Here is a 224,841-nt window from a genome sequence, read left to right on the forward strand (position 1 = left end):
TGCAATGACCATATACCCTGGCCGTTGACGAAAAGTTCCGCGCAGAATAGCTCGCGCATTGTATTTGCCCTCGTACAAGTCGTACATTATATTTAAATAAACGTTCCATTTTAGGATTATAGAATTTAATAAAATGTATTTTGTAGAAATGTATTTTGATGCTTGAAGTATTTGAAATACAAAATACAAAATACATGTGAGTGCATTATTTGAAATACCAAATACAAAATACTTTTCCAGGTAGTATTTGAAATACAAATACAAAATACAAAAATGTATTTCAAATACGTATTTCAAATACATGTAATTGAAATACTGCCCAACCCTGGCTGTAGGCCACCGTAAACAAACCGCCTTGATGCATCAATGTCATAGTGAAAACTTGCCAAACTGTTTAAGGCCTAGTATGTATAAGTTACTCTATGGTTTACTGGGTGCACTCTGGCGGCAGAACATTGCAGTAATACTCCATAGTGTTTAATAATTATAAATATTACAGTGCTGAATAGTACAGTCATCAGCAATAGTATCTTACACAACTAGGGTCGCAAAAATATATGACGCGCTCTTATTGCGCTCCAAATAAGAACGTGTCACATATTTTTGCGGCCCTAGTTGTGTAAGATACTATTGCTGATGACAGTGATGACTGTACAAGGGGCAGATCTCCGGCCTCTTGGTGGTCCACTGTCAAAAGAGACCTGAAGACGCAAGATATCCCACCAATGACAACACGGGACATCTTGTCCTGGCGCAGACGCACAAGAAGGCCTGACCCCAAATGAAGTTGGGGATAGGGTAGGATGATGATGATGATTAATTGATTATAGTGCTGCATGCGGTAGCAGGCCACTATACCTCCATACTGAGAGCCTCGAAGCCGAAGCTCTCCATGGCGTTGTGGAATTCCACCGGCGAGAGCGGAGTGATGTTCAGTCTAAAAAATATCGTAAATAGTCATTGACATTTATTATATCTTAAGGCCCCTGTACATATTGGGCCAGCGTGGGCCAGTCTGGAGGACTCATTTATGCGATAGATGGAGCAAGTGATATTGCTATTTCATTCTACCGCATGGCTGCGCCTCTGGAACGGCCTGCATTGGCCCTATATGTACAGAGGCCTTAAAGACGGGACGTGAAAAAACGATGGAAATAAATATGCACTACATCTATCTAACCTAACATCCATATAATAATATGTCATCTATCCTAACATTCAATATGACGAGTGTTTACAATTTTACGGTGTCACATCCAGTACCTACTACAGTATCTACTATAGTTTTTTTTTAGCATTAGAAAGAACTCGAAAGAAGGTAAGCGATCTTGACATGTCTTTTAATTGAAAAACGCTTTTTAAAAATCAATAACTATTACTTATGAAAGCAGAAGAATATAAATGATCATATTAGATTCATAATTGTTAGATATTTGCCGTAACTTATTTTTAAAATGTGTTTTTCAATTAAAAGACACGTCAAGATTGTTTACCTTATTTCTAATGCTAAAAAAAACGAACTATATGTACATTCCATCCTCCAGGCTGAAATCATGCCGTACACCCGAGTTAAACACTCTAATTTTCATTTCGAATACGAGGAAAGTAAAATGCATGTGTTTAAAAACATGACTAAGTATACATTTTTGTAGTATTTTTGAGGGTACTTTTAATTAACAATTTAGCCAAAAGTATCGTTATTTATGGAATGAACTGACTGATATTAAGCATAGAGTGTTCTTAGGACCTGCCAGTACACCACCTGAAAGAATGACCAAATCCGTCGTTGGGGGCACTTCTTGTTCGCTTAGCCTGCTAGACCCTTTAGAGATAGTTTGAGGTCCGAGGAAGGACATTAGATAGTTTCTATCAATCATCGTCATCATGAATAACTCTAATGCGGGCTGTACACACTCGTCAAGAGACCACGAGACAGGCCGAGAACGAGTGTCTACACACTCGTACCTACGTACATACTGCTCCCTCCTCGTCTCGCTTTATACTCTGTATCTTTAGCCAATCGACACCCCATACCAGTGGGGAGACACTCCTGACTTCGGTCGAACTCGGCTCCGTTCGGCTCAGCATTGCTCCGAGCAATTATTAGGGTTGGCACCACTTGACTTCCTTTTGCGTGTACGACCATAGATAAGATAATCACTTGAATTTTGACAACCCTAAATTTCCGAAATGGATAGTCCATATATTAGAAAGGGATAGTATGATTCGACCCTGAACCGCTGTCAAACTTCGGGTTTGTAGGAAGTGTCCTTTCTGTACGGTAGTACTATTATTATTATTTCTTCTGTGCCCATAGGTACTATGATAAATTAGGAACGTACTTGTTACCAACATTGAGGCATAGAAATAATTTTATCGAATTAAAATGACTGCTGTTGCATTTTGGTAGCACATACCATACTTGCTTTCAACATAGACGTATTATACTTACTTTTCTTTAGGTTGGTATGATCGGTAGTAAAGCGTGAATAACGTCATTTTAAATTGTCGTGAACGTGGAAATACGTGGTTATTTTTTATTGTGATTTAGTCAAAATAACTTTAGTTGTTATTTAAATGGGGGCCAAATCTTTAAGCAAATGTGAAGTTTGTGGTGGGCGTGTAAGAAGACTAACTACTGACGTATTTTTAGCCAGATTTCCACTTGATCCGAACAGGTCGGTAAACTGATGTTTGTATGCGATATTTTCATTTTTTACTTTGAGTCGTTAACAGTTACTAATTTAATTAGTTTGAATTAGTTTTAGTCGTGCACAACCCATGATGAAACGGAAATATTCTGTGAATAAAGTATTTTTAAGTAAAAAACTAAGTAACCTAAGACACGAATAGTGTACTATCAATTTATCGATAATCTCTTTATTTCAGATTTCGATTATTGGCAAAGCTAACAGGAAATGAGGATTTGGCGTATTTACCTATTCAAAAGCTGAATGGAAACAAGTTCATTTGCGGAAATCATTCTCCATCCAGTTCCTTCAATAAAAAGGGAAACAGATTAAAAAAGAATGCGCGCGAATTCATTCATGTAATATGCCTACTTGAATAATAACCTTTGTTATTTTTATCATGTAAAATAAAATTGTTTATATAATTTTTTTTATTAATCCACTTGATTCTCAAAATGTACTGTTACAGTAGTACAGTAAATACAGCAGCACGTTTCGCACATTTATCGATATCGATAAACAGTAGGTACAGGAAGTGTCGAGCCCTAGCGTTGTTTATTTGTGTTGGTAGTATTGACAAGTATTTCGTGTGTTGGCACAATGTACGTTCAAAGTTCGGTTCAAGGCTTGTTCGACAGTGCCGACGAGAGTGACGTAGTGATTTAATTCTCTTTGGGTATTTAAATAAAAGTAAACAAATAATTTGTACATTTTCGGGTAGTTATAACATGTACTGGTTAACCAACCAAATACAAAACCGCCTGGATCTGTCACTGACTTTAACCTATATTATTTGATCATGTAATGTTTTCATCTACCCTCATTTGGCTTAGTGAGCCATTTGAGGGTAGATTTTGTTTACTTTTATTTAAGTACCTAAAGATACAGACTATAGGTTAGGTTAGGTCTCATCATAGTCTAATAAAACATGGTCTTCCATTCCCAGAGTGACACGGGGCTACGTCACAACAACATGGCCGCTATATATAGCGCTATCGCATATTATCATATAGCGCTGTCGCATGATGACGTAAGCCCGTGTCAGTTAGGTGACCTAGAAAAGACGGGAATGGAGTACCAGGCGGAGTATATTATTATACCATGGGTTAGGTTAGGTCTCATCTCTTGCTTCTCCGATTAGATCGGAGCGGTGCCGAGACTCTCGACGAGAGGCTCTCGGCGAGTGTGTACTGCCGATATAATAAATAATCTAGACTTTTTTGTATAGTTGAATCATCGAGAGCGTGGAATTGCATATGTAGTAGTATTGTTTGTTTACAGGCATTCTATATTTGAATTTTCTATTTTCTTGTACTATCAGCATACAACCACTACAAATGCAATTCCATCTTCTCGATAATTCAACTATACGTTGGAGAAATGCGTTTACGCATGTCAATAATAATCTAGACCTGACAATTCTCTCGGCAGACATGACTCGGTTGAACACCTCCATGATGACTCCGAACCCGTAGCCCTGCAGCATCTTGGCTAGGCTCTGCACGCAGAAATCACGCTCCATGCTCCTTATACTGGAACATTCCATCATCATCATAAGTGGCATAAGTTCTAAAGGCCCCTGTACACAATGGGCCAGCGCCGGCCAGTCCAAGGGACGCAGCCATGGGGTAGAATGAGATAGCAATATTAGCAATATCACTTGCTCTCTCTAACGCAAAACTGCGGCCCCCAGACTGGCCCACTGGGCCTTAAAATGTATACATCCTTACTTGTACTATCATGTAAACAAACACTTCTCGAAGACATGACACTTTTCTCTGGAATTACACAATAATCATCACTTAAAATGTTGTATATGTACTTAAAGAAACTCACAAAGTACTGAATTCAACCAAATGACCACTGAAAATATCATTTCTAATAAGATTTTCATCAATAATCGCAGTAACGAACGGATCACCTCAAAAACATCTGACATTACGATGTCCCATGTCTAGATTGTCTATGACTCGTATTGTTGGAATGACACTGTGACGTCACGTTTGTTTACATGATATCACACGTAAGGATGATTACATTTCACTCTTTGGGGGAGGCCTATGTCCAGCAGTGAACGCGTCCTCTGGTTGATATGATGATGATGATGTTGATGAATGACTGTTCCTGGGGAAATCTTATTTTAATGACAGGTCCACCGATCAATTAAAAATAATACCTTTCCAGCCTGTGGTATAAGAACAGCTGTTAGACTATTGTAGTCGGTACGCGGTACTAGGATCATCTCATCGAAAATGGATAACATTGGAGCCGCTGTTAGCTGACAGTAAACCTTATTAACAATATATAAGGTCTAAATACCTTTGCAGCCTGTGGTAGAGGAACAGCTGCAGACTATATTGTAGTCGGTACGCGGTACTAGGATCATCTCGTCGAAAATGGATACCATTGTAGCCGCAGTTAGCTGACAATATACCTTACTAACAATATATAAGGTCTAAATACCTTTGCAGCTTGTGGTATAGGAACAGCTGTAGACTATTGTAGTCGGTACGCGGTACTAGGATCATCTCGTCGAAAATGGATAACATTGGAGCCGCTGTTAGCTGACAGTAAACCTTATTAACAATATATAAGGTCTAAATACCTTTGCAGCCTGTGGTAGAGGAACAGCTGCAGACTATTGTAGTCTGTACGCGGTACTAGGATCATCTAGTCGAAAATGGATACCATCGTAGCTGCTATTAGCTGACAATAAACCTTATTAACAATATATAAGGTCTAAATACGTTTGCAGCCTGTGGTAGCGGAACAGGTTAGACTGTTGTTGTAGTCGGTACGCGGTACTAGGATCATCTCGTCGAAAATAGATACCATTACAGCCGCTGTTAACTGGCAATATACCTTATTAACAATATGTAAGGTCTAAATACCTTTGCAGCATGTGGTAGAGGAACAGCTGTAGACTATTGTAGTCGGTACGCGGTACTAGGATCATCTCGTCGAAAATGGATACCATTGTAGCCGCGGTTAGCTGACAATAAACCTTATTAACAATATAATAAGGTCTAAATACCTTTGCAGCATGTGGTAGAGGAACAGCTGCAGACTATTGTAGTCGGTACGCGGTACTAGGATCATCTCGTCGAAAATGGATACCATCGTAGCTGCTATTAGCTGACAATAAACCTTATTAACAATATATAAGGTCTAAATACGTTTGCAGCCTGTGGTAGCGGAACAGGTTAGACTATTGTAGTCGGTACGCGGTACTAGGATCATCTCGTCGAAAATGGATACCATTGTAGCCGCTGTTACCTGACAATAAACCTTATTAACAATATATAAGGTCTAAATACCTTTGCAGCCTGTGGTAGAGGAACAGCTGCAGACTATTGTAGTCGGTACGCGGTACTAGGATCATCTCGTCGAAAATGGATACCATTATAGCCGCTGTTAGCGGACAATAAACCTTATTAACAATATATAAGGTCTAAATACCTTTGCAGCCTGTGGTAGAGGAACAGCTGCAGACTATTGTAGTCGGTACGCGGTACTAGGATCATCTCGTCGAAAATGGATACCATGGGCGCTGCCGGAAAGCCGTATGGGGTTGAGCAGGTCGCTGAAAATTTAATACAAAATGGTTTTATCAAGCTGAACCAAAACATACCATAATAACAAAGGTCTGCAATGTACAAAATTGACTTTTAAATACAGTATGTATCTGAACGAAAAGCAATTACTCAAACCCGTTAATGTTTAGGTCATACTGAGCAACTTTTACTATGGTACCAACCCCGAAAACGCGAAAAATAAAACCGGGCAAGTGCGAGTCGGACTCGCGCACGAAGGGTTCCGTACCATAATGAAAAAAAAAACGGGAAAAAATGCAAAAGAAAAAACGGTCACCCATCCAAGTACTGACCACGCCCGACGTTGCTTAACTTTGGTCAGAAATCACGTTTGTTGTATGGGAGCCCCATTTAAATCTTTATTTTATTCTGTTTTTAGTATTTGTTGTTATAGCGGCAACTGAAATACATCATCTGTGAAAATTTCAACTGTGTAGCTATCACGGTTCGTGAGATACAGCCTGGTGACAGACAGACGGACGGACGGACGGACGGACGGACGGACGGACGGACGGACGGACGGACAGCGAAGTCTTAGTAATAGGGTCCCGTTTTACCTTTTGGGTACGGAACCCTAAAAATTGACTCTCCCATAGGAAATTTCAACATCAGACCAGCAAAATGTATGAAACATCCAATTTTTTTTCCGCGTTTTCGGGGTTGGTCCCATAGTAAAAGTTGCTCAGGGTTACCTAAACATTAACGGGTTTGAGTTGCTTTTCGTTCAGATACATACTGTATAATATTACTTATAACAAAAATAATAGATAGTATAGAGGGGTCCTGTCATTGTAAATTTTGTAGTCACTGTAAATTGACTGCCATCTATCGACACACGACTAAAACTCAAAATGAAAACGTATAAAGTTATCAAAAAATTTATATATATGGATAAATGATTTTATTATTTTTATATCATTTTGATCCATGTTCATTCACTGATATCTATGTGTTAAAATTGTTAAATATGAAACGGTGTCGTCACGCCATCTAGCCGAGGATAGGCTAAAGGTGTGTGCGGCATCTATTCGAGAATGACTTTTACTTGAATTCCGAGGCACGTTTTTTCCTTAGACTTTATTCGTCTTATACGAAGTTACATATGTCTTTGCTTATAACATTCGACGTCCGGTCCGGCCTAGTGGCTAGTGACCCTGCCTGTGAATCCAATGGTCCTTGGTTCGAATCCGGTATGTGCATTTATTTGTGTGACGAGCACAGATATTTGTTCCTTAGTCATGGATGTTTTCTATGTATTTAAGTATTTGTATAATATATTTATCGTTGTTTGAGTACCCACAACACAAGCTTTCTTGAGCTTACCATGGGACTTAGTCAATTTGTGTAAGAATGTCCTTATTATTATTATCAAAGACATATGTAACTTCGTATAAGACGAATAAAGTCTAAGGAAAAAACGTGCCTCGGAATTCAAGTAAAAGTCATTCTCGAATAGATGGCGCACACACCTTTAGCCTATCTTCGGCTAGATGGCGTGACGACACCGTTTCATATTTAGCAATTTTAACACATAGATATCAGTGAATGAACATGGATCAAAATGATATAAAAATAATAAAATCATTTATCCATATATATACATTTTTTGATAACTTTATACGTTTTCATTTTGAGGTTTAGTCGTGTGTCGATAGATGGCAGTAAATTTACAGTGACTACAAAATTTACAATGACAGGACCCCTCTATACTATCTATTCTTTTTGTTATTATCAAGGCTTTTTCCTCTTATGCGGCTGGCCAGGCCAAACTTGCTTTTAAAAACTCTTTCATCTGCAATAATATGTTACACAACAAAGGCCGCAAAAATATCTGACACGATCTTTATTTGTAGAGCCATGAAGAGCGTGTCACATATTTTTGCGGCCTTCGAAGAGTAACATATTAAGTATTGCATGCTATACGGCTACCATGAGTTGACATTTGACGTTTACGCTGCAACGACGTGAACTTGATCGCTGTCCATCTCGTTAGCACTGATGTATTGGTGCGATCGAGTGGGAGCGTGATCGAGTTCACGCCGTCGCTAGCGTAAATTTCTAATGCTACTAGCCGTACATTATTTATTTATTTATTTAAACTTTATTGCACAAAGTATATACAAAAATGTACAAATGGCGGACTTAATGCCAAATGGCATTCTCTACCAGTCAACCATAGGGCCAAACAGACATCTACAATTGGTGCAGAGAGAGAAATATACCTATTCAGTGAATATAAAAAAAGCAAACTATACATATAAACTACATAAATAAATAAAATATATACAAACTACTACATATTTATACAATACATACTATAAATATAATAATGATGGATATTATTCGAACTCTTGTTTTAGCAAATGCTTACGCAACAACCGCTTAAAAGAAAACTTACTTGGAGCTTGTCTAATATTTAGAGGGAGTGAATTCCAAAGACGACTAGCCTGCAGTACATTACGAGTACATAGAGCTGTAACTGTAATCAGATTTCAAAGTTTGGGAATTGTTATGTATGAACTTACCCATAAAAATGATTTTGTCCTCAGCAGCTATCCCTTTCACACACTTAGCTAGTACCGCCTTCACACGTGATGCATTCAAGTATCTCTGCTCTGGTGGGACCTGAGATAAATGTATTTTTCCAAATTTCAACGTCCTACATATAACGGTTTAGACTGTTATTATCTAAAAATCGGAACTGTACGGCTACCATGAGTTAGCATTTGACATTTACGCTAGCGACTGCGTGAACTCAATCACATCAGTCCCTCTCGATTGCACCAATACATCAGTGTTATAAATAACGTGCTTATAACGAGATGGACTGGCGATCGAGTTCAATTAGTCGCTAGTGTAAACGTCAAATGCCAACTCATGGTAGTCGTACTGTTATATGTATACAGAATAATTTAGTTATGTTATGTGTGACTGACCATAATCCTATGTACCTATCTCTCTCTGGTCGGTCCCTCATTACTGAGGATCGTGGTCACTGGAACCCCTCAAATAAACAATCTGTCTCCATCGGTCGCGGTCCAAAGTAGCCCTCACTACTAGATGTAGCTTGGAAGAGGCGGTGGCTTCCTTTATTTGGTCAGATCATCGTGTTGGCGATCGGCCTCGTGTTCTCTTGCCTTCGGTATTGCCAACAATGACCAATTTTCCAGATTGCTACCCTCTCTTCGCATGATGTGACCGAAATATGACAGTATGCGTTGCAGACATATAGTGGACAGCCGAGTCTTGATGCCAAGTTGTCAGAGAATAGACACATTTGTGCGTTTTGCCGTCCACGGTATTCGTAGCATTCGCCTCCAGCACCACATTTCGAACGCATCTATTCTCTGCCTCTCTCTTGATCGGATTGTCCACGTCTCTACTCCATAGAGAAATATAGGCATTATTAAGGCTCTGACTAAGCGAGTTTTGGTCTTATAGCTTATACTCCGATTTTTCCAGATGTTCTGAAGGCATATCATCGCGTCTTTCGCCATGGCTATTCTACGCTTGATCTTCGGGACACAGCTTCCTTCATTCTTTATGGTAGATCCCAAATAGATAAAGTTGTCTACAGTGTCAATGCCTTGTATGTACCTATATGCCAAGTTTTTTCGCGCCTTTTAACATATCAAAATCATCCTGTATATAGATTACCTTGGCGGGATTGAGAAACACCCTCTCGACGTTTCTCATGTAGACCACGCAGGGCTGGAACACCCGGGCGGCCAGGAATACGTCTTGCACCGTCTTCGCTGGCCACTTCACCACGGCGCTGACCATTTCTGGCGATATGTCTATTTTTACTGCATCTAGATGGACAGCATTTAAAGTTATTGTGTTAAAATTTCATCGTAAACAATATCGGTATATACCGGTATAAACCGGTAATATCGGTATAAACACACGGTGGTGTGGCCTGTAATAAAAAATTAAACTGTAAGCTGTTCTCTTCAAACTAACCAACATTTCCTCAGCAACTTTTAAAACTTATATGTTCAGTTTAATACCAAGACGTAACGTATAGGCCCCGTGCATGACCTATAGGGGGCAGCATAGGAGCCGTCAGATTTTTGGCGCGAAGCGTAAAGGTGTCGTTTATGCTTCCGATGTAGCCCACAAGATGGCACAACCTACTATGCACAAGGAAACGTACCGACGCGAACGGTAGATGGTAGCACTTGCTTTGGCAATGTACATGTGCACATAATGTTTCCGATTTAGGTCACAAGATGGCAGACCCTCCAACGCGCACGGTCCTTATTGCCAGTTGTGTTATGTTTAAAGCGTGACAACCAACGTCACAAAGCCGTGACGAGTGGCGAAAGACAGGGGAGGCCTTTTCCCAGCAGTGGGACACAATATAGGCTACTAATAAAAAGCAACGTCAATTACACTGATGACAGCGTACATTAAAGGTAATATTTTATTTGTATGAAAAATTTGGAAGTCTAAAGACTTCTTAATGTCCAAAAGTCGCTGAACAAGTTCGTCGCTTGCTAGTCGCTTGGTTAGTTTGAGAAGTACAACCTATACAGTCTAATTTTTTGCTTGTGTAATAGGCCACACCGTATATCGCTAATAAAATCCCAACAAAAACATAAATGTGAAATGAGAGCCAAGTTCAATATTAAGAATATGTGTTGTTGTTGACTCGCTGACAAAAGAATTGAGATCTATATGGGTGCCAAGTTCTGTGCTGTGTAGAAAATCCTGAAATTATATAGGATTTGTCTTGGCTAGTTTTTACGTATAGGTTATTTATTATATTTGACTAGGTAACGACGTTACTTTTCTAAAATTTGGTTTGTTGGTAAAAACTAGCCAAGACAAATCCTTTATAATTTCAGGATTTTCTACACAGCACAGAACTTGGCACCCATATAGATCTCAATTCTTTTGTATGCGCCTAATAATCTACCTTGATGCCAAATATCAAGTTTCTAAGTCATCTAGAAGTGGGTTAGGTTTTTGGTCTATAAGTATTAATTTTTTTTTTCCATCGAAATATCAATAATTTCCGGTTTTCAGATTTTTTCCTTTATATACACCTAATAGTCTATCTTGATGCCAAATATCAAGTTTCTAAGTCATCTAGAAGTGGGTTAGGTTTTTGATCTATTAGTATTAATTATTATTTTTTCCATCGAAATATCAATAATTTCCAGTTTTCAGATTTTTTCCTTTATATACACCTAACAGTCTACCTTGATGCCAAATATCTAGTTTCTAAGTCATCTAAAAGTGGGTTAGGTTTTTGGTCTATAAGTATTAATTATTATTTTTTCCATCGAAATATCAATAATTTCCAGTTTTCAGATTTTTCCCTTTACACACACCTAACAGTCTACCTTGATGCCAAATATCAAGTTTCTAAATCATCTAGAAGTGGGTTAGGTTTTTGGTCTATAAGTATTATTTTTTTTTTCCATCGAAATATCAATAATTTCCTGTTGTCAGATTTTTCCCTTTATATACACCTAACAGTCTACCTTGATGCCAAATATCAAGTTTCTAAGTAATCTAGAAGTGGGTTAGGATTTTGGTCTATAAGTATTAATAATTTTTTTTCCATCGAAATATCAATAATTTCCAGTTTTCAGATTTTTCCCTCTATATACACCTAATAGTCTACCTTGATGCCAAATTTCAAGTTTCTAGGTCATCTGGAAGTGGGTTAGGTTTGTGATCTATATGTCAGTCAGTCACAAAAATGCCGGTTTTTACACGTTGATTTATCAATAACTGTATGAGCTATTTTTATGAAATTTTGTATTTTGGACAAGCTAAGGGGCTTGAATACATGTGCCAAATTTCATTTGTGTAGGTTAAGTAGGTTTCAAGTTGTGAAGGGGTCAAAAGTAGCTCGAAATGGTTCGTGTAATATTACACACGGTTGCTGCGTCGCCAGTTCCTTTTTCTTTGAACTTGGCTGGACACGCTACCGCGTGTCTAGATATTGGTGAAAGTGACTGCCGTCGCCGACTAACTTACCTCACGTTTGTAGTAACCGTTGGGTTTTCAGAAGGGTCACAAATCCAATCCCACCTAACATAATGGCTTCTACAAAAATTTTGAAAAGATTATGTTTTTTTACTAAAACGCGTTCTTTTTGCAATAAGATGTCAACCCAAAAAGTTTACGATTAAAGTTGACATACTTATTGAAAAATTAATAGTCTGTTCGAGATCCTGAAAACGGTGAAAAATAAAGATAATACTCCTAAAAATACGTGTGATACCTCATTAGATTCGTCATGATGCCTAGAAAAATGTATTCGAAGCGTGTATTAGCACACAAAAAATATCAAAAGTTATAAACAATAAAAGGGGGGGGGGGGGAAAGTAGTTATGTTTTATTTCCCCAATATCTCAAAAAGTATTAATGTTTAAGAAATCAAAATTAACATTATAAAAGAAGAGGATATTTCAAATAAAACTCTCCATACTTGCAGAACTGTATCTCCATTATTTATACCTTTTATCCAACACTGAACACAGCCCTCCGCGCCTCATTTTCGGGAAACGCGCGTGGCGTGAAAAAGCGATTACGTAACATTAAATATAATTTTAAAGGAATTCAATATTCATTGAAAATTTTTAAAAGATATAGTGTATTTGGAACATGTCAACAAATGTATGTATATGAGAAGACCTCTAGAAAGCGACAACATTTTACAATAGTTATTTATACATTTTATTTCGTTTTCCATAAAGAAGGAATTTCGAGAAAATTTTGTTAATTAACAATTGCCTAACTTGTTGAAAAAATAACTTTAAGATCAATTTCTACAAGTATTACATTTGTTGATATGTTCTAAATACACCATTTTTTTTTTTAAAGTTTTCATACAATATTTAATATCTTTAAAATTAGATTTAATGTTACGTAATCGTTTTTTCACGCCGCGCGCGTTTCTCGTAAATGAGGCGCGGAGGGCTGTGTTCAGCGTTGAATAAAAAGTATAAATAATGGAGATACAGTTCTACAGGTCGGGAATGTTTTATTCGAAATATCCTCCTCTTTTATAATATTAATTTTGGTTTCTTAAATATTAATACTTTCTGAGATATTAGGGAAATAAAAAAAATCTACGTTTTTCCCCCTTTTTTTGTTTATAACTTTTGATATTTTTTGTGTGCTAATACACGCTTCGAATACATTTTTCTAGACATCATTACGAATCTAATGAGGTATCACACGTATTTTTAGGAGTATTATCTCTATTTTTTACCGTTTTCCGTTTCTCGAACAGACTATAATGTGGGTTGACAATATGACTAAACAGCATGTAATGATGTACCTAGAGTGCATAATTATTACCCATCGTATTTTCTCGGAAACGTTCGTATGTGTCATGCTAGTTCAGTCAATGTCAGTACTTTTTGTACCGAGACTGACTGAAATAGCAAGACACGTTCGTACGTTTCCGTGAAAATACGATGGAAAATAATTATGCACTACATCTGTATTTCAGTTTATAAACTGTTATACAGTAGAGGCCTTTGCCCAGCAGTGGGACACTATAACAAAAGGCTATTAAAAATAACAGTAGAGTAATATACTAAGCGCTGGTGGCCTAGCGGTAAGAGCGTGCGACTTTCAATCCGGAGGTCGCAGGTTCAAACCCCGGCTCGTACCAATGAGTTTTTCGGAACTTATGTATTAAATATATTTACCAGTCGCTTTTCGGTGAAGGAAAACATCGTGAGGAAACCGGACTAATCCCAAAAAAGGCCTAGTTTTCCCTCTGTGCTGGAAGGTCAGATGGCAGTCGCTATCGTAAAAACTGGTGCCTACGTCAATTCTTGGGTTTAGTTGTCAAGCGGACCCCAGGCTCCCATGAGCCGTGGCAAAATACCAGGATAACGCGAGGAAGAAGAAGAGAAGAAGTAGAGTAATATACTAACTCATCTCCCCAGCAACGCAGTCTACGAGAAAGCTCTTCCCGTTGCGCGGCGGGCCGAGCAGCAGCACGGCTCGGTTGCGCACGGCCCCGGGTTCGAACCCGGCCCCGAACACGCAGGACAGCGCGAGACGTCGGCGCACGTCGCCGTAGCCGGGCGGTGGGAAACTATGGTAATATAGTAGATTGTTAACCAAGGGATGAAAGGCACTCATTTCTGGCGAGCTAGTTTGGCGCTCGAACGCAGTGAAAGCGACAATAGTCCGAGGCTGAAATGATGTCTTTCACTCGAGTTAAACACTCTACTTTTCATTTCGAATACGAGAAAAATAAAATGCATGTGTTTTTTTAAAAACACGACTAAGTATAAATTTTTATAGTATTTTTTGAGGGTACTTTCAATTAACAATTTAGGAAAAAGTATCGTTATTTATGGAATGGGGAGTCAAATATCATGGAAATTGTATGACAAATCCATTTATATGTACCCAAATTTCAATTTAATAAAATTAATAAAATCGTACTTGGAACCTAAAATGCCCTAGTATCATTTTCTGCATACCTTTTAGAACAACAATGACCCTCTTTCAGAGCATGAGAAATGAAAAATAATAATACCTATATATTGAAAAAGCGTAAGGCGTGAAGGTGTATGTAAAGTCCCCAACCCGCATTGGGCCAGCATTTGGACTATAGCCGAAACCCTCTCGCGCATGAGGGGAGGCCGGTGCCCAGCATTGGGACGTTGGTATATGGACGCCTGCAACTCCAGAGGTGTTACATGCGCGTTGCCGACTCTAACATTCCTCACCCTTGTTGAGCTCTGGCAATACCTTATTGTTAATATTTATGTAAAAACGGATCACGAATTTGTCTTAAATTCCACATCGTTCACACCGTTCCACACATTCCAATTTTGTGTTTCCACATCGAATACTAGGTATCTATATCATCTTAGTGTGTTACCACACCGATCGATCGGTAATCGATCGATGGTTGAATGGAGCAGTCGACGTCGATCGATCGATTGCGATTGGTCTAGTTAGAAACCATCGATTGCTGTGGTAACACCCTAATAAAGGATTACCTTGAATTCGGATCCGTAATGTTGCATTCGTAGGCTACGTAGTTAGAGTCGCCTATGATGTCGTCGATCTTCCCCGACGGCTTCGAAAGTATCCCGAGGTCGAACAGGTACTATAAGCAGAAAATCAGGACCATTAAAGACGAAAGGGGGTGACCTCAATTTCATCAACCAGGCAGTACCTATAGTGTCCGATAATAATTAATTTGATGATAATACTAAAATAGTTTTTATTTCTAAATTTTCTAATTTTTCTAGTTAGTATAATGCAAACCGGTTTAAAATTAAAAACCGGTTAGTAACCGGCTATTAACCGAAATTTCATACAAATAAAAAACCGGTTTGCATTCCCTACCGGTTAGATACGAATATCAATTAAAAGCCCATTTGTCCGCGCCGTGCACAAATGTGCCCATCCGTCCCCTCTTCATATATGGCGGCGGTCACGTGGGACGGTGACAAATGGGAAATTGGGAATACACCGATTTTTATTACAACAATACAATTATGATTTCACTCAGACATTGATTGATTTACAATACACACTTGACTATCGTACAAATAGCGATACTTGCATACTTACAACTTCTCTGTTGATATTATTACAGATATATAAATATAACATATATGTCTGTAATATGTACTTACCTACCTAAGAATATATTGATCGTAATTTTGCTGCAAAATGCCATTATTATCTTTTATAATAATTTCTTCCGAGCTGGCCAAATTACCTACTAATCGTTTTAGATTTATGATAAACACGATCAAAAATATTTCATGAGTACCAAACAATGAATATAATTACGACAGTCATTTTTTCATATATATATATATATATATATATATATATATATATATATATATATATATATATATATATAGGAAAAAGATCGTTTAGAAAAATTATGTTAGGTACATAAGCATTATTCAAGTTGAACTCACCATGAAATTACGCGCGCTTTTGACAATTTCTATATATTTCGAAATTGTATACGCGTCAGAAAAATACGTAGCGACATGGAATTCTCTAGAAAATTGCGAGAAACCACCCTTACCTTACAAAAAGGATAATCCATTGAAAGTTCATGTCGAAATATATAATAACAGCCAAGGAATTAGTTATCTTCAAGGTAGTGCAGAATTGACAGAGGATATTAAAGACGATAAGTACTACGCAACGATGTCCGTCGGCTTTGAAACACAAAATGGCGTCAAACCGATCTTTGAATTGGACAAACTTAAGTGTGAAAGTTTTTTAACGAAAGCGCTTTTCAATGCATTGGGTATTCCTTATACTAAGAAGTGTATGTTGAAGAAAGGGATATATGATATTAATAGGGTGGATATTAATAAGCTAGACCATGTGATCCACGGTAACAGTGCGAGGAAGTATGGTGTGTATGTGGCGATTCTAGCGTTCAACACGGAGACGTACACAATGGCTTGTTGGAAAGCGAGGATTAATGTCCAACCGGCTAGGAAGAGAATATAAAGATTATGTTGAGTTGTATAGAAATACATAGGTGTTATGTGCATAAAGATACACCGATTTGACGAGTGCGACTTGGTAAGGCGTTTAAAAAGTGCGATGACCAGCGAAACTTACTATAAGTCGATATCACTAAAATTATGACCTCAGATAGCACTATGGATAGCACCGTTATGTAATTCTTAAATATTACTAATAAAATGATTTGAATTATTATTCGATGTAATTTTAATTATTATCAGAATGAATTGAGTCAATCTACAGTTGTAATAAGAATAACTAGAAGAGATTTTCAAATAGGTCATAAAAGAAGGGACTTCTTCGTCTTGTCCTAAGCCTTATCCGATTATCTAGGGTCGGCTGTCCTTGTCTACCTTTTCCATTGTTCTACTTTTTGGTCTACGGTATTGTCTACCTATCTCTTTCAGGTCCTTTTCTGGACCGTCCTCAACCAGGTAACTGGCCGTCTGTCGTAGGGCATGTTCAGGGCAACTCGTATGGTCGTCAGGGCGTCGGAGTACATGTCCATACCATCGTAGGCGACGTTCTTTAATCTTGTCGATTATGGGGGCGACCTTATAACTCCCTCTGATGTGAATATATTGCTAACTTTGTCCAGCAGTGTGACTGTACTATATACCTAATAGTACATTGTGCAACGAGGGGGGTAAGCGAGATTTTGTAAACGAGGTCTATAAGAGAGTTAAAGACTCGAGTTTACAATATGCTTACCCCCGGAGTTACATACAATGTTTTTCATCACACTTGCGAAGAAAAAACTAAATTGTAAGCGAAATTATTCTTTAATATACGGTGACATTTCAAACATTCGTCCGCCATATTGTCTTGTTTTGGCAGGTTTGGATTCGAAGGGACCCACTCGGATTTAGCCATAATCGAAAAATGTGTAAAAATTAATTTAAACGGCTATTAAATTAATCAAATTAAATATTTTTAAACATACACATAAAAACTAATTTATAAACGTCAGTATTTTCAATGTAAAACTCATTTAAAACTACTTTTTCCGTATGAGTTAGTGACATAATTTAAAAAAAAGTCATAACTCACTCGTGAGTTATAGCTTTTTTTTCAGAATCTATAACTCCCGCGGGAACAATATAGGCCTTTGTCCTTCAGTACACCTGCATGATAAGATCTTTTTCGAGCAAGTGTGATGAAAATTAATTTAACACCTTGAGTAGTTTGGAGAGCCGTATCGAAGCGGTTTCTTTCTCCAAATCGATAGGTATATTATCTCCGCAACATTCTAAAATAATAATGTAAACCCCCTATCTTCTTCTCCTGCTGGGCTGCCCAGGTAAGCTCACATTCCGATCTTCATCCATTCTCTCAAGATGGCCCAACCAACGGAGTCTATAAGCCTATTGGACGCCCCAGGTATCACTGGTGCGACATGGTGGAGGCGGATCTGCACGAACTTCGAGCCAACAATTGGCGAGCGGTCACACAGGACCGAGAAAAGTGGCGTTGTCTTGTGTCGGAGGCCAAGTCTCATTTTGGGTCGCTGAGCCAACGGAGTAAGTAGGTACCTAAGTATTTTCTTCTTTGTCGGTCCCTCATTACTGGGGATAGTGACCACTTGGTTTTGCAGTTTGATTTGTCTCCACAACGGTCTAGGGTCACTTGGTTACCAGTACAATTTGACACTGGGTTAACGGTTTAACCGCTTAACCCCGGGTTAGTGGGATGGTGCAAGTGGCCCTATCCTTTTGCAAAATATGTTACAGTTGACGAAACCCTAAAACACGACCGAAAATATTTTCTACGTGATGTAACAAACAAAATTAATATAATGACGATAAATGATATTCATTCATTGATATATGATAGCATATGTAGTTTCGGAAAACGATTACTTACACGAGCATAATTCAAACCTAAATGACCATGAAGTTACACGCACTTTTAATAATTTCCATGTATTTGGGAGTTATATTCGCATCGGAAAAATACGTGTCGACATGGAACTCTCTAGAAACTTGCGAGAACCCGCGCTTACCTTATCAAAAGGATATTCCTTTTAAAGCTCATGTTGAAATATGTAATAACAGCCAAGGAATGAGTTATCTACAAGGACGTGTAGAATTGACGGAAGATATCAAAGAAGATAAGCATCACGCGACACTGTCCTTCGGTTTCGAAACAGAAAACGGCGTCAAACCGATCTTTGAATTGGATAAACTTGGATGTGGTAGTTTTGTAGTGAAAGCGCTTTTCGGTGCAGCGGGGATTCCTTTTACTAAGAAGTGTATGTTGAAGAAAGGGATATATAATATTAATAGGGTGGATATTAATAAATTAGACCACGCGATTAACGGTAACAGTGCGAGGAAGTATGGTGTGTATGTGGCTACTCTAGCATTCAACACGGAGACCCACACTATGGCCTGTTGGAAAGCAAGGATTAATGTGCAACCGGCTAGGAAAAGAATATAAAGATTTATTTTGTTAAGGCTCCTCTACACAATGGGATATTGGTCCACTAAGATGGGCGCAAAAAACCTTTTATTTTTTATCAATGCAATACCAAAATAACGTTTTTTGAGTGATTTCTGTATAAACAAAGTTTTACTATCAATTTATCGCAAATAAACATTTGAAAGTAAATAGATGCGCACATATTTATGTAGTAATAGTGTGTAATTACTTAATATAACGCAATCGTTTTTTGTATGGAAAGCGAACCACCTTAACATGTATTATTTAATTACTTATTAAGTTTTAGTTTAAAATGTGCGATACATGTCTTCTGTATTTGTATGCAATATGGCGAAGCATAGTGATACTTTATTATACATTTAAGACCTACTGTTGTACCTATGTTTAACAAATAAATAATTTGGAATTTGGCAGTAAATGTACCTACTGTACCTACATTTACCATGACAGTACCTAATGCCATTACCTTAAAACGATCAAGCTTATCGACGTCCACATTGAAGGGTTTGGGGACCCGGATGGGGGGTGGTCTTTTCGGCTTTATCTTCGGGTACTTCCAGCCCATCATCTTGTAATCCAACTTGTGCGCGTCCACGAGCAGTGTTAACTCCAATCTGATATCAGGTCAAAGTATGAATAAAATAACCCTTCAAAGTAAAATGGGCATTTTCATTTTAACTTGTACTTTAAAGCGCGACTTTAGTTGTGTTTCAGTAACGTCTAACCGTTACATTCCTGACAAAATGTATAGGATTTGACATTGACCGTCAGTTTTGTAACGATTGATAACCGGCCGTTAAAGGTGCACAGGTTAACCCTTAAATGCATGATTTTTTCTTTTTGCCCGAAATTAATATATGTAATACATAATTGTTTGCCGATTCTAGGAAAAATAGTAAAAAAATATATAACTTCGGTTTCACTGCGAAATCAGTGTTAGAAGTTGAATTGGCTAAATCATATTTATGTAAATATGTAATTTTCAGTAATAGATATATGATTTTTTTTTACTACCATTAGAAAGGTACAGTATTTGTGATATAATTATGATAAAGTTTTTAAATATAAAATAATTACAAACCCCGAAAACACCGTTCAAAATCACATACTTACTAAAAATTATCAACTTCTGGATTTTTCCAAGCTTTCCGACTTTTCGTCTTAAAACGAATGTAATTTTAATTAATTAAAAATATTGCGTAAATTTAACCCTTAAATCATCACCCTACTACTTGACGTTTGGTATAAAGGTGCGTTCAAGAACGTAAGCCTCTTTTTTTTAACTGTGAGCTGTCTAATGCTTTGTAGACATTTGGCAACACTATGCATTTAAGGGTTAAGTGAAAATGCCCCAATAAATAATAGTACTAGGTACAGAAGGTTCACTCTCTAACAAAGCGCGTCTATTACGACAGATATGACCGCTAGGTGGCGCAAGCAGGCGTCCGATCCGTAGCGGTGCGCGGCAACTACTATGGCTAGACACCAAAATTGGTGTGGGCCGCATGTACTTGTAATGACGCGACGAAATCACGAAGTGAGCCACGCCTTGTAAAAAAATAGTAAAATATTCTTTATTGAGCAGAAAGTTAAAAAAAAGTACACAGAAATTTAATTACAAGTCTAAGACTAGGTAATAACTGGCAGTTTTATAGCTAAAAAGCGATCTCTTCTAGACAACCTTTGGGTAGCAGGAAAGGCAATTCAAGTTATGTTCCATAACATATCAGAGAAAAATCCATACTAATATTATAAAGGCGAAAGTGTGTCTGTCTGTCTGTCTGTTTACCTCTTCACGCTTATAAAGCCGCTGAACCGATTTAGTTGAAATTTGGTATAGGGATAGTTTGAGTCCCGGGGAAGGACATAGGATTTTTTATGTCGGATATCATCCCTGAAGAGAGTGCAAAGGGGAATTGAAAGAGTTAAAGCATTGCCTTAATAATTGAAGTAAGCAATGCGCGAATTGAATGATTGCTATTCGCATTATCCAGGCGCTATACCTACTTTAGCTGCTGTCACTAATTCCACGCAGACGAAGTCGCGGGCAAAAGCTAGTACCTCATAAGCTCGTCCACATATCGCCTGCATTCCACATGGAGCTGGTTCATCAATTCCTCGCTCATGATGGCGTGGATGTAGCCATACACCACCTCGCCTTCCAACTCTGGCGAGAAGCTATCGTAGACGGACCAGCAGCTGTAGTAGCTCTGCAGAACCTACAAAAATCATTGTTTTAGTCTTTTGACCGGCAAAGACGTCATCTGACGCGCGCGGCTACAGCCCAATATCGACCTTCGTGCATTCCAGCAAGGTTCATGATGACGCGGCGCGCACGATACGCGCGGCGTTCATAAGGTTAATCTTGAGAAAAAAAAACATTTATCAGGGTTCTAGAGTTAGAGCAGGAAAAGTCTGCAGCGATTTTGATAGCCCACGCAGTGCAAATGTTATTTTACACGCCAAACTTCTATGAAATTCATCATCATCATCATATCAGCCAGAGGACGTCCACTGCTGGACATAGGCCTTCCCCAAAAAGTGCCACAATGACCGGTCCTGCGCCACCCGCATCCAGCGGACTCTCGCGACCTTTACCAGGTCGTCAGTCCACCTTGTCTATGAAATTATGACGTATAAATAACACTTGCACTGCGTGGGCTATCAAAATCGCTGCAGACTTTTCTTGGTCTAACCTTATATCCTTTTGTAATGCCGCATTTACATTCAGCTGAAGCGAGCAGGGAAGACGGCAGGACGAGTGTGTATATAAACAGGATACTTCTCATGCCACTGCCAGTGCCCCTCGCCCGGCGCTCCCCAAAAGAGCGCTTTTTGCGCGAAAGACCGGCAGCGCGAGCGACAGGGTGTGTTTACATTCTGCTCTGTCGCTCAGTAGGGGATGTAGGGAAACATTGGGCAATCGGGAGGCTCGGGCACCCAAATCAGGAAATATTACCCAGTGTCTTGTCTACCTCTTTCAGAACCTTACTTTTGTTGATAGCGTCTTAGCATAATTATTATTATTATGAGCCCATATTGTCCCACTGCTGGGCAAAGGCCTTCCTCTTATTTCTCCACGTATACCTATCCCCTGAGGTCTCTCACCAATCTCTGTCAAAGGGGTCAAGCTCGTCCCGCCATCTCCGACGAGGTCTGCCGTGACGCCTTACAATCTGTGGGACCCAAACGGTGGCTGTTCATCCGGCATACGGCAGACGGGTCCTGCCTAGTCCCATTTAAGCTTGGCGGCAGTCTCAGCTACGTCAGTGATTCACGTTTTGGAGCGCAGTATTGTATTTTAATGCGATCGGGAAAAATAGTCTTATTAGCAAAATACCTGATGCAAATTCTCCATATATGTGCGTACTGGCGTGACTGCATCATCTTGTATGCCGGGTTATACAGCGGGTTACACAATTTATGTTCCTGCTTGCCTAGTGTCCTGTACATCTCTTTCAGAACCTTAGCTTTGTTGATAGCGTCGAATTTCGCTTTAATATCTTTATTAAATAGTCTTATTAGAGACATACCTGATGCAAATCCTCCATATGGCGTGACTGCATCATCTTCTATCCCGGGTCATACAGCGGGTTACACTTCAACTTATGTTCCTGCTTGCCTAGTGTCCTGTACATCTCTTTCAGAACCTTAGGTTTGTTGATAGTGTCGAATTTCGCTTAATAAATAATCGTATTGGCAAAATACCTGATGCAAATCCTCCATATTGGGTGACTGCTTAATCTTGTATCCCAGATCAAACAGCGGGTTACACTTAAACTTGTATTCCTGCTCTGCCAGCTTCTTTTCTTTCTCTTTCTGGGCTAGAGCCTTTTCGATGGCGTCGAATTTCGCTCTCTTCTTCTCGTCTCTCAACTGGATATAGAAGAACTTGTAAGAATTTGATATTATAAGGCAATCAAAAAAACGTACCGTTACAGACACAAACCAGAGAGAGGAAGAAATTGATATATTCATCCAAAATGCCACACTGGTCACACACACACACACAGTACACACACACACACACACACACACGCGCACACACACACACACGCACACACACACCCACACGAATGCACGCACGCACATACGCACGCACGCAAGCACGCACGAACTCTCTCTCTCACACACACACGCACACACGCACTCACACACACACACACACACACACGCGCGACCGCGCGTGCATGCACACAAACACACACACACACACACACACACACACACACACACACACACACACACACACACACACACACGAATGCACGCACGCACACACGCACGCACACGCGCGCGTGAACACTTCGACGAACGCCCCGGCCCGGCCCCTGGCTGGTCTAACGCGTCATCCTTTAAGGCGACACGCGGACCGGTTAAAAGTGTCGAGTTACAGAAAAACTTGGGCGGATTCAGTTTGAAGGCATTTATTTGTCAATCGAGCGTTTTCCAAAAAAAAAATGGAGATAGGCTGTATCAGGGACACAGCCGCTAGGGTTGACGTGAAACGTGGCGTGGACAGCTAATGCGAAGGCCGAAGGCCGAGCTCCGCGTAGGGCCGAAGGCCCGAAGCGTCCAGGATGTCAGTGCTTAAACACAGAACAATAGTACAAGTGTCTAAATGCGAAGGCCGAAGGGCGAGTTCCGCGTAGGGCCGAAGGCCCGAAGCGTCCAGAATGTCAGTGCTTTAGCACAGAACAATACTACAAGTGTCTAAATGCGAAGGCCGAAGGCCGAGCTCCGCGTAGGGCCGAAGGCCAGAAGCGTCCAGGCTCTCAGTGCTTAAACACAGAACAATAGTATAAGTGTCTAAATGCGAAGGCCGAAGGCCGAGCTCCGCGTAGGGCCGAAGGCCCGAAGCGTCCAGGATTTAAGTGCTTAATCACAGAACAAAAGTATAAGTATCTAAATGCGAAGGCCGAAGGCCGAGCTCCGCGTAGGTCAGAAGGCCCGAAGCGTCCAGAACGTCAGTGCTTTAGCACAGAACAATAGTACAAGTGTCTAGAGTCTGGCTACTGAAATATTACACAAATGTTTGGCGGGAAATTCAAAAAATCTTGGGCTGGTCACACTTTGTGTAGTAGGAAATATAGTTTTGATACTAGAAAATATTTTTGATTTTCTGTGCACACGTAAGCTACCTAAGGATATAAGTTAAATATACGTTGACGTGCACTCAAAGTCAGCTCACATAATTTCTACCACTATGTAAAGTATAGTCAACGATAAACACATATGTTAACACTTTCTCACCATATACCATTGTAACAAGGCGAAAAATGAAATGTAGTGTAAATAAGACCTAGCTCTATAATACCGTAATATTAATCCATCACCAAAAAAATACATACTTAAGTACTATGCCAAATATGCTAAATCATGCTAAATGCTAAGTATCAAAATATTTATAGAGCACCAACCTCCTAATTTGTTTACATTTGTTTAGGAGTTGTAAACATTGCAGTTTTTCGTTATACAACGCTACACGTCGACTTCGCACATTGTCGTAATTATTTACGAGCTTAAATAAAAGTTTGCGAACCACACTCAGTATAGACATTATTAATGTAATTTAAAATAAACCCCTTATAAACCGCAAACAATTTGAATTAATGACATAAATTGACAACTGACTTTTAGCTTTTTTTTTTAATCATAGACAATTGGTGATACAACAACGAAATATCTGTCAACAATTTTTGGCTAGCCAGACTCTAGACACTTATACTATTGTTATGTGTTTAAGCACTAAACTCCTGGACGCTTCGGGCCTTCGGCCCTACGCGGAGCTCGGCCTTCGGCCTTCGCATTTAGACACTTGTACTATTGACCTGTGTTTAGAACTGACCTCCTGGATGCTTCGGGCCTTCGGCCCTACGCGACTTCAGCCTTTGGATCTTGCGATCACTTGTACTTGACACTTGTATTTTAAAATACTTGGAAAAGTTACGGGAGGCGCGCGTACGTCTGTCGGACGCTTTGGACCTTCGAATCGGTCCTACGCAGAGCTCAGCCTTCGGCCTTCGCATTTAGTTAGACTCTTGTACTATTGCTTCATGTTTGAATACCGAAGTGGCGCATCTCGCGATTGCTTGATGTATTATAATAATTTTGAGTAATATCTTAAATTTTATCTGATGTAAAGATTATTTGGGGTGATAATGATTCACTGTATCTAAATGAACTTGAATACAGCATTTGATGAGTCATTTTAAAATAATTAATTACAGCGTCAGACCTATTTAATTATGTATATGTTCAATTCATTTTGGAGAAGTGAATGTAACGATTAGGTAGTATTTATTTATAAATAACACACTAAAATTACGAGAATAGATATTTTATGTATACGAGTAATACACGTTTTATAGAAAACTCGTTCGTGTCTTTCCTGTAACCATCGCAAATTTAAGGGAATCTAAAAGCAATTTTTTACGCAGCACCTTTACAGGCGGAATAATTTTTTTCAGTACTTGAGACTCAAATGAGAAAAACGGGATAGGTATATATGTACGAGAGTCGTTACCTTTTATAGTATTGTCCACAGAAGTGACCATTTCTAAAATATGTTTTACCCATAGGTACATCAGAAAGTACCCAACTAAGTTAGTAATTAGCAATAGGAACTCGAGATTGTAAAGCAGCCGTCATACGTTCTATTCTTTATTTCTTTATTGCACCATGGTAATTACAATATGTTAAAACATAAAACGTATCTCATGGACCCGGAACGGGTATGGCAGTTAAAACTTAAAACTAGGACTAGTGCTATTAAATATCATATTAATAAAAATTATAATTATTTACATTGTTGGTTGGTACAAAGTTACAAACATCGGAATCATTTAAAAAATCGTCAACTTTATAATAGTTTTTATTAATAAGAAATGCCTTCAACTCTCTTGCAAACGTTTCGTCCTTCTCTTCTGACCTAATGTAGTATTCTATGTGTTCTATCAAAGTACCTCGCGCCGCCGCGCCGCCATAGATTCTAATGCATTATTTGAGGAGATTAGCATGTTTTACTAGGGTAAAAGTGGTATGTAAAGAACCGTTTTTGCTTTATTTTACTATTTCAAGTATTTTGCGTCAGTTTTGTGCCCTTTTTGTCGCACACGGTGGCCTCAAACAAGAGCAGTGATAAAATTTCTGTAAAAACTGTCACATTTTTATTTTTTAGCAGCTTATTATAATACCGCGTGCTTTATTTTACTCGTATTTCATTAAAATAAAATAAGATCTATCAAAAGACACCAATTTTACCGAAATCGGTTAATGGGCTGATGAGTCATTACTAAATGAACACTGAAAATAGGGGTCATTTTAGCTCCAAATACGTCGTGTCTAGCGCAGAATCAGCGCCATCTATGTCAAAGGCACGTGCTGTTCCGAGTAATGGCTACTTTCTTCTATATATCTATATCAAAACTATGTTTATAGGTGTTATATTTTGGAGATATAAGCCGCCGCGCCATAACACTTTTTCGTTACATCGGTTTTTGATCCGAGCCCCTCTACGGGTTTTTAAAGACGTTCACCTACGTTTCACGTCAAAAAACTTTTCATACAAAAATGTGACGTCTGGAAAGGAAACTTTCGGACACATTTTTCATGTATGAGGCGTGAATGTGCAAATGATTCTGAGTAAAATGAGCAAAAGAAGTCAAAATTTTGAAGACATGAATGAAACGCTCAATCACCATTTCTTTAGTCTTCCCTTTGGTAGCAGCTTTCAATTTCTCATCTTCTTCATACTTCTCTTCAACAGTGATATACTGCTCTCGTATCACTAGAATGGTGCCGCCTTCCGCATCATACGGGTAGATGGGGAAGAAGCCGTATCCGTAAAACCTACGCAACAAAAAAAGTTAAAAAAAAAGTTTTTTAACCGAAATAAATGTCATATACTATAGTATGTATCTTTAGGTATTTAAAAAAAAGTAAACAAACAATTTGTACATTTCGGGTAGTTATAACATTTATTGGTTAACCAACCAAATACAAAACCGCCTAGATCTGTCACTGAACAACCTGACTTTAACCTGCATTATTTGATCGTGTAATGTTTTCATCTACCGTCAACTGGCTTAAGGAGCCATTTGAGGGTAGATTTTGTTTACTTTTATTTAAATACCTAAAGATACAGAGTAGGTATAAAAAAATGTGACCAAGGCCTCCAGTGCCCCAGGCTGGAATCGAACCAGCGTCCTCTGCTATCGCGGCAGGCGCGTGTGCCATTCGGCCACCGGGCCACAGCGGCATAGGTCTAATTTTTCCAAGTATTATATGCACTTCTTACGGCTTATGACGCCCCTGGCAGTTCCTAATAAAGTTCGTTTTTTTTAGCATTAGAAATAAGGTAAACAATCTTGATGTGTCTTTTAATTGAAAAACACATTTTAAAAATAAGTTACGGCAAATATGTAACAATTATGAATCTAATACGATCATTTATATTCTTCTGCTTAAGTTACTGATTTTTAAAAAGCGTTTATCAATTAAAAGACAAGATCGCTTACCTTCTTTCAAGTTCTTTCTAATGCTAAAAAAACCGAACTATAAGGTAGAACAGTATGGTTCGACCTTCTAACTGAATCATCTCAGGTGATACCGAGCTAGCGAGAGAGATATGACATTTATATAGTAGTGTTTCACAAGTTACAAAGCGGGCCAGGTGCTCAAAATGATGTTGACGCGACTTTATTGTTAAGAGCAGGGATATATGTTGCGGATGCAGACTTTTTAACATCCGCGGATGCGGATGCGGATATTTAAAGGCTCACATCCGCGGATGCGGATGCGGATGTCAAGATTAGGTATTTAAAAAACGTCAAATATTACATTTTAGTAATTTTTGTTTTAAAAAAACTGATGATGATGATGATGATGACGATGATTAAAAAAACGAAACGTTTAGTACCGTAAAACGGGGTGAGTAGGTTTCGCGGGGAGCTATGGGTTATGAATGGGGAGAGAAGGATTGAGAGGGGGGTGAGGTGGGTTTTAAGGCTACTGCTACAAAAATAATGTATTCCAATTTAAAATGGAGCTAAAGTAATATTCATAATAAAAAAAATCGATCCAACAATCTTCCAAAATCACCTATGTATGAAAAACCCTCTCACCCCAAATACGAGGCACTACGGGGTGAGGTGGGTTTTCCTCTTTATCGTTAAAGTTATGAAATGGAACTACCCAAAATAAAATACAAACGTCCGAACCACTTATTATACAGGGTGGAAAGGCACGACGATCCTTCCCGGAAGTATTAGGTCGTTTAAGTGATACAGAGACTATTGGTAATGGTAAGAATCGTTAATTGAGTAAAAAATAAAAATTGCAAAAATACTACTTTTTAACTGTGGTGATAACCCTATAGCATCAGTATATATAGTCTATATAGTCATGTGCACATGACGGCTAGATTAAGGATCTCCGTCGGGAAAGCTCGGGACTTTACACTTTTTTCCGATCGTTGACAGTATCGCAATGATGTATGAATGACGCATCAATGTCAAATAAATCAAATGCATGCAAAATATTACAAACAATTTTATTACTTTCTTAGATAATTACTTTTTTCCAATATTTAATACTATCTTCTTTTCACATACGGTGTTCAAATGTACCTCCGTGTATTACAACGCCGCCGCAGCCCGTACCCGAGTATGTCGATGCACATGCGATATAGTGTATGCTCTTCGTCATTTATCCTCCGCAGAAAGCACCAATTAGCCTTTGTCTCATTTCGTCCGCAGTTTCACATTCCGTTTGGTTTGGTACACCATATCTTTTACACAGCCCCACAAATTTAAATAGCCACGAGCATCTAACATTTTTATTTGAAGAATATGACATTCAATAAGTATAGTTCAATGAAAATTTAATTTCAAACATCAGACGTCTTGTCTATTTCCTACCACGCAAGAAGGTTTGTTAGTTTGGTATTGAACAAGTATTTATTCTTGATTTATTCTTAGTATTTAATTTTTGCAAGTTCATTTGGTGCAACTAACACAACCTACTTGTTATTTTTAATTATTTTAGATAGTTTCCAATTATTCGAAAATAATTTTGTGAAACGTGTTAAGAAACTAAAACCTTTTTATCAGTCAAGGAAACCAGAGATATTTATAAGACGATTGCGTACTTTTGAGTGGTTGTCAATGTCACCATTTGAACTGTCGTTGTAAACAATGTTGTGGTTAGTATTATTAATATTAAGGAATAACATAACTATTTCATTCAAGTATTGAACAAGTGGAACCACTAAGAAAGCGAAAATCCTGCAATGATTCTTACCGTGCTGTAAGCAGACCTAAAAATGGTTAGATGGCAACAAATTAGCATAATTTCCTGTCGAATACTGATTGTTTACAAGTAAGTTCATTGACCCTGTCACCTGTTAGGGTTAGAACAAAGTAGTTTTTTGCGTGGATGTTTAAAAGGTCATAATTTAGAAACGGTTGCCCATATTAACATAGTTTCTATGGAGAAAATATAGAGCTTAGGCTAAACTATCTCCCATTTCCGGAAAGGATCGTCGTGCCTTTCCACCCTGTATACACCATTCAGTTTTCACATGTAAAAATAAAACTTTATCGAGGTTTGAAAGTCAAATTTCACCCAATACACCCCATTTTACGGTATCTGAGCAACAATATAGGTGCGTTATATTTAATAAACACTATAAACAGTAACTTTTGGTCTTAAACTTGTATTTCGCTTTTTTTTTACTTTATTGTGCAATAAAGGATATTTACTTTTGGCCGTCTTTTCTGGATCTAGACGATTTCGTTATAGGTAATGATGAAATTTTTACTACTACTCCGATGAACTCAAAACAAAAACGGCCGTTTTAACTTTGGACGCATAGATTGACGAATCCAGCAACATAAAAACTAGTTTGATGTATTCAAAAGGTACTTAAATACACAACACAGTACGTAGCGGCCTCCTTTTTAAAATACCTGTCGTTAAATTTAAATAATCACGATTATTTAGCAGTGGCGCTAGTGTGCACGTTGATGGGCTCTTAAGCTCCGCATCAATTTTATGCGGATGCGGATGTTGAAAATAATGCGGCTGTTCCGCGGTTGCGGATGCAGATATTCGCAACATCCCTGGTTAAGAGAATAAGCGGTCAAGGTAATATTGAACACCTCGGCCGCTTAGCAACTTCTGGTGACTGTACCATTCTTTAAACCACTCCCGAATATGGTCGGTGATGTCTTCTATCTGTAAATCCCTCTTCAACCAGATCAGCCTGGTGTTCTCTCTGTCCATCTCTTCCATATACTTCTGTCTCGTTCTCTCGTTGGTGCGGCGTCGCAATAAGTATATCTGAAATTATTTACAATAAATTATCAATTTTGTTTAGAGGCCGTGAGTTCAAGTCTCACCCAAGACAGTATTTTTCCACTTTTTATTCTAAAATATCTGGGAGGGATAAATTTCATCGAAATCGTTATAGCCGTTTCCGAGACCCCCGAAATATATATCCATACTAATATTATAAAGGCGAAAGTGTGTCTGTCTTTTACCTCTTCACGCTTAAGCTGCTGAACCTATTTAGTTGAAATTTGGTATAGCGATAGTTAGGAGTGAGTCCCGGGGAAGGACATAGGATAGTTTTTATGTCGGAAATCATCCCTGAAGAGAGTGCAAAGGGGGGTGGAATTGAAAGAGTTAATGAATTGCCTAATAATTGAAGTGCGCGAATTGAATGATTGCTATTAGCATTATCCAGGCGCTATACCTACTTTAGCTGCTGTCACTAATTCCACGCAGACGAAGTCGCGGGCAAAAGCTAGTATATAAATAAATAAATATATATAAAAGGGTTGCTCGTTTAAAGGTATTAGATTAAGTTGTATCAGCTCACAAAATAAGCGGGAGAGCTAAATCTAACGGAATGGCCTTACTTTCTTAGTATTCTCTTTGAGGTTCAGCTTTCGCCCCTCGCGCCATGGGTCTGGAACTATCCCCAATAAAACATCCCTCTTATAGTCTCGCATTCTTTGCCTCTTGATTTCCATACACCGCCTAGAAATAAACAAAATATAGTTATCTTAATAACAGAACTTCCGTGACACTCAGACATATTAAATACTAGCGAATTATACACCTAAACCTTCCTCAAGAATCACTATATTGATATTATTGATAGGTGAAAACCGCATGAAAATCCGTTCAATAGTTTTTGAGTTAATCGCGAACAAACACACAAACAGGTATTTAAAAAAGGGGGCCACTACCTACTGTATTGTGTATTTGAATATTATGTACCTTTTGAATACATAAACTAGTTTTATTATGTGGCTGGATTCGTCGAACTAAAAGCTCAAAACGAAAACGGCCGTTTTAACTTTAGACGCATATATTGACGAATCCAGCAACATAAAAACTAGTTTGATGTATTTCTAAAGGTACTGAAATACACAATACAGTACGTAGCGGCCCCCTGTTTTAAATACCTGTCTGTAAAATTTAAATAATCACGATTAATTAGGTGTGCACGTTGATGGGCTCTTAAATCCACTCACGTATTTATCAATAACTGGTCTAACGCAATTTGAAACGTCGGAAAAAAGGTAAAATAATGACATTTAATCGCGTTACACCCTTACCCTTAATTTACGGGTGTAAATATAAATAGAAATAGTTTATTCGTGGTAAAGAATTAACAGGTAAATACTAGAGATGCACCGGATATTCGGTTACCGGATAGATACCGGATAGTAACGTTGCTTGATTTCGGAGTAAACAAAATTAAGAAACAGTTACGATCATAATCGTACTCGTATATTTAATATTATTTAATAACAATGTTTCTACTCGTCGACTATAATCCTTGAATTAAGATTTCTTATACCAAACTGCAAATGGGTATTTTTAATGTGTGGGCTCCCAACTCAACTATAATATTCATTTCGATACAGTTTAGTCAACTATAATGAAATTGACCAATCACAGCTCGCCGCGATCAAGAGGACGAAACAAAACCATAGCTCAAATTAATTATTTATTTTAGGTTGTATAGTAGAAACAATTGGTTCATAAGTCAGAAACGCGCATGTGACACCGTTAATATAGCAACATCCATTGACTACGAAAACCACTTATCGTTGCTTGTTAGTCTCCATAGGCTATGGTGGCCAAAATCAAGAAAAAACTGTCTAAAAATTGAATTTAGCGCGGAGCAAGTACCAGCGTTTGTATGAAATACTATTAAACATTCCACTCGCACGCGCACTCATTTGACTCATTTCGAACCTAGAAATGAGTGCGAAACTGCGAACGTTCATTACGAAACAGTACGGTTACCATCAGTTTGTCACTGACATGAACGCCGTCGAGAACGTAATTTACTTTCTATACATCCCGTTTGCACTAATATGCGAGTGCGAGCGAGATATATAGAAAGTAAATTACGTTCTCGACGGCGTTTATGTCAGTGACAAACTGATGGTAACCGTACAGGTCAAAACCTGCACAATGCGCACCTGAAAAACCGAAATGTAGGTATAGTTCCGCCGGCCGAATATTCGGCCGATGGTCACGTCAAATATCCGGTATCGGGTATCCGGCCAAACAACTATCCGTTGCATCTCTAATAAATAGGGCAAACCTTGGCTTATCGGTGATACTTGGTAATTCGGTGATACTCCGTTATAATCTTACACAGTTCTCACCATGAGGAAATGCGAGCTATAAAATCGTTGGCAGCTGTCAGTTTTGATGCTTGCAATCGGTTACATATCAGAATACCGAAAATCGATTTACCTAATGTTGAATCACCTATGCTCGTTTCACCTATTTTTTTAAATACCTAATGACCAATTAACCTAAGCTCATAACACCTAATGAACGAATTACCTATTGCACGTTTCACCTACAATTGGTTTACCTAAGCTCAGAATACCTATGCTCGATTTACCTAAAGTTGAAACACCTAATACTCGAAATACCTAAAGCTAATATACCTAATACATGAAACACCTAATGTTGATATACCTAATGCACGAAATACCTAAACTCGGTATTCCTAATGATCGAATTGCCTAAAGTTAACATACCTTCTGCACGAATTACCTAAAGTCGGTATACCTAATGATCAAATTACCTAAAGTTAACATACCTAATGAACGAAATACCTAAATTCGATACACCTAATGCACGAAATACCTGAACTCGATGCACTTAGTGAACAAAATATGTACCTAAAATCAAAAATATAATTATTGTTTAGTAGAATATTATTAGGACATACTTACAACATTTGGTATAAATTTTTTAGCCAAATCATTCAATTGACTTACTATTTTTTATTATAATATAAGGTCTAGTCATTTGCCAGAGTCGAGATAGGTGCGACGACGAGCAAAGCGAGGAGGAGCGTGTTAGGTTAACTGCGACCAAACAGTGCTAAAACCGACTTTTATTTCATCGTCATGATACTAACTTACAAAAATTAAGTTTTTGATAAGATAAGATAACTAATTTTGTATTAGACTTCAGAAATCATTCTACTACCTAAAAAGAAGCGTTTCAATAAGTGTATTTTTAAGTTGTTATCCAAACAAACAGTTTCTACTGTAAGGTTGGGAAATCATACGATTTATTGGGTGGAGTTGCGACTTGATCATTCGGCAAAATGATATGAATTTTGTACTAGGTATATAGACTTTAGGTATTCCGTGCATTAGGCATATCGACATTAGGTAATGCGTGCAGGAAGTATATCAACTTTAGGTATTTCGTGCGATAGGTTTAACAGTTTTAGGTATTTCGTCCATTAGATAAATCAAATTTAGGTACATCGTTCATTAGGTATATCAGCTTTAGGTGTATCGTCCATTAGGTATATCAGCTATAGGTGATTCGTGCATTAGGTACAATAGCTTTAGGTGAAACGTGCAGTAGGTAAAACGTGCATTAGGTATATCGTGCATTAGGTATTTCGTCCATTAGGTTATTTAAGCTTAGGTATTATAAACTTAGGTCAGTCAATGTTTAGGTAAAATGATTGATAGGTAATTTAAAAATAGGTGAATCAAGCATAGGTGATTCAACATTAGGTAAATCAGTTTTTGGTATTCTGATATGTAACCTTGCAATCGGGTTGGCAGCGATTTAATTGCTTACATTTCAGCATTGTGAGCTCAGCGTAATTTAACAATGCATTATCACCGAATTACCAAGTATCACCGATAAGCCAAGGTTTGCCCTACTACTACCTACATACCTATAAACCCTTTGGATGAGAGTCGCGGCTTCCGTCCTCAAAGGTAGCGGGGCCGGCTTCACTTTTTTAGCAAAATACATTCGTCGTCTCGTACATTTGGCTGCGTAGTCTCTCATGAAATACTGTCTGAAATGTCAGTAGGAAAAGTGGAAGTGTGGAAATGCGTGCTTTTGTCCTCTCTTTGTATTGTATAGTCAGCAGTAGAAGCTGCTAAATGGGCGAGGTATTCAAAATTAGTTTGACACACTCTTGTTCTCTAACAATTAATAGAAATTAAATGTCCGCTCGACCTGTTTTGATCGGACAAGTTAATCAGATTGGCGAAAAATTGTTCCCGTCTGGACAGGCCTATAAGATAAATAGCGAACGCTTAGGCCTCTGTTTCTGATTGTCTCTAGGTCTTCATCTTCATATACCTACAATATAACGCTGTAGAGTCACGCTCCGTGATTTTTGAGCCATTTAGGGTTCTAGCTAAATTGGACATTCGATAGCGTATGTATTAAACAACCAATATAACTAGGAATACATGGCGATATAGGGGTAAGGTCTTACCTATATCGTTCATGTGATTGGATGATGGTAGCTCGTATGTACTCCTCAGGTACGACGATAACAGACTCTTTCTTCATGGGAACTGGAACAGACAAATACAGATAGAGATTTAAGTATTAATTATTATTTTTATTTTTATGGGAGGTAATCCGTTATGGATACCTCCGCACCGCAGGGACAGCGCGGAGGTTATATTGGACTTTCACCGACTAAAAACCTCCCAGTTGTCCTCCTCGGCGCATTTCGGACGGCTCTGGGATCTCCTATGAACGCGCCAGTGTCGTCCTAGCGCTATGCCCCTTTGTGGGTCCCCTCTTTTTTCAGTCGCAGTCCCTAGCTGCGACTGTCTCCGACCCCGAGAACCCCTTTTAGTCGCCTTTTACGACAGGCAGGGGATACCGTAGCCGTATTCTTACGCCCGGGCTACAGGGCGCTAATTTTGTTCCCTATAGTCAATAAATAGCACTTAAATACACTTTTGATATAAAAAATTAGTACCTACAGAAAATTTGGAAAACATACTGATTATTTTCTTCAATAAACTTACATTATAAGAAATCTTTGTGTTATTTATTGATTAGGAATCAAAATTAAACCTCCGGTAAGAATTTAATTAAATGATTAATTATTTAATCAATTTTGGAGTCATGTCCACATTACTGCGAGCAATGACGCCAATCTGTCCGATCTCTAGTAATGACACAGAATAAATAATAGCACAGAATAAATAATAGTACTAGGTACAGAAGACTAACTCTCCAACAAAACGCGTTTGTTACGATCAGCACAGATATGGCCGCTAGGTGGCGAAAGCGTCACGCGCGGCTTATGGCAAACCCCAAAATTGGGGCCGAACGGATGTACTTTTAGCTACCTGTAGCAAAGCGATGAAATCGCGGAGTGAGCCACGCCTATAACTAGGTACAGAAGGTTCACTCTTTATAGCTAAGGTAAACTCATAATGTGTCTTTTAATTGAAAAACACGTATTACAAATAAGTCACAGCAAATATGTAACAATTATGAATCTAATAGGTACGATATATTCTTCTGCTTTCATAAGTAATTTACTGATTTTTTAAAAGCGTTTTTCGATTAAAAGATAGGTATGTCAAGATCGCTTACCTTCTTTCTAATGCTAAAAAAAACGAACTATAGCAAAACGCGTCTATTCATCATCATCATCATCATCTCAGCCATAAGACGTCCACTGCTGAACATAGGCCTCCTCCTTGGACCTCCATACGTACCGGTTGGAAGCGACCCGCATCTAGCGTCTTCTTAAGGTCGTCTGTCCATCTTGTGGGTGGACGTCCTACGCTGCGCTTGCTAGTCCGTCGTCTCCACTCGAGCACTTTTCGACCCCATCGGCCATCTTCATGCGTCTATTACGACAGATATATGGGGCATTATCTATGAAAAGGGACCTTAATGTCGATGGCGCTTACGCCGCACAGCGTCGCACAGCATTTTATTTATATCGGAGCATCGTTAATAATGGCGTAAGCGCCATCGATAATAAGGTCCTTTTTAGGGTTCCGTACCCAAAGGGTAAAACGGGACCCTATTACTAAGACTTCGCTGTCCGTCCGTCCGTCCGTCTGTCACCAGGCTGTATCTCACGAACCGTGATAGCTAGACAGTTGAAATTTTCACAGATGATGTATTTCTGTTGCCGCTATAACAACAAATACTAAAAACAGAATAAAATAAAGATTTAAATGGGGCTCCCATACAACAAACGTGATTTTTGACCAAAGTTAAGCAACACACTGATTTAAACTTTCACGATTATTAAACATTATCAAACTGCACAACGGGACTTAATCGCGTATTTAAGTTTTAAGATTTACCTCCGACGTTTCGAGGACGGCGTTGTCCCCGTGGTCTCGGAGCAGACTGGCTCAAGTTGACATCAACATCTTGTAGCCGCGCGAGTTTTTCGAACTACCCGCACTTGGTCTTGTTTATCAGTTTGAACGTTTTGCGCACTAGGGATGTCACTCTGTCGACACACAACACTAACGATATTCGATTTATCGACTGTCGATATTCGTTTCCGCTTACATTTACTAATGACTGGATTCCATGTGGATGAGAACGACGTCGAACGAACGACGTCGTCGTCGTCGACGTCGTCGTGAACGTCGGAGGTAAATCTTAAAACTTAAATACGCGATTAAGTCCCGTTGTGCAGTTTGATAAAGTTAAGCAACGTCGGGAGTGGTCAGTATTTGGATGGGTGACCGTTTTTTTCTTGCTTTTTTTTGTTTTTTTTTTTGCATTATGGTACGGAACCCTTCGTGCGCGAGTCCGACTCGCACTTGCCCGGTTTTTCATAGATAACGTCACATATATGACCGCAAGGTGGCGCAAGCGCGAGCAGGCGTCCGTTCCGTATAGTTCGTTTTTTAGCATTAGAAAAAGACTATACGCGATCTTGACGTGTCTTTTATTTGAAAAACGTGGCAAGTGCGAGTCGGACTCGCGCACGAAGGGTTCCGTACCATAATGCAAAAAAAAAAAAAACAAAAAAAAAGCAAATAAAAAAAAACGGTCACCCATCCAAATACTGACCACTCCCGACGTTGCTTAACTTTGGTCAAAAATCACGTTTGTTGTATGGGAGCCCCATTTAAATCTTTATTTTATTCTGTTTTTAGTATTTGTTGTTATAGCGGCAACAGAAATACATCATCTGTGAAAATTTCAACTGTCTAGCTATCACGGTTCGTGGGATACAGCCTGGTGACAGACGGACGGACGGACGGACGGACGGACGGACGGACGGACGGACAGCGAAGTCTTAGTAATAGGGTCCCGTTTTACCCTTTGGGTACGGAACCCTAAAAACGTGTAGGTACTTACCAAATATGTTTTGTTTGGTGAGTATGATTCTGAATACATACCTGCGGCTACGGCCTCTTCGCTGCTTAGTTGCCGATTGTGTAAGGCACTGGTGGATTTGTGTACCTGTATAAATAATTAAGATTATATTGAAATAATTACTAAGGTCAATGTGGCTAATTCCGTCACAGGGACTATTCCGTCGACTAGCGTTTTTCTCGACCAAAGAACAAAATTTATAATTTCATCGACAAAGCAGCGATTGCTTTTAGTTTCAGCAATCAAAAGCAAATGGTTTAAAGCAATTAAAAAACAAAGAAATATACGCTCGTGGATGGAATAGCCAATATGACGGAATTAGCCACATTGACCTTAAATTTTCAACTAAACTAAATGACTCGAACTAAAATTGCATGGACAATGTGGATACTCATTCTTGAAGTGATCATGCAATATTGCGGCTTGGTGTATGTAGGTACTACTCGCCTTTAAAGTTTGATGTATTCAAAAGGTACTTAAATACAAAAAACACAGTACGTACCGGCCCCCTTTTTTGAATATCTTTCGTTAAATTTAAATAATCACGATTATTTAGCAGTGGCGCTAGTGTGCACGTTGATGGGGTCTTAAATTGGCGATTGACACCAATTTCTGTTCTGGTCAAATCGGTCGATTTGATCATCCCGTCTGAACCCACGTTAAAACATATTATTATTATTAAGCTAAAATAAAAGACATGAAACCTTACCATAGATGGCGCAGCCATCCTCTCTATAGATTCCGCCCAAATATCCTGAAGTACTTCTTCTATGGAATCTTTTCGTGTTTCCATCGCAAAGTGACATGGAACTACCACCTGTATGGATATTATTATCATCATCATATATTTATAGTTCGTTTTTTGTAGCATTAGAAATAAGTTAAACAATCTTGATGTGTCTTTTAATTGAAAAAACACGTTTCAAAAATAAGTCACGGTAAATGTGTAACAAATATGAATCTAATACGATCATTTATATTCCTCTGCTTTCATAAGTAATAGTTCCTGATTTTTAAAAAGCGTTTTTCAATTAAAAGACATGTCAAGATCACTTACCTTCTTTCTAATGCTAATAAAAAAAACCGGCCAAGTGCGAGTCGGACTCGCAAACGAAGCGTTCCGTACCATTATCTATAAAAACGGTCACCCATCCAAGTACTGACCCCGCCCGACGTTGCTTAACTTCGGTCAAAAATCACGTTTGTTGTATGGGAGCCCCACTTAAATCTTTATTTTATTCTGTTTTTAGTATTTGTTGTTATAGCGGCAACAGAAATACATCATCTGTGAAAATTTCAACTGTCTAGCTATCACGGTTCGTGAGATACAGCCTGGTGACAGACAGATGGACGGACGGACGGACGGACAGCGGAGTCTTAGTAATAGGGTCCCGTTTTACCCTTTGGGTACGGAACCCTAAAAAACGAACTATAAGAGTATGCCTCTTATCTGTGGAGCAATTTCCATGTTTGGCGGTCCTCTGCATTCTGTTTGACAGTCTGGCCCCGTAGACAACATGACAATCGCTAACGCTCCGTAGCGAACGAAACGCAACTGTCACTGGAAGAGGGATAAGGAGACACAAAGCGATTCGATGGCGAAGCGCAAGTGATTGTCATCCTTGGCTAGGCCGACTGATAAGTACGACACGACGTTGATTTTTTCCTTTATTTGATTCATGTACGCTCTCCTCCTTTCATTACTTGAGACTTTCTGCCGTCTTTACCATAAGGGCACACGGGGCCCGTGCCCAGGCCCCCCATCCTCAGGGGGCCCCGAAGGACAGACAGTAACAGTATATTTGATTACCCATAATAAATAGAAGATTATAGTAGAAAAATGTTAGTTTAATTAGCTTTCTTTACTTTCCAAAAAGGGCCCCAAATTCTTAAGTGCCCAAGGGCCCCAGCATAGTTTAAGACGGCCCTGATCGGTGCAGGGTGGTAAGACACGTAAGGATGAATACACTTTACCTCAATATCTTGCGGAGTGAAATGCTGCTGCACAAGGGCGGCGTCTACGTATATGTAGTCGTTCACTATGAGCAGCACTAGCTCCTTCCGCAGCTCATATAACCTGAATATACAAATGCACTTGAGCAGCAAATAATTACATTATTAATTTAACTTGACCGTTAGAGCGGTTTCTCATTGTCCGGTCCGATATCGGATATCCGCGTAGTCAGGCCGCGGGGGCGCGCCCGGGCGCCGTCTTTAACGGTCACGCACACTACAGCAAGCATTATGCCTACACATACGCACACAAACAAATACTATCGGTCCGACAGCTGACGGGGGGCTCCGATATGTCTAAATTTATCGGAAGCGCCTTTCCGGCGATATCGGATGTCGGAAGGCGCCTATGACAAAAACAGCTGCAGGAGAGTGCCATTGGCATTAAGTCCGCCTTTTTTGCGTTATTTATCGTTATTTAGTGATAATGATACCGTCTCATGATAACCCTGATGATGTCAGCAATGTATGGAGCGCGCTGTAACTGCACACTGTCCAGATATGATTGGTACATCCGGTTGGCGAGGTCGCAGTACTTCGCGTACAACCCCCCAAGCACTTCCGGCGGGATGTGACGCTGTTTCAGACGGAGACCTTCCGATGCTTTCGTCTAAAAAATATAGTACCTAAATTTAATGTCTCATGCTCTGAAAGCGGGCCATTGTTGTTCTATAAAGTGTGCAGAAAGTGATATGTTTCTCTAGGGCAACGTAATTTCCAACTAAGATTTTTTCTTTTTACTGTAAGCAATTAATATTTCAGAAATGAGGAGATCCGTAGACGAAATAAAGTCACCGACACGCGACATAGCCCACCGGATTAGCAAGCTGAAGTGGCAATGGGCAGGCCACATTGCACGCAGAGAAGATGGCCGATGGGGTCGAAAAGTGCTCGAGTGGAGACCACGGACTAGCAAGCGCAGCGTAGGACGTCACCCACAAGATGGACAGACGATCTTGTTAAGGTCGCCGGAAGACGCTGGATGCGGGTCGCTTCCAACCGGCACGTATGGAGGTCCAAGGGGGAGGCCTATGTTCAGCAGTGGACGTCTTATGGCTGAGATGATGATGATGATGATGAATTAATATTTAGTTTTAAGTAAATGGATTTTTTGTACAATTTCCATTCTGATATGATCCCTAATAATGATCCTTTTACATCCTCAAGAAAGACTACAATAGTACCTACATTACTACAGAGGCTGGGAAGTAAGGGGTTGCCGGCTGAATGCATATGGATAGTTGGGATTATATTATACTGAGCAACTTTTACTATCGGACCAACCCCGAAATCGCGAAAAACCTATTTACCCTCCCATAGAAAATAGACCAGCCAAGATGTATGAAACAGCCAAATTTTTTTCGCGATTTTGGGTTTGGTCCCATAGTAAAAGTTGCTCAGTATAATCCCAAAACCTCCCTGGCAACGGGAATGCTGTTATTTCTTAGCCACCCTGTATAGTTAGTTACCTGTAATTCTCTGTCCTTCTCCATCAAAGCCTTCGTCTCCTGGACAACCCGCACCCATTTCCGATGAGCTTCGATGTACATAGTTAGGTTAGAAGGAATCGGGGCCGGCATCTTTCAGGCTGGTAGGAATAATTATCATTGGGATAAAAGATTTATTCAATAACAAAACGTATAAACTATTACAAAAACGTACAACGTAGAAGAATCTTCCTCGCGTTATCCCGGCATTTTAGCTACGGCTCATGGGAGCCTGGGCTCCGCTTGGCAACTAATCCCAAGAATTGGTGTAGGCACTAATTTTTAAGAAAGCGACTGCCATCTACCGTCTGCACCAAACAACGTGAGTAATTTTTAAGGAAAATATCGTGAGGAAACCGGCCTAGTTTACCCCCTGGGTTGGAAGGTCAGATGGCAGTCGCTTTCGTAAAAACTAGTGCCTACGCTTCTTGGCATTAGTTGCCAAGTGGACCCCAGGCTCCCATGAGCAGTGGCAATAGGCCGACATAACGCGAGGAAGATGAATCAAGATCATATCATAACCAAACATATGGTATAGTCAAAACAGAATCGACATCCAGGCCTCGTCTGAGGTGGCGGGTTTTCAGTCAGTCGTTTTTAGGGTTCCGTACCCAAAGGGTAAAAACGGGACCCTATTACTAAGACTCCGCTGTCCGTCTGTCTGTTCGTCTGTCCGTCTGTCTGTCACCAGGCTGTATCTCATGAACCGTGATAGCTAGGCAGTTGAAATTTTCACAGATGATGTATTTCTGTTGCCGCTATAACAACAAATACTAAAAACAGAATATAATAAATATTTAAATAGGGCTCCCATACAATAAACGTGATTTTTTTGCCGTTTTTAGCGTGATGGTCCGGAACCCTTGTGCTTGCGGTACGGAACCCCTCCTACTCGCACTTGGCCGGTTTTTGTTCAATGTGTTACAAATAAATAATTTTCCACTTTTCGACTGATTTTCGAAACTATTTCTAAGGCTTACCTTAAATACAGGCTGGTTCAAAACTTTTAAAAGTAGAAAGGACAAAGTAGAAAGACCAGGTTCTGCTAAAACTAGTTTAAATTTCTTATTTAGTATTTCATTCTAAATGCCATTATAACCCGTAAAATAAAAAAGAAACTTATGAAACTTGTTTTTAAAAATGATTTGGGTAGCTATAGGTTATATTAATTCATGATTTATTTGTCTAATTTTTAAATGACTTTAGTTTGTAAACAAGTATATTTATATTCACTTTTTTAACTACGAATATTTTGAAATGTTATTTATTTTAATATAAACAAGATAAACATAACAAATAATTTCACAAGGGGATTACGAATAATTTTACATTCACAGAAAATTTAGAGATAAAGTAAATTTAGAATTTCGGCAATCTATTAATACTCAGACATGTCTAACAGTTCATTCTTCTGTCAAGGTTGCTGACAAGTTGCTGACGCGTTGTTGACATTTCATTGACTTACTCTTTGTCATGGACTTATCCAAATAGAAGGCAAATATTGCTTTATATTTGCACACGGTGCACGTAGCATTTTGGAGTTATAGCAAATATACTTACCTACCTACTTTACTCTTTGAGTTATAGTTTACTAGCGACCCGCCCCGGCTTCGCACGGGTTACACAAAACCTTAACAAATAATACACCTAAACCTTCCTCAAGAATCACTCTGTTTATAGGTGAAAACCGCATGAAAATCTGTTCAGTAGTTTTTGAGTTTATCGCGAACATTCATACACACAAATAGACAGACGCGGTGTAGTCAGTCCAGTGAACGAATAGTCAGTCATCAGTTGAATGAATATTCATGCCAAATTTATTTCACATCATCTATTCGAAAAAGAGCTTTTTCTTCCATGCTAGGATGGATCAAAGTGGCACTTTTCTACCTTGCTAAAAGGGAACAAAGTGGCACTTTTCTGACCTGCTCGGATGAATCAAAGTGGCAAAATTAAAATAACAAATATTAAAATACGGTTTGATGTAAGTACTGAACAGGAAAAACAGTAATCCTTGCAGGATAAACCTTAGTTATGACTCAAATGTGCTCCGCGTGACCCGTTTCTGTGATAAGTACTTACAATAAGTAACAACATAACCTATAATATATAAGTTATACATTTCACTATTATATAATGTATAAGCTAGTGTTTTTATTAGTTTTCTCGGTGAAGGTCTTTGCGGTTAAAGGTACGTGATAAAACTTATATAAATATATAATATTTCAAGCTGACATGGTTATTTATATTATAATTACTCTTGAAAAATTGGTATTTGTCATGTATATTTGTTTAAAGCCCCCCCTTCACATTCCTACCGTGTAGGCCGCCTCGTAGTCCGCCTCGTTGGGTAGGATTGTGTATGGGGGTTGCGGACTACGAGCCGTCCTACCGTTTAGCCGTTTGTAGGACGGCTCGTAGTCCGCAACCCCCATACACAATCCTACCCAACGAGGCGGACTACGAGGCGGCCTACACGGTAGGAGTGTGAATAGGGGGCTTAAGCGAGATCAATTCACCTTTCATATGTGTGTGTGGTCAAAAATCATGGGTACGAATCAAACCTCGGTTGTGCTGTGTAGGTAGAGCAGAAAAAATCGTTGTCGAAAAAAAGGCAAAAAGATAACTGAAAATTCGGTCAGGATCCTTATCATAAATAGTAACACCAAAAATCTATCCTACTTACCAACTAAAGTGATAAAACAAAACATCATTTCCATTACTCACTTTCTGACAATAAATGATTTGTATTTAATTTACATCAAGTTGCTTTGCCTAGGTACTTTAGAAGAAAATGCAATTTTGCCTACCGTAAAATGGGATGAGTAGGCGCAAAACTGACATTCAAACCTCGATAACATTTGTTTATTACATATGCAAACTGAAAGGTGTACATAATAAGTGTTCCGGACGTTTGTATTTTATTTTGGGTAGTTCCATTTCATAACTTTGGCGATAAATAGGAAAACCCACCTCACCCCGTAGTCCCTCGTATTTGGGGTGAGTTGGGTTTTCATACAAAGGTGTAATTGGAAGATTGTTGGATCGATTTTTTTTATTATGAGTATTACTATAGCTCCATTTTAAATTGGAATACATTATTTTTGTAGCAGTAGCCTTAAAAACCCATCTCACCCCCCTTTCAACCCTTCTCTCCCCATTCATAACCCAACTCTTCCCGCGAAACCTACTCACCCCATTTTACGGTAGGTACTGATTTCAAATAACAAAGAGAACCTTTTCAAGGGGGTGAAATAGATAAATATTTGATTTACAAGGGAGCAAATTTTGCTGTTTAACCCCTCGTGCCAATATTGACACCCGAGCAAGCGACAGATTCCAAAATTAAACCACGAGTGGATGTCATTAAAAAAAAAATTTTTTTTACCACCCTGTAGTTAACAGCCCGTTTAGAGTTAAACCAAGAAAACTCTGCAACGATTTTGATAGTACACGCAGTGCAAGTGTTATTGATTCGTCACAATTTCATAGAAGTTTGACGTTTAAAATAACACTTGCACTGCGTGTGCTATCAAAATCGTTGCAGAGTTTTCTTGGTCTATCGGATCTGCTTCAGCTTCGCGTAACTGGCAGGAAGTTGCGCAGGATCGGGACAGGTGGCACGCTCTCGTTTCGGATGCCAAGATTCTCTTTGGATCGCTGAGCCAAAATAGTTAGTAAATAACTCTAACCTTTATTTCCAGGAAGTAAGGAGTTTGAGAGAATTGAGAGTACCTACGCGTACGCGTACCTACATCACGTCACGCTATCGAATGAAATTTACCCTGAGCGTAAGCGAGCGAGATGGCTGTGCGTGCCCGAGATCGCGGAAATCATGTTATTGCATTTTAAATAAATTGATTTGATCTCAAAGTTTCGTATGTAGTATTTATTTCAGTCTGTAACCAATATTGTCAACAATGTTAAAATAATACTTACACAAAACCTTAAACTAACAACTAAAACTAAATACTAAATATAAAATATCTCTCCCAAGCTACCCGCTTCTGGAATGGACCCTAGAATGCTGGCGGCGTTGCCCCTTTGAACCGCCAGACTTAATCTTTGAGCCAAGAAGGAGCCCGCCCTGTGGTCGCCCGAGACGCCTATTAGCCTGGCCGACACTTCCTTTATTAACTGTTTGGTGTCGGTCGACCATGGGCCCAGTGTTTCAATATGTGTCCGTTAGGAACGCATATTTGCGGCGCTTTAGTGTCTGGGCCTGGTCCCCGGCAGCCCCGGGCTTCCGGGCCGATCCCTCAACGTGGGACGGTGCTAGCGTATCGACGCAGGTAGCGTCCCACGCTAAAGGGCGGCCAGGGCTCCAGGGCACAAGAGTGCAGCCGTCAGGTCTCTTGCCATCTGTTTCGTATTAATACATTTAATATGTCTAAGGAATAATTTAAGTAATTTTCCTGATTCTTACCTGATGTACGGGCTTCGGACTAGCGATTGCAAATCCGTGAACATTTTTCAAATCCGGATTTACGGATTTTAGTTTGACCGAAATCCGAAGTTCGGATTCAATCCGGATTTTAAGAAAAAATATGTGGCATAAAGGCAAAGTGAAACAAACAATCAAATTAAGTTGTTTTTATTAAAAATAAAAAAACAGAATGCGTACACTGCTACGCCAATAACAAAATCTTTAAAAAACAATAAAAACAAAATACATACGTACACTCCCAAGTAACAAAAGGTTCTATAACTAAGGCATTTTATCACCAAACAGTGATTATAGTAGGCCTATAATGGTAACCATTGTGACTGCTTGTACTATAAAGGTTTTTAACAAAGCGTTTTGTTTCTATAAGATTAAAGACCTTTTAAGTACTATAATTTAGCTCTTAGAACGCTTATAGGATCATACAAAAGAATCTTTAAAGTGCTGCACTGTAATAGATATGCAAAAAGCGATTATCATCATCATCATCATCATCATCATCTCAGCCATAAGACGTCCACTGCTGAACATAGGCCTCCCCCTTGGACCTCCATACGTGCCGGTTGGAAGCGACCCGCATCCAACGTCTTCCGGCGACCTTAACAAGATCGTCTGTCCATCTTGTGGGTGGACGTCCTACGCTGCGCTTGCTAGTCCGTGGTCTCCACTCGAGCACTTTTCGACCCCATCGGCCATCTTCTCTGCGTGCAATGTGGCCTGCCCATTGCCACTTCAGCTTGCTAATCCGGTGGGCTATGTCGGTGACTTTAGTTCGTCTACGGATCTCCTCATTTCTGATTCGATCACGTAGAGAAACTCCGAGCATAGCCCTCTCCATAGCTCGTTGAGCGACTTTGAGTTTTGAGATGAGGCCGATAATGAAAGACCACGTTTCGGAGCCGTAAGTCATCACTGGTAACACACATTGATTAAAGACTTTCGTCTTGAGGCACTGAGGTATGTCGGACGAAAAGACATTACGTAGTTTCCCGAACGCTGCCCAACCGAGTTGGATTCGGCGGTTGACCTCTTGAAAAGCGATTATGGTACTATTTAATACTATAGACGACTTTACTGATGCTTTTATGTACCTATTTTGCACTAATAATGCGTCAAAGTAACTTTTATAGTACTAGTATTGTAGCAGTATCGTAAACACTATTAGAGGATTAATCTGCACTATAAAAGGACTTTGCACGACCATTACGTAACGTTTTAGCTTTTTAAAAGCTCTCTTAACATATAAGGCTAGAAGAGTTCTCTAAAAGTCACGAAAGTTTTTCTATAGTGCTATATAGTACCATAAAATTTACCTGGTACGTTGCTAAATAACTTAAATCGTAACTTAAAAAATCGCTGCTGTTTTCTGCCATAATAGCACATTAGCGGCACGGCTGGAGCCTATGTGTACTATAGCAGCCACAGTTGGAACAAGTCCTTATTTTATTAATTTTATTTTAATTAAAACATGAAAATTATGAGAGCTCATTGTCAAATTTGAAATCAGCATAATAATTCTATCGATACAATTATTTTCGCATGTACAATGTACCGGCATAGTAACGGTCCACAAATGCTTTTTAGTACATCCTTTTTATTACCTAAATACAAATGTCAGTTTAAGAAACAATGGCGAATTAACTTTTTTAGTACTAAAGAGCGTTTCTCGTCACTTTTACATTTCAACCATAGAGCTGATTTATCACCGTGAGAGCCTTTATGTAATGTTTATAGAATAAATCAGTGATAAAACTAGGGCCTATCTGGGATTTTGTAAACGTTTACAACACCATTTTCAATGAACCAGGCCATGAATGTACAAGAAGGGCTACAGTACGGGAGGAATGGCGACGGATTGTGAAGCTTGCCACCGGCCCTGACATGACGACCACGACCACTCTGACAAGAGTGTGACGACAAAGAAGAAGACAACACAACACCATTATAGTGCTAATCATGAACACTAATTAGCACGCTCCAAAACGTTCTCAGGACTTTTATAGTACCAAATTTTGTTACTTGGGCTGCTACGCCAATAAAAAAAGCGGACGCGGGGCAAGCATACAGGTGCGAGCGAGTGCGCGACGCGCAATGCCCGGCTGGCAATAGCTCTCCCGCGTTACCGCTTCATATGCACCGCTTTTTATTTCGCATTAGCATTAATTTTGAGCAAATTAGTACTGGTGGGAAAAAATCCGAAAAACCGGTTTTTTCTTTTCAAAATCCGAATTTTAAAACGGATTTTCAAACGCTCCGAAATCCGGATTTTTGAACTTCGAATAATCCGGATTGCAATCACTACTTCGGACTCTCTTAGCGTCTCTTCGGCTAGAAACTCCTTAGTCTTTACAGACAGTGGCACAAGCGACAGTAAACCACGTTCTACTCTGCCTGAATGACTCTCAATTCTCTCAAACTCCTTACTTCCTGGAAATAAAGGTTAGAGTTATTTACTAACTATTTTGGCTCAGCGATCCAAAGAGAATCTTGGCATCCGAAACGAGAGCGTGCCACCTGTCCCGATCCTGCGCAACTTCCTGCCAGTTACGCGAAGCTGAAGCAGATCCGATAGACCAAGAAAACTCTGCAACGATTTTGATAGTACACGCAGTGCAAGTGTTATTGATTCGTCACAATTTCATAGAAGTTTGACGTTTAAAATAACACTTGCACTGCGTGTGCTATCAAAATCGTTGCAGAGTTTTCTTGGTCTATCGGATCTGCTTCAGCTTCGCGTAACTGGCAGGAAGTTGCGCAGGATCGGGACAGGTGGCACGCTCTCGTTTCGGATGCCAAGATTCTCTTTGGATCGCTGAGCCAAAATAGTTAGTAAATAACTCTAACCTTTATTTCCAGGAAGTAAGGAGTTTGAGAGAATTGAGAGTCATTCAGGCAGAGTAGAACGTGGTTTACTGTCGCTTGTGCCACTGTCTGTAAAGACTAAGGAGTTTCTAGCCGAAGAGACGCTAAGAGAGTCCGAAGTAGTGATTGCAATCCGGATTATTCGAAGTTCAAAAATCCGGATTTCGGAGCGTTTGAAAATCCGTTTTAAAATTCGGATTTTGAAAAGAAAAAACCGGTTTTTCGGATTTTTTCCCACCAGTACTAATTTGCTCAAAATTAATGCTAATGCGAAATAAAAAGCGGTGCATATGAAGCGGTAACGCGGGAGAGCTATTGCCAGCCGGGCATTGCGCGTCGCGCACTCGCTCGCACCTGTATGCTTGCCCCGCGTCCGCTTTTTTTATTGGCGTAGCAGCCCAAGTAACAAAATTTGGTACTATAAAAGTCCTGAGAACGTTTTGGAGCGTGCTAATTAGTGTTCATGATTAGCACTATAATGGTGTTGTGTTGTCTTCTTCTTTGTCGTCACACTCTTGTCAGAGTGGTCGTGGTCGTCATGTCAGGGCCGGTGGCAAGCTTCACAATCCGTCGCCATTCCTCCCGTACTGTAGCCCTTCTTGTACATTCATGGCCTGGTTCATTGAAAATGGTGTTGTAAACGTTTACAAAATCCCAGATAGGCCCTAGTTTTATCACTGATTTATTCTATAAACATTACATAAAGGCTCTCACGGTGATAAATCAGCTCTATGGTTGAAATGTAAAAGTGACGAGAAACGCTCTTTAGTACTAAAAAAGTTAATTCGCCATTGTTTCTTAAACTGACATTTGTATTTAGGTAATAAAAAGGATGTACTAAAAAGCATTTGTGGACCGTTACTATGCCGGTACATTGTACATGCGAAAATAATTGTATCGATAGAATTATTATGCTGATTTCAAATTTGACAATGAGCTCTCATAATTTTCATGTTTTAATTAAAATAAAATTAATAAAATAAGGACTTGTTCCAACTGTGGCTGCTATAGTACACATAGGCTCCAGCCGTGCCGCTAATGTGCTATTATGGCAGAAAACAGCAGCGATTTTTTAAGTTACGATTTAAGTTATTTAGCAACGTACCAGGTAAATTTTATGGTACTATATAGCACTATAGAAAAACTTTCGTGACTTTTAGAGAACTCTTCTAGCCTTATATGTTAAGAGAGCTTTTAAAAAGCTAAAACGTTACGTAATGGTCGTGCAAAGTCCTTTTATAGTGCAGATTAATCCTCTAATAGTGTTTACGATACTGCTACAATACTAGTACTATAAAAGTTACTTTGACGCATTATTAGTGCAAAATAGGTACATAAAAGCATCAGTAAAGTCGTCTATAGTATTAAATAGTACCATAATCGCTTTTCAAGAGGTCAACCGCCGAATCCAACTCGGTTGGGCAGCGTTCGGGAAACTACGTAATGTCTTTTCGTCCGACATACCTCAGTGCCTCAAGACGAAAGTCTTTAATCAATGTGTGTTACCAGTGATGACTTACGGCTCCGAAACGTGGTCTTTCATTATCGGCCTCATCTCAAAACTCAAAGTCGCTCAACGAGCTATGGAGAGGGCTATGCTCGGAGTTTCTCTACGTGATCGAATCAGAAATGAGGAGATCCGTAGACGAACTAAAGTCACCGACATAGCCCACCGGATTAGCAAGCTGAAGTGGCAATGGGCAGGCCACATTGCACGCAGAGAAGATGGCCGATGGGGTCGAAAAGTGCTCGAGTGGAGACCACGGACTAGCAAGCGCAGCGTAGGACGTCCACCCACAAGATGGACAGACGATCTTGTTAAGGTCGCCGGAAGACGTTGGATGCGGGTCGCTTCCAACCGGCACGTATGGAGGTCCAAGGGGGAGGCCTATGTTCAGCAGTGGACGTCTTATGGCTGAGATGATGATGATGATGATGATGATGATAATCGCTTTTTGCATATCTATTACAGTGCAGCACTTTAAAGATTCTTTTGTATGATCCTATAAGCGTTCTAAGAGCTAAATTATAGTACTTAAAAGGTCTTTAATCTTATAGAAACAAAACGCTTTGTTAAAAACCTTTATAGTACAAGCAGTCACAATGGTTACCATTATAGGCCTACTATAATCACTGTTTGGTGATAAAATGCCTTAGTTATAGAACCTTTTGTTACTTGGGAGTGTACGTATGTATTTTGTTTTTATTGTTTTTTAAAGATTTTGTTATTGGCGTAGCAGTGTACGCATTCTGTTTTTTTATTTTTAATAAAAACAACTTAATTTGATTGTTTGTTTCACTTTGCCTTTATGCCACATATTTTTTCTTAAAATCCGGATTGAATCCGAACTTCGGATTTCGGTCAAACTAAAATCCGTAAATCCGGATTTGAAAAATGTTCACGGATTTGCAATCGCTAGTCCGAAGCCCGTACATCAGGTAAGAATCAGGAAAATTACTTAAATTATTCCTTAGACATATTAAATGTATTAATACGAAACAGATGGCAAGAGACCTGACGGCTGCACTCTTGTGCCCTGGAGCCCTGGCCGCCCTTTAGCGTGGGACGCTACCTGCGTCGATACGCTAGCACCGTCCCACGTTGAGGGATCGGCCCGGAAGCCCGGGGCTGCCGGGGACCAGGCCCAGACACTAAAGCGCCGCAAATATGCGTTCCTAACGGACACATATTGAAACACTGGGCCCATGGTCGACCGACACCAAACAGTTAATAAAGGAAGTGTCGGCCAGGCTAATAGGCGTCTCGGGCGACCACAGGGCGGGCTCCTTCTTGGCTCAAAGATTAAGTCTGGCGGTTCAAAGGGGCAACGCCGCCAGCATTCTAGGGTCCATTCCAGAAGCGGGTAGCTTGGGAGAGATATTTTATATTTAGTATTTAGTTTTAGTTGTTAGTTTAAGGTTTTGTGTAAGTATTATTTTAACATTGTTGACAATATTGGTTACAGACTGAAATAAATACTACATACGAAACTTTGAGATCAAATCAATTTATTTAAAATGCAATAACATGATTTCCGCGATCTCGGGCACGCACAGCCATCTCGCTCGCTTACGCTCAGGGTAAATTTCATTCGATAGCGTGACGTGATGTAGGTACGCGTTTGCGTTATGTCTCATTTTGTATGGGATTTTGAGTTTCCAAAACGTCCCGCTTGGCGCGCTGTTCAAAATCGCATACAAAAATAGACATAATTAAACGCGAACGCTCGTCACTATCTAATGATATTTACACTAGGTATTGTGAACCCACGGAGCCTTAACTTCAAATTCGGATAAATCCAACTGTCGGATTTTGCGATTTTGATATTAAGAAAAGGTAATAGGGTAATATTTCCTTAGAGGGTCCCATGGATTTACCCGAGTTAGAAGTTTGTATGTGAATGGTAATAGTTATTTAGCCATTTCGTATTTTATTACAATTAGGCATAGAGAAATATACTACTCCATACATCAGTTTTGGTACCAAAACGACTATTATTTTCGTAGTCGACATCTAGCCAATTTAGCATCGAGTAGCGGAATTATCAGTACCGCTACTTGATACTAGAATTCTCTAGTATCGCGACTCACGAAAATTGTATTGAACAACAATTTACAACTAATATCAGGCGTGCGTGGCTCACTGCGCGATTTCGTCGCTTTGCTACAGGTAGCTAAAAGTACATCCGTTCCACACCAATTTTAATAAATAAGCCGCGCGTGGCGCTGTCGCCACCTAGCGACCATATCTGTCCGATCGTAACAGACGCGTTTTATTAGAGAGTGAGTCTTCTGTACCTAGTACTATTATTTATTCTGTGCTAATATTAACAGCAGAAGGCGTTGAAAATAGAGTTCCAGTTAATCCGGTTATAATATTAGCTGAAAATTATTGAGTATTAGACTTTTCGGTCGTCGGAACATCTATTGTCAAGTAGCAGTACTGATAATTCCGCTACTCGATGCTAGATGTCGACTACGAAAATGATAGTCGTTTTGGTACTAAAACTGATGTATGGAGTGAGCACTCTATGTATTTTTTTCTCTATGCTATTAGGTAAACATTTTAATGAAAGTTTTATTACAGGTCCACGTACTGTAACCCTAAAGATTAAACAGCTGAAGAATGTTTATTCGGAAAATAGGAATCAGGCCCTAAAAATATACAATGATACATTTACACACGAGAAAAGGATTCAATATGACTGTGTACTGAGTAACCCGACGGATAACGAGGAAAAATATAAAATATCTTATTATGTAGTTGTAGATGGAAGCCCAAAGGCGAAAACAAGTGGAAACGGTATTTTTATTGCTTATTTTTAACAAGCTTTTATTAGGTCGACCTGTATGTAACTATGTAATGGAATCTAAGGTAACTAAATTAACCATCTTCCAAGGATCGTAGCGTCATGAAAGTTGGCAGCTGTATGTAGTTCTGATGACAATACAATAATATGGTACTGTCGAACAGATCTGATGGAGACAGGAGGTGGCCATAAGTAGGAACTCTGTGATGAAACAACGCAACCTAATTGTGTTAGGGGTTTTTAGAATTGTCTCGATGAGTATTAGTTGTCTGTCGTAAGAAAATTACAGTCAGCGATAAAAGCTTGTACCAAAAATGAAATTTTTGCCAAAAACTTATTATAGTATATGTGTGTCAAAAGTCAAAAGCGACATTTATGTTTGAAGAAACATTATTTTTGACACTGATATATCCGATCCATATCGTAACTTTAGCTTTTTGACATATATATCTTAAACTTCGAATCAGGCCGACGATGGTCAAATGTACGCAACCAGAAAATGAAACGTATGCCAATATTTCATTAAAATCCGTTCAACTATTTTTGCGTAAAAGGGGAACGAACATACAAACAAACTTTCGCAGTAACAGTACATCTTTTATATTAGTAGCTAGTTAGTAGTATTAGTAGCTTTTAAGCAGAACCCTTTTTTTACTTACCCTTCAAAAACAACTTTTTCCAGTGACTTTAGCAGCTCACACAAGTGAATCATTGATATACACTTTTACGCTTAATAAGGCTGACCAAACTATTATATGTTCTGCGGTAGACCAAAGCGATCGAAAGGACGCACCTAACCCAAAAGTTGAAATATATCTACAATATATAACATGTAAGTACCTATAGCTTCAGTAAATTCTAGAGTTAGACCAAGAAAAATCTGCAGAGATTTTGACAGCACACACGCAGTGCAGGTGTTATTTTAAACGTCAAACTTCTATGAAATTATGACGTTTAATAACACTGGCACTGCGTGTGCTGTCAAAATCTCTGCTTTTCTTGGTCTAACTCTATCAAAGTTTTGAGATTCATGTAAAATACTTACCTAACCAGCTTACCACTTACCCTAATAGCATTTTCTTGTAGGGATTTTGTTGGGCCTTTGTTTACGTATTAGTTGGGCAACCGTTATATTTGGCCGTACGATTTGCTGGAGGGCCCTCGACAAAGGCCCTCCCGAAGATTCCCAACAGAGGGCCATAAGAGTAATTTTTTCGTTGGGCCTATTTAAATAAATCATACAATTATTCAACGGTGGTGGTTTTGGTTGGGCCGTGGTTGGGCCTATACACATTTGTTTGATGGTTGGTTAATTGTTACATTTGGCCGTACGATTTGCTGGAGGGCCCTCGACAAAGGCCCTCCCGAAGATTCCCAACAGAGGGCCATTAGAGTAATTTTTTCGTTGGGCCTATTTAAATAAATCATACAATTATTCAACGGTGGTGGTTTTGGTTGGGCCGTGGTTGGGCCTATACACATTTGTTTGATGGTTGGTTAATTGTTACATTTGGCCGTATGGCTTGCTGTAGGGCCAACTGCAAAAAAATAAAAAAGGGCAATTTTTTTCGTTGTGCTTCTGTTTGCAAATTCAACAATTACCCAACGGCAAGTCAGGTAGGTCGGTAGGTAGTCGTGCACCAGGTTGAAGGCCCAACACAGCTTGTCCCACAAACGGCCAACATTGTAACTTTAACGTTGGGTCTTGTGTAGGATTCTTACAATACTACCGTAGGTAAATAGTTGTGTAATTTTGCCTACAGTCTAATTATGTAATGGGCTTTTGTTTACGAGTCCTACAGTTACCCTACGTTAAGTAAGTGGTTGTGTAATACGACGTTAGGCCTTTGCTGATAAATATTACAATTACACTACGGTAGGCATTGGTTGTATCCACATGAAGGCCCTAGGCTAGGCAGCAGTTGTTGTTAATCTTCTCTGTATCGTTCCAATTTTAGTATATGTACTGCCGAAGCAAGTACACTTACTATACACTCTAATTTGTATATAACTAACCGCACTTCGAAACTTCGTAAGCGAGATTTATGTTTTTTTAGATTTAAATTGAGAAAATGTTGGTAAAATACAATTTTTTAAATTTATGTATAAATTTTATAGTTATAGCTATTAGATTTATAAGTTACTTTTAAAAAATATTATGATTATATCCGGAATAATCGAGAAAATAACTATAACTTCGATGTTTGGAGACAGTAACGCCATCTAGTGACGCCACAAGCAAACTCAACTGGTATTGTTGGGCATCAGTACCACAGCCAATGTTGGTAAATGCGATATTTGTGCTCACTGGGCCAACGAATGTTATCGTTGTTTAGCCACCGGTACCAAAATACACAAAGGCCCATTGTTAGGCGTCAGTGCCACAGTCAATGTTGGTAAATACGATATTTGTCATCATTGGGCCATCGGATGATATCTTTGACTAGCCAACGTTACCAAAATACACAAAGGCCCATTGTTGGGCATCCGTGCCACAGCCAATGTTGGTAAATGCGGTATTCGTCACCATTGGGCCAACGAATGTTATCGTTGTTTAGCGAACGGTAGCAAAATACACAAAGGCCCATTGTTGGGCCTGAATGCTACAGCCAATGTTGGTAAATGCGATATTTATCGTCATTGGGCCATCGTATGATATCGTTGATTAGCCAACGTTACCAAACTAAACAAAGGCCCATTGTTGGGCATCAGTGCCACAGTCAATGTTGGTAAATGCGATATTTGTCATCATTGGGCCATCGGATGATATCGTTGATTAGCCAACGTTACCAAAATACACAAAGGCCCATTGTTGGGCATCAATGCTACAGTCAATGTTGGTAAATGCGATATTTGTCGTCATTGGGCCATCGGATGATATCGTTGATTAGCCAACGTTACCAAAATAAACAAAGGCCCGTTGTTGGGCATCAATGCTACAGCCAATGTTGGTAAATGTGATATTTGTCGTCATTGGGCCATCGGATGATATCGTTGATTAGCCAACGTTACCAAAATAAACAAAGGCCCATTGTTGGGCATCAGTGCCACAGCCAATGTTGGTAAATGCGATTTTTGTCATCATTGGGCCATCGGATGATATCGTTGATTAGCCAACGTTACCAAAATACACAAAGGCCCATTGTTGGGCATCAATGCTACAGCCAATGTTGGTAAATGCGATATTTGTCGTCATTGGGCCATCGGATGATATCGTCGATTAGCCAACGTTACCAAAATAAACAAAGGCCCATTGTTGGGTATCATTGCCCCAGCCAATGTTGGTAAATGCGATATTTGTCATCATTGGGCCATCGGATGATATCCTTGACTAGTCAACGTTACCAAAATACACAAAGGCCCATTGTTGGGCATCCGTGCCACAGCCAATGTTGGTAAATGCGGTTTTCGTCACCATTGGGCCAACGAATGTTATCGTTGTTTAGCGAACGGTAGCAAAATACACAAAGGCCCATTGTTGGGCATCACTGCCACTGCCAATGTTGGTAAATGCGATATATGTCATCATTGGGCCAACGAATATTATCGTTGTTTAGCCAACGGTACCAAAATACACAAAGGCCCATTGTTGGGCATCTGTGCCACAGCGAATGTTGGTAAATGCGATGGTGGGCCAATACAAAATTAATGTTGGCTACGGAACGAACCTCATCCCAACGTTTTCCCTACCGTTGGCACCGTAGGCCCCAACGAAAATGCTACTAGGGTACATAATCAATTGTTTTTTGAAGTGAAAACTTCTTTGCGGCGCTGAGCACTTTTTGTGATTGGGAAAAAATGTTAAACTCGCGAGAGCGTAAGACGTAAGACGTGACGTCACGTGTGACGGACACTGTTACAAATTCATTGAGTTTTCTTTTTTGATTTAAATGTTATCTAGTGAGTTTCCCTCAAACTGGTACTAATATAACTCGAGTATTCACAGCGATGTGCTTAGGGGTGTCAAGTAATGCGACCCGGTCCCGTTACTTACCTTTACCTACCTTTACCTACCTACCTACCTACCTACCTACCTACCTACCTAGTCTACCTACTTACCTTCCTACCTACCTACCTACCTACTTTACGTTACCTTTTGGGTACGGAACCCTAAAAATGGCAAAAAATAAAAGACACGCTCATTTATAAAACTATTACTGTATATTTTATTACAGTGCCACCTGTATTTCCTGTTATAAAAACACCAAACGTGACAAGAGGGAAGTATATCCCGAAGAATTTTACACAAATATACTATTATAACTTCACCGATGGAGAAGACATTAAATTCGAATGTGCTTTGAAAGATGATAAAGCCTACAATTCAATTTATCGAATGGCCTTATATTCTGATGATCACGAGAATAGAACATTTACACCAGGTAGGTACCTGTAGTTTTTTTTTTATTAGAAAAAGACTACGCGATCTAGACGTGTCTTTTACTTGAAAAACGCTTTATTAAAATCAGTAACTATTACTTATGAAAGCAAAAGAATGTAAATAATCGTAGGTATATGATTCATAATGGCCATTAGGTGTTTCATGATTATGATTTTCGACTATAACTATACTGACCATTGCGCATTGGTTAATTAATTTGAGGTGTTTTGTGTAAATACTAAATAGTGACCAATATTCATTAAATTTAACTGCTTTCGTATTAAAATACTACCCTGAAACGATATGCTCAATATGATTACTTAGATAGAACCAAATTGTATGATCGCTTTTCAATATTAGTTGCCAACTTATTATTTTAGACGCCAACTTATCACTTCAAGTTCCCTATAAATTATTCGGGTGGCTTGATTTTGCTGCCAGTTTTTTAATAATATGATGCTTATATTTGAGTCTAATATAAATTTATTGGTGCTAAAATATTAATGCACAGCCAAATTATATTATTATATGCCCAATGAAAGTTCCTGTTTAATATTTTAGTTGCCCGGTTATTAATAAGCCGTTAAATAGTAGGTCTAATCGCTTCTCGCTCATCGCCGGTGGTGGGACAAGTGACAACATCGCCGGTGGTGGGGTGGGACAAGTGCCAAATAGCGCCTTTCTGCTTACAAAATTTGATTTCGAAACTTATTTAAATTTTGAATCGGAGATATGCCGCTGGACACCTTGTACTTCTGTGGTGTACTCATCTGGTTGAGCTGAAATTCGGTACACTTGAACAGACATCGTAAATTTTATAGCATTTTCGGTGCAGCAGTGATGCTAACGGAATTTATAAACAATTTCAACCCTAATGATTAACTAGAGTTAATTACGTTAATATTAACCTTAATTTACCATTTCAGGGGTAATTATCTATACCAATTCCGTTAACACCACTCCGCTGCACCAAAAATGCTATAAAATTTACGATGTCTGCTTATTAAACATCGGTGATAATGCAAATTAGCCACGAAAAATTTATGTGTAGATTTGACATAATCAACTAATTTTTTTATTTATATTTTACAGAGATGCCCGTCAGTCACCTTTTTAATCTCAAAAAGGATAATAAAATTATAACGTGTATCGTTTGGAATTCGCAAAGTCAGCAAAAGTTGTATAGTATAGTATATCTTTACTGGAATCCCGCATCAACTGGTATGTACCTCAGTTTATGTATACATATAATTGACCGACAGGGCTTAAAGCGCGAGCAAAGCTTCTCCGTTTCAGCATAAAGTAATATAAGCAAAGAAATATTTGTAACTCCATACATCAGTTTTCTTACCAAAACGCGAGTTATTTCGTAGTCGACATCTAACGTCAAGTAGTGGAACTATCAGTACCCCTACTTGACACCAGATGTCACAAGTGTCGCTACTGACGAAAAATGTCCTATTACCCTCGTAAGTCCCCGCATACTTGTAAAAGTACAAATTAAATTCGAGTTATGAACTCTTATAGGAATAAAAGAAAGTTCAAAATTCAAATGCGCAACAATTGGCTTGGGTCTTACGAGGCTAAAACAATTTACAACTAATATCATAAGCAGAAGGAGTTGAAAATAGACTTCCAGTTAATCCGGATATAATATTACCTGAAAATTGTTGAGCATTAGAGTTTTCGTTCGCCGCGACATCTATTGTCAACTAGCAGAACCTACTGATAAATTCCGCTACTTGACGCTAGATGTCGACTATGAAATAACTCGCATTTTAGTAAGAAAACTGATGTATGGAGTTACCACTCTTGCTTTACTGATATTACTCTATGGTTTCAGCTTTCGCAAAAAATCGGGCAAGTGCGAGTCGGACTCGCGCACGAAGGGTTCCGTACCATAAAAAAAAAAAAAAAAAAACAAAAATAAAGCAAAAAAAAAAACGGTCACCCATCCAAGTACTGACCACTCCCGACGTTGCTTAACTTTGGTCAAAAATCACGTTTGTTGTATGGGAGCCCCATTTAAATCTTTATATTATTCTGTTTTTAGTATTTTTTGTTATAGCGGCAACAGAAATACATCATCTGTGAAAATTTCAACTGTCTAGCTCTCACGGTTCGTGAGATACAGCCTGGTGACAGACAGACGGACGGACGGACGGAAGGACGGACGGACGGACGGACGGACGGACGGACGGATGGACGGATGGACGGATGGACGGACGGACGGACGGACGGACAGCGAAGTCTTAGTAATAGGGTCCCGTTTTACCCTTTGGGTACGGAACCCTAAAAATGCTTTCATATGTCCGGAAAAAGACATCCTGTATGTCCTACATAAAAGTGACCTTATGCCTTAAGCTAATATGATTGATTGTTCGTGCATATGTGGTGCAGATATACGCTTAAATCTTACTATGCTAAAAAAAGTGTCGTACTCAGAAAGTAGAGCGTTCTCATAGTCTAATAAAACATGGTCTTCCATTCCCAGAGTGACACGGGCCTACGTCACAACAACATGGCCGCTATATATAGCGCTATCGCATATTATCATATAGCGCTGTCGCATGATGACGTAGGCCCGTGTCAGTTAGGTGACCTAGAAAAGACGGGAATGGAGTACCAGGCGGAGTATATTATTATACCATGAGCGTTCTCAAAAAGTGACATACCTACTCAGAATTTGACGAACTCAGAAAGTGATGTCCTCAAAACGTGATTAAACTTGAAAGTGACCTCCTCAGAAAGAAATTTCAATTTCAATTTTGTACGCCCAAACAGCTAATCATGGTTTATGTACACCATTACATATATAATTTATACCGTCACCCTGTTACTTGTAATGACGAAATAAATAAATAAACTTAAACTTGAAGTCTCTAAATTCGTGTAGTAAGCTACTCTTTATTTATTCTTCTCCTTAAGTTAGACATTTTAATACCTATGAATATAAAAGTAAAATAAAATGCGCTGGTGGCCTAGCGGTAAGAGCGTGCGACTTTCAATCCGGAGGTTGCAGGTTCGAACCCCGGCTCGTACCAATGAGTTTTTCGGAACTTATGTACGAAATATCATCTGATATTTACTAGTCGCTTTTCGGTGAAGGAAAACATCGTGAGGAAACCGGACTAATCCCAATAAGGCCTAGTTTACCCTCTGGGTTGGAAGGTCGCTTTCGTAAAAACTAGTGCCTACGCCAATTCTCGGGATTAGTTGCCAAGCGGACCCCAGGCTCCTATGAGCCGTGGCAAAAATGCCGGGATAACGCGAGGAAGATGATGATAAATGTAAAATAAAACATAAAAACACATGTAGTAAGCTTCATTATTACATTTGACTTATAAGCAACTAGATGCAATCGCTGCTTTGCCGAGCAAATTACCAATTATTTACCTACCGTTTAAAAAAAAAACCGGGCAAGTGCGAGTCGGACTCGCGCACGAAGGGTTCCGTACCATTATGCAAAAAAAAAAAAGCAAAAAAAAAACGGTCACCCATCCAAATACTGACCACTCCCGACGTTGCTTAACTTTGGTCAAAAATCACGTTTGTTGTATGGGAGCCCCATTTAAATCTTTATTTTATTCTGTTTTTAGTATTTGTTGTTATAGCGGCAACAGAAATACATCATCTGTGAAAATTTCAACTGTCTAGCTATCACGGTTCGTGAGATACAGCCTGGTGACAGACGGACGGACGGACGGACGGGCAGCGAAGTCTTAGTAATAGGGTCCCGTTTTACCCTTTGGGTACGGAACCCTAAAAAACGCTGGTTGATTGAATTTTTCCGTATGACGGAATTGGCCGCATTGACTAACTTTTTACTAATTTTACAGACACACCTGAACTAACTATCAGAGGATCTCAAAATGTCCAAAAAGGGGACTTTTTCTCAGCAAACTCAACACAATTGTACAATTACACATTTTCCGACAGCGAAACGCTTAAACTCAGCTGCAATGCTAGAGGCAAAGCGAAAACATATAACTTAATTTTTTATTTTGATGGAATAGAAGTTGCCAAAAGTGAACGTAAGTATTTATTATCAAAATCATATCATCCCACGTAGCTACAGGAAACTGCAAATATAACTGACCCCCCTGCATAGAAACTTGTTTGCAGGGGCAGTTATCTCTGCTTCTTACATTGCTGCCGTAAGAGGGCTATGTCCTTCCGTTTGGTTTTATACCTCCCGCCTCCGTTCAATTTTTACCGGAGCATACAAGTTTTGACGTAAAAAGCAACTCGGCTCCGGTAAACCTCCGGATTCGGATCTGGTAACGTGTGTTACCAACTTACCAGTGATGACTTACGGCTCCGAAACGTGGTCTTTCACTATCGGCCTCATCTCAAAACTCAAAGTCGCTCAACGAGCTATGGAGAGGGCTATGCTCGGAGTTTCTCTGCGTAATCGAATCAGAAATGAGGAGACCCGTAGACGAACTAAAGTCACCGACATAGCCCACCGGATTAGCAAGCTGAAGTGGCAATGGGCAGGCCACATTGCACGCAGAGAAGATGGCCGATGGGGTCAAAAAGTGCTCGAGTGGAGACCACGGACTAGCAAGCGCAGCGTAGGACGTCCACCCACAAGATGGACAGAAGACCTTGTTAAGGTCGCCGGAAGACGCTGGATGCGGGTCGCTTCCAACCGGTACGAATGGAGGTCCAAGGGGGAGGCATTGTTCAGCAGTGGACGTCTTATGGCTGAGATGATGATGATGATGATGAACGGCTCCTACTTCACCTCCGGCTCCGGATCCCACTCCGTTTAAAATTTTTGAAACTCCGGTACGGGAACGGCTCCGGTAAAGCCACCTCCGTAACATCCCTGGCCAATAGCCCTGGTGTAAATTTCATTCGATACCGTGACGTGACGTACGCGTTTGCGTTAAGTGTCATTTTGTATGGGATTTCGAGTTTCCACAACGTCCCGCTTGGCGCGCTGTTCCAAGTCCATACAAAATGAGACAACGCAAACGCGTAAGTACATCACATCACGCTATCTAATGAAATTTACACCAGGGGTTCTGTATCTTTGTATATACAGGGTGGAAAGATAAGTCGGGCCCTGGAGGGAAACTACCTTAAATCCTTAAGCTGGCTCATTTTACTTAAAGAAGACATTCCTTTATTTTTAAAAAGAAACAAAACTCCATTTAAAGATTTTTCTTTTTTCTTCAATTTGGCTTGTCTAAAAAAATCTTGGGCACTAAATACCTATTAGATTTTATGGATATTTTGTACGACAGACGAGTCTAAGACCTAATGTTTCTTGGAGAAATGTTATCATAAAAATTAACTGTATCGACTAGTAGAATAAAATTATTTTTATTTTTTGGAATTTTTAGTCGGTTCGAGTCCCGGGCAAGGCACGCGAGTTTTAGAAAATCTTTGTTTGCAGTTTTGTTTCTTTTTAAAAATAAAGGAATGTCTCCTTTAAATAAAATGAGCCAGCTTAAGGATTTAAGGTAGTTTCCCTCCAGGGCCCGACTTATCTTTCCACCCTGTATACATAGGTAACGAAACTGCTTTACATAAAATGTACATATTTGCTTTCTGATTTTTAGAAGTGACGTTCATCGAAAAGAATTTTGAACTGAACAAGGACAGTAAAAATATAACTTGCGTGGCTTTGGACGCGGCAAGCCGAAGGCCTGTTGTAACTACAGTGGTACAGCTTCTGTATAATCTGTCTCAAAATTATGGTAAGTATCACGGGCGTCGCCAGGGAGGAGCAGGGGGGGGGGGGGGGGTTCAATAAATAAATAATATCTGGGAGACCGAGCTTTGCTCGGGAAACCTATAAAAACTCAAAAATGCGCGTTTTCCCAGAGATAAGACCTAGCTAGATCAATTTTGGCCCCCGAAAACCCCCATATAGCAAATTTCATCGAAATCGTGAGAGCAGTGTCCGAGATCCCCGAAATATATATATGTATATAAATAAATAAATAAACAAGAGTTGCTCGTTTAACGGTATAATAAATAACGGTATAACAATTATTTATATTGCGATTAAGTTTATGTTTCGTAATATTATTGTTAGATTGTAAGTTACATAGTTAAATTGCAGTGCCCTTTCAGGGTTCATAGCTTGTTCACCATTCTAATGTAAGACCTAATTGTACCTATGAAAGCAATAAATTACTGATTACTGATTACTGATGATTATAGGACATTATTCGTATTACACAAATTGACTAACATCCACAGAAAGCTGAATGGATAAATAGATAGATGGCTGTGAATGCGTTAATACTATTATACTGACTGACTACTTCGTCGTTGACTGTACATATTTTCCTAAATCTGTAAGCGCCACTTGCACCACCCCACTAACCCGGGGTTAAGCGGTTAAACCGTCCCAGTGTCAAATTGTACTGGTAACCATGGTGACTCCAGGTTTAACCGGTTAACCCGGTTAGTGAACTGGTGCAAGTGGCGCTAAATGTCAATAAACGTTAATTAAAAAGTTAGGGATGGTCTCCTAAGACCATTTCGGCGTAGCAACACGGGATCTGGTATCGGCCCTCAGTGCCCCATTGAAAAAAATCCACCTGTATCTGTGATCTCAAATTTAATGCCGTGTCTGTAGTTAAAGGACTACCTGGTACAGTCGCCATCAGATATATCGGAGCGGCCAAGGTGTTCACAAATATCTGAGCAAAGCCTCTATTATCAAGATGTTAAAGTGCATCTACAGACACGGCATTAAATTTGAGATCACAAATACAGGATGGATTTTTTCAATGGGGCACTGAGGGCAGATACCAGATCCGGTGTTGCTTCGCCGAAATGGTCTTAGGAGACCATGTACATGTCATCTTCGAACGAAACGACTCATAATAATAATCGAAGTTCTCTTGAGAAGTTTTTTTGTCTATCTTTAAATAACAGAATGCAAATCGCGAACAGTCTGGTTGACGTAACTGGTGACCGAAGAGCTGACGGCTACCTCGCACAACTCGTTGCGATACAGCGAGGAAATGCCGCCAGCATCCTTGGTACAATGCCTCAAATGCCTATTTTAGATTCAAGCTAGTTATTAATTTTAGTATTTGTACAATTACTGTAGTACCTTGTATACAGGGTGGAAAGATAAGTCGGGCCCTGGAGGGAAACTACCTTAAATCCTTAAGCTGGCTCATTTTATTTAAAGGAGACATTCCTTTATTTTTAAAAAGAAACAAAAGTGCATTCAAAGTATTTTTCTTTTTTTCTTCAATTTGGCTTTTCTAAAAAAATCTTGAGCACTAAATATTAGATTTTATGGATATTTTGTATGACAGACGATTGTAAGACCTAATGTTTCTTCGAGAAATGTTATCATTAACATTAACTGTATCGACTAGTAGAATAAATAAATAAATAAATAAATATTATAGGGACATTCTTACACAAGAATAAAATTGCGAGTTTTAATTTTTTTGATTTTTTAGTCGGTTCGAGTCCCGGGCGAGGCAAGCGATTTTTAGAAAATCTTTTAATGCCGTTTTGTTTCTTTATAAAAATAAAGGAATGTCTCATTTAAGTAAAATGAGCCCGCTTAAGGATTTAAGGTAGTTTCCCTCCAGGGCCCGACTTATCTTTCCACCCTGTATATATTATGTAAATAAAAAATGTATTATTATATCTAATGTTATGAAACCCAACAAAAGGTTATTACGATAAGGAAATTGGCGTGTTTAAAACACCAATGACATACACAAATGATTCACAATTATGGATAAAACCAATATGGCTGCCAGGAAAGCTGCAACTGAAACCATTATCCTTATGATATTCCCATGCTATTTGCGTTAATAACACCAAAATAACACTTAAAATTTAATATTAATCGGTGGTGCTAAGTTAGGGTGTTGGACGATGTGATGGTGGGAAGTGATGATAATGAGTTTTCTAATTTTGTGTGTGATAGTGGCTATAATGGGAGCTGGTAACTCTGGTAAGCATATACATTAATATGTCGATGTAGGTATACAAAATACAATAAGGTTAGATGCGATAAGCGAAACTATACGGCAATACAAACACTTGTAGGGAAAATAGACAGTTTGTGATTCTTAAAAAGATTAAAAACTATATTTAATAAATTAAAAATAAAATCAAAATGTATTTATTTCAAGAAATTAGCGTTCTAAGAGAGGGCAGTACAGTGATCCCCACAAGTCTGAGGTCTGAAGTTCAAATTCCAGACTTTCCAGAGCAAATTATCTTTTGTCTCCATTAATTGCATTAAGTATTCATTGTTTCTCATCCGTAATTGCCATTTTTGTTACAGCGTCTGTAGTAGATCTCAGCGTCACTGGATTACCTGAGGACAGTTGTAAAACAATTAATGAAATAAGTAAAGATTGCACACACACTTTTAGCTACAGTGCACTCGGAGACACAATTCCCTTAAACTGCATCTTGACGGGAATACTTGCCGGAGACTACTCTATGAGTTTTGGAGATAAACAAACAATAGGTATTATTTATGAATCTCTTCTTCTTCTTCTACCTAGCGTTATCCGGGCCTTTGCCAGGGTCCTACTTTCCTACTTGCTTTCCTCGACTTTGCGCGATCCGGCGTCGTCTCGTGTGAGCCCGTTCACGCTCATATCTGCTTTCACGACATCGAGCCATCGCTCTTATTATTTATGAATATTGTAATATAAACTTATAAATAACTATCTTCTATGTATACTGTATACTCGTATTTATTAAATAAATGTAAAAAAATAACAATGTATGTATAAGTAGACCGTATATTTAAATTATCGTTGTTCTATTGGTTTTCAGCCCTCAAAAGTGAAACTCTTACAACACTATCTAATGATATAACCCTAAAGGATAAGAACGAGACAATAGAATGTAAAGCGAGAAGGGGAACTACCGGCTACCTTTATTCTGTTGTGGTTTATCTTAACTACATCCCGCCACCGCCTACTACGTCTACTGAACAGGCAACAAGTAATTAAGTACCTAGTACCTACCCAATTTAATCTTATGACCGCCAAAAATGTCAACTGACATCACAGAATAAGTAATGGCACTACCATAAAGGGACCGTGCGCGTTAGAGGGTCTGCCATCTTGTGGCCTGAATAGAAAATATATTGTGCACATGTATTTACATTGCCAAAGCAAGTGCTACCATCTACCGTTCTCGTCGGTACCGTTACCTTGTGCATAGTAGGTTCTGCCATCTTGTGGGCTACATAAGAAGCATAAACGACACATTTACGCCTCGCGCGAAAAATCTGACTGCTCCTGTGCTGCCTCCTATAGTTCATGCACAGGGCCTAAAGGACACTTCCTACAAAACCAAAGTTTGACAGCGATTCAGGGACGAATCATATCCCTTTCTAACTTATGGCATCCCTTTCGGCTATTTAGGGTTGTCAAAATTCAAGTCATTATCTTATTGGTCGTGCACGCAAAGGGACGTCAAGTTGTGCCAACCATTATAATTGCTCGGAGCAATGCTGAGCCGAACGAAGCCGAGTTTGCCCGAAGTCAGGAGTATCTTACCACTGCTGACGTACGCGGCTCCAGCCTAATGTCCACCTTAGTGCATTCTGACAAGGTTCACAATAACGTGCCGCGCGCGATAGGCTTGGCGTTCAAAGGGAGATCGACCGCTTCTTCCCTAAGCTTTTCCCTTCTAGCAACACCACAGGACCTACCGCGAATCACGTTCGACGTGTATAAGAATAAATAAGAATAAGAAACCATTTATTGCAACACAAAAAGCATACATAGGTTACAAAATATAATAATTAAAAATAAAAATAAAAATTGTCCGGCAAAAGGAACGGGCTCAGCATATGTCTGTGAAGTTGGCATATCAAAGTCTAGCAGATCACGTTTTTATTGGAGTTCTATTAGCATGCACCATAGTTCTAGAGTTCCTGATACTTTTTAGCAATAGTTCTGGCGTTTTTACCGTGAAAACCAATACTATGGAATTTCACAAAATGATATGCTAAGTTCACACACTAGCATATCATTTTGTTACAAATGGGATAAAAAAAATATGCTCGCCTCGACACATGGTAACAAAGAGTTCCTGACACAAAAAAGGCATCTTTGAGAACATTTACTACAATTTTTAACTAGATTTTAAATTATATGATATGCTAAGTTCACACGTGCTATGCTGATGTCATTTAACAACGCACAGACATATATTTGGTTCCAAACGAAAGCTCTAGCTCTATTGTTTACAGAACTTAGGAGTTCTCGGTTCTAAATCGAGCAAGGAAGTCACAAAAATGTAACTTTCATAAACTTCAAATTAAAAAAATACACGCGTAAATATAAAAATATATTTTTAAAAGTTCTAAGCGTGTTTTGAGTCTAAAATGATAGCTGTGCGTTCTATGTATACAGAACTAGGGAGTGCCTGGCCCTGGCATGACCTATAAAGTGTAGAAAACCATTATCTTTGAATTTTTCTTATTTTTCAATATATAGACAATTTACAGGTGTGCTATGCTGAAACGTTTTCAGGAGTTTTAGGCTTAAATTTGGTCTTGTATATTAGCTGTGTGTTCGTAGTATATAAAACAGCGGAGTTCCGGGCATTGGTTCACTTTGAAAGAAAAATAAAATTTAAGTTCGAAAATTCGATTTATTGAAATTACAGGTGTGCTATGCTGAAACGTTTTCAGCAGATTTAGGCTTGAATTTGGTTTTGTATGATAGCTGTGTGTTCGTAGTATATAAAACAGCGGAGTTCCGGGCATTGGTTCACTTTGAAAGAAAAATAAAAATTAAGTTTGAAATTTCGATTTAGTGAATGTACAGGTGTGCTATGCTGAAACGTTTTCAGCAGATTTAGACTTGAATTTGGTCTTGTATGATAGCTGTGTGTTCGTAGTATATAAAACAGCGGAGTTCCGGGCATTGGTTCACTTTGAAAGAAAAATAAAAATTAAGTTTGAAATTTCGATTTATTCAATTTACAGGTGTGCTATGCTGAAACGTTTTCGGGAGTTTTAGGCTTAAATTTGGTCTTGTATTTTAGCTGTGTGTTCGTAGTATATAAAACAGCAGAGTTCCGGGCATTGGTTCACTTTGAAAGAAAAATAAAAATTAAGTTTGAAATTTCGATTTAGTGAATGTACAGGTGTGCTATGCTGAAACGTTTTCAGCAGATTTAGACTTGAATTTGGTCTTGTATGATAGCTGTGTGTTCGTAGTATATAAAACAGCGGAGTTCCGGGCATTGGTTCACTTTGAAAGAAAAATAAAAATTAAGTTTGAAATTTCGATTTATTCAATTTACAGGTGTGCTATGCTGAAACGTTTTCGGGAGTTTTAGGCTTAAATTTGGTCTTGTATTTTAGCTGTGTGTTCGTAGTATATAAAACAGCAGAGTTCCGGGCATTGGTTCACTTTGAAAGAAAAATAAAAATTAAGTTTGAAATTTCGATTTATTCATACGATTTATGTATACGCTGCGTCAGTCATTTCATTACAAATTGCCTGCGCAGGGCTGATTTTCAGTCCGTCCCGTTCACTGAACCACATTAACATTTATGCGGGTTAATGGTAATTTGCTTGTATGTACAACCAAAGCGTAAAAAAAAAAGTGTCTCTCTGAAGTCGGAAGGGAGGAGCCCAAGCGTATAGATCTTATCGTACAAATCGTTCTGCCATTTTTTGCGGGGGGAAACGTGCACACAGTCGCACTCACTACATACAAAATCCAATCTGTAATGACGACACAAATACATAGAAAATGACACACGTCAAAGACAAATCTTGCACACCTCGATCTCTTTTTGTGTACGGATGAGTCACAACACGCACCGCGCTAGTTGTGTGCATGCCGAGTTGGGCATGTCTTTCGGCAGAGGAGAAATGCGATGCGGTGCGGAGAAAGCTTCTCCATACAAAAGTAGGCCCCATTTTGCTCCCTGGATATTGATGTTATGGAAAATATTTTTTCACATCACCTAATCAGAAAATTGATTTTTCTTCCCTGCTAGGAGAGGGATCAAAGTGGCACTTTTCTATATACCCTGCTACGAGGGATCAAAGTGGCACTTTTCTTCCCTGCTAGGAGGGATCAAAGTGACACTTTTCTGTTTTAGGACACGATTTTTAGTATTTCTGGCATACTATTTTTTTAGCCGAAATGATATTTTGGAACATATTAATTTTCTCATCTATAGGTGATGTGAAAAGCAGTATGTGTCACACGGTATCAAAATTATTTCGTCTTGGGCGTTAACACTTGAATCCCTCATTACGCTCAGGATTCAATGTACGCCCTTGACGGAAATGTATCATTTTGATCCCTTGTAACACAAACTACTATTACAGCAGGTCCTAAGGCCCAAGGTCCTACCTATAGTACCTCTTCAGTTCGATGAAATTTGAATCCTATTCAATTGGAACTGAGTCGCTTTTGCTTTGTTTCGTTTAATTTTCCAACAACGCAATATCAACTCTATTTCCTTCACAATTGGTGCAAATTTCAGTGCCAAATTTTGGATTTTTTTTATTTATAATAATTATAATTTTGGGCCTTAGGATCATAGTGTATTTGACCGTATTTAAAATAAATTATTTTACACCATGCATGAAATAAAGCACTAGAAGATTAATGGAAAAACGTGGACAGCAGTTATTTTAAGAGACGATTTCTATTTTTAAACCCGTATAAAACTATAAAGAGTAGGTCATTTGATTGTGACGTCACATGCTACTGTTTCATATAAATTCCATAGTAACAAAGTCGTTTTGACAGTTCGAAAAAAGTAACTGATTTGACTAGTGGTCTTCCATTCCCAGAGTGACACGCGATTACGTCACAATAACATTGCCACTTTATTTCAACATAACATGTTACATGGGTACATTATACCTATGGTTAATAAGTTAAAATATTTCTTTATAATTTTATAATTTTCATTTATATGTATTTTAGCTTAAATTTTACAATAACACGTCATTTTTAATTACTCGTTAGCAATATCTTCCGTATCACGAAAAAAATAACAGACTTTCGGGTAATTCTGTTTATACTACTGGCAACACAGGATAGCGCTGTGGACATTTGACAATTCGGATCTAGATAACTTCATGCCCTGACCGTCATCCTTGTCGAACGCGTGTTAATTGTTATTTCCTTCTCGCTCAGTGTCAGCAATCGCAGTGTTTTCCAAACTTTTCACGTCGTAAGCTTGGTAATTAATGTGTAACTGTGAATTAGTTTTTTAAACGTTTGTCTTGTATAGATAAATAAAGTTTAATTTAATACATTGGATTTGTTTTATTTTACTATGTTTCTACATAAATAACTTAAAATTAATGCCGTTAAAATAATTTTCACCGTTGGTTAAAATTCTCCCACATTTCAAAGTTTGAGAACCTGTAAACAGCATGATGACGTAGGCGCGTGTCAGTTAGGTCATACGCGAATCTCGGAATGGAGTACCAGGCGGAGTATATTATTATACCATGCTAGGTACACTCTTAGAGCTTGGCAAAAAGAGTAGAAATTAAAAAGTGGCAACACTGTAATGTCGTCCCGTCTTATATAAAGTAGCTACTTAAGGCGACGGTAGCGGTGGGTAAAATTTCAGATTCTGTCAATTTACCCCATTTCACACACAAGCGCACTTCACGCACACTACCTCACTTTACTGGGACAGGTCAGTGACCCATCATGTTTTTTTAAGATTGGACTTTTAGTTTAGTATTGACCACTAGCCTCCTTTGAGGGTATTTAAAGATGAAAGAGAAACAATGCATTTAATCTTGCTTTCCTTGTCTATTCATGTCACACGTGACGTACCTATTTAATTCATTTGATTGTTGACTGTTTTACTACCTAATATTGCTTTGTCGAGATACGCGTTTTGTACAATTAAAGCGAATAAAACAAGATGTCATTAAGTCAGATGTAAAATGTTATTTACTACTCTATACGGTTTTTCATAAGGTGCAAAATCCATTCAATAGGAATTTAAATAAATAAAGTTTCAGCAGGGTGGCAATTCCATTTTGGCGGATAAAGCGAAACAGAATAGTTCTATCGAACCTGCTTACAAATTTTCACGAGAATCAGTTGAGAAATGTGATCTGCAAAGGAGAACATACAAAAGCATTTTTGCCCAAGCTGAAACGGAGACCTTTGCTAACGCTCGGCCAATGATGGTTTAGGTACACCTATAAAAAATGGTTGTCCCTGCTGTAATTTTAATATCTTTATATTTCAACCGGTATAGTTTTACCTTCAAAAATAATCGGTATCGCTAAACAATAGCGGTACTAATACTTATACGTTCACGAAATCGGTATCTGCATAACTTGATTGTTAGTAAACTAACCTGGAAAATAATCTCAAAATCACCGAAACATTTATGTACAGTCACCTGCAATAATATGTTACGTCATTAGCGCCAACTTTGCCTCCAGGGAAACTTTGCCCAAAACGACAATTTTAAACAAATTCGTTAATGTAGAAAAATTGATAATAGTTATGGCCACCCTGTTTTTAGTAGAAAATAGGTTATATTTCTGACAAAGTATATACCAAACTTGTGCATAACTTGACTTGGGAATTTTGAGCGATTTGTCTAATATAGGGTATATTTCGGCGGGCAAAAAAATTATAAATAATGAATGCAAGTAGAAAAAATTGTGAACCCTTTGACAAATATTTCCGGGTTTGAGTTATAACACATGAAGCATAGATTATGTCTATTGAGATTTAAACTAAAAAGGCCTAAATACACAAAAGTTTTAGCGGTGGGCAAAGTAATCCGGTAATTTGGCATCTATACCAACATTGCCCACCACCAAAAACGGATTAGGGTTGTCACTTTCATCTAATTTACCCAACTTCGCAAGTAAAAGAAGGTTATGTTTGTACACTAAAATAAGTTTACAAATATATACTGTATTTAATTTGTCTTATTATCCTTTATTTAGATATTATATCCCGTTAACGAATGAAAAACACAACAAAAATCATATTTTTGGCCATTAAACTATTGTAACAGATTTTCTCAAAAGTGACAACCCTAGCCTTTGTAAAATGCTTAGGCGAGCCTTATTTGGAAATGGGCAAAAACGGGTAGGCAACACTGCCCAGCAAATTTATTTAAAAGTTTTTACACTTATCGCTAAGTTATTAAATGGGAATGGTAGGATTGCCCAAAACCTTTAAGTGATCCTTAGACATCATCATCATACGAGCTGTATTTGAATACCAAATTGACGTGGGCAATGTTGGCGAAAACCCCGGATATCTTTGCCCGCCCTCTAAAACGCAAAAAAATGGGTAAAAATACTATAATTTTTTCTTCAAATAAACTGATGCGTTTGATCACAGTGGACGTGCTGAGCAAAAAAAGTCATATGATGTGATTTTTTTTGAGAAATTCGTGTTAAAAAAAAAAGCGGGCAAAGTTGGTAATACTGACGGTACCTACTCTTCGAACGCCGCAAAAATATGTGACATGCTCTTATGGTTCTACAAATAAGATCGTGTCAGATATTTTTGCGGCCTTCGTTGTGTAACATATATTGCAGGTGACTGTACATTTGGAATAATTATTTTATTTAGTTTCAACGAAAGTTTCAAGTTTAGTACGAAAATACTTCAGATATGCAATATGCACAAAATGTAGACCTAATCGAAATAAAACATTGCTTTTTATAGTAAATTTATAAAACATTCGATACATAGGTATACATAACAATAACCAGGCCACAGCGCTATTTGCCTGTAAGCTTCATCTCGGTCTCCAAAGCCGCAAAAACTCGCTAGTACTTAGTGCTGGTCTAGCCGTTATTTTTTCTTGAAGATTTTCAGAGAACAGCACGTACACGCATTATACATATAGACGGAACGAACGGCATAATCATAATAATTTATTCGTCGCAATCCATGGTATTACAGATCCAGGTACAAGACTTTCAGGTATTACTTATACGAATTACATAACTCTTCCTGTTAATAGGCAATATCTTAAGATAAAAGTTCTATAATATAAATAATACAAGATTACAATTGTCATCAAAATTCATTGACGTACAGAAGTCAAATACGTTTTTAAATTAAAATGACGCAAAATGATACCAGCATAATAAAAATTGATCCCAATCAGTAAAGATGAGTCTTTAAACTTTTTTCATTTTAAGCGAGTTTTGAAGGAACATAATACTTAAATTCGACTGTAATCGTATTGTTTTAAGATAGTTCACTGAGGTTTTCAACCATTATGACCCGTAAATAAGAGCAAATCAAATTTAAATGAGACGCGAGCTGATATTTATGTACCCTATTTTTTGAAATACAATTTATCTACTGGTATGCTTTCTCGTGTGCGTATATGATTTAATGTCAATATAATTGTCAAAAGCAAGAAAATCAAGCTGTCATTTTCATTTGAAGAAGTACACGTGTGCTCCGCTGTAGCCCCAACGGGCATCTGACTTGAAGAAGAATTTTGAGTGATGTCGTCAATGTATGGAAATTGTTCGAAAGTTTACATTTGAGATTGAATTTCTGTGTTGTCTTTGTGAGTAAAAATATAAATCGATAATAAATTGGTAGCTGAATTATCTAGCGTTCAAAATCATATAGTAATTCAATTACTGTCACAGACAAAATTGTTTTGCTTCAGTCTCAAACGGAACTCCATATTTTGATTTTTTGATACTTTTAGAGGCGATTTGTAGAGAATAACAGCAAATTAAAAATATAATGGCATGAAGAGTCGGTACGCGGTTTCTTCGTGAACAAATTTACGTGTAATTTAATGCAATTATTAAACATTTATTGAACAAATTATGGTTACAAAGTGAGGTCTACATCGAAAACGTCATATACCGGCCCCTTAATAGTGGTTAACACACTATCGCACCGCACCAAGGTCATTGTGCGACGCACCCATAAGTAAGAGCGAGAAAGCGATATCTCTTTCTCGCTCTGACTTATTGGTGCGTCGCACAATGACCTTGGTGCGGTGCGATAGTGTGTTATGGCCTTAAATTGGTTTGAAAGGGACGACACTACAGTGTTGCCGGGTGGATTTCAAAATCCAGCGAAAACTTATGGTTCGGTCTTTATAAAAAAAACTAGTAGGTTGTGCGAGTTGCAACTTTTTTATATGTTTTTAAGAACTATTATCTTCATTTTCCTTCAATTACCATCTCCAATAACTTAATAGTTTTTTTTATATAAAATGTTTTATGTGTCTAAAATCATCACCGTCGACCGGAAAAATCTGAACCTTTTTGTTTGCAGTGAAAATTATAGCATACCTATCGTACGATTGCGATTTTTCTTTTACTTATATCTTTTCCATGTTGTTGTTTAACACATGAAAAAATATGCAATAATTCCTTCACCGAGAAAGTACATTTAAAAATATTTAAAATTTTATCACGAATATTCGTCAACACCGTCATGGTAATGTCAATGTGAGCTTATCTCGGTGTATGAACAACGAAATACCGCTAAAGGTCCTTGGGGGCTATTCATAAATTACGTCATTTCAAATTAGGGGGGGGGGGGGTCTGGACATCGGATGACGGTAGCATGAAGTAGGAGGAAATGGGGTCATTTGGTGCATGATTTTTGGATGATTATAGGGGGGGGGGGTCAAAAATCGCCAAAAATCGATGACGTAATTTATGGACAGCCCCTTGCCCTATTTTTCACTTTAGTATAGAATGCCAAAAATGATTTCACTATAAAGTCACATCACTGAATCGTGAGAAATATTACGAACAAATTTGTAAAACGTAGTTTGTCACAACAGAGCATCATCACCGTTATGCTTTGGTTTAAAAAAGTTACAAATGATATATTAGAAATAATTACTGAAATGAATGGCAAACTACATGAAGTTTATTGTGTAGCATAGACATTAACTACTATTATTCGTATTCTAGAAATAAAAACAAGAAACTCTCAAATCGTCAACACCATACCCATCATCACCGGGAAAAAATGACGACCGGTGATGATTTCATGTGTATGGTGATGACGGTTCTCAGAAACTTTTCTAGTTATTTTGCTATAATTCATTATGAAATTAAGCTGTATGTTTGAAAAACGTTCTCTATGTCTTCTAACACTATATAATGTCTACCTTATAAATGTAGAATAAATGTAGAAGAAGATATAACTATTTCTTTCACACTAGAGGATGCTTAGTTTTTAATTAACATTTTGACTGAAGTAGGCAAAATTTAGGTCATTTAGAACTTAGAACATACAAATGTTTTTTTTTTATAATCTAATAATGTAAATCGTGCAACTTAGAGTCTGTAATTGCATGTTAGTCGTGTTAAAACAAAGTATTTAAACAAGCAACATATATTAAGTTTTAAGCGACCATAGGCTACGGTACTGGCTCACTATCGTGATGGCTTTATGTTTTTTGATAATATTATATTAATTGATGTATATAATTACAGCAATTAATAATTATACCATTGGGTAGTCACCGGACCCAATACCTAACATTTTGTAACTTATGACATGCATTACAAGTAGGGGTCTTGCAACTTATAAAACACTGATTATATATTAATGTTTAGCTATTAAACAACATATATATGGATTTAAATCATTATAGCTATTTTTAAAGTTAATTAATAAAACAACAAAAATACAAACTTGTGCAATGAATCAAACTATCAAAAAAAAGTAATATATCATAAAAATTAAGCTCATTGGTAAACCAGTAATTTTATAATATGACATAAATACCAAGTTATGCAGTAGATAAAAGAAGATGCGGGTTTAAACTGATAATAAGAGTACAATATTGTTAATATGATTTAACATTGAAAAAACCCAAAAAAATAAATGAATACATAAATTGCCTATTTCGGAACATAAATTATTTAAAATTATACAATAAAAATACTTGTTATATATTTATTTTTATATGAATAAAATGTATTTTTTATAATTTTCTAAAAATAATTTATGTAGCTAGTCTTATGTTCAAAAACATGTTATTTGTAATGTTTATTAAAGTTCTAAAGTCTTACAATTAAAAAAATTTATTGTTTTTTTAATACGTTTTTAATACATATGTAAATTAGTTCCCAAATCGTCATTACCGTACATGCAGTGTCATTACCGTCTATAAAAGAGTCATTACCATACCATGGTTGTCATCACCATCTTGCGTTTTTATTTTCCGAAAGCGATAACTTCAAATATAAGCCACAAATGATTGTATAAATACCATACATATCCTCAATATACAGCCCCCCATTACTTTACCCAGCTAGAATCGTGTTAAATTAAACATTAAAAAAAATATTTTTTTGTATGGTGAAATTTTTTGTGCTGAAATCCACCCTGCCACTTTTTAATTTCTACTCTTTTTTGCCAAGCTGTAAACAAATATTATTATATTTTATTTATTTCTCCAGCTGTCACAGACAAACCTACAACAATTCAAGTGCGATCGCCATCAGTTTTAGAAAACCAAACTATCGCGTCGCCGGCAGGTAAACTATAGATGTTCAAGCAAATCTTGTCAGCTTCCCTTCGAGCCTACATTTTTCAAATTTGCCGCCTTTTTCTACTAACAAGATCTGCTTGTATAGAGTCTGTGCGGAAAGAGAAGAGTCGTGAAATGTATGGGGCCCAATACATTCCACGACTCTTCTCTTTCCGAACAGTCTCTATCTTTTAAACCTAATTGATGATCTTTGGAACCGCCACTTTTTAGGGTTCCGTACCCAAAGGGTAAAACGGGACCCTATTACTAATTAGGGTTCCGTACCCAAAGGGTAAAACGGGACCCTATTACTAAGACTCCGCTGTCCGTCCGTCCGTCCGTCCGTCCGTCTGTCACCAGGCTGTATCTCACGAACCGTTATAGCTAGACAGTTGAAATTTTCACAAATGATAACAATAAATACTAAAAACATAATAAAATAAAGATTTAAGTGGGGCTCCCATACAACAAACGTGATTTTTGACCAAAGTTAAGCAACGTCGGGCGGAGTCAGTACTTGGATGGGTGACCGTTTTTAGGGTTCCGTACCCAAAAGGTAAAACGGGACCCTATTACTAAGACTTCGCTGTCCGTCCGTCCGTCCGTCCGTCCGTCTGTCTGTCACCAGGCTGTATCTCACGAACCGTGATAGCTAGACAGTTGAAATTTTCACAGATGATGTATTTCTGTTGCCGCTATAACAACAAATACTAACAACAGAATAAAATAAAGATTTAAATGGGGCTCCCATACAACAAACGTGATTTTTGACCAAAGTTAAGCAACGTCGGGCGTGGTCAGTACTTGGATGGGTGACCGTTTTTTTTTTGCATTTTTTTCCGTTTTCTTTTCGTCATGGTACGGAACCCTTCGTGCGCGAGTCCGACTCGCACTTGCCCGGTTTTTTCTTTTTTTGCTTTGCATTATGGTACGGAACCCTTCGTGCGCGAGTCCGACTCGCACTTGCCCGGTTTTTATTTATTAAATTTTTATGCGAGCAACCGATGCATATAGAGTTGCCATACGTCACGTTTTCTCTTGAAATATCATGATTTGTGGTCTGTAAGCCTAGTTCGGAGTACGTTAGTAATTTAGTATATTTATAAATGGCCGGGTTTTTTAAACCAATAGGTTTTTTAGCGTTAAGGCGTATCTATCCAGACTAGTAAATTTTTCGCCAATCTGATTATATTGCCCGATCGAATCAGGACGTGCGGACGCAAAGCCCAATTTGGCTCGCCGAATTCAACCGCCGATAATGACCGATATTACCGATAAAATGAGGCGCAGACGCAAGAATACCAACTTGTGACGCCAGTAGTTCTGGGTCATTTTTTCAATTTAGAGGGCTCTATAATAATCTAAAATTGGTGATTAAATTGGGGATTAAATTGGGGATTGACGCAAATTTCATTTCTGATCAAATCGGTCGATTTGATCATCCCGTCTGGATACCGCTTTAAGGGGTCTCTCTTCTCTTCTAAGTCGGTCCCTCACTGCTGAGGATCGTGACTCCGCTTGCTAATTTTTCCTTATGGCAGCTCTCCACTTCTCCCTGTCGGTTGCTTTGTGGAAAGCGTTGCTTAGTTAAGCGTTGCTTTAAGGGGGTAGTGGCACACGAAAAGTGAGATTAAAGGGGCACTTTTATACTTTATCCACAACGACGCGATTTATGGTTTTCGTTTGGAGAAATATCCATCCAGGAAATATCAAAACGTTTAAAGTGATGTCCAGACTTTTGTCAGGATATTTGGGACATTACTTATCTATGAAAAGGGACCTTATTGTCGATGGCGCTTACGCCGCACAGCGTCGCGCGGAGCATCGTTAATAATGGCATAAGCGCCATCGACAATAAGGTCCCTTTTCATCGATAACGTCTCATTTAATTTCTTCATGTCTATCGCAACATTAGATGCAAAGAACACCAAAAAATCCCAAGAAACATTTTAAAATTCCTGTTCCATTTTCCTTTTTGTTTATTTTTTATGGGTAGGTAATGTTAATATCCTGAAAGGGAATATCTAGGAATTACGTTTGTATAGAGAAGCGGTCGTCTACTTTCATCTTAACCGCTAGCCGCCCAGAGGCGTATAAAAAGCTCTCCCGTTCTATTCTAATTAGTATCTTTATTTTGACAAATCAAAATTACATTTAAATTGGCAAGTTTTGGTGTCTGGCTGGCTAGAGGTTAATATTAGATTATTTGGTTTATTTTCTGTGTCAGGTACTTACATAAAAAAAATAACTATCTATAAAATAAAACTAAATTAAAACCATGGTCTAATAAAACATGGTCTTCTATTCCCAGAGTGACAGGCCTACGTCACAATAACATGGCCGCTATATATAGCGCTATCGCATATTATCATATAGCGCTGTCGCATGATGACGTAGGCTTGTGTCAGTTAGGTGACCTAGAAAAGACGGGAATAGAGTACCAGGCGGAGTATATTATTATACCATGATTAAAACTAAAAACTAATACTAAATAAAATTATAATAATATATCTAAAAAATTGGGCCGTTTTGGCATGGTGCCGAGGACGCTGGCAGCATTTCCCCGCTGTTTTGCGTTGCTAATACGTTGTGCGAGAAAGCTGCCAGCTCTTCGGTCACCAGTGAAGTCGATTAGTCTTTTTGATAGCTCTTTAAATTTATATTAGACTAGCTTTTGCCCGCAACTTCGTCTGCGTGGAATTAGTACCAGCAGCTAGAGGTAGTACAGCGCCTGGATAAAATCTAATAGCAATCTGAACATAATATGCTTAATTGTTTACACCAATTAACAGGCACTTCATTAATTTTCTCATTTCCACCCCCCTTTTCACCCTCTTTAGGGATGACTTCTAACATAAAAACTATCCTATGTCCTTCCCCGGGACTTAAACTATCTCTTTGCCAAATTTAAACTAAATCCGTTCAGCGGTTTAAGCGTGAAGAGGTAACAGACAGACAGACAGACAAACAGACAGACACACTTTCGCATTTATAATATTAGTAGGTATGGATTATAGATTGAGATGTTACAGATTTTTACATAATACTTACTAACTTTCAGGGAACGAATCTCCCTGGTGGCTTAAATTCGTGCTGGGAGGTTGCGTAGCTATTATTGCTCTTTGCGTCGTGGTGTGCGTTATTGTGTACTGTCGCAAGAAGAAACCGCTGGTAAGTTGGCAGCTTTGCCCACATAGTAAACTACATGGTCTAATAAAACATGGTCTTCTATTCCCAGAGTGACACGGGCCTACGTCACAATAACATTGCCACTTTATTTCAACATAACATGTTACATGGGTACATTATAGCTATGGTTAATAAGTTAAAATATTTCTTTATAATTTTATAATTTTCATTTATAATGTATTTTATCTTAAATTTTACAATAACACGTCATTTTTAATTATTTTTAGCAATATCTTCCGATTCACGAAAGAAATTTCAGACGTTCGGGTAATTCTGTTTACATTACTGGCAACACAGGATAGCGCTGTCACATTTGACAATTCGGATCTAGATAACTTCATGCCCTGACCGTCATCCTTGTCGAACGCGTGTTAATTGTTATTTCCTTCTCGCTCAGTGTCAGCAGTCGCAGTGTTTTCCAAACTTTTCACGTCGTAAGCTTGGTAATTAATGTGTAACTGTGAATTAGTATTTTAAACGTTTGTCTTGTATAGATAAATAAAGTTTAATTTAATACATTAGATTTGTTTTATTTTACTATGTTTCTACATGAATAACTTAAAATGAATGCCATTAAAATAATTTTCACCGTTGGTTAAAATTCTCCCACATTTTAAAGTTTGAGAACCTGTAAACAGCATGATGACGTAGGCCCGTGTCAGTTAGGTCATACGCGAATCTCGGAATAGAGTACCAGGCGGAGTATATTATTATACCATGGTAAACTATATCGAGCTAGCTAAAATGTGTAAATGTGTGGTTGCGCTGTATTCTTTACTTTTTACGTCGTTATATTATTGTATATTATCGCAAAAAACCGGCGTAAGTTATAAACTATGCCCACATAGTAAATTACTTTTCACCACACCAGCTCGGAAAGGCTTACTTTGCACTTCAAAAACGGATAGCATTTCAAAGTTGCACTTTGCTATCTGTAATTCACATGTGAGGCAAAGTAATCAAATGCAAATTTTGAGTTGTTTTCTTATGTTTGCTGGTAGAATTGACTTTTAAATGATGATTTTGGATGATAAATATTTAATAACTAATTTCATTCATTTGAATTTGATTTTGTTTGATATTTTACATTTAATATATTGGTGTGGTGAAAAATTTTGTGTTTCACTCGGGGGAAAATTTTGTTTAACCCTCGTGCTTTGAAACCCTCGCAACGCTCAAGCTTCCATTTTTCGAACCACTCGCTATGCTCGTGGTTCAATTTTGGAATCTTTCGCTTGCTCGGGTATCAATATTAGCACGAGCGGTTAAACAACAACTTTGCCCCCTTGTAAAACAAATAACTATATACCATTCATAATTTGTTCCTGAAATAAATAATTTTAGTAGTGGGAGAGGTACGAGTATAATCTCCTTCTATATATTTTTGCCTTCTAATTGTATGCTACCTAAATTAACCTTCTGAGCGCCAAGAACATCTAAAGGCGCGCCTTTGCAATGGCTCGTTTCCCCCCGTGACCTTGGCGTGTAAGTGACGTTTTTGTTTATGACGTAATTGGTTAAAATGGTTAATTTTGATGTATTTTCCTTCCAGCCTGACGATTTAACCTACGCAAACTTGACCAAAGATCAGAATAACTACGCGACACTACCGGTGCCAGCACAGAGGACCCTGCAGAATGCCAAGTCGAAGGTGACAGCTGAGGGCACCTACAGTGAGCCAAAGGTACACAGTGAACCACGCAATAAATCTGTGAAGTCGAGCGAAAATTTAAATCACAATGGCAGATTCTTTAATCGTTATATAATATAAAACATATGTTTATATTGTTTATCTACACACATACCATAAACCCTCTATCATGTGCGTTCCAAATTAGTTTAATGAAAAATCTTTTATCGACTTTGCATTGTTATTAATTATTTTTCCAGGACTCCCAAGACATGAGCGAAGCCCTATACGCCGACCCGAACCGTTTCAAGGGTTCCGACACTTACGCCAAACCGTACGACAAGTCCGGTTCCAAACCGTGTACTTACGCCGAACCGAACAAGGCAGATTACGCGGAACCTTACATGCCTAAGGAAGGGACTTATGCTGCAATTGGTAATCATTCTGAAGGAGGCTATGCTGCAATTGGTAATAACTCTGAAGCAGGTTATGCTGCAATTGGTAATAACTCTGAAGCAGGTTATGTTGCAATTGGTAATAACTCTGAAGGAGGTTATACTGCAATTGTTAATAACTCTGAAGGAGGTTATGCTGCAATAGGTAATAACTCTGAAGGAGGTTATGCTGAAATTGGAGCTAAATCGGAAGGAAACTACGCTGAAATTGGTGTCAATAATGATGACAATAAGGAATTGTACGCAAGACCTATTCCTAAAGCTCAGAGACCATTTAAGGCGAAAGATGAGTCGAATTATTCCAACGTTTTTAAGGATCTGTACGCGAATGCGAAGAAAAAGTGAAGATTGTTTAATATTTAGGTTAATTTTAATTGATACCCGAATTATAATCTTAGGGCTTACGGCAATATTTATTTACATCGAAAGCTGCATTTAATGCAGAAAGCAAGCCGCATTGCCCAGTAATACCTACTAGGGACCATTCAGAATGATTTCATCCGAGGAAACACATTCCACCAAAAACATTTTCATGTAAAATGTTGTCAAGACGAAACCATAAGGCTTGCACTGTCACACTGTTATACTGTGTCTAACTATTTTTATTATTAGATCTGATTGTTACGTATTCAAGCAATTCTATTCAATAGAGAATACTCTATTGTCGAAAAGTTATCAGATCTCTTGTAGAGCCAAGCTTCTAACTCTACAATCCCTAACTTCTCAAACTCTACACTTTAACAGGGGTGCGAAACTCCTGACTTCGGCCAAACTCTGCTCCGTTCGACTCAGCATGGCTCCGAGCAATTATTAGGGTTGACACAACTTGACGTCCCTTTGCGTGCACGACCACAGATAAGATAATGGCTTCAATTTTGACAACCCTAAATAGCGGAAAGGGATAATGCCATATATTAGAAAGGGACAGCATGATTCGACCCTGAACCGCTGTCAAACTTCGGTTTTGTAGGAAATTTCCACATTTCCTTTCTGTACGGCAGTACTATTATTTATTCTGTGACTTTAGTCAAAATATGAGGCTTGGCCGTTACGTTACTACAAGAGCTATTGTATAATAATAAATAATGAATAGTGAATAATTGTTCACCTTACGCCCATGACTGTGACGGCAGCGAAAGTACATAAGTTCCGAAATACTCATTGGTACGAGCCAGGATTTGAACCCGCGACTTCCGGATTGAAAGTCGGACGTTATATGCACTCAGCCACTACCGCTTTACTTTAATTAATAGGGTATAAATAAATAAATAAAAAGTATTTCAGCTTATTATTTACTCCTCTTTATCATTTTCATCCGATGTAGTTGAACTAGTTGAACTTACAGAAAAGAAATGAAAAATAGGGTTGTACAGCTTAGAGGATATAACCAATTGTACAGAGATGGTCTTATCGATTGTCTGAGTTTCTCAGAATAAGGATATTCCACTTTTTTCATATGGTAACCCTAAATTTCACAGAATATACAAGTCGCAGCCGGACGCCAATTTTGATAGCTGTCATTTAACTTTATCACAATGTTCTGTGATTGGTCCAAGGCCCCAACTGCCCTCCTAAGCTAAAAGGCAGTTTTTCGACATTTTGCCAAAATTGACTTTTTGTGATATTCGTAATGTAGAGATCGAGATGCATCGACCACTTTGGCCCGTTTTCCGATAAGTGGCTTAGTTTTCGAGAAAAATATCGTAAAAAGACCGTATTTGCACTAATTTTCTAATCGTTCCTAGTCTAAAAAGCGACTATTTGACAAAGCCAGGCTAAAACAACGTATATGCAGCTATTCGTTTTTTTATGCTCTGGTTTGCGTAAAATCTTATCCACCATGTCTAGCCTAAAATAACGTATAAGCCAAAAACTAGGCTAAAAATACGTAAAAGACGCTATACGTGCTTTAAGATTAGGATCTTTAGCAAAATTTTAGATCTGATACTAGTCTAAAAAATCGTATAGTATTTTTTTTTGTTTAAATGTCTCATACGCCATTTAAGCCTAGTATCACTTAACTTTTTTACGTCACCATAATAGTCTTTAGAAACGTATAAATGTTATACGTTCTTCTTATTTTGTATGGACGTCGTATTAAACGCAAACAAACTTTTATAATGGTTGAAAGTGCGTCTAACTAGTCTATCTATATATATCGGCCGACGAACTCGCGCGAGCAGGGGCTAAGGGGAAGAACTACAGTCCTGAGCCCTTTTGTGGTATCCCCAAAAGCCTAACGCGGCTCACCCTAAAGACCTACTGTCACTACAAAACCATTCAACTCTGGAGAGAAACAACAGGTTTGAACCATTCCAAAGCGCTTATCAAGGCCTTCAGCAAAAAGGCGTCCTCGAACGCCTTAGCGCTGTCTAGGAACCAACTGCGCAACTTGGTAAGGGTGCTTACCGGGCATTGCGGCCTAAATAAGCACATGCGCACCATGGGGAAACGTGACATAGGGCGGTGCAGACTCTGCATGGAGGCGGAGGAGACGCCCTTGCACATCCTCACAGAGTGCCCTTGCCTAATGCGTACTCGTGACCTAATCTTGGGCGGACACATATTACGCCCGGAGGAGGTAAAGTCTCTCGAGACCAAAAGGATCCTGCAGCTATTCGAAGTTGCAGGGTTGGATCGAGAGTTGTAATAGGTGGCGATCACAATAGATCAGGAATGGTCGCAGTGATACATAGGCTTTGGAGCCTTATATAGCCCCTAATAAAGAAGAAGAAGAACTAGTCTATAACGCAGTATATGCTCCAACCTTCGTCATGCTCCCCGCACGCCGAAAGACACCCTTATGCTAAGTAAAAGCCGTCAGCCGCAAGCGCAGGCTTGTGGCTGCCGGTATGCGAGCGGAGGTGGCATTTTGCGCGCGAAATATTGACCGAACGCCAAAGTACGAAAAATACTTTATTATTGCATTACCATCATATGTTATCAATAATATGTAGTGTTTACAATCAGTACCTTCGAGTATTATCATTTTTATCAAGGTATATACTTTAAAATTGCCTCGCAAATACTTACGCTCGACAGCAAATACGTCTTTCTAGCGTAGTTTGTGATGATGAAATTGTTCATACGTACTTTTCTACAGCAAGCGTTGTTTAAGTTTTATTTTTTCATTCGACGGTTTTACTGCTTTTATTTAAATAAAATCAAATTTATATTAGAGCTAATTGTATCGGGTTTAATTCCCTATAAGCCAAGTAGGTATTTGACATTACGAAGAGTTTAAATCTTATTGAAAAATGTTTTAAAGGGAAATTTAATGAGAATTCTTATGGACAGAATAACATTTTCCGCCTAAGTATTTAGATAACCAGGACAAAGGACCATGGGCATCTTTGTATGGAACCTGGGTCCATCCAAAAACCAACTGAGAGTTATATATATATTAGGCCATTAAATACCTAAGTGGGTTTTATAAAAAAACAATATGTATCTTAAAATAAGTTGGTATGTTTGTGTATTAGGTAATAGTTGTATGTTAAAATAGTAAAAGCTATGAGTTTATAATCTAATAGAAAAATAATTTTATACAAAAAAAATACAAAATACAAAAATACAAAAAATTTATTTCGTTACCAGGTATAGATGACACATAGGCTTAACAAAACAGTTTCACATAAAATATTACAATTTGGTTAGCAGTAGCCCTCACACTAGGTCAAGCCTGTGTCGTGAGGACTCTAGGAAATTCCAGTAGATTTATCAATAAGATGATGCGAAAAAAATACAGATAAAAAGCGAATTTACAAATATAAAACAACTAATATAAATTAAACTATTTTTAAAAGCTAACAAACAATCTATGTTATTAACTTATTATTATAAACTTAGGGTATAAGCTGTGCGAGCGTGGTAGTGTGTGTGTGAGTGTGAGTGTGTTTGTGTGTGTGAGTGTGTACGTGAAAAAGAGATGTTGTGCTTACTGCAAAGGTTTCAATATATCTTCTGTTGCCTGGTATGAGAGAGAGATTAACCACATACGAACAATGGTCTGAAATTCTTTGACTGTCATATCTTGTACATTGAAGCGTTTTGATATGTGGTTATAAATAAACGGGTGGAGGAATTGTGGGAAGCGTCTTGCATAAGGCGTTCTCGTCTTATTTTGAGGGACGCGGAAGATCCTTTTACTGCGGTACGATGCGTAACCGGGCGAATTTAATGTGTTTCGATGCATTATCGTGGCTACCTTAAGGATAAACAACTGGCGGACTGAGAGGGTGTTAGTTTCGGACAGCAGTTGGTTTGTTGGGAATTGGAAGGGCTTCTTGTACATTACTTTTAATACTGACCTTTGTGCCCTTTCTATGCTAAGCATCGCTGTAATACCTGCCCCACCCCAGACCGATATACAGTATCCCAGGATAGACTGACACAAAGTCACATACACTAGTGTTAGGAACCGCTGATCAGCAGAGTTGCGGAGCAGGCGCATTACATACGTCAGCTTCCTTACACGATTAGAAAGAGTTGCTATATAATGTTTAAAGGAGAAATGCTGATCGATATCCACGCCTAAGTAGCGCACGCATTCCACACGGCCAATCGAGTTTACTGATGGGTCCGTCGACAGCGAGTTAGATGAACCGTTAACATATAGTGACGTTGGATGATTTGGTTCAGAGGCCTTGGTTTTATGGAAGCAGATGTATTTTGTTTTATTGATGTTCAGGGAGAGTAGATTGTTGTCTAGCCAGTCTTTCAGGGTATTCATTCCTGCTTCTGCTTTTTGTAGGGCTTCTTGCCATGTATAGCCATAGTATAATGCCGCTGTATCGTCTGCGTAACATATGAGATCACCTGTAGAAGCACTGACTGAGAAAATGTCGTTCATGTAGATGATGAATAACGTAGGGCCTAGGACGCTACCCTGGGGAACCCCGAAAAGAGTTGGTAAGTCGTCACTCAGATCATTTCCGATCTTAACACTTTGATACCTGCCCGTGAGATAGCTCTGGAACCATTGGAGTGGACGTCCCCGGATACCGTAGTGCTCCAACTTCCTTAGAAGTATCGTCACGGACACAGTATCGAACGCTTTGGCGAGGTCGAGGAATACTCCTACACACTTTAAGCCATTATCTAAAGAAGTGGTCACTTTCCTGGTTAGGTGATCAACTGCATTTTCCGTTGATTTGCGGCATCTGAAGCCATATTGAGAGTCCCAGAGCAGGGAGTATCGCTCCAGGAAATCGACCAGGCGACGATTGACAATTTTCTCCAATTTGAAAAATTTGAATCTGATTTTTAATTAGGTACAACCGCTAAAATGCGTTTTAGAATTAAATAAATGACAGAGTATGTGCAGGAATTAATACGAGTTTAATTTTATTGCTAATGTAGACTACACAACTCGCTAACGTCTTACCGTGCGATGAAACTCTCGATGCCTATTGATAACAAACTAAAATAACTATTAGAGATGCCACGAATTCGGTAAAACATTATGTATTATTGTGAGTTACGCGTATGCGAAAACTGGTCACCTACAAAGATAGATGGTTGCTAAGATTTAAGTCAGCAGCAAGCTGGGATCTCCATACAAACGTAGTTACGCTCTCATTTTAAAACGATTAGGTAGATTGCTCTAAAACTTTGTACTCACTAAAGGATAAAGTATATCTATGCCTGTAATTAATGTGTAGCTTCAGATACCATAATAAAAAAAATACAGCGAATATAAGTTTTTCATACAAAACTTATTTTTCCTCTATTTAATTAGTTTTGTTGGAATATAAACTAATTAGGTATTGGTATAGATATACCTTATGTTTTTGTGTGTGCAATTTATTACAATCCAACACGTTGTTTTAAAATGAGTACGAATCTCCGTTTTTATGGGAAGTAATTATTCGGCTGAGCTTATTGCGGACTCTTTTAAGTTTCGTTGCTCATGCTCATTAGAAGTACATGTAATGTCATTAGTAGAGTCGAGTAAATCTAGCCTATGATACAAATAAAATCAGAAAGACTGTACACATTAAAAATTTGTACATATTATGGGGTTATTCTCACCAGTTAGGTATCTACCACCAAGTTGTTACCAGTGGTAACTACTGGAAATTTATTTCCCACCTTTCTTCCCAGTAGCTACCACCAACTCAGTTTTGTGGTAATTACTGGGAAATTTTTTTCCAGTAGTTACCACTGGTAAATGGTGGGATTTTTTCCCTAGTAGTTACCACCAACATTTTTTTACAGTACAATTTAAATGTTTTTTATTATATGAACAAAAAACACTATACTACTAAGCTTTTATTAAAAAAACGAGGTCCAGCGATTATTTTTTGTATTATAATCTTAATTACCATACAAAATTAACATATAAATCGGGTTATTCCCACTAGTTACCATCAAGTTGTTATAGTTAAATAGTAATAAAAACAGTATAAGTAGAATACTATAAAAATAGAGGCTTTATTGAACCCTAACAAAATTGTAGTAACTACTGGGGAAAAAATCCCACCTTTTACCAGTGGTAACTACTGGGAAACAAATCCCATTAGTTACCACTGGTAACAACTTGATGGTAACTAGTGGGAATAACCCAATTTATGTGTTAATTTTGTATGGTAATTAAGATTATAATCCAAAAAGTAATCACTGGATCTCGTTTTTTTAATAATAGCCTAGTAGTATGGCGTTTTTTGTTCGTATATAAATAAACATTTAAAATACGTGTCTATTTTTTATTCCCATTTCTTCCATAAATACTAATCTATAAAACCGTATATTCGGTGTTTTTGGTGGTATACGTTTTTTTACACTAGCACTCTAGTCGAAAATCTGGACAAAATCTTAATTTTTCCTAGTATACTAACCAAAAAGGCCGAATAGCTGCTATAAGGTCTTTTAACTTAGAATTTCAAGTGGGAATTATTCATTGTTACTAAGCAAAAAGGCAGCATGTGACATATACGGCGTTTTTACCTAGTTTCTACTTCGTAACTAAGTTAGAACGCCGCATAACGCATGTTTACCGCCTTCTTGACTAGTACGACCTACACATTTTTAAGCTTAATACTAATCTAAAGTGTTTTTTTATAAAATAAAAAAAAACTGAGCTGTTTAGAAACATACTATAAATACCTAAAATAAGTACATATATATACCTACCACCTACAAAAAGAAAAAATGGAAAAAGTTTTTCCGTTTCGTAGAAATTCAAGAAAGATGTTTGGGTTGGTTTTTTGCGATTATCTCGAAACTAGCTTTTGTCGAAAAACTGCCTTTTAGACTAGGACGGCAGCCAACGCTGTCTGTTCTCTTTGACGGCGCAGCAACTAGTATAATTTCTATCTCCTTGCTCTTTTAAAAATGCCGTTTGATAAAAAAGGACAACCATACTGTTGACAAGATGGACTTCAAATCAAGGTGTCCCCTTTATAGGTAGACCCGGGTTGTGCATGTGTGCGTAAAAGCGTATATGTGTGCTCTTTTAGGGATGTGAAAAGTCGATTTTAATCATGTTATATATCGATAAACGCTACACAGCGGAACGAAATAGCGATTAATTGAAGCTTCAATATCTTCGGTAAACATAAACATAATTGAAATGGTAATGGATAATGAATATATTAGAATATAATAAAATAATTCAATTATTGCGGAACACATATTTTAGTAGGTATTTATGTATTTTAATTAAATATCTGAACTTTCCCTTGGTTCCCTGCTGGGGCGTGACGATAAAATTGTGATCTGATAACCACAACAAAGAATAAAAGCGGTTTTGTTCATTTTAGGTATCGTTAAACCTTTGAAGTAAAATTATAATTGCAAGAAATGTCGATAGTTTATCGATATGACTTTATCGACATGGCTACAGCAAGGTGGGCCACATTGTTAATCGTACACTAAACAAAAGTGGTCCCACTGACAGCTCGCTTGGACGTCATCTCTGTATATTATATATCTATGGATTGGTCTGTAGCCCACTCCAAACTATGTGCGTGAATCGCGGGCGAAGCCGCGAACGCGAGTGTGGAGTCGATTTCGCTGTCTACGAAAATCGACTACACACTCACGTTCGCGGCTTCGCGCCGCGATTCGCGCACGAGTGTGGAGGGGGCTTGTTGCTTGCAACGGAAGTTCTCATAGCCTATTTACATTCGCGGCTCGCGGCTCGTCTAAAAAAAAAAAAATTAAAAACGGTTTGTAACTGAATGACAGCCGAACGCGAATGTAAACAGAAAGCGCACGTCTCGCGCGAGCCCCTTTGACTCGTGCCCAAAAAACCGCTCCTCCACGCGAGCCAGGCGAGCGCGAGACGAGCCACGAGCCCACCGCTTACACTCGCATCTCGTGGCTCGGCTCGCGGCTCAGCTCGTAGCTCGCACGCGAATATAATCGGCTATTGGAGCTAAACCCATTGGAGATTGAATTCAGATAAAAACGTTTCAGATAAGGTTATTCACCCCATAAAAAACACTCTGTCTCTTTCTGCAGGACGATGCCCTTGCATTTACAGCTATAATAATTTCAAATGTTTTAACTTTAGAAAGAGAGAGAGCATACCTAACCCAGGCCACAGACGCACGGAATTTTCCGCACGGAATGACATGTGCAAGCGACACGGCACTATGCATGTGTAGAGCGACGTCCCGTTCCGTGCGTCTATGGCCAGCTATGGCCAGCGTAAATGGTCAATATTTGTTATAAACTTCTTGCATTACATTGTTTACTTTTGTTTGTATTTTTCATTAAGCTGTGGAATAGCTTATTTTATTTTTATAATTTACCATTATTTATTATAATTTAATATTTCAACTTTGGTACAACTCAGTAAAATTAAATTAATCCTCTGAAAATTAATGACCTGAATTTTACTCTGGCAACTATAACTGTGTCAAAATTAAAAAGTTATCACTGTCATTAACCGCTTAAAAAAAAACCAACGCGCTTCGCTTCTCTTTTGGAATTTATGGTACTGTAACAAGGCTTCCTTTTGTGTCTCGCCCCGTGTGTTGTAAAATTCGGTGCAAATCATATCAACAATGCACAATTAAAGCTTCTATAACGACGGGCCGCGCGTACACGAATTTGATTACACGTACCCGTTATTACGGATCAATATCGAAGTTGCGTTGCGTCGCGATGCTCTGATAGCGTCGCTCATTAAATGGAGGCAAAGTCAGGCGTTGGCGTTGGCGTTCACCATCATTGGATGAAAAGCATGATGGAGCCGGCCGGCGGCGAGAAATCAAGCGATAATCGTCAATCGGTGAAGCGAGAAAAAATGGCGGAAGCCTACAACGGGTCCGAAGTCAATTACTCGCAAGGTGATTCCAGGTTCCGTTGCGACGTATGTGATCTGACGTTCGAAGGGATGGAGTATTTGATGCTGCACAAGAAGTTTCACGGGAATGACAAGGATTCCGGGCCGGTTTCCCGTGACCCCGAGCCGCAGAGTCACAAGGAGACTGCGAAGAAACGTCGTAAGTTCCGTTGCGATCAGTGCGACGTCAAAGTCAACAGTCAGTATCACTTGGACATCCACCGCAGTAAGCATGAGGGTGTCACCTCCAAGAAGTACATTTGCGAAGTCTGCGACCGCAGTTTCGTGGCAGCTCAGTTTTTAAAATCACACATGCAAACTCATTCGGCGACCAGCACTATTACTTGTGAGATTTGCAACAAAAATTTCACCGGGCAAGCTTACTTAAAGCTCCACATGCAGCTACATAACGATATAAAGAAGTTCAAATGCTCTAAATGCGATGAGATGTTTCCGACTAAGAACTGTCTTAAAGTTCACATGAAGAAACACACGAAGGTGAAGAATTTCAAGTGTGATATATGCAGCAAGCTGTTTGTATCGAAGATAACTATGGAGAAGCATAAGCTTACTCATGAGGGGCAGCCCGTAGACTGCCTGGTTAAGTGTCCGCAGTGTGACCGGACAATGCACTCGTCACTTCTGCGCACACACTTGGCCCGCGCTCATCCTCCGAACATCGATGATGATGTAAAACGGCCCTATAAATGCTCGACCTGCGGAAAATCATTTATCGTAAAGATTAACTTGAACCTTCATATACGCGTCTGCCACCCGGACCTAGCTGAACCGGAAGAGGAGGAAGAAGATGTTATGACGGACAACTCTTAGTTTTATTACTTTAATCTGTAACCTATCATGTATTGGATATAATTATACTTTTTTATTCTAACCATTAGGAGTTGTTTTTGTTAACCTGACCTTGGTTTTTGTATTAGATGAGTCATTGAATGCACAAATTGCAAAACAAACTAGCCACACTAGTCTATAGTTCGTTTTTTTAGCATTAGAAGGAAGGTAAGCGATCTTGACGTGTCTTTTAATTGAAATGCTTTTTAAAAATCCGTAACTATTGCTTATGAAAGCAGAAGAGTATAAATAATCATATAAGATTAATAATTGTTACATATTTGCTGTGACTGTTTTACCTTTTTTCTAATGCTAAAAAAACAAACTATAATAGATAGATGTTCAAAATACTGCAGATAAAATTCTAACAATTTAAAATTAAATAAAACTGTTTACCTTACTATACTATGGAGTGGCCGATAAGTATAGCAGTCACCCTAGTGACCCTGCCTAGTAGTCTGTGGTTAAACCAATTGAAAATTACTGGTTTTCTATTTCTAACAGAAATATAAAGATATAATAGATATCTACATTTTACAACAGTTTTTAATAAGGCCCCTACACTCGCCATCAGAAATATCGGAACAACCAAGATGATCACAAACATCTGAACACCCACTCTAACGCCTTGGCAATAGACTTGAGAATAGTTCAGGTATTTGTGAGCAACATGGCGGCTCCAATATATCTAATGGCGTCTGTACTAAGAATGCAATTCGGCTTATTTTTTTTATTTTTTTGTCTGTTACCTTCCGTGATTATTTCTCACTTGATGGTCTCATCAGAAGATCAGCGCTGGAAGTCACCAGCAACATGCTCAGATGGGGCCATTTCCTGACACTATGTTCTTTTTATGTATATGTTGTCTGTGTGTTTACGAATAAAAAACTACTCTGTTCTAAATAAAACAATTATATTTTATTAACTTATCTTATATTTTATCGTGAATAAATAGAATAATAATTTTAATAGACATTTATTGCGAGTACAACGCCGCTACAGTCTCCTTTTTGTCTTCCTCTTTAACCACCTGCTCTCCTTCTTTGCTTTCTTCCACCTTATCTTCTTCTTTCTTTGCTGCATCAGCCTCTGCTTTCTTCTCAGCTTCCTCGGCCGCTTGCTGTAAATAAAAAACATATTAATAATATTGCTACTCGCCGCTAGATGGCGCTGTTATCAATAATGGATTTGTACAAGTTATGTGCTGCAAGTATTTTGATGATTAATAATTTGATTTCAATCGTTTATCGAATTTAAATAAAAGTGTAATAGAATAAGAATCAATTAATTAGTAAAACTGTAAAACTTAAAAATTACGATGTCAACATTAAATTAGGTATTCTTTCTGCACAGCAGACGAGCATCGGCAAGAGAAACTTCAATTGTTTAATTTGAAGGAAAAACTAAAAAATCGAACCCCAAACCAGGGGTACGAAACTCCTGACTTCGATCAAACTCGGCTCCGCTCGGCTCAGCATTGCTCCGAGCAATTATTAGGGTTGGCACCACTTGGCTCCCTTTTGCGTGCACGACCACAGATAAATAATAATTTTTTTTTTTTTTATTATTATTATAGGGACATTCTTACACAAATTCTGTGCCCAAACCTATTGGAACACCGCTCCCATACCGGTGTATTCCCATTTGTCCCCGCCCCACGTGACCGCTGCCTTACATGAGGCGCAGACAAATGGGAATATTTTTAAGAAAACAAAAACACTCTTCGGCCAGAACGACTTCTGCCTCCGACCCCGACTTCTGTCTGTACACCGACGTGCACTCGATGGTTCGCTGCTGGCAGCGCAGCGGTCGCTGCACCACAGAATAAGTAATAGTACTACCGTACAGAAAGGACTACACTTCCTACAAACCCGAAGTTTGACAGCGATTCAGGGTCGAATCATGATATCCCTTTCTAACTTATGGCACTATCCCCTTCGACTATTTAGGGTTGTCAAAATTCAAGTAATTATCTTATCTGTGGTCGTGCACGCAAAGGGACGTCAATACCTAATAATTGCTCGGAGCAAAGACATATGTAACTTCGTATAAGACGAATAAAGTCTAAGGAAAAAACGTGCCTCGGAATTCAAGTAAAAGTCATTCTCGAATAGATGCCGCACACACCTTTAGCCTATCCTCGGCTAGATGGCGTGACGACACCGTTTCATATTTAACAATTTTAACACATAGATATCAGTGAATGAACATGGATCAAAATGATATAAAAATAATAAAATCATTTATCCATATATATACATTTTTTGATAACTTTATACGTTTTCATTTTGAGTTTTAGTCGTGTGTCGATAGATGGCAGTAAATTTACAGTGACTACAAAATTTACAATGACAGGACCCCTCTATACTATCTATTCTTTTTGCTCGGAGCAATGCTGAGCTGAATGGAGCCGAGTTTGCCCGAAGTCAGGAGTGTCTCCCTACTGGCTGCACGCGCAGCACAAGAGTTGAAATTAAAATAGGTAGAGTTAGACCAAGAAAAGTCTGCAGCGATTTTGATAGCCCACGCAGTGCAAGTGTTATTTACACGTCATAATTTCATAGAAGTTTGACGTTTAAAATGACACTTGCACTGTGTGGGCTATCAAAATCGCTGCAGACTTTTCTAGGTCTAACTTTAGGGACTTTCTGAAATAATATCTCACCTTAGCCTTTAAGATATCGTCATCCTTCTTCTGCTGCAGCGTCCGGCTGACCTCCCTGATGACGGCCAGCTGTTCCAGCTGTTCGTCCCGCAGCTGATCGAAGACCTTGACGACCGGCACGTCCATCTCCAGCTCGACGATGAACTGGTCGAAGCGGCTGCGGAGCACGGCGAAGCGCTCGGGAGTGACGGTGGTGAAGTAGCGGCTATGCTTGCCTATAGATATAGATGGCGTTGTGGTCGTCATTCTGAGGACAAATTTATAAATGAATTTCTAAAATAAATTATTGTGGCGAGCCTCCCCGTCACCACAATAACATAACATATATTATGTGTCCGTAGTATATATATAGGTATAGAATAAAGTTAGAGCCGACTGCGCTCGGCGCGTAAGATTAGTCTGATAGTAAACACCAACTAATGAACACGCATCTTTAATTTTATTTACCGTACCTTCTGATCCCATAGTAGTACCAAAGATATATGTAGCTCCGTATAAGATAAATAAAGTCTAAGAAAAAAACGTGCCTTGGAAATCAACAAAAAGTCATTCTCGAATAGATGGCGCCATACCTTTGGCCTATTTTCGGCTAGATGGCGTTGACAACAGCGTTTGATATTTAACAATTTTAACACATATCAGTGAAAGAGCATTGCAGTATGGAACAATAAAAATTAAAAATCATTTATCCGTATACATATTTTGATTAATTTATACATTTTCAATTTTATTTTAAGTTTTAATCGTGTGTCGATAGATGGCAGTAAATGCACCGTAACTACAAAATTTACTACTTATGGCAATAGCCCTCTATGTACCCACTAATTACATACATACTTACATACGGTAAATTATCATTGACAAGTTACCGTCAAAATATTTTAATAAGTAAGTACATCATCACAATCACCACACCTTATGACACAAAGTCCCCCGCCGCGTCTGTCTGTTTGTGTGTATGTTTGTTCGCGATAAACTCAAAAACTACCTACTGAACGGATTTTCATGCGGTTTTCACCTATCAATAGAGTGATTCTTAAGGAAGGTTTAGGTGTATCATTTGTTAACCCGTGCCAAACCGGGGCGGGTCGCTAGTGTTTGATAAAACAAAAATACTTTACCTGATTTTCTTTATACACAAGATACAAACAAGTCGATTATAAAAATACAACTGATGGAAAAAAATACGTAAACAAATTTAGGTTTCATTACAAGTCAGGGGTTTGCAACATTTTTTAATTTACTTTAAGACGCGTTCCATTACAGTAGGGTAAACTGGGTACGGTTGAAACAGCACGAATATTTATGAAACTATCTACAGGAGAAGTATGGGTTTCAAGGGGAAAGAGGAGAGGTGCTTATAAATGATTATCGGTGATGTTCCGCCCTGCACGTGGTAGAAATACCTATGTGCGGTACATTATATTTATGCATCAAAAGTAGGTTTTTTTTTAAATTGAAATACATATCTTTATTTCGAGCTTGACGTCCATTAGTATTACAATTAATTAGACAAAACAACAAACATAATTTTTGGTGGATATATTTTCGAAACATCTTAAAAATCATTAAAATTAATAGATTTTTATAAGTATTCGTCATACTTTAAGACACTTTTAACAATTGTTTAGTTTTAGTCAAACCTTCAGACGGGACATACGCTTGTTAGTCACAATTTTTATATACAAAATGTTGGCAGCAACTGGGAGCAAAAGCTACACTAATTAATAAAACTTCAGGGCATTCATTATAAGTTCATTGGGTATCATTATTAGCATAAAAATAGACTTGCTAATGGCGGTCGCATATACTTTACGTTGACATTACGGTATTTTATGTATATTGTATACTTACTAATATATTCAGGTTTGTATACGAAAATAAAAAGTAGGTAGGTACATATTTAATATAATGATAATGGCTGGTTGAGAATGCTGTTAGGCATTCAATCCGCCATTTTTTTTTTGTTTTTGTGTGCAATAAATTAATGTAGGTAAAAAAAAGTCTGCAGCGATTTTGATAGCCCACGCAGTGCAAGTGTTATTTATACGTCATAATTCCATAGAAATTTGACGTTTAAATTGACGTTTAAATTTTCTTGGTCTAACTCTACTCGTTTTGGCATTTTAGTCCGCTCTTTGTGCTTTACTGTACGTATGACATAAAGTACCTATAGATGGTCAAGCAAATCTTGTCAGTAGAAAAAGGCGCGAAATTCAAATTTTCTATGAGGCGATATCCCTTCGCGCCTACATTTTTCAAATTTGCCGCCTTTTTCTACAGACAGGATCTGCTTGACCAACTTTTTATACCTAAATAAAATTTTAAAAAATTATAAAGAACGTTTTTTTGTAGACGCACAATGTGTGGCTTTGCGTAGTAAATTTTCTATAAGTAGATGAATAGTTAAGTTCATTTTTCAATCAACGAAATAATTGGTAGATATATAGCTGGTCAAGCAGATCTTGTCAGTAGAAAAAGGCGGCAAATTTGAAAAATGTAGGCGCGAAGACATATCGTCCGATAGAAAATTTGAATTTCGCGCCTTTTTTACTGACAAGATTTGCTTGACCAGCTATAAATACACAATATACAAATAGCTGAAAAGACCGATTTTTATTTTGTTGTTATTTTATTCGTCTAAATTCGATAAAATTTGGTAGCTATATACATAGAATAGAGTTCCCTATTCTGTACAAAAAAAGCACTATTTTACTCTATGCCCTATGAAATCTTCCTTTGAATTACGAAAATATGGTATTTCCGTAACGCAATGGAAAATACATATTTTTTTTTTTTAAAGTTCTTTATTCGGCCCAGAATGAGAATGTCTTCAAACTTATCCAAATTTATCAAAATCGGACGAAAAACTAATTTATTCAAAATAAAAATTCGTCCCTAAATTATTTCTAACAGTGACATCCGGACACAAGACCGTGCGTGGAAAGGTAATTTTTGTGTGTCAGTGTTGACATAGAAAAAAAGAGATATCCTCGATCCTATTGGAAATTATAAAAACATATTTTCTTTAATAATGACATTAAATTACAAGTTCAAAGCAGAAATTAAAAAAATGAATAACATTGTCAAGAAAAAATATGAAAATCACTACCAACGGCTATACACACATTGCATGCACATTTTTAATTCACAAGACTTTTTTAATTTTACATAATTTATTAAATTATACGTTAGCTTTAAATGTGCTTTAAATATACAATATGTTCATTAATACTACGAGCACAAAAAAAAAACAAATGAAATAGAATGTGTTAAAATAAAATGCGTGAAACGAAACGCAGAACCACCCCTTCGAGGCTAATGACTCACTCTTCACCCTCGGCCGACCGCCCCCGAGCCTCCCCGAGCCCCCTCGGCCCGCGCGCTCCGTGCCGCACCGAAAACACACCAAATTCACAATTATTATGTAACACACATAAGTTTTTTAATAAAAAAAATATCAATTGAAATGTCTGTGACGGATCGTCGCGTTCAATCGTTCGCGGGTGTTGTTAAATTAGTTTTTAAAACGGACTTTAGTGAAAACAGATATTGATTTTCTCGTGACGTCCCGTGAATGCGGACTGTGTTATTACAGTGTACATATACGTATATATGTAGTGTAATTTATTTATAGTAAGTGCAACGAAGTGTTTAAATAAAATATATAACAATAAAAACTCGAAGCATAATAGAAATATCAGTGCCTTTACAATTAAAGATTTAAAAAAATGCAGTTTAAAAATCGTTCATAAACGCATTGTGATTGGATTAAAAAAAATCTAATTAAATAAAGGTATAAACTTATACAAAAATAAACAAAAACATACTTTAAACAGACGCCATATTTATATCAAATAAATCAAAATACGAAATAAAATTTACTTTTTAGTATATATTTAGTTTTTGCGACTAAAAATATTAGGCATCAATTCTCGATCGATAGTTTAAGCAAAAGCTAGACGTAGGTGGTTCTATTTTTAACTTGTAATAGCACTATCTATGGTTTTGCGTATGTCTTGCAAGGATATCGAATGAATAACTCTAGATTGTTACATTTACTAATTCCATGATCTTAGACAGTATTCTTTAGATTAAATATATCCGCACAAATATATTATTGTAAATAAGTGCAATAAAAATGCCATTGGACAAATCAATGTAACCTTTCAAGCAATTACAAGCACCTGTCACCAAAAGGTAGAACTATAAGAGTTAGACCAAGACAAATCTGCAACGATTTTGATAGCATACGCAGTGCAAGTGTTACTTATACGTCATAATTTCATAAAACTTAGACGTTTAAATTAACACTTGCACTGCGTGTGCTATCAAAATCGTTGCAATTTTTTTTTGTCTAACTCTACTAGCATTTATTTGTTGTTCATGTGTTTGAAGCATATTATTATTTGTATAGTTTTACCCACGTTGTACCTATTTCAATACAAATTCTAGGTAACTATTTATATGTCATATAAAAACATAATTTTAAAACAATAGGTGTTTATGCCAAAATAGTTTCAGCGTAGAAAATGAGAGCATTTAAAATTTCAGAGTATTTTCGCATTTACAAGTGCAAATCTTAAAAAAAAATTAATTACGTATGTGTATCTAATTGTGTGTATATTTAATAATACATGCTATAATACGAAGTTATATTATAAATACGTGTTTATAAATGGACGGTGATATATTAAGTGTTATTATTAAATAATCATCAGTTGCTATGGTCCTTCGAACCGGATTCTACAAATATTATGTCCAAAAATTTATATTTAATATCTGAAGCGTATATAGGTAATGTTTATCTAAGAAAAGTAATAGGTTTATTGTAATGTACAAATATTAGGTATTCAACACACGGACGTGGCAGTAGGTAGTGCAGTTTCTTCGCAGATCTACGGGTGATTTTCGTTAGGTACATGACGACGAAAATGCTTCGAAAGCGTAGCATTCGTAGCAAGCTTAATACCAATTCTGAACCCGAATTTAGATCTGATATAAACAATGCCAATTTGATTTAGGAACGAGATATGACATTTTATTTTTTAAACCTGAAATTACCCCTTAATTAATTCTTCTATTAAGATTCCGTTGCCTTTAGATGCAGCGAGTTTTTTCAGACATCGGGTTATTTGGCGTCATATGACAGAATCAAAGTTATATATTAAATAACATATTTTATATGTATAGAGAATAGTATAAAATAGGTAGAGTTGGACCAAGAAAAGTTTGCAACGATTTTGATAGCATACGCAGTGCAAGTGTTATTTATACGTCATAATTTCATAGAGATTTGACGTTTCAGACTTTATTGGTTTAACTCTATACATTTTTAAATATGAGCTTTATTTATTTATTTAATCTTTATTGCACAAAAGAAAAACCTTATAGTACAAAAGGCGGACTTAATGCCATAAGGCATTCTCTACCAGTCAACCTTAAGGCTCAGCAGAGAGATTGTGAGCGGTGCTACAATTACAACAGCAAAAACAATCAATAAATTACGAATAACATATTAATTACCTATACAAATATACTATACACATAATCACATATACTATTATATATATATATATATATATATATATATATATAAATAAATATTAAGGACATTTTTACACATATTGACTAAGCCCCACGGTAAGCTCAAGAAAGCTTATATAAATAAATAACGACGAAACTAATAATACACTAAGATTTTGTCATTTTTACTCTCCTCAAAACTTTAACAATGTTAAATGTCATGATCATATAACCTAAACACAAACTAAACGCATATTTTTCTCAGCTTACAATATTTTCTTGAACTACCTAATCCATTTCACACAAAAAAACACCTTAAACTAAATTACCTCGCTTGGCAAGTACAAGTACTTAGCAAGTCTCCGTATAAAGACGGTTAATACGCTAACAGAGCCTGCATACCCATTACCCAGTAACATTGGAAGCGTGCCAACTAGTCTAGCTCCTACGAATTGAAGATGTGGAGAAGAAAATTGCCATCTGAAAACGATTATTATCGTAACTCATCTATGAATCACCTATGATTTAAGAAAAGTATTATGTCGTAAACTTGTTAAGATAGATATTACATTATTACTATTAGTTACAAGTGATGTTAGTAATAAATAGTAAGGTAAACGTACTGGTGCTCGACGCGGTCCCAGAAAGTACATGTCATCTTGAAACTTAAGTCATTGTCAATAGATGTGACGGCAAGGTGTCATCTATTGGGCATTAGCATGTCGAGCACTAACCACGTTTACCTTAATAATAGTCTGTCAAAATGGTTAGCTATGCTATGATTGGATTTAAAAAAATTAAATTGCCCGATAAAGAGTAGGTGAACCGATTTTAATTTTGCTGTCAACTTTTTTTCATCAAATTTTAATAAAATTTGGTAAGTTTGAAGAGCTTCTCATTCTGAGCGGAATAAAACTTCCCAATTTGGGTTTTGCCAATTTTTTTTAGATCGCACTATGAAATGGCTTATACAGAATAGACAACTAGCCTCTATCTATTTACAAAATTTTATCGAAATCTGGAAAACAAAAAATGATGCATTGTAGGTACCTTTAAACACAATTAAATATACCAATATTTAATGAAACATTATCTTTTAGTTTCTGTAAATTTATACTTAAATTAATCATAAGTTATGATTCATAACTATAAAGGCACTGACTTTCTATTTTGCGCTAAAACTTAAAACTTTACAACTTTTTAACTCAACAAACGTTCCAGTGATAAAACAGTTATGACGAGATTAAAAAGCAACCCGCAGACGCCATGAGGCCCTGACCGCCGCCATGGAGACCACGACGGAGGCCTACCAGTATGTGGGGCCCTTTCGACTGGAGAAGACCCTGGGGAAGGGCCAGACAGGTGGGCTTTTGGTTTAATGCCCGTGGTTTAATTACCGGACACCCTGTATAAGATTCTTCTTCTTCCTCGCGTTATCCCGGCATTTTGCCACGGCTCAGGGGAGACCAGATTTCCTTACACATTTGGTAACAAAACGGGAATGTTTCTTAAAAACTTTCTGGGACATTTTGGGAAATATGGTGGAAGTTGTTCGGCTTCATGTACTTTACCAGCATACCAATTTTTATAGAAATCTAAGATGTGATCTAAATGTACAAACTTTTTGAGAACTGCTCACCTAAAGATACAGAGTTTAGTTAGAGCACTTGAGTTAGACCAAGAAAAGTCTGCAACGATTTTGATAGCACACGCAGTGCAAGTGTTATTTAGACATCATAATTTCATAGAAGTTTGTTAGTTAGTTTCCATTCGAAGCAATTGCCATTAAATCCGTTCACCAATAAGAGTAAAGCAAACACAATACAATATTGAAAATGTTAGCGAAACGTCAGAACGGCGCGAAACACTTCCGTTGGTTGAATGTATTTGGGTCACCGGTTGTCCAGACAATTCCCGTTTTCCAATAATATGGGCCATTTGATTAAATGTTGTAACTTGTTCACGATCTATTTTATTTGTATTATAATACACTAGCGACCCGCCCCGGCTTCGCACGGGTTGACAAATTATCAAGAATCACTCTATTGATACTTACGTAAAACCGCATGAGAATCCGTTCAGTAGTTTTTGAGTTTATCGCGAACATACAAACACACAGACAGACGCGGCCGGGGACTTTGTTTTATATGGTGTAGTGTAGTGATTTACATTTTTAGCAAGAAAAACTAATACCTACCAGAACCAGACATAGATAACTGTATGTATTACTTCAAGTATTATTTAAATGTAAATTTATGCCGAGTTTCATGATTTCTGCTTGTAGTTTTAAAATGAGAGAGTAATTTCGATGGTATGGGTAAGAGTTTTAAATATTCTGTGAAATTACCTGCAAAAAAATGGCAAGAAAATCACGTTTGTTGCAGCCCCACTTAAACATTAATTTCATTCTGTTGTTACTTGTTGTTATAGCGGCAACTTAAAGTACATCATCCGTGATAATTTCAACTGTCTAGCTATCACGGTTCATGAGATACAGCCTGTAACAGACAGACGACAGTGGATTCTTAGTAATAGGGTTCCGTTTTTACCCTTTGGGTAGTTACCTATATCGCAATGCTGATACGTTGTGCGAGGTAGCCGCCAGCTCTTTGGTCACCAGTTACGTCAACCAGACGCTTCGCGATTTCTGCGAACAACTTGTGTGCGCTGGGACCCCATGGACCTAGATTTTCAACTCCAAATGGTACTAAATGGTACTCTCTACCGAGGCTCTTATATTTATTACTTTTAAAATTTCGGCGCTTTCCGCCGCCCCGTCCGCTTTTACATTCGTCCGTTGGAGGTGGGACGGTGCCAGTGTGTCTACGCAGGTAGCATCCCACACCCCATCGGGCCTCTTGCCATCATCTCTGATAATGCCAGTCGGCTCAAGAAGAGCAGGCACATTTACTCTTTTTAATTCTAGATATGAGATTAGTTACCACCTTTCTTTCACAATGCGAGATACGAGTTTTCCAAACAGTCCCGCAAAGCCCCAAGGAATGTGCAGAATTTCCCGCGCAGCATGAATGGAATTATAAATGTGGGCCGGATTCCTAGGACTTTGTGTACAGAGCTGACAGCATCTATTGCCCTAGAATGCCCTAGATAAAGCTCTCTTTTAGACTAGCCGTGAAATGGGGTGATTCGAAAAAAACCGGCCTCGTGCGTGTCGAACCACACATGATCGAGGGTTTCGTACCTTCATACAAATACAAAAAGCCGTATAAGCAAAATAGAGTATCTTTATTTTATTTTATTTGTTGGAGAAACAACAGAAGTAGAGTCTGGCTCTCTGGCTACTGATATACCTACATATTATACATTTTTTTGGCGGGAAATTCAAAATATCTTGGGCTGGTGACACTTTGTGTAGTAGAAATTATAGTTTTAATACTACAAAATATTTTTGATTTTCTGTGCACACGTAAGGTACCTAAGGAAATAAGTTAAATATACGTTGACGTGCACTCAAAGTCAGCTCACATAATTTCTACCACTATGTAATTACAGTCAACGACAAACACAACATATGTTTTCGTTCCAATGTTTTGATTTTATTGATATTTTCCAAAACTTCTAGTTTATCCGTTTCTTTACACACTTGTCTTGTTTATGAGATTCAGATAAATATTAATAAATTCACGTACTTAATCAAAGTTATAGGCAAATGATGGTAAATGTTAGAACTAGCACTTAAAGTATGCGACAGGATAATACGTTACATTGTGAGGTACATATATTATTGAGATGAACACTTCTTCCTTAAATGCTCTCACTAAAACATACTTAAAATAAACGGACTTAATTAAAAGGTATATTACTTGTAATATTTATACAAGTAATATTTTTTGAAAATAATTTAATTTGTTCTAATACTTCTAATAGTATAAGTTTACCAAGTGTTGTAGACCATGCTTATGTGACACTTGTGAGTGATGCTTGTGTGATCTTCACGGCGTTCATCTTCTACTCTACTTCTACGTCGTTTTAACGTTTCTTTACTTCTTTAATTAATAAATATTTTGTCGACAGGTCTGGTCAAGCTGGGCGTGCACTGCGTCACGGGCAAGAAGGTGGCAATCAAGATCATCAACAGGGAGAAACTCAGCGAATCCGTGCTAATGAAAGTACGTATCAATGTTTCGTCATAGAGAATAAAACAATAGATAGAGTGCTCACTATACAGTAGCAGTATACTGATAATTCCGCTACTCGATGCTAGATGTCAACTGCGAAAATAATAGTCGTTTTGACACCAAAACTAATGTATGCTGGAGTGAGAACTCTATTCTTACTATATTTCTCTAAGGTTTCGTAATCGTTTAATGTAACCTCCTACGGTAGATGTCGCTAGGCGCATTAAGTAGGATATGGTGGAAATATTCGCTGTCAACGGGTAAGCCTCGGTTGGCCCAAAAATCTTTTATGTGCTCAGACTGATGTCCGTATCCGTAATAAAACTTACAAAATGCATGAAGGCTGCACGCCTTAATGGATTAAATTTGTCATTGGCGTTGAAGAGATTAGTTTTGGTTTTGGATAAGTAAAGGCTTAATAAAATCAATGGCTAACAGGTTAACGATTGTCATGGAAGCTTAAGGTCATCCTACAGCGCATTTCTGTCACATAATATTGAATTAACACACGATATTTTAAACATTTGGGCCGATTTTTTAACCGGCTTTTCGTAAAAAATCTGGGTCGTATTCGCATTGTCAAATGTTTCTCCTAATAGGTATGTACTTGTAATTAAGAATAAGAAATGTTTATTAGCACAAATAATAAATAACACAAAGCTAATATTCATTTCGAAAATGAATAAGTATGTGTGCCAAAAGGACCTCACTCGCTTCTTGTCTGGTCATTGAGAAATAAGTTAGCATCATCAGAGAAATATTAAGTAAAAGGAAAGAGTGTTCACTACATACATCAGATTTCTTACCAAAACACTTATTTTTTCGTAGTCGACATCTAGTGACAAGTACCGGATTTATCAGTAGGTACTGCTACTTGACACTAGATGTCACGAGTGTCGCGACTGACGAAAAGTGTATTGCTCAACAATTTACAATAATATTACAAGCAGAAGGAGTTGAAAATAGAGTTCCGGTTAATCCAGTTATAATATTAGCTGAAAATTGTTGAACATTAAAGTTTTCATTCGTCGCGGCATCTATTGTCGAGTAGCAGTACTGATAATTCCGCTACTTGTCGCTAGATGTCGACTATATGAAAATAATAAGCGTTTTGATAAGAAAAAAATGATGTATTGATGTATGGAGTGAACACTCTATGCTTTCTCTATGAATATGTTTTCCGTACAAGTACAAGTTTGCCGTAAAATGTCTAAATTACTAAAAGCACAGAGAAACTAATAGTAAAAATTCAAGATGGTTTTTATAATTATTCTGCAAAGTTAAAATTTGCAATTGATTTTGTTTCAGGTGGAGCGAGAAATAGCAATTATGAAATTAATAGAACACCCACATGTATTAGGATTGTCCGACGTCTATGAAAATAAGAAGTACTTGTAAGTGATACTATTTTAATAATAATATATGGTTGTACCTATTATACCTCCAGAGCGGTATAAGCCAGCTTTCGCCGACGCCGAGCTCACGGAGATCTGCCTCCACGCTATGCCCAACGATATTTAGGATGACCAACGGGACGGCAAAGTGCAAAGCAAAGTGGCGTGCTCTTGTGTTGGAGGCCAAGACTCATTTTTGGTCATCGCGCCAGCCAAGTAATAAGTAAGTAGTAAGTAAGTATTATTAAGTCTGTCTGATTACAAATTCTGTAAACAGCCACTGTGCCAACTCGCGTCTTAGGCATATTTCACTTCCGCCCTGCGAGCATAGGTATAGCTCTGACAACCTACTCTGGACGGCCGGTTAAGGCAAGCCAGAGGTGAGAGTCCTGCGGCCCGGCCCTGCTCAGTGTTCACTCCAGCCGGCCAATGAAGGCAAGCCGGAGAGAGGGGCCTGACCGACTCTCGGGGGTATGGGACCCAAGGGACATCACTTCCCATTCAGCTCGCCACAAGCTGCCCTGGGGGCGTATTATTAATATTATTATACTAAAACACACGCACGTAGGGTTACCATATGAAAGAATTAAATGTCCTGATAAAAATCCGGACATCACCCTAAAAATCCGGTATTTCTTGTAGCAAAGATTTGGCGTAACTTGAACGACGCCCCGGCGGCGCGCTGCTCTCTGCGGTGTACTGTATCGTGGAAACTACTTTTCCCTTTCCCTTCGCCCGATCCCGTAGCCCCCTCCCCGGGCGCGCATTTAATTTTTATAAGGTCATTCCTAAAAATCCGGACACATGCCAAGTCCGGCCGCAATCCAAAGGGTCAAAAATCCGGACATGTCCGGACAAATCCGGACGTATGGCAACCCTACACGCACGAGACGTATTCGCCAACCACCATAAGGTACCTTTACCGTGGCCCGCCACAAATTGCACACAACATACGCCCTTATTCCTTGGCCATTTTAAACTTACAGAAATGCGTAATGTTTTCTACTCACCACAAGATGGCGCTAACATCAATCTGTCACAGGTACCTGGTGTTGGAGCACGTGAGCGGAGGCGAGTTATTCGACTACCTCGTGAAGAAAGGCCGGCTCACACCCAAGGAGGCGCGGAGGTTCTTTAGGCAAATCATATCTGCGCTCGACTTTTGTCATAGCCATTCAATATGGTGAGTAAATCCTGAAACAATGCATATGGTATAGACATTAGATTTAAAGCTGGCCCCGACCGGCTAATCCTCTGTCTATTGTTAAGTAAAACCGCGCCTGGAAATAAAGGGTCTTATGATTCTAATTGGCACCTGAGCGCGGGCTAGTCCAACGCTCAAATAACCAGTGTATTAAAGTGCGCTCTCCGATAACGCGCTTTTGTTACGCATCTCGGTGACACATTTTAGACTGGTTCTGTAGCGTTCGACTCGCCGGCACTCAGTAACCGCAAAGGGACCACACACAGCATCGCAAATTATTTTACCATTTGTTTATTTTGAATCTTATTGCAATTTCCTTAGGAGTTGTAATTCAATAACTGGTTGAAGTAACCGACCCATTTTTAAGCAGGTAAGTAGCACACGGCGGTTTTACTTAACAATAAACAAAGGATTAGCCGTTCGAGGCCAGCTACAAATCGAACAACTAAGTACTTATATATATTTGACTGTCGAAACATCTAGTATCAAGTAGCAGTACTGATAATTCCCCTATTCGATGCTAGATGTCGAATACGAAAATAATAGTCGTTTTGGTACCAACCCGATGTATGGATTGAGCACTCTATGTATTTTTTTTCTCTATGGTCATGGCCGGGTGGCCTAGAGGCCGGTGCGTTAGCCCCGTAGCCCGCGTAAACTGAAGACGCCGGTTCCATTCCGGCCTGGGCCACTGGGGGTTTAGTCGCCAATATCAGTCTATAATATTTCTGTTACAGCCATCGAGACCTAAAACCCGAGAACCTATTGCTAGACGAACGGAACAATATCAAGATAGCGGACTTCGGCATGGCGTCTCTACAGCCCGCCGGTTCCATGTTAGAAACGTCGTGTGGGAGTCCGCATTACGCCTGTCCTGAAGTTATACGGGTAAGTCTACTAAGAACTACGCGTGAAAGTTGTTACAGCGACATCTGGTGGAGATTTATATTATTATTTCGGTATCTATCGGGTCTCTACAGCGCGCCGATTCCATGTTAGAAACTTGTGGGAGTCCGCATTATGCCTGTTCAGGAATCAAACGGGCAAGTCACAAACTACTCTCAATCAATTACCAACTAAAGGTGGTGCCTCTTAACCCTTTGAACGACAGACGGCGCGCGAATATGCCGTGCCCCGGACGCCAGGCGATCGCGATTATTTAAGCGAAATTGAACTTTGCGGAGTCCCGCGTAAATCCCTATTGAATTGGCGAAGCTGACGGCTGTAGCCGTCGTTGGCGCCCTTGGCAAGACTTTCCGATGACGTCCACAGCCGTCTGTGGCGGTCAATGTGTCACGGGTATTTGTTACCTAAAAAGAGGCGCTAACATTTTACAACTGTAGGTACAAATAATTCTTAAACTGAATAAATATTTTTTATTTATCATTTTATTTTCACTCTACCTCTACTGCTTCTACCTCATACACCGGCGAGCTTTACCGAACTAACACTGTATGTACTACTAGTGACAAAATTATAATTACTCTTGCTACTCGCCCAAAGATGGCGCTAGTACATTAATAATTGAAACGCTGATGTAGTGCATATGCATATAGTGTAGTGTATGGTTATTTTCCATCGCATCTTCACGGAAACATACGAACGTGTCTTGCTATTTCAGTCAGTCTCTATACAAAAAGTACTGACTTGCCTGCAGTAGCATGAGAAATACGAACGTTTCCGAGAAAATACGATGGACAATAATTATATGCACTAGTTGCACTACATACGTCCTATGTCATATAGTTACAGTAAGCTGTACCTAGAGACCTAGAGAGTGATCCCCCCCCTGCATAAGTTTCTAGGGAGGGGGGGGGGGGGGGGACGACGACACTTAACTCTGCAGCTTAACTATTGGTCTTACAAAAAAGGAATCTTTCAGGATTTTACAAAGTTGTAAAAAAAACTATAATTATACCGAATAGGGTAATTTATTAGTTTACAAAAGAAAATACCTACTACGTACAAACAAAATACTACTAGAAAAACTACAACTTAATATAAAACTACAATATTCACAAAGTCGTTTAACGGGTAATGGGTTACTTATATAAAATAGTCTAAATTAAATTAGGTATAACACTGATGCGAACCGTACGTAGCTCCGGTTTGTGAGCGAGACATCACTATGTATGTATATAGCGATGTCCCGCTTGCACAACGGAGCGCCTTGCGGATCCGTATCCAATGGGAAAACCGCATTGCTTGACAAATAACTACATGTGACATTCCCAAGCAAGGCACCACATGTCGCTAGCCATAAGGACACTCTGACAGGCTATTCGTATAGAGATACGAGCAAATTTCGTCCTTATGGTAAGCGACAATGTGGTACCTTTTGCTTGAGAATGTCACAAATGGTCAATAAAATTATAGACAAGGCAATAATAAAGACTGCTGCCCTTTCTAAACTTTTAAACACATTTGAAAGTCAACTTTGGAAATTATAAATAAATAAAATATAATAAATAAATATTATAGGACATTCTTACACAGATTGACTAAGTCCCACAGTAAGCTCAAGAAGGCTTGTGTTGTGGGTACTCAGACAACGATATATATAATATATAAATATGTACTTAAATACATAGAAAACAACCATGACTCAGGAACAAATATCTGTGTCATCACACAAATAAATGCCCTTACTGGGATTCGAACCCAGGACCATCGGCTTCACAGGCAGGATCACTACCCACTAGGCCAGACTGGTCGTCAAATTAGGAGTCTTAAATGTCTCTATTTAAATTTTAATATGATATTAACCTAATTAAGTACATCGTAATACAGCTAAATATTTAGTTTTGTATTCGGAATATAATTGTGTACATACTTTTAACGATTCGTCTGTGCACATGTATTTAATCAAATCCGTAATCTAAAGTTCCAAGAATCATGATTAAATCAAATGTAATCAATTATTTTAATTTAATTACACTAAATAAACAATCACCCAATCAACTATGTAAAAAACTAAATCTATTTTGTTCTTAAAAACAATTAAAAATACAAATGAAATCACAGATTAAAAATGTACTGATTAGGTTTTAAATGCTTATACACCATGTACTTATGTAACCTGACAGATTAAAAAAATGATATTGTGTCCTAACATTATCAAAAAACTATAATGAATAACCTAACTGACACTATATGAATGATAGTAGGCTCTATTTTAAACTAAAACTAAACTATTATTTTTAACATTTTCTAGTCAAAAACCAAAAGATTTTCATACAAAAGTGCAACAAATTTAATTGTTTTATGAATTGTTAAAAAAAAATCCGGCAGGTTCTTAGGACCATGGTGTATAAAAAGTGCTTTAATTATATAGGTTGAAAGTCGTAACAAACAAAAGCATCTTTTTATTTTGTCTCAATTAGATTCAACACACTTTCATTTAAGGCAAGGTGGCCCTAGGCCGATTTATGGTATTTCCGCTTTGATTTTATAACAAGTTAACAAGTCAATGTGTGGAACTGATACTAGAGACATTTACAAGAGTACGAGTGTACTATAACACAATTTTATTACGTTAAATTCAAAAATATAGGCAAACAGAACGCATGGTGTATGTCCGATACTTAGCACTCTCAAAATAAGGTATTTGACTAATAGTCAAATTAGTTTCTTTTTTCGAACTGTCAAAACGATTTTGTTACTATGGAATTTATATGGGACTTGGTCACGCGTCGTGATCAATTGCTTTATTTTTTGCTCATTAATATTGTTTAACGTGTAATATCGATAGCCTATTATACAGTAAACTAATGTGGTAGTGTGCAGTGAATGGAGAATTAATCTTGCACCACGTTTAACCATCATTTTGTAGTCAACGGCCGGTTGTCCGCGTGTTTCTTGTAAAGTCCGCTATCGTTTTACAAGAGCTAAATCACCGTACACTGTCTTGTGCTAACCGTACAATTTCAATCGTTTTACCCTGCTACTACGACCTTGATACTGGCGAAATAGCCCCAATGGGCTGAAGCCATAATTTTAAAAGAATGAATGAATGAATTTATGACACACTAGCATGTAATGTCACAATCAAATTACCTACTCCTTATAGTTTAATACGGGTTTTAAATAGAAATTGTGTCTAAAAATAACTGCTATCTACGTTTCTCTATTAATCTTCTGGTGCCATATTTAATGCATGGTGAACAATAATTTATTTTAAATACAGTCAAATACCCTATTAAGAGCTCTGAAGTGATTATGTTGAACTTAAAATACGTGACTTACCTAAAGAGTTATACATATAATAATATATATTATAAGTATACGATAAGTATGGTTTTTAGACTATGAGATACCTATACCACAAATCGGCTTAGTCCCTTGCCTGTCACAATTTCAACTCATATTCAATCATCATCTACCCTTTGCTTCTTGCTAGTATTAGACGGAGTTTGCGGCGGCGAATGAGTCGTCTCTCTTCTCTTTCCAGAATGTCTGGCGCAGCCTGACGTTCTCTGAGTATTGGACTCCCTAGTCTCCCTATTTGATTCCCGAGTCGGAGAGAACTGCTTAAGCATTTCTACATCATTGAATATAACTTGAGCGCCCCCGCCGCAAGTCGGTACAACATCGCCTTTATACAGCTTCGTTTCTAGCTCCCCATCCGTGTCTTGCTCTTGAGATATTAAGCAGTATTTCGACGCTTTAGCATTAGCTATGTCTTTGACTGTTGTTAGCTTGTTGACGACTTTACTGTTGACTATGGAAGGTTTCATAACGGTACCCATTGGGACGAGTTTGTTAGGGGCATGTTCGATCCAGCCTCGACCGTCGGCGGATAGTGAACGGCGGTGTCTAGGATTAGCAACGGCTACACCGCGACGGGACGATACTGCCGATGCTGGTGTGTCTCTAGTTTCCCTAGTATGGGGTACGGAGCTGAATGGAGTCAGCAAATGTGCTGGTAAAGCTCTAGGTGTCGACCCTGGTGTGTAGTCTCTCACACTAGTCTGCGCTGCGAATTCTCCTGTATTCTTCGGCTCCATATCACCTCTGTCTAACGCTTCAGCTATAATCCTTAAGCGATTCTCTTTATCTTCAATAGCGTTGCGTAATTTCTCTTTTTCAGTATGAATTTCCTTTGCCCGCTCATGTTCTGCCGCTATCTTGTGATTATATTTCCTTTCTAATATACGCTTCATTTTCTCTTTCTCTAGCTTATTCTGGCTGAGCTGTAGCTCCTTCTCTTGCAGCTCGCGTTTAAGAGTGCTTGTGTATTCGGTCAACTCATTCAGTTTTCGTTTGTTAGAAGTCGATTCGTTCTCCGTAGCTGTCAGACGGTCCTCTAAAGCTCTGATTCTACGTTCAGATGCGGCCAGCTGCCCTCTTAAAGCGGCATTCTCTCCTCGTACTTCAAGAGACTCTTTCTCTAAGTCTATAAGAGCGGCTCTGAACCTCTCATCCTTCAATGCTTTGCTCCGTTTCAACGTCTCTCTCCGATCTAACCTCATCTCCAAATGGGCCATAAGTTCTTTAATAATATGGCCAGCTTGTGAGCTATTCAGTTCTAGACTTGGGAAGTCTGGGCCTAAGCTGTAGACTAGACCTAGGTCTAGCTCAAGCTCTTTAGCATCAGGTCTAGCTAGATTGTCTCTGGCTGTTGCAAATAGTCTGTTAGCCTTACGCCTACCAGATACCAGGCCGATAGAGGCTGCAATATCGTTGACTTGAGCTTTGGTTACTTCTACTTCCGCAGCCATTTCAGCAAACCTCATAACTTGGAGCGTTTCATCATAGTCCTCTGCTCTCGGATTAGCGCAAACAATCATACGTACCTGGCCTTCACCTTCGAAGAAGTTTTTAAACAGGTGAGTGATCTTGGACTCCCTGTATGGCACCATATTATTAGCCCCGGTAGCCTGGTTCTCTCGTAAAACTTCCAGACACGTTCGGAGCGTCATTAAAGACTTGTTAATGTTACCGGCCTCTCGTAACCGCTGGCCAGTATTCTTCGTCCGATTTGTTCTCTCGCTGCCGGCTAAATCAACCAAGCTTATTTGGCTGATGGATAGAAACTTCTTATTCTGAATTACAGCCTCACCTACCTCGTCTACCGGTGCCTGCACCAGCCTGATGGTGAAAACCGAATGACTCCGACTTGATTCCGCATTAAGAGTTGTATGAGCCATCCTTTTCCGTTTCAATCCTAAATAGAATGCGTCAAATGCCTCCTCGGCAGACTTAATTTCAATCTCAGTGACACCATGTACGTACATGTTCTTCGCTGCATCTTCTCTGATGATTTTTGCAGGTAAATTCTTTGTCATTGGGGGTCCGTCTTCCAGCAAATCAAAGACACTGTTATTGTAGACTTCTACATATGAAACAAACACTGCATACTGGTTATCTTCATTCAAACCTTCTACTTTCGTCACCTCCATCGAAGCCATTGCTAAGTCCGGGTTTGAGTTGTTTTTCTTCCCTATTTTGAACTTATGGAGCTCCTGCTGCCGTTCTAACATGGCCTCCACCTCAGATTGAATTTCGAACATGTTCATTTTGTCAGGTTTGAACACGTATTTATGCGCCTGGCATTCGTTTATAGTTTTAAATATGATGTTCAGACATCTTGGCAAAATTCCGCAATTATGAGGCTCGCCGGTCATTGTAAAGGTTTTCCCGCTGCCGGTGACGCCGTAAGTGAATAATAGACCATTTTTACCTTTGATTAGGCCTTCTACGAGCGGATATGCGACTTTATCGAAGACTTCTTGTTGGGGTGTTTCAGGAGGGAATACTTCTTTGAAAGTGTATTTCATCGACTTGTTATTCTCATTTCTGTAGCTCAAGGCCGTTGCTGGTGGAGTTAGGAGCACTGTTGTCGGTGAAATTATCTTCATACACGCGATATCGGATTCTCGTTGCATTGGGCGTAATCTACAGAAAACTTGTACTGGATCGCGCTCGCCGTTCAAGTTTTGCTTACTCCGCGCCGGCGTACGCATCTCGTTAATTTTCTGTTTCGATTTGGCGGACTTCATTTTAATTAATGGCCGTTTTTACACTCGTAGGACGATAAATCAAACTTTGTTTATAAGAATTAACGTTTTACAATTTCGACGGTTATACGAAATCAAAGCAACCGTTGCCCGTTGATTACATTAAAAGCGGACAAATTTAATATTGTCGGTTCAAGGGTCAGAAGAAGTTTGTCCCTTTTACTCTTAAGCTTATTTGCATTTGGTATCTCTTTCGACTGTTGAAAAGCTTGACTCTTTAAACGGGTCGGATAGTATTAAAAATGACGTTTAATAGCGAGGAGTGTTGCAAGCGTTTTAGTTGTTTTCCCATGGGATTCTCACATTTTTAACGTTCGGTTCATTAAATAAACTCGATAATAAAAACGTAATTGCGGAATAATTTTAAAGTTCATTTTATATGATAATAAGATAATGAATTTAAGAATTTTTTTTAAAGGGCTTTATTTTATCAAACGCTTTATTTTTAAATGAGTAAATATTTGGTTGGTATTCATTGTAATTTTCCCTAGAAGTCGTACGCAACCAAACATGGCTACACTAATAATACGTTCCTTTTCTCAAACTTATAAAAATGATTGAATGTGTACGATTATTTAATACCCGGAATTTTTACGACGATTTAATTGTGATTGTTTTGTATTATAATAAAAACATGGTTTAGAATTGTATTGTTAATAAACTATTTATTTTCAATATAATCGAATATAACTTTGCGTAAAAAGGGACGATCCAAAATGTTGCTACTACTCGAAAATTTAATTAAATTAGAAATAAAATCGATGAACGACGATCCCGAAAATTTATTTTATTTTATTTTATTTATTATAATGTCAAATTAAAAGTAATATTAATCGTACTACAGATTTTGGAACAAACACATTTATAACTAAATATTTTTTTGCTTATTGATATAATATTACTATTTTTTGAAACAGGGTTAAACGGAAACTGGTTTCTTTTATTTTAACTTAAAGAGGCGAAGTGGAGGCGAAAGAAAAATTTAGGGCGTTTTAGCTTTTGACATATGGCAGCTCCGAATTTGACAGCGAAAAGTGACAGATGTACTAAGACTACTGAGTTGAGTTTGTTAACAGTTCAAAATGTTTAATAAATTTAATCTCGTTTGTATTTGTAGGGCGAGAAATACGATGGCCGAAGAGCGGACGTGTGGTCGTGCGGCGTCATCCTGTACGCGCTCCTCGTCGGCGCCCTGCCCTTTGACGATGATAATCTACGACAGTTACTTGAAAAGGTTTGTTTTTTAGAATAAAGATCATTTATTTCAGCTACTGGTTACAGACATACCAGGGCTCTCCGCACTAGGCAGTGCCTGTATCGCGGGGAACCGATTACAATTATCAGAACTATAAGTTACAATTAAAGTCAATGAGTTAAAATACACAATATCTAGACACAATATTAAAACTAAATTTTGTCAAATATGGCTTCTGTTTCGGCATAATTTTGTGAGTGCAGCAGTTTTTTCGCTTCCATTTGAGTGCAGATTACTGAGTTTAGTTTTCCTACATCCAAAACCACTTTAAAACTTATGAAAGAAAGGTAGAAAACGTGGTGAACTGCCACCGCTACTCCAGACGCTAATGATATGTTTGGTTATAGGTGAAGCGAGGTGTGTTTCACGTGCCACATTTTGTGCCACCTGACTGCCAGCAGCTATTACGAGGCATGATAGAAGTCAACCCTGAGAAGAGGATGACGGTAAGTTTTTTATAGATATTTGTTAAGCCAGTAGTTGTGAAATTATAGCTTTATTTAGACCAAAGGATTTACTATAATACTCTTTTAACTATGATGATGACGGCACCTGGAGTATTCGGAAAAATGCCGAGATTGAGGAGTTAGTGGCTGAACCCAATATCATCGACAAAACGAAAGCCCACAGACTTCACTGGTTCATACTTTTATAACTAACACGGGACTTAATCGCGTAAAACTTACGTTTATTTATGGCCTGACTTTTCGAATGTGACGTTACATTCGTGGTCACAGGCAGAATGGCGAGGAACTGTATCAACACATAGTCTAATAAAACATGGTCTTCTCTTCCCAGTGTGACACAGGCCTACGTCACAATAACATGGCCGCTATATATAGCGCTATCGCATATTATCATATAGCGCTGTCGCATGATGACGTAGGCTTGTGTCAGTTAGGTGACCTAGAAAAGACGGGAAGAGAGTACCAGGCGGAGTATATTATTATACCATGGTATCAACATTTTCTTGCTGCGCGGGTTTTGCGAACTACCCGCACTTGATTTTGATTATTACACAACACTCACGACATCTGATGGTATCCGATGGGATGTTTTTTCACCCTTACATTTGCTAGTCACTGGATTCCACGAAGACGAAATCCCCCATCCCTCATACTGATTGAAATTGCGATTTGATTGTGTTGTCACTGGTTCAGTCACAATGTACTATTCTTTAATTATTTCTTAAATTCTGCACAATAAAGAGAGACTTGTAGGACCTGTCTTAGGTACAATCATTTGACGCGAAAGGCATACTGTCTCTACAATAAAGGATGTTTTTGTGCAACTGGCCATAACACCACTGGACTCCTTTTTGTCCTTTAATAAATAAATACATAAATGTGGCATGTATGTGGCTGGTGTTCTCACGTGCCCTCAATGTGCGCGGAGGTTCACCTCCAAGATCGGCTATGTCAGCCATATTCGGGCGCACGAGCGCCGAGCTAATTAGGAGTCGAAGTGGTCACCATGGTCGAAATCGGCCAGAAGGATCATCATCATCATCATCATCACATAAATATTATAGGGACATTGCTACACAAATTGACTAAGTCCCATGGTAAGCTGAAGAAAGCTTGTGTTGTGGGTACTCAGACAACGATATATATAATATACAAATACTTAAGACGAAACAGGAGCTGAGTTTTAAATATTTTAGGTAAATATACCCGTCTCGCTAACGGAAGCGGCACCTAAAAGTAGTGCGATAAGGACAAGGCGAAAACTCCTGCGTAAAATTGCTGCTCCTCCTCTGTTTTCTCCTCCAAAACTTAACCAATTGTAACCAAATTTGGAAATCTAAATGATTATGAAATTATCTGTGTCGGACCGTTTTGCTTTTTTGGCTAATTGATATCAGTTTTGAATGCCACGCCTCTCATTGCGGCATAGTCAATTGGGCCATTTTGGCCATTTTTGAAGAGCTCTAGCGCCTTAAAAAACAAAAATATCAAAAAAAGCAAAACGGTCCGACACAGATATTGACAATATTAATCTGTGTTGAAAAAATCATTGCTCTAGCTTCAAAAACCACGGAGGAAAACGAGAAGTACGTTTGTATGGAGAAATGACCACTCCCGTTGGCTCTTAAATACATAGAAAACATCCATGACTCAGAAACAAATATCTGTGCTCGTCACAAAAATAAATGCCCTTACCGGGTACTTCAATACCTGAAGTATGAATGAATACAATTTTTTGTACTTTTAATAAATGTTGCCCACAGCTTGCAGAAATAACGCGACACGGCTGGGTGACTGCAGGAGGCCGGGGCGAGTTAGAACAAGAGCTGCCCATGATGGAGGTGGTTCAGACCAGGGTGCTACCCAGCGCTGATGCTATAGACCCTGATGTTCTACAGGTACTTACAAAAATCAAAATATTGATTTTGCATTAAGTAAAGTAATAAAGGCGGAGTGTCCTTTTAACCCCTTGAAACACAGCATCTTTAGGTATTACCCTCAAATGACTCCTTAAGCCAGTTGAGGGTAGATGAAAACATTACACGATCAAATAAAGTCAGGTCGTTCAGTGACAGATCCAGGTGGTTTTGTATTTGGTTGGTTAATCAATAAATGTTATAACTACCCGAAAATGTACAAATTATTTGTTTACTTTTATTTAAGTACCTAATAGAGTATAAGTTCCAAGGGTTTTATCTTTTTCATACATTTTGTTATTTGTATGAATGTTATATCCAGCGTGCGTACATAGGTAATAGTAATCATATTTATACATTGAAGAACATTAATATTAATATAAAATATGTATTCTGTTGCAGGCTATTTGCAGTTTAGGATGTTTCAAACAACGGGACAAATTAATTCAAGAGCTGCTCAGTCCACAGTAAGTTAAATATCTTTTTTTCTTCTTCCTTGCGTTATCTCGGCATTTTGGCATGGCTCATGGGAGCCTGGGGTCCGCTTGACAACTAATCCCATGATTTGATGTAGGCACTAGTTTTTACGAAAGCGACAGCCATCTGACCCAGAGGGGAAACTAGGCGTTATTGGGATTAGTCCCGTTTCCTCACGATGTTTTCCTTCACCGAAAAGCGACTGGTACATATCAAATGATATTTCATACATAAGTTCTGAAAAACTCATTGGTACGAGCCGGGGTTTGAACCTAGACCCGCGACTCCCGGATTGAAAGTCGCACGCTCTTACCGCTAGGCCACCAGCGCTCCTAAATAGCTCTTTTTATTGTTATTTATCTACTCCTTGTTATAAACTTAGAAATCTTATTAATATACTTTCTGTTTTGAACTTAAATTCTCACTTGAAACTGTATACCTACATTTTTGACTAACAACAGTAACAACTACTATTGAATATTTATTCCTCAAAATGTCTGCCTTATAATTGCATGGTTACCTATTGTATGTCATAATTTTCACGATTGAATATGGCAACATTATACTGATGTGTAAACGCACTAAGTTCTAAACAAATTTATAATTTCGTTGTAATAAAAGGCCAATTTCCATTATGAATAGAGTAAAGCATGATGATTATTTGCAGCCATAACACGGAGAAAGTAATCTACTTCCTACTTCTGGAGCGCAAAAGAAGGAGGCCCGCGCGAGACGACGAGCCGAGACCGCAACCCGCACCGCCAGCGCCCGACCCGCCCCGCAAGCGCTTGGACACGTGCAGGGTAAGTAAACTTTACCCAATCGTACGCTAGCTGGCGCTGTACAGGTACGCGTGGTTCCTACATCGCGCTAACGGTGTGTCGACGTAGAATACATAAGTACAAGCGGTTGGATACAGGCAGTTAGGCAGGAGTAACTAAAGTTGACACAATCGTACGCAGGGGCGTATTTTGAAATTTGGCGCCCCGGGCCAATACGTTTTGCCGCCCCGGAAGTCAAGGAAGAAAAACAAAATGCAATCCGGCATGCCGCCCCTGGGGGTTGGCATATGCCGCCCCTGGAGGTTGGCGCCCCGGGCCATGGCCCGGATAGCCCTAGGGTAAATACGCCCCTGATCGTACGCTAGAGGGCGTTGTACAGGTATGCGTGGTTCCTACATCGCGCTAACGGTGTGTCAACATAGAATACATAAGTACCTACTAGCGTTTGGATACAGGCAGGTAACTAAAGTTGACACAACCGTACGCTAGATGGCGCTGTACAGGTAGGCGTGATTGCTACGTCGCGCTTACTATATATTGTTATAAACATAAGTTGTTGGGAATAATTAATGTGAATTAAGCGGCAGTAGCCCTTGTATAGCATATTATGTATTGGTTTGCTTATGTACTTATAACTTTATATTTAATTACACAAACGGGTCTACCGCGATATAATTTCATTGTTTTTACCTTTAATTCCGACGTTTCAGCTGAGTTGCACCAAATTATATCGCGGTAGACCCGTTTCTGTAATTAAATATGTGTACAAAACGCGAGAGTTTAAAGTGTTATACTTATAACTTTATTTACTTTCAGGTGAACGGTCAGTCTGCACATTTCGGTCAAATCAGCGAAGGATCGCCGATCACACCCCGTCGGTCACAATTCAGGTATGTTCTCACTTATGTTTTCACCACACTCTCCCGTCTCCTCCCCCCTCCCCCTACTCCCCCTTCTCCTCCCCCTCTAGACTGCAAAATAATTTGGTGGAGTTGTCGCCTCCTGTTGAGTCCTGTCACGGTCGCCATGTGGTGGGGCGACGATTAAATGAAATACGTGTATTTCCACTCGAGTCTATATTGTAACTGTTCTCACGAAGCAAGCATAAAACCTTATATCTAAACGTAATAATAATGCTATGCACACCTCAGTTTCTTACACATGTTAAAATAAATTTTTAGTGATCATTTTGAATGGTAAATGTATGTATGTAATTTGATATGATGGTTTGTTTTGACGGCAGGTCAGCATCGCGGCGAGAAGGTCGCAGCTCACCGCAACTGCCGGCAAGCCCACCGAGTGAGTATAGGCCCCGTGCATGAACTATAGGGGGCAGCATAGGATCCGTCAGATTTTTGGCGCGAGGCGTAAATGTGTCGTTTATGCTTCCGATATAGCCCTCAAGATGGCAGAACCTAATATGCACAAGGAAACGTACAGACGAGAACGGTAGATGGTAGCACTTGCTTTGGCAATGTACGTGTGCACATATGTTTCCGATTTAGGCCACAAGATGGCAGACCCTCCGGACCCTCCAACGCGCACGGTCCCTATACACTTAATGTGTTTATTACAGTAAATCTGGTGCTCCATTACGACACCCTGTGCTCTAATAAGCACATTACGTAACTACGTCGAGAATTTAAAAGGCCATATGTACTGTAAGACATACGATACACATTATACATTTATGTGTGGAAATTGTATTTTATGCAACCGTTGTTTAAGAGAGGTCAAAAAAGGCGAGTGGCGTGAGTAACAATTTGAGATGAAGCCGAAAATTGTTAATAAAGACGCCACGAGTATTTTTTGACTCAGTTAAACAACGTTGCATACAATACTTTTTTTACGACCAAGCACTTACTTTGAAATAAAATTGTAAATTTAACAAATATTTTTAATTCAAGAAGTAGCAAAAATGGAGGGTACGGGCGGGAAAAGAATGAAAGAACGAATGAAATTAAAAAAAAAATGTCTATGGTTCACTTATTTGTCAGAGATGACATTTAAAATACGGTTGGCAACACTGTATTTCATTCAATATTTTTTAAGTGGTCATTACACGAAGTATCGTAAAATCGCCAAAAAGATACTGCGTGTATGCACAAATTCTTTTTTGGGGAATAGACTAAAGACTTGTCTTGACAACTATAAGGTAGGGTTTTAAAGGTGTGTGCACGACCCTTTAAATGACAAATAAAAGTACGGGAGTAGAAAAATAATATAATATTATTGTCGCAGCAGGTCATACGCCGCACAGGGTATCTTCGCTCGGAGGCACGCCGGCCACCCCGGGCTCGCCACTAGGTACGTATTATAATAATAATTCAGCCTATATACGTCCCACTGCTGGGCACAGGCCTCCTCTCATGCGCGAGAGGGCTTGGGCTATAGTCCCCACGCTAGCCCAATGCGGATTGGACCTCACATACCCCTTTGAATTTCTTCGCAGATGTATGCAGGTTTCCTCACGATGTTTTCCTTCACCGAAAAGCTAGTGGTAAATATCAAATGATATTTCGTACATAAGTTCCAAAAAACTCATTGGCACGAGCCGGGGTTTGAACCCACGACCTCCAGATTGAAAGTCGCACGCTCTTACCGCTAGGCCACCAGCGCTTAAAGAGTGTGTGCAATAAAGAGTATAGGGATAATGACACATGTTGAATTTTATAACAAAACCTAGTAAAATAGATAGCAAATGAGCAATTTATCACAATAATGTGGATATTAAAATACAGAACTACAAAACAAAACAAAACTACAGGACCTGAAAGTTCCAAAATTTTAGTTTTGTTTTTAACTTCCAAGAAGGAAATAAGTAAGGATACCATTCGATTCCTTAAATATTATCCAAAAAAAGATTGTATAGCAACTATGTACATAAACGCAATATTTCACCGACAAAAACGCAATTATCTTGTTTTTTCCATACAGTGCATACTTCAAGATGGACTCTCAGTGACCTTGACGTCACGGTCACTTATCGTTTTGTTCGGGGCGTTTCGCGAGTGAAGTACGGTTGTCGGACTTTGACTATCATTTCTGACTTTTGTATTGCTTTATTGCAATGGGTCCTATATATACATTTGATCCTAAAAACAAACCTGATCGATTGATATCGTAAATGAAAATTTGTCACCTAGCCTATTGTATTGTATTTGCAGCATCCCCGTCGGTGCGTGAGCACCACCATCAGAGAGCTAATTCTACAGGGCCTACGATAAGCCTCAATATCAGTGAGTTTACCATTTCGTTTATATTTTTAGGGTTCCGTACCCAATACTTGCAGCATACATAAAAAAAAAAAACATAGCCACAACCGAATACAGAACCTCCTCCTTCTATGAAATTGAAGTCGGTTAATAAGTGAAAACTATGTATATATTCTGCTGTGTGACGTGTAAAATTATTTATAATTTTATCAATAAATATCTCAATCTCTCAATCCCAAAGGGTAAAAACGGGACCCTATTTTTTTTAATGATATAGGAGGCAAACGAGCAGACGGATCACCTGAGGGTAAGCGATTTCCGCCGCCCATGGACACCCGCAACACTAGAAGGGTTGCAAGTGCGTTGCCGGCCTTTCTGATGGGAGTACGGGTACTCCCATTACCATCATCATCGCTGTCCGTCTGTCTGTCTGTCTGTCACCAGGCGGTATCTCATGAACCGTGATAGCTAGGCAGTTGAAATTTTCACAGATGATGTATTTATGTTGCCGCTATAACAACAAATACTAAAAATGGAATAAAATAAATATTTAAGTGGGGCTCCCATACAACAAACGTTATTTTTATGCGTATTGGTACGGAACGCTTCGTGCGCGAGTCCGACTCGCACTTGGCCGCTTTTTGTAAAATAAATAAATAAATATTATATTACAATCTTACACAGATTGACCAAGTCCCACAGTAAGCTCAAGAAGGCTTGCGTTGTGGGTACTCAGACAACGATATATATAATATATAAATACTTAAATACATAGATAACAACCATGACTCAGGAACAAATATCTGTGTGATCACACAAATAAATGCCCTTACTGGGATTCGAACCCAGGACCATCGGCTTCACAGGCAGGGCCACTACCCACTATAGTTCATTTTTTTAGCATTAGAAAGAACTTGAAAGAAGGTAAGCGATCTTGACATGTCTTTTAATTGAAAAACACTTTTTTAAAATCAGTAACTATTACTTATGAAAGCAGAAGAATATAAATGATCGTATTAGATCCATAATTGTTACATATTTGCCGTAACTTCTTTTTAAAATGTGTTTTTCAATTAAAAGACACATCAAGATTGTTTACCTTATTTCTAATGCTAAAAAAAACGAACTATAGACCAGACCGGTCGTCAAATAAATATTTTATTTAATTTCAGGCGGCGAACCAGGCGAGGCTGTTATCATTATAAACGAGTCCCCGTTGCTAGGTAACACCGTGCCAGTAAGACCGCACAGCCCTTCGCAGTCACACAGAGGTACAATATACAAATAGTTATTTGTTTCACAAGGGGGCATTTATTAAATCTACCAACATAGGTAGTTGCAACATCGTCCTGGCATCGCCACTATCAGACGAGGCCAGGTTGATGTGCAAACTATACTTAAATGTGATGTAGTGGTGTAGGTAATACTTCACTACTACATCACTATTACTATTAGATCTCATTACGGGGGTGACATCGTCACTGCGCGACATAACCCTTAAAAAAAAGTTGTTGTTGTGTCTAATATTGATACCCGAGCAAGCGAAACATTCAAAAATGGAATCTTGAGCGTTGCGAGGGTTTCAAAGCACGAGGGTTAAACAAAATTTGCCCCCGAGTGAAGCACAAAATTTTTCACCACACCAACCCGAAGCAAATATTAAATGTAAAACATCAAACAAAATCAAATCCAAATGAATTAGGGATGTAACGATACATGATTTTGCCGATACGATACCGATACCGATTTTTTGATATCGATGGCACAGTAGTTAGTTAATAAATAAAATAAATAATGAATTATATACTTAATATGCATAAAACATACTTATGTATAATAGACAGTCGATTTTGTGAAGTGTGAAAAACTGTAAAACAAATAAAGTAAAATGCCAAATCAGAAACAAATAAAATAATTATTTAGGTACTTAACCATCAATCAATCAATGCAAAAGTAAATCCAAATCAGTAAATATAGTTCACTTTAGGTAGATTTTTAGAGCACCGTACAAAACTTTGTTCACGGTGCTCTTATGGGATCACTTCGGTCTTGCAAATCGGTTAAATGCGTTTTTCTCAAAGACCGTTTGATGTAGGTACCTAAAATTTGGAATAGTTATGGCAAGTACCATCACTAACACTGTGAATAAGTCAAAACTGCTTATTTCTGATTTTAGGGGGAAATTTAGGGGGTTGAGAGGAGTAGCTTGAATTTTTTTTTATTTGTAAGAATCGTGTTGGGTACCATTAGAAAGCTTGCAAAAAATTGAGTCGATGGACTGATTTTGACTTCATTTTAGAGTGCAATAGTTTCGATAAAAAATGCATTTAAAGTTGCAAGTTTTCATACAAAAATTTTCACCTCTGTCCTGGCGATTTTCGCGAAAACTATAGCTAACAGGCAGCTGACCAGTCAATACCCAACTAAAACAAGTATGGAGACGGCGGGAAAATTATCAGCTTAACTTTATCTTTATTAGTTTTTCAACTGCAGCCTGATCTTTGGTTGCTTAGGGCTAGCTAACTGATGCTTACACTGGTCATTTCATATTAGGAAGTAGTTTTAGCGAGAAAGATCCTTAGTTAAAACTTTGGCATTGAAATTTATGACTTATGTCTTTGATACAAAGTTTAATTCTGCTTGCTTATTTTTGTGGGATACTTTTTTTTTCTGAATAGCCTACTATAAGTATGAGAGAGATCTACAAAATACAACCTTATTATATTGCAAATAAGTTTAAATTTCGAACGGGCTTTCCAACCAATTGACTATCTCAATGTGCCCAGTAAGAATCATATTTATTACTAGACGGGCCCGCAGCTCCGCTCGCGTAAATGAAATAAAGAGTGTGTCAACCCTGCCAGGGTTCATAACGGTGATAGGGATTTCTTATTTGTACCCGTTATTTGGATAACTTAATACGCAAAATATCTGAAAAAAATTATGTGATTTGATAAAAGGCAAAATTATACTTTTTCATTTACGTAGTTATTTATTTAAAACTCGTTTCAACATAAAATTATTATTTATTTTTATAAGCCTAATTGCAAAAACGTTCATTAGATTAATATCCGCCTTAAGACGAATATGGACGACCACCGCCCATAAATCGCCTTTTGGTACAAACGTACGTACTCCCCATTTCCCTTTCTGAATACTAACATTACTTACTACGGTTATGTGAATCCTGGCCTGCGAGAAAAGACAAAACAAAACACCATGTTTCTCGGTCTTGCGATAGCTCTCGCCAGTCTCCATGGCCGAGGATAAGCAGATCTCGAGCAACTACGTCGTTCCAGCGGTAGGTACCTATGACGTCCAATTGGGCGTCTCCCATTTCGTTGCCCCAAGTACGCTCTCGTCACGGCACGATCCTCTCCCATTCTCTCTAAATGTCCGAGCCAATGTAAGCTTAGCCACTTTTGTCTCTCAGTATTCCGCCAGTATATCGGAACACATCCTTATTTCTATAGCAACAGAGTTATATTACGATATTTGGCCGACTGCTGACTGTACGTTTGCTTATTTTCACCAGGTCGTTTCGCTCAAAAATATCTGAACATGCACTTAAATTTTATTTACCTACATTATAACTTGCTATCAACTTTGTATTTTTGGCCCATCTCGGCAGCCCGGTCCCCGGACGAATTTGTTTGCCGAAGCTGTGAAAGTAAATCTGAATAACATAACTCAAAAAGAAATTTAAAACAACAAAATACAAATTACTATTGATATCTCGGATTGATATTGATAAGTCATTATCAGTCATTATATGGCATGTCACTCGTATGGGCATAAACTAAGGTAAAAGGTTGAAGTTGACAGCACTTTTTAAATTACTTCGAGTAAAAAAGGCCGAAATCACTGCATACCAACATAACAAACATAATTTTGGTTATTTGAAGTTCGAAACGAAACCAACCGAGAGTTTCCGAAAATAGCCGATAGTCGTAAAATGAAGAATGTTATGAAAATTTCTTTTGCTTATTGTAAATTAAATACGCATCGAAAGCGATAGCTTTTTTGCTCTAGTTATATTCTCATACTTAGATAATAGATTAGAACAGTTTTTTCTTATCATACGTGCGTCGTATTTGAGAAACGTGTCAAAAACTTTTTTAGAAATTTGTAAGGCGCCATCTCGCTTCTTCCCTCGTTTTTTATCCCGTTCTGGTTTTTCAATTTTATATATATGATGATTGCAGTTTATCTGAAAAAAATCAAATTAAGAATTCCGTTCTTCACTGTCGTTGTGTTTTTTTTTTTCACAATAGAGCACATAGAGTTAGTAAGGCGTATAGAGAAAGGGAACGGTGCTCTGAACACCGTAGTCTTGACTTCGTGCTTGGCCAATTATTTGTTATGGAAACAAAGTTTATTCAAATGATTAGCAGCGTCATTCGTTTCGCGCGCTTTTTAAACTGTGATATCGGCTGAATTTTAATCGGCGATGCCGATATATCGGCTTGCCGATTATATCGGCCGATATATCGGTATCGGTATCGGTATCGTTACATCCCTAAAATGAATGTTGTTAAATATTTATCATCCAAAATCATCATTTAAAACGCAATTCTACCAGCAAACATAAGAAAACAACTCAAAATTGTATTTGATTACTTTGCCTCGCATGTGAATAAAATGCAACTTTGCTATCAGTTTTTGAAGTGCAAAGTAAGCCTTTCCGAGCTGGTGTGGTGAAAAAGATTTTAGCACCAAAACTTTTAACCGTTTATAGGGCACACTAAGAGCCACTTGTACCATCCCACGAACCCGGAGTTAACCGGTTAAAACGTTAACCCAGTGTCAAATTGTACTGGTAACCAATTAACCATGGTCACTCCAGGTTTAACCGGTTAACCCAGGGTTAGTGGGATAGTGCAAGTGGCGATTAGATATTACATGGCAAAAATTACCACCTTACCACCATCTTTTTGAAGTGAAAACTTCTTTAGCGGCGCTGTGCATTTTTGTGATGGGAAAAAAATGTTAAACTCGCGACAGGTCACGTGACCGTAAGACGGACACGTGACCTGATCGAAAAACTGTTACAATGAGTTTTTCTTTATTGATTTAAATGCCATCTAGTGAGTTTCCCTCTAACTGGTACTAATATAACTCGAGTACTAACAGTGATGTGCTTAGAGGTTTCAAGTAATGCGACGAAATAACGCTAGATGGCGTTAACCTCAATTAAACATAGTGCTGCAGACATTTTGCATTAGTAATTGAGTTTTCACTTCTGCCGGCACTCCCGGAGTGCAACCCGTTGTTGTTAGGGTTCCGTACCTAAATGGTAAAAACGGGACCCTCTTACTAAGACTCCGCTGTCCGTCCGTCCGTCTGTCACCAGGCTACAGCTCACGAACCGTGATAGCTAGGCAGTTGAAATTTTCACAGATGATGTATTCCTGTTGCCGCTATAACAACAAATACTAAAAAGTACGGAACCCTCGGTGGGCGAGTCCGACTCGCACTTGTCCGGTTTTTTTTATTTCTAGAACTAGCGAACGGTGGTCTATCGTAGGATACATAAGATTTTTAACTTATTTTTGTATAGTGAGATGATTTGTGTGAGCCAGATTAAACTTCTGTTTATTATTAACCTTTTGAACGCCAAACGGCGCATCCATTTGCCGTGCCACTGACGCCACGGGGGTAAAATTTAGTTTTGTGAATAAATAATGCCAACCTAAAAGTGGGGTGTTTTTCAGTAGATTTTCATCAAAAAACGTTCGTCGTCAAATGCCGTCTTTGGCGTCGTTGTCATGATTTTGCGTTGACGTCAATTGCCGTCTGTGGCGTTCAAAAGGTTAAGCAAGGTGTTTGATTTAAGCTTTCCCGTCAAAACCAGAGTCCCAGAGTGTACACATGTTCAAAAAGCTGCTGGCTTATCCGGTTCGAAGGATCATGTACACTCTCGGACTGGGGGTTTTGACGGGAAAGCTGAAATCAAACACCTTGCTTAATAATAAACAGAAGTATGTTTTGGCTCACACAAATCATCTTACTATACAAAAATAAGTTAAAAATCTTATGTATCCTACGATAGACAAGACAACCGTTCGCTATAGTTTGTTTTTTTTTGCATTAGAAATAAGGTAAACAATCTTGATGTGTCTTTTAATTGAAAAACACATTTTAAAAATAAGTTACGGCAAATATGTAACAATTATGAATCTAATTCGATCATTTATATTCTTCTGCTTTCATAAGTAATAGTTATTGATTTTTAAAAAGCGTTTTTCAATTAAAAGACATGTCAAGATCGCTTACCTTCTTTCAAGTTCTTTCTAATGCTAAAAAAAACGAACTATAGTTCTAGAAATAAAAAGCGACATCTACCGGGCAATTGAGTACCTAAATAAGGCGATTTATACAGGGTTAACTAAGTTAAATTTAAATTATTTTCACCAGCAACGATAATGTTATCATTATCAATTTACGAATACATATATAAGTTGCACGTACATTTGTTGTATGACTTGTATGACATATTTGATCGATTTGTTTTTTAATGTCATGAATGAATAAATTAAAGGAATAACTTGCTCTAAATGAATAAAAGCACAGTCATAAATATCCCATTAGAACCCGTCACTTGCTCGTGATGCCGCATTAACCCTCTTGTTTTTTAATGTCATGAATGAATAAATGAAAGGTTTGATAACTTGCTCTGAATGAATAAAAGCACAGTCATAAACATCCCATTAGAACCCGTCACTTGCTCGTGATGCCGCATCCGCCCTCGCATGACACTATCTCTCTCTAACTTACAGTTCGGGAACGCTCGTCCTTACCCGGCCCGCCCAGCACACAATCGCCACCGCAGCCGTCTCTGTTCCCCAATTTAAATACTATTACTGGTAAGAAAGATAATAGTTATTTGTTTCATTCGGTGGTAAAGTTGTTGTTTAACCGCTCGTGCTAATATTGATAACCGACCAAGCGAAAGATTCCAAAATTGAGCGTAGTGAGTAGTTCGAAAAATGGAATTTTGAGCGTTGCGAGGGTTTCAAAGCACGAGGGTTAAACACAATTTGCCCCCGAGTGAAACACAAAATTTTTCACTACACCAACCCGAAGAAAATATTAACTATAAGATATCAAACAAAATCAAATCCAAATATTTATCATTCAAAATCGTCATTTAAAAGTCAATTCTACCAGCAAACATAAGAAAACAACCCATAATTTGCATTTGATTACTTTGCCTCACATGTGAATAAAGTTTAACTTTGCTATCTGTTTTTGTACAATCAAGAGAGCCTTTACCAGTTGGTGTGGTGAAAATTTATTGTTGATAGTGCGACATAATATAGTAGAAATTAAATAAAATGGATTGGAATGGATACTTATAACATTTTGTTTTGTGGATTACATACAAAGTACCTAGGTACTGGTAGGTCTGGATGTAGGGGTTGGCATAGCTGGGCATTAACTCGTTAATCCGTTAATCGTTAATTAACGAAGTTAAGTTTTCGAGTAACGGATTAACTTTTAAGTTAACTTTAAAAACCTGTAACGGACTTGTTAACTTCCGTTAACTTTTCTTAAGTCCGTTAATCGTTAATACCTAAGTACCTACTCACACCAAGGCCGCGCGCTGCCTCAAATATAACACTAGTATACCTTCAAGTGCTGCTGTGGAACGCCTGTTTTCGGCGGGAATAGTTATTTGTACAACAAGAGATCAAAGTTTGATATTTCTTCGAGTGCTTATTTTGAGTCCCGTGCAAGCGAAAGATTCTATAATAGATTCACGAGCGTAGCGAGTGAATCTAATTTAGAATCTTGAGCGTAGTAAGGGATTCAAAAGCGCACGAGATGTAAATAAGTTTGATCTCGTGTAGTACACAAAATTTTTCACCCTAAGCAGTGAGAACATACCTAGAGGGACAGAGATAATAGAACCCAAGTATATCGAACTTGTATTAGACCCCGGATGTTGAAATGACATTTGACTATAAAGGTCACTTGAATGTCATTTTGTCTCACTCAGTGAGCAAAATCGCATTTTGCTCACTGAGTGAGACCAAATGACTCAGTGAGCAAAATAGCATTTTGCTCACTGTTTTTAAGAAGCAAAGTACCCTTGTTCGAGCTGCTGAGGTGAAAAAGATATTTTTTCTCCAAAACGGGCGTCGCTAGCAGACGACAATTTTAATATGCTGCCGTGCAATACTTAAACAACAGTAAGTGCAAAAAGTGAGTTTCGAGGAAAACGCAAAAAACCCTTTCAAACCGTTTTTTCTTTGTGGTCTCGATGATTATTTACAAATGCTTGAATGTCAAAATATAGCATGGAATACATGAAATACGAATACGTGAACACTTTTTTATTTTAACCCCGGGTCGGTCTGTGATGTAGACTGCTATAAAATATGGGGCATTATCTATAAAAAGGGACCTCTTTGTCAATGGCGCATACGCCGCACAGCGTAGCGCGGCATTCTATTTATAACGGAGTATCGTTAATAATGGCGTAAGCGCCATCGACAATAAGGTCCCTTTTCATAGATAACGTCACATATTTGATTTATGAATGTGTCCAGGAGCCGCGGGCGGCAGCGGGGGCGCGGGCGCGGCGGCGCCGTGGCGCGCGCGGCTGGCCACCATCAAGAACTCCTTCCTGGGCTCGCCGCGCTTCCACCGCCGCAAGATGCAGGGTGAGCGAACACTATGTTTATACTACATTTTTCAACCCCCTAATTCAGGGGTCTCCAAACCCCGGCCCGCGGGCCAAATCCGACCCGCGACGCGTTCCAATCCGGCCCGCCGACACCCAAAGCGAGTGCCCCCTGTCCGGCCCGCGGGTGGCCAGGCTCCAGGGGTTCAGCATTCATTGAGAGTGGAACTGTTCCTAACAGCAGCAACCAGACACCCTCCCCCGGCGCAAAAAGATAGAGATGCACCGGATATTCGGTTACTATCCGGTATCCGGCCCCTTTTTTAGTATCCGGCCAGACACCGGGTAGTGACCTATTATCCGGCCGGATACCGGATAGTCACTTTACTTGATTTCGGAGTAAACAAATTGGATTTAAGAAACAGTCACGGTCATAATCGTACTCATTTATTATTATAAACAATTTAAACATTCCACATTCCTCTCACTTGCACGCGCACACTTTTCTAAACTAAAACTGAGTCCGCGCGAACGTTCACTACGAAACAGGTCAAAACCCGCACAATGCGCACCTGAAAAACCGAAATGTAGGTGTAGTTCCGCCGGCCGAATAGTCGGCGGCCGGATACAGAATATTCGGCCGATGTTCAGGCCGAACATTCGGTATCCGGCCAAACAACTATCCGTTGTATCTCTAATAATTATCCTTTCGAACCTAGCTGATAAAGGCTATGTTCACACGGCGACTATTCGATTCAATACTTTCTCGCATAATACGGTTTTACCGTATACGAGACGGCCGTTCACAAGGCGCGAGGTCCATTCAGTTTTTTTACGTATTCGGTCTTCTCACAAGCGCCACTGAGCATCGCATTCGATAAAATCATTTCGAGAACCCCACATCCTCGGTGGCAAGACCCTACAGTATACAGTAAACACGAGATTTTTCACGCATAGACGCCGTGTGAACGATTTTCAAGGTTGCCAATTGCCATACAAATTTTGCTGTCACTACAACATTCGATAAGATTTCGTATACGATACTTATATCGTTTCTATTGTCTGGAAGAGGACACTGACTTCTGTAACACAGGTTTTTACCTAGCTCAGAAGACAGGGACTTCAACGCCCTCATGTACTGGTTTTTGTCAATATAAATATTTTTATTTTATTGATACGAGAAAAATTACTCCGTGTAAACGTAGCCTAAAGGCGTATCCAGATTAGTCAATTTTTCGCCAATCTGATTAAATTGCCCGATCGAATCAGGAGGTACGGACGCAAACGCCAATTTGGCTCGCTGATTCGATTGCCCGATCAAATCAGGGGGTGCGGACACAAAAATGCCAATTTTCGAAGCTAGTATCTATGGAATGCTAGTGTTTAGTTTTTAATGCATAGTTTCACCTCATTTCATTCCCACCTTTTTATATATATATTGTCATTTGGGGAAAGAAGAAAAAACAGAAGAAGAAATCTGTCATTAAAAAAGGCAAACGATCGGTGCGGACAATTTGTCGCGTAAAATTATTAATTTCGGAAGAACTGTGGAATACATTGATTGCGGAGGACCTGCACCACGACACAGGGGGGTGAGTGTAGGGTTCTTATTTATTTATCTTATATTTTGTGTTTTTTCCACCCTTCATATGAAACGGGTGTCGATTTGGCGAGGCCAATGAACCAGCGCAAGGCATAAGTTAAAATCCACGCCGAACCGGCTGGAAGGCTTAATTTTACATTTCCTTCCGGATCAGCCTGTGCTAGTGACCACGGCTACAGTCTTAAATGAAGTTACCTATGACTTGCCTGGATATTCGTTGCCGGCCCAATTAGCGGATAATTATCGAGGACTGTATCTTGCGGATGAACAGTTCTTTGTCAGTCGACAGATTGATATTTTAATAGGCGAAGATCTACTTGGTGATATTGTACTCAGCGGACGCATTAAAATCAAGGATCACATTCCACGGGTAACGAAAACGGTGTTCGGCTACGTGCTGTCAGGTCCAGCCACTATAACGACTTCTTTATCTGATGCCCCGGAGAATGTAAATTACCATTAGCCACGAAGCGGTTCTTGGCTATGGAAAAGCGGTTCCTCGCGAAGGGGAATCGAGTTCACCAATTGTGAATTGCGGTTTAGATAGTCTGGAGACATTTACCTTCAGAAATGAACCCTGCTGATGTCGCGAATTGCGGTTGTCGCGCATCAGTGCTCCTTGAGCACCCTTTATGTTGGGGTCTTCATTAGTTGTCAGGTGATGCGGAGACCTGACCCAGGAATAAAATGGATAATGCGGAAGATCCATTACCTGGATTGCGGAAGATGAAGGTAAATGTTCGGGTCTTAGTCGGGATTGTTGACAAAGATAATATTTTAACGTTCACTGTTTTAACGCGGTTTAGTAGGTTGAATATGTTATATGCGGTCGTAGCATATTGTTTCCGGTTTGTCAGCAATGTCATGAATTTGTCTGAAAGTCTGATAGGAGTATTGACAGTCTCAGAGCGACGGTTCGCTTTGCAGCGGTTAATTAAATTGGTTCAGCAGGAGGAGTTTGCGGATGACGTCCACTGCTTGACCAAGAATAAGGTTTTCTCGCGGCTTTGACGCGATTCACATCTCGACGCGGTATGCTGAGTGTGATAAGTTCAAATTGCGGAAGTAATTATTTGGGTGCAAATAAGTATTTGGATTATGTGCGGAGATATTTGGCTTCTCAGGAAGTACAGCAAGGGCTTAGCGACGGCGCGGTCAAGCTATCTCATTTCGGTGGTCTATTTGAGGCGACCGTAAAATCGGCTACCTATACCATTATTGCGGCGTGTCATAGGTCACAGGTTTTGACGTTCGACGAATTGGTAACGGTATTTACCAGGTTTAGAAGCGGTTCTTAATTTTTTTGTCGTCCGTTATGCCCGTTGTCCCAAGATCCTCATGAACTTGAGGTCTTGACGCTTGCTCATCTATTTATAGTTAGGCCTTTGCTTTCGGTTCCGGAGTACAATTTTGAGGATATTCCAAACTCGCGGTTGAGTCGTTTTAACTTAATTCAAGCTATGTCTCAACGCCTGTGGAGAAAATGGAGTGAACAATATCTACATTCTCTTCAAATGCGTAGAAAATGGACATCTCCAACTGATCCGCCTAAGCTGGGCGATCTAGTTCTTATAAAGGAGGAAAACTTACCTCCTCTTAAATGGAAGTTAGGGAGAATAGGGGAGTTGCTACCCGGCAAAGACGGCGTTGTTAAGGTAGTACGTCTAAGAACTCCAACAGGTAGCCTCACGCGGCCGGTTGTTAAAATTTGTAGGCTTCCTTTGGAAGAATAAGCGGAGGTAGCGATACCAAACTGTTTTAGTTTAGTTGTAGTTTATTAATAGAGTTGAATTTTGTTTGTTGATAAAGGCTTTAGCCTTTCTCGGGCGGGGGAATGTTTAGTTTTTAATGCATAGTTTCACCTCATTTCATTCCCACCTTTTTATATATATATTGTCATTTGGGGAAAGAAGAAAAAACAGAAGAAGAAATCTGTCATTAAAAAAGGCAAACGATCGGTGCGGACAATTTGTCGCGTAAAATTATTAATTTCGGAAGAACTGCGGAATACATTGATTGCGGAGGACCTGCACCACGACACAGGGGGGTGAGTGTAGGGTTCTTATTTATTTATCTTATATTTTGTGTTTTTTCCACCCTTCATATGAAACGGGTGTCGATTTGGCGAGGCCAATGAACCAGCGCAAGGCATAAGTTAAAATCCACGCCGAACCGGCTGGAAGGCTTAATTTTACAGCTAGGCTCTGTACGTGCGTTTGTTTATGGTTCTAAAATTGGTGATTAAATTGTGTACGTGTGAACGCTAGATGAGATTGGCGCCAATTATTTTCCTGATCAAATCGACCGATTTGATCAGGCCCCTCTGGATACCACCTAACTGTCCTCTTTTTACCTTTAGCGTCATCAGAAGAAGTCCACCTGACCCCGGAAACATCGCCAGAGTTAACCAAGCGCTCCTGGTTCGGGTCGCTCCTCCTGTCAGCTGATAAGGAGGAAACCTTCACGGCACTCGTCAAGGGGAAACCCCTGGCCACTGTCAAAGCGGACCTCATACATGCCTTCTTGAGTGTAAGTCCAATATCCCGTTGAAAAACTGTTTTTTTTTAATACCACATCGGTGGCAAACAAGCATACGGCCCGCCTGATGGTAAGCAGTCACCGTAGCCTATGGACGCCTAAAGAAAAAAAGAAAAAGAAAAAAGAGGTTAAAGAGCGTTTCTTTTATTTTTTGCCGTTTTTATATATTGTGACCTTTTTTGCCACTTTTGTGTTATTTCTAGTCAGGATCGCGACCCCTTTTCATTCTTATAAAAAAAGTGTCCTAAAATTTCCATACATTTTTCAAACTTTCCTTTTTGTTACCGCCATACAAAGTATATGGGGTAATGGTGACACAATAGGAATAAAACTCTGGGACATTTTTTTAACCCATTAGGATCGAAATAGCTCGTGATTCTGAGTAGAAATAACACAAAAGTGGCAAAATGGGTCACAATATATAAAAATGGCAAAAAATAAAAGATATGCTCTAAAAATTATTGTAAAAGTCGACGCCATTTTGAATTTCTTCGTCTGTGGTCCGATCTGGGGCCGATTGCATAACAAACTACAACTAATATTACAAGCGGAACTCCTTATTTAATACGTGAAATTAGAAAAGGAGTTCCGCTTGTAATATTAGTTGTAGTTTGTTATGCAATCGGCCCGTCGTGCTACTGTCAAAGCGGACCTCATACATACCTTCTTGAGTGTAAGTTTTCCCATTTAAAGAGACCGAAAAGACGCCGCCATTTTGAATTTCTTAATTTTTGACCGGATCACGTCTGCATTCAAAGTTTTGCGAAATTTGTGCAAAACCCATTTAATCATAAAATATACCTAAGCGACTCCATTGCCCTCTCTGTCCAGAATGCCACCACCTGGCCCCTGTTTCACCAACGTGACAGGTGCGGCGAATTGTAAAATCACTGTTGCTGACGTCACAGGCATCCATGGGCTACGGTTACCGCTTACCATCGGGCGGGCCGTATTCCTGTTTGCCACCATCATTGTATTATTAAAAAAAACTTTATTATATCGGATAAAGACAGATATTTCTCCTGCGAGGTTTCTGACAATTGTCACAAGAAACACTACAATTGTCACGAAATTCCGACATATAACTCATTACCTGTCAAGAATTACCTACAATTCTTCTAAATCTTTGACAATTGTCAGAAACCTCGCAAGAGAAATATCTGTTTTTATCCGATATAATAAAGTTTTTTTTAATAATACAATGATGGTGGCAAACAGGAATACGGCCCGCCCGATGGTAAGCGGTAACCGTAGCCCATGGATGCCTGTGACGTCAGCAACAGTGATTTTACAATTCGTCGCACCTGTCACCGATGTGAAATTGGGGCCTGTCCGTACGCTATTAATGATGGTGGAATACCCTATAGTTCGTTTTTTTTAGCATTAGAAATAAGGTAAACAATCTTGATGTGTCTTTTAATTGAAAAACACATTTTAAAAATAAGTCACGGCAAATATGTAACAATTATGAATCTAATACGATCATTTATATTATCATCATTTATCATTTATTTATTCTGCTTTCATAAGTATTAAATTATGATTTTTAAAAAGCGTTTTTCAATTAAAAGACTTGTCAAAATCGCTTACCTTCTTGCAAGTTCTTTCTAATGCTAAAAAAATGAAGTATAAGGTTTGATAACGATTCTAATGGTGGTAATAAAGTATTTATTAAAGGTTTTACATATAGTAGAAACAAGTGCTTCATAAGCTAGAAACGCGCATGTGACACCCTTAATATAGCAACATCCATAGACTACGAAAACCACAGCGTTACTTGTTAGTCTCCATAGGCTACGGTGGCCAAAATCGAGAAAAAAACTGTCTAAAAATTGAATTTAGCGCGTAGCAAGTACCAGGGCCTCATGAGTTACGAGAAGGTGTCGTTGACCAACGCGGCGGCCGGGACGTGTACGAGCATGAAGGTGTCGCGGCTGCTCGCGTATCTTAGCTGTATACTTTTGGTTTGTTTACCTATATGATTCTACTAGTTTAAAGTATTATTTTTGTTGACTCGTAGTAAAACAATAATCTTTTCTCAAAAATGGACGGCAAAGTCGACTTTGCCGTTTAAAAAATAGGTTGCGAAGCGCGTAGTTTATGGTCAGTCAAAAATTAAAAAGTTAAAAACATTGCAGTCTCGATTTTGGGACTGCAATGTTGCATACAAATTCCATTATTTGTCGAGTTCCAAACTTTTTAAAAGTTGAAATGGCCATATCAAATGAAGGCACAGGCCCATTAAACAGCCAAACAGATGATTAGTACCGCGACTATTTAGCTGTCTCAAATAGGTTGGCGTATTTTCGGCAGAAAAATACACTTCTATTTTTTTATTAAAAAAGTAAAAAGGCGGCAAAGCTAATTTTTTCAATTGTTTCTACTTTTTTCTGTGAAAATATATACGTAAGAAAGTTGCTTTTGTAAAATATTTCTATGATATTTATATTTCTTGCACCATTTTTGAGAAAAGCACTATATATGACTCGGCTGGAAGGCTACTTGCTGGCTTCGGATTCAATTAAACGGACTCCCAAGGTCGTCCGTTTAAAACGAATCCTCAGCCTGCAAGTAGCTACTTCCGAGCCTCGACAATAATGTACTATTAAATTTCAGATAGCAGAGCTGTCCCACAGCGTGTTGAGCCCCATGTCTTTCCGGGTGGAGTACAAGAGGGGCTCCAACGCGCCCGCCATGTTTCAGAGACACGTCCGGTTTCAGGTGAGACGCTTAAAAATCCATAGTTGCCGTTGCTCTGAGTTACCGCACATCTTATAGAAATCTATGTAAATTTCTATGTATTATGTATGTACATAATTATACATATGTGACGTTCCACGGGAAAAGGTACCTTATGAGGGTTTCTAGTTTCGGAGATATTAAATGTTTTGTAAAGAGGTGAAAAAATGCTCAATTTTTTTTTATTGTGTGATCTGAAACCTTAATGCGTAACGTTTGTTTACCTGTTTTTATTTTTGTTATAAGTTAGTTATAAGCCTAGTAATGTCGTCTCAGAGTTTAGTAGAAAAGGTACCTTATGGAAAAATGATTGAAAATTCCCAAAAAAACTAGTCAATACGGGAAAAGAAGTTTGGTAGAGAACTGTATTAGCATTCTGCAAAACTAATTTGATAATTTCAGTTCTGGTTGGGGCGCCTCGCAAATATTATAACCGTACATAGACCGACATCACAAATCCAAGTAGACTGCTATTATATCAAAGTTACTCTCGTCAAGTCTTTCTTAACTAGAATAATCTTCATTTGGTTTGGTCGCATGCAGTAAATCAGCCATTGGTTTGCTGAAAAATGCCAATACCCGACGCATTACCTTATGGAATATCTGAGGTCATTGAACCTCAATGCCGCTTATCTTCAATAGCAACCGAAATATATTATTGATAAGAAATAGACGATTTATACCATCTTCACCCCAAAATATTATTAGTTTATCCTAACTGTTCCATCATCATCATGCCTCATCATGTAACTTGACCACAAGGTACCTTTTCATTACATACAAATTATTGGTCTTTTTTAAGATTATTATGACGAAGAACTAATTAAATTGGGGGCAGTTTAATGTAAATAAATATTTTCTATTCATAAAAGATAAACTATAATATGATTGATATTTTGTAGTGATGTATTATTAGATTTATTTCCATAAGGTACCTTTTCGTAAATGTATGGAGCAAATACTGTTATTGTTATGTAAGTTTAAAGTGGCATAAGGGGTTAAATATAGTATTTAGTTGGGGTTTTAGGATTTATTTCATTTGAATGACATGTGCTCAGAAAAATTGATTGTGTGTCACATTAAAAGTAAAAATATTCAATTTTGTGATTTTATATGAAAAAGTCAGAAAATACATTTTCACCTCTAAATCGGTATTGTTTTTTGCTTAAACTGTCTGTCAGTGTCGTTTTCTAATAGATAAAATTTAAATCTTGAGAGCGCATTGCAATCAATCGTGAAAATGAAATAAAACTTTATTTTCAAGAGATTGGTTAGTATACACATAAATCAGTCGATATCAAAAGTTTCTATTTGCATTACAGAACAAGTCGCAATATTTTTTTAATCTCAGATATATAAGGCATTATTATTTGTAGTCAACTATGTAACTTACTTCAGGAACATAGTTTTTTAGGCGGCTAAACTTAAAACTTCTCTATCGTAAAGTTGCTCATTTCACAACATTATTTTCAAAAAATCATATCTCTGTAACTACGCAACCTAGAAGGTTGATCTTTTGTGTTATCGATAGCTTATTTATTGTAGATTACTGGGGTATGCATAACTCCATACCCGCCATAAGGTACCTTTGACCGTGGGACGTCACATATATAGTTATAGATGTAGTGAACAATCCTTTGCCATCGTATTTTCTCGGAAACGTTCGTATTTGTCATGCTACTTCAGTCAACGTCAGTATTTTTTGTACCGAGACTGACTGAAATAGCAAGACACGTTCGTGCGTTTTCGTGAAAATACGACGGAAAATAATTATGCAATAGATCTGTAGCTGTATGTATTGATCTCTGTACGTTAAGAAAAGGTGTTTTTTTTTTCAAAGTAAAAAAGTTGAATAGCTCTGGTTAGATTGAATAAATTTTATTGGTTAATTTAAATAAGTAATTAATTGTATGTTTCAGGTTGATATTTCAACAATAACTAAGGCGCCGGGCGAGAATGGGAAGGAATATCTATACGCTATTACTTTCACGTTATTATCAGGTAAGTTTTTTTTGGGAAATTTATATTATACAATTGTAACTTGTGAATATTGTACATATATATATAAACTTATAATGAAACTCAGAAATATGAGTAAAGTTGACGAAATATAAAATCGTGTTCAATTTTGACATTTTAGCGACACTGAGTTTTCTCGTCGCTTTTATATTATAAATTATGTAGTTGCGTGACACTAATTTTACCAAAAATCGCGCAGGGCACGAAATTGACTTGCTTTCATGAAATTAATGCATGCATTATGAAAATATTAAATTACACGTGAAATTATTAGTAAAACTAATGTCATGAAATTAATTTCTCGCCACCAATTTCGTAATGTAAATCCCGCTTAAGGCCTGATGTAGAAGGCGCGCGAACTCGCATGCGATTTTAGTTACATTGCGGACAGTTGATTACGTCCAATTTAACCGACCGATCAAAACCCGCAATGTAATGAAACTCGCATGCGAGTTCTCGCAGTGTCTAAATGAGCCCTAAGAATGAAAGTCCGTGTGTGTGTCTCCCCACAGGCAACATCCGCCGCTTCCGGCGCGTGTGCGAGGTGGTGCAGGGCGCCGTGTGCCGCGCGCCGGGGGCAGGCCGCGCGCCGCCGCTGCACCCGCTGCACCCGCCCTCCCCCAGGGCGTCGAGGAGAAATATACCCTCGCATCGTGAGTTTTCATTAAATTCTTCTTCGTCTTGTACTAAAATACCCTGAACTTGAGTACCGTTTGAGACTTGAAAGTGAAATGATGCAAAAATAAAATAAATAACGGAGTAAAATAAATATTTATAATGTTAATGAAATATAAATACGATTGAATTTAGAAATAAAAATAAATTGTATTTAAATAAATGATTAGAAAACAATCTATTTAATTAATAGCATTACTACATACTTAAATTAAATTATAAATGATTTAGAATTGAAATAAAATTCATGTATCATAATTACTCATACTTAGTTTAAGAAATATTAAAAACTCCCTATCTATTTCGAATCCCGGTAAAGGCATTTATTTCTGTGATGAACACAAATATTTGTTCCCGAATCATGGGTGTTTTCTATATATATGTATTTATTTATCTATATGTGTCTGTGTGTGTTCATTTCTTTTTAATTTCAACTAATTTGTTTAACTTTCATTATAACAGAATAAAATTGTATAGTAAGTATCAAAGACATATCTAACTTCGTATAAGACGAATAAAGTCTAAGGAAAAAACGTGCCTCGGAATTGAAGCAAAAGTCATTCTCGAATTGATGGCGCACACACTTTTAGCCTATCCTCGGCTAGATGGCGTGACGACACCGTTTCATATTTAACAATTTTAACACATAGATATTAGTTGAATGAACATGGATCAAAATGATATAAAAATAATAAAATCATTTATCCATATTATATAAATTTTTTGATAACTTTATACGTTTTCATTTTGAGTTTTAGTCGTGTGTCGATAGATGGCAGTAAATTTACTGTGACTACAAAATTTACAATGACAGGACCCCTCTATACTATCTATTCTTTTTGGTAAGTATATAGAGTATAATACTATAAATATTTTTTTTTTACTCGTCGACTATAATTCTTGAATTAAGATTTCTTATACCAAACTGCAATTGGGTATTTTTAATGTGTGGGCTCCCAACTCAACTATAATATTCATTTCGATACAGTTTAGTCAACTATAATGAAATTGACCAATCACAGCTCGCCGCGATCAAAAGGATGAACCAAATTATTTATTTTAGGTTGTATAGTAGAAACAATTGGTTTATACTCGTAAGTCAGAAACGCGCATGTGAGACCCTTAATATAGCAACATCCATTGACTACGAAAACCACTTAGCGTTGCTTGTTAGTCTCCATAGGTTACGGTGGCCAAAATCAAGAAAAAACTGTCTAAAAATTGAATTTAGCGCGGAGCAAGTACCAGGGCCTCATGAGTTACGAGACGGTGTCGTTGACCAGCCCGCCGTGGGGCGCGGGGCGCGGCGGCCGGGGTGCGTACGAGTATGAAGGACATGAAGGTATCGCGGCTGTTCGCGTATCTTAGCTATATACTTTTGGTTTGTTTACCTAAATGATTCTACTAGTTTAAAGTATTATTTTTGTTGACGCGTAGAAAAAGTATTGTATACAATATTGATATAATCAAGCTTTTCAATCTCGTACTAAGGTACGATGTGTTTACGGTACTGGACTGAAAAGCTCTCTATTATATCACGATTGTATAAAATACTATATAAGTCATAGTCGCAAGTAGGTACTAACAAAAATGATCTCAGTTGGTCCTTAAATAAATGATAATTGAAATTGAAACATGTATATCGTCGCCTAGCACCCATAGTACAAGCTTTGCTTAAGTTGATTTATGTAAGATGTCTCCTAATATTTATTTTTAGCGGCCAACGAGATCCCAGACAGCCCGGAAACTCCTCATCATCAAGAACACGAGGACACCGCCTTCGATACCACGAAGAGTCCCACCAACACCAGCCACAACTCCATAGACAACCTAGACCAGGTGCGTTATACACGATGGCAAAAAAATTACTGCATAGGGTATTAGACTGTATTTAAAATAAATTATTTTACACCATAAAGCACCAGAAGGTTAATAGAGAAACATAGACAGTAGTTATTTTTAGACAAAATTTCTATTTAAAAACCCGTGTAAAACTATAAAGAGAAGGTAATTTGATCGTGACGTCACATGCTAGTGTTTCATATAAATTCCATACTAGCAAAATAGTTTTGACAGTTCGAATAAAGAGACTGATTTGACTAGTGGTCAAATACCCTATTTCATAAAATGCTCCATTGGTGTTTAATTAAAATAAATAAATCAATATCAATATTATTCATACAGAACGGATCCCACACCCTGGGTTCGAGTTCGTCAGTAACCAGCGGTTCGAGCGGATACAAAGTAAGTATTTACTCCTTCATACATTTATATTATTGCATTTTAAACATACATTAAATCGTCAATAACTGGCCACCGGCAGGCGTGGCTCACTCCGCGATTTCGCCTCTTTGCAACAGGTAACTAAAAGTACATCCGTTCCACACCAATTTTGGTGGCTAGCCATAAGCCGCGCGTGGCGCTGTCGCCACCTAGCGGCCATATATGTCCTGATCGTGACAGACGCGTTTTGTATGAGAGTGAGTCTTCTGTACCTAGTACTATTATTTATTCTGTGCCACCGGCTAATAACTGGCCACCTTAAACTGAAAATGAATTCTACTCACCTATGAACAGAATTTCGTTTTATAGGTGAATAGAATTCATTTTTAGTTTAAGGTGGCCAGTTATTAAATAGTGGCCAGTTATTGACGAATTTCCCTATTATTAAAGGTTATATTCATCATTATGAAACAAGTATCTAACATAAAATCAAAATCATAAAATTAAATCGAGAAAATCATAATGATTGGCCGTGTCGAGGGAACAAGAAGTAGAGGCAGAGCTCCAACTCGCTGGACGGATCCTCTCCTGGAGGCAATTAATAGTGGCACACAGTCCGCACTTCATCAGGCTCAGAACAGAGCAGCCTGGAGACTTCTTATAGATAGCGCTACTTATGGTGGTCACGACCCTCAGCTGTGGGGATAGCGACGAAGAAGATCTAACATACAAAAAAAACCCTAAACCAGTTTAAATATAATTCAAGCAATGTTTATGATTACAACATTGAATTTGTCAAAAATCATTATATAATATCTGGGAGACCTGAGCTTCGCTCGGAAAACATATAAAAACTCAAAAATGCGCGTTTTCCCAGAGATAAGACCAAGCTAGATCGATTTATCGCCCCCGAAAACCCCCCTATAGCAAATTTTATCGAAATCGTTAGAGCCGTTTCCGAGATCCCCGAAATATATAAATAAATAAACAAGATCCAACACAACAAGATTTGACGACCGGTCTGGCCTAGTGGGTAGTGACCCTGCCTATGAAGCCGATGGTCCCGGGTTCGAATCCTGGTAAGGGCATTTATTTGTATGATGATACAGATATTTGTTCCTGAGTCATGGTTGTTTTCTATGTATTTATATATTATATATTACATATATCCTTGTCTGAGTACCCACCACACAAGCCTTCTTGAGCTTACCGTGGGGCTTAGTCAATTTGTGTAAGAATGTCCCTATAATATTTATTAAAAAAAAAAAAAAAGATCCCCGAAATAAAGTCCATTTCAATAGAACTTGCAAACTATGTAAACAAAGGACGTAACTTTGTTATGTCACTGTTTCTCCTTGAATTTTCACATCATCTCATCAAACACCATTGAAACACATACACTATACACTATTAAAGCGGTCGTTACCGTAAAATACAACAATATATAACTGTATCTTGGATATTTCAATAAAAGTTTAAAATGGTTTCATAAGTTAGGTTATTAGGCCCTGATGTAATGACGTTTTTGTTTCTTTTACATTCTACAATTGTCTATGATGGGTAGTGTTGTGACTAAAGTTGGTGATATACTCGTAAAGCCGCTACACACTACCCGACTCTCAGTATAGTCATACTTTGAATGCAGTTTTGTTTCTTTTAAAAAACCGGGCAAGTGCGAGTCGGACTCGCGCACGAAGGGTTCCGTACCATAATGCAAAAAAAAAACAAAAAAAAAGCAAAAAAAAAACGGTCACCCATCCAAATACTGACCACTCCCGACGTTGCTTAACTTTGGTCAAAAATCACGTTTGTTGTATGGGAGCCCCATTTAAATCTTTATTTTATTCTGTTTTTAGTATTTGTTGTTATAGCGGCAACAGAAATACATCATCTGTGAAAATTTCAACTGTCTAGCTATCACGGTTCGTGAGATACAGCCTGGTGACAGACGGACGGACGGACAGCGAAGTCTTAGTAATAGGGTCCCGTTTTACCCTTTGGGTACGGAACCCTAAAAATAAAGGATGGTCTCCTTTAAGTAAAATGAGCCAGCTTAAGGATTTAAGATAGTTTCCCTCCAGGGCCCGACTTATCTTTCCACCCTGTATAGTTCGTTTTATTTTAGCATTAAAAATAAGGTAAACAATCTTTATGTCTTTGTTTTTGATTGAAAAACACATTTTAAAAATAAGTTACGGCAAATATGTAACAATAATGAATCCAATACGATCATTTATATTCTTCTGCTTTCATAAGTAATAGTTACTGATTTTTAATAAGCGTAATTAAAAGACATGTCAAGATGGCTTACCTTCTTTCAAGTTCTTTCTAATGCAAAAAAAACGACTTATGGGTGCGACGCACCAAGGTCGTGATGCAGTGCGATAGTGTGTTACGGCCTTAAGTAAAGGACTAAGTGAGACTCTTGCCCATCACTAGTAAATTCATCATTCAGAGACAATTTCAATATGGCGGTTTGTTTACATAGTTCCCAAGTTCTATTGAAATGGACTTTATATAAATAAATAAACAAGAATTGCTCGTTTAAAGGTATTAGATTTATTTATTATTTGAAATTTATTATCTTTCATTCATGGTTTAGACCTATTTAACACGACTGCCTAAAAAGGAGTGTAAAGTATTTAATATTTATCTGTATTTTAATACCAATTATTTTATATTAATTATATTATCCAATGGGCAAAGTTACCAAGAGTTGCCTACATGGGTAACTTTGCCCATTGAAAAATATGAATGTCTATCTAGGCAAAGTTAGATGATTTTATGATGGAAATGTGTTTGGATATTTAGCTTCATCAGATATTTTTTTACCGAATTGGTTTTGAATTTTGATTAAATTTTCGGTATAGCTGTAGCAGTTCTATTAACCGAATAACTAACTAATATGGCTCAGCGATCCAACGAGGATCTTGGCCTCCGAAACGAGAGCACGCCACTTTTCCCGATCCTGCGCCGTTTCCTGCCAATTATCGGCTTGAAGCTGATTAACCGAATAAAATAAAAAAATATTCACTCTCACTTTTGCTAAAATCTGCTCGTGAGGCCCTTCATTGATTTTACCCCGGTGGGTTTACCTTCCAACCCAGAGAGGAAAAAAGGTGTTCGAACCCACGGCCGTTGATTTGACAGTCGCATTCCTCACCCGCTAGGCCACCAACGCTCACGCACCGATATCTTACTACCAAGTCAGAAAATGGCGCCTGAAAACAATTTGGAACAAACAAATATATTTCACTATGATATTTCATTGACTTGCTTTGCCAGAAGAATTCTAGCTCTAGTGATAACCAAATTTAGAACCTAAAGAAAATGTGAACAAACGCTTGATTGATAATCTTTTTCCGGTGTGCGAGTGAGACAGCGCTGCAAGTCTATAGCGCTGTCTCGCTCGCACACCGTTTTTGTACCCATGTGCTGCATCGCTGTAACGCTATCAATATGCATGATGACAGTCGTCCGATTGCAGCAAAGTGTGCGGCGGCGGCGCGTCGACCGCGAGCCGGCGTCCGCCTCCCTCGACCACGAGATCATGAGCTGTCCCAGAGAGTTGCCCGGTAAGATATAGTTATGATATTAAACAGGTGAGCAAAGTTATAGGTGGGCAAAGTTGTAAGGGGATATGTTGTACATAGGCAAAGTTATATGTGGCCAAAGTTGTAGGGGGGAAATATTGTCAGTGGGCAGAATAGAAGGTGGGCAAACTAAGGTCAGGTAAAGTTGTGGGTTGGTAAAATTGTATGTGGAAATAGCCAAATGTTTTCCAGGTTGTTGTTTCCTGGAAAAAACTCTGTAAATCGACTACAATAACATAATTCATAACCCTCGCGCGGTAAATCTATCGTCTTACTAAAATAATAAAAAATAATTAAGGGTTTTCAAAGAAAGCCGCAGTTTAGTGGAATTGACGCGTGACCAGAGGGCTGGGTCGTATCTATACTCTGTACCTTTAGGTATTTAAATAAAAGTAAACAAACAATTTGTAAATTTTCGGGTAGTTATAACATTTATTTGTTAACCGACCAATTACAAAACCACCTGGATCAGTCACTGAACGACCTGACTTTAACCTACATTATTTGATCGTGTAATGTTTCCATCTACCCTCAACTGGCTTAAGGAGCCATTTGAGGGTAGATTTTGTTTACTTTTATTTAAATACCTAAAGATACAGACTATAGAACAGCGGATCAGCATTGCCATACAACGTGCCAGCCTTCTGGGCGCGCTGCCAATAGACGGCGATTTGGGGCAAATTTTATTATTTATAGTTTATTTTTTAATTTTAGTTTGAAATTTTTTAAGATCTTTTATTGTTTGTTGTTTATAGTACTTAATAGGTAAATATTTTTTTAGTAAGTAATTCAATTCAATTCAATAATAAAATCAATAAAATTTTACACGTCATAATAATATTACAATAGGTACATTACTATTCTACATTTAAATTACATTATTTAACATATACATTTCATTATTAAATTTAAGTAAGTGCATACATTGTTATAAATTCATTCATTCGTATTCATCATCATCATCATCATCTCAGCCATAAGACGTCCACTGCTGAACATAGGCCTCCCCCATGGACCTCCATACGTACCGATTGGAAGCGACCCGCATCCAGCGTCTTCCGGCGACCTTAACAAGGTCGTCTGTCCATCTTGTGGGTGGACGTCCTACGCTGCGCTTGCTAGTCCGTTGTGTCCACTCGAGCACTTTTCGACCCCATCGGCCATCATCTCTGCGTGCAATGTGGCCTGCCCATTGCCACATTCGTATTAATAATTAAGTGTTTATGTTTATTTCCCAGGCACCCACACAAAACGCTCGTCCTCCGAGCACCGAGACTCGCTAGACTCTCGCTCGTCCCTCAAGGACGACCTGCGCCGCAACAACAGCTTACGCGAGCGCCGCGGCGAGCGAGACTTGCCCCGCGTCGCGTGAGACACAAACTACAAACACTTAACCTTGGAAGTTACGTATGTCTTGCCTGGGCAAAGTTATGCTATGTCAGCTAAGTTGAGGTAACGTGTGGGCAAAGTTGTAGTCATGGGACAAATAAATTTGTTGGGCTTCGCGTCAGACACAAGATAGTTACATGTGTGAGGCGAATAGCGAGTGGTCCCATGTATTATTTTCATAGAAATTTGACATTTATGATGACATTGCCATACTTTGCGATTGCAAATGCCATGGAGTGTTAACTTGGTCCGACTCTAGCCACTGTTATCCCGATACGTTTTACTTTTCGAACGTATTCGCGTTCGCTATTAGACTCATCATTTGCCTTGTGACGTTGTTGCATATTTTATGTAAATGCGGCAAACATGACTTCTTCCTTAGGCAAAGTAATTTTATATTGGCGATATCGAAATAGCGTGTGGGTAAAGTTGTATTTGAGAGCAGTCTACCAGAGCCCCGTACAGACACTATAAACTTTAGTTATGACATTTTTCTTTCACCGAGGAACTTTAACACTTTTAGTGCCATTTCCAATACAAAATGAACCCACGCAGCGGGTTTTTGGCAGTGAATGTGTTAAAATGCGTCTTCGATTAATAATGCAGAAATAATGGTAATAGATGAAAAATGCGTTTGTACGGGACATGTCCGTACCGTAGAATGCTTTTGTTATTCACTTGAGCAAAATTGTGGTAAAGTTTGTGATACGTGACGTCTTGGTATAATCATGCTGGCAAAGGTGCGATAGTATGCTGGCAAAGTAAATTGATATTCATATCGGCAAATTAACGTGACGTCTTGGTGGGCAAAGTTACTGAATAATTTCGGCAAAATTTCTATAGCTTGTTGGCAAAGTTGTAGTAAATTTTGCTTTATTGTCAAAGTTAGTTCAAAGTTTTCAGACATGTTTGAAATTAAAATTCATCAATAGGTATTATAAAATTCTCTGGTCGATTGTTAATTGTTACTATATTTGTAACCCAACAAGCGACTGCATCGGAGTAGATACCATATTGGAGTTGTATCTTACACTGTTTGATAGCGCACCATAAAATATAACATAAAATAGTACACATATTCACATGGAACATTACGTGTACTATTGTATGCCACATTTTGTACTATACACATAGTAGACAAAGTTTGTCACAATTGTATGTGACAAATATATTGTGAGGCGTCACGTTGAAATGTATAAATACCGCAAATGATTTCAAATACGTTGGTTGTATTAAAATCTTTAGAATGGTTTTTTAGTTAGAATGGAACAAAGTAAAAGATGGAAGTAAGTAGTAACATTTACACCAAAAATCATTATACCTAAATAGGTATTAGTATTAAATAAACAAATAATACGCGTGTTGTTCAGATAATAGTTTTTTTACAGTTTTAAATCGCTTATAAATATCTTTGGTGTGAATTACCAAACATTTTAGAGTCAGACCAGGAGAAGTCTGCAGCGATTTTGATAGCCCAAGCAGTGCAAGTGTTATTTTAAACGTCAAACTTCTATGAAATTATGACGTAATTAATAACACCTGCATTGCATGGGCTATCAACATCGCTGCAGACTTTTATTGGTCTGACTCTAATATACTAAATTTGCCCGCATTTCATATTTAAACTTACTCAATACAATTAAGTACTAAATCAATACAGAGTTCGATATTTTGTTTTAATTAATCGTTACTCAGAGTTTTGAATTATGTTTTTACTTTGACATTCATAAGAGCGGAATTCACGTGACATTTTGGGTGGGCAAAGTTGCAAGATTAGGCAAAGTTGCAAAATTAGGTATAATTGAAAAACAATTACGGCATTTACACCACAGATATTAGCATCTAGTAAATTTCGTTTTTTACGCCAAAAACTAAAAAGTATTAAGTATTAGGTAATTAATTGGCTTAGGCTTGGTATGGAGTGCACAAAAATAGAAACGGATGGACTTTTATAAATTGGCTATTTACAGTTGACATCGGCGTAACTATGACGTAACTGCTGCCTCAATTTGCTTATTATAGGGATATGAGGAGGAAAATTACCCCTAAAATTATCCCTTTACCTATAGAAAAACTGCGAAAATATGATGAAATTGTTGCAAGAAACAGCAAATAAATTCTTCTTTGATAATTAATTATGCAACAGCGAAAAATAATTTAAAGTGTCATTTTGTATGGAGTTTTGAGTTTCCAAAACGTCCCGCTTGGCGCGCTGTTCAAAATCCCATACAAAAACAGATATAACACAAACGCGAACACACGTCACGCTAACGAATGAAATTTACACAAGGGCATAGAGAAATATAGTAAGAGAAGAGTCTTACATTGTTGAGCATTAGACTTTCCGGTCGGTGCTACATCTATTGTCATTTGACAGTACTACTACTTAAAGTACTGATAATTCCGCTACTCGATGCTAGATGTCGACTATGAAAATACTAATCTTTTTGGTACCAAAACTGATGTATGAAGTGAGCACTCTTGTCTTACTATATTTCTCTATGACTAGGGGTTCTGATTACTCGTAGTTACGCCAATGACGGTTATAGGATTTTTAAAATCTCACAGACGCTTCCTTACAAACACGATTTTCGAGAAAATTCGGCGAACTTCCAATCTTTAACCGACTCTGAAGGAGTTATGATGTATTGTATATATTTACTGGCGAATCTGCTGAACGATAATGATATACTGTTAACGATTTTTGGAGAATGATTTCAAATATTTCCTATTTTATGAAGTAGCACTTTATTTAAACAGTTAAATAAAGTCATTTTCTCTCAATTTGGCATATTAAATAAAGTCATTTTCTCTCAATTTGGCATATTAATTGGAGATGCTATTTAAAAAATAGGAAATACAAAAAATCTTCAAATATAGGAGTTCTTTCGGTCCCAGAGTCGGTTTTTTCAAGGTATTTTGAAGCCAAATTTCGAGTTTTAACGCCCAATGACAATTAGCGAATTTTTTTATATATACTATATATAATAGCTGTATCTAGTAAGCTTAATTGATGTACGTTAAAAGTTATATGCGTTGGGGTTATACCTTAGTTATAAGATTGAATAGGAGATGGTTTAATTTTGGCTTTAATTCCTCATTATAAATTTGTTGTAAAATCATTGCACCTATACTCTGTATCTTTAGGTATTTAAATAAAAGTAAACAAAATCTACCCTCAAATGGCTCCTTAAGCCAGTTGAGGGTAGATGAAACATTACATGATCAAATAATATAGGTTAAAGTCAGGTCGTTCAGTGACTGATCCCAGGCGGTTTTTTAATTGCTCGGTTAACCAATAAATGTTATAACTACACGAAAATGTACAAATTGTTTTTTTACTTTTTTTTTAATACCTAACGATACAGACTTATAGGTACATAGGTGGACCATTTTATTTAAGTTTTACTACACTTTATTTGGTTAATTTGGGAATGTTTATGTTATTTCTACTCAGAATCACAAGCTCTTTACAAAACGTGTCACAAAATTTCCTATACATTTTATTGGTCCTTCCATTCCGTTACCATCATACAAAGTCTAGGAAAAATGGTAACGGAATTCAAATAAAAATCTTGTGACAATTTTTTCTCCTATAGGCATCGAAAGAGATAGTGATTATGGGTGGAAATAACATAAAGTTATTCGACATCTATATTTAAAAAATCGCGTGAAGCTTAAATAAAATGGCTCCAAAAGCTAACGCGAGATCTGTAGTGACTTGTCAATATTTTCGCAAATTCGCTGTTAGTTCTTGTAAATTTAATTTTATATTTTGATTTTTGAATCAATTTACGCGAAATAAATTATTTCATTACCAAAGTACGTAGTCATTAGTTAAAATAAAGAATTAAGGTGTATCCCCATAAAATAAAATACCAAAATGGGCTGATCTTTAAATTAAGATGTATCCCCAACGCGTAACATTATTGAAACCGCCCATTGTATGTTTAAATGCTATCCATGTACTGAATTATAATTAAAATAGTTAAGGCCTGAAGATGTAAACTTAACGCTGTATTTTTGCAAAGAATGTGTTTAAAGAAACCCTATTAAATTTTCGGACAAGATTTTTGACCGACAGTTCAGTATTATTTTGTTTGTGGGCAAAGTTATAAGAAAAACGTGACTTATAACTTTGCCCACATACCACTTGAAATAAAAAATATGTAAAAGCATAAATGACGATGTTTGGTGACATTCCTTGTCAATTATCATGACATAAACGTATATATCTATGCTATGACTGTTCATGCTTTTAAATTCCCAGCATTATTTAAACTTACGAGCAATACATATTTTTTGCGACTGCCTTCGGTCATCTGTCTTGTCCTACCTACTGCCATATTAACCATAGGCACTGCTTAGAGATTCGGCAGGAATCGGTCAATGGTATACCATACACGTATATATTCATGTATTTTCTATTTCTGATCGTCATAATGTATAATCAAAGGAGATTACAGTACTTAAAAAAAACTGTCAAATAATACATGTTACCATTCCGATTTCTGCCTCCTATGTATAAATAAATTATATAGTGTGCACATAACTTAGTCGAAACCGGTGTCCACATTAAATATATGTATAAATGCTTATATGTCCTGTAATATACTATTACTGTACGATGCAGGGGCGAAACTTGCCATATGTAACAAATATGTCAATTTAATCTGACTTGGAGACCCTTTCATTTGTGGTAATGATTATAAATGACAAAGATATCTAATAGTTGGTCGCCATCAGATGATTAGATATATCGGAGCGGCCAAGGTGTTCACAAATATCTGAACAAAGCTTCTATTATCAAGAACTTAAAGTGCAGATTCAGATATATTTGAGCAACTTGGCCGCTCCATTGTTTCTGATGGCGACTATGATGATTATTATATGATAGCAACGACATACATAAATACACATAATTCTAAATATCGAAAGCTTAATCAACAAATGAAAGGGTTATGAAATTATATTTAATTTAATTTAAACTATTATTTTGTTTTATTTGTTAAAACTTCATTTAAAGTTGTATAAACCATATAGTTGAATATTACTGTATTATGAAACTTCAGAGAGCGATAAATGTGTCTGTATTAAGTACGCAAAATATAATTTTATTGTAGATCTCATCCATATAAAATACAGAATCACGTATTTTTATCATATACAAAAAAATCGCCTAAACATCACAAATGTCATAGGTAACATAAAACACATCTAGTCACTAATTTATATAATTTTCATGAAGCAGTGTTCTGTCAGAAACGGCTCTTATTGAGTTATTTTTAAAAGATTATGTAACTTTGCCCGTTTGATATAACTTTGCCCACTTTATTTTAAAATCGTAAACTATTATACGATAAAGCAAATTCACTTACTCGAAAACAAATTTAAAAAAGTGCGTTTATGTTATTTCGTAAAGTGATTATGGGCAAAGTTTCTAACTAATCAGTAATTTCTGGTTTCAATAAACTACATCGTTGATGGAACATTGCAGTATTGGATGTAAAGTTACTATACTCGTTGATATTTGTACATTTATTACAATTATATTAATTACAATTAGTTCGTAATTTATGTTCAGGTGCTAGTTTATTTATAATAATGATCTCGTTATTTATAAGTTTAGTATAAGCGTTAGCAGTTGACAAGGTTTAAATTAATTTATCTGTAAATTATACACCTTACAGAGTAAATAATAAATACATAACTTTGCCAACTTTTGACATGAAACTTTTTACAACATGAAAATCATTGGCTATCATACAACTAATTTAATGGTTCCCTAATTACAGATGTGGTGCATTATTGTTTTCCATCGTATTTTCTCGGAAACGTTCGTATTTGTCATGCTACTTCAGTCAACATCAGTAGTTTTTGTACCGAGGCTGACTGAAATAGCAAGACATGTTCGTACGTTTCCGTGAAAATACGAAGGAAAATAATTATGCACTATATCTGTATTAGTTATTTCGATCTATAATCTTCACAACACAACTCAAAAAACAGTTTCTTAGAATCAGAATCAGAAATTCTTTATTTGTATTTATACAGTATGAGGTTGGTACAATATATACCTAGTGTTACAGATCATGAAATTTTTAGTATTGTACCTTGTCAACTGCTACAAACATTTGTACATACATTTATTTGTCATCACACATTGCCCCTGTCATGCATATATCATTGATTACCTGAAGTCACATATCATATGTCAGGTATAATATATCTTTACCGCACTTAACTATTTTCTTCCATCATACTTTTCAGATTATCTGCGTATTATCATTAATAATGATGACCAGTCTGCCAAATATAACACCTATGTTGTTTCGATGAATTTTATCATAATGTGCATTTGTATGTGATTTTTATCACATAAATCTAAATATAAATTGATAAAATATCCTTCAGCGTAAAAACACCTACATAAAATTGAATTTAAAGCCATCCTGGATTGCTTATTATTAGATAAGTCATAAGTCTAAAACACTTGTCAATCTTCATCGTCTGATTCTTATAAAAAGTACAAAAAATCTTGTACCAAGATACTTCAGTCCTAATATGGCGTCCAGTATTTTTCCCAACTCTCTAGGTATGCTTAAAAATGCAATAGTATATGCCTTAAAAAAGATAAGTCGGTAAAGGTAGGTTATGTCATAGTTGAGAGAATGGATGGATCATTTAAGTCATAAATAAATTGTATATTGTTTATTGTAATGATATTGCCTTTAAGTCAGACCCCACGTGTATAAATAAAAATATGATATATTTTTGTGTTCAAAAATATGATGGTCCGAGTAAAATGGGATCTTGAGGAGCGGGAGCCATGGTCCCATTTTATTTTGACCATCTAAACATTGTGAAATGTAATTTTGTACTCAATTGATGAAAGTATATTGGTGATTTAGCTTTTTATGATAGAAACGACTTGAGCGTTTAGCAAAAATGGCCAATACAATATTCATTTTCCACTTGATTGTGACAGTATGAAAAGGCCTGAAATGTAAAAAAAATAGACCCCTCATGGGTTACTAACGCTAAAAAAATTAGTCATCTGTACGGTATGTTAAATGGTATACCTACGTATTGATTCTAGGCAAATTTGACAAAAGTTATTGAGCAATATCGGATACGTTTACAAGTGTAAATCAACCTTTTCATGAACTGTCACATATACTCTATCATTTCAAATATCTAAACGCTTAGAACTTTTTCCTGTTTTGCCCAATTCTTACTTCTTATGTTGATTATAATAAAAAATTGTTAAAATTTTTGTTTTCGTTAAAAAGGTTTTATTTGTTACTTTTTCTAGCGTTCCTTGAACATAATTATACCATTTAATATGGAAATGAACATAACCTTACAAACTCACTAGAGGCATTCGACGTCTTTTTTATGCTATAAAAACTTTCAAATGCTCCTAGTGTGTACTAAACGGGCAAAATGTAATACTAATAATAAACTGTTATTTTGATGTGTTTGTGACTATTGTAATATATTTAAGGTCTTCGAAGTTAGTCGTTTGCTTTTTACCCGACTTCGTCAGAAGGAGGTAATGTTTTTGTTTGGAGACCTACGCCCGGAGAAGGCGTGAGCTCTTATAATGTGACTTATGCCTTTTCTAAGGCGACTGCTGTACATTCGTAATATAAGCATCGCTATCTGTACTGTATTGCTTAAGGTATTGGTTAATAAAAAAATAATAAATAAAACAACTATTTAAATGATTTCGTTTCATTTCAACTTAAGTATATAATAATATTTTTTATGAATACTTTCCATGAAATTAAATTGGGGCAAAGTTGAAACTAATTGGGGCAAAGTTGAAATTAATTGGGGCAAAGTTGAAATTAATTGGGGAAAACTTGAAGTTAATTGGGGCAAAGTCACAGGATGATCAAATAAAAAAATATTATTATTGTACAATTTTAATAACCATTAATCACGCATCTTATTCACAATAATTAAGTCAGTTACAACTAATGTTACAGTTTTTACCAAAATCCTTCGTAAATACACAAAAAATAATATTTCCATTCTTCCTGATTTTGTGATGTTTTTATATCATAAAATAAACGATATTTTTATTACGTAGTTAAGTTACATCATACAAAAAAATTGATTTCAGCAAAAACAAATGCAAATTACATATACTATAAACTATGTACCTATACCTACAATACAACTACATACATAATGGCAATGTGATGTCATATATACAGCTGTTATGTTTGTGACTTTTACAAATTATGCTAATTTACTAAATGAGACGAAGCCAGTTTTTCCTAATTATTTTTTTTATACGAGAGGAATTATTGTCTAAAAAATACTAACTTCCCCTTCCAAGCACATTTGTCCCCTAGAGTTTTTTTATATGTAGTAAATATCCCAATCTTATTGTAGTCTATATTCTATAAGAACAATCGAAAGTTTTACAATACTTTAATTTCATGTCATTTCGTTTATCCTTAATAAACAATAGAAAAATTATCCTTTGGTCCGTTTTCATAACTATGGTTTTCGTAACTGGCTGCCAAAGAAGATTTATTTTTCCTGTTTCATAATTAATTATCAAACAAGAATTCACTTTCTGCTTTCGTAATCGAGTATTTTTTCTTCGTTCGTAATTAATTATCAAAACGTATTACTTTTTCTTTTTTCATAATTGGACATTTTCGTGTGATACACTTAGTACCTTTTCGTGTAAAACGACACACAATAACTACCGGGCACTGCGTTGAGATTATTGCTCCATTTATGTATTAGATTAGACTAAGAAGAATTATTACGAAGTGAAAATTATATTTTTTGTTAAAGGAAGTAAGGTCATATTTTTCTTTTATTTTACTGTTACTAAGGGTACTCTGTTTTAACAAGCTTTTGTATCTATACAAATCTAGAAAATTAAAGTAGATGATTTACAATATTCGTATTTTTATTTTCTCTAATTTACTGTAGGGATATCTATGTAGGTACTTTTATTGTATCTAAGTTTTTTTTAATCAAAATTGTTACAGAAAGAGCCTGGATGTTGCTCTCTTCTCTTTTGTAGTCAATTTACCCAGTCAGTCACTCACAGGGTAAATTGGCAACAAAAGGGGAACTTAACTTCCAAAAAATATATTGAAGTTAATAACGAAACTCGATTACTAAAAGAGTAATAAATTCTTGTTTGATAACTAATTACGAAGCAGCGAAAAGTAATTCATATTTCGTAGCCAATCCAGGCGAAAACAGAAAAAAAAATCTTATTTCATAACCAGTTACGAAACTCGATTACAAAACCAGAAAGTAAATTCTTGTTTGATAATTAATTATGAAATAGGAAAAATTAATCTTCTTTGGCAGCCAGTTACGAAAACCATAGTTATGAAAACGGACCAAAGGAAAATTATGCACCATTTTCCAATTTTAGAAAAAATACTCCCTACATCTCTCGATTGGACGGCAAACATAAAAATAACACACTTTTTAACTCTAAAGGCCCCTGTACACAATGGGCCAGCGTGGGCCAGTCTGGGGCCCACGCTGCCCATACTGCTATTTCATTCTACCGCATGGCTGCGTCCCTTGGACTGGCCGGCGCTGGCCCATTGTGTACAAGGGCCTTAAAAAGCAACATTTTGACAAATATCTGCATAGAAGCAGCATTTGCTAGTTGTTACCTATCAAATATCGCGGCTATTATAAATATAATATACGTATGTATAATCATATCGTTTCCTATTGGTGCCTATTTTAATTATAGGCTCATTTTTCGTTGCGTTATTATAGACAGGACAAAAAATTCTGCACCGATTTTGGTAGCATACGCAGTGCAAGTGTCATTTATACGTCATAATTTCATAGAAGTGTGACGTTTTAAATAACACTTGCACTGAGTGTGCTATCAAAATTGTTGCATACTTTTCTTGGTCTAACTCTACTTAGTATCGATATATCTACTATAAGACGTCAAAAAGCATAGAAATGGACATTACACGCGTCTTTTAAACAGTGTTCAACCTTTTCATTTATTAACACAACCATTATTTTGACTTGGCCAACTTTGCCCACTCAAATAGCGTGTTTTTGCCCACTTTATTAAAATATTGTTGTTAAGGAAATATTTTTACTAGAATAATTCATTATTGAATTATTAAAAAATGGAAAGTACTTACATTTTTTGACTAAGTTGGGAAGTTCAAAAGTTTATGGTCATCCGTGACATACAAAATACGATGTTTTGAAGCTTTGGACATAAGAAAATACTATTAATATTTGTATACTGACCATCATATCACTAAGTATTAATTGAACTAATGACGAACTAGTTTATTCCAACATTAATTCAGTTTAATTAAAGTATCGAGAAACTTTTGAAAGAAAAAAAAAACTATTTGAGTCGTATTTACCCAAAAATAAGTTTATAATTTGTATTCTGTTCCAAATTAACAACATGAAATAATTGCCCAGAATGTTGATTGAGAGAAGTATGCAACGATTTTGATAGAACACGCAGTGCAAGTGTCATTTATACGTCATAACATAATATCATAGAAGTTTGACGTATAAATAACACTTGCACTGTGTGACTGTGTGTGCTATCAAAATCGTTGCAGAGTTCTCTTGGTCTAACTCTATAGGCGAAAACTACATAAGTAACAATTTTAGGCAATCATCAGTCACAGCCAGAAATATGTTTCCAGCGTAAATAATTTCTAGAAACAGTTACAGATGTACCCGTAAAAGTATAAAACTTTGCCCTTTAACACACACAGATACAAGTACACTTTCTTCATCTGTAAGTAACTGCTTTTAAGTTATTTCACTTTTACAGAACTGTGACGCGATGGGCAAAGTTATGTTAAAGGGCAAAGTTTTATACTTTTACAATTATTTTCCATCGTATTTTCACGGAAACGTACGAACGTGTTTTGCTATTTCAGTCAGTCTCGGTACAAAAAGTACTGAGGTTGACTGAAGTAGCATGACAAATACGAACGTTTCCGAGAAAATACGATGGAAAATCATTATGCACAACATCTGTAAGTCTACTTGTTTATTTTTTCTGATGCAATAGGGTAATTCGCCAGTAACTGGCCACTGTTAGTAATTGGCCACCCTAAACTAAAAATGAATTCTATTCACCTGTACACAGAATTCATTTTAGTATAAGGTGGCTAGTTATTGAAGGCTGGCCAGATACTGAAACCTTATACTAAAATGAATTCTGTTTATAGGTGAATTAGAATTCAATTTTAGTTTAGAGTGGCCAATTACTGGTGAGTTACCCTACTCAAATTGCCTGCTACTACCTATAATAAAAATTAGTCCTAACATTTGGAGAAAAATGCGGGGATTTTAATCAAAAATATATTTACTCTAAATGTTGTATTGTGATTTATAATATTATACTTAATACTAAAACTAGTGATGCTTAATACATTGTAATAAGGGTTACGTATAGCCACCCCCATATTTTTCTATATATTTATGTTTAACCTTTAAAACGCCACAGACGGCAATTGACGTCAACGCAAAATCGTGACAACGACGCCAAAGACGGCATTTGACGTCTCGTTTTTTGATGAACATCGACTGAAAAACACCGCACTTTTAGGTTGGCATTATTTATTCATTAAATTTTACCCCCGTGGCCTCAGTGGCACGGCAAATGGATGCGCCGTTTGGCGTTCAAAAGGTTAATAGGAGCAAAATACTTTTCCTAACAATAATTGTGTATATAAAGTACCAGCAGGTACATTGATCACTTTTATATTACCCAGAGACCCGAACAATAAAGACTGTATATGTGACGTTATCTATGAAAAGGGACCTTATTGTCGATGGCGCTTACGCCATTATTAACGAAGCTCCGATATGCCGCGCGACGCTGTGCGGCGTAAGCGCCATCGACAATAAGGTCCCTTTTCATAGAGAATGCCCCATATGTGTCGTTTCCAAGCAAAAAGACCCACTTTGTCGGTAGGAAGGAACCGAGTTCTATGGACGCATCGCCACTGTACTGTGAGTCTTAACAAAGAGAATTTGAAATAGAGAGTTACTGTCAAAGTAAAGTATGTCTACAGTACATTTACGATTAAAACTATTAGAACGCCATTTGACTTTGATCATTATTCTTTCACTAATATATGTCAACTTGTTAAATATTAATATTAACGCCATCTAATCGAGAGTAGGCTGAAGGTTATGGCGCCATCTCTCTAAAAGATTGCACCATACCTTTGGCCTATAGTCGAGTAGATGGCGTTAATATTAATATTAAATAAGTTAACACATATCAGTGAAAGAATAAGGATCAAAGTCAAATGGCGTTCTAACCGTTTTATCATCTGTCGAAAGATGGCAGTTAATTTCCAGTGGCTACATAATTTACTTTGACAATCCGTCTCTATACACTCTATTCTCTTTGATATTGTGTAGCCGCGCGCGTCAGTTGACATCTTTGGCGGCCCATTGACGGCTTAGAGGCAATAACCAACGGAGACGCCATGTCTATAATTTTCGGTACAAAATAGCCTGCCGTTTTTTGCGGGGGAGGGGCACATCAAATGTATACGTAACGTAAACATAGCCATGTCAGATAAACGTCAGTCCATACATGTGGTTGACCATTGGCCGCCTATTTTCGACAGAGGGGAACGCCTGTTAATGACCACTCCGTTTGGTTATATTCTCTAAGATTGACGGTCAAAAGGTTAAAGTTTAGTAGAAGCCCAGTACTCCGAGTCTCAAGCGCCGACTTTGTTCCGTCTCTTGTTCAGTAGGGAGTTGTTGCTCTGCTCGAGTGCTTTTATTTGTACCTGGATTAAAAAATAAAACAATTAATGACATGGACTTAAGGCGACGGTAGCGGTGGGTAAAATTTCAGATTCTGTCAATTTACCCCATTTCACACACAAGCGCACTTCACGCACACTACCTCACTTTACTGGGACAGGTCAGTGACCCCTCATGTTTTTTTAAGATTGGACTTTTAGTTTAGTATTGACCACTAGCCTCCTTTGAGGGTAAAAGCGTTCCATTTAAAGATGAAAGAGAAACAATGCATTTAATCTTGCTTTCCTTGTCTGTTCATGTCACACGTGACGTACCTATAATTCATTTGATTGTTGACTGTTTTACTACCTAATATTGCTTTGTCGAGATACGCGTTTTGTACAATTAAAGCGAATAAAACAAGATGTCATTAAGTCAGATGTAAAATGTTATTTACTACTCTATACGGTTTTTCATAAGGTGCAATATCCATTCAATGGGAATTTAAATAAATAAAGTTTCGGCAGGGTGGCAATTCCATTTTGGCGAATAAAGCGAAACAGAGTAGTTCTAACGAACCTGCTTACAAATTTTAACGAGAATCAGTTGAGAAATGTGATCTGCAAAGGAGAACATACAAAAGCATTTTTGCCCAAGCTGAAACGGAGACCTTTGCTAGCGCTCGGCCAATGATGGTTTAGGTACACCTATAAAAAATGGTTGTCCCTGCTGTAATTTTAATATCTTTATATTTCAACCGGTATAGTTTTACCTCCAAAAATAATCGGTATCGCTAAACAATAGCGGTACCTTACTACTTATACGTTCACAAAATCGGTATCTGCATAACTTGATTGTTAGTAAACTAACCTGGAAAATAATCTCAAAATCCCCGAAACATTTATGTACAGTCACCTGCAATAATATGTTACGTCATTAGCGCCAACTTTGCCTCCAGGGAAACTTTGCCCAAAACGACAATTTTAAACAAATTCGTTAATGTAGAAAAAAATTGATAATAGTTATGGCCACCCTGCTGTTTTTAGTAGAAAATAGGTTATATTTCTGACCAAACTTGTGCATAACTGATATACCAAACTTGTGCATAACTTGACTTGGGAATTTTGAGCGAGTTGTTTAATATAGGGTATATTTCGGCGGGCAAAAAATTGATAAATAATGAATGCAAGTAGAAATAATTGAGAACCCTTTGACAAATATTTCCGGGTTTGAGTTATAACACATGAAGCATAGATTATGTCTATTCAGATTTAAACTAAAAAGGCCTAAATACACAAAAGTTTTACCGGTGGGCAAAGTAATCCGGTGATTTGGCATCCATACCAACATTGCCCACCACCAAAAACGGATTAGGGTTGTCACTTTCATCTAATTTACCCAACTTCGCAAGTAAAAGAAGGTTATGTTTGTACACTAAAATAAGTTTATAAATATATACTGTATTTAATTTGTCTTATTATCCTTTATTTAGATGTTTTATCCCGTTAACGAATGAAAAACACAACAAAAATCATATTTTTGGCCATTAAACTATTGTAACAGATTTTCTCAAAAGTGACAACCCTAGCCTTTGTAAAATGCTTAGGCGAGCCTTATTTGGAAATGGGCAAAAACGGGTAGGCAACATTACTCAGCAAATTTATTTAAAAGTTTTACACTTATCGCTAAGTTATTAACAGGGAATGGTAGGATTGCCCAAAACCTTTAAGTGATCCTTAGACATCATCATCATACGAGCTGTATTTGAATACCAAATTGACGTGGGCAATGTTGGCGAAAACCCCGGATATCTTTGCCCGCCCTCTAAAACGCAAAAAATGGGTAAAAATACGATAAAAAAATTTTTTCTTCAAAACTGATGCGTTTGATCACAATGGACGTGCTGAGCAAAAAAAAGTCATATGATGTGATATTTTTTGAGAAGTTCGTGTTTTAAAAAAAAAAAGCGGGCAAAGTTGGTGATAATGACGGTACCTACTCTTCGAAGGCCGCAAAAATATGTGACATGCTCTTATGGTTCTACAAATAAGATCGTGTCAGATATTTTTGAGGCCTTCGTTGTGTAACATAAATTGCAGGATGACTGTACATTTGGAATAATTATTTTATTTAGTTTCATTGAAAGTTTCAAGTTTAGTACGAAAATCCTTCAGATATGCAATATGCACAAAATGTAGACCTAATCGAAATAAAACATTGCTTTTTATAGTAAATTTATAAAACATTCGATACATAGGTATACACAACAATAACCAGTCCACAGCGCTAATTGGCCTGTAAGCTTCATCTCGGTCTCTAAAGCCGCAAAAACTCGCTAGTACTTAGTGTTGGTCTAGCCGTTATTTTTTCTTGAAGATTTTCAGAGAACAGCACGTACACGCATTATACATATAGACGGAACGAACGGCATAATCATAATAATTTATTCGTCGCAATCCATGGTATTACAGATCTAGGTACAAGACTTTCAGTTATTACTTATACGAATTACATAACTCTTCCTGTTAATAGGCAATATTTTAAGATAAAAGTTCTATAATATAATACAAGATTACAATTGTCATCAAAATTCATTGACGTACAGAAGTCAAATACGTTTTTAATATGACGCAAAATGATACCAGCATAATAAAAATTGATCCCAATCAGTAAAGATGAGTCTTTAAACTTTTTTCATTTTAAGCGAGTTTTGAAGGAACATAATACTTAAATTCGACTGTAATCGTGTTGTTTTAAGATAGTTTACTGCGGTTTTCAACCATTATGACCCGTAAATAAGAGCAAATCAAATTTAAATGAGACGCGAGCTGATATTTATGTACCCTATTTTTTGAAATACAATTTATCTACTGGTATGCTTTCTCGTGTCCGTATATGATTTAATGTCAATATAATTGTCAAAAGCAAGAAAATCAAGCTGTCATTTTCATTTGAAGAAGTACACGTGTGCTCCGGTGTAGCCCCAACGGGCATCTGACTTGAAGAAGAATTTTGAGTGATGTCGTCAATGTATGGAAATTGTTCGAAAGTTTACATTTGAGATTGAATTTCTCTGTTGTCTTTGTGAGTGAAAATATAAATCGATAATGAATTGGTAGCTGAATTATCTAGCTTTCAAAATCATACAATAATTCAATTACTGTCAAAGACAAAATTGTTTTGCTTCTGTCTCAAACGGAACTCCATATTTTGATTTTTTGATACTTTTAGTGTCGATTTGTAGAGAATAACAGCAAATTTAAAATATAATGGCATGACGAGTCGGTACACGGTTTCTTCATGAAAAAATTTACGTATAATTTAATGCAATTACTAAACATTTATTGAACAAATTATGGTTACAAAGTGAGGTCTAAATCGAAAACGTCATATACCGGCCCCTTAATAAAAAATAAACAAATTGAAAAACATTTAAACCCCAGTTTACATTGTCAATGATTATCGCGGCAATATTAGACAACACGAGCGTGGCTACTTTCTTTGTCAACTTTGTTACTAGAGTCGGACCAAAAAAAGTCTGCAGCGGATTTGATAGCCCACGCAGTGCAAGTGTCATTTATACGTCATAAATTCATAGAAGTTTGACGTTTAAAATAACACTTTCACTGCGTGGGCTATCAAATCCGCTGCAGACTATTCTTGGTCTGACTTTTTGAGTGTAATGTTGTCGATAACTACTACGTCAATATTAGACAATATTAATGCGGCTACTTAAATAATAACAGAACCAGATGGAGAGAGATTGTGAGAGAGAAGGTGATTCAGAAGGGAGGTCACTACCCTCATCACTCAGGATTACGACGCAAGGAGGGGGAGGACTTTAATGCTTGGTCGAGGAAATCATATATCATCCCAATTTACAATTTCCTGCCGCGGCAATATTAGCAATATTACCGTATTACTACCGTATCCGTACCATATCAATATGTCCTGCACGTCACGCCTCGCCTGTGATATTGTCAGTGACTAACGTGTCAATATTAACATATCTGGTCGTAGTCAACGCGCATTGTGGCGAGTGACCGAGTCATTTCATCTTGCACATCGCGTCATATTGGTGACAGAGACAGCACTATTGCATCGCGTTCTATTAAGAGTGACAGAGATAGTCAATATTAGAGACTAGCGCCATAACATACCTGGTCGTAGTCAACACGCATGGTGGCGAGTGACCGAGTCATTTCATCTTGGACGTCGGCCCATGCTTCTCCTGTTTCGCGGAGTAACGCGTTGGTGTATAGAGGCGTTTGGGGCACTTGGGTGTACTGGCGGATCCAGGGGCTGGACATCACCTGGAAAACAAATATACAGGTTTTTGTAGAAAAACAATTAGGAAGCTGAATGTATGTGCTTTATTAAAGGCCCTATAATAAAGCACATATATATAAGGTGCTAACAAATTAGTCACGGATATTTTTACAGCTGATAGTACTCGGTTCTCGGAGTACATATAAGTATGAAACATCATTGGTTTTGTTATGTTTTTTTGGAGAAAACTAGGAAACAAATTTGCTACGTTAAATCACCCTGTTAATAGGGGATATTACTGCAATGTTCTGCCGCTAGAGTGCAGCACTACCAACTCAGTAAATTCATAGACTAACTTATACATACTGTGCCTTAAACTGTTTTTTTGATAAGTTTTCACAGGCAATAAAATATGACATTGATGCATCAAGGCGGTTTGTTAACAAGGGCCTACCGGTAAACGCGAAAATCGAAATTTAGTTATCTGCCTCTTTATCGCTCGAATATGCAAGAGTGATAGAGAGATTAGATAACGAAATTTCGATTTTCTTGTTTCGCGGTAGGCCATGTGATTGACGTGACGTGTGATGTGTCAATGTGGTTTGTTTACTGTATGTGCCACAAAGGTGCCACCTACGCGGAACTTTGCCTAATATTCCCTATTAGATAATTAAATGAGACCACTTTAGACATTCTAAAACCTCTTTAAACTATTATTTCCTACCGAATCATAACGACATTTAAGAAAAACAACTTTTGACGTGACATGACAGACAGTATTAAACATCTTGACAGGTACATAATAGGGTTGATTATTTTAAAAATTAATTATATTTTTTTTTTGTTCGGAAAATGAAAACAAAAAAATGATATACAAATGTTCCTTAATTACAGTTAAAAGTTAATTGTTTTAATGTAATGTATTATCTCTTAAAATATCCGTGACTAATTAGTTAGCACCTTATATGTATACGTCAGGTGACAACCAAAAGTCACTAATTACAAAAAAATAATTAAACGCAAATCAACCTTATTAATATAATCAGAAATAATAGATAGTATAGAGGGGTCCTGTCATTGTAAATTTTGTAGTCACTGTAAATTTACTGCCATCTATCGACACACGACTAAAACTCAAAATGAAAACGTATAAAGTTATCAAAAAATGTATATATATGGATAAATGATTTTATTATTTTTATATCATTTTGATCCATGTTCATTCACTGATATATATGTGTTAAAATTGTTAAATATGAAACGGTGTCGTCACGCCATCTAGCCGAGGATAGGCTAAAGGTGTGTGCGGCATCTATTCGAGAATGACTTTTACTTGAATTCCGAGGCACGTTTTTTCCTTAGACTTTATTCGTCTTATACGAAGTTACATATGTCTTTGATATAATGATACAGTTCACTATGCCTATGAACTTGTGGTGGTAATTAGTGAGTGAGCCACGCCTGACTGTACATAAAAGGCTGGTAGTGATCAAATGTTACCTGGTATATGGTGAGACGTTGCGCGCTGTCGACGCAGAGCATGCCTCTGATCAGGTTCTTGGCTTCAGACGACACGTTGGACCACTCCGGTTCAGGGAAGTCGTACTGGCCTAGTCGGATACGCTGGACTGACAACGCCAATTTACGTGACTTTTACAGTCAGTTGCAGAGAAAAGTGACCCCCCTGAATAGAAGGTTGTATGCAAAGGTGCTAAGCGAATAGTATTGCTGGCTGCACCACATAATAAATAATAGTACTAGGCACAGAAGGTTCGCTCTCTAACAAAACGCGTCTATTACAACAGATATGACCGCAAGCCACAAGCGCGAGCAGGCGTCCATTCCGTAGCGGTGCGCGGCAACCACTACTGCTAGACACCAAAAATGGTGTGCGCCGCATGTGCTTGTAGCGACGCTACGAAATCGCGGAGTGAGCCACGCCTGACTGTAGATAAAAGGCTGTTTGGTAGTGATCAAATATTACCTGGTATATGGTGAGACGCTGGGCGCTGTCGACGCAGAGCATGCCGCGAATGAGGTTCTTGGCTTCAGACGACACGTTGGACCACTCGGGTTCAGGGAAGTCGTACTGGCCTAGTCGGATACGCTGTAAGATAAAGTTGAATATTAATTTAGATTTAGACTATTTGAGCAATATTATGAGACTATATTTGCAATATTATTTAAACTGGCGTAGTTAACCCCTTGACCACTAAAGACGTCAACTGACGTGCACGGCTACATCCCAATCCTTCATGCATTCTGACAAGGTTCACGCGGGCGACGTTGAAAGGAATTGATTGAAAAGTATGTTAGTCTATTTGAATATAAGAGTAGGTATATTGGCAATATAAGTTAACGTGGCCAGTTAAATACACATTTGATACGACTATTTAAGCAATTTCATGAGTCTTATTATAGGTATCTTATATTTCTTACCTTTTTCATGCAGGGCGATATGGCGAGGCCGTGGTTGGAGTAGAAGGGAGGGAAGCCGCACAGCAAGATGTACATCACTACGCCGAGGGACCAGATGTCACAGGATTTGTCGTATTTCTTACCTTTTTCATGCCGGGCGATATGGCGAGACCGTGGTTGGAGTAAAATGGAGGGAAGCCGCACAGCAAGATGTACATCACTACGCCGAGGGACCAGATGTCACAGGATTTGTCGTATTTCTTACCTTTTTCATGCCGGGCGATATGGCGAGACCGTGGTTGGAGTAAAATGGAGGGAAGCCGCACAGCAAGATGTACATCACTACGCCGAGGGACCAGATGTCACAGGATTTGTCGTATTTCTTACCTTTTTCATGCCGGGGGATATGGCGAGGCCGTGGTTGGAGTAGAAGGGAAGGAAGCCGCACAGCAAGATGTACATCACTACGCCGAGGGACCAGATGTCACAGGATTTGTCGTATTTCTTACCTTTTTCATGCCGGGGGATATGGCGAGGCCGTGGTTGGAGTAGAAGGGAGGGAAGCCGCACAGCAAGATGTACATCACTACGCCGAGGGACCAGATGTCACAGGATTTGTCGTATTTCTTACCTTTTTCATGCCGGGGGATATGGCGAGGCCGTGGTTGGAGTAGAAGGGAGGGAAGCCGCACAGCAAGATGTACATCACTACGCCTAGGGACCAGATGTCGCATGATTTGTCATATTTCTCTGGGCCTAGGACCTGTAACAATATAACAAATGCATTATTTATATTTTTATACACGATTACTACTATTACTTGACTGGGTTCAGGGCTTAAATATAAGGTGTAGTGATACCCATAGTATTAGGTTGGCTGGTAAAGAATGCCTTAAGGCACTAAGTTCGCCATTTATATAAAGGTTAAACAAATGAGAAAATCCGTTAATAACATCAATTCATTAACTCCCACGGTAGCTTTATGAATTTATGATGGAGCTAATATTATCACAGAAGCTGTGTAATACAGGGTAATGTAAATAATGTACATTTCCCTCCAGGCGGCGCTTTGTGAATTTAAACTCTTTGAAGTCTTTGACATTTAAAATGGAAAATGATTTGTACTTTTACGAGGAAAAATTGTGTACTGCCTGTTGGTACCGAGATGTATATTTTGTATACGCTCAGGATCGACGTAATAAGGTGTATAACAGGGTGTCTGCAGCGTGTCAGCCGGTGTGAGAGTCTCCTTGGCGAACCCGAAGTTGGCTAGTTTTAAGATGGCATTGGGTTCCGCAAGGTTCTCAGTATGGTCTCGACTGTGTCTACTACTGTTTCTACCGAGATTTGTGTATATTTTGTCTTACCTCAGGAGCAACATAATATGGCGTATAACACGGTGTTTGCAAAGTATCAGCCGGTGTAAGAGTCTCCTTGGCGAACCCGAAGTCAGTTAGTTTCAAAATGGCGTTGGGTTCCGCAAGGTTCTCAGTATGGTCTCGACTGTGTCTACTGTTGGTACCGAGATTCGTGTATATTTTGTCTTACCTCAGGAGCAACATAATATGGCGTATAACAGGGTGTCTGCAGCGTATCCGCCGGCGTGAGAGTCTCCTTGGCGAACCCGAAGTCGGTTAGTTTCAAGATGGCGTTGGGTTCCATTGAAGTGTAGAGAAGGTTCTCAGTACGGTCTACTACTGTTGGTACCGAGATTTGTGTATACTTTGTCTTACCTCAGGAGCAACATAATACGGTGTATAACAGGGTGTCTGCAGCGTGTCAGCTGGTGTGAGGGTCTCCTTGGCGAACCCGAAGTCAGTTAGTTTCAAGATGGCGTTGGGTTCCATTGAAGTGTAGAGAAGGTTCTCAGTACGGTCTACTACTGTTGGTACCGAGATTTGTGTATACTTTGTCTTACCTCAGGAGCAACATAATACGGTGTATAACAGGGTGTCTGCAGCGTGTCAGCCGGCGTGAGGGTCTCCTTGGCGAACCCGAAGTCAGTTAGTTTCAAGATGGCGTTGGGTTCCATTGAAGTGTAGAGAAGGTTCTCGGGTTTGATGTCGCGGTGGGCTATGTTTGATTCGTGCAGATGGCGGACGGCCACGCATATTGAGTGCATTATCTGGAATAGAGAGGTTTTATAAGTAAATATTGAAAAACAATGTTCTCTGGAAAAAATCTATGTGAAATCGATGACCGAATAGCGGCCTGTAAAATTTCTTTTTTGTCGAAATCTGCTAAAAATAGAAGTAAGATCAATGTCGGGAAGACGTGCCATACCTTTCTTTTTTAAGTTTGTGATTGGTATTGTTTTCTTTTATTGAGATGTGCAATAAATGGTATAGTCGCGGACGGTCTAGAACGCAAAATGAATAGTGTAATATTTTGCCTATATCCCTTTTAGTCTACATCGCGAACGGTCTAGAACGCAAAATGACCACTTTTTTTATATTAGTCATAGTCATAGTCATAGTCATTTATTTGATAAAACCGGTTTACATGTCAAAGATGATAATTATAATGATTCCCAACAGATTACAGTATTGTAAAATGATTGAGTTAAAATTAGATCACAATATGATAAAAATAAAATATTAGTAAAAATGTGCAATTATACAACCATAATTAGTCACTTCACGAATTCATCCGAATAAATTATAACACATACCTAATAATAGTACCTAATATTGAAGTCAGTACCGAAATAATAAATAAATAATTACACTTAAGGATGTTGGTATATGGACTAACTGTCTTTATACATTAAAAATTCATCGTAGTTATAGAACGAGCGCTATTACTAGGGTAGGTTAGGTTCGTTAGTTATCTTCAAATGGCCGAAGTCCAAACGGCACAGAATAAAACGAGTAGGCATTATGCGTTCTGGACCGTTCGCGATATAGACTAAAAGTGATATAGGCAAAATATTATACTTAGTCATTTTGCGTTCTAGACCATCCGCGAATAACCACAATAAATAGTGCCGAAATTTCGGTTTCGGCATTTTTTTTTTGGTTGGGAAGACCGTCACTGATCATGCCAAGTTTTAGCTTGATGGTCTGCATTATGTATCTTTTGGTAAGTACATAATTTTAAGTCTTAACGAAAAGTAGGTACATGTAGCTGAAGAGTCGTTATTCGACCTCAATCAAACGTCAGATTAATAACTAAACATAATTTCCCAAGTAGATATTAACGAAATTATTTCACTTCAATCTCGGTGATAACAAGTGGAGCTTTCAAATTAATCCACGTCAAAGCTACAGCTGGCGCGTTGGACCCAAATGGGATTCTCACAATAGGGAGTGTGGTGTTCATCAATAAATAAGCAGATGGCTGGCAACACTGGTGCGCATGATGGCGGCCGCGGTGTTACGGGCGCTCTGTATGGACCGAATAATAAATTGTTTTATTTACCTATAATCAATATAATTCCTCTAAAAGTAAACTAGATTAATGATGTTAAGTGAACATCACAAGTGGCGACGAGGTAAAACCGTGAGTAAGTACCTATGAAATTCGCAAATTGCAAATTGATGAAATATTGGCGCCATATTGGTTTGTAAACAGGGCCGACGATTTGCAAAACGAACGCATGTATATCAGAACAAAATAAAGTACAAAACAATGAAATCGTGAGAAATACAAGATATGAGTGACTTTCAGATGCCTGTAATGGGTGTAACTCGGAGGCGTCTGAGGATTAGGAAATGGTGTATGGTTCTTTTGGACATTCAACCAAATAAAGTACATTGGTAGATGACAAATGTTGAATTTTATAATACAGTCTGTTGAAATAATAGAGCAATTCGTCAAAATTAATTTGATAATATAGAAATACCTAAGTATATGGAAATACAATACAAGATTAAGTTATAACTAAAAGTTATTTTTCTTTTTAAAAGGGAAGAATGGATAATTGTATCAAATATTAGATTCCTTATCTATTTCATATGGTAAAATACAAGATGTTCTATAAAATAATAACTTGTATTTTGTAGCAGTTTCTGTTTCAAATACTTTTTTATATTTTATGCAAGAATACATGTACCTATGTAGTTGCCTTGCAAACTATAAACGATGTACATATTCACCAGCAAAATATAAATTTACTTGTTTCCATATTTCCAAAAGGTCTAAGTACCTGCTGTAGGTACTGCATAGTAAAGTCTGTTTTGTGCTTGGAGTATGATGGTCAAACTAAGAACATTTGTGTTGACCTTTAACGGATCTCATGTAAACATTAATGATTCTCAAAATATACTGGCACAAATGATATAATTAATTACAATGTTTGTCATCTAGGCTATTCAATTCAAGATCTATGAGCGATTGCAGTGATTGTGTGTACATATATATGTACATAAAATGCCAACAAGTTATTGGCTTAGGCTGATGCCGAAAGTATGATGTTAACAACTTGTACGCCAAGTTGTAATACAACATCATAAACCCCATAAAATGATGGGAAAAAATCGTTTGAAACGAAAAATGTCAAAATGACTACTGGCTGTTGCCGAAATGATGATGTTAACGATTTGTACGCCAAGTCGTAAAGGATAACATCATCAACCCCATAAAATGATGGGAACTAATGGTTGATCATGAATCAACAAGATGGTTAATGGGAAATTTCCATACCTACATATATTATGATGTTAAGGAACTCATACGGTTGAGTTTGCAAAGTAATAGCAACATTTAATGATGTAATAAATAATATACTTAATACCATGAGTAAATGGAACGTAAAGAAGTGAATGTGAGTTGTATTGTACTTTATTAGTTCTTAACAAATCCTGTAATGTGAAGCTGGCAAACACAAATTTGTTAGTAACATGGAATAGAAAAACTACTCAACCTTTCTTTGGGTGCTAGTTCTAGCGTAAGAAAAAGACAGTATGATTTTGTCTCTCTATGGTTGAAATGAGACAGTCCCTGGCTAAACTATCTATAGTACTATAGAGTCCATTGCTACTGTCAGATGTCACAGATGTGTCACTTTTGACACTTGACAGATAGAGATTGTTTCAGAACAATGTTGTGTGTTTAGTTAAATGTTAATAAATAAAAGTAATGTTCCAGATTAGATTCAAGACAATATTGAATCTACTAGATTCTTATATGTACTCCAGGAATGTGTAACTGTGCTCGTTACAGTTTTGTGGCAAACATGGACTAACAGGTTGTGTAAGTTTTCAGGTTTCTTGACCATCACCAGATTTTCCAAACTTACGGAGCAAAATGTAGATATTGGATGTTGTTGCAAGTGTTAAAATCATGGATATGTCACAATATGTCCTAAATATAATATAAAAAAGTATAGTTTAACACATTCAGACTAGCAACTAAAATAAGTACAATGTTGTTAACTATATAATTATATTTGCAAGACGTCTATATAGGTGTTGTACGACATTTTCGAAGAAATATCAGTGACCAGAAATGGAGACTGGTTTAGCAGCGTGAAGTATAAGGATCTCATCACATATGGTATGTTACAAGCCATGTTTGGAAAGTATATTGTACAACCCTAAATGTCTGGAAATAGGGTAAGTGTAAGTAAAAGAAAATCTCAATGAAGTTTTGATTTAACCTAACTAGTGACTATGACAGAACTGTCAAATCATGAATGTCAGTGATTCAAGTCACATTGTCGAAATCAAAAACAAATTGGACATATCGGTATTCATATTTTGGACTTGTATCGTTTGCATTTGTAAAAGTACTGCTTTACTGCCTGCCTGTATATGAAATAATAAATACATTAGGTCCGGTGGTATAAAATCATCTTTTGTAAGGGATTATATGTTGTACCCTTATTAAACTCAATAATTCATGAAAATGTGTACATTACAAAGTAGAAATGAATATATGTGGTAAAATTATTTAAATGGATGTCAAAACAAACATCATTAGAATCCCCAATAAAATACATTTTTTATGGTCATACATTTATGCTTGTTATGCTATTTTAGCAAAACACACCCTTACAAGACAAACCATCCTACCAAAGCTGTTATCAAGCAAAACTGATTTAAACAAAAAAAAAAAAACTTTTTTTTTTCTTTAAGAAGTTATCTACTTAGTCTAAGTAGTTAGACTAAGTAAATACTCTTTTGGATGAGATCATCAGAATAAAATAATTACCTACCACTGTATAGTTGTATACTGCTTATACTACCAGTCAACAAGTCTACTGTATTAGTCAAGAATGACAAGATCAAATGATTAGTCCATCAACTTGATTAGTGATTAATGGTTCACAACAGACAACTGTTTGAATTTCTCATACCTACCCAAATAGGTATAAACACACCCATAGCGTAACAGATGAATTTTCTGTATTTCTCTTACAGGTGACAATGCCAAAGATATGTTGGAATATGCGGCTGACAACTGGCTACGTGCTAAAACAGTCCATTTGGGATGTGATGCAAAACCATGTGCGTTACAGTATATCGCTTGTTCAGATTTCTGGCGAAAGGTCTGTGGAGTCCTGTTTGGTGTTTCCAAAGTTTGGTATTGGATTCTTTATTAAGTAAATAACGATACGACACGCCATTGTATATATTTATATGACCAGACAACTGATTAAAATTTACAAGTTTAGATCATATTCATACACGAGTACCTATTAGGCAACAAAGGCAAGTAGTAAATAAACAAGTTTTGTTAATAGATATACCAACACAGGATTTGGACCAGATATTCAGCATATTAATTCCTTACTACATAAGCTTTTCAGTGTTACACATCTGTAAAGTGCAGTCATTGTTAATATGATAACAGCAAAGTCATAGTAAGATATATTTAACTATGTATATTTAAATTTTCAGTAAGTAACTATACATAATTATTTATGAACAATGATGTAAAATTTATGCACAGATTATAGTGGTTCTCACTAGATAAGTGACAGAAGTCTGTAGCCTAAAGATATGTTTAACGATTATAGCGCATTTGCGTTAAGTTTGCATATTTATCTTTATATTTACTTGTAGAACTGTGTATGATACAGGAATTTAAAACTATGTGAAACTTGTTGAGATGTTTTTCACTATTTATTATTTATTTTGAAATATGCTATTTTTATGGTGCAAAGGAAAATTCTAAAGCTCCGGCTTGTCCAAGAAAGCTATACTACGTTACAATTTCACTATTTGTTGATGCTTTTGACAATCTGGTCGCATTAAACACTTTTAGGTACAAGTTGTTAATAATACTTATAGGGGTAATAAAAGTGGCATTTAAACTAATATTTTTACCTAAACTAAATAATATAAAATGTTATTTTATAGAATGTAGCAAGCTAAGAGTTTTAGTTACTAAAAGTTGTTATTTGCAGTGCCCATACAGGGTTCATAACTGTTTCTTATTCAAATGTACCACCTTATGTATGTACCTATGAAAGCAACTAATGACTGATTACTGATTAAAATTATGGAATAGAATGTTAGGAATTTGATAAGGTAACTGGCTCCTATATAAATATTTTAAACTACTAAATTATTGCATGGAATTTTTATGAAAATAATATATTCTACATGTATTTAACTGTAGAGGGTTAATATACAACTGATTTTATATGTATGGATAATTGCTAGTATACCTACTCTCTCTTCCTCGCGTTATCCCGGCATTTTGCCACGGCTCATGGGAGCCTGGGGTCCGCTTGACAGCTAATCCCAAGAATTTACGTAGGCACTAGTTTTTACGGAAGCGACTGCCATCTGACCTTCCAAACCAGAGGGGAAACTAGGCTTATTGGGATAATTGCTAGTATACATTGTAATACAATTTAATTTTAAAGAAAGAGAGAGGAAATAGATAATAATAATAAATGTCATGTATGTAAATACTAATAAGTAAGAAACAGTTATTGTTACAGATGTTACATGTTATTGATGTGTCAGTGAGCAGTCTACCTTAACCATGTTAAGGACTATATTAGACTCTAGTAAAAATATATATTGTACTACAAACTAGTGGTTAATATTGTGGTCTAACATCACTCATTGTTCTTAACATATGATGGCTGGCTAGATAATATATAGTTGTAATCAGACTGTAAACATATTAAAGAGGCTATCTGTATTGTAGTTGTTACTTTAAAAATGTATATGTTACTTGATTACTTATAACAGCAATTAGAAAATTAATTAACTATTAGTAGTTTAGTCATACGTATGGACTTGTGATATTGTAAACTTCCTATTTTACTACACCCTTTTCAGGGTCCATGTATATGTATGTAAAATACCTGGTATGCAAATAAATATCTCTATTTATCTATCTTTGTATACTAAAGGGTATATTTACAAGGAATAAGGTTTCTAAGACTATGTGGAAAGCTGTAAGTTTACTTATTTGTAATTGGAGTATCGACTTCTTCATATTTATCATCATATAAACACTGAGTTATAAAAGTGTGTCGTGATTTAAGAGTTTAATAGTTATGTCAGTGTCTGTAAATGCATTGTTCAAATTGTTATCACTCAATTGGTTAAAGCTAAATGCTGATTAGAAATGTGTTGTGTTGCAAGTTAATTTTGGTTGTACAGTACTGTACAATGATTCATTTTATGTATTCTCCTACAATTTCAAATTTGTTAAAAAGGAAGAGATGTGGTGTTCATCAATAAATAAGCAGATGGCTGGCAACACTGGTGCGCATGATGGCGGCCGCGGTGTTACGGGCGCTCTGTATGGACCGAATAATAAATTGTTTTATTTACCTATAATCAATATAATTCCTCTAAAAGTAAACTAGATTAATGATGTTAAGTGAACATCACAGGGAGTATTACTGCAATGTTCTGCCGCCAGAGTGCAGCACTAATTTGTTTAGTAAACCATAGAGTAACTTATACATACTAGGACTTAAACAGTTTTTTGACAAGTTTTCACTATGACATTGATGCACCAAGGCGGTTTGTTTACAGGTAGCCTACCGCGACACGCGAAAATCTAAATTTCTTTATCTGCCTCTCTATCGATCGAATAAGCAAGAGTGATAGAGAGGCAGAAACCGAACTTTCGATTGTCGTGTTTCACGGTAGGGCATGTGATTGACCTAGTGACGCATGATGTGTCATTGATGATGTCAATGAGGTTTGTTTACTGTATGTGCTTGTGGTGCCACCTACGCAGAGCTTTGCCTAATATTCCCTATTGATAATGGTAGTTTTTTTTAAATTTTAATATATACTGTCCATTTTTTTTCACCATATACTTCATCACATCAACACACGTAACTGTAAATATACCTTATAACTTTGCATTGAAGGTGGTATTGGCCTACGGACCGAAGTTTGTTTAGAAGTAGTATATATTGCAACTGACGTTCGGAACTCTGTAAGCGCGATGTAGGCTATGTATAGCGCTTCATACAACGTTGTACTCTTCATATAGTAATATCACTACTAGCGCCATCTGTTAGAATATCGTGGCACGACGTTGGTCTCACCTCAGCGGCCTGTCGCTCGGTGAATGCTCCGTCTCTGTTATCCTGTATACGTTGGAAGAGTTCGCCGCCGTCCATACATTCCATGATCACGAGTAAGCATCGCTTGCCGCTGTATGTGTTGTCGTATACGTCAATTATCTGTGGACAGATTTACGTTTATTTTAATAATTTGACCAACAAGAAAATAAAACTAATAAAAAAACCGGACGAATGCGAGTCGGACTCGCCCACAGAGGGTTCCGTACTTTCTAGTATTTATTGTTACAGCGGCAACAGAAATACATTATCTTTGAAAATTTCAACTGCCTAGCTATCACGGTTCATGAGATACAGCCTGGTGACAGATATACGGATAGTGGAGTCTTAGTAGGTAATGGGGTCCCGTTTTTACCCTTTGGGTACGGAACCCTAAAAAAATCCTTACTTATTAAAAAGCAAACGATCGTCTATAATCTTTGACAGATGCATTGCAACTTTACTGTACTAAGGTTATAATACATATCTTAGGCTGCGTTTCCACTAGAGAGGTGTGAGGAATTGAGGATGCGTAACGAGAGATGTGTTTGTAGAACCAAGAGAATCACTTCATTTGCCTATCCTCGTTCAGCGCAGCTTATTCTATTGGGTTTTAATAAACGTACATTCCTCGCTACGTATCCTCGCACAGCTCTAGTGGAAACGCAGCCTTACTAGATATGATATAAATAGAGTATGATATAATATAAGTTTTAGTGGAAAAGAATCATTTAGAATTTTACAATAAATTTAAGTGTTACCTTCTCTCCTACTCTAAAATATAAGTACATTCCCGTTGCCAGGGAGGTTTTGGGATTATACTGAGCAACTTTTACTACTCGAAATCGCGAAAAAACAAATTACCCTCCTGTAGAAAGTGGACCAGCCAAAATGTATGAAAAAGTCAAATTTTTTTTCGCGATTTCGGGGTTAGTCCCATAGTGAAAGTTGCTCAGTATAATCCCAAAACCTCCCTGGCAACAGGAATGCAGTTATTTTTAGCCATCCTGGCTAAAAATAACTGATAGATAATTAGTGATCTATCATCTCAGTTCATACATCATACATTACACATAACCGAAAAGATACTCGCACTACTTCTATCAATAAAAATAAAAATCGATACTATAATTCGCATTCAATTCACTCATGGAAAGTTAACCTACTTATACAAAAGTATAAAATATAAATGATACAAACTCTGAATAGAAACCCACATTGGTTTCAGTAACAAAATTGAATACAACGATGACGCAATTGTGTTTTGAATGTAGTTAGTGACTAAGCACTTTTAAGTATTGTACAACATTTGAATATGTTTCACAAATGTTTCGAAATATTTTCAGCATATGGTAATAGTTATTTACGATACAAGTGCGAAAGGAAATTCGCAACGAGTGGTGTAAATTGACATACGACCGAAGGGAATGTTTTAAATTGACACGAGTTGCGAATTACCTATTCGCACATGTATCGTACAACGTTTTACAGTACATATGGCCCTTTAAACTTTCGACATAGGCACGGAAAGTGCTTATTAAGAAATTACTAGAGATGCACCGGATATTCGGTTACTATCCGGTATCCGGCCTATCTGGCCATTATTTTAGTATCCGGCCGGATACCGGATAGTGTACTACTATCCGGGCGGATACCGGATAGTAACATTGCTTGATTTCGGAGTAAACAAATTGGATTTAAGAAACAATCACGGTCATAATCGTACTCGTTTATATTTGTTTATAAGACAATTTAAACATTCCAATGACTTCCACGCACAATCATTTCGAACCTCGAAATGTGTCCGCGCGAACGTTCAGTAGGAAACAGGTCAAACCTGCACAATGCACACCTGGAAAACCCGAAATGAAGGTATAGTTCCGCCGGCCCAATATTCGGCGGTCGGATACCGAATATTCGGCCGACTGACAGGCCAAGACAGGACAAGATAAATAAATTTGTGCAATACCCGAGACGCACAGCCGATAGTCGAGATAAATATCAAGATAAATAAGCCGCCGCATACATGATAAAAACATATAAGCCGATGGTCCTGGGTTCGAATCCCAGTAAGGGCATTTATTTGTGTGATGAACACTAATATTTGTTCCTGAGTCATGGTTGTTTTCTATGTATATAAGTATGTATTTATCTATATAAGTATGTATATCGTCGCCTAGTACCCATAGTACAAGCTTTGCTTAGTTTGGGCACAGTATAAGAACAGTAGTGAATCTTCATAGAAATGTGCCGCTGCCGGCTTGAATGTGTGCGTGCGCGCCGGGCGCCGTGTACGCACGCGCTGCCACGCACACATTAGCATAATATACGGGGGAATACGGTGGCAGCAGTGTGGGCCGTACCGCGACTGTGATCGCGCGCATTCGAGTACGCTACCCGCCCGCTCGCATTTGTCTGCTCTGACGGTACGCCTTAATTTTTTTGATCATGACTATGAACAGAGGCAATAGTATAAGTAAGGTACTAGATTGAAAAGCTTGATTATATCACTATTGTATACAATACTTTTTCTACGAATCAACAAAAAAGTTGTTTTCTCGATTTTGGCCACCGTAGCCTATGGAGACTAACAAGCAACACTAAGTGGTTTTCGTAGTCTATGGATGTTGCTATATTAAGGGTATCACATGCGCGTTTCTGATTTATGAACCAATTGTTTCTACTATACAACCTAAAATAAATAATTAATTTGAGCTATGGTTTTGTTTCGTCCTCTTCACCGCGGCGAGCTGTGATTGGTCATTTTCATTATAGTTGACTAAACTGTATCGAAATGAATATTATAGTTGAGTTGGGAGCCCGTACATTAAAAATACCCATTTGCAGTTTGGTATAAGAAATCTTAATTCAAAAATTACAGTCGTACAGTAGAAAAAAAATATAGTGTCTCAATAACGACTCCTCAAACCCGGACTTGTCATTCTTCATAATACCTACTTGCCCATGCTTCCCTAAAACCTTTTTACTATTAAAGTTATACGTAAGGATGAGAATTCACTTTAACCGCTAACAATAAAGCGTTCCGAACATGCAGAAACCGGAGGAATATTTTTCTGTATCGAATTTATAATTTTTTTAATAACTGCCATTTCCTAATGTTAATATTTAAAAAGCGTTTTATTTATACTTCATTTATGAATTGATAGAACATTTCATTATATTATAATAAATAGAAACGTAGTGCTACTCATAATACGCAAATATATTTAACTAAAAATAAAAGCGACAACCCTAAGCGCCAACGCAAGAGTAGGCAAATAACTTGCCGAGCGGCCTTAGATTCACTACTGTTCTTAGTGTACTGTGGTTTGGGGCTAGGTTTGATCTGTGTAAGATGTCCCCTAATATTTATTATTTATTTATTTATTTATACATACACTCTAAAAGCCCTTCAATGAAGAGTAATCAGATGTGTTTATCTGTACTCCTACTCCTACTCCTAGTGTAAATTTTATTCGATATCGTGACGTGACGTACGCGTTTGCGTTAAGTGTCCTTTTGTATGGGATTTTGAGTTCCCAACACGCCCCGCTTGGCGCGCTGTTCAAAATCCCATACAAAAATAGGCATAAAGTAAACGCGAACGCTCGTCACAACGCAACCGCCTGGCGATTCCCTTTGATTTGATGCGTGCCCAAAATCGAATCATCGCCGATAGTGTAGAGGAGCCATGAACTGATACTGATACTTGGGGTAGCTCCAGCCAGCAGATCCTGCAGCAAGGACTAGGAAGAAGACTACTAGGGGGAGGCGAAGTTGAGGCAAGATAGCACTGGGAGCTCGCATGACTCTGGTGATTCAGCCTAAGCGGCAGCGAGTCGGTGCGGTCGGTGGTCGGCTAAGGGGCTATTCATAAATTACGTCATTTCAAATTAGGGGGGGGGGGGTCTGGACATCGGATGACGGTAGCATGAAGTAGGAGGAAATGGGGTCATTTGAAGCATGATTTTTGGATGATTATAGGGGGGGGGGGGGTCAAAAATCGCCAAAAATCGATGACGTAATTTATGGACAGCCCCTAAGCCTCAGATGCTTAGTCAAACAAAGTACGCGTGCAAACCAGCTCATTAAGCAGCAGCCCCTGCCATCCCGCCTAGGGTTGCCAGATGGTCGGGATTTGGCGGGATTCTCCCGATTTTTAGCATGTGTTCCCGATTCCCGACAAAGTGAAAATTATCCCGAAAAACAGCTTCACGTCATAAAAAACAATAATATCAAGTTCCGAACTGTCGTCGAGCGAGCGAGCGACCCGCGTCGAGCAGCTGACGTAGTGCCAATAATGTAAAATATCGTTGTTTTTAATACCTAATACAATTACTTTAATTGGAATGTTTATTTTTCCCGACTTAAGTCCCAAAATCCCGAAAAATTGATATGTTTTCCCGATAATAGCGCCTTTCGATCTGGCAACCCTAATCCCGCCGTAGGCACCCGCAGCCTGCCCGAGACACCGGAGCACCCAGTAGATAGGAATGGAGTGTAGCGTTTGCAGTCAGGATAGTAGGAGAGACGGGAGGTTTTAGAGGAGCCATGAACGATGGTATTTATATACCATCAACAATCATCAATTATTTACCTCAACGATGTGTATGCACCCGCTGGCACGCCAGTGTAGTTCCACCTCTCTCCTCGCTTTCACGTTGTCGTGTAGCACCTTCAACGCTCGCTTTACGCCTGTGCGTTTTTCTCTGCATTCCACCACCTGGAAAAAAAACAAATATGCTTAGAATTGTAAAGAACACACGGTTAAAAAACCGGCCAAGTGGAGTCGGACTCGCCCACCGAGGGTTCCGTACTTTTTAGTATTTGTTGTTATAGCGGCAACAGAAATACATCATCTGTGAAAATTTCAACTGTCTAGCTATCACCGTTCATGAGATACAGCCAGTAGAGTCTCAGTAATAGGGTCCCGTTTTTACCCTTTGGGTACGGAACCCTAAAAAGGGTTAAGTAATAGTACATTACGATATTTACGATACAAGTGCGAGAAACAGGAAATAGGATAAATTAAAACACGACCGAAGTGAATGTTTGAAATCGACACGAGTTGTAAATGTATCGATATATGGCAATATGTACTGTAAAATGTTGTACATTTTACAGTACATATTGCCAATTATCGCACTAGTGCGGTAAAGTATCACCCTAGCACCATATGTATGTACTGTAATAGTACATTACGATACAAGTGCGAAAAGTAGGAAAATTAGTAAGTAGGGTGGTAGGAGGACTCGTGTCATATAATGATTTGCAAATAACGATATTGATTAAATGTCGGGTCGATTTGAAAATAATGAAAAGCAAGCCTTGAGGTGGAAGGTATATTTATTATTTTTATACTTCAACATGAGGAATTGAATGGGCCTATAGAAATAATCCAGTAACTTTGTCGACTGAAACTCTGAAAGTACCTACGGCATTCGTTTGCGTCAAATCCGGTAGTTCGGATTTTTTTGCATACTTGTTTATCCAAGTTTGTGACCTCGAGCGCCGAACGCAACTTTGTCAAAAATATAAAAAACCGCGAAAATTACTCAAGACATTTTTAAAATGAGACTAATTTGCTACAATACGAGACTAGAATTGTCTATAATGTAGATCTAATACTAATTATCTGGGAGACCGAACTTTGCTCGGAAAACATATTTGTAAAAACTCAAAAATGAGCGTTTTCCCAGAGATAAGACATAGCTAGATCGATTTATCGCCCCGAAAACCCCCATATAGCAAATTTCATCGAAATCGTTAGAACCGTTTCCGAGATCCCCTAAATATATATTATATAAACAATTGCTCGTTTAAAGGTATTAGATAGATAGATTAGATACGAAAGTTGCTACTCTTCATCTTGGCCTCTCCACTATATGGCCTATAAAAAGGCCTCCCGTTCCATTCAAATTTAAATCTTAATTTTGACAAATCAAAATTGCATTTGTATTGGCAAGAATTGATGTCTGGGCGGCTAGAGTATATTGGCATATTATGCGATAAATTCTCTTCTACTGTATTTAACTACGTTTAATTGGAGTTAGCACGCAAAAGTGGTCATTGTTGACGTTTTTGTCGGCCACTGGGTCACGGGCACGGCTCGACCGTGGCAAATTTATTACTAAATTCAGAGGCCGGAGTCTTCATTCTTACATGCAAATGTGTACACGGCCGGCCGGCAAAACGTCCCGATTTGGGGTTGTGCACAAATCACGCGAGGTGTTTTCGGCTACATTTTGACCCCCCCTTGGTGAAATTTGGTGAGGTTTTTGGCTACCCCCCCTCCTCCACATAACCTCACGTGTATTTTAATGAAATTTTCCATCCGACCGGTCAAGGCCATGCTCTCCAAAATTTCGTAAAATAGACTCGCTATTTTGAAGTGCGGAGTGAAGATTTCTGTTGCCGTCTGATGTTGTGAAGAGGGTGATTGGCGGCAACATGCAGTGCGTGACCCATATGGCTTATAATCGCACACTGTGGAGACGGACCATACATGGTCGCGATCCTCAGCAATGAGGGACCGAGGAAGAAGAAGAAGTTTCGAATCGAGAGTTTTGATTCGAGGAATCGTTCTTTTAAACATTTACGAGACACAAGACAGTGAAAAGACGGAAAAAATATTGATTTGAATAGTTTTATAATTTTATACACAATTATTCAACACTATTATGTTTATACTTTACACAAAAGCGCCATTGTATAAAATGATAATATAAATAGCTTTTATAAATACTGTCGCATTTGGCATTGTACGCGAAGTAGACATTAATGTATTGTACGACAGTCGTATCCAAGTTCACACTGCTCGTACTGGCTAATGTGCGCGACAGGCACCTGCTTGTAGGCTATGAGGCAATGAATAGTATAGACCGCGGGCCAGGAGCAAATATCGTCAGTCATCGCCTCCCGCTTGATACTTCGTCAGATGATAGTTTAGATGCTCGGGTGAAGGGTTTTTTGTTTATAAAAACATCTAAACCAAAAAGAATAGATAGTATAGAGGGGTCCTGTCATTGTAAATTTTGTAGTCACTGTAAATTTACTGCCATCTATCGACACACGACTAAAACTCAAAATGAAAACGTATAAAGTTATCAAAAAATGTATATATATGGATAAGGGGCTGTCCATAAATTACGTCATCGATTTTTGACCCCCCCCCTATAATCATCCAAAAATCATGCTTCAAATGACCCCATTTCCTCCTACTTCATGCTACCGTCATCCGATGCCCAGACCCCCCCCCCCCTAAATTGAAATGACGTAATTTATGAATAGCCCCTAAATGATTTGATTATTTTTGTATCATTTTGATCCATGTTCATTCACTGATATCTATGTGTTAAAATTGTTAAATATGAAACGGTGTCGTCACGCCATCTAGCCGAGGATAGGCTAAAGGTGTGTGCGCCATCTATGCTTGAATTCCGAGGCACGTTTTTTCCTTAATAGACTTTATTCGTCTTATACGAAGTTACATATGTCTCTGTCTAAACTATCATCTGACAAAGTATCAAACGGGAGGCGATGACAAAATTTATTTTATTTTTTACATGTTGGCTGCCATTCCTCAACCCACCAACGGAGCGGCACCTGACGTCCATGAGGGTTAATCATACATATTAGCCGTTAACCACTATATACGAGTTATCACCCGGGAGGCGATTGGTCATGGAAATCTGTTCTAGACGTGTGCGCCGATTAAAAAACGATCGGCGGCGGCGTTTGCTGAAAAATCGGCGGCGGCGGCGTGTTTTCGGCGTGAAATCGGCGTGACCTTGACTATCAAGTTTCTAAAGAAAAATCATTAGTTTGTCGTTTTCTTGAAAATTTTGATTAATCCAGGTTGTTGGTAAGTGAACTACGTAATCTACGTATAGTTTTGAATAGGTTTTGAGTAAAATAGGTTTCGTAAATTAATATAGGATAGGTATAATAACTTGATTTTCCTAGTAACTGGCTTGATGAAGGGGTTACCTGGTCCCAATGACTTTCGATCCGATCTGTATCTCTCTGTAACTCCGTTTTGTCATGCTGTCCATGGCTTATCTTCAAATATCCTTGAAATATCCTAGACATAGTGGACTGCCATGGCTTCCCTTTAATGGTTTTCTTGTCGTACAAGCACCAGGCTCACTGAGAAGTATCTTCTTCTTTCTCGTTTTCTCATTGCTGAGGATTGCGACCACATGTAATTTGTCTCAATTTCGTGAAGGTATAAGCCGTGTGGACTGCCGCCAGCCATCGACCATCTTCATATTATGTTTCGCCACATCATGCGTTGGAAACCGCATAAAATGTCCGAAGAAAGATGTTGTGGAAACCCGAGTGGCGATATTGAGCTATTTGAAAAATATGGGGTTTGTTCTTCTAGCTGTCCTAAAGCATGCATTAAGTATGTATAAGCAGCAGTCTTCGCCAACACTACATCCCTAAAGCGCCAACCTTTGCACGTAACCCTTTTTGAGGCTCAGCGTTTCGGCACCATACTGCAATATAGGAAAGACGAGAACTCCTACCACCAAGATATACAATTACAAACTTGCTCGCTTTTTCGTAATCGACGAGTGCGTCGGTAACTCGAAGAACGTTTGCCCTATCTACAACCATTACTTTGGAATCTCGGAACGGTTGATCTTAAGATCGCTCTAGAACTTTCAACTTAAATTTTCTTCAGAAGGGCCGCCATGTCGATGTATTTCTTGTTGTTATTCCCGTAAGCCGACAATAGTACAAGCAAGAATGATGATCTCAACGCAACGATAGCTAGCTAGTTTTCCTTTTCTGTTGCTCCTTGAGGTTCCATAGTACATGAGCCCTGTATTTTCGTTGCCTAGTTAATTGCAATGTAAATATTCTGCCTGCGTATGTGAGGTGAAGGCATACAAATTATATTTAATAGTTTAGAATACACAATTTACAGGAAAAAATCTCAGTGCATGCTCCCTCATCTTTCTTGACGCTGAACACTAAGGATTACTCAGTAACTTTAACCAGCGTGTCAAATAGTTTGTGCAAGTGGCTATTCTGTTTCATTTAATAAATAATTGATATATATATGACAACTGTAACATAGTACAAAAAAATCAAAATTGTAATCCAAAAATCAATTTAAAATAGCTGATTGAACAACACTCAAGGTCACGCCGATTTCACGCCGATCATTTATCGGCGGCGGCGGCGTGGCAAAAAACCCCGGCGGCGGCGGCGCGCCGGCGCGGCGCACACGTCTATTCTGTTCCTGGCTCGCGGTCCAGTACATCGTGTATTAATGGCGATGAACACTTTACGAACGAGTGTGAATTGAAGCCCGAACCCGAAGGCGACGGCTTCATTAACACGAGTACGCAATTCCCGTACCGCCCGTGGCACACATAACACACTTGTGATGAAAAGAAGGGAAATAAATAAAACTTCTGCCTAATTTCGTACGTACATTACAGCCCTCTGCCCTAGTTTGAAATTTAGGATTTACGGACCGCAATTGACCGCATCGCCTACGTGATAACGATTACACCTTTTACGGGCAAGTGTTATTTCTAGAATATTAGAGTTAGACCAAGAAAAGTCTGCAGCGATTTTGATAGCCCACGCAGTGCCAGTGTTATTTTAAACGTCAAACTTTTATGAAATTATGAGATATAAAAAACACTTGCACTGCGTGGGCTATCAAAATCGCTGCAGACTTTTCTTGGTTTAACTCTATGTATACTCTCGTTATCCATACTTGGAATGACAAGGTCCTGTTATTTCGAACGTGTGAATGCAAAACGGTTGTTAATCACCCACGTAACACCTGACTCACTTATCGTAGGAATTGTAACAATAACATACACTATGCGGACATACCGCTGAACGAATCCGCTTAAATGTCTAGCAAACAAAATCTAGATCTAGGAAATTGTAATATTAGATCTACATATATTTTGTACAGTGCTAAGATCAAAGGATACATGGGCATTTCTATTTAAAGTTGAACCATATTTTTTTGTGTTAGAATTCGGAATTTTTATATTATTTCTACTCAGAATCACGAGCTTTTTCCATGTTTACTGAAAAAAACCCGTCCCTAAAATGTTTGGTCCATTTGTTTTTAAAATACAACCTTCTATGATCGTAACAAAACGGACAACAAAAAATTGTATGAAATTTTGGGGACACTTTTTCTTGTATTAGGATCGAAAGAGCTCGTGATACTGAGTGGAAATAATATAAAAAATACAAAATCTGAAATGCAAGTTGGGGGTAGAACTTTAAATAGAAATGCCCACATACATATGTATATGTATACAGCATACATATATATATGTTAGACGCTTCTCAGAAGATATTTACCTCCCGCAAAGTTATCACTATCAGGAATCAGTGTTCTCGGTAAGTAAATATTTGCTTATATTTCCCACATTGCGCATTCGATTTGCGCAGAGCACATAGGTATAACGCGCGAACGTCACGTAATGATATACATACATATGTAAAAACCAGAGTTAAATTTGTTATGTTTACATAGAAATACTAAAGCATACTTTTGTAGATAAGAAAAGTACTAATAAAATAATCTATAAGTGGACGACCGACTTATCAATACAAACGTAGCTCCCATTTTCCTCTCTGGATATTAATATTAACGTATTTATAGCCGGTGAAACAAGTTTGTCAGTAGAAAAAGGCGCTAAATTCAAATTTTTCCATGGGACGATAACCCTTCGCGATAACATTTTTTACTACTGACGAAAATTGCTTTTATGTGTTAGGGGACGTGTGATGTAATTAATGGATGACGCCTAACACAATTGTCTGTTAGGGGTCATCCATTAATTACGTCACACGTTTAGGGGGAGGGAGAGAATCAAGAAAATGCGACATGTTGTGACAAGGGGGAGGGGGCAGTCGCAAACTTTGTGATGTCACTTTAATTTCATCAGTAACAGAAAACAGATTTTTTTTAAATCGCTGTACCGTAATTTTAACTGGACAGTGAATAAATAAATATAAATCAATTTTCGGACGAGTTTTTGGAATGATCATCGTTTCTATTGGTGTATTTTTTTATCAAAAATATTTTATTGTTAACATAATAATTAATTAAGTTTATTACAAAGTTAGATACATACATTATTGCACAATTAGGGAATTATCATAAGTCTAAATTAGCCTGAGGCATTGTTCCCAGGCCCCAATTTCACATCGGTGACAGGTGCGGCGAATTGTAAAATCACTGTTGCTGACGTCACAGGCATCCATGGGCTACGATTACCACTTACCATCGGGCGGGCCGTACTTCTGTTTGCAACCATCATTGTATTATTTAAAAAACTTTATTATATCGGATAAAAACAGATATTTCTCCTGCGATGTTTCTGACAATTGTCAAAGATTTAGAAGAATTGTAGGTAATTCTTGACAGGTAATGAGTTATATGTCGGAATTTCGTGACAATTGTAGTGTTTCTTGTGACAATTGTCATAAACTTAGCAAGAGAAATATCTGTTTTTTTCCGATATCATAAAGTTTTTTTTAATAATACAATGATGGTGGCAAACAGGAATACGGCCCGCCCGATGGTAAGCGGTAACCGTAGCCCATGGATGCCTGTGACGTCAGCAACAGTGATTTTACAATTCGTCGCACCTGTCACGTTGGTGAAACAGGGGCCAGGACACTGGCCGCGTTCCCCCTCTGCACAGTGGGGCTGAGTTTTTGTGCAAAAATAATAATACCTACCTAATTCCAATTGCCGATTTCTTTGAAAACTAAATTGCCATATATATGACGCTGACGTCACACCACGGAAGGGGTTTGCCAAATGTGACGAGGAGGGGGGAGGGATCAAACAACCTAGAAATTCGTGTGACGTATTTTATGGATGACCCCTTAGTTGTGTACTACACAGAAACCCATATTTCTTAGCACAATACCGGCGCTAACACTTCACGGTGCAGCGTGACGTCATAGGAAAACTAGCTATATTGTTTGAGGTATAGGAAAATAACTAAGGATTTACATTTATCCTGTACCCCTAGTCCCTAGTTCGTTTTTTAGCATTAGAAAAAAGGTAAACAATCTTGATGTGTGTTTTATTTGAAAAACACGTTTTAAAAATAAGCCACGGCAAATATGTAACAATTATGAATCCAATACGATCATTTATCGTCGGGTGACAAGCAAAAGTCACTAACTAACACCGTTGAAATTATTGGACAATAAACCGTGTTACAAGTGTAATAAAGTGCATTGTTACTTTAATTTTTTGATAGTACTTAGTGACTTGCTTGTCACCCGACGTTATATTCTTCTGCTTTCATAAGTAGTTACTGATTTTTAAAAAGCGTTTTTCAATTAAAAGACATGTCAAGATCGCTTACCTTCCTTCTAATGCTAAAATAAACGAACTATAGTGTATACAGGGTGATTCAGGAAACGTGAGCAGGACTAACACTGCGCATTTTGTAAATTATAAGCAACTGTTTCGTATCAATATTAGTGAGATTGACGTTAATTTTCTACTCATTTTGAAAAAAAAATTTTTTTAAATTTATTTACGACATGTATGGTCGCCCTAAAATTAGAATACTAAACTACCGATATTCTGTGTCAAATTGAATGTTATCACTGTCATCACGGTCTGGTTACTTTTGAAAACTCGTATCTCACTCAAGTTTGTCAGTTTATTTTCTTCGTAATCAAAATGCTGTCATTACGGTTAAAGAGTTTTATGTTTATTAATTGGGTCTTGTAGGGTAACCATGATTGTAAAGAATTAACTTTGCCCTCACCAAAATGTAAAAAAATAGGAAGAAGTGTGGTTGTTTCACCTAAATACGACGGTGATCGATCAATTATCAGTTACTGTGTGTGCAGGATTAGTCCTGCTCACGTCTCATGAATCATCCTGTATAAAGTCATCATTCGATAGCATTACGTGACGTACGCGTTTGCGTTAAGCGTCATTTTGTATGGGATTTTGAGTTTCCAAAACGTCCCGCTTGGCGCGCTGTTCAAAATCCCATACAAATATAGACAAACGCGAGCGCCCGTCACGCTATCGAATATACACATGCAAATCAAATGGTTTTGAAATTAATTACCATAGGTACTTACCTACTTACAATGCAAAAAAAAAACCGGCCAAGTGCGAGTCGGACTCGCACACGAAGGGTTCCGTATAGGGTTACCAGATACAAGTTTTGAATTTCCTGACAAAATTCCTGATTTCCGAATATTTTTCCTGACATTCATATTTTTGACTAGGGAGGGGGGGTGTAGCCGTTAGCGATGGCCACCCAATTGAGCCGATAGCCGCGTTTTATTAATTTAAGTTTCATTAAATTTATTATTTGTATTAATTTAAGAACATAAAAAGGTACTTTATAAATGAGTCTATCAATTCAAAAAATTCCTGATATTTTCGTGTTCGGTCCCCATTCCTGACAAAAGGCGAAAATTCCTGACATGTCAGGAAAATTCCTGTCATCTGGTAACCCTAGTTCCGTACCATTAGGTACCTATAAAAACGGTCACCCATCCAAGTACTGACCCCGCCCGACGTTGCTTAACTTCGGTCAAAAATCACGTTTGTTGTATGGGAGCCCCACTTAAATCTTTATTTTATTCTGTTTTTAGTATTTGTTGTTATAGCGGCAACAGAAATACATCACCTGTGAAAATTTCAGCTGTCTAGCTATCACATATCACGACATACAGCCTGGTGACAGACGGACGGACGGACAGCGGAGTCTTAGTAATAGGGTCCCGTTTTACCCTTTGGGTACGGAACCCTAAAAACGAAATAACCCAAAAGGTAATTAAATGTACCTATTGTTTTAATTCCGCAGAGATACCAAAAATACTTAATAACAATACCTAAATTTAGCCAAAAAGAATTTTACCGATAATATAAGAAGACTTTACCGATATGTTTTTCCAACCAACTTTATTTTGTACAACTGAATAATTTAAAACTAAACAGTAAGGTCACGAAAACAGCTACATTCTGTCATAATTCTAAAAGAGCTTATATTATGTTCGGGTTACCGCGTAGGTAAAGTATATCTATTATAGTTTGTATCTTTAGGTATTTACATAAAAGCAGAGATATATATAACTCCGTATAAGATAAATAAAGTCTAAGAAAAAAACGTGCCTCGGACGGCCAAGGAAAAGTCATTCTCGAATAGATGGCGCCATTACCTTTGGCCTATTCTCGGCTAGATGGCGTTAACGACACCGTTTGGTATTTAACAATTTTAACACATATCAGTGAAAGAACATGGGTCAGTATGGAACAATAAAAAATAAGAATCATTTATCCGTAAACATATTTTGATTATTTTATACATTTTCAATTTTATTTTAAGTTTTAATCGTGTGTCGATAGATGGCAGTAAATGTACCGTGACTACAAAATTGACAATGACAGGACCCCTCTATGCTATCTATTCTCTTTGATAAAAGTAAACAATTTGTACATTTTCGGGTAGTTATAACATTTATTGGTTAACCAACAAAATACAAAACCGCCTGGATCAGTCACTGAACGACCTGACTTTAACCTACATCATTTGATCATGTAACGTTTTCATCTAACCTCAACCGGCTTAGCCATTTGAGGGTAGATTTTGTTTACTTTTATTTATACCTAAAGAACACAGAGAAATGCAGAGATTGTATGTGGGAAGATATCTTTAAACAGAACTCTGACCTTTGCCTATGTAAATAGAATTCAAATTGGCTTTTACCTACCTGTATTTTGTTCGGGCACGCGCTATTATATTTCTTGGTAAAGTCAATGTTGACATTACGGAAACGGACAAAACTCGCTTTTATAAGTTTTGAGGCAGTTTCGTATTATTGTAGAGATAACTACATTAATTATTCAATATTGTTAGCATTTACTTGTAAAAACAAGTGGACAACTAGTTTGTAAGAACCTTTCCTGCCGCTGCCCTCCGGCCGGAAAGCATCAACTTTCGGCCCGCTGCGCTAAACGAAGTTTCCGCTTTCCGGCTCCGTCGAACAGAATAACAGTATACAGTCTTCTTCTTCCTCGCGTTATCCCGGCATTTTGCCTCGGCTCATAGGAGCCTGGGGTCCGCTTGACAACTAATCCCAAGAATTGACGTAGGCACTAGTTTTTACGGAAGCGACTGCCATCTGACCTTCCAACCCAGAGGGGAAACTAGGCCTCGTTGGGATTAGCCCGGTTTCCTCATGATGTTTTCCTTCACCGAAAACCGACTGGCAAATATCAAATGATATTTCGTACATAAGTTCCGAAAAACTCATTGGTACGAGCCGGGGTTTGAACCCGCGACCTCCGGAATGAAAGTCGCACGCTCTTACCGCTAGGCCACCAGCGCTTCAATAACAGTATACAGTCAATATATGAATTTCTTTACCTAAGAGGTGATTGTGCTAAGAAATTCCTAGTCGTTTAAGGAAGTATGTGGAAAACAATAAAAACCGGTATTGCTAGCTGTTTCATCTAAAGGGGCCCACTGATTACCAGTCCGCCGGACAATATCGGCCTGTCAATTAATAGCAAAATTAGGGGCCCACAGATTACCAGTTCGCCGGACGATATCAGCCTGTCAGTTGTTCGGAACTGTCACCTTTTGCGCTTAACTGACAGGCTGACATCGTCCGGTGGACTGTTAATCAGTGGGCCCCTTTACAGCTCCGAACAACTGACAGGCTGATATCGTCTAGCGGACTGGTAATCTGTGGGCCCCTTTAAAGTCATCGCCCTTACAACAGAAATGTCTATTACCTCGCAGTGTAGTACAAAGCGCCATTGATATTAATAATTTAATAACGTATTGACATGTCATACTAACCATCGTTGACCATTATATATTTGCAATAAGGATTATTAATTGTCAATATATAAACAGTGACGATACATATAAATGTCGGCGGCCGATCGTTAGATCAGCCAGATCGTAATGTTCCTGTGTACATAATGTTTTGACGATAGTCAACTCAAACCATAGGTAGGATAGGTTCGTTAGGTTGCTTCAGATGCCTGAAGGGCAACTGCCCAGAAATAGCGGGGCTCCGTCGGCTCAGGAAACAAGTCAAAGATTTTCACGTTTCAGTATATGCCTAGGAATTTCACGATATGCCTGATGTTACGATCGGCCGCCGACATAAATAATAGCATTCTGCAGTAGGAAAGTAGAAAACGGTTTGCAACTTCTGCCTTAATACTATAACCATAGAGTTCGCTCGTTAGCTAGTGACACAATTAATGTATATTCTGCCACTTCTTCCTTATATGATCGTGTATGAATGAACTATATAGGGGGCAGCACAGGAGCCATAAGATGTTTGACGCGAGGCGTAAATGTGAAGTTTATGCTTCCGATGTAGCCCACGAGATGGCAGAACCTACTATGCACAAGAAAACGTACGAGAACGGTAGATGGCAGCACTTGCTTTGGCAATGTACATGTTTATGTTTCCGATTCAGGCCACAAGATGGCAGACCCTTCAATGCGCACAGTCCCTATTCCCCTGACGCATTGACTTATATCTCAGGACTGGCCTTACGGGCTCTAAAAATGGTACTAGTTCAGCGGTGTCACTCACCAATTCGAGCCAATCGTGCAGTCTAACGCAACTAAATAGTTGCGACCAATCGCGCGCGAGATGCGAACTCATCAACCAATCGCGTTGTAGCGGTGTCACACCGCTGTACTGGCCCCATTCATGCCCCATTCTTATTGACCGTAAGGCCAGTCCTCGAGGCATAGAGTGGTATTCGTGTCGCTTGTATACGCAGTTTTGTGCTAGTCATTTTCCCAGTGAGCAAAGTGGGAATTTCTATAGCGTTATCTCCCTTGGGTTTCACGATGAGTCATCACTCATTAGCCGACATGGTTAATGTAGCAAACCCATTGCTAGTTAAAATAAACGAAGTGCTATAGTAGATTGTTAACCAAGGGATGAAATAAGGCACTCATTTCTGCCGAGGTAGTTTGGCGCTTGAACGCAGTGCAGAGAGCGCCAAAAGTCCGAGGCTGAAATGATGCCTTTCACCCGAGTTAAACACTCTAATTTTCTGCACACCTTATAGAACAACATTGATGCTCTTTCAGAGCATGAGAAATGAGAAAACAATTTCTATAGATCAATTAAGATACGGTGAAACAATTTAATTTCCATACCATTTCTTACAAACAGCAACACTATTAAGGGGCTATCCGAGGTTTTCATTAATTTTTGACAAGTTTTGAATCGTATCTCCTACTTTTGCACTACATCAGGCTTGGCTCACTCCGCGATTTCGTCGCTTTGCAACAGGTAGCTACAAGTACATCCGTTCCACACCAATTTAGGTGGCTAGCCATAAGCCGCGCGTGGCGCTGTCGCCACCTAGCGGCCATATCTGTCCTGATCGTAACAGACGCGTTTTGTTACCGAGTGAGTCTTCTGTACCTAGTACTATTATTTATTCTGTGACTACAGATATAATTATAAGACAAACGGCTATCGGTTCTTCAATCTTTTATCTCCATTTTTGTCCACCGGATTTTGAAAGAAATGGATACTTCTTTTTTTACAATTTTTTCAAACATTGTCTAAAAAAACACTTTTTCGTAACTAGATTGCTGTGAAGGATCTTACATATACCAAATCTACTTATTTGGGTACGTCTTTGACGTCTCGTAAAACGTGTCTAGGGTTGTAATTTTAAACTAATTAACACAAAAGTTTTGACCAGAAACCAGTTTTTTGGCCTAAAATTGTTCAACTTTGATGCCAAATATCTCGAAGACAATGAACTTTGAAGTAAATATGGGATACTAATACTGCTTAAAGCCGTTGCTGTTAATATGATAAGCTACAAAAAACATACGAAAACTAAGGGATTCAGATCGAAGGTCATTGGCTTGGGGGAGCCCCTTAACGAAATTGGTACAATATTTACGACGTCTTACTGATTTATACTAGTATACCAAAGGATCTAGACTCGATTGAACACTCGAAATCCCAATCGATTCGTCACAAATCGATTAGGGAATCGTTTAACCGTGAAGCGGTTCTTGGAAGATCATTACAAATGATGATGACTGTGTATTAAGACTATGACATAATTAAACTAAGCGGATGAAAGTAAGAGCGAGCGACTTGCAAACCGGAGGTCGCGGGTTCAAACCCCGGCTCGTACCAATGAGTTTCTCGGAACTTATGTACTTACGAAATATCATTTAATATTTACCAGTCGCTTTTCGGTGAAGGATAACATCGTGAGGAAACCGGACTAATCCCAATAAGGCTTAGTTTACCCTCTGGGTTGGAAGGTCAGATGGCAGTCGCTTACGTAAAAATAGTACCTATGCCAATTCTTGGGATTAGTTGCCAAGCGGACCCCAGCCTCCCATGAGCCGTGGCAGAATGCCGGGGAGGATGTGTTTCTTTACTTAATTATGAACAATTGAAGAAAATACCTTTGATGGAGAAAGAGACTATAGTTTAGTAAACGTTTCCTGATTCAATATTTATTTGCATAACTTTTGCTTTTGAAAAAGTTTTGTAGGTTTATTTCAAAACTGCTGTAAATACTATAATGAGTCATTCATTATAGTATTGTCGATTCTTATAAGACTGGAAACACACTAATGACTAATCATGATTTCATGATTAGGTATAATTGTTACTATTCATTTGTCCAACTGATAGTCCATTGTTTTATCCATTGTTAGGGTTCCGTACCCGAAGGGTAAAAACGGGACCCTATTACTAAGACTCCTCTGTCCGTTTGTCTGTCACCAGGCTGTATCTCATGAACCGTGATAGACAGTTGTAATTTTCACAGATGATTTTCTGTTGCCGCTATAACAACAAATACTAAAAACAGAATAAAATAAACATTAAGTGGGGCTCCCATACAATCACAAACGTGATTATTTTGCCGTTTTTTGCGTTCCTACGCAGAAAACGGCAAGGATGGTAGGGAACCCTTTGCGCGCGAGTCCGACTCGCACTTGGCCGGTTTTATTTTATAGTTCGTGTCATTCACGGTGACGAGCAGATTTCTCAAATATAACCTTTAATTACATGACAATACGAGTCAAGGCACGCGTCACCGTGAACGATACGATCTATATCAGATAAAATAAATAAACTGATAAAATGGGGCATAATATATAAAAAGGGACCTTACTGTCGATGGCGCTTACTCCGCACAGCGTCGCGCGGCATTGAATTGATATCGTTGGCATCGTTAATAATGGCGTAAGCGCCATCGACAATAAGGTCCCTTTTCATAGATAACGTCACAAATAGGCTTGGCGCCATGAAAAGCAATGTTTTACTTTTAGAATATACTAGCGACCCGCCCCGGCTTCGCACGGGTTACACAAAACCTTAAGAAATTACACACCTAAACCTTCCTCTAGAATCACTCTATTGATTGGTGAAAACCGCATGAAAATCCGTTCAGTAGTTTTTAAGTTTATCGCGAACATACGTACACACAAACAGACAGACGCGGCGCAGGACTACGTTCTGTAGTGGCTAGCTCATAGATTTTGGAGGTAGGTATTAAGTACGTTCTAAAAAATGTACATGTACAAAACAACATTGAAATGTACAAACAGCAACACTCCTACCTGTACATCGGTGGACCTTATTACAAAAGGCCACCGATGTACAGTTAACAGTGTGGGCGAAGGTACTTAGTTTTTTCTTGTAAATGAATATAATTTTTAATATTATATTTACAAGGGGTCAAATACAAGACCTCTCATCTTGAAACCGGTTAAAACATCATCTTCTTAAGTTAGATAATAGATTTTTTGTTCAATTTGAGAATTATTACCAACGCAGTGATATTATTATTAACTTTAACGGGACTTAATTGCGTATACTTAAGTTTTAAAATTACCTCTGACGTTTCGAGGACGGCATTGTCCTCTTGGACTTGAAGAAATCTTATAGGTTAAAAAAACCGGCCAAGTGCGAGTCGGACTCGCGCACGAAGAGTTCCGTACCATAACGCAAAAAACGGCAAAAAAATCACGTTTGTTGTATGGGAGCCCCACTTAAATATTTATTTTATTGTTTTTAGTACTTGTTGTTATATTATAGCGGCAACAGAAATACATCATCTGTGAAAATTTCAACTGTAGAACCATAAAAACAGGCTCATATTGATTTGTACTACCTACAGAAGTAGTGCATACTTAATTGTTTTCCATCGTATTTTCTCGGAAACGTTCGTCTTTGTCATGCTACTTCAATCAACCTCAGTATTTTTTGTACCGAGGCTGACTGAAATAACAAGACACGTTCGTACGTTTCCGTGAAAATACGATGGAAATTAATTATGCACTACATATGTATAGTCTTAGTTAGAGGATATAACCAAACGGAGACGCCATGTCTCCATGTCTGTAATTTTCGGTACAAAACAGTCTGCCGATTTTTGCGGGGGAGGAGCACGTCAAATGTATACGTAACGTAAAAATAGCCATGTCAGATAAAAGTCATTCCATACAATGTGTATGACCATTGGCCGCCTATTTTCGACAGAGGGGAACGCCTGTTATTAGCTACTCCTTTTGGTTATAACCTCTAAGGTAGTCATATCTACCCCGTTGTTTGCCATTTCTCAAACTTCAACATACCTGCATTACAATATATGTTGTAACTGCATAATGCCATCACACCAACAATATTTACACGATTCTGATCTTTATTCCATGGACATAAGCTCTACAGATATCATGTGAAGATAAGATATCTAATGTCAATAGTGTACCATCACCGGCCACACCGTTAACTGCACATCGTTAGACCTTATGCCTTCTGTAATAAGGTCCACTGATGTACAGTTAGGAGAGTTGCATTTTGTACTAAGGTACATTTTAACTGACAGTTATAGTACCTTATGGTAATGATAATAAGGTTCACTAGTGATCAAGGAAGCGTTGCAGCTGGTATGTGGGAATAAAATTGATCGCTTCGCTTATCTGAGTATTTCCATGGTATTAACTATGTCGCATGCTGTTATCTATGTCGCAATAATTATCGTTTAGAGAAAATTACTGGCCTATTACATGGTATAATAATATACTCCGCCTGGTACTCTATTCCGAGATTCGCGTATGACCTAACTGACACGGGCCTACGTCATCATGCTGTTTACAGGTTCTCAAACTTTAAAATGTGGGAGAATTTTAACCAACGGTGAAAATTATTTTAACGGCATTAATTTTAAGTTATTCATGTAGAAACATAGTAAAATAAAACAAATCTTATGTATTAAATTAAATTTTATTTATCTATACAAGACAAACGTTTGAAAAACTAATTCACAGTTACACATTAATTACCAAGCTTACGACGTGAAAAGTTTGGAAAACACTGCGACTGCTGACACTGAGCGAGAAGGAAATAACAATTAACACGCGTTCGACAAGGATGACGGTCAGGGCATGAAGTTATCTAGATCCGAATTGTCAAATGTGACAGCGGTATCCTGTGTTGCCAGTAATGTAAACAGAATTACCCGAACGTCTGAAATTTCTTTCGTGAATCGGAAGATATTGCTAACGAATAATTAAAAATGACGTGTTATTGTAAAATTTAAGATAAAATACATATAAATGAAAATTATAATATTATAAAGAAATATTTTAACTTATTAACCATAGGTATAATGTACCCATGTAACATGTTATGTTGAAATAAAGTGGCAATGTTATTGTGACGTAGGCCCGTGTCACTCTGGGAATAGAAGACCATGTTTTATTAGACCATGGCCTATTATGGATGGCGTTATACACGTGACAAAATATCCGTCACTTTTTAACAGAGCGCGATTGAAAGTGATACCGTTTTATCACGCTGTCACATAGACAAGGACGACCATCATATCCTTACTGAAGATTCAACATTTTGGGATTTGCCGTTCCGTCACAGAATAAGTAATAGTAGTACTATTACTTTCCGTTCAGAAAGGAAACTTCCTACAAAACTGAAGTTTGACAGCGGTTCAGGGATGAATCATGCTGTCCCATTCTTATGTATGGTAGGGTTGTCAAAATTCAAGTAATTATCGTATCTGTGGTGGTACACGCAAAGGGACGTCAAGTTGTGTCAACCCTAATAATTGCTCGGAGCAATGCTGAGCCGAACGGAGCCGAGAATGCCTGAAAGGAAGAGTTTCGCACCCCTGGTTCCGTAAGGCTTAGAATGCACTGCGATTCATTTCTTGCGGTTTCAGAATTGCAAAAAGTGTAATGCATGGCACTCTTAATAAGCGCACGCACGTTCAGGACTGAAACCGCAAGAAATTAGGACTGAAAACGCAAGAAATTAGACTGAAACCGCAAGATATTAGACTGAAACCGCAAGAAATTAGGCTGAAAACGCATGACATTAATCATAGTGTTTTCTAAGCCTAAGTCTGATTAGGGAAATTCTTTATTTTTTGAAAGGGTCCCAGTTAGTCTCATTGTCACCATGTCAAGATATGATTATAGATATGATTACTAGCATTTTCAAAATAGGCGAGCAGTTATAGATATTGTTGTGAAACACTATTTAATAATAATAAGTTACAGACATAGATATCTAGAAACAGATAGACTACTATCTATCTAATACCTTTAAATGAGCAATTCTTGTTTATTTATATGTTATATTTGGTGGATCTCAGAAACTTTTTATATGTTTTCCGAGCAAAGCTCATCTCCCATATATTAGTTTATTAAAATAATCCGAATTAGGTAGGTACTTCTAAGATTGCAAGAAAGTCGAAATCACACAGTTTGCAAGGTCTACAGTTCACAAAACCACTAAAATTACAATTAAATCTTCACTTCAGGATCACATTATAAATAATAATGTTAGTACAGTTGTCATATCATTTCAGCATCTATTCAGAAGTCCATATCGATGCTTAAGAATCAATATCATATCACAATATCATATCATATCATTTATTCCATTGTAATCATGTTCATTTGTACATTTGGTCTTACATTTGGCAAGTAGGTACATGATACCCTGCTAGGGTGTACAATATAGGATTTTAACTTATACCTAATTTTAATTTCAAGAAATATTAAATGTCAAAGAAATAAATAATAATAAATTAAGACTAATACATGCATAAAAGATATTCACATAATCATTAATAATCATAAATCATAGTCATTCTAAAAAATAAAATTTAACAAAAACATATAAAAATTAAAATAAAATTTATAAACTATCATTTTACATAATCAAATTTTCATCATTAAAAAAGTCTTCCAACGAATAATAACATTTTTCTAATAACATATCCTTTAACTGTTTTTTAAATAATTTATCGCTAATTTCTATATTCAGGAACCTAAGCACTCTATTCATTATACGCACACATCGACAGTAAGGGCCGTTTCTTACCATACCTAATTTGGAGGGTGGCAAGAATAGTTGAGTACCGACTGGTTTGCGATTTGGTCTTGAGTTTTTTTATCTCAAACAACTGAAGGTGACTTTTCACAAATAGTGCCGCCTCCATTATATATATGGAGGTAACAAATAATTTAAAATTTAGACAATTATGGCATGCTATTCGTTATTTTTTTCTGCACCTAACTGCATTAAAAGGTAAAAAACGTCAAAAATGTTAGACAGTATTGATTCTTAAGCGTCAATATCAATGTTTTTTATTGAATTAAGTATTTTTTTGTCACCCGGAAATTCCCATCTCTGGTACAACCTTAACATGTGGTATATTTTATTTAGTTAAGAGGCAATATAGGTAACTAATAGCATAAATAAAGTACCTATAACTAAACAATAATAATAGGTAATAGTCTATTACCTGAACATTAAGACAAGCAATGAAGTATTGTTTTTGGTTTTTGCAAAGTGTAAACCTTAGAGCATTTAGTAACTGGAGATGAGACTGAGATGAGACTGGAGAGAATATTAAAGATTGTATCTAGGTTTAAGAAATTGTAATGCTATTAATATTTTTTTGAAATAAACAGTTATAATTCTTAAAAAAAAATTCTTCTTCTATGTCTGTCAATTTTTGTGGGGGAGGGGATGTCAAATGTTTTGTTATTCCTACATGATTTCTATGTAACGTACAAATAACCATGTCAGTCCATACAAAAGTTTGCACAACTGTGCAAGGTTCTCGGCAGAGGGGTAAGCTCTAAAAGGCGACTCCAGTTATTAAACGCACTAAGGTGTAAATAAATAAATGATAGAAGTAAAAAGATAGTAGGGTCTGTGCGGAAAGAGAAGAGTCGTAGAATGTATGGGCTCCCCTACATTTCAAGACTCTTCTCTTTCCGCACAGACTCTAAGCGCCGCTTGCACCATCCCGCTTACCCGGGGTTAAGCGGTTAAACCATTAACCCAGTGTCAAATTGTACTGGTAACCATGGTAAATCCAGTTTTAACCGGTTAACCCCGGGTTAGTGATTGGTGGAAGTGGCCCTAAGAGGGTTATGAATGTAAACATTTTATCTTTAGTCATGGTTTTTGTAACTTTGTAATAAGTAAGTAACACAAGTTAACATCCACAATACAAACTCGTGAAAAATTTCCTAATGTTTGATTTAACCGTCTACTCAAACCATAGGCGTCTACGAAAACGAGATAAAAAAAAACCGTCGTCTAAAATTACACATTTACGTCATACGAGTAAACAATGAAAATAACATTCTTCTCAACGGAGTTTTCAAGATTTCTACCGTTAAAAGTGATAAACTCACCTTTCCATTGATTCCTAGACCGAGTACGGTATTTGATATATCGTAATCGTCTGTAATAGGCGTAGTTTTCGGTTGCCTCGTACTGTTATTCATGTTTAAAGTTCGTTTACTGTTTCTAAACAACTTTTCCTGCTACACACATGTGATTGTTCACTTATAACAGAAGATTCGTCACTGGCACCGTATTTAATCTTGCACTTACTCACTACACTCGCGTGTGTTCAATGAACAATTATTCGGTTGTAAATTTTTATCTAAATTCGTATGGATGACAAACACTCGTTGAGCAATCGCTGTCGTCACTGTACTACGCTACCACAGACTATAATAATTAGAAATACTACAGCGTGAACTATGAGTAATTCAACAAAGCTACCAACTGCGACGCAAAAATATTATGAATGGCATAGACAAAATTATTCGACCCCAGTGACATCTAGTGGCGAGTAGCAGAATTGATTTTGTATATGAATGGCATTTATTACCTAAAGTAGCTCAGCTAAATACTGATAGATGTCCTTAATTTCTGTAACCAGTAAAATAACCGGTAAGAGCTTTTACCAGGGGTGCGAAACTCCTGACTTCGGTCAAACTCGGCTCCGCTCGGCTCAGCATTGCTCCGAGCAATTATTAGGGTAAGGCTGTGCTTTTACCACAGAATAATTAATAGTACTACCGTACAGAAAGGAAACTTCCTACAAAAACGAAGTTTGACAGCGGTTCAGGGTCGAATCATGCTATCCCTTTCTAATATATGGCACTATCCCTTTCGGCTATTTAGGGTTGTCAAAAATCAAGCCATTATCTTATCTGTGATTATGTTATCTGTGGTCGTGCACGCAAAAGGAAGTCAAGTGGTGCCAACTCTAATAATTGCTCGGAGCAATGCTGTAGGGCTACCGCCAATACCGAAAATCGTCAATTGCGGGCATTTTTCTCTGTCACTCTAATTACGCCTTCATTGGAGTAAAAGAGTAAGATCCCCGCAATTTGCGAATTTCGGTTTTCGCGGTAGCCCCTCTGAGCCGAGCGGAGCCGAATTTGACCGAAGTCAGGAGTTTCGCACCCCTGCTTTTACACTTGGTTTGCGCATTGGCCGATCCGATATCGTATGTCAGATGACCCTTGGAGGAGAACCGACGTTAAAAAACAGACATATCAAATGCATAAATAAATATAAAAGGTTTTTTAAATAATAATTATAAAAGCCCTTTTTTACATTTCCCTTCTTTGAAGGCATATCCGACAGCCGATATCGGATCGGACAATGTAAAAACGGTCCAAAAGGAAACACATGGTGAGTGATTGATTTATTTAAACATGTTTAAACTTTATTGCCCAATACATGAAAGTACAAGTGGCTCACTATGTCTTATAAGGATTTTTCTACCAGTCTACAACTAGGCTGATCCAATAATACTTAACTAAGATCTCAGTAATGTGAACAGTGAATATGATGTTTGTAGTATCTGGAACAAAATAAATCATTATTATGTTATGATTTACACAATTTACTATTGACATTGTAGCACAGAATAAGTAATAGTACTACCGTACAGAAAGGACACTTCCTACAAAACCGAAGTTTGACAGCGATTCAGGGTCGAATCATGATGTACCTTTCTAACTTATGGCACTATCCCTTTCGACTATCTAGGGTTGTCAAAATTCAAATAATTATCTTATCTGTGGTCGTGGACGCAAGTTGTGCAGTAGTCTCATCATGGCCTATTTAGAAAAAACGAAAATAGAAATTTCGATATTTGCCTCTGCATTATCTCTATCGCACGAATATGGAAGAGTGATAGAGAGGTAGATAACTAAATCTCGACTTTTATTTTTCGCGGCAGGCCCTCTGGGATCACAGTCTGGGATATGAAATCAGACCTGCTAGCATGTGTTGCGTTCTCGCGCGCGGCTCTATATAGCGCGACTTCAAGTATGGACTCGCGCGCGACAATGCAACTCATGCTAGACCGGCTGAGCTTATGTTAAGCCCCCCATTCACACTCCTACCGTGTAGGCCGCCTCGTAGTCCGCCTCGTTGGGTAGGATTGTGTATGGGGGTTGCGGACTACGAGCCGTCCTACCGTTTAGCCGTTTCTAGGACGGCTCGTAGTCCGCAACCCCCATACACAATCCTACCCAACGAGGCGGACTACGAGGCGGCCTACACGGTAGGAGTGTGAATGGGGGGCTTTAGGCGATTTGTAAAATAAAGGGTAAGTATAGGTAGAGGCAGGGGTGCGAAACTCCTGACTTCGGCCGAACTCGGCTCATTGCTCCGAGCAATTATTAGGGCTGCCACAACTTGACGTCCCTTTGCGTGCACAACCACAGATAAGATAATGGCTTGAATTTTGACAACCCTAAATTACTGAAAGGGATAGTGCCATACATTAGAAAGGGATAGTTGATTCGACCCTGAACCGCTGTCAAACTTCGGTTTTGTAGGAAGTTTCCTTTCTGTACGGTAGTACTACGAGTATTATTTATTCTGTGGTAGAGGAGAGGTACTCACCGAAACGAAGAGCTCCATGTCGAAGTAAAACATATTGAAGGCTGTGATCTTCAATGGGACCTAAAAAAGCGCAATGTTAGGTACTTATAGTAAAAAAAACTCTAAAGCCCCCTAGCGCACGCGAAAGCGCTAAAGCGAACGCGAGTGTGGAGTCGATTTCGCTGTCTGCGAAAATCGACTCCACACTTGCGTTCGCGGCTTCGCCCGCGATTCACGCGCATAGTCTGGAGGGGACTTAATAGTGGTAACAGACTATCGCACCGCACCGCTACCTTGGAGCGGTTCTAGGAATAGCTCGTACTGGCGTGGGCTTTCACACTATCGCACCGAACCGTCAAAACGGTGCGAATGGTGCGATCCTAGCTGACTGCCGCACACGTGCGCCAGTGTTGCCAAGTGTCCCATATTTCCGTGTTTTTCAATGTATTTTTGCAATGAAATCCTTTAGGCCCCATTCGCACGACAGCTTAAAAAGCGTTGCGTTAAAACCCGACGTTGGCGCTTTTTTACCGTTTCCAATATTTGTGTTCATATGAACGCTTAAAAATCACTTGTGAGTCATACTGCCACGTACGCATCTCAGCAAAGCCATACTTTATTTGCTATTACGACGTATTATTTGAATATAGCTTGAATATTTGAGGAATTTGTAAGCATAAGTTGACATTTTTAAGGTGAAACTAATAATAATCTTGACGATTGACACCAAAAATTGACACTTGACAGCCAACTGACAGCAGCGCCGGCGCTTTTTTAACGCTTGTGAGAACAGATACACGGAGTTCCGTATGCTCTATTCAATTTGACGCCAACGCTCAACGCCGAAAATCGAACAGTGCTCGATAAAAAAGCGCTGCGCTTAAAAACCGCCTTCGTGTGAATACATACATGGTTATCCATTTGTGTCATTCAAACGCTTTTTTAACGCGCGTTGAGAAAGCTGCCGTGCGAACGGGGCCTTAGGCCCCATTCGCACGACAGCTTAAAAAGCGTTGCGTTAAAACCCGACGTTGGCGCTTTTTTACCGTTTCCAATATTTGTGTTCATACGAACGCTTAAAAATCACTTGTGAGTCGTACTGTCACGTACGCATCTCAGCAAAGCCATACTTTATTTGCTATTACGACGTATTATTTGAATATAGCTTGAATATTTCAGGAATTTGTAAGCATAAGTTGACATTTTTAAGGTGAAACTAATAATAATCTTGACGATTGACACCAAAAATTGACACTTGACAGCCAACTGACAGCAGCGCCGGCGCTTTTTTAACGCTTGTGAGAACAGATACACGGAGATCCGTATGCTCTGTTCAATTTGACGCCAACGCTCAACGCCGAAAATCGAACAGTGCTCGATAAAAAAGCGCCGCGCTTAAAAACCGCCTTCGTGTGAATACATACATGGTTATCCATTTGCGTCATTCAAACGCTTTTTTAACGCGCGTTGAAAAAGCTGCCGTGCGAACGGGGCCTTAAGATTGAATTTAAATTAATGTGGTTCCGCTTTTTTAGAGGTAGATGAAGGGCGTGAGGTAATAGGTCTTTTTAAAGCACTGCTTCCGTATTTTTGTTATTTCATCGACTGGCTACATTGCCGTCCACTGTCATAATTTGAAAAATGACAGCGGTCAATCGGTGCGATGGAGCTTACGCACTAGGTAAATAGGTGCGGAGCGCACCAGTATTATTATTACCTGTCAGTTGATGCGACGTGCATGCCCACCGCACCGCTATTAATAATTATTATGTGCGATGGAAGCTTACACACTATCAAGGTCGCGGTCGGTGCGATAGTCTGTTACTACTTTCAACCTAATTAGGTAGGTACGCCTTCATGAAGTAAAATAGAAAGATCCACGTAATTTGTGAATTTCGGTTTTCGCGGTAGGCCCCCTGCTACAGTGAAACGACTCGACTAGATATATAGTATCCGCAAATCAAACTGACAACCGTGGTCAGTATCAGGGATGTTGCGGATGCAGATTTTTTGACATCCGCGGATGCGGATGCGGATATTTAAAGGCTCACATCCGCGGATGCGGATGCGGATGTCAAGATTAGGTACATAAAAAACGTCGAAAATTACATTTTAGTAATTTTTATTTTTAAAAAACCGGTACGTTTAGTATTTGAGCAAGAATATAGGTGCGTTATATTTAATAAACAGTAACTTGACCGACTTTTCTGGATCTAGACGATTTTGTTATACGTAATAACGAAATTACCTAGCACTTACGCCGCCGCTTACGTTCCTGTACCGACTTGTTCGACATATCCGCATCGATTTTATGCGGATGCGGATTTTGAAAACAATGCGGAAATTCCGCGGTTGCGGATGCGGATGCGGATATTCACAACCATAGATTTAATATATAGAGATCCCGTCTCAGCGAGCTGTCACTGTTGCCACTTTTGTTTAGTGTACGATTAACAATGAGGCCCACCTTGCTGTAGCCATGTCGATAAAGTCATATCGATAAACTATCGACATTTCTTGCAATTTTAATTTTACTTCAAAGGTTTAACGATACCTAAAATGAACAAAAACGCTTTTATTCTTTATTGTGGTTATCAGATCACAATTTTATCGTCACGCCCCAGCAGGGAACCAAGGGTAAGTTCAGGTATTTAATTAAAATACATAAATACCTACTAAAATATGTGTTCCGCAATAATTGAATTATTTTATTACATTATAATATATTAATTATCCATTAGCATTTCAATTATGTTTATATTTAACAAAGATATTGAAGCTTCAATTATTCGCTATTTCGTTCCGCTGTGTAGCGTTTATCGATATATAACATGATTTAAATCGACTTTTCACATCCCTAAAAGAGCACACATATACGCTTTTACGCACACATACACAGCCTGGGCGCATCAAAAAAGGCAACACTTGATTTGAAGTCCATCTTGTCACAACAACTTTTGACAAACGGCATTTTTAAAAGAGCGAGGAGAGAGAGATGATACTAGTTGCTGCGCCGTGAAAGAGAACAGAAAACGTTGGGCCCTTGTTCGCAACATCCCTGGTCAGTATCTTTTTCATTCTTGCTATGATCATGCAAGTGTGAACGAGGTTTTACGTTTATTTTACCTGTGCTCGTGCAATCATGAAGGCGACCATCTTGCCCGCTCGCTCGTCGTTCACATGCTCCCAACCGCAGCAGTATAGACGCGTGGCGACATCTAGTGCCTGGTTGAAAAAAAATAGTTATAAGATAAATCAAGGACGATTGGTTAAATTCATAAACAAATGATAGATGCGTAAAGTAATGCAATGGTTGTCAAAAGTTGGCATTTGACAATGAGGAAGGCAAGTAAATGTTATAGTGATAACACACTATCGCACCGCACCAAGGTCATTGTACGACGCATCCATAAGTAAGAGCGAGAAAGAGATATCGCTTTCTCGCTCTTACTTATGGGTGCGTCGCACAATAACCTTGGTGCGGTGCGATAGTGTGTTACGGCCTTTAATTTGGCTGTCTATGGACGACTCTATGGCATTGTCGAATCCGCTGTTTATTGACATATTGGTTTAAAAACCATTGGTATTTTCCATAATTGCCTCAATAACAATACCGGCCAATTGCAACGTTCAGAAATCAGAAATTATTTATTTGCATTGATACAGTGTGGGGATGTTACAATATATAGTGTTACAGATCATGTACCTAGCTTGGATGCGAGCGTGCAAATTCATCATCATAATCATAAATTTAAATAAATATAAAATGTCAAATTGAATAATTTTATAAAAATAAAAAGGTAGTAGGTTTTACGATTCCATTTTAAGGCTCACTGCTGGAATCCAAGGGGTTAAGGTCTTAAGGCCTCCTTTACTGCAAAACAAATACGTTTCCGATTTAAGTACATATTTTCAATAAGCGGCGGTAGCCGAGTGGATATGACGTCTGACTTTCAATCCGGAGGTCGCGCGGGTTCAAATCCTGGCTCGTACCAATGAGTTTTTCGGAACTTATGTACGAAATATCATTTGATATTTACCACTAGCTTTTCGGTTAGGAAAACATCGTGAGGAAACCTGCATACAATTGCATCTTTGGAAGAAATTCAAAGGTGTATGTGAAGTCCCCAATCCGCATTGGGCTAGCGTGGGGACTATAGCCCAATCCCTCTTGCGTATCAGAGGAGGCCTGTGCCCAGCACTGGGACGTGTATAGCCTGAATTTATTATTATATTATTATTTATTTTCAACTTACGCTGACTTGTAGTTTTGCCGCATACCGGCATGGTAGATAGATGTGCGCGATGGTGCCCAAAATGAAAATTATATATTTCGGATCAATTCCATAGCCCTGCACAGTCAATTCACTTAATTATATAGTAATATAATTTATGTGGAGTTGCTTTAATCAATAGGGAGTATTACTGCATTGCACTAATTTGTTTAGTAAACCATAGAGTAATTTATACATACTAGGCCTTTAAACAGTTTTTAGGGTTCCGTACCCAAAGGGTAAAACGGGACCCTATTACTAAGACTCCGCTGTTGTCCGTCCGTCCGTCTGTCACCAGGCTGTATCTCACGAACCGTGATAGCTAGACAGTTGAAATTTTCACAGATGATGTATTTCTGTTGCCGCTATAACAACAAATACTAAAAACAGAATAAAATAAAGATTTAAGTGGGGCTCCCATACAACAAACGTTATTTTTGATCGAAGTTAAGCAACGTCGGGCGGGGTCAGTACTTGGATGGGTGACCGTTTTTTTGCCGTTTTTTGCATTATGGTACGGAACCCTTCGTGCGCGAGTCCGACTCACACTTGCCCGGTTTTTTTTGACAAGTTTTCACTATGGCATTGATGCATCAAGGCGGTTTGTTTACAGATGGCCTACCGCGAAACGCGAAAACCGAAATTTCTTTGTCTACGTCTCTATCGATCGAATAAGCAAGAGTGATAGAGAGGCAGAAACCGAACTTTCGACTGTCGTGTTTCACGGTAGGCCATGTGATTGGCCTAGTGACGCCCTCTACGCAGAGTTTTGCGTAATATTCCCTATTATCCATTAAAACATCGCTCTTATGCTCTTACCTCAATAATCTGGTACATGCAGTTACATATCTGACACATTGTTGCTACGACGATTAAACCAAGCCAAAAGTTAAACGTTTCTTGTATTAGTTCCACCATACTGTAAACAAACAAAATAATTATATTCTGAAAACTATGTTCGGTATTCATTAATCATCAGTAGTAGGGAGCATATGGGGTTTCTGGACCAGATTAGGTATCTATCTCCCCCCGCAGGGTGAGGGGGCAGGGATAATCTGGTCCAGAAACCCCATATCCTCCGCACTATCATTCAATTTAAGAGCTGGGCTCTTGTCGGTGCAGCGTGAAGAAGTTGTTTCCACCTTGGTCGGTCCGAAGCCAGCCCTTTATTGTCCTGGTACGAGACGGCCCCTATACTTGCTCCTTTACTTGGCTCATATAACTTTTCCTTGGTCTTTCCCTCCCTCTCCAATTTATATTCCCTTATATGGTATTAAAACCTGCGATTTATTTTATTCGATTTTCAACATTATACCATGACATGTAAAAATAATGTGACATTTAGATTTGTACTGAAAGCACGTATTTTATTTTATATAAATAATGATGAACCAGTAAGAAATAAGTGTTTAATTAAATATACATACATCCATCATCACATACACATATTCATCATACATATATTCATCATATAATATACATAATCCACCTCATTTTTGGTCCTTCGAGGCGGATTATAGATATGTATATTTAATTAAACACATATTTCTCACTAGTTCATTATTATTTATAAAAGTCTATTAATATTCGGTATTAAAACCTTCTGCGATTTATTTTATTCGATTTTCTACATTTAAACAATGACATGTAAAAATAATGTGACATTTTGATTTAGATTTGTACCAAAAGCACGTATTTTATATAAATAATAAAGAACCAGTGGAAAATATGTATTTATTTAATTATACATATACATAATCCACTTTACTAAAGCCTGATAATAAGAGGTAATATTCTCAAACAAAAGAACAGTAGCAGAGGGCCTACCGCGAACACCGAAGTTCGCAAGTTGCGGGCATCTTTCTCTTTTAAGCCATTTACAGCGGAATTAGAGTGACATCGAAAAATGCTCGCAATTAGCGAACTTCGCCCCATAGCCCCAAAAGCAACTTAACAAGAATATTTTTATGGTTTTTAATAAGTCTCACCTGAAAAAGTCATTGTGCTCCGATATCACTTCTTTCATCCTTCTGTGTCGTCTATCTCTATCGTTTTCTAACATAGCATCCTCCATTATTTTACAAGCCAACTCCAACTTCATACAAGCATGGTTAATAGTTATACCGAAAAACGCATCAAATCCAGTAAAACTTATAATATACCATAGCGAACAGTACGCCATATAGCCAAACATTATTTCAAAATATGGGGATGAAAATCTGTCTTCAGGGGGTGAAAATGGTTTTTCAAGGTCATGTATCATGTATTTGACAGGTTCCTCTTTGAATGCGAAATTGTAGAAGTTGAGAAGAACGGCGGTGAATGGAAACGTGAGGACAGTAACGGCGACTGTTATGGCCCAGCATTTTTCGCTGTAATAAAGAAAATTATTTATAGATTCTGTCCGTGACTTAATTAGAAAGCAAGCGGACAGAAATTCGTATGACACTGATAATATTTTTTACAGTACATATGGGGCTACTTTACCGCACTAGTGCGGGAAACAGCACTTTCCGTGCGAATGTCAATAGTTTAAAGGGCCATATGTACTGTAAAACGTGGTACGAATAAGTAATAAGTAATTTGCAGCTCGTATCGATTTATAACACTCCCTTCGGTCGTGTTTTAATGTATCACCACTCGTTTCAAATTTCCTCTTTTCCACACGTGTATCGTAAATAACTATGTATTATCGAATAAGATAAGATAAGAGAAGAATAAAAAGGAAATTCTGTTTTTGTGTAGACAAGGAGTAATTCGAACTCTGAATTTCGTCTATCTCCAAGAAAATAGTAAGAGCGAGATAGACGGAGGAGCCCAAAGTTAAACTTAGACAAACATGTAAAATATAAACTTCATTATATACAAAATAAATAGAAAATCGGTTTTTTAAATATTTTACAGCGATATCTGTAGGGCTACCGCCAATACCGAAAATCGTCAATTGCGGGCATTTTTCTCTGTCACTCTAATTACGCCTTCATTGGAGTAAAAGAGTAAGATCCCCGCAATTTGCGAATTTCGGTTTTCGCGGTAGCCCCTCAGAAATAAAACGATCTATGTTAAGTTTTAAATTTCAAAGTTTGCAACTGGACACACTGGGGCGTGTGTCTTGCAGGTTGGCCGTGTCGGAGTAAGAAAATTCTTTTATTAATTGCTATAATTTTTGAAACTGAATTATCATTGTGATTATAGCATATTAGAGATATTAAGGCATTTGAGGAAAAACTATTATTTACCTGTAGTATTGTGTATTTTGTATGTGACGGCGAGCGATTTCCTTATGCGATTCTGGAAGCGTGTTGTACCGTGCGTGATCTGCATCAATCTTCTTGATGACACACCACGCCTCGTTCCATGTGTAATAAAATAGCATCATCTGTAAAAAATAGATAAGGAGCATGAAACTTTAGGGCCACCCCACACTAGCGTCTTTTGAGAATCGGCGTCTAGTCAACGCCATGGATAGCGTTGCAGCGCAGTTGCGCCGATGCCGACGCTAGTGTGGGATGGCCCTTAGTGTTGTTGCTCAAATTTGGAGAACTGCCGCCCTAGCCAAGGTGACAATCGCTATCGCTTCGCCATCGAATCGCTTTGTGTCTCTCTATCACTCTTCCCTATTGGTGTGATAGCGACAGTTGCGTTTCGTTCGCTACGGAGCGTTAGCGATTGGCATGTTGTCTACGGGCCTGAGTAGGTACATCGACATATTATATTAGCAGTAAGTTACTGTTAATATAAGTCAGTAACAGTAACTAAAATAGGTAGTGCTGGACACAAGGACTGTTTGTTAAGTTGAAAGGTCGGGTGTTTGTTTTCCGACACCGATTCTTGGCCTTAAGTTGGCAAGCGGAACCTGGATATCTTAAGCCCCCTCCTCACTCGTGCGCGAATCGCGGCGCGAAGCCGCGAACGCGAGTGTGGCGTCGATTTTCGCAGACAGCGAAATCGACTCCACACTCACGTTCGCGGCTTCGCCCGCGATTATTATTATTTTCGCAGTCGACATCTAGCATCGAGTTGCGGAATTATCAGTACCGCTACTTGATTTGATATTAGAATTCTCTAGTGTCGCGACTCACGAAAATTGTATGTAATATGTAAGAATATGGTATTACCTTAAAAATCACAGCAAGAAATGGCCCCAGCACGGTGATATGTCTGACGATGTTGATAATGTCCCCTCTCTGCCAGCTGTGCCACACGTCAAGAAGCGCGATGAGTGCCGCCGGTGCAATTGAAATCAGTACTAGAACTGCGGGAAATATGAAAATTACGCAAAACTGCGTAGGGTGCGCCACTAGCCACTACCACTATCCATCATAATCTGTCTGTGTCTACCGCGAAACAAGAAAATCGAAATTTCGTTATCTAACCTCTCTATCAGTCTTGCATATTCGAGCGATAAAAATGCAGATTAATTAAATTTCGATTTTCGCGTTTCCCGGTAGGCCCTTGTTAACAAACCGCCTTGATGCATCAATGTAATTTTTTATTGTCTGTGAAAACTTGTCAAAAAACAGTTTAAGGCACAGTATGTACCTATAAGTTACTCTATGGTTTACTATTGGCGCTAGTGCTGCACTCTGGCCGCAGAACATTGCAGTAATACCCCCTATTAAATGCAAGAGAGAGCTTGGCAAGCGCCTCAGGGAGAAAGGGAATGACCCCCGTTCTGAGTCATGGCTTGTTCAACAGGTCTCCACCGCCATACAGCGGGGTAACGCTGCTAGTGTGATAGGGACCTTTGGACCCGGCATCTCAGAACGGGTTTTATTAGTTTCTTAAGTTTTGTACGTATAGTTATTAGTAGAATATATGTACTTTATTTCAAAATAAATGCTAAATTAAAGCTACTGCGTGCTGATATATAATATATTACAGCATAGAGTAATATAAGAAAAAGTGGTAACTCCATCCATACATCAGTTTTCATACCAAAACACGAGTTATTTCACAGTCGACATCTAGTGTCAACTAGCGGAATTTATCAGTACTGCTAGTTGACAATAGATGTCGCGGCGAACGAAGTCTCTAATGCTCAACAATTTTCTGCTAATATTACAACCGAATTAACTGGAAGTCTATTTTCAACTATTTCTGCTTATAATATTAGTTGTAAATTGTTTTAGTAGTACATTTTTCGTCAGTAGTGACACTTGTGACATCTGGTGTCAAGTAGGGGTACTGCTAGTAGACGTGCGCGCCGCGCCGGCGCCGCCGCGCCGCGCCGCCATTCATACGCGCCGCCGCCGCCGGCTCGTCCACTCGGCGCGCCGTTGCACGGGCTACTGAGCGTTTAAGCCCGATTCGGGTGGATAAAATTATTTTATTCACGACAATTATGCAACATGTAAAGAAAATTGCATGTTTATTCATAAACAATCTGTTTACTTTGTTGTTTTTTCTCTCCTTATTTAGTACCACACCAAGATGGCAATAAAAGTAAACTATTGAACAACACATTTACGCAATAAGTCTAAACTATGTTGTACAAGAACAGATTGTGCGTGAGTATAATGCTAGTGAAAAACTATAAATAGTTAATTTTTGCAGTTTTTAGTAGGAAATACCTAAATGAAAAAAATTACTACACGCCGGCGCCGCCGCGCCACGCCGACCTAAAATGCCGGCGCGCCGCCGTCGGCAAATTTTAGGTCGACGCGCACGTCTGACTGCTAGTTCCACTACTTGACGTTAGATGTCGACTACGAAATAACTCGCGTTTTGGTAAGAAAACTGATGTATGGAGTTATCACTCTTTCTGTATTCAATGGCCTCTATCTATGGTAATAAGTAGTAAAAAGCTTCACCAATCCCAACAAGCCTGCACACGGCTGTCTCCGGTGTGGGATACAGCATACCCACTACCATGTTGAACGTGATAATCTTGTACGTTTCTCGAAACGGCTTGAATTCCACGTCGTCGAACACTGGAACTGTAGGTAGATCGTTATTGGTACATTTACCTGAGTTACAAATAAGTAGAGTCTGTGGAATGTATGGGGCCCAATACATTCCACGACGCTTCTCTTTCCGACCATACTCTATGCAGGGCCATCTTAAACTATGCTGCTGGGGCCCCAGAGCACATAATAATTTAGGGCCCGTTTGGAAAGTAAAGAAAGCTAATTAAACTAACATTTTTCTACTAGGTATGATCTTCTATTTATTATGGGTAATCAAATTACTGTCTGTCCTTCGGGACCCCCTGAGGATGGGGGCCCTGGGCACGGGCCCCGTGTGCCCTTATGGTAATGACGGTATACTGACTCTATGGGGGTTGAAATATTCAGCCAAACGCCAAAGAAAAAGCCAGTTGCATAATAGTTATTTACGATACAAGTGCGGAAAAGAGGAAATTCGAAACGAGTGGCGATAAATTAAAACACGACCGAAGGGAGTGTTTTAAACACGGACCTAGAGAGTAAACCGGATAGTGTACATTAGCCAAAAAGTGTGTCCACATGAGAAGTCAAGGTGGGCCGTTGTATCTCTTTCTAATTAGGGTGACCATAAGTCATATGTATGTGGGATATTAGGATAACATTGAATATATATTCAATATAGTTTGGCCAGGATTTTTTCTTATTCGTGCATAGTTATATTAGTTATAAAGAATCATACTGTCTTTTCGCTGTACTAGTATTATGGCCTAAAAAAGGATGGATATAGTTTTTTTTCTCTTCTGTACAACGCTTCACACAACCTTAGGTACTTAATTTAGTTGTTCTAAAAACTGTTATTAATAGGCGTAGATGCTGGACCACGAACATGCCCATATAACCATTCCAGTCGCAGAATCACAAAGTGGTAACTAAATGTCAGATGTGTCGTAACAGAGTCCACACAATGTGTCTAGAATTGTTTCGAAACAAAGTGTCGTCGCCGTGTCTACACTTTTCCGTAACAAGGTGTCGACACATTTGTGTGCACTTTGCGTGCGGTTTGCGACTAAATCTGACAGCAAATTTGTGACAGCAAATGTCAATATAAAATACCTCTTGAAAACCAAGGTTTGTCAAACTATTATTAGTGTCTCGTGTGCTCGTAATTCTAGTAAGTCATCATGGGCAATGCAAATGATAATAATCGACCGAAACCATATAAACACCCAACACCCGTCAACCTTTTACAGAAAAGTTTTTAAAGAAATTCAATAAGCTACTTAGGTCAGGCAACGAATGCTCCAAAAGTTGTAGAGGGAAATGCTCGGAACACAATTTTTGACTCCGTAACTCGGTTTGACAAGTTAGGAGGTGAACATATCAAAAGTCCCCGGCCGTAGCCCTTGAGCGGGGGGGAGAGAGGGGGCTTTGAAGGTCCCATTTTCCCGTTTTTCGATTATATCTCGGAAACTATGCATCTCAGCGACATGGCCACTTATACAAAATGAAAGTTAATTTAATTTGTTACAAGTTTATTCAGTCAATTTTTTCGATATGTTGAATAGTTTTTGAGATATCCGCTCTTGAAAGTTTATTTAGGGCTCTCAATTTTATCTTGATATATCTATATCAGTGAAGGTGCTAGGCCGTGTTTGGTATCGTTTTCGTATAAATCTGTGGGCGCAGCACGGTTCCATTTTTATCGTCTATCACTATGCGCGTCCCTTTCGCACTTACGTACTTGTTAGAACGTGACAGGCATGGTGAGAAGGGATAAAAACGCGACCGTGCTAAGCCGCCTGGGGTCCATTGGAATCCATTTAAGATATCACATTGACACCATTCCACAAAATAAAAATAAATCTTTTTAGGGTTCCGTACCTCAAAAGGAAAAAACGGAACCCTTATAGGATCACTCGTGCGTCTGTATGTATGTCCGTCTGAATACACAAAATAGTTCTTTACCTATAGATGACAGGAAAACCTATTAGAAATATGCAGTCAAGCGCGAGTCGGACTTAATGTACGGAACCCTTAATACGCGAGTCCGACTCGCACTTGGCCGGTTTTTTTGAAACTCTTCATTGACGCTTAACCGCTGAACCGATTTCGTTGAAATTTGGTATAGAAATAGTTTGCGTCCCGGAACAGGACATAGGATAGATCTTATAACCAAAATCATCTTTTGAAGGTGTGAAAAGTGGCGTGGAAATTTGTACGGGAAATCAATAACCGCTGAACCGATTTATATGAAATTTGGGATGGTCTACATCTTTGATTTAGTTAAAAATGATGAAAAAACATGACTTCAAACCTAAACTTAAACAGTATTAACTTGAACTTGAAGTCAATTCTGAATTCCCCCCCTACACCTGATTTCACACCTTTAAAGGATGATTTTTGAGATAACTTATTATATCCTGTCTCGGGACTCAAAATATATGTGTACCAAATTTAAATTAAAACTGTTCAGCAGTTTAAGCGTGAAGAGGAGTTTAAAAGAAAGTATTTTAATAAGTTTATATGTTTTTACTTCGGAATGGTGTCAATGTGATACCTTAACTAAATTTGGTACTGCGAATGTATACGAAAACGATACCAAACATGGCCTCGTAGCTTTACTGTTGTAGAAGTCAAAATAAAATTGAGAGCCCTAAATTCTTATTACTTGGCCAAACTTGTGTAGAAGGAAAAGGTAAAATAAAAGTCTTCGGCAGGAATATAAGACACAAATATATTTTTTTTTGCGTTACTATTTCATTCATAAAATATAAACATACCTTGATTATACTATTCTAGTGAGATCCTCATAGATAAACAATAGTTATTTGTACAACAAGAGATCAAAGTTTGATATTTCTTCGAGTGCTTATTTTGAGTCCCGTGCAAGCGAAAGATTCTATAATAGATTCACGAGCGTAGCGAGTGAATCTAATTTAGAATCTTGAGCGTAGTAAGGGATTCAAAAGCGCACGAGATGTAAATAACTTTGATCTCGTGTAGTACACACAATTTTTCACCCTAAGCAGTGAGAACATACCTAGAGGGACAGAGATAATAAAACCCAAGTATATCGAACTTGTATTAGACCCCGCATGTTGAAATGACATTTGACTATAAAGGTCACTTGAATGTCATTTTGTCTCTCTCAGTGAGCAAAATCGCATTTTGCTCACTGAGTGAGACAAAATGACTCAGTGAGCAAAATCGCATTTTGCTCACTGTTTTTAAGAAGCAAAGTGCCCTTGTTCGAGCTGCTGAGGTGAAAAAACATTTACTTAAAAAATTACAAGGTCGAAATGTCACGGAACTTGTGAGAGTAATATGTGAAAAATAAAAACTTTTATGACAAAAAAAATCTGGACACAATTTAAGAATCACCCAATTGCGTCGAGGAATCATCTGTATTTTTGCTTGTTTCATTACCTCCTCGCTTCTTTTTTGTCCTTTGTATTCTGTAGCAATTTGTTAGATCTGAAAATAAAGATAACTTGCGTCGTCACGGATGTCGATTTATAGGTTTTAGGGAGTGCAGAATTCGAAAACGATGATCATTTTATAATCCAAGATGGCGGCTACGTATTTTGTCATAAAAGTGGAATCCAAAATGGTTATCATTTTCTAAATCTGCGCCCCCCAAAACCTATAAAACGACACCCATGACGACTTTTATGACATAGTGCATGGCCGCCATTTTGGATTTCAAAATGGTCATCATTTTCGAAATCTGCGCCCCCTAAAACCTATAAAACGACATCCATGACGACTTTTATGACATAGTGCATGGCCGCCATCTTGGAATCCAAAATTGTCATCATTTTCGAAATCTGCGCCCCCTAAAACCTATAAAACGACACCCATGACGACTTTTATGGCATAGTGCATGGCCGCCATTTTGGATTTCAAAATGGTCATCATTTTCTAAATCGGGGCCCCCTAAAACCTATAAAACGACATCCATGACGACTTTTATGACATAGTGCATGGCGGCCATCTTGGAATCCAAAATGGTTATCATTTTCGAAATCTGCGCCCCCTAAAACCTATAAAACGACACCCATGACGACTTTTATGGCATAGTGCATGGCCGCTATTTTGGATTCCAAAATGGTCATCATTTTCAAAATTGGGGCCCCCTAAAACGTATAAAACGACATCCATGACGACTTTTATGACACAGTGCATGGCCGCCATTTCGGATTCCAAAATGGTCATTATTTTCGAAATCGGCACTCCCTAAAACCTATATATCGACACCCATCTCGACTTTTATGACAAAGTGTTTTGCTACCATCTGCATGCAAGACATTTCTATTATTTTTACGTACAAAAATGGCCCCCTGTCAACTTTCAATCGAGATTTAATCGATAATTTATTCGATTAATATTCAGATTAATTCAATTTCAATCTATGTTAGGTCGACTAAACTAATCGCGATTAAAATTTGAGAATTAACTTTTTTATTCCATGAATTAGTCGAATAAACAGTTAATCGATTAATGCCCATCTCTGACCACGGAATTTTTACACTTTGAGAATATCTGAAAACAAATCAACACAAGGAGCCATTTTGCAAATCCAGTAACATACCAGTAACTTTGTTATTACTTTTGACAGCGCGTGTCATGTGTCAACACAGAGTCGACACAAAGTCGAAACATTGCAACTACTTTGTGACTGCAATATTTCTCAGCCTTAAACCATATTTATACATCATAATTAACAAGTTTCGTAGTATGTAAAGCGTTATTTCTGTTATTTAAGTATAGTATACGCATCAAAGTACTAAAAATGCTTCAAATAATATAGTTATGAACACAGGCACTGAGAAGTAAACAATTTCATTTCCGGCTAAACTAAAACAATGTGGTGGCGCGTTGATTATATTACACTTAGTTTATCAAATCACTCGAGCAGTTTAATTCCCCATAATAATTTAAGTCCTATTGTAATATAAATGCAAACAATATATAATTACGTCTTGTAATCCGTTTTAGAGATGGCGTATTAATGTCACTTATTTTTATTTAAGTATTTTTCCATCTGACAGTTTCCATTTGACAGGAACAAAATGAACGAATGAACGAATGATTTTGGCATAAAGTAGTCGCAAACCCGAAACAATGTGTGCACACGGCGACCACACTTTATGTCACTTTGTGTCATGTGTCGACCCTTCCCCATTTCTGGTAACTGTGTCGACACGGCGACGACTCTGCGACTGGAATTGTGACCGAAACAGACGGTGTCGACACAAGATGTGTCAACACCGCGTCGTAACGGCGACTGGAAATGGTTGTATGGGTGGTCGATCCTCAGGAAGGTGGTCCGCCGTAACGTCTGTCAAGAATACAGGTATGAGTGAGAGAGATAGAGAGACAGATATGCTGACAGAACCAGAGGGTCTACCGCGAACCGCGTTCGACGTGTCGCCCCTCTGTCACACTTACGTACGAAAGTGCTACAAAGAGGCAACACGTCGAAAGCGGCTCGGGGTAGACTCTCAGGACACCCCCACTGTCCTGAGAGCTTTTTACAGTCTTTGCCGCGTTAGGTCCCAGGCCCTTCATAGCAAGCACTAGCCGCCCCTTTCTCAGCACCCATCGTATAGACTGCCGCTTAAAATATCTGGCCGCCCTAGGCCCGGGCCTACTCGGCCTTAGGGCAAATCCGCCACTGCCACAGGGTCGCGTGGGACCGCTACGCCCGTTTGCTATAGTTTTTAACTAGGACGCTTGTCACTGGAGCATAGACACCGAAGTTTGCATCGTTTGACGAGCATCTTTCTCTGTCTCTGTAATTACTCTTTTATAGGAGTAAAAGTAAAAGATGCCCGCAATTTGCGAACCTCGGTGTTCACGGTGGTAGACCATCTGTGCGAAAAGAGAAGAGTCGTGAAATGCATGGTATAATAATATACTCCGCCTGGTACTCCATTCCCGTCTTTTCTAGGTCACCTAACTGACACGGGCCTACGTCATCATGCGACAGCGCTATATGATAATATGCGATAGCGCTATATATAGCGGCCATGTTGTTGTGATGTAGGCCCGTGTCACTCTGGGAATGGAAGACCATGTTTTATTAGACTATGGTGAAATGTAAAGAACTAGTGATGTGCCGTTCCCATTCAATTTTCCAAAGAGGGTAAATTCCCAGTAACGTTTCTGGTATCGTCCCAAAAGTCAGTAAATTACCATAAAGTTCTATTTTTCTTTTATTATCAATGTGTTTTTTTATTATTATAACAATGTATAAATGTGTCTGTAATGTTTAAGGACTTTGAATTTCAATTTTGGCAATTATTTATTCTGTATTGGCTCTCATTTCACCAATTTAAACATGCCGAAATAAATACATACCTATTCATATAAACTTACTTTTAAGTACGTAATAAGAATTGTGTACTTAACACTGATTCTCATCGTGCCGACATCATGGTCACCCTAATGAGTTTGACAATGTTGACTTGTATTTTTATCGCAAAATGTAATAATTGTGGCTTCCTTTTGAAACAATATTCCACAATTAGAAATTCTTTCACTCCTACAACCTTTAACGCAACATTTATTCACAATTTTTAAGAAATTTTTCATTCACGTGTTTTGATAACATGTCATCACACGTTAGGGATACCAATTAATATTCAAAGTTACTACAATGTCTACCATATCAAAATTAATGTTTTTTTTTGTTGTGCACATGCTTGGTTAAATCAGTTAATAATATTGACATCATAATTATTTACAAATTTCTTAAAAGATATCAGAACCTTAGGGGCTATTCATAAATTACGTCATTTCAAATTAGGGGGGGGGGGTCTGGACATCGGATGACGGTAGCATGAAGTAGGAGGAAATGGGGTCATTTGAAGCATGATTTTTGGATGATTATAGGGGGGGGGGGGGGTCAAAAATCGTCAAAAATCGATGACGTAATTTATGGACAGCCCCTTACTCTAAATATAGCACTTAAATAATATAAGAAGGTATTTAATTTCAGTAGTATATTGATATAAAAACTACCACAATGGTATATTTTTAACATTGGCAACATGTGCGAGTGAGACACCGCGACCCACCTTTGCTATCTCAAGTGGACCGTTTTCTCTAGTCTGGTAAGAACGTCTTTCTGGCTCGGTGATAAGGTGAAATTTAGTATGGCAAAAAAAGTTACAGTTCACTCCATCTTATAACTTCATGGTTTTAAATCGACACGAGTTGCGAATTACCTATTCGCACGTGTATCGTACAACGTTTTGCAGTACATATGGCCCTTTAAACTTTTAACATCGCACGAAAAGTGCTATTTTACGCACTAGTGCGGGAAAATAAATAAATAAATATTATAGGACATTCTTACACAGATTGACTAAGTCCCACAGTAAGCTCAAGAAGGCTTGTGTTGTGGGTACTCAGACAACGATATATATAATATATAAATATGTACTTAAATACATAGAAAACAACCATGACTTAGGAACAAATATCTGTGTCATCACACAAATAAATGCCCTTACTGGGATTCGAACCCAGGACCATCGGCTTCACAGGCAGGGTTACTACCCACTAGGCCAGACTGGGGGCCGATTTTTGAATTTCGAGCGCTCGATTTCGTCACTCGAAAACATCGAAATGCTAATTTTTGAAATACGAGCGATAGAAATTTGGAATCAATTGGTATTGACAACTCGTTTTCAATTCTATTAGTAGAATTGGTAGAATTTAAATACCGGGTACTGGAGATATTATTGAACGAAATACACAAAATCGAGCGGTCTAAATTCAAAAATCGGTCCCCTGGTCGTCAAATAGGACCATATGTACTTTAAAATACTTAAAAAGTTATTATCTTACTATGTATTACTACTTACGTAATACAGTTGTGTCAGTTGTACTATCTCTTGTCCAAAACGCCTTCATTCGATTCATTTTTATTTTGGATTGAGTTCTATCATACAATTACCTATAGGTACCAACTATCTTTTGCAGTAGGATTGTGCATTAAAAACCTTCGCCTAAGCACGGACTAGTCTACTGCCTAAGGCAATTTTTTTGTTTACTAACTTTTTTCCCGCGTCTTTGTTTGTGCGCCTCTAATAAAACTATTTTTTCAGAAATAATTAGGTTTCTGTTCGAAATACAAACTATCAAAGTATTGTCATCTAGCGTCGAGTGGCAGAACTACCGTAACCGACAAAACATTTTAAGTTCAGCAACTCCACAACAGATGTCGTTACCTGCGTATGTGAGATGTCCCCACCGAAAAAAATGGCTAACTAAAACCAAAACGAGTGTTAATAGGTGTAGGTACAGGTTTTTAAAGGGTCGGCAACGCGCATATAACACCCATGGAGTTGGAGGCGTCCATACGCTACGGTGAACGAGTAGCATCAGGCAGACCGTAGGCTTTTTTGTCACCGACGTGGTACAAAAAATCTGGTTTAAAATGTGAAAGAGTTAGGTACAGACATGCAGACAAACTCTTTCACGATGATATGGGGCGTTGCCGACTGCATTCGACACGGCGTTGAAAAGACTCGTAAGATTAAAGAGGGTTAATGAGGGGCATGTCAATCTTACGTAACATAAATGCGTGAAATAACACATGTTGAAAATTACTACCCAGTTCATGATAACTTTGCCAGTGGGGCGGCACTCCTGACTTCGGCCAAACTCGGCTCCATTCGGCTCAGCATTGCTCCGAGCAATTATTAGAGTTGGCGCCACTTGACGTCCTTTTGCGTGCACGCCCACAGATAAGATATTCACTTGCATTTTGACAACCCTAAATAGCCGAAAGGGATAGCACGATTCGACCCTGAATCGCTGTCAAACTTCGGTTTTGTAGGAAGTGTCCTTTCTGTACGGTAGTACTTACTATTATTTATTCTGTGACTTTGCACCGATTTGGCAAATGAAAAAGTGTCGAGTGCCGCCATTAAACGTAAAATTACTATGAAAATATGAATTTTATAGCGTCATTGAATGAATAGCGTCAAATTATTCAATATTAGTATGTCTCACAACAGTTAAAATTTTGTTAATAGCGTCACTTCCATACTTTGTGATTGCAAAAACGATGCATACTTCTACCATAGACAAAGGAGTGTAAAGTCAGTAGTAGGTAGTGCCAGTGGCGGATTCGCCCTAAGACTCAGTAGGCCCGGGCCTAGGGCGGCAAATTGTAACAAAAAATTCGCTGATGATAACAAGAAATAACTCAAAATGTACTCAATACTGATGGGTGCTGAGAAAGGGGCGGCTACAGGGACACTGGGGCTTAGGGCGACAAAGGCTGCAAATCCGCCACTGGGTAGTGCAAAATATTGTAACTGTTTTGATAGTTGGCGAAGTACATAAGGGGTCATCCATTAATTACGTCACACGTTTAGGGGGAGGGAGGGGTCAAGAAAATGTGACATGTTGTGACATGGGGGAGGGGGGGAGTCACAAACATTGTGACGTCACTTTAACTTCATCAGTAACCGAAAATTGATTTAAGTATATTTTTTTATTCGCTGTACAGTTAAATAATGAGTTTTTGGAAGTAATTTTCGTTCCTAATTGGTTTTGTGGTATAAAATTACTAATATTTCTTTTACCAAAAATATTTTTTCATTAAAAAAATAATGCCGAGTTACTATTACCGATTTCGTTGAAAACAAAATTGCCTAAAATGTGACGTCAGACCAGGTGGGGAGGGATTTGCAAAATGTGACCAAGTGTGACAAGGAGGGGGGAGGGGTAAAAAAACCTAGAAATTCGTGTGACGTAATTAATGGATGATCCCTAAGATGTCGCTATAATATGGCCCCGTTCAAACTAGGGTTTGCTCACGGGAAATACCGGAACCGAAAGTACCGGGAATTCCCGGGATTTAGAGCCAAGCAAAGGGATTTCCACCAGCATAGTTCATGCACGCTCCCTATACATATGTAGAGGATCCTGAGGACCATAACTTATTCTGTGGTATAAGCAGTGGGGAGACACTCCTGACCTCGGGCAAACTCGGCTCCGTTCGGCTCAGCATTGCTCCAAGCAATTATTAGGGTTGGCACCACTTGACGTCCTTTTGCGTGCACGACCACAGATAAGATAATAACTTGAATTTTGACAACCCTAAATAGCCGAAAGGGATAGCACGATTCGACCCTGAATCGCTGTCAAACTTCGGTTTTGTAGGAAGTGTCCTTTCTGTACGGTAGTACTATTATTTATTCTGTGGTATAAGGATATTAATAAGACCAAATGTTTAAAACAAAACGTTTATTATAAAATTAACGACTGTCTAATTACTATTTATTTACAATTAAGTTCATATTTTCATTATTAAACCTACAATAATATTGGAATTTGAGTAAGTAGGTACTAGGTATTGAGTAGGTATACACTTAGGTATTGTAGAACTGCAAAGTCAGACAATAATTTTTTAACGAATTTTATGGCACAGACGTGCAAGTGTTATTTTAAACGTCAAACTTCTATGAAATTATGACGTTTAAATAACACGTCTGTGGTATAAAAAATGTTGCAGCGACTTATCTTGGTCTGACTCTATCTATATCTTTCCCGTCAAAACCCTGGTCTCGACATCGGCCAGCCAAAATACGACCTAAAGGTTTCATGTTTAGAGTATAATTTTGAGGTATTTTGCTGACCCGATATTGAGTCTGTGGGATAAGCGGGGTTTTATAGTATTTTACTCATTATTAGT

General features: G+C 38.1%; 7 protein-coding genes and 2 long non-coding RNA genes across 10 annotated transcripts; 4 read left to right on the plus strand and 5 right to left on the minus strand.

Annotated features, from left to right (window-relative positions):
- Window positions 1-852: 852 nt before the first annotated feature.
- LOC134803644 (IQ and AAA domain-containing protein 1-like) lies at window positions 853-41,520 on the minus strand. The gene is made up of 20 exons (XM_063776427.1): window positions 41,398-41,520; window positions 40,363-40,538; window positions 39,890-39,992; window positions 38,625-38,732; window positions 37,939-38,002; window positions 35,031-35,112; window positions 34,476-34,601; window positions 31,153-31,273; window positions 30,423-30,571; window positions 26,929-27,079; window positions 22,937-23,104; window positions 21,290-21,447; window positions 19,695-19,842; window positions 15,277-15,386; window positions 14,194-14,357; window positions 9,947-10,095; window positions 8,809-8,908; window positions 6,150-6,273; window positions 4,103-4,222; window positions 853-937 (listed from the first exon to the last, which is right to left on the minus strand). The coding sequence occupies exons 1-20, from the start codon at window positions 41,506-41,508 to the stop codon at window positions 853-855; spliced, it is 2,517 nt and encodes an 838-aa protein (XP_063632497.1). The 5' UTR covers window positions 41,509-41,520.
- Window positions 41,521-52,896: 11,376 nt separating this feature from the next.
- LOC134803877 (uncharacterized) lies at window positions 52,897-58,619 on the plus strand. The gene is made up of 4 exons (XR_010146046.1): window positions 52,897-53,024; window positions 53,714-53,863; window positions 57,207-57,413; window positions 58,505-58,619. It is a non-coding gene; the product is annotated as an uncharacterized LOC134803877 (long non-coding RNA).
- A 32,421-nt stretch (window positions 58,620-91,040) lies between these two features.
- Window positions 91,041-92,362, plus strand: LOC134803858 (zinc finger protein 808-like). The gene has a single exon (XM_063776683.1). It carries the CDS (start codon window positions 91,309-91,311, stop codon window positions 92,293-92,295), a length of 987 nt encoding a protein of 328 aa, XP_063632753.1. The 5' UTR covers window positions 91,041-91,308; the 3' UTR covers window positions 92,296-92,362.
- An 845-nt stretch (window positions 92,363-93,207) lies between these two features.
- LOC134803785 (uncharacterized) lies at window positions 93,208-96,139 on the minus strand. Its single transcript, XM_063776621.1, has 3 exons — window positions 96,100-96,139; window positions 94,979-95,225; window positions 93,208-93,433 (listed from the first exon to the last, which is right to left on the minus strand). Exons 2-3 carry the CDS (start codon window positions 95,222-95,224, stop codon window positions 93,290-93,292), a joined length of 390 nt encoding a protein of 129 aa, XP_063632691.1. The 5' UTR covers window position 95,225; window positions 96,100-96,139; the 3' UTR covers window positions 93,208-93,289.
- A 2,094-nt stretch (window positions 96,140-98,233) lies between these two features.
- LOC134803801 (serine/threonine-protein kinase BRSK2) lies at window positions 98,234-147,864 on the plus strand. Its single transcript, XM_063776638.1, has 26 exons — window positions 98,234-98,614; window positions 101,726-101,866; window positions 104,540-104,634; window positions 105,952-106,037; window positions 107,080-107,220; window positions 107,979-108,129; window positions 115,378-115,494; window positions 115,863-115,961; window positions 117,746-117,880; window positions 118,301-118,365; window positions 119,043-119,178; window positions 119,974-120,058; window positions 120,397-120,456; window positions 121,399-121,464; window positions 122,325-122,396; window positions 123,545-123,643; window positions 129,152-129,238; window positions 130,928-131,041; window positions 134,964-135,133; window positions 137,759-137,863; window positions 139,801-139,882; window positions 140,413-140,553; window positions 142,293-142,414; window positions 142,760-142,819; window positions 146,286-146,373; window positions 147,630-147,864. Exons 2-26 carry the CDS (start codon window positions 101,791-101,793, stop codon window positions 147,761-147,763), a joined length of 2,586 nt encoding a protein of 861 aa, XP_063632708.1. The 5' UTR covers window positions 98,234-98,614; window positions 101,726-101,790; the 3' UTR covers window positions 147,764-147,864.
- Window positions 111,277-114,369, minus strand: LOC134803897 (kinesin-like protein KIF23). The gene has a single exon (XM_063776721.1). It carries the CDS (start codon window positions 114,240-114,242, stop codon window positions 111,609-111,611), a length of 2,634 nt encoding a protein of 877 aa, XP_063632791.1. The 5' UTR covers window positions 114,243-114,369; the 3' UTR covers window positions 111,277-111,608.
- A 6,992-nt stretch (window positions 147,865-154,856) lies between the features above and the next one.
- LOC134803826 (uncharacterized) lies at window positions 154,857-155,507 on the plus strand. Its single transcript, XR_010146025.1, has 2 exons — window positions 154,857-155,303; window positions 155,336-155,507. It is a non-coding gene; the product is annotated as an uncharacterized LOC134803826 (long non-coding RNA).
- A 4,927-nt stretch (window positions 155,508-160,434) lies between these two features.
- On the minus strand, window positions 160,435-201,781 carry LOC134803754 (MAP kinase-activated protein kinase 2). Its single transcript, XM_063776590.1, has 8 exons — window positions 201,463-201,781; window positions 181,317-181,442; window positions 176,705-176,842; window positions 169,151-169,357; window positions 167,864-167,995; window positions 166,315-166,437; window positions 164,706-164,858; window positions 160,435-160,589 (listed from the first exon to the last, which is right to left on the minus strand). The coding sequence occupies exons 1-8, from the start codon at window positions 201,553-201,555 to the stop codon at window positions 160,518-160,520; spliced, it is 1,044 nt and encodes a 347-aa protein (XP_063632660.1). The 5' UTR covers window positions 201,556-201,781; the 3' UTR covers window positions 160,435-160,517.
- A 1,017-nt stretch (window positions 201,782-202,798) lies between these two features.
- Window positions 202,799-214,581, minus strand: LOC134803745 (odorant receptor 13a-like). Of its 2 annotated transcripts, XM_063776569.1 has the most exons (9): window positions 214,050-214,579; window positions 212,355-212,491; window positions 211,476-211,615; window positions 210,225-210,608; window positions 209,056-209,155; window positions 208,219-208,314; window positions 207,089-207,187; window positions 203,984-204,043; window positions 202,800-202,931 (listed from the first exon to the last, which is right to left on the minus strand). In XM_063776569.1, exons 1-9 carry the CDS (start codon window positions 214,252-214,254, stop codon window positions 202,887-202,889), a joined length of 1,266 nt encoding a protein of 421 aa, XP_063632639.1. In that variant the 5' UTR covers window positions 214,255-214,579; the 3' UTR covers window positions 202,800-202,886. The 2 variants fall into 2 exon arrangements, with proteins under 2 accessions (XP_063632640.1, XP_063632639.1); XM_063776570.1 differs by lacking the exon at window positions 208,219-208,314 and having other exon boundaries at window positions 202,799-202,931; window positions 214,050-214,581.
- Between the last annotated feature and the right edge of the window lie 10,260 nt (window positions 214,582-224,841).

This window comes from Cydia splendana, chromosome 27 (genome assembly GCF_910591565.1).
Source record: "Cydia splendana chromosome 27, ilCydSple1.2, whole genome shotgun sequence".
Taxonomy (NCBI): Eukaryota; Metazoa; Arthropoda; class Insecta; order Lepidoptera; family Tortricidae; genus Cydia; species Cydia splendana.

Bases quoted from the DNA above. Each gene is read 5' to 3' on its own strand.
- LOC134803801 (XM_063776638.1), top strand. From the start codon at position 101,791: ATGGAGACCACGACGGAGGCCTACCAGTATGTGGGGCCCTTTCGACTG. The intron at 121,465-122,324 runs GTACGTATTATA...TTGTATTTGCAG, and splicing joins CACCCCGGGCTCGCCACTAG to CATCCCCGTCGGTGCGTGAG. The intron at 142,820-146,285 runs GTAAGTATTTAC...GTCCGATTGCAG, and splicing joins GCGGTTCGAGCGGATACAAA to CAAAGTGTGCGGCGGCGGCG.
- LOC134803785 (XM_063776621.1), bottom strand. From the start codon at position 95,224: ATGACGACCACAACGCCATCTATATCTATAGGCAAGCATAGCCGCTAC. The intron at 93,434-94,978 runs GTGAGATATTAT...TTTTATTTACAG, and splicing joins ACGATATCTTAAAGGCTAAG to CAAGCGGCCGAGGAAGCTGA.
- LOC134803754 (XM_063776590.1), bottom strand. From the start codon at position 201,555: ATGAATAACAGTACGAGGCAACCGAAAACTACGCCTATTACAGACGAT. The intron at 169,358-176,704 runs GTGAGACCAACG...TCTCTATTCCAG, and splicing joins CCGAGCGACAGGCCGCTGAG to ATAATGCACTCAATATGCGT. The intron at 160,590-164,705 runs GTATGTTATGGC...TTTTTAATCCAG, and splicing joins TGCGTGTTGACTACGACCAG to GTACAAATAAAAGCACTCGA.
- LOC134803897 (XM_063776721.1), bottom strand. From the start codon at position 114,242: ATGAAGTCCGCCAAATCGAAACAGAAAATTAACGAGATGCGTACGCCG.
- LOC134803858 (XM_063776683.1), top strand. From the start codon at position 91,309: ATGGAGGCAAAGTCAGGCGTTGGCGTTGGCGTTCACCATCATTGGATG.
- LOC134803644 (XM_063776427.1), bottom strand. From the start codon at position 41,508: ATGCCGGCCCCGATTCCTTCTAACCTAACTATGTACATCGAAGCTCAT. The intron at 27,080-30,422 runs GTACAGTCACCA...TTTGTTGCGTAG, and splicing joins CGGGAGTGGTTTAAAGAATG to GTTTTACGGATACGGCTTCT. The intron at 8,909-9,946 runs GCCAAGGTAATC...CATTTATCTCAG, and splicing joins AGAGGGTGTTTCTCAATCCC to GTCCCACCAGAGCAGAGATA.
- LOC134803745 (XM_063776569.1), bottom strand. From the start codon at position 214,254: ATGTATTGGGCCCCATACATTCCACAGACTCTACTTATTTGTAACTCA. The intron at 207,188-208,218 runs GTAAGTTGAAAA...TTTTTCAACCAG, and splicing joins CGGCAAAACTACAAGTCAGC to GCACTAGATGTCGCCACGCG. The intron at 202,932-203,983 runs GTGAGTACCTCT...ATTTTGTTCCAG, and splicing joins ACATGGAGCTCTTCGTTTCG to ATACTACAAACATCATATTC.